Source organism: Panthera leo, chromosome C1, assembly GCF_018350215.1.
Source record: "Panthera leo isolate Ple1 chromosome C1, P.leo_Ple1_pat1.1, whole genome shotgun sequence".
Classification (NCBI taxonomy): domain Eukaryota; kingdom Metazoa; phylum Chordata; class Mammalia; order Carnivora; family Felidae; genus Panthera; species Panthera leo.
The window spans coordinates 92114911-92346670 of record NC_056686.1 but is presented as its reverse complement, the minus strand read 5'-3'; the positions used below and the strand labels follow the sequence as shown (position 1 = coordinate 92346670).

At 40.1% G+C, this 231760-nt stretch overlaps 5 protein-coding genes and 1 pseudogene across 11 annotated transcripts; 3 read left to right on the top strand and 3 right to left on the bottom strand.

The window, feature by feature from the left end:
• The first annotated feature begins 18321 nt into the window (after positions 1–18321).
• Positions 18322–59612, top strand: AKNAD1 (AKNA domain containing 1). Of its 5 annotated transcripts, XM_042953208.1 has the most exons (15): positions 18322–18453; positions 20895–21121; positions 21770–22867; positions 24992–25031; positions 25656–25804; positions 25898–25960; positions 30890–31020; positions 38271–38427; positions 44414–44499; positions 47878–47975; positions 51528–51650; positions 51742–51849; positions 55806–55887; positions 58419–58473; positions 59229–59612. In XM_042953208.1, exons 3-15 carry the CDS (start codon positions 21878–21880, stop codon positions 59358–59360), a joined length of 2214 nt encoding a protein of 737 aa, XP_042809142.1. In that variant the 5' UTR covers positions 18322–18453; positions 20895–21121; positions 21770–21877; the 3' UTR covers positions 59361–59612. The 5 variants fall into 5 exon arrangements, with proteins under 5 accessions (XP_042809142.1, XP_042809143.1, XP_042809141.1 ...); XM_042953209.1 differs by lacking the exon at positions 20895–21121 and having other exon boundaries at positions 21775–22867; XM_042953207.1 differs by lacking the exon at positions 20895–21121.
• A 7137-nt stretch (positions 59613–66749) lies between these two features.
• STXBP3 (syntaxin binding protein 3) lies at positions 66750–120653 on the bottom strand. Of its 3 annotated transcripts, XM_042953203.1 has the most exons (19): positions 120542–120653; positions 107254–107303; positions 106590–106671; positions 102030–102106; positions 99519–99597; positions 98091–98191; positions 93964–94118; positions 89333–89423; positions 86381–86505; positions 83767–83862; positions 83575–83632; positions 78796–78861; positions 77951–78031; positions 75199–75337; positions 74801–74907; positions 74166–74258; positions 71716–71801; positions 67990–68138; positions 66750–67205 (listed from the first exon to the last, which is right to left on the bottom strand). In XM_042953203.1, exons 1-19 carry the CDS (start codon positions 120588–120590, stop codon positions 67111–67113), a joined length of 1779 nt encoding a protein of 592 aa, XP_042809137.1. In that variant the 5' UTR covers positions 120591–120653; the 3' UTR covers positions 66750–67110. The 3 variants fall into 3 exon arrangements, with proteins under 3 accessions (XP_042809137.1, XP_042809139.1, XP_042809138.1); XM_042953204.1 differs by lacking the exons at positions 66750–67205; positions 67990–68138 and adding an exon at positions 72348–72420; XM_042953205.1 differs by lacking the exons at positions 66750–67205; positions 71716–71801 and having other exon boundaries at positions 68025–68138.
• A 6298-nt stretch (positions 120654–126951) lies between these two features.
• On the bottom strand, positions 126952–155633 carry FNDC7 (fibronectin type III domain containing 7). Its single transcript, XM_042953556.1, has 12 exons — positions 155571–155633; positions 155025–155043; positions 150416–150670; positions 148924–149184; positions 145001–145258; positions 142332–142586; positions 140564–140821; positions 139730–139984; positions 138293–138547; positions 135043–135303; positions 130671–130700; positions 126952–126983 (listed from the first exon to the last, which is right to left on the bottom strand). Exons 1-12 carry the CDS (start codon positions 155631–155633, stop codon positions 126952–126954), a joined length of 2202 nt encoding a protein of 733 aa, XP_042809490.1.
• LOC122229014 lies at positions 147035–147129 on the top strand (annotated as a pseudogene).
• Positions 155634–169230: 13597 nt separating the features above from the next.
• PRPF38B (pre-mRNA processing factor 38B) lies at positions 169231–178288 on the bottom strand. Its single transcript, XM_042953199.1, has 6 exons — positions 177745–178288; positions 174816–174884; positions 174377–174528; positions 174236–174296; positions 171575–171798; positions 169231–171278 (listed from the first exon to the last, which is right to left on the bottom strand). Exons 1-6 carry the CDS (start codon positions 178021–178023, stop codon positions 170417–170419), a joined length of 1647 nt encoding a protein of 548 aa, XP_042809133.1. The 5' UTR covers positions 178024–178288; the 3' UTR covers positions 169231–170416.
• A 34652-nt stretch (positions 178289–212940) lies between these two features.
• Positions 212941–222342, top strand: HENMT1 (HEN methyltransferase 1). Its single transcript, XM_042953200.1, has 8 exons — positions 212941–213245; positions 214164–214265; positions 215516–215626; positions 217930–218045; positions 218635–218769; positions 219785–219964; positions 220624–220822; positions 221694–222342. The coding sequence occupies exons 2-8, from the start codon at positions 214242–214244 to the stop codon at positions 222117–222119; spliced, it is 1191 nt and encodes a 396-aa protein (XP_042809134.1). The 5' UTR covers positions 212941–213245; positions 214164–214241; the 3' UTR covers positions 222120–222342.
• The last annotated feature ends 9418 nt before the right edge of the window (positions 222343–231760 follow it).

Genomic DNA, 231760 nt, shown 5'->3' with positions numbered 1-231760 from the left:
TTATATTCAAATGGTTCATCACTTCTGCACCTTATATTTAAATGGTTCAGCAAAAGACAGAGAAAGGAGAGAAATATAAACTAAATATTAGCAATTAGATCTAGGTGAAGACATATCTCTTATTCTTGTACTATACTATTCACGTATTATTCTTTTACATTTGCTAGAAATTTAGAATGTTTCAGAATAAAAAGTAGCAAAGAAAATCAATCTGTAGACTTCCATGTCTGACAGTAGTAAACCAGATTCCCTGTTCAACTCTCCCACTGAAAACAACTAAAACAACTTAAAATGCTTTTAAATATTTTTTAAAAAATAGAAAATTTATTAATGAACCAGCATTCAGATTAGGATTACTCAGAAGCTAGGAACTAGTAAAATAGATTAGCAGAGGAACTTGAGTTTTAGTTGTCATGGTCTCATGAAGCATGGAAAAAGGAGACAAAGGCCAAATCCTACCAAGATGAGGAATCCAATGAGAGACTCCACACATAGGTCAGCATCCCCTAGATCTTTTCTTACTGTCTTTTACCAGAAGACAACAAAAGAAAATTACCTGTAATCATCCTCAGCATAGAATGAAAGAGGAGATATCTCCTCTGAGATTTTTTTTTATTTTTTATTTTTTTTTTAAATTTTTTAAAAATGTTTATTTATTTTTGAGAGAGAGAGTGAGACAGAGTGTGAGTGGGGGAGGGCCAGAGAGAGGGAGACACAGAATCGGAAGCAGGCTCCAGGCTCTGAGCTGTCAGCACAGAGCCCGACGTGGGGCTCGAATTCATGGACAGTGAGATCATGACCTGAGCTGAAGTCGGACGCCCAACCGACTGAGCCACCCAGGTGCCCCAAGATTTTTTTTTTTAAACCAAAGGCAATAATCTGCTCTACCTGGCTTTGTCTGAAACTCAAGCACATAATTTAAAGTGGTTTCAGGTTGGTGGTGCCTCCAGCCAGCTGGCAAAGGTAAACCAAATCACCTCTAGAGAAAACCAACTGCTATAGACTGAATATTTGTGTCTCCCCCAAATTTTATGCTTAAACTTAATTCCCAACGTAACAGTATTTGGAGATAGGGTCTTTGATTACGTCATGAGGGTGGAGCACTCATGAATGAGATTAGTGCCCTTGTTAAAAAAAAAAAGACCCTAAAAACAGCTTCTTACACAGGGACACAGTGAAATGAAAGTGCTCTGAGAACCAAGAAATGGGCCCTCACCAGACACAATCTGCTGGCACCTTGACTTTAGACCTCCCAGCTTCCAGAACTGTGAGGAATAAATGTTTTGTTTAAGCAACCCAATTTATGGTATTTTGTCAGTTCAAATGGACTAAGACACCAACTTAATCCAGACCCCAAAAATTTACACAGAGAAAGTTCCAAGAATTATTCTTAAACAAGAATTAGCAGGGAAAGACAATGGAATCAAACTCTTAAAGACATTGAAATTGGAATTACCAGTCATAGATTATAAATATGTTTAATATATTTAAAGCAATAAAAGATTGAAAATATAAATAAAGAGCAAAGTTCTGCCAAAAATGAATAGGCAGACTTAAAAAATTATTCAGGGGTGCCTGGGTGGCTCAGTCGTCTAAGCATCTGACTTCGGCTCAGGGCATGATCTCACGGTTTGTGAGTTCGAGTCCTGTGTCAGGATCTTTGCTGACAGCTCAGAGCCTGGAGCCTGCTTCGGATTCTGTGTCTCCCTCTCTCTGTGCCCCTCCTCCACTCACGCTCTGTCTCTCTGTCTCTCAAAAATAAATAAATGTTAAAAGAAATTTTTTTTAAAGAATTAAAAAAAAAACCCTTCTAGACTTAACAAAAAAAAAGACATAATAATTAGAATTCAAAAGTCAATGGGCAGGTTTAACAGCGATCAGACATGCTGAAGAGAAAATTAGCAAATTGGAAGCTAGAACCAAATTCATTTTTTCATGTAAAAGAAAAACATGGAGGATAGAGGGAGCTCTAATGTGTCTAACTGAAATTCTAAAATAAGAAAAATGGACAATACTTTAGGCAATATTTTAAAAAGAAAAAAAGAAAAAAGATATTTACACATAAGATAATGAAAATGCAGAGCACCAAAAACAAGTAACTTTACAAGCTGTACAAGAGAAAGGGCTGACTACCTCCAATGAAACAACACTTAGCTGATAGGTGAGTTTGCAACTGTAAAAATATAAGCCAAAAGAATGTGCTGAGAGAAAATGACTGTCAACCTAGAATTGTTTAACCAGTGGAAATATCATCTAAAAAGGAGAGTGAAAGAAAGGCATTTTTAGATGAACAAAAAGTTATTTTGCCATCACAGGCCCTCACTAATGGAACTTATAAAGGTTCTGTTTCAAGAAGAAGGAAAATGATCTTAGATAGATAAAGATGCAGGAAGGAAGTGATAATCACAGTAAGTGGTAAATATGTGAATAAATATAAACCACTATTAACCAATGTCATTGCTCTTTCTTTGTAAATTCACTCATTCATCTGTTCAATAACACCTATGTTTAAATAACTACTATGTGCCAAACACTATTCTGGGTGCTAGGGACATAGTGGGGTTTTTACTGCATTTCCACATCTCTTGAAAACCCCTCTGGTGTTGACACTGCTGACATTGACACTTCTTGACCATTTTCCAATGCCTTGGAGAAGAGAGAGAGCAATGAGAGTGTGCATAGCCTTACAACATGCAAGGTTGTTAGGATAGCCCAAGCTTAATGTCTTCTTTTTGTTTTGTTTTGTTTTGTTTCGTTTTGGGTTTAAGATAAAGCTAGGGTGGCTGGACTCTCCTCTGAGGTATAAAAGACCCAAGTCAAGGCAAATTTGAATAATCAAGGAGAAAACACTTTTTCTTCCCTTTCCAACAAAGTCTATCAGAGTGTAAGAGTGCTTCCTTAATTAAAACCAAGTCAGAATATTAGGTATAGGGGTTCCTCAACAAAGATGTGGACTTGGTAGCTCTCTACCTTTTGGAATAAAAGAGGGGGGAAATGAGAGGGAAAGAGTTTTACAAAGGAATGTCTAAGAAAAGGGGCATGGAACAGAGACATCAAAATCCAGGGGAAACAGTCTATTTGTAGGCTTAATCTTCCATTTGAAATGTAGAATGATTTAATAAATAATGATAACTAAGATTTATTGATGCTAAATATGCACAAGCACTGTTCTAAGCACTTTACATGTTTCAGGATTATACCTGGACCCTGACTGATTTAAGGACTAAATGAATTAACATGTGTAAAATGTGTCTGACAATGCCTTACCCATAATAAGTACAAGATACTATTAATTAATATTTAATCTTTACCACAACTCTATGACATAGGTACTAAGAGCATCCCCTTTTACAGAATCTTAAGTTGGTTCCCTAGAAGCAGATTCTGAAACAGGGATTAAATATGCATGATTTATTGAGGGAGGGCTTTTCAGGATGAACCTGTAAGGAAAAGAGTAAAACCAGATAGGGAACAGAAAACAGCCAAGCAAGACTGTATCTTAGAAAATCTAAGCCTTGGTCTGATTTATACAGGGAGGTCTCTAGACTGTAGAGCATAAACCATAAAATTAGCCCCCACTTTATAGAAGAGTGGCAGCTTTTTGTATTCCTGTATTGGGATGGGATGGGGTGTAACTTCCCCAGCTCCCTGTAGTGCAAACTCTAGAGAGAGGGACAGCTGTAATCCTTAGTAGCCAGCCTCACAGGTCTGAGAGATGTGGGTACTGGTCAGTAAAAGGTATCTGAACAGGGCACCTAAGCAGCAAAACCACAGCTAGTAAATGGCAGAGCCAGTCTGTTTCAGGGCCATGCTTTTAACCTTTCCCTATATTGCTTCTTATAAAGTTAAAAGGAAAATGACAAATGGAGACATGTGATAGGCAAAGGGTTAATTATGAAATACTTATATTTAAAGAGCTCTCACAATGAAACAGCCTAACAAAAAAATGACAACAATCCAAATAGAAAGGCAAAGGACAAGTACTAGCACTTTCTAGTGGAATTTTAAGAGACCGCAATGAGCCCACATATTAATTCCAGCTTCACTAGTGTTGAAATAAATTCAAATTAAAACAATGGGACACTTTTTTTTTCCTACCAGATTTCAGATGAAAAAGAATAATACTCAATGTTGGTGAGGATATGATGAAATTAATCCTCTCACATGTTGCTTTTGGGGCTGGAAATTGGCATAACCATTTTAAAGGGAGATTTTGTAAGGTATATCAAAAGCTTCAGTACCCCTTGACCAAATAATTTTATTTATGGACTTTACCTATGTAAATGATCAGACAAGTGTGAAAAATAAATGTACCAGATGTTCATCACTTTCATCACACAATCATTTGTAATATGGAAACATGAGATACAATTTATATGCCCAGAGATTGGTAAAAACAGTATTTGTTCATCCATACAATGGAATATTATACAACCATTTAAAGTGATGGCTTAATACACAGTTAATACACAGTGGAATGACCACACACAAAGCCATTCCCTCAAGTTTAGAAAAAGTAGCTATTCTGCCTAATTCATAGAAACAAACACAAAACATCAAGCAACAAAATATCAGCAAACTGCATTCAATAATATATTAAAAGGATCATATGCCAAGATCAAATAAGATTTATTTCAGGGATGCAAGAATGGTTCAACATCTGCAAATCAATCAGTATAACAAAACACATTAACAAAATGAAAGATAAAAATCACATAATAACCTCAATAGACGCAGAAGAAGGGGCACCTGGGTGGCTCAGTTGGTTAAGCATTCAACTCTTGATTTAGACTCAGTTCATGATCTGATGGTCATGAGATTGAGCCCCATGTCAGGCCTGTGATGCACATTGAGCCTGCTTGGGATTCTCTCTCTCCCTCTTTCTCTCTGCCCCTCTCCCTGCTCACGAGCATGTTCTCTCTCTCTCTCTCTGTCTCTCAAAATAGATAAACAAACATTAAAAAAATAGATGCAGAAAAAGCATTTGATAAAATTCAACATCCATTCATGATAGAAACTCTCAAAAAAGTGGGTTTAGAAGGAACATACCTCATGCTTGCTTCAGCAGCACATATACTAAAATTTGGAATGATAGTGGGAATATATGTCAACATAATAAAGGCCATATATGACAAACCCACAGCTAATATACTCACTGGTAAAAGAAAGAAAGAAAGAAAGAAAGAAAGAAAGAAAGAAAGAAAGAAAGAAAGAAAGAAAGAAAGAAAGAAAGAAAAAAAAAAAACCCAAAAACCTGAGAGCTTTTCTTCTAAGATCGGGAGTAAGACAAGGATGTCCACTCTTGACACTTTCATTCAACATAGTATTAGAAGTCCTAGCTATGGCAATCGGACAAGAAAAAGGAATAAAAGGCATCCAAATTGGTAAGGAAGAAGTAAAACTGTCATTATTTGCAGATAACATGATACTATACATAGAAAATCCTAAAGACTCCACCCAAAAAAACCTGTTAGACTTAATAAATGAATTTAGTAAGGTTGCAGGGTACAAGATTAATATACAGAAATTGGTTGGATGTCTAGACAGTAATAACAAAATAGCAGAAATAGAAATTAAGAAAACAATTCAATTTATAATTGCACCAAAAAGAATAAAATATCTAGGAATAAAGTTAACCAAAGAGGTAAAAGACCTGTATGCTAAAAACTACAAAACACAAATGAAAGAAATTGAAGATGACACAAAGAAATGGAAAGACATTCCATGCTCATGGATTAGAAGAACTAATACTGTTAAAATGTCCATACTACTCACAGTGACCTACAGATCCAACGCAATCCCCTTCAAAATACCTATAGCATTTTTCACAGAACTAGAACAAATAATCCTAAAATATGCACAGGACCACAAAAGACTCTGAATAGCAAAGCAATCTTGAGAAGGAAGAGTAAAGCTGGAAGTATCACAATCCCAGATTTCAAGATATACTACAAAGCTATAATAAACCGGTATGGTACTAGCACAAAAATAGACAAATATCTATGGAACAGAATAGAGAGCCCAGAAATAAATCTACAACAATTAATCTACAACAAAGGAGGCAAGAATGTACAATGGGGAAAAGACAGTCTCTTCAATAAATGGTGGCAGGAAAACTGAACAGCTACATGCAAAAGAACAAAACTGGATGGGGTGCCTGGGTGGCTCAGTCGGTTGAGCACCTGCCTTCAGCTCAGGTCATGATCTCACACTCCATGAGTTTGAGCCCCGTGTTGGGCTCTGTGCTGACAGCTCAGAGCCTGGAGCCTGCTTCAGATTCTGTGTCTCCCCCTCTCTCTGCCCCTCCCCTGCTCATGCTCTGTCTCTCTCTGTCTCAAAAATAAATAAAAACATTAAAAAAAACTTTTTAAATAAAAAAATTTATAAAAAGAATTAAACTGGAGCACTTTTTTATACCACACATAAAAATAAACTCAAAATGGATTAAAGACCTAAATGTGAGATCTCAAACCATTAAACTCCCAAAAGAAAATATAGGCAGTGATCTCTTTGACATCAATCTTAGAAACATTTTTCTAGATACTTCATCTTAAGCAAGGGAAACAAAACCAAAAATAAGCTATTGGGACTATACCAAAATGAAAAGCTTTTGCACAGAGAAGGAAACCACCAATAAAACAAAAGTCAATGTACTGAATGGGAAAAGATTATTTGCAAATGATATATCCAATAATGGGTTAATATCTAAAATATATAAAGAACTTATACAACTCAACCTAAAAAAATTACCTAATTCAAAATGGGCAGAGGAACTGAATAGACATTTTTTTTCCAAGGAAGACACACAAATGACCAACAGACACACGAACAGATGCTCAATATCACTAATCATCAGGGAAATGCAAATCAAAACCACAATGAGATAAATTCACATGAGTCAGCATGGCTATTATCAAAAAGATAAGAAATAACAAGTGTTGGGGCACCTGGGTGGCTCAGTTGGTTAAACATCCGACTTTAGCTCCAGTCATGATCTCACAGTTTATGAGTTCGAGCCCCACGTCAGGCCCTGTGCTGACAGCTCAGAGCCTGGAGCCCACTTTGGATTCTGTGTCTCCCTCTCTCTCTGCCCCTCCCATGCTCACACTCTGTCTCGTTCTCCTTCAAAAATAAATAAACATTAAAAAAATTTTTTCAAATAGCAAGTATTGGCAAGGATATAGAGAAAAAGGAACACTCATGCACTGTTGGTGGGAATGTAAACTGGTGCAGTCACTGTTGAAAACAGAACAACAATTCCTCAAAAATTAAAAAAATAGAAATACCGTATGATCCAGTAATTCCACTACTGGGTATTTATTTACCCAAAGAAAATGAAAACACTAGTTTGAAAAGATATATGTACCCCTGTATTTATTGCAGCATTATTTACAATAGCCAAAATATAGAAGTAACCCAACTGTCCATCAAGAGATGAATGGATAAGATATCATAATCATATATATATATATATATATATATATATATATATATATATATATATCAGATACATATACAATATTTGCAATTTGCAATTTGTGACAACATGGATAGACCTAGAGAGTATTGTGCTAAGTGAAATAAGTCAGAAAGGGAAAGACAAATACCATATGATTTCACGTATGTGTGGAATCTAAAAAACAAAACAAATGAATAAACAAAGCAGAAAAAGACCAATGATATAGAGAGCAAACTGGTGGTTGCCAGAGTGAAGGGGGGCTGTTGAGCAAAAAGTGGTTAAGGGCAGTGGAAGGCACAGGCTTCCTTTTTATGGAGTGAATAAGTTATGGGGATGAAAGGTACAGCGTAGGGAATATAGTTAATGGTATTGCAATAGGATTATATGGTAGTTATACTTGTGGTGAGAATAGCATAATGTATAGAGTTGTCAGAATCACTACGTTGTACACTTGAAACTAATGTAACATTGGGTGTCAACTATATTTCAAAAAAAGATGGCTTAAACATACACTGGTTGACAGATACAATATATTGGATTGAGTTCTTTAAGGGGCACTATAAACAGTTATAAAACACTATCAATACTAGCATTTTTTAACACATTTCACAATGAACATGTATTACTTTTATAATAAGAAAAAATTAGTCATATTGTAGATAGTAGATAAATGAGCAAAGGACTGAGGTAATTCACAAATGAAAAAATAAAAAAGACCAATAAACATATGAAAAATGTCCAACCTTACCAGTCATCAAAGTACTGCAAATTAACACAGTGTTGAAATACTTTTTTTTTAATTGACTAAGATTTTTTTTAATGTTACTGTTCAGTGTTACAGAGCATATCAAAGAATCACTGGCATGTTGCTGGTGAGAGTATATGCTTGTACAGCCTTTTTGAATTCAGTATTAGGAACATTAAAATGTTTATGCTGTGTCCTAACACTTTCCCACATAAGAATTTATCCTGAGGAGATAATTTAAAATATAGGTAAGGATGTTTACTGTTATGTCACTTAAAAATATTGAAAACTGGGGGCGCCTGGGTGGCTCAGTCGGTTGAGCGTCCGACTTCAGCTCAGGTCACGATCTCACGGTTTGTGAGTTCGATCCCCGCGTCAGGCTCTGGGCTGATGGCTCAGAGCCTGGAGCCTGCTTCCGATTCTGTGTCTCCCTCTCTCTCTGCCCCTCCCCCGTTCATGCTCTGTCTCTCTCTGTCTCAAAAATAAATTAAAAAAAAAACCATTAAAAAAATTTAAAAATATTGAAAACTGGATACAATCTAAATGTCTATTGTTAGAGAAATGATTGCAATATAGCCATGTAGTAGATATAACTATTAAAAATATATTTATTTCAAAGTATAATATGGGGAAATGTTCTTTATGTCTGGTGAAAAAAAAGCAGGTTGTACAACTGCTCATTTATTATGACCCCAACTATGTAAAACATGTTTAATAAATAGAAAGAATTATGTTGAAGTTTTCTGACGCTGGACATTTCTGTATTTTCCCATTTTATACATTAAGTTAAAAGCATAAAGCAATAAAAAAGGTTTAAAAACTAAGACAAAATACTATGGAGATGAATATTCGCCCATAAGGATGCTCTCTGTTACTTCCTTCTGATGCTTTCTATTTAAAAAAGAGATATGAAACAGGGATAAATATTTAGAGGTGAGAGGATAACAGGTTAGGAATTTGGCAGGGGTGAGGGTAAATGCCATACACTACATTCTTGGACTGAGGGCATCCCAGGATGAGAAATTTTTACTTTAAATCCAGAACAGGAGTTGGTAAAGGCAGGTGAGCAAGGCAACCCTTTAAGACTTGTGGAAAAAAGAAGATCCTTTTAAGAAGCCTGTCTGAGAAAGAAAAGCAAGTAAGTAGTTCAGGGCTCTGATCAGGAAACAGCCCTGTGTTGCTTTATAGGGTTAACTTTTGGGGTTCTCTAAATAAAGTTCAAGTGGTCAATATCACTGCTTAACAACGGATTTGGAGGCTCTTGTTAGCAAAGCAATCAAATGCTTTTAATTCCAGTGATGTCAGGCAGAAAGAAGTTGCACAATGAACCTAACTTACTACTCTGTTATTCTAAAGATCACTTAGGGTGGATTGCTTAGAAAGGAGGCGGGACTTTCTTACCTGTTGCAGTCTCCCATGTGTCCAACTCCTAAGAGTCTGTTTGCCTTTAGGATAGTATGCGTACTCAGATGTTTCCCTCTAAAGATTATACCCATTATTTTATGATGCTATTATCAGTCTTAATTATGGGATTGCAGATGTGCCCAGAGGTTCCCTTGATGGCAAATCATATGAATCTAAATTGTGGTCATTTAGAACTCTTTCTACTTTAGTGGCTAGAAAAGACACCTCATATAATTTTTACTGACCCTTCCAAGCCTACCCGCCCCCGAACCCCGCCCCCGGCCCCTTTGGCATCAGTGGGACTTACTTCTGTAGGACCCTGATCTCAGAGACATAAAGGACCAAGTAACTTTTTAGAGGTGCCTCACTTCCCAGTTAGCTCATATTGCTTCCAAGAAACCAGGTATAGCCATCCAACATATACTTGTTGCATGCTGGAGGAATTATGAAGAGAAGGTCTTACAAAAATATTGAGCAACACTCCACTTCAGTGTCTATGAATTCCCCTCATTGCTTCTACTCACAATCTATTACAACCGTCTACCCCCTGACCATGGGCTTTCTTTAAGACGTTTGTGAGTTCTCAGAGTCACTTAAGTCCATTTAGAAGGCTTATAGAACTGCTCTCCGTCAAGTAGGCATCAAGGTTTTTTCAGTCCAGCATTTACATGCCCTTCCCTTGGGGGAAGAGGAGGGAGAGAGAGAAAGAAGATTTGGCATTTACCGAGTACCCTCCATGTGTCAGACGCTAAACAAGATACTCTGTATACTTCTGTCCTTTAATTGTCACTAACACCTTTAGCCCCATTTTGTGGATGAGGAAACCAAGGTTCAAATCAGTTAGGTAACTTATTCAAGTTCCTCAATTAATAAGGAGCAGAGCTAAGAGTCTGGTTTTTTTCAAATGCGTGTTCTTTCCGGGGCACCTGGGTGGCTTGGTCCGTTAAGCTTTGGAGTTAGCTCCAGTCATGATCTCACGGTTTGTGAGATCAAGCCTCTAATGGAGCCCCGCATTGGGCTCTCTGCTGTCAGCATAGAGCCCGCTTTGGATCCTCTGTCCCCCTTTCTCTCTGTGCCTCCCCTGCTCGCACACGTGCTCTGTCTCTCTCTCTTTCTCTCTCTCTCTCAAAAATAAACATTAAAAAAAAAAAAATAAAATGTGTGCTCTTTCCATCCTCCTCAAACAGCCAAATGAGTCTTCTTCTCTGCTTCCCTCCTCCCTCTTTCCCCTTCTTCCTTCCACCAAGGTTTTATCCTTGTAATAAAGGCTATTAGAGAGATACGCAGAATGCTCTGAAAGCTTATATCAGGGGAAACAGACCTAGTATAGGAGATGAGGGAAGCTTCTAGAGGAAATGACATGCTAAGGATGAGTAAGGAGTGACCAGGTAGAAGGGAGGGAGGGGGAGCAGCCACTTCAGGCTGAGTGAACAGCGTGAAGTGAAGACCCCAGGGTGGGAAGGAAAGGATGAAGTGCAGACAGTAAAAGGGAAAAGTGACACTTGGCTGGTGAAGCAGACAGGGGCAGGGAGAGTGAGTGCTTGCAGCTGGGGGAGAGGATTCTGGTCCTTTCCCTGAAGCACTGAGGATGAGGAATATTTTCAGTCTCTATAAAGAAAACACCCTTTATCTTTAGAGTAGTGTGTTTTATTTCGAAATGAAGGCCTTATTGGCATCTTGCATGTGATAATTCTTCTTTTTACAGGGCTGCTCTGTACATAGCTTCCACCCGGTCTCCAGGTACAACGTGCTGGTAGCACCTTCCTGGTCAGACAGCACTGTGATAACCAAAAGTACCCCATAGTTTCTGAAATCCTCTGGAGTGGTCCTGCCTCCTACTGACAGCCATCGCTCGAGTTGGGGCCACAGTAGTGTCACCATCACCAACTTCATGACCATGCTTTATCCCTTCATCCACTAGCATCCAATTTCCTCTTCTGGTGGATGTCCTTCCCTACAGATACCCTAATGGCTCTGATGTTTGTCTCTATGACATACTGGGAGCACTTCTAATTCCATGAAATAGCTGTTGAGTCTCTGCTATATGCCAAGGTTGGGAGTACAGATAGGCTAGTGACAGAGACAGATGTGAAACGATTAGTTACAATACGGTGAGGAAAGTGCAACCAAAGATGCTTGTCCAAGAAATGGAGGTGGTGGAAGAGGAAGTGGTGGCTTCTCTTGGCCAAGGAGGCAGAGAGGACAGCAGCACATTTTATGGAGACATAAAACACCAGGTGAGCTTGCACAGCTATAAATAGCTTGGCATTGTTGAAGCATGAATTTCAAGGCCAGGTGTGGTAGGAAGACAGGTTGGAGAGGTAGGCGGCCCACACAGTTCACAAAGGATCTCCTATGCCAAGCTAAGGAACCGAGATAATATGCAAAATAAGCTCCCAAATGTGTTATACTTGCAAATTTTCAATCATCCTGAAATGATAACATCTGAATGAGGTGTTTAGGAATTTTCTGAAGAGCTATATAGATAAGGTTAGTGAAGCATGACACAAGTTTCTCTGTGGCTCTTGAACCTCATTATGCAGTTCTTGGGTGCCTTGGAGGATTTTGAAGTTTCTTTTCATGTGTGTTTTAATACTGTTGTTTATTTATTTGTTATTTTTATCTTAGAGAGAGAGTGAGACCAGGGGAGAGGGGCAGAGAGAGAAAGAGAATCGTTTTTTTTTTTAAGTTTATTTATGTATTTTGGGAGAGAGAGCACAGATACACACAGGCATGCGTGCGTGTGTGTGCGTGAGCAAAAAACAGAGAGAGATAACAGAGAGAGAGAGAGAGAGAGAGAGTAAAAAAAAAAAAAAAAAGAGATGGGGGAGGGGAAGAAAGAGAGGGAGAGGGAATTCCAAGAAGATTATGCTGACAGCATGGAACTCAACACCAGGCTTGATCCCATGAACCCTCAGATCATGACCTGAGCCAAAACCAAGAGCCAGATGCCCAACTGACTGAGCCATCCAGGGGCCCCTCATGTGTTTTTAAACAGCTTTATTGAGCTGTAACATATAAGAAACAGTACATAATTAAAGTACACAATTTGTTAAGTTTGACACTTGTATGACATATTTATACATCTGTGAAACCATCACCACAATCAATATATCCATCAATCCTAAAAATGTTCTCATGTCCCTTGGTAATCCTTCCCCCAGCCTGCCCCTCAACCCAAGGCAACCAGTGATTTGCTTTCTGTCACTATATATTAGTCTGCGTATTGTAGAATTTGATATAAACATGTACTCTTTTCTGGCTTATTTCAAATAGCATATTTTGAGATACATCCAAGTAGTTGCATATATCAACAGCTATCATTTTCTGTTTTTTAAACCTTCCATGTTTGAGGTACGCCCTCCTATAGTGTTCAGTTTGCTCCATGAAATGACAGAGTTCCATTTTAGGAGGGGCTTTGGGGGTAACAGATATAAGAGATACTAGTTGGGTAAGAAATGATGAGGCACAGATCCTAGTTTTTTTTTTAATTTTTTTTAATGTTTATTTATTTCTGAGACAGAGAGAGACAGAGCATGAGTAGGGGAGAGGCAGAGAGAGAGGAAGACACAGAATCCAAAGTAGGCGCCAGGCTCTGAGCTGTCAGCACAGAGCCTGACGCGGGGCTCGAACTCACAGACTGTGAGATCATGACCTGAGCTGAAGTCGGACACCCAACCGACTGAGCCACCTAGGTGCCCCAGATCCTAGTTTTCTAAGAATTCTCCAAAATAGGGGCACCTGGGTGGTCAGTTGGTTAAGCTTCAGACTTCAGTTCAGGTCATGATCTTGAGGTTCGTGAGTCTGAGCCCCACATTGGGCTCTCCGCTGTCAGCCTATTAGTGCAGAGCACACTTCAGACCCACTGTCCCCCTCTCTGCCCCTCCCCTGCTTGTGCTTTCCCCAAAATAAATAAATATTAAAAAAAGTTTTTTCCAAAATATAAAGTACTGTGATAAGCAAAATAATGGTCCCAAAGATGCCTATGTCTTAAGCCCTAGAACCTGTGAATATGCTCCTGTACCTGTCAGAAGAGACTTTGCGGGTGATAAGTTAGGGATTTTAAGGTGAGGAAGTTATTGTAGATTATCTGGGTGGGCCCATTTTTGTAATCACAGGGGTCCTGTTAAGTGAAAGAGGAGGTACCAGGGTCGGAGTCAAAAAGAGATTGAAGATGCTATGATGTTGGCTTTGAAGATGGAGAAAGGGACCATTGGCTAAGGAATGCACATTGTGTTTAGAAGCTAAAAAAAGCAAGGGAATGGATTCTCCCCTCAAGCCTCCAGGAGGAATGCAGACTGCTGACGCCTTGACTTCAGTCCAGGGAGACCCATTTTTGGACTTCCGACCTCCAAAACTAGAAGATAATAAATCTGTGTTGTTTTAAGCCACTGAGTTTGGGATAATTTGCTACAGCAGGAATAGAAAACTAATTACCAATCTCTCTTTTTTTTTTTAAAGTTCTGGTGAGTCTGAACTTTCTATTTCCTCCCACTTTGTGCCACGTGGTCTAATAGGAACAGAAGCAAGTTGGCTTTGGAATCAGACTGACCTGTTCTCAGCGCACAGTAGGGATCATAGAGTATTTATCTTAAGGGCCACAGAGAGGACTGATGAGATGAAATACACAAAGGGCTCAGCACATAGTTGGCCGTCTATAAACACATGCTTTCTTTACTTTCCACCTAATACTAGAATCTCAGGAAACAAACCCTCGCTGCTAGTGACCTTCTGTGTAATTTTGGCTAAATTGTTTTTTTTCCTTCAATCTGTTGAGGTTAAAGAGAAATACTTATTAAGTCTCTGAGAGTGTTTACTTAGCGTTTGTAATGTGGCTGGATACGCTTGGTTAAAAAGCAATGTTTAGATGCAAAGTACTGCTATCTTTTGAACAGGTAATTATTTCCTGTCCTAAATTGTTTAGCACTGTACTGAGTTTCCATTTCTGAGATGATGATATTGCTTGAGTGGATGAAGAAATACCTCATCTGGGTATTGTGTGTCTGAATTAATTAGTGTTTATTAAGCCTACACAAGCCAATCATAATTGGCTTAATGTTGAGCATTATTTTTCCTTTTGTATCGTTGTCATTTCTAGGATCTTAATATAGCAAGCAAAATTGTCCAATAAAAATTGGTATTTCAGGGGCGCCTGGGTGGCTCAGTCGGTTAAACGTCCGACTTCAGCTCAGGTCATGATCTCGCGGTCCCTGAGTTCGAGCCCCGCGTCGGGCTCTGGGCTGATGGCTCAGAGCCTGGAGCCTGCTTCCGATTCTGTGTCTCCCTCTCTCTCTGCCCCTCCCCCGTTCATGCTCTGTCTGTCTCTGTCTCAAAAATAAATAAAACGTTAAAAAAAAAAATAAAAAAAATTGGTATTTCAGCATCTGATTAATATTTACTTCATAGTGATGCTGGGGGGAGTCTAATTGATTACTATGTAAAATGCTCTCAGTGTTTTTTGTTTGTTTGTTTTTTAATAAGAAAGGGGTTAAGGAAGTAGTACTAGTATTCTTCTATAAGGGCATAATTTATATTCTGGCCCTTATCTCCAGGGGTTGCCAAACTTAAGCTAGAAAGTTTAGGGAAAGGACAAGGTGGATGTTTTTTGTTTGTTTGTTTTTAATTATACTTCTTTAAATCAGTGTGCTTTAAAATTTGTTATTAGAGGGGTGCCTGGGTAGGCTCAGTCAGTTAAGCATTGGACTCTTGATCCTTGCTCAGGTCATCATTGCACAGTTCGTGAGTTCAAGTCCCATATGGGATCTGGGCTGAGAGTGAGGAGCCTGCTTGGAATTCTCTCTCTCTCTCTTGCTCTCTGCCCCTCCCCACCCTCTCAAAACAAATAAAACTTAAAAAAATTATTATTAGAATTATTTTCAGAAAATCAATTGGCAAGAGTTTTCTAAATGTTTCCAAAGCACAGCAAAGGTCCATGGTTTACAGCACAAATTAGACAATCTATGACTATATGGTTATGTCAACGGGAAAATTGGATAAAGAGATAGCACTGATCTCCCAAAGCATAAGAAAACCAAGAAAAGTCTGCTGGTAAAACACAGGGAGGAAGCTTTTCCAAATACTGGTTCACACATAGTTTCAAAAGGGTTTTTTGATCAGATTTTTCAAATAGTTTCAGAATAAATAATTTGTAACAGCTGGTCATCAGATTCATGCACACTCACCTAAGATGGGCTGTAATAATATACCCATATGGCTCTCGAGGGAGCACTGGGTTGATTTGTTGTTCCAACACAGTGTCTCCATTCTACCGCTCAACAACAGGAGGGAACCAGACGCCACGCTGAAAGGTATATGGTTACAGCTATAGACACTGCATTTGTGGGCACCCACATTTCTGAGATAAAGTTAGCTGATAGCATTACCAGCATGTAACCAAATGCAGTCATTGCAGAGGGAACCTGTATCACGTTACCTTTGAAAATATTTGAATCTAGAAACACCATACACTGGATACAAAATCCATGAATACCTGGCCTCTGGGCGTGGCCTAGGACATATTATTCTGAACGATCTCCTATATGCCTTCATGGGTAAACAGAAATCTTGAGCTAGAAATAGAGGGAGAGAGCTTGAAAATTAAAACAGAGTCAAACTAAGTATTTTTGAATGCTCTTAAAAGACCACACACACACGCACACACGTTTTGATCACATCAGAAGTTCCTTATATAGCCATATATAGTCTTATAGTCATTTCTTGCAATGGAAGGAACATGGAAGAAGCAGGCACACCATGATTTGGAAGCTCAGTTTTTGTTCTATTAATTAATTGCAGCCAACTTCCTACTATTGAAAAAAAGAAAGATGATTTAGAGTTAAAGGATTGCTTATCTGTATTAAAAGGTTCACTGGTTCATTCCATCGATGCCCAGAGACCCCAAGATGGAGGTGAGTTTCTATTGCTACCGCTATTGTTTTACTTCTTCGTGTTGACTGTGGCATGTGTTGGTTGAAGTCTTATAGAACAGCATATTGCCTTAGGTGGTACAAAATATTGTTGCAGGGGCTCCTGGCTGGCTCAGAAAGTAGAGCATGGGGTTCTTGATCTCAGGGTTGTGAGTTTGAGCCCCACATGGGTGTAGAGATTACTTAAAAATAGAAAATCCTGGGGCGCCTGGGTGGCGCAGTCGGTTGAGCGTCCGACTTCAGCCAGGTCACGATCTCGCGGTCCGTGAGTTCGAGCCCCGCGTCAGGCTCTGGGCTGATGGCTCGGAGCCTGGAGCCTGTTTCCGATTCTGTGTCTCCCTCTCTCTCTGCCCCTCCCCCGTTCATGCTCTGTCTCTCTCTGTCCCAAAAATAAATAAAAAAAAGTTGAAAAAAAAAAATTAAAAAAAAAAAAAAAAATAGAAAATCTTTAGGGGTGCCTGGGTGGCTCAGTCGGTTAAGCGTCCAACTTTGGCTCGGGTCATGATCTCACGGTTCGTGGGTTCGAGCCCCGCATTGGGCTCTGTGCTGACAGCTTAAAGCCTGGAGCCTGTTTCAGATTCTGTGTCTCCCTCTCTCTCTGCACACCCCCCCCCCCCCCACTCATGCTCTCTCCCTCTGTCTCAAAAATAAAAATAAACATTAAAAAAATGTTTAAAAAATATATAAAATCTTTAAAACTATATATGTCATTGGATCATGAACTTAGAGCTCCTAACTGTAATCTATTCATATTCTTCATCACACACATATAATGGAGGAAGGAGAATTTGGGTCCAATAGTCAACTATTTTTTATTAGTTACTAGGGTTGGTCTTAGAAGAGTGGCGTTCAAGACACCTTAACACCTGAGTGTTAAGTGGTTCATACTTTAGTGCAGGGAGTCTTAGAAGGGTAGGTAGAAACAATGTTTGCTTTCTCCTCCATCTTTGAGTCATATGCACCATGTCTGGAGGCTAACAAAGGTCTAAACACAGAACAGAAGGTATTGGGGATGAGGTTAAGAGATTGCCACAGGCACATGGTCCCACAGTTTTCTTTTGAAGACGGAAATTATCTTCCCATATAGAACATGATACGCAACATTGAATAAAACAAACATCATCCACTAGCCAGAAACAATGATTTTCTGACCATCTTTGACCTCTAACCAGTAAGAAGTTTTGGTTTTCCCTTGTATAGACATTTTTTTTTTTTTTTAATGTTTATTTACTTTTGAGAGAGAAAGAGAGAGACACTGCAAATGTGCACATGCATGCAAGGGAAGGGCAGAGAGAGAGGGGGGACAGAGGATCCAAGGCAGGCTCTGTGCTGATAGCAGAGAGCCCAATGCAGGGCTCAAACTCATGAACCATGAGATAATGACCTGAGCTGAAGTCAGACACTTAACCAACTGAGCCACCCAGGTGCCCCCCTTGTATAGACATTCTTAATTGATTCTATGAGATTCCTAGTCATCCCAGCCATAGTTACCTTTTTCTCTTAAACTAGTCAAATTACTGAGCGTAAGTCAGCACTTCAACACCAAATTCAAACTTTATAAAAAAAGTAAACTACACAGGGAATAGATGTGTAGCATGGTGAGCACCTTGTTGTTCTTCCCTGCTCAGGGCCCAGACTAAAAGTGTTTTCACAGGGCTGGGCTCCTGGGATGTGCTAGCCATTTGCTCAAAGTGTTCATGCTCAGGGTGATTTATGAGCTATTGCTGAGCACATAATGGTCAGTACAGCTACATAAGCAGTCTTGGCCCCAAATGTGTTCACTTGAACTTAGTAAGTCAAATTGGGTCTATAGAGAGGTTCTGTTGGGTTCTGACTGGAAACTCTTTGGATGCGCCTTTGAATTCCAAGACTGAGCTGGGTTTGACGTGAGAAGATGTTCCAGTTCCCTCCAGCTACCTGTAAGGGGCCCATTATAATGCCAAGGATGTAGATTGTCCTTTAATTAGACTAAATCATTTTGATATTTTACACACACACACACACACAACAATAACAATAATAGTAACAGAAGTTGTTTTCCCATGTCTAATGAGAAAGTTCTTTAAACTTCTGGCTTATCTTGGTGGTCTCTTTCTATTTTTCTTAGCATAAATTAAATTTTATCAGTTTAAGTGGGATGATATTTTAGAAAGTAGGATCTGGTTAACAAAGGATCTTTCCTTCCTTAGCAAGAAAGACTTAGACGTCAGCAAGGAGCATCTCAAGATACAAAGAAGGCATGAGGAGGAGTTTGGGGCTATAGCCTAGGTCACTACAAGTCTTGCAAAACTAGAATTCATCTTTCTTTTCTCTGTAGGCATTTAAAGATACTCTTTTTACCCTCAGAAATCAGACTTTTTTATTGAAGTATATTTGACTTTTCATATTGTGTAATTTTAAAGTGTACACATTTAATTTGATACATTTATATATATATACTGCCATTGTAGTGATAATTAGCATCTCTATCACATTACATAATTATTATTTCTTTTTAGTGGTTGGAATAATTAAGTTCTAGTCTCTTAGCAAGTTTTATGATTATAATACTATACTGTTGTCTATATTCACTGTGCTGTGCATTAGAGCTGTAGGGCCTATTTGCCACTCATTTCAAGTTTACACCAGAAAACAACATCTGTCCTAACCCCCCAACCCCCATCACCCATTTTACTTTCTGTTTTTACAAGTTTGGCTCTTTCAGATTCCACCTACAAGGAGTATTATTCAGTACTTGTCCTTCTGATTGACTTATTTCACTTAGCATAATGTGCTCAAGGTCCATTCATGTTGTTGCAAATGGAAGGACATCCTTCTTTCTTATCTTCTTCATCTACTCATCCACTGATGGGCACTTAGGTTGTTTCCATGTCTTGGCTGCTATGAATAATGCTGCAATAAACATGGAAGGGCCTATATCTCTCTGATATCCTGTTTCCATTTTCTTTAGGTATGTACCCAGAAGTAGGATTGTTGGATCATATAGTTGATCTATTTTAAATTTTTTGAAGAAACTCCGTATTGTTTTCCAGAGTAGATGAGCTGATTTACATTCCCACCAACAGTGTTACAAGAGTTCTCTCTTCTCCACATCCTTGCCAATATTTGTTATCTCTTGTCTTCTTGATGATAGCCATTATAACTAGTTTGAGGTGATATCTCATTGTGGTTTTGATTTGCATTTCCTTGATGATGAATGATGTTGAGCATATTTTCATGTACCTATTGACCATTTGGATGTCTTAGACACATTCTGTTTAAATTTATTTAGTGATAGTTTTCACTGCCAAACAATATATTCATTTATAGGTAGATTTTTAAAATAGTTTTAAAGCTTTTATAGAGATCGTGTCTCATATATGCTGTTTCTTCCTTGATCCTTTAAATATTCCCACAAATAGAGTACCTAGCCTTCTATATCTGGGCATTCTTCAGTATTGTTTTTTCTTTTCTTTTCTTTCTTTCTTTCTTTCTTTCTTTCTTTCTTTCTTTCTTTCTTTCTTTCTTCTTTCTTTCTTTCTTTCTTAGTAGGCTTCACGCCCGGTGTGGAGCCCAACATGGGGCTTGAACTCACGACCCTGAGATCAAGACCTGAGCTGAGATCAAGAGTCAGATGTTTAACTAACTGAACCACCCAGGAACTCCTTCTTTTTCATTTTTAAACTACAAATTACTGAATGCTCATTCTGTGCCAAACACTATGCCAAGAGATTTACATGCATTATCTCATGTTCTCCTAGCAATCCTATGAACTAGATATTATTATTCCTATTTTTCAGAAGAGGAAACCAAGACTCAGAAAAATTAAGTAACTTGCCTGAAGGCATATAGCTAATGAGTAGAGAAGCTGGAACTCACATCTAAGTCTCTCAACTCTTGCTTTCCCACTGTGCTCTTGACTTTCCTGGGAAGCATTTTTCCTTGTTCTTCAATTTGGGTTGGAGTATTCTTTAATTCTGTTCATGAAGATATGCCTCACTTCACAGTAAATATTAGGCACTAAATAATTCACAGTAATCCTTCAGTGATTCTTCTCCTCTTTCTCCCATCCTCCTCCTCCTCTCCCTATTCCCTCCTCCCCCTCTTCCTCTTCTTCCTCCTCTTCTTCTTCTCTTCTCCCTCCCTCCTTCCCTCTTCCCCCTCCCTCTCTTTCCCCCTCCTTCCCTCTCTCTCTCTCCCCTCTCCCCTCACTTTAAACAAAATATTTTTTTGATTTGAGTTCTCTAACACTGGCATATATCTATAAATTAAGATTTTGAACAATGTTCTGTAGATGTCTTTACCACATTTAGTTTGTACTCCTTTTTTCTTGGACAATTTAGCTCTTTTTTTTTTTTTTTGGTCAAACATATTATTTTAGATTTTCAGGTTATCTAATAAACCACAAGTTCACAGACTCAGAAAAATTTAGAAGGGGAGAGAACCGCAGAGATCCACTCATCCAACCCTGTCATTATATGGTCAAGGGAGGTAGCTGGTGGCTGCAGGCCCCCTGGTTGAGTCAGAGCCTCAGTTACTCCACCTAAAACTGGAGGAAATCTTACTGCTTCTAAGGAGTTGTTCCACGAGTTCGCAAGTTGAGAAGAGGTATCTAAATGGATGGTTTTTTTTTACAGAGAGGGAGGGAGGCAAACCATAAGAGACTCTTTTTTTTCTTTTTCTTTTTTATATGTTTATTTATTTCTGAGACAGAGAGAGACAGAGCATGAGTGGGGAAGGGCAGAGAGAGAGGGAGACACAGAATCAGAAGCAGGCTCCAGGCTCCGAGCTGTTAGCACAGAGCCAGCTGTGGGGCTCGAATTCCCGAATCCATGATCATGAGATCATGACCTGAGCTGAAGTTGGTCACTTAACTGACTGAGCCATCCAGGCACCCCTAGCCCTGCTACTTTAAAATAGTAATCTTTCACTTTCACCCTAAGTTCTTATTTTGTGGAATATATATTCCAAATAGCATTTCCTAAGAGAGATTGAAAAATACATGCTCATCAACTGGAGATCAAATTCTCCCTCAAAATTTAATGAATGAAACATGTAAAACCTCCTCCCAACCTTTTTTTTTTTTTAAATTCCTTGCTTATATACCACTTGGCTGAGCATTCTGCCTTCATATTTATAACTGAATTTCCCTAAATGAAAAGCATTCATTTTGTTCTGGCATAGACAGCAATATAAGCATAGTGTCATACATTATTCCAATATATTTAACAATGACGTTCTTCTTGTTTTGCACAGACTAGGAGACACAATGAAGACAACCAATGAAAACCAAAAGATCTACAGTTACAATTAAGAACATCAAAAAGAGGCAGCAAAGGACAAAGGAAGTCAGGCTGCACATACATGGAGGAAGCCACTTTCTCAGAAGACACAACTCCTAAGCCACAGGAACATTTGCTTTTTGGTAGGGATTTCTCCCAAATTAAGATATACAACGATTACAATTTTACCTCAAAAAATGACATCCTTGATGTCTCATATCAAATTATGTCAACAGTAGATGATCCTCAAAAAAAGGCCACATACAAAGAGATTTGTGGAAATGCAGACATAACCAAGACTTGGGATAAAATGACTGAAACTGTTGTTAACAAAAACTATGATAAAGAGAAACAATCCACCATAAATCTTGACATTCCAGCTAATGAAAGAGACCCTTCAAAGTCAAACCTTTCTGATATTTTACTCCATCATCTTTCCAAAGAGGAATTCTTAAAAGGTCAAGGCATTAATTGTGAAACTTTCCCTGAGATTTCTAATGCTGACTGTTCTGATGAAGCCATTATTAAAAATATTATTTTGCACTATGCTAAGAATTCTTGGCCAAAAGAACAAACCCCGGAACTCACGGGCCCTCTCAGCCCCAAAAGGGATGATGAAAGCAGCAATAAGCCCTATTGTTCTCGAACTATGAGAGAAGAAAACACCTCTAATTTAGAAGAGCCAGTGGTTGCTGGAGAGAGCAGCTATCAAGAAACTTCAAATTTTCTAACTAAGATCAAGAGTCTATGTGATAAACCAAAAAGTTTCCAAGGGCAGCCACCCCAGAAACAACAGACTGAAAAAGCAATTTCAGGCAATTGGTTCAAATATGGCCATGACCAGGTTCATTACCAGTTCTCTGATTTCTTTAAGGTTGCTCCCAAAGTGAAAATCCCTAAAAATAACATAATTAATAAGCCACTTATAATAGATACAGAAGCCAGCCTTTCTCCTAAACTGAGAGATAAGTCAGTTATGATGCAAGATATTTTAGAAAGCATATCTAGGTCAAATTGTATTGAAAAACAAAAGCAGAAAAGGAAAACTACTGATTCTTCACAACAGACAGAGGTGAGTAAAAGTAGTCTCCAGGAAGTGCATAATCTGGGCAACTTCCCATCCATATCAGTGGGCCTTTGCAAGGTGCCTGGAACTGACTTCTAGTCTTTGACCCCTCAGAAGCTCAGTGGGTGTCTTCCTGAGAAGAATCAGGGGCTGGACAAACAACACACAATAGTATAAATTCCAAACTCTTTGACCTGGAATTTGAGTCCCCCCGCTGCCCTGCTTTTTTTTGCTTCATCCTACCCTTATAAACTTAGCTCCCATCCCTCAGGAGTCATCTTCAGTGACCTGGCTGGTCCCCAAGCTCTCTGGCCGCTCACCCACTGAGCTCCTGCCCTCCATGGAACATCCCACCTATGCCTATTCAAAATCTGGTCATTTTCATGGCCTCTTTCAATTCCCTGTTGGCCACAGGACTTTTCAGACCCTCACTCCCACTCCCATTCAGTCCTTCACATCCTCTTTTGTTTAGTTTTCTTTCAGAGCATTTATCTCAGCCTGCTTTGGATCATAATAATTTGGAAATATCTGTTTCTTCCACTAGATTTGAGTACTGTGGAGGGCAGTAACCTTGTCTTCATCTTTCCATTGCCTAATTCCCCTAGGGGCTTGGCCTTGTGTCTTCTATATATTACACCCTTAGTTATTAACACTAAATCAGATCAAATTAAGATCTTTAATAACATAATCCAAGCTTGCTACATTGGTAACTAGTTAGTACCATTTTTTAAATGCTTATATTGGGATTTTTTTTTTTTAAGTAATCTCTGCACCCAACATGGGGCTCGAACTCACAACCCTGAGATCAAGAGTCACAGGCTCTACTGATGGAGGCAGCCAGGAACTCTCAAAGACCAAATTTTGTTAATGTTTAATTTATACTATTTCCCCTTTCCTCATCTCCCCGTCCCCCCTTCTCTCCCAACACGTTGAGGCTCAGGGCCTCGATTATTTAAGATTCGGTGGTGAGGTAAATTCACATTAATGATCAAAGTAAACATTTCAGTTCTTTGGCACTTTGTCAGGACAGTATGATCTTTCCCTGAAGCTTTGTATGAAGGGCACTCTGGACTGAACACTCTGTGCCTGTTTCCATTTCTACTCCTTCATGCTTCAACTCCCTTCTCTAGCAACTGAATGCTCTGGGAAGCTTGAACAGAACCCCTCCCCCACCCCCACCCTACCCCTCCCCCCCTCCCCCCCTCATACCTGAATCTAGCAGCTCCACTTGGCCTTGACTGGAATGTTTCTCTATGTCTGACATTGGCAAGTCTCAGGGGTCCTCATCCTGCTTGCACCCACCCCTGGGTGCACAGGGGTGCACAGTCCTCAGTGCCCTGAGGTTAGCAGGAACAGAAATGGATATTAGGCTCACCTCTCTCTGGCAATGGAAGTCTAAAGTCAGGTGTCTTATTTTCTCTTGTCCTGCTAATGGAGGTTGGAGAACTAGACTCTATCAGTTCTCTATCTGTCATACAGTTGAGATATTCATAATAACCAAAGTCTAATTTGACCACCACCATTTAGCTCTCTGGCACTAGCATGTTTCTGAGCTTTATGTGTAGACTCTCAAGGTGAGTCATCTGGAATTTAAGCTCCTGTCCTGTTAGCTTATGGCAAGTAAACAAGCACTATCATGACATACATTTTGGAACTTAATGCATACTATTTTATATTATTCTCCAGAATGTGGCTACTGTGTGCATGGTGTTAGTGAGAGTACCAGTGACAGAGCTGGCGACAAGACCAACAATGGCCCCTGCCCTCATGGACCTCATGGTCCAGTTTTAGGAGAAACGTTTCAGTGTTCCCCACAATAGTATCAAACATGGTAGTAGTAACAGATATGGTAATATCTAACACTTAATCCTTGTAACAACCCTAGAGGTAGGTTCTATTTGTACCCTTATTTTATTGCTGAGGAATTTGAGGTTTACAGCGATGGAGTCATTGCCTTGGGTCACCTGGGAGGTAAGTGTCAGAGTGGAATTCAACCTTGGCTTTGGGAGCCCAGCTCTTGACACAACTCTGGGCTGCCTCCATGATGACCACAACATTTTGGATCATTTTGAATAATGGCGTCACCGATCTGTGTCAACAATAATGTTTTCTTATCCTTTAATTGTGCAGATGGAGCCCACAATACATATTCACCAAGAACATCTCACAGGTACCAGCATTTTTATTTTATTTTATTTTATTTTATTTTATTTTATTTTATTTTTACTATTTATTTATTTTTGGGAGAACGCAAATTCAAGGGGGTGGGCAAAGAGAGGAGAACAGAAAATCAGAATCAGGCTCTGTGTGGACACGCTGACAACAGCAAGCCCAATGTGGGGCTCAAATTCATGAACTGTGAGATCATGACCTAAGCCAAAGTTGGATGCTCAACTGACTGAGCTACCCAGGTGCCCCACTAGCATTTTTAAACTTCTGATTTAGATATGCATTTTGAAAACTTTTTTTAAACTTTTTTTTAACGTTTATTCATATTTTGAGAGACAGAGCATGAGTGGGGAGAGGCAGAGAGAGAGAGGGAGACACAGAATCTGAAGCAGACTCCAGGCTCTGAACTGACAGCACAGAGCCCAATGCAGGGCTCGAACTCACAGACAGTGAGATCATGACCTGAGCTGAAGCTGGACGCTTAACTGGCTGAGCCAGGCGCCCTGAAAACTTTTTTTTAAATAGCAAATGGTGATGGTTGCCACAGACTTCTGTTTTTAGTACTTCATAAATCTGCAGTGAAGTTGAGATGAACAGAAGCCAAAACTTATTCTCTCTTATACAGGAATAGAATCCGAGACAAGTCTCTTTAAGGTGTCATCAACCTCTCAGAAAGACCCTTGCCCAAGGTCTTCTTACATATTTCAAAAGATAACTGAAGGGAAACAGATGTGCCAGAAGTTAAAAGAACAGACTGATCAACTGAAGACTAAAGTAATATTTTTAAAGATTATGACCAATAGAAGTGACCAAATTCAGACATAAGACATCATGCAATTAATGAAATATTGCATTTTTTCACTACAGGTACAAGAATTTTCCAAAAGCATAGCACAGGAGTCTCCTTGTCATTTGCAAGACAAGAAGCTGGTAAAAATTTTATCAAGTTTTAAACATCTTTGTTAGGAATTTGATGTGCATAAGTATGAATGACTTTATAGCACCATGTTTCCTCTACACTGGGGGGCATAGAAATGTTCTGGTGGAAATGTTTTGCTGAAGATTAAGGGCTGTGACCTCCAGAGGTCTAGCTTTGTGTTTCACATATGTTGTACCCTTAATTATTAATGATTAATGAATTGAATTAAGACCTTTAATAATCTATTTCAAGCTTGATATATTTGGTAACTAGTACAAAATTTTGTCAATGTTTAATTTATACTATTTCCCCTTTCCCTCTACCCAACCTCTCAACATGCTGAGGTTCAGGATCTCCTTGATTATCTGGCTCAGGGGTTTGTGTTATAGGAGCTAAAAGAGCTTAGAGTTCTATTTCTATGTGTATTTATCCCTCGTTCATTCTCAGAGGAGTCTATTACTTATGGCTATTATTCCTCAGTGGCCACCCAACAATAAATCTGAGACAATGGTAGGCTTAAGAGAATAACATGCCAGCTGTTATACAGGGCAAGTCCATCCAGAGTTGATGGGTCCTGGGGGATACAGATTATAAAATTTGCCAATATCTGACAACTCAACATATAAAACTTTGAAAACTCAAACCTGATCTTAAAACTATGCTTTTCAGATGAAAATCTGTGATTTTCACATCCTTGCTTGTTGTTGCATTTAATCAAATCACTAATTTATATTGTAACCACAGTTCATCAGTGCCAGAGTTGTGGGAAGTTGGGGTGGAACATGGTAATGGGGCAAAAAGCTGAGATTGTTAGAGCCAGAAATGTGCAAAGTCAAAGATGTCATTCAGGCCACTGGGTCAGCAACAAGGCAGGTAGTCAGAAGTCCTGATGTGAAGGAGCACGAACAAAGCAATGGCAGGCTGTGCGGTAGAAACCAGACAGTATAGACAGAGGAAAGGAGGACTCAAATGTTAAGAGACACAGTTGATCACTCTCATTCATCTATTGTATTAATTAAATAACTTATTAAGTAATTAATTAATTCAACATATACTTATCAGGTACTTCCTATGTCCAAGACTCTGTACCAGGCACTAGAGATTTGGAGACAAAGAAACAATTTCTTTTTCAAGTGGCTTACAGTCTCCTGGGAACAGATAGGTAAATAGACAAGCAACACGAAGCTTGAGAAATAATGCTAATGGCAGCTTAGAAGCGGCTCACCCTTGACAGTTAGAGGGTACTTTGCAAGGCTCCCTGGAAGTGACTGACCTCGGAGTTTGGCATTGTAGGATGAATATGTATGAGATTGACAGGGTAGTTACAAAACAGTGGTCCAAGAAAAAGAATCACCAGTCACAATGGCACAGGGGACAGAAAACCCTGATGGGATGAGGAATCGTGTGGTACTGTAATTAGCCAGATGGAATCCAGGGTTCATGTGGTGAAGAGGAAGGGACAAGACAAGGACTATTCATGAAAGACCTCTAAACCATGCTAAGAAGATTATATTTCACCCTGAGTTGAGTGAGGGGGCAACACTGGAGGACTGAAAGCCAAGAAATGGTGAGCACCATGGGGGCAAGACTTCGGGACAAAGCCTGGCTAGGAAGCCATACTCCAGGTAACAAGTTATGAGCGCCTGAACCAAAACTAGCAATGAGGATGGAGAGGGGGACAAATCTAAGAGTTTAACAAAGTGGTTGCACATTAAGAGGGGAGAAGAAAGGAAGGGAGGAGGCTTGGATGAGTTTCAGATTTCTAGCGTGGGCAACCAAGGCCAGGACTAAAAATGGAAGATCCAGTTCCTAATGGGTGTGGGAGGCAGGCAGGAGGCAAGGTGCCAAGTTCATTTTGAGGTCCCTGTAGGACATCCAATTGGAAAGATCCAGTAGGCAATTAGAGCAATGGATTTGGACCTCAGAAGAGTTGCTTGGGCCAGAAATGTAAATCTGGATATAGTTGTGGGTTGAAGCTATGAAGTATATGAAGTTTACTCCCAGGCAAACCTGCAGAGTAAGCAGTAAAGAAGCCCAAGGAAAGAATCAGCAAACAGGGGCAGGTAAAAGAGGGTTCCTCAAAGGAGACTGACAAGCAGTGACCTCAAAGCTCAAGGCAGACCTGCAAGGGGAAGAGCTGTAAAGCCAAAAGAAAAGAAGGGGGTATGGGCCACAACAACACATGTTCAAATAACAGGAAAAAAAAAATCAAGAAGTGAATTGGATTTGGCAACCAAGAGATCATGAGGGACCTTGACAAGCCCAGTTTTATTTAATGAAGTGATTCTGTAAAAGCCAGATTGCCGGAGTGAAGCAGTGAATGATAAAAGAGATATCAAAAAAGTCTGGTTTTGGGGTGCCTGGGTGGCTCAGTTGGTTAAGCATCCGACTTCGACTCAGGTCATGATCTCACAGTTCGTGGGTTTGAGTCCTGCATCGGGCTCTGTGCTGACAGCTGAGAGACTGGAGGCTGCTTCAGATTCTGTCTCTCCCTCTCTCTCTGCCCCTACCCTGCTCACACTCTGCCAAAAATAATAAATAAATATTTAAAAAATTTTTTTTAAAAAGTCTGGTTTTCAGGAACTGGGAGAACACAGATTTTTAAAGGGCTGAGCAAAGCAGAGGGAACTGGTTCAAGGCACTAGCCTTCTGAGGCCCAATCCAGGAAGTTTCCCCTTGATGCTAGAGGATATGAGGGGATTCGTATTAGGGCAGAGATGAGAGTCAAGGTAATCACAGTGTCAGCTGACAGTGTCAGCCTTGGCCTGAGATTTCCAGGCCCATTTGATTCAGCATTGGAAGAAGGCCAGAGAGGGCGACACTAACCTTCTCAGCATGAACAACACAACAGAATGGAAAGCATCTGGATGTTGGAACAGACAATGTAGTTCTATATACTGGCTGTATGATCTTAGGCACTTCCCGTCTCAGAGTTGCCATGAGGATTACATGAGGTACATTTACAGCTAGAAAACTGTGCCCTATCTTCTTCTGAGATATAACACAATTTAAATCCCAAGATCTTAAATTATAATTTGTAATTGACTTTCTTTTCTCTTTCCTTTGAACACCTAATTCCTTCTTACGTTTTCACTATCTGCATGCTACCAATTCCTAAATTCCTGGTCCTACTTTCTCATCTACAGCTCCAAATGTTTGTGTGTATCTTTACTTGGCTCTCCCACTCTTGCTGAAAATTCTACATGTCCAACATTGACAGCTCCATTCAAATCTGTTAGCCTTTCCAAATTCCTCAGTTTAGTCAGGGGTTCACATTCTTTCCACCTCCCAAGCTAGAAACCTGAGCATTGTCAGTGAGATTTACAGTAGTACCAGGCAGGGTCCTGGCAGGAACTAGATGGTTTATTCCGATGGAACAACTGAGGGGAGTTTAATAAGGCATCATTTTACAACAGCGTGGGTAAGGTTAAGGGAAACCAATAAGGGACAGAAAGCATCTCATAGAAGGAACAGTGGGGCAGAAAGGAAGGAGGAAGAGCAGATATTGGAGCCTAGGGAGAGTAGCTATAATGGTAGGAGTAGCTGACAAGCTCTGCTTTTGGTAGAGAGACACAACCAATCCACTGGGATACAGGCAGGAGGACATCAGGGAAATAAAGACCCCTACCTCATCTTTCTTCATTTCCTCTCTTCTGCCATTGCTTTCCATTGACTGAAACCAATGCCAGGGTAGGGGAGCCTATTGGTGCAGTCCACTGAAGGTCAGCTTCCTGGCTGGGGCACGGAGAAAGATGGAGGACAAATCTGGGTGGGGGGAACATGGAAGACATCTACCACACTTGCCATTTTTTATGCCCTATGGTCAATATGTTTCCAAACTTGGAATAATAATCAGATTTAATAATGATGATGGTGATGATCCTGGCACTAAGCATTAACTCATTTAATTTTCACAGTATGAGGTGAGGGCTATTATTGTCTCAGATGAGAAAACTAAAGTTTAGAGTTCAAATTGACTAAAATCATAATAATTATTAGGTGAAAGAGTCTGAACTTGAACCCTGGGGTGTCTGATCCTGTAACCCTATTGTTGTGTCCCTCCAACCATCCTTTCCTCTCCATGTTCATGGACACTGCCTGGTCCAGGCCTTCCTGAGCATCCTTCGAGCCTGATGTAGGTCTCACTTCTTCCACTGAGCCATGGCAAAGTGCCATGGCAAAGTCCTTGAATCCAGTTTCTTTTCCCAACTGGAATAAAATCCCTGAGACTGATGTAACTTTTGTATCTCTCACACATTTAGCCCAGGGCCACGTATAGGCAGTGCTCAGGGAATATTTAGCTATTGGGGCTGCAGTGTTGAAGCCTCTATACATCAAGACCAGACCTTAACCTGCACCATGTAAGTGTTAATCTGCACGAGGCTGCATGTGTTGACGTCTAGAAGACCCATTTGAAGCTCTGGCTAAACTTCCTAATGCCCCATCCCTCCAAGTGCCATAGACTCAAACTCAGATCCTCTAACTTCAGTCCCTTTTAAGGTCCTTGTGGCTTCAGACATACCTCCTAGAGCTCCAATTTCCTCCCATATACAATCGAGATAATAAAATCTACTTTGCAACATTTACAACATTGATGTGTGGATTAAGTAAGATAATGCTCAGGAAAGTGCTCTATAAGCTAAAAGCCATTCTGCAATAGCACAGGACTATTGATATCCTATTAAGGAGTTCAGAGGCCTCTGAGTGGGCTCTGGGGAAGAAATCAGAAGTCGCCGTTTTGAAAAAGCTGTGTGCTAGAAGGGCATTGTGAATGTGGAGATGCCTGGGTTGCCTCTGTTTTAGATGTCAGTCTCTGAAACAAAACAATTGCCAGGAGAAAGATGGTGGCTTCATTTTGAAACTACTATAGTGTACACCCTCCTTGTATTTTGGGGGGAAACAACCACTCATGCGTGATCCTGGTGACTTTACTGCTGCAGGTCCTGGAGAAACTGCAGGGACATCTTGAACTACTGGAGCAGGAGTTTAGGGACAACAAGGAGAAGCATCTGACTTTGAAGCAAATTCACAGGCATGAATCCCCAGCTGTCGGTGACTTTGATCCAGAAAGGTCAGGCTTAAACTGTGTGAGGTAGAGGGGTCAGAGGCAACCTCCTTCAGGTGGGATTCCGATGTGGCTGCTGGCTTAATGCTTGTACAGCCCCTGGCCTAGGGTCAGCAAAAACTGTGCCATCAGTGAACAAGTGTTAGCGCATGAGACAAACAGTGTGGAACTCCCGCTACGTATAAGGTCCTGTCCTGGGCACTGACCCAGGTGGAGTCCTCCACATGAACAATTGTCCCCCAGAGGAGCGATTTTGTACTACAATCCTGCCCTTTGTTGTGTGTCATAACTGGTTCTGAGACCCAGAACAGTGTAAGAAAATCCTGGAAAGGCTCACACGCTAACCCCAGAGGGCCTTCTCTCTAAGCTCCTTGTGTCCTGGCCTTCATCCCACTCCTTCCTCTGTCTCCCCTGCCTGGTTCTTCTGTCCTTCCCTTTTTCCCCCTTTTCTTTCCTATCCGCAGACAATTCCAAAGGGGCAGTGGGTATGAGAGGACCATTGCTAGGTTGGTTAATGTGGGGGTGAAGAACCCACAAAGCCTGATAAATTTAGGGAAAATATTAAAGCTTAAAGTCAAAATGACTTCTGAGTTAATTCACATTAGAAACTTGGATGCAAACTCACTGAAGTTTCCAACTGGCCATTTTTATGGCCCTGTGCTCCTCTCTCTCTCCAATCCAAACAATTTTAAGATGTATTCCAGGACTCAAGGCTAGGATTGTTTCCATTTAATTTCCTGGTATGAATTAAAAGAATCCATTTAGGAGACTTAATCTCTGTAAATTCAACTCTTTCTATTCATTGCATTTTAACATGGAATCTTTCTTGATGCCAGATTACTTTAATGGTTTATATTTCGGCACTAGTGTCCTGAGGTATTTTTTCCAAAGTACAATTTCACCTTTTCAAAATGAATGAAATCTCTGTCTACTGTTATTTCAATACTGAGTAATTAGACAGCAAGGATGAGGTTTTAATATTGATTTTTTTTTTTTGCCCAAAGGTTTATTTTGTTTTCTGGGAAAAGAAAGATCTCTACATACTTTCACTATTTATTTAAAAACTAATAGAGTAAGGATATTTATTTTCCGAGGAATCCCACTTGTCTAGGCAGTCATTTTAAAGTTGGGCCTCTGTGCACATTAAGACCAAAGTTATGCAACACCTTATTTATATCCTAGTTACACCCACAGTGTGCTGGACCCAGTATAAATCAAAAAAGTTTCAGCTATAATTATGTCCCATATACAGGAAAAGCTTTCAACACTGGGGCAAGGGAAGACCCAGTCTCTCCGAAACTCGGTTAAAACCACCTCAGAGCAAGCAAGGCTGCTCGGTTTGACACTGGTCCTCTTGTTCTCTCATGGGCATAATGTGGCAGTGAGCAGAACCCCATACAATTAATTGTCCAGAACCTTCTAAGTGTTGAATCTAAAGGCCACTGTAGATGGCTTTCTGCAAGGGAAAGAATTCTGCAAGTTCATTGACTAATTACTTGTTTAAGTCTGCTATGTGCTCTTATTAAAACCTTATTGGGGCACCTGGGTGGCTCAAGTAATTAAGCATCCGACTCTTGATTTCTGCTCAGGTCATGATCTCGTGGTTCATGAGTTTGAGACCTGTGCTGACAGTGTGGAGCCTGCTTGGGATTCTCTCTCTCTGACTCTCCCATGCACTCTTTCTCTCAAAATAAATAAACGTTAAAAAAAAACAACAAATGTATTATTGCCTTTAAAAGGTAATATGCAAAAATAATTCTTTTATTTCATGCATCTTGTTTGTCAGAATGTAGTCTGATAGTCATTTCACACGCTGACCCCAGAAGTCAAGGAGTCAAGAAATGGGGTTCTGCCTCCACCAATCCCTCTCTCTGATATTATCAACATACAATCTTCTGCTTTACGGAAAAGATCACAGAATCCCTCAAAAATGTCTTTTCTCCATCTCCAGATCTGCATGTTTTCACCTCCTCTTTCTTCCTTCACTCACCTCCAACCCATCTGGCCCTGGACCTTGGGCCCATTTCTTCCCACTACCTTCAGGTCTATCTCCACCATTTCAGAACTTCCTTCAAATTTTCAGCCTCTCCTTGTCCTCTGCTTAATTCTCATTTGCCTGCTAGATTAGAGCATATTTTCCTATATTTTACTTGATTATCAACAGTTTTCCATGCATAGATCTTTGTCCCACCGCTTGCTGAGTACAGCAGCCTTTCCCACGGGATGAAAAGGCCACTTTTATCATATAAAAAACCCTCCACATATAGATAGGACTGGTTCTCTTCCATCCCATTGATCTGCGTTTCTATTTCTACCTTAACCACACAGTTTTAAATTACTATAGTCTAGGGTTGCCTGGGTGGCTCTGTCGGTTAAATGCCCCACTTTGGCTCAGGTCATGATCTCATGGTTTGTGAGTTTGAGCCCTGTGTTGGGCTCTGGGCTGACAGCTCAGAGCCTGGAGCTTGCTTCAGATTCTGTCTCCCTCGCTCCTCTCTCTCTGCCCCTCCTCCACTCATGCTCTGTCTCTTTCTCTCTCAAAAGTAAACATTAAATAAATAAATAAATAAATAAATAAATAAATTACTATAGTCTAGTGTATATTTTGACATATTTCTTCTTTAAATTTTCTTTAGCTGTTCTTGAACACCCTTCTTACTAATAAACTTTATAAATAGCTCACCAAACCTCCTTAGGGACATGCCACTCGAATTTTGTTCAGAATTGTGTTGAATTTACAGATTAGAGAAGAGTTGAAATCTTTGCAATGAGTAGTCCCATCCAGGAGCATGTTTCCTTCATGCAGATTTCATGCATGTTTTGTTAGATTTATTCCTACCTATTTTGTAGGTTTTCTCAGCATTATTAACAGATGTTTTCTGTAATTGATATACAGGAAATAAAGAAAAACAATATATTTAACTTCTGCTGGGCTATCTTATGTATTTCTGTTCATAGTGTTTTTTGATTAGCTGTTGATTGTCTTAGTTTTTAGGTATGACAATCATAGCATTTGAAAATAATGACAGGTTCCCCCAACTCCCATTTCCCCCTAAATATTTATACTTTATCTTTTCTTCCATGATTCTTATATATCATATTTTTTAATCAATTTATTTTATTTGCTAGGTTTTCCAAAACAATGTTAAATAATACTAGCAAAAGCAACCATTCTTTTCATATTCCAAACAGTAATGGGATTTTTTTCAAGTATGACTCTTGCTGTAGTTTCAAGAAGATAAGTTTATCAAGAAAGTTTTCTTCTATTCTTGATTTACTAGGATTAGATTTGTTTTTTTAATGTTTTAATGTTTACTCAAATGGGATTTAGAAATCTATTTAGTTTATTTCCTAACTCTATTAATATAATAATAAAATGTATTAATAAATATCCTAATGTTTAGTTATAGAATGATTGGGAAATTTTTCCCTTTTCTTTTTATGTTTCAAAAGGGTTAAAGTCTTACTAGAACTCACCCATAATCCCATTTGGATTTGGTGCCTTTTGGGCTGGTGGATTTTTGATTATTTTTTCTATTTTTCTCTGGTTGTTATTTTTTTTCCAGATTTCCTACCTCTTTTTGAGTAGATTTTAATAATTTATGTTTTTATAGAGACTTGTCCATTTCATCTAGATTCTGAACTGTATTGGCATCAAGTTGTTCAATCCCATTTGATTTAAAATTTTTCTTCTGGTATATTTCCTTTCTCATTCTTAATGTTACTTATGCTTTTCAGTCAGACTTTCCTGTGGTTTCTTTTATAGATATTTTCAAAGACAATGTTTTATTTTATTAATCAAATTCTTTTAAATTATATTTATTTCTCCTTTTGGGGGGTTCATTTGGTAGTTCTTTTTTCTATTTTCCTGTTTTGGATACTTAGTTTATTGATTTTGAACTTTGCTCCCTTGTAAATGCATGCTAAAGCTATAAATTTTTCTCAGAGTACTGCGCTAGCTACATTACATTGGTTTTATATGTTTTTTTCACATTTATTATTCACTTATAGAGTATCCTTAATGTCCATTAACCCAAGAGTTAGTAAGATGAGTGTTAAAATTTCCAATTAGTTGTTTGTTCTTGTTGTTGCTATCTTTTTGTTATGAATTTCCAGTGATCAAATTTTTAAGACTTTAATTTTTTAAGACTTTAATTTTTAAGAGCATTTTTCATAGGAAAATTGAGAGGAAGATACAGAGATTTCCCATATACCTCTGCCTGCACACATGCATTATCACCATTATCACCCCTCACCAGAGTGGTACATTTGTTACAACTGATGAACCTACACAGATCCTAACTGTTCAAAGCCCATTTTCTGCATTAATGGTTTACTGTTGGTACTGTACATTCTATGGTTTTGGACAAATGTATAATGACTTGTATCCATCTTTATAGCATCAGAGAATTTTCACTGCCCCAAAAATCATCTGTACTCCACCTATTCATCTCTCTGTCCCCACCCCAACCCTTGGCAACCACCGATCTTTTTACTATTACTATTTATTCCTTTTTACTATTTCCAGAATGTCACATAGTTGGAATCATGCAATGTGTAGACTTTTCAGATTGGGCTTCTTCCACTTAGTAATATGCATTTAAGGTTCCTACATGTCTTTTCACAACTTGATAACTCATTTTTTTTAAGTGATGAGTAATATTCCATTGTCTAGATGTACCATAGTTTATTTATCCATTCACCTCCTGAAGGACATCTTGGTTGCTATCAAGTTTGACAAGTATGAATATAGTTGCCATAAACATCTGTGTTCACGTTTTTGTGTTGACATAAGTTTTCAACCCCTTTGGGTAAATACTGAGTGCATTGGATTGTATGGTGAGAATATGTTTAATTTTTAAAAAACTGTCAAACTGTCTTCCAAAGTGGCTGTACCATTTTGCATTCCCACCAGCAGTGAATAAGAGTTCCTATTGCTCCACATCCTTGCCAGCAATTGGTATTGCTAGCATTCCATATTCTGACCATTCTAATAATGTATAGTGGTATCTCATTGTTTAAATGTGCATTTCTCTGATGAACTATAATATGGAGCATCTTTTCATATGCTTATTTCCCATCTTTATATCTTTGTTGGTGAGATATCTATTAAGGTCTGTAGCACATTTTAAAATTGGGTTGTGTGTGTTTTTTTATTGTTGAGTTTTAAGAGTTCTTTGTATATTTTGGGTACTAGTCATTTATCAGAAATGTCTTTTGCCAATATTTTTTCCTGGTCTGTGGCTTATCTTCTCATTTTCTTGACATTGTCTTTCTCAGAACATAAGTTTTAATTTTAATGAAGTCAAACTGATCAATTATTTCTTTCAGGGATAATGCCTTTGGTGTTGTATCTCAGAAGTCATCACCACACCCAAGATTATCTAGGTACTCTACCATGTTATCTTGGAGTTTTATACTTTTGCATTTTACATTAGGCCTGTGATCCATTTTGAGTTAATTTTTATGAAGGATATAACATCTGTGTCCAGATTCAAATTCTTTTTTCCACATGGATGTCCATATGTTCCAGCAGCAATTGTTGAAAAGACTATCTTTCTTTGCTCCATTGAATTGCCTTTTCTCTTTTCTCAAAGATCAGGTGACTATAGTTATGTGGGTCTATTTCTGGGTTGTCTATTCTGTTCCACTGATCTGTTTGTATAGTCTTTCACCAATACCACACTGCTTTGATTGCTGTAGCTTTATAGTAAGTCTTGAAGTTGGGTAGTGTCAGTCTTCCAACTTTGTTCTTGTCCTTCAATATTATGTTGGCTATTTTGAGTCTTTTGTCTCTTCATATAAACTTAGAATCATTTTGTCAATAGCCACAAAGGAACTTGCGGGGATTTTGACAGGGGTTGCATTGAATCTATAGATTGAGTTGGGAAGAATGGCCATCATGACAATATTGAGTCTTCTTGTTCATAAACATGGAATATCTCTCCATTTATTGAGCTCTTTGATTTCATTCATCAGAATTTTATGTTTTCCTTATACAGATCTTGTATATATTTTGTTAGATTTATACCTAAGTATTTCATTTTTTGGATCTTAATGTAAATAGTACTGTCTTTAATTTCAAATTCTACTTGTTCATTGATAGTATATAGCAAAGTGATTCACTTTTGTATATTAAACTTGTACCCTGTAACTTCTCTATAATTGCTTATTAGTTCCTGTTTTTCTGTTGATTCTTTTGGATTTTCTACACAGACAATCATGTCATCTGTGAACAAAGACACTTTTATTTCTTCCTTTCCAATCTGTATACCTTATATTTTCTTTTCTTGCTTATTGCATTAAGTAGGACTTCCAGTGCAATGTTGAAAAGGAGTGGTGAGAAGGGATTTCCTTGCTTTTTTCCTGATCTTAGTGAGAAAACAGTGATATAATTATTAATGATTTGGAATTGTTGAGATTCTTCTTTGTGGATTAATATAAGGTAAATTTTTATAAATGTAATGGATTTGAGGAAAATGGGTTCTTCCTGGGTAAAATAGGTATTTATATTTATAGATACATTTACACATATACATATATGTATACATGTATATATATATATATATGTGTACAGATGCATATAGATGCAGCTTGTTAATCAAATTCTTCAGATAGTTCATTTCCTTCCTCTTTTCAATTGATATAAGTCATTATTTCCATGGAATCATAGCTCTTAGAACTGTAAAGGATCTCAGGGTGCCTGGGTGGCTTCGTCGGTTAAGCATCTGACTTCAGCTCAGGTCATGATCTCTGTGGTTTGTGGATTTGAGCTCCATGTCGGGCTCTGTGCTGACGGCTCAGAGCCTGGAGCCTGCTTCCAATTCTGCGTCTCCCTCTCTCTCTGCGCCTCTCCCACTTGTTCTCTCTCTCTCTCTCTCTCTCTGTCTCTCAAAAATAAATAAATGTAAAAAAAAAAAAAAAAAGAACAGTAAGGGATCTCAAAATAATTAGATCCAGAGATCCAGATAAGCAGAGTATTGTTTTCCCATGTTATAGTTGAGACATTGGAGGCACAGGAAGATTAAGTGATTTTCCCAAGGATACACAGCTAATGAATAACAAATAGAGGATTAGAGCCCAGGCCTTTGGAATGAAACTCTAAACAGGATGCATGTCAGGGCGGGTGTCCATTATCCTTCCTGTCTGAAGCCAAACCACCTTAATAATATAGACCAATGCTATATTCAAGAACTGTTGTTACTAATTAGAATGTTGACTGCATATCCAATAAGATGCTTGTTTATGTTTATTAGAGAAGTGGAAGGTGAAATCTTCAAGTTGGAGATGCTACTTGAAGATGTTAAGGAGAAAATTAATAAGGGCAAATATACGTCAGCCGTCTGTCTTCCCGGGAGTTCTCCAATCATCCCTGATGAGTTGGCATCCACATCCTCTCCACCCTCAAATGAGGTAATACAGCAACCTACAGCCTAATTTTATGCCAGGAAAAGATGTTTTTTATGCATTTATAGAATCCTAATTCATGAACTCATGAATTCTATTTTAATATCTCATGGAAATTTAACTTTCCAAAGTCCCATGGAACCAGCTTTTAAAAATTAGAAGCTATTTTAAGTGTTGGTTTTTGAAATATCTTAATAGTTTAAGATGTAACAACTCAGTTTAAACTGATGAACCACTGAAAAGCTATTTCTTCTGGATGAATAGCAACATTTTTGTGGATCGTGCCTGGAAGAAATAATTTTTCTTCTTAATAGTTTTATATTCCCTCTTCTACATAAAGAATAACATACTCAGCAGGAAGAACTATTTTCCACGAGTCCACTTCTGCATTTTCCTTCTCTCAAGTTCAATTCTTTTGGATTGTTTACATATGCAAGATTAGGAATTCAAATCAATCACCACCCAGTATTTCTACACTTTTTGTCTTTGTGGCCTCAACTATCAGAACATTCAGACTAAATTAAAATTCTGAGAAACTGAATCATCTGGATAATTGCCTTAAATTGACTCTTTTGTTTCAGACAAAATTTGCCTGTGGCTGACATTCAAAATCTGAATAGGTTTTTGTTAGAGTTAAGAACAAAATGCTGAAGATTATATAAATATCAGCCTTGCCAGAGAAGTGCAGTTGCCCCTTCAAAACAACCTGCCCAGCAAAATTTCATCCATTTATATAACCTTGACACAATGCCTCCCCATCCCAGGCAGAATTCTTTGTTCAGACCTCTGTGCCCCCACAGCACTGTGTCTCATTTGTCCCTGTGCCTTTGTACCTATCTTTTTATCCCAAACATCTGACTAAACGCCTGGTGTAGCATGAATGCTCTGTATAGTAACCTCTGGGCCCTTGTGGATTTAAGAGTTTCAACACCTCACAACTGTCTCCAAGGTTCACAGCACTTTATGCCTCCAGTTCTGAACCTGAACTAGCTTCCAGGTGGTGCGAGGGAGCCCAGGAGTCAGCTTAGCCTTCCGCCCAGCAGCTCCCTCAGGTCTGGGTTTGCTCTCCTTTATTTGGTCCCAAGTTTACAGCACTTGCTGTGAAATAATGAGAACTCTGTAACTTTGTGATAAATAGCCCTGAAAAGAGAGTCTACTGCTAGGATCATTCATTCCTTCATTCATTCAGGTACTTTTCAGGTATTGGGGTATAACATAAACAAAGCAGGGGCACCTGGATGGCTTAGTTTGTTAAGCGTCTGACTTTGGCTCAGGTCATGATCTCACAGTTCGTGAGTTTGAGACTGGGATCAAGCCCTGTGCTGACAGCATCGAGCCTGGAGCCTGCTTCAGATTTGGTGTCTCCCTCTCTCTCTGCCCCGGCCCCACCCCTGCTCACACTCTGTCTCTCTCAAAAATAAATAAACACAAAAAAAAAAAAAAAAAAAAAAAAAAAAAAAAGCAGACAAATTACTTGCCCTCAAGATGCTTACATTTCTGTGAGGGACACATACAATAAACAAAATTAATGTGTGGTTACAGAATGTTAAAAGTGAGATGCATTTAACATTATACATTCCTGTGACTCTGAAGCCGAACTGCCTGGGTCTGAGTACTGGCTCTGTCACTCATCAGCTTTGTGACCTCGGGAAAGTTACGTAACCCTCTCTGTGCCTCAGTTTCCTCCTCTGTAAAATAAAGATAATAAGATCTGCCCAAGCTTCCAAGTCCTCTTCTGCAAAAAGTCTCTGCAAACTGTAAAGCTCTGAACCAACAGAATTATTGTTTACTTCTCATTATAATTTTGTTATCATTTTAGGCCCACAGAGTTTTAATCCCAGCACTTCCAATTAATTTATAATGAAATAACCTCAAGTGTGGTCCCCAGACCAAGAGCATTAACATCACCTGGCAGCTTGTTAGAAATTGGCATGATGCTACAGTGTCAAGTTAATATAAGTAAAATATGTGAAACAGAGCCTGGCTCATAGAAAGCATACTACCTGGGTGTTAGCTTTCGTGACTATTAAGTAATGGAATGTGACCAAAAGTCACTCACTGTGGGAGGGCAAAGTCACTCGGGAGACATGGTCAGGGAAGGTAAGATTTGAATTGAGTTGGTTGGGAGGGAGGGATGAGAAGGCAGTAGGTAGGTGAGGAGTCTGGGGACAAGGACTCCAGGTAGGATGTGATGGTGCCTTAGGGGTGGGGTGGTGATGCTGGAGCCCTTGGTGCCCTTTCCCATGGGAACTGATTGGAGCCCTTTCCCCTGGGACTGCAACCCTAAAGGCAGTCCCTCTGTGTGGCTCCGTGGATTCCCAAGGAACACTGGGGCCATCCTTTGGAGCCCATGTGGGCGTGAGGGGACAAAGGGCACCCCGGCAGGAGGACCCCCTCCTCCGAGGGGCTTGGTGGCCTGGCCCCACAGCCCTGAGTCCTCAGCCCTGCAGGCCCCCCTACCAGCTCCCTCAACACAGCGACAGGCCCCTTCCTTCTCAGACAAGTTCCCAGAGGAAAGAGGGAGAGTGGCCACATGATGTCCCCATCACACCCTACCTTAGGTTGCTCCTTCCCATTATCCCAGGAATGCTGAAATTAAATTCCCACTGACTGTTAGGCAAATAATCCCCCAAAGTGAGACTCTCACGTAGCCTAAGAACTGATTCTAAAAACTTCCTTAAAAAACAAAAATACCAAAACCCAAACGACAACAACAACAACACGGAGTAACTAGATCAAATGGCCATGAGGTTGTCCTCTGATTCCAGGGTCATGTCCAGCAGCCCAGTCCTGCTTAGTTCAGTTCATTCGGTTGAATCTCTGACCATAACCAGTGTTACTTACTGAATGTGGCTCTGAAACTGGCATTGTTGAGATCACCTGGCTCTTATACTAACACCTTGGGTGTTAGTGCTGGAGACAGCTGCTGGTATTGCTAATGTTTCCCACTCTCTCAGCACTCAGGAAACACCAGTCTGAGGCACCTGTTCTAGATCAGGGCTTCTCCAACTGCAGTGCATCTAGGAATTGTCTGCAAATCTTACTGGATGCAGGCTTGATTCAGTGGGTCTGGGGTGAGCCTGCAATTCTATAGTTCTAACAAGCTCCCAGGTGATGCCAATACTTCTGGTCTGGGGACCACACCTTGAGAGTATTTCTTTTCTTTTTTAAAAAAAATTTTTAATGTTATTTATTTTTGAGAGAGAGAGAGAATAGAGTGTGAGTGAGGGAGGGGCAGAGAGAGAGAGAGAGAGAGAGAGAGACAGAATCCAAAGCAGGCTCCAGGCTCTGAGCTGTCAGCACGGAGCCCATGAACCATGAGATCATGACCTGAGCCAAAGTCTGATGCTTAACCAACTGAGCCACCCAGGCACCCTGAGAGTATTTCATTATGAATGAATTGGGAGTACTGGGATTAAATAACCCCCCTGGGTCTAAAATGATAATGACAAAACTATAATAAGCAGTAAACAGTAATAGTTCTGGTGGTTCAAAGCTCCACAGTTTGTGAAGACTAGGCAGAAGAAGAGTTGGAAACTTAAGAAGGTAAGATTTGCCCAGGACAAATATCACGGGACACTGGATCCCCCAGTTCAGGTGGGGGGCACCTGCCTACATTCTGCTCATGTAAATCTGCCTTAAATGTGAAGTGCAGGGCAACCCCTGTAGGCCTAAAAGTGAGAACTGATCAAAGAAAACACAGGGAAAACCCTTTATTTTTTAACTATAAAAATGATTCATGCTTACTGCAAAAAAAAAAAAAAAAAAAAATTAGAAGGTAGAAAAAAAGTATAAAGAACATTTCACGGAAAGAAAAAGCATAGCTAATATATTAGTGTGTGTCTGCCCAGTCTTTTTTCTTCTCTGCATACATATACATTTTTGCAAAAATGAGATCATACTGTATGTATTGGTGTTTTATAGATGTTTTTTAATGTTTATTTATTTATTTTGAGGGGGGTGGGGTAGGGGAGGGGCAGAGAGAGAGAGGAGAGAGAGAATCCCAAGCAGGCTCCACACTGGCAGCACAGAGTCCGATGCAGGGTTTGATCCTATGAACCGTGAGATCCTGACCTGATCTCAGGTCATTGAGAGTCAAATGCTTAACTGACTGAGCCACCCAGTCAGGCTATACATATAGTTGCCCCATACGTATTGTTTTATGATGCTTTTTTTTCATTTAACATTCTATTGTGGGCATCTCAACAATCACTTAGAATAGATCTATAGCTTCATTTTTAAGGATTCCATTGTATTTCATTATACCAATTCATTTAACCAGTCCCTTGTTGATGGACATTCAGGTTTTTTCCAGTTCTTTGATACAATAAACACTGCTTCAGTAACATCATTTTATATGCAAGCTTTTGGCCATACTTGATATTTCCTTAAAATAAAAACCTAGGAGTGCAGTTAATGGTTCAAGAGGCACAGAGTGCAAATTCTGATAAGCTGGCCCTTAGAAAGGTGGTATCTGTCCCAGCTGTGCACGGGAAAGGAGATGTGTTCACCTGAGTGCACCCTGGGTATTTTTTTCCAACCTTTGCTAAAGTGATAAGTGAAACCAGTTTCTCATTGTTTTCATCTCTATTTCTTTGACTATTTATGAAATTTAACTCATTTTCACGTTTCTTGGCCATTTGACAACATCAACATTTTAACTAATATTTGCAAAACTGAAACCGCAGCCACTTTTTTAAGGCAGACATATTGAAAAATATTAAGAACCAATAATGTTCAATATTGAGGTTTTTATTACATAAAGTGCTCTGACAAATGCACAAAGGAGTAGTAAAATTATGGTTAATAACACAAACATATGGGTAAAGGTTCAAATCCCAGCTCTGCCACTTACACCCTGTGTGACCTTGCCAGGTTGCTTAAATCCTCTGAGCCTCAGATGATTAAAAATGGGCATTAAAATGGGCACAACGTTTCAGGATGGTGGGAAGGAACAAAGGAGGCTGTATGAGAAGCACGTGACCCAATGAGTGATCAACAAATGGTTGTTTTTATTAATAGGGAAACACTGAAACCCTCCAAAAAATTAATGGACAAAGGATATGAACTAAAAGTCACAAGTAGGAAACACAGCCAATAAATAAGCACATGGGAAAATGTTTATCTCCTTTAATAATAGAGGAAATGCTAATTAACACAAGGTGCCACCTTCCCCTTCTTGAAATTACCAAAAACATTTTCAAGGATAATTCCTGATGCAGAGGAAGGTGTGGTCAAACTGAGCTGCCCACATTTTGGCGGTTGTGTAATTCTTACCACGTTTGTGGAAAGCAATTTGGCAATATGTATCATCATGCAAACATGTTCACAACCTTTGACCTAGACATTTCCTAAGGAAGTAATTCAAAATATGGAAAAAGCTATCTGTACAATGATGCTTATGCCAGCATTGTTTATAATGGCGAGAAGAGCACGGTTTCTGTTTACATAAAGGGTAAAACCATAGTAAAAAAATACACATGGGGCGCGGGGGTGGGGGCGGCGTCAGGCCTTTTCGGTGAAGTAGTGTAATTTCTCTGTGTTAAAAAGGGACATATAGACACTTTAAGCCTCTAAATGATTTCTAAATCTCATTTTAATTCAGTTTAATGCATTTCTTTGGAAAAGCTTTTAGACCTCTACTAACAGTGGTCAGATTGATGGATTTAAGTATCTTCTTAAATCTGTTCATCCCATGGTGGAGCTTGGGGTCATTTGAAACTAAGGAAAGAAAAAAAGGGGGTGCAGGGAAGTATTCTCTCATCTGTAAACTAGATTTTCAAATGTTTGGAGAAGGAAAGAAACCAAGCCAGTGTTGCGGCCTTCTTTCTCTGAGCCCCAGGCCATTACAACACAGACCCCATCGAGGGAGTGAGAAATCAGAACTGAAGGAGTCCTGGAGTGGTGAGTTTGGCTGCCTCTGTGTGTGAGCAGCAGAGGGATGAGTCACTTCCTCAATCACATCCACATCTGTCTGTGCTTTGTGGTGCAGGAGAACCCCAACAACACCTCAGGAAGGCCCAGTCGTGCAGAGACAGCCAGTCCAAGCTGTGCCTGTAGCCACCTGGTCTTTGAATGGTGAGGGCTTCTCGCTGCTAAATTCCCGGGGTGGGTGGAAGCTGGTTCTGGTATAATAGCTCCAGTGAGAGTGGGCGTCAACTACTGGAACAGGTGCCAGAAGCCACTGGCCAAGTCACAGAATCACAGATCTCAGGGCTGGGCATGCCCAGCCTCCCTCCTGATTCACAAACCCTTCTAGCAGTGGCTCGAGTGAGGAGAGCATCAGAGTCATTGGGGAGATTTTTTGATCATGCACATGCCTCAACCTCACCTAGTATATCAGACTCACCAGGGCTGGAGCCCTAGCAGGAATACTTTTAAATCTGCTCAAGATTCTCCTAATTCCCTTGGTTAAGAATCAGGGCTGCGGAACATGAAGGGTGGTTTGTCCTGTAGGCTGCATTTGAACATTATCCCCACGGGAGATTATTGGGCACCATTATATAGCAACTTCTCATGATGAGTGAAAATCTTCCCTGTCCTTCCCTCTGTCCCCAGTCCCACTGGAAATAAGCCTAATCCCATGTATAGGGGTTTACTTCTCCCCATTCTTCAGCAAGAAATCTGGAGGTTACAAGCTGTAATTGTGCAAAAAAAAAGCTATAGATGTAAAATCCTAAGGAGAAATCCTTCGTGTTCTTAAAACTTTCTTTGGCTCGGGGCGCCTGGGTGGCTTGGTCGGTTAAGCGTCCGACTTCGGCTCAGGTCATGATCTCACCGTCTGTGAGTTCAAGCCCCGCGTCGGGCTCTGTGCTGACAGCTCAGAGCCTGGAGCCTGCTTCCGATTCTGTGTCTCCCTCTCTCTCTGCCCCTCCCCTGTTCATGCTCTGTCTCTCTCTGTCTCAAAAATAAATAAACGTTAAAAAAAAATTAAAAAAAAAAACAACTTTCTTTGGCTCAACTGTTAGGCCATATGGATTCAAAATCCTTTATTTGAAGCTTCTATCAGTTAGTGAGAGGCACCAACTCCAAGCTCAGGAGGCACTGTGGACTTCTGCCAAAGCTTGGCTAATTTACCTTCCAAAGGTCAAGAGTCAAGGAGGGAGGAGCAACCATTCCTTGTGGTTTAGCAACCACTATTACATGCACATAATAAGCTCTAATAGAAGCAGATGACAAGGTCTGAAGTTAGAAAGCATTCCGCCACGGGAATGGGCACTTGTCATAAGTGTTCTACTGAGTTTCCGCCCCCTGAAAAAGGAAACAGCATGCTGTTTGTGCTAAATATGACCATGCGTCATCTGGTGTGGACCATTATTTTAACTGACATGCCAGTCATCAGCTTTGACCCTCCTTTTAAATATAGGAGGCAATAGTGATGCCTACTCCCTGAGTCACCACAGGCCCACTATTTTTATTTATTGAGTTAAACCTAGGTTTTGGGATTTTTTTTAGATTTTATTAAGTATAATAAAGATAGTTTGACATTTCAAAACCATTCTGATGAAGGATTCAAGGTACTAAATGTTTGTCTTTCAGATTCCTAGTCTAGAACTTCAGATACTCTTTACATACCAAGTCAAGGACCAATGTCCCAGACTAAATTTTCTGTTTTATCATGGACAAGAGGGAAGGAAAAACACAACCAAGTGCGAAATCAGATCTAACAATGCATCTAACACTGGGGTGTGAAGTGGAGATACACATGATTTATAAATTGAAATCTTGGTAAACTACCTAATACTCCGAGGAATTAATTGAACAAAGGGCTATATATACTCTTTGCTCTTCTAAAAGATTTGATACCCCTCAGACAAGACATGTGCTTTATGAAGCTAGCTGGCCTTTGAGGGATATTTTTATATATATGCAGATCAATGGTCTATATGCTACATATAAAATGCAAATCCCTTTGTGTTATGTCTGATGCAGGATTTGGGATTTAAGAGTCCACTTTAGCTACTCAGTCTTCTTGGAAAACTGTCTTCTCAAGTAGAATTGCCCTTAGCTCTTATGGTTGGCAAGAAGATTTTAAGCGCACAAAGAAGTTTAAAAGAGGCAGAAAAAGAAAGTCATGTGTTAGACTGAACTCACTTGAAAGAGATCCAAGTTTTCCACTTTGGAGAGCAGATGTTCAAATGCCCCGAAGGGGGAGGGTGGAGACAGAAAATGAGGTGTGAGAAAATATGTGACTCAGGAGGAGAGCATGTTTTTCCAAGGAGAGGGGAAGGGCCCAGCTCATCAGCCCCCAACCCCACCAACTCCAGAGCACAGTGGCTCTCTCCACAGAAGGCCGGCCTGGGCATAGGCCTAGGCATAGCTGGGTGTGCTGCATTTGCCAAGCAACTCCTAGGGCTCTCACCCCATCCTCGAGGGGATCAGCCTCATTTCTCACCAGCCACGTGCAGCAGATCTTGGGCACAGTGCCTTCCACACTAAGAATGAGCCACTTTCCCGGAGGGGCTATTACCATATCGCTGGGGCTGAGCAAGGGCTTTGTTAAGAATTGTGATTAACTAGAATTCCTTTGAAGGGGTTAGGATTTCTGTGAAGAAGCCAGGCAGAAGCTACAGCCAAGTCAGAGGGTGTCCTGGTAACTGAAATTGTAAGGCATCTTTCTGATGCCCCCTGGTGGCCTTGTACAGCTAAAGTTAACCCTACATGCTCCCTTAGCTTTTAGCCCCATACACACCGGACAAAATCCACCTTGCTGGGCTTTTTAGACACATTCAGCTTATATTTACGGAGCCAAAGCCACGGGACCTAGTACTGCCATGTGGCACATCTTCTTCCCCTGATAAGAAGTGAATTTGAGGAGTGCCTGGGTAGCTCAGTCAGTTCAGTGTCTAACTCTTGATTTGGCTCTGGTCATGATCTCACAGTTTGTGAGATCGAGCCCCATGTTGGGCACTGCACTGAGCGTAGAGCCTGCTTAAGATTCTCTCTCTCTCTCTCTCTCTCTCTCTCTCTCTTTCCTTCACCCCTACTCATATGCACACACTCTCACTAAAATTAAAAAAAAATCATTTAAAAAGAATTGAATTTGAGACATGAGTATGAAGAAAACTCCAAATATAATTCCATACTTCAAATTTCTATATTGCATATGTGTGCATGATAATTAGATATTATCCTCTGGGGAACAAACCAGATTTACTTTCAACATCTGGTAGACCTGTTCTTACCAGGCCAAGTTGTCGCTGGGTGCAGTTTCTTATAGGGAAGCTCTAAGAAAGGCAGGCAGAAGGGATCTCTGTGTGGAGGACAACATGCCACGCCCGTATCATCCCAGTCTCTGATACAAGAAATTTAACATTTCAGTTTTACCGATACTCTCACGATTTCTATTAGAAGTATGTTAATAAAAAAAATAAATAATAAATAAAAAATAAATTAAAAAAATAAAAAAGAAGAAGTATGTTAAATGTTTATTGGATCTTATGCATCTTTTTTTAGGAAGGAAAATATGGAGAAAAAAGGGCACAGAAGGCCCAGCTGTGGAAGGTGTCCCACTGCCCTTCAAGAAAAGGCACTGCACGCAGACTCAATTCTCGGTAAGTTAAGGGGCCTGGTGCTGTGGGTGCTCTGTCTTCAAGGTCCCTCTCCAGGGGTCTGCCCACTTTAGGCAGACCATCTGCCACACCAAATAGCATTACCCAGACTAGGGTGTTACATATTGTGTTTTTTTGCAAACTGTAAAAAATTAATAATTAAATAGATTCAAACAGATCAAGTGTGGTCAGAGAGTGCGAAAGTGCCCACCTCTGTTTGTGTGGGAGCCACAGGACTCCATGCACTCAGTCGTGCAGTGGCCTTAGTTCTATGTGTCATCCTTGCAGCACGACCCATAATCTGCACCTGGTGAGCTCACAGGACGTGGGAGAGTTGCTGCCGACTTGTCCATAACATTTCCCAGAAGCAAAGAAAATGAGAGCTGGGAGGGGACCTGGAGAGCACCAGGGCATGGAATTCAATGATTTTTAGTCATAGGAGCCTTCCTCCAAAGGTAGTTTAAGCAGAAAAACATCCCTGGCAGAACCGCCCTGGGTGAGGAAGAGGTGAGGCCAAGGCCTGCCTGTTCAGGCAGCTCCTGAGCATGAAAATCACCACCTGAGCCTAGTCTACCCTGTTTCTACGTGAGAAACCAGGTCCGGAGAGCTAAGGAGGCTTGTTTACATTCATACAAGCTGTTAGTCAAGAGCCTTTCCTTCAAGTCAGTATTTTTTTGCTATGTCACATGGAGTTCTACTTCTTCTCTGCAGACGACTCATTTTTTTTTACTTTTTAAATGTTTATTTTTGAGAGACAGAGAGACAGAGAGTGAGCAGGAGAGGGGCGGAGAGAGAGGGAGACACAGAATCCAAAGCAGGCTTTAGGCTCTAAGCTGTTAGCACAGAGCCGATGCTGGGCCTGAACCCATGAACCATGAGATGACCTGAGCCAAAGTCAGACGCTTAACTGACTGAGCCACCCAGGCGCCCACCTCCCTTTTTAAAATTTTTTAAATGTTTACTTATTTTTGAGAGAGAGAGAGAGAGCGAGAGCATGAGTGGGGGATGGGCAGAGAGAGAGAGAGGGAGACATGGAATATGAAGCAGGCTCCATGTTCTGAGCTGTCAACACAGAGCTCGACACCCGGGCTCAAAATCATGAATCGAGAGATCATGACCTGAGCCAAAGTTGGCCACTTAACCGACTGAGCCACCAAGGCGCCCAGATGATTCATTTTCTGATGGTAATAGTAATGTTTCATTGACTGAACACCTACTATATCAGATGCTGTCACAGAGCTTTCAGAATGTGATCAGAAGGCCCTTGGGGGTCCCTGAGACCCTTTCAGGGGACCACAAGGTCCTCTCTTTCCAAGCTACATATCTGTGCAAAGCCAATACTGAAGGAGATTGAATGGAGGTGCAGCTATGTAATCCAGCCGCCTTCTATTAAGCCAGATATTCAAGACACTTGCCCAAACATAAAATACTGCCTCTTCTAATACTCTTCATTAAAAAAAAAAAAAAAAACCTCTTTGCATTAAAAACCTGTAATTTGGTGAGCATAAAATGAATTACTGTTGGTTTTAAATGACATAATAAATAAAATATTTTTAAATGCCTCAGTTTAAAATTCTATTAAAAAAAAAAAGCCTTGGGGTGGCTGGGTGGCTCAGTCAGTTAAGCATCTGACTCTTTATCTCAGTTCAGGTCTTCATCTAAGGGTCATGAGTTCAAGCCCTGTGTTGAGCTTCACACCCAGCATGGAGCATACTTAAAAAATAATAATAATAAAAATAAATAAAGAAAAAAAACTTAAAGCCCTAGGACTCTCCACTCAGTCTTGGGAAAATTTGAATGATTCTGCACAAGCAAAAATGACTTGAAATTTATAAATAGGTACCTCTATACCAGTCCATCATCAACTGACTGTTGTATAATAGCTCTTCTCCAATACAGGGGGAGATTTTTCACCACAGGTGTAAAAAAGGGTGCATATTATGATATATGATAGATAAAAACTGTAATAAGCAGAAGCTCTTTAAGGTCCTCAATTTTAAGAGTGTAAAAGGGTTCTGAAAGAAAAAAAAATTGAGAACTGCTGACATAGTGTATAACATTTAGCTATCCTTATACCCCTGTAAGTAGGAATTATGATTTTTATTTTACAGATAAGGAAATGGAGACTCAAAGAAATTTAATGACTTGCCAGTCAAAGAGCAGTTGTATTATCTACTGCTGTGTAATGCAGTATCCCAAAACTTAATGGTTCAAAACAAAAAACATTTTCTATCTCATAATTCCTATGGGTCAGGAATTTGGGGGCAGCTTAGCTGGGTGAATCAGGCTCAGGTTCTCTCATGAGGCTATGGTCAAGATGTTGGCCAATACTGCCATCATATGAAGGCTTGACTGGACTGGAGAATCTGCTTCTAAGATGGTTCACTCACGTGGCCATTGGCAGGAGGTCTTAGTTCCTCATCATGTGGGCATTTCCAGTAGGTTGCTTGAGTGTCATTATGACATGGCAGCCAAGTGATCTAGGTCTTTTATGACCTAGTTTTGGAAGTTATACACCATCACTACCACTTTATCTGTGAGAAGCAAGTCACTAAGTCCAGTCCACACTCAAGGAGAGTGGAATTACGCTATACCTTTTGAAGAACATATAAAAGAATTTGTGGACATATTTTCAACCATCACAGCTAACTAGCGGTAGACCCAGACTGCAAACTCAGGTCTGTCTGAACCTCATGCTATTGTAATTTCCTTGAGCTCTGGATTGAGAAGGAATTCAATGACTATTGACTGACTGAGATTTGGGGGGGTGGGGTAGGAAAACCATCCCTAGAGCTCATTCCATTTATGACTTACTCTTTGAAAGATAATGTTACAAAGGAGCGTAATCACGAGAGAAGTAAGGCAGGTAGCCCTGACAGATGCTTTGTCACTCGGCCTCATCTCTCCTGGAACTGAGATGTTGTTTGAACACCCAAGCCTGTGTGCTTACCTATCCGGCCCAGGATCTCATGTTCTGGTCTTATCTGGAAGTCTCCACTGCCCACAGCCTGCCAGGTTCTAGACCGGTACCACACACACACACTCTCTATTACTAGCCCCTCTTTGGCAGAGATGAGGGCAAAGCTATAATTCAGTTTCCCATATCAGCTCATGAATTTGATGTAGAGTAAAACCTTCTTTTCAATTGTCTGGATGACAAAACACAAGTTCTTGGCCAAAACGGTCTGAGAAGAGAATGTGGGTGTGTCAGGGCAAATCTGGAAAAATACCAATCTTGCGTTTGTAGTTAATTCAGGGGGTCAAATTCTCACAGACCCATCAGTTCAGCAGGCCTTCACTAAACACCTACATGTGCTAGGAAAACCTTGAGACTTTCCTATCAGATTTGTTACTTCTGAAAACATCTCTCAGTTGTCATAAGGGGATTCCAAATGCCATCCTGAGGCTGGTGACTCCCCTTGGTAATGCAGCTGGGGAAGTTGAACACTTCTGCACCTAATGCATACCTCCCGTGGTTAGAGCTCTACTTTCCACACACTCTATGACTATAATGAAGAAACTCACCTGTCCTTTGTGTAACTTGGGATTTTTCAGGTTCTGATACAGGCCACAGCTGCTATTCTGCTCCTGGGACCGGACTGCTGAGTGATAAATGTCAGAACTGCGGCACTAAGAGTCATAATTCTGGAAGAACCTGTGGCAAAAAACCACCTGAAGGTGAGTGAGACTTAGGGGCCTTAGAAGGAAGGCATAAGTGGGGACAGCTGTTGTTCCCAGGCAGTGAGCTGTATTTCTCTTTTCTTTTTAGAATTTCATTATAGATACAACACCCCAGGAGAGAATTACTTATATCATAGTGAAAGAAGCAACTTTGTCCAGCTCTGCTTTTTAAATGAAAATAAAAATTCTTCATCTTGTAAGTACATCTGCTGCATGATCTCATCTTTGTAAACAACCTGGTCTCCCAGGCGTGGGGGACCCACATCACACCAGCCACTGCTTCTGTTTGGGGAGGCCCTGCCCTCTCCAGTGTGCTGTCTGGATCTCTAGTACTCATCTGACGCTCCCACATCCTGGATGGCAAAAGGCTGGGCCAGGGCTGGGAGATAAGAAATCCTAGCAATAAAGGACTCTAAAAGTTTTTAAGGGCTAACTCAGTGTAAGTTGGTAACAAATTGCAAATATTTGCTAAACAAATGACCAACTAAATAATTGCCACTATTATTGCTATTCAGGAGTGGTCAAAACCTTAAATATATCCCTACTGAAAGTCAGCATGTAAAATAATAGACTATTTTTACACTCCTTAAACATCATATTGCTAATTTCAATTAGCAATTTGGAAAAAACTAAAATCCCACATTTATTTATAAAGATGAATAAAACATGCCCCCCACCCAAGGAGTTCACAATCTCTTAAGAGGAACTCATACCCAAATAAGGAAAGTTCATGGCAAAACGTGGTGCTAGAATTAACAAAGTCAGAGTGTGCTAAGGGTACAAAAAAGGAGGGAAGGACCTGTTCCTTGTTGTACTTCTGAATGACAGTCATATCTGGTTCTTCGACATCCTCTCCTTGTGGGAAAGTTCATACCTCCAGAGCTCTTTCTCTCCTGAGTGACAAGGCGTCAGGGAGAATGTTTCTTATCTTTCACAATTGCCAATTTCCAAGACGAAAGAATGCCATTTACCTGATTGAACTCAGCTGGTGAGTCCCCTACACCGCCATCCCCCAGCTGCTAAATCCTCCAACTGGATGTATTCTCTCAAGACGACAGCCACTAAAACTGCAGAAGCAACAGGGCTAATTTCTTTATCATCTCCCTGGCCTTTGAGTCTACAGCCCATGGGACTTGTTATTCTGATATATGAGGGCATGAGGGAATCAACTATGTCATCTGAAGTGTGACCTTGAACTACATTAGTAAATGTATAGTGGCTAAGAGGGTAGATTCATAGGGAGGCATATCTGCTCAATGTTGAAAAGAACCTTTCAGAAACTGGAATGGAGTGGGCTGTTGTAGGAGGACGTGAGCCCCATCTGTAGAGATGTCTCTACAGATCCCATCCAGAGCCAATGTACTTTGTCAGGATGTTGCAAATCTGTGGACTGGACTAGAATCAGAACTGATGACACTATGGTCCTTCCCAACTCTGAGTTTCTATGTTTCAAATAAAATCCAAAATTATATTTGGAGACTAGCAAAGGATTAAGACTGAACTCATTTGTGCCTCTGCTCATCAGGACTTACGTTTGGGTGGTCAGCATGATTAATTTGGGCTTTCTAGCTTCTACCTTCCATGTCTTAGGGACAGTATTTCCCAGATCGCTTGTCAAATGGGACCCTCCTGAGGGGGAGTGAAACCTAGCTACCAGAGACTGGTGAATAAGATAGAAGACGTGGGAGGAGACCCAGCAACAGAGAAGGCAGATTTATTGGCTGTTGGGCATTGACTCTTCTCCTTTCCTTTCCCTGGCTTTATTATTGTCTTCCATGGTGACTTTCTTACATTGATCTTCTCTGTTTAGTCTCTATTTTCTGGAGTTGTCTTAGTAACATAATTTAGTTTTTGACTCCCCAGAATCCTTGCACCTGAATTTGAAGACTTCCAGGAATCCATTTGGTCCATGCTCTTGAAAGGGATTATCCCTCCACTTGTCAGATGAAGTAGCTGAGTCCACAGAAGTTGGACAGCATGCCCAGGTGTCACAGAGTTAGCACCCAGGGAACCTAAATCCAGACTCCTGGTCTCTTGTCTACTGAAAAAACTCCTTTTAAAGGGGCATCTGGGTGGTTCAGTCAATTAAGTGTCTGACTCTTGATCTCAGGGTTGTGAGCTCGGGCTCCACATAGGGCACCATGCTGGGTGTGGAGCCTACTTAAAAAAAAAAGTCGATTTTTTTTTTCTTTTTTAGAATTTAATGACTATTCTAAGATGTCAATTATTTCCAAATAAATTAATAGATTCAACATAATCACAGAATTTTAGAGATGATCAAGGAGTGCAAAGACTACCCCCAATAACCATTTTGCTCTCCGCAGGTAAGAATTCTGAGAGTTTTAGTTTTTATTTTTTCAGTGCAGAAAGAATTCAGTATATTTATCTATTTTTTAAAATTTATATATTGTTTAATTTACATCCAAGTTAGTTAGCATATAGTGCAACAATTTCAGGAGTAGATTCCTTAAGCCCCTTACCCATTTAGCCCATCTCCCCTCCCACAACCCCTCCAGCAACCCTGTTTGTTCTCTATATTTAAGAGTCTCTTGTTTTGTCTCCATGTTTTTATTTTTGCTTCCCTTCCCTTATGTTCATCTGTTTAGTATCTTAAAATTCCTCATATGAGTGAAGTCATATGATATTTGTCTTTCTCTAATTTTGCTTAGCATAATACCCTCCAGCTCCATCCACATAGTTGCAAATGGCAAGGTTTCATTCTTTTTGATTGCCAAGTAATACTCCTTTGTAGATATATACCACATCTTCTTTATCCATTCATCCATCAATGGACACTAGGGCTCCTTTCATAGTTTGGCAATTGTCGATAGCACTGCTATAAACATTGGGGTGCATGTGCCCCTTCGAAACAATACACATGTATCCCTTGGGCAAATACCTAGTAGTGCAATTGCTGGGTTGTAGAGTAGTTCTATTTTTAATTTTCTGAGGAACCTCCATACTGTTTTCCAGAGTGGCTGCACCAGTTTGCATTCCCACCAGCAGTACAAAAGAGATCCTCTTTCTCCGCATCCTCACCAACATCTGTTGTTGCCTGAGTTGTTAATGTTAGCCATTCTGACAGGTGTGAGGTGGTATCTTGTGGTTTTGGATTTCCCTGATGATGAGTGATGTTGAGCATTTTTTCATGTGTTGGTTGGCCATCTGGAAGTCTTCTTTGGAAAAGTGTCTATTCATATCTTTTGCCCATTTCTTCACTGGGTTGTTTTTTGGGTGTTGACTTTGATAAGTTCTTTATAAAGTTTGGATACTAACCCTTTATCTGATATGTTGTTTGCAAATATCTTCTCCCATTCTGTCAGTTGCCTTTTAGTTTTGCTGAGTGTTTCCTTTGCTGTGCAGAAATTTTTATTTTGATGAGGTCCCAATAGTTCATTTTTGCTTTTGTTTCCTTTGCCCCTGGAGACGTGTTGAGTAAGAAGTTGCTGCAGCCAAAGTCAAAAGAGGTTTTTGCCTGCTTTCTCCTTGAGGATTTTGATGGCTTCCTGTCTTACATTTAGGTCTTTCATCCATTTTGAGTTTATTTGTGTGGATGGTGTAAGAAAGTGGTCCAGGATCATTTTTCTGCATGTTGCTGTCCAGTTTTCCCAGCACCATTTGCTGAAGAGTGTCTTTATTCCATTCGATATTCTTTCCTGCTTTGTCAAAGATTAGTTGACCATATGTTTGTGGGTCCATTTCTGGGTTCTCTATTTTGTTCCATTGACCTGAGTGTCTGTTTTTGTGCCAGTACTATACTGTCTTGATGATTACAACTTTGTAATACATCTTGAATATCAGGAGTGTGATTCCTCCAGCTTTTTTTTTTTTTTTTTTTTCAAGATTGCTTTGGCTATTTGAGGTCTTTTCTGGTTCTATACAAATTTTAGGATTGTCTGTTTTAGCTTTGTGAAGAATGCTGGTGTTATTTTGATAGGGATTGCTGAATTTCTTAAAATAAATAAATAAGCTGAATTTCTTTTCCTGAATTCAGAAAGAAAGTTCTTTGTTTTCTATGTTCCCTAGTTTTCTTATTAAGATTTCATGAAATATTACATTCATACAGAAAAGTTCGGGAAATGCTACCCATATGTCCACCATTTGGGGGTCATTTTTGATACTCTGAATTTAATCATAGCTAACATTTTTCAGCTTGTTCAAAACCAGAATGGATCTGTTCCCAGACATCGAATCCAAAATCCTCTCAACACGAACATGAGCCCATACCAGAAAAGTAAGTATGATTTTATTAATGATAATAACCATGCAATGTGCTTAGTGCATTAAATTACTGGCTCAAGGTCACTGAGATCATAAATCGTAGAGCCAAGATTCAAACCAAAGTATGGCTAATACTTCATTCATTTATTTATTCAACAAGTATTTTGAGTGTCAATAGCAGGGTCTTGGTCGAGGTCCTGAGGACACAGTGAAAAATTAAACCACTGTCCCTACCCTCATGGAAGTTACCTTTCTGGTAGAAGAGCCAGTCTTTTAAGTGCCACAAAGGGGGTGTACAGAGTGCTATTACCTAATTTGGGGGTTCAGGGAAGCTGAACACCAAAGGATAAGTGTGAATCAACTAGCAAAGGGATGTGGAGGTAAGAGGGCATCTAGTCTATGAAGGCTTCCTGGAGCCGAAAGGCCCCTTGGCAAGTTCAGGAACAGTGTAGTGCGAGGGGCTGTGGGGCAAGATGGGGCTGGCAAGGGGAAGCTGAAGGGATGGGTAGGGCTAGACCATGCAGGGGCTTGTCAGCTACAGGAAGTATTTCAGACTCAAGGGTATAATAAGCCAATGAAGTTTTTTAACGAGGCTGTTTTTAAAGTTTCCTAGTGTTGGGGCACCTGGGTGACTCAGTTGGTTAAGCATCCAACTCTTGATTTTGGCTCAGGTCATGATCTCAAGGTTCGTGAGATTGAGCCCCCATCAGGCTCTGTGCTGACAGAGCAGAGCCTGCTTGGGTTTCTCTCTCCCTTTCTCTCTGCCCTTCCCTGCTTGTGTTCTTTCAAAATAAATAAACTTAAAAAGTTTCCCAGTGTTTTTAAAAGATCACTCTAACTACTAAAGGAATGGGAATGGATTAAAGATGTCAAGAATTGGAGCACGGAGGCCAAGTAAGAGCCCAGTGCAATAATCCAAGTGAGGTGATGGTAGCTTGGCCAAGGGTGAAAGAGAAGGAGAGACAGAGGTCTAGTATTCAAGAGCTATTTAGGAGGCAAAATCAATAGTGTAGCAGAGTGGTTAAAAGTTCAGGTTCTGCACTCAGTCTGAACTCACTAGTTACTACCATATGCAGTGCAGTGTTTAAGAATGTGGCCTCTGGGCAGGTCTTGGGTTTGCATCTTGGTTCCGTGTCCTTGGGCTGGTTGCTTGACCTCTTTGTGCCTCCCTTTCCCCACTGTGCGTCTTCATTATTCTCCAAATGGGAATAATAGTAGTACCAAACTAAGAATTGGGTCAATACATATAAAGCACGTGGAAAGGTACATGGCACTCAGCAAGTGATGGCGATTATTGTTGATCATCATGACAGACTGGATGTGAAGAGAGAGAGGACTCTCAAGCCCATATCCTTCCCACTGCACCACACTGCCCTGCCTTGCCTGAAGTTTTTTTATTAGCTAGGGGCCGCTGATGGTCTTTGATGTTCTCAACCGGATAATAGATCCAAAGTGTTAAAGTGACCTGAAGAACCAACTCCTGTTAATGTGGTAGAGGAGAGACACGAAGGGAGGCTTAGAGTCACAAACATTTGAAATCAGACTTCCTGGAGATGACTGCTTACAAGTGCTGTAAGTACCAAAGAAGTCAATGCTTAACAGAAGGACTCTCAAGTCGGGGAGATATGAAGATGGCTCCATGGCCCACCTGTCAACAGGCAAGACTTGTGGCATCCCCTACAGCCACTATTCATGGCATAACTCCAGGCAGTGCCCTTCACAGAGAATGTGTGAATGAAACCTCCCAGAGCTATGCAGTGCACAACCGAACAACTGTACATAGTGACCCTGGCTCTCCTTATTCACCCAGACCATCATCAGAGACAGTCATACTTAGTGTAGTAGTCCAGAGGTGCCTATTTAAAGAGGTGCTGCTTTTCTTCTTTTAATTTATTTTGAGAGACACAGAGTGCACACATGTGGGGGAGGGGCAGAGAGAGGGAGAGAAGGAGAAATCCCAAGGAGAGCTGGTGCAGAGCCCAACGTGGGGCTTGATCTCATGAACCGTGAGATCATGACTTGAGCTGAAATCAAGTGTTGGACACCTAACCGACTGAGCCACCCTGGCACCCCAGCTTTTATTTTTCTATTGCTGCTGCCTAATTGCTATGTAAGCTCCCTGGTGCTGAAGCGAACTCAAAGTGCCTACAATTGGCAGATTTGTGTGCATTTGTTTTATAAATATGCCAAGGTAGAAGGTTGGCCCCTAAAGAATGAAAACTGAATAAACTGGAGTGTTGCCTCTTTCTGTGACAATGGAAAGATTCTGGGAGGAAACACTTCCCAGATCATGGTCATGGAACCATCTTTTTCTGAAGCTCATCTGTGGTCAGCCACACGGGGACTATAAGAGCTACAAAAAGCGGAGAGTGCACAAAGTCCTAACACCCAACATGCACACAGCCATTACTGAACCACAGAGTTAGGGAAGAGAGGGGAGCTTTACACAAGTATCAGTGTGCTTTTGCCTTCCAGAAAAAATAAGATTTTCATGACCTACAGTTCAGACCTTGCTACACCCACACCCCATTTCCACTTCTGCAGGATTTCTGGAAGCAAATCCTTAAGCAACTTGCACAGTATGGAAACGGAATCTGAGGTGAGGACTTAGAAAAATCCATACCAGAATCCTTGCAGCTTGTAAGTATGGTCTTGGTCACAAAACTGATGGCTTTTAAATTATTACAGTATGGTGGCACCAGGAAATGCTCTGCTAATAAAAACACTTTGTGCTCAGCACTAACATAAAGACACACAGCCTGAGCAGCCACATGGTTTGTATTATTCCTAAACTGGTTCCAAGGGAAATTTCCTGGAGAAAGTGTTTTGTGGGTGGTGCCTCCACTACAGGATCCCCCTGGCCCAGGAGTGAAGGTAGTGGACTGTTTCCAGCTGCTCACAAGTCTGTTCCAGTGACACTGGGGTTAGAGCTGCCAGCACTTCCCTGTTTTCAAATCAAATTCCAGGCCACCTTCAAATGCTTTAGAATGCAAGCACTAATGCCCCTGGGTGCCCTCTCAGGGGTTATGACCCCTAAATCCTCTTCAATCAGCCCCAATAGCTTTCCTTCTTTCTCACAGATTTGTTCCTCTGCACCAGGGCAACAGCCCAGCAGGTTGCTGACCTCACCCTCTGATTCACACTCATCAGTCACGTGTTGGGTCTCTTTTCTGTCCCTTTCTCTAAAAAATATATTCCATCTCAGACTGGTTTCCTAGGAAACCAACCGTTAAAAACAAGAATAGACCGGGTGGGAAAAGAATGCTCCAAAAATTCCACCTTGCAATGTTTAATAATGAGATAACCCAATTAACAGAAACAGTAACTTTAAATATGTGAATTTTTCCTCTGTAGATTTTAAACTCGTCTTTGGATCATGCCCTAAGGACAGCAACCATTTTGAAAGAAACTACTGATCGAATGATTAGAACTATTGCAGAAGATCTTGCCAAAGTACAGAGATGGAGGAATCGGCTGAAATACTAGTTTGACCCAAGGCAACCAAAGACTTAAAAAAAAAAAAAAGAAAAAGAAAAGAAAAATGCAAAGAAAACTTTATCTTCCCTCAAAAAGTATCTTATTACACAATTTAGGAAGGTGACTTTCTAGAGACAATACCAAAACCATAGAAAATGGGGGGCACCAAGTGCTTAAAAGGAAAAAAACACAATGGACCCTGATTCTTAAATTGAAATCAACAAGTATTTATTTTCAAATAAATCTGTTATTCCTAACTCATAATGGAAGAAATTAAAACAATAAACTAGGGGTACCTGGCTGGCTTAATTGGAAGAGTATCTAACTCTTGATCTCAGGGTCATGAGTTCAGGCCTCATGTTAGGTATACAGATTACTAAAAAACAAAACAAAACAAAAAACAAAAACAAACACTTAAAAAAAGGACAGAACAAAACAGACTATACTTTTGCCTTTTAGTATGGCAAAAAATAAAGTTTAGAAAACCCAGCATCAGCGAGGCTGGGGATGACAGGTGCTCTCATACACTGAGGGTGGAAGTATAAATTGGTGCAACCTAGTGGAAAGAAGGCAACTTGGTACCAAATTCTACAAATGTCAAAGCACTTAAATTCTGAGCAGCAATTCCACTATTAGCAATGACTTTAGGTAACTCCCACAATAGGCCATGGTATTACACATGGGATGGCCACCGAAGCACTGATGGGAAGAGCCCCCAAGTAGAGCTAATCTAAACACCCAAATGAGGAATCATAAATAACAACAGTCCTGCAATCAGTCAGTACTCTGCGGCCACTGAAAAAAATGTAGCCACTGGGCGGGGGGGGGGGGGTGGGGGGGGGGGGGGGTGGGGGGGGGTGGGGGGTGGGTGGGTAGGGAAGACAGTGAAAAAAGGCAAACACGTAATAATACATGCAGTGTGACTTCGTTTGTGTATGTTTTTCAAAGGGCATACATATTTTCTGGAAACACACACAGAAACATTCTGTGGACCTCTAAGAAATGGAGATGGGAGTCATCCAGGGAAGGAAGAATCTTTCCTTTTCGTTTACTTTCTGTATAATACGAAATTCTTATGTTTGTATCATAAGTTATGTGAAGATCTCTTAAAGTCAGAAATACGCAAACACGTTAGTCCTGTATTAATGAATTTGGGACAAAAGTAAAGACAATTCATTACGACTATGTACCAGGTATTAACTACATTTCATGTAGAATGCCAGAACAAGATTCTGATTTGCTTCTTTAAGGCTGATTTAGAACCTCTTTAATGACAGAGCAGCACATCATTAGCTCTTTCCCTCTTTCCTGAGGCCTGTATTCACTCAAAACAGTCAACAAATGGTTTCCTAACCCCCAGAGCTTTGCTTAGTGGTAAAGAGAGTTGAATCCATTCCCACTTTGAAGATCTTTGCGGTGGCCAAGGCAGCTGCTATTTGTCTAGAGCTGGCTAGAGAATAGGCTATTTTTAACTTTGGAGCTTGGAAACTGGTTAAGAGTGCCTTAGAAGAGATAAAGCAGAGCCAGCCTGAAGATGCCTCTGACTCTGTGGCTACAGGTACTTTAAGCTGTGGCATTATAAGGAAGATAGTGAACACTGGTAGTAGCACTGTAAGAGAAAAAAGGGAGTTTAAACTGTGTATATGCTCTTTCAAGAGGCTTTTAGATTCAGCACTTACCTAAATTTAATCACCACTTGATAACCTGTTTTATGTGCCAAGCATCACTATCCTGTCCTCAAGTTTAAAATTATACTTCTCTGGCTGGAAGGGTTCTTATATGATTCATTAGTTCTTAACTTTTTTTGAGTTCAACGCTCTTTGAGAATCTGATGAAAGCTATGGAGTCTCCCTCCCCCATACTCCACTCTTGCAGGGAAAAGGGATGTAAGAACGCACAATTTTGCACACAATTTTTAAAAGTTCAAAGACACCGGAAGCAAATCCACGCAATCCAAGTTAGAAAGGACCACCATAAGTGAATGTTCCTAAGCCCTCAATTAACCTTTATAGAAAGTTAACCCCTTGGGGCGCCTGGATGGCGCAGTCGGTTAAGCGTCCGACTTCAGCCAGGTCACGATCTCGCGGTCCGTGAGTTCGAGCCCCGCATCAGGCTCTGGGCTGATGGCTCGGAGCCTGGAGCCTGTTTCCGATTCTGTGTCTCCCTCTCTCTCTGCCCCTCCCCCGTTCATGCTCTGTCTCTCTCTGTCCCAAAAAAAATAAATAAAAAACGATGAAAAAAAAATTAAAAAAAAAAAAGAAAGTTAACCCCTGTAATCATTTATTTAAAAATATGGCCCACCTCTACTTTATTAAACTATATTCTAAATGTTAATTTTATATTTCCTTAATGACTGAGGATCATTATGAACAATCACTGTGACAGGCTTAATCCAAGAAACAGAAATAGGGCTATGTCCTTAAGAAGTCCTGGAAAAGTGCTAAGCTCTGATTTACAAAGGTAATTTTATATTTACTGATCATGTAGTCTTGGCTGTCTCCTCCCTTGTTTGTGTAAATTCTGACAGATCTCTCTTTTAATTCTGATGCAGTAACAGACCAGAAAAACGAGCTCGTTAACTGTTTATTTCCAATGCTGAGTCAAGGGACTCACCATTGTTGAGGGCAGCGGTGTAAAAAAACATCTGGCAGCTTCCACTGTCCAGAGGCCTCTTCATGTCTACGTCTAATGTGTAGCTGTGCTCTGGCTGCTTCAGGTTGCCAGGAGCAAGCAAGCAGGATGAGGGGGGAATGCTTTTATCTCTTTAATAAAAAATTCTAGGGATGCCTGGGTGGCTCAGTCAGCTGAGTGACTCAATTTTGGCTCAGGTCACAATCCCAGGGTCATGGGATCAAGACCAGCGTCAGAGTGCGTGCTGAGTATGAAACCTGCTTGGGATTCTCTCTCCTCCCCCTGCCTCTCTCCCCAGCTTTCATTCTCTAAAATTATAAAACTAAATGAAAATAAAATTCTAGGGGGCGCCTGGCTGGCTTAGTTGGGAGAGTATGCAACTCTTGATCTCAGGATTTTGAGTTTGAGCCCCAGGATGGGTGTAGAGAGATTATTCAAAAGTAAAATCCTAAAAAAAAAAAAAAATTCTAGCCATCCACTTTAACTATTAGATTATACAAATGAAAACCCATCTTTTTATCACTCCTTTCTACTGTAATCTTACTGATTTGAGTCTTAATGATTTACGTAAAAAAAAAATTTTTTTTTTTAACATTTATTTATCATTGAGAGACAGAGACAGAGAAAGCATGAGCATGCGAGAGGCAGAGAGAGGGGGAGACACAGAATCCGAAGCAGGCTCCAGGTTCTGAGCTGTCAGCACAGAGCCTGACGCGGGGCTCAAACTCACAAACTGCGAGATCATGACCTGAGTAGAACTCACTTTACCGACTGAGCCACCCAGGCACCCCTGAATCTTAAAGATTTAAAACAGACCTAATTCATATTAAATACGAATATATTTAATGCCCAAATTGTTGTTTTGGTAGCAGAAATTTTATTGTGGGATGAAGACTTTTTTGGTCCTTTGATTTTAAAAGAAATCTGCCTGCAACCTGACAGAATTCACAGAAAGTTACAAATACCTACAGGAGAAGTGAGTTATGGAGGCATCACATCTTACAAAAATAAACTGCCAGGATCTGGGCTTTTGGGCTCAAATCCAAGAATTTTTGTCTTTGTGAACGACTGATATTTTTCTTATTTTTTTGTGAATATGGTTGAACAATGTGAATCCACTATACTTTATAAGCCAAGCACACATCAACAGGAATTAATGTGGGCTTCAGAGATACTGAATAAATGGTTTCATTTAGTTGTAACAGTGAAATGTCTTCTTCAGGGTCTTGGTATCAGAATCTGTAATTGCTAATTCTGAAGGTGGAATTAGCTTATACTAAGAATTTATGTGAGATGAACACTTACATCTTCAAATTCAGTAAGAGATTTAGGAAACAAAGGATCACTCCAATTCTAAGACTAAAATACATGTAAAATGGAGGCCTCAAAGGATCTCACATCATTGTGATAGGACAAATCATCACTGAGGTGTTAAGTGACTCAATGAATGGGCCAGTGTTTGCTGTCATCACACTCTTGGTTCCATTTGTCACAGGGCATTGGATTAGTCTAAATCTCTGTTCCACACAAGTACTAACCTTGGACTGATAGTAACCAAGGCTTACAAGGACCACAAATAAAATGCAGACACCCAAAACCAGCCCTTTCACTGACAAAGTACTGTTCCCACGCTTGATATTCAAAGAGAGCTGTTTATTAATGTCAAGCCTTTCCTCTCCACATAAACATCGAGGTTAAATTACATAACCTTTATGTGCCCTAGTTTCCTCAGCTTTAAAATGGAGATGATAATAATAGTCCCTATCTTCATAGGATTAAATGAGAAGATTAAATGAGGTAATATAAGCACTTCTGCTTGGCACATATAATGCTCTAAGTCAGCACTTGCATATTGTTACTTAGTAAAACAGCAAGTTATGAAATTAATATATCAAAACAATAGCTTTCCTATATAAAAAATGTTTGAAAATAACATAAAAGATCCAATTCACATGGAATCACAAAAGAAAGATATTATGGAAATATACAGTACCTATATGAGGAAAATAAAGGTTCTGAAGGTTATAAAGACTTAGGTAAATAAAAAGACATTATATATTCCTAAATTTCAAATTTCAATATTATAGGGGTGTCAATTTTTCCTAAATTAACCTACAAATTTACTGCAATCCTAATAAAAATACCAAAATAACTTGTGGTATTAACAAAATGATACTAAAGTTCATTTAGAAAAATGTAATAGCCAGAAAATTTCTGAAAAGTAACAGTGATTTAGGTAGAGATTATATCTATCACACATTAAAATACAGCATGAATTAAAATAGGGAAAAATACAAACTAATGGTCAATAAAACAGAATTCAGAAACAGACCGAAATGCAAATAAAGTCTATGATAAAGGGAGTATTTCAGACTAGTTGGGGAAGGAGAAATTGCCCAATAAAATCTGTACAATATCTGGGTATTTAAGAAGAAAGCTGGATCTCTATTAAATAATTTATCAGTCAGGGTTCACTGTAGGAACAGAAACTCTGCTAGGTATTTCAAAGAATGGGACTGAATATAGGTCCTTAAAAATCAAGAGAAAAAGCTGCAGGGGCAGAAAGTGGGGGCCAACATGTTTTAATTTAAATTTTTTTTTAAATTTTTATTTTGAGAGAGAGAGAGAGAGAGAGAGAATTTCAAGCAGGTTCTGAGCTGTCAGCACAGAGCCCAACTTCACAAACTGTGAGATCATGACCTGAGCTGAAATCAAGGGTCGGACACTTAACTGACTGAGCCACCCAGATGCCCCAGCCAACATGCTTTTAGACTCAAGGTTATATCACCTTCTGTGATCCAGATAATATAAATTCAGTGCTGCTACTGCCACCAGCATTGCCTCGTGCCCATGCAGCAGGTGACAGACACTAAAACATGGAGTCTGGTTGCTACAAACTTCAGGTGGCAGGAGCTTGCTTATCCACTAGCACAGCCGTGGTATATGGTCTCTACCTTCCAAATCTTGACCAAATGCAAATCCCTGGCAGAACCTAACCTGTTCAGAACGAACCCTACTTACCTTGGAGTCTACAAAACTTCATTTTTGGCCTTTCATCCCCTTTGGTATGAGATGGGGAGGCATGGGACATAATGTCAAGTGCTAAGAGACCGTACCTAGCATATATTCTCACACTAAAGTCAATTCCAGATGGATGAATTATCTGTAAAAATAAAATGAACTTATTGAAATGTTCCAGAAGAAACAGTGAATGACTTTATAATATTGAGCGTAAGAAGTATTTCTAAGTACAACATATAATACCAAAGCCATAAAGGAAAAGTGATGGATTTACTACATAACGGTCATACCTATCAGCACAGTTGACCCTTGAACAACATAGATTTTTTTAGATAAAAATACAGTACAGTATTGTAAGTTATTTTCTCATGATTTTCATTCATTCATTCATTCATTCATTCATTCAGAGAAAGGGAGAGAACGCAGAGGCAGGGGAGGGGCAGAGAAAGAGGGAGAGAGAATAGAATGCCAAGCAGGCTCTGTGTGCTGTCAGCACAGAGCCCAATGCAGGGCTTGAACCCTAAGCCAAAATCAAGAGTTGGACACTTAACCAACTTGAGCCACTCAGGCTCCCTGTTTCTCATGATTTTCTTAACATTTTTTCTCTCATTTACTTTATTGTAAGAATACAGTATATAATACATATAACACAAAATGTGTGTTAATTGACTGTTTACGTTATTGCTAAGGCTTCTGGTCAACAGTATGCTATTAGTAGTTAAGTTTTTGAGGAGTAAATGCAGATTTTCAATTGCATGGTTGGGGAGGGTGGGGGTCAGTGTCCATAAACCCATGTTGTTCAAGGGTCAGCTAGATTTTATTTATTTATTTATTTATTTATTTATTTTTTAACGTTTTATTTACTTATGAGACAGAGAGAGACAGAGCATGAACAGGGGAGGGTCAGAGAGAGGGAGACACAGAATCTGAAATAGGCGCCAGGCTCTGAGCTGTCAGCACAGAGCCCGAAGCGGGGCTCGAACTCATGAACCGCGAGATCATGACCTGAGCCGAAGTTGGCTGCCTAACCGACTGAGCCACCCAGGCGCCCCAGGGTCAGCTAGATTTTAAACGCACAAATACTTTGACCAGCTATGCCATTGCCAGAAATTTATATTATAAAAATTTGAGTGTTTGCGAAGGTTATGTACCCAAATAATGCAGCATTATATATAAGCAAAACTCTGAAGATGAGTAATATATAAAATTATGGTCCATAATGTGACAACACTAGGAGGACAGGTTAAAAGAGATATTTGAAATGAAGACATTCCTTTTGTGTAATACCTGTGCAAACACATCCTTATATTATCCAACCTATACAAATATTACATTGTTTTTACAGAATATCAACCCGGGCTATCTTGATGGGAAGATTATGGTGCGTTCTTTTTTTTTCGTAACTCTCTGATTTAGAATTTTTAAGTTCCCAACTTCCCTTTCCTCCCCTGCCCCCCAAAAGATAATTTTTGTAACTATACATTTATTTTCTCTTAGAATATTCACAATTAATTTTGGCTTTCTAATTTAAACATACATGACTCTGAAATTACATAAAATTGTGTTCTTTAGAAGTATCTGGGAAGACAGTATACACTGTGAAATTATTTCTATTAATGACAATACTATTTTACACATAAAAGAAATTATGAATTTCAAATGGAAAAAAACCTGCACTTATAGAAAATCATTCTATCATACACACACTTAAAGTTTTTACTTTTACTACCTTTTCACTTAAAATAATTCTTTCCCAAAAAACTATATTTCAGTATAAGACAGATAAGCATCTGGTAAGTAATTAATATGTACATAGGTAGTTGTGAAAAATTACCCACAATTCTAATATATTCAGTCCCAAAGGTGAAAAATTTCCTTTTAGAAAGCATTTTAACATTTCTTCTCATCATCTACAAAGCAACACTATTTAAATTATTAAACATGGCAAATCCAAAGATATGTAATCATAAAGTCCCTTAAGAAGTATGTTTGAAAAATCATTATTCCATAAAATATTTACAGTGTTAAATTACATGGTAGCAACCTTGTCTTGATCTATTTTAGTTGAACATATTAATAAGAATCTCCAAAAAAAAAAAAAAAATCCCTATTCATCCTTAATTAAGGAGACTTTATCCTTGGGTTTATTCAGCATCTTTATATCATCCAAAAGCTTTCTGGGTGTTAAAATATGCGTAGAACCTGGTAGGAGAAAAGATAAATTTTCAGAGGCCAGCACTTAAATAGATTCTTCTTGGTTAATTATATTGCCCTGTCCCTCAAATTTGCAAAGTGCCATAGCTTGGAGCAATTTAGCAAAATTTCTATAGGACACGTTCCTGAAATCTGCCTATACCACAATATTTCAAGTCCTTCCTCTTCATTGAACAGTAGGCTTAATAATTCACTCCTAGGGCTCTGTCTTCTTTGTGCTATATATTGATATGCTGAACAGCAAAACTGGAAGTTATTCTATCCCTGTGGCAGAACACAATAGTCACTGTTCAACCACAGGATCATTAAGCAGTGCTCTAGATTTAGACGTGGTGTACAAATGTTGCATTCCATAGACGAGGAGAGGTTATATATCAGTGGCTTTGATAAAATTCTTAAAACTAAATTCTACACAAGACTTGCCAATGTCACATCCACAAAAACATTCAAAATATTTCTGTAATAAAAATGTATTTATGTCTCAAAATTTATTTCATAAGAGCAGAACATAATATTTTAAAAGATACTTAATATTTAAGTCATATAGTATCTTCAAGCTTATTCCTTCAAAATCAGAGTATTTAAAAATCAAATTATCAAAAAGGTCAACCAGGAAAAACTAGTACATCACATAAAACACACTATGATTAATACCTTTTTGCACTGAACAATTTAGTCTTACATATAAAATACAACATAAAGTTTTACATATATATTCTTGCATTTAGAGTTTGTTTAAAATAAAATTGAAAAGTGGAAAAAAAAGACTTACCAATAATAACTTCACAGGATTTATGTGCCTGAGAAACTTCATAAGCACAACGCATTTCAGAGTATGTAATTCCTCCAATTACAAAAACAATCAGTTTTGAGCCATTTTTCCTGTCCTCTAAATAATTAGCTCTGGGCTTCTGGCGAGCACTAAAAAATAAACACAAACATGTTAGAAACATTTCCAAAACCATAGTGCTTGTAGATTTCTTAAAAAGGCTAATTCAAGCAAACTCAAATTTGGCACCAACTACACTGATTTTATGGAAATGACTTAACTATGTTATGACTGGAGGATCAAGAATTAGATAGGACAGCGTCACTTCAAGTTTAATTTTGATCAGGGGTGCCTGGCTGGCTCAGCTGGAAGACGGTGCAACTCTTGGAATTCTCTCTCCCTCTCTCTACCCCTCCCCTGCTCACTCTCTCTCTCAAAATAAATAAACTTAAAAAAAAAAAAAAGTGGGGGGATGCCTGTGTGGCTCAGTCAGTTAAGCACCTGACTTCAGCTCAGGTCATGATCTTGCAGTTCGTGCATTCAAGCCCTGCAATGGGCTCTGTGCTGACAGCTCAGAGCTTGGAGCCTGCTTCAGATTCTGTGTCTCCATCTCTCTCTGCCCCTCCCCTGCTTGTACTCTCTCTCTGTCTCTCTTTCAAAAATAGATAAAAAAAAAAAAAATTAAAAAAAATTTTTTTTAAAAAGAGTGGTCTCTGAGGGCTCTCATAAAAAATAAAATACAAAATAAAAATAAGATAAAACTCTATATACCTGAAAAGTCTATGACTTTCTGGAGTCTTTAAAACCCTCTTGCTTCAGTGCCACTTTCTCCATTTTTTTTAACTTCACAAAGTCACAGACTTCTCAGGTATATTATTTCTTCATGTGAAATAAATGAGAATGTCAGCTGTATTTATAGGTATAGGGAGGGAGGCACAGGTATGGATTTGCAGTTGATGTGGTACTGGGACATTCCATGCTGGAACTCACTGGAGTATGATGGCAGGAGATATTGAAGATATATCTGTACTTTTGTGTTACCTGCAGCATTATTCACAATAGCGACGATACGGAAAACACTTAAATGTCTGCTGGTAGAGAAATGGATAAAGAAAATGTAGTGTATATATCCAGTGGAATATTATTCAGCCTTAAAAAAAAAAAAAAAAAGGAAATTCTGCTAATGGCAACATGGATGAACCTGCAGGGCATTACACTAAGTGAAATTACATTGGACTCACAGACAAACACTGCATGATCTCACTTCTCTGTGGAATATGAAACAAATTCACAGAAGCAGAGAATAGATTACTGGCTGCCAGGAGTTGGGGGCGGGAAAGGGAAATGAGGTAGTGTTGATCAAAGGACACAAAGTTTCAGTTATGCAAGATGAATTAATTCTGGAGACCTAATGTACTGCCTAGTGACTATAGTTAACAAAAATTATATTGTATATTGAAAATTTGCTAAAAGGTTAGATCTTAAATTATTAAATTAAGCCTTCTCACCACCCCCCCAACCCACACACATGCGAAAGAAAATGATAACTTTGTAAAGGTAATAGATACATTAATTAGCTTGTGGTGATCATTTACAATATACATGTATCAAAATACCAAACTGTAGATCTTGAATATATACAGTGTTTCTAAGTCAATTACACCTCAATAAAGTTGTTAAAAAAAAAAAAAAAAGATAAAAGGAGTTAGACCTGGGTTACAATTCTGATTCTGTTGCTTTCTAATTCAGTTGCACTTTTCACCAAGTTACGGAACTTCTTTCTAAACTTCAAGGGTTGTTTCCGGATTAAATGAAAAAATGTACAGGATACACAAAGTATGCAATCTGGTACCAAGGAAACACTCAATAAATAATAGCTATTATTTATATGTCACTTCCTCCCCCAGATTGCTCTAGATCTGCACTGTCCAATACAGGAGCCACTAGCTCCATGAGGCTATTAAAATTTTTTTAAAGTTTATTTATTTATTTTGAGAGAGGGAGAGAGAGGGAGAAAGAGAGAGAGTGAGCAAGCGTGAGTGGGACAGGGGCAAAGAGAGAGAATACCAAGCAGGCTCTGCACTATCAGCACAGAGCCTGATTCAGGGCTCGAATCCATGAACCATGAGATCATGACCTGAGCCAAAACCAAGAGTCAGACGCTCAACCGACTGAACCACCCAGGTGCCCCAAAGCTACTTAAATTTAATTAAAATTAAATAAAATTAAAAATTCAGTCATACTAGCCACATATCATGTGCTCAACAGCCATATGTGGCTAGTGACTATCATACTATAGAGGACAGATATATGACATTTCCATTACTGCAAGAAAGTTCTACTGGATAGCACTGCTATTCACAGGAATCATGTTCCCACACTTCACTAGTCAAAATTTTGAGCTTTTACTTCAAAAGTAAATATTTCAAAATAAAATTTTTGTACATCTAGGGGCGCCTGGGTGGCTCAGTTGGTTAAGTGTCCGACTTCGGCTCAGGTCATGATCTCATGGTTTGTGGGTTTGAGGCCCTGCATCAGGCTCTGTGCTGACAGCTCAGAGCCTGGAGCCTGCTTCCGATTCTGTGTTTCCCTCTCTTTCTGGCTCTCCCGCACTCATGCTCTGTCTCTCTCTCAGAAATAAATAAACATTAAAAAAAATTTTTTTAAATTATATGTGTATTGGTGCATATTAATAAAGCTTTAATTTCTCCCTCTTTTATAAAAATAAATACCCTCAAATCATCTTGTCACCCACTGTGGAGACCATGTTCTAGAGGACCTCTAAGATCCTGCAATGTAGGATCCCATAGTAAACTTTTAATAATGTTCTTGTTTACATCATTTCCATCTGACATCTTAAGGAATGACGAAGGAGTCAACAACAGGAAAAAAAGTAAGAATCAGTAACTGGTTTTGAAAGATGAAACAGGAATTAAGATACACTCATGATTCCCATAAAAGATACATCAAGGAGATACTAAAAGTGCAATTTTGGTTTAAAAACTGTTTCCAAAGTAAGAGAATTAGAGTAAGGAAGCAAAAAAAAAAAAAAAAAAAAAAAAGGGAAGAAAAATGGGATCATGCTGCTCAAAACAATTATGTGATTCTAACAATTTTTAAACTTCTGAATAGCAGTTTTGAGGGATTATATTTAATTTGTTTCACATATATGTATAAGATGCTGTGCTAGTGTTTTACATTCTGATAGATTAAACAAATAGTAATTAAAATCCCTAGATCCTAAAAATCTCACTCTAGAAAGCATCTAGAAGCTTTGGTTAAAATAAGAGTGAAACTCTTTTTAAAAGCACAGCTGAAAGTAAACAAGTAAGAGAAATCTCCCAAAGGCCAGCAGTAAAAAGGAAGCTAAAAACTAGGCTGGTAAACTGAGGTGAGGCTTGGTCTGCCTTGTAGAATGTCAGCTTAGTCTTGGCAAACAAGGATGTTTACCAGTTTAATGAACAAAGGAGACAAAGCCTTAGGTATTGTGCAAAGTAGGGTCTGGGAGTTGACACCCCTGCATTACATAAGATCATGACATTCATTTGTTCTACAGTATGGTATGTTTTCATATTGCTTACCTAGACTCATTTAAAACAGGTCACAGTTAAGGAAAAACTGTCTTCTAAGTAACTATTCTTCCAGGAGAATTCTCAAAATAAGAGTACTTCTCAACGTAAGAGTACTTTCAATTATTAGTCTATAATATCATACTTCTATAGCTTTTACCTTACAGCCCCTGAGCCATTCCATACTGCTGGACACTGGGAACAATATGGCCATTCTTTTGAATCTAATCTATTATCGATGGCATCCTAGGGAAGAAAAAAATTAACACCATCAAAAAAATGTAAATTCCAGGATTTTTTTAATATTTATTTTTGAGAGACACAGAGACAGAACACGAGCCAGGGAGGGACAGAGAGGGAGACACAGAATCCAAAGCAGGCTCCAGGCTCTGAGCTATCAGCACAGAGCCCAACGCGGGGCCTGAACCCATGAACCATGAGATCATGACCTGGGCCGAAGTGGGACACTCAACCGACTAAGCCACCCAGGTGCCCCCTCCAGGATTTTTTATTTGTATGTTTTACATAAAACTCAAAATTTGTGTTAACAATTAAGGAACCTCAAGATATATAAATATTTAATAAAATAAGGTTAACCCTCTCTCTGAAACTTACAAACCTTACTTGCTTCAAAAATTAATGCAATCCTTTATTTACTTACTAAATTAATATTTACTGAATGTCTAAGTTTCATTTGGAGGGTCTACTGGTGTAAGGATTACAGAGACTTTATCAAAACCTTTATCTCTAGAGCACTACAGGTTTCTAAATACCATCCTAGTCCTGACATACCTCTTAGGCTACTGGAGAGTCCAGGTTTTGCCCTTCATTGCAATGGCTCTAAAATAAAATGTGCGCTCCTGACCTAGGGGTAATCAAGACAATCCAAGGGGATGAGAGAAGTTTTCCTTTATGTTTAAAAAAATTTTTTTAAGGGTTACATTTTATAATATACTTATATGCATGGGTAAACTATATACATACATTATGCTTTATCAGTACAGTAATGCATAGTTCACAGATAGTTCATATGCTATAACTCATGTTCATAATTTTTATGGTTAAGTGTACATGATTAAAACAGTTTGGAGACCACTGCTTTACAGCATGGTAGTATAATAGGTAGGTGGGCACAAGGAATGAGCACAAGGTACTGAGTAGTCCAAGAATATTTCATTAAGATTGTAAGAAGCCTAACTTGCATGTAAGTAAGTAAAGTAACTAAATAAATAAATACATAAATAAAAAGATTGTAAGAAGCAAAGAAACCAAGTTTCAGGAGAAATCTTCAAGGCCTTAGAATGTCACTGAGCCAAAATAGACTATTGTTTAATTAACATTTAAATTCTTGTTACAGGGTTCAGGATAGTCAATTCTCATTTTAAAAGTACTAGCCAAGGGCCACCTGGGTGGCTCAGTCAGTTAAGTGTCCGACTCTTGATTTTGGCTCAGGTCATGAACTCAAGGTTCAAGAAATCAAGCCCTTTGTCAGGCTCTCTGCTGGCAGCGCCGAGCCTACTTGGGATTCTCTTTCTCTGTCCCTCCCCTGCTCACGCTCTCTTGCTCTCAAACATTAAGATATATACTTTTTAAAGTACTAGCCAAGAAAGACTACTTAATTCTACATCCTTGTTATGGATAGGGAAAAAAATCGTATGCTATATAACAAAGTCTAAATTCTTTAAACTTTTCATCTATGTTAAACATGTATGAATGACATAAAATTAGCCAAGCAAAAGAGGAAAATCATAGTAATAAATTATAAACATTTAGTTCCCAAAGCAAAATAGAAATTGGGGTTTAAGTCAAAGGAAAATTGGAATAAATAGAACTATATGATTATAACTGAAGAATCAATGCCATGATTTTATTGTTCATAATATAATTTTTATTAGTTCATTTTCTAATTTCCTATAAATGAATATTAATTTCTAAAAGGAAACAGTATTAAAGGCATAAACCATCTGTTGGATATAACAGCAAACTACAATTTACAGTTTAATATCACAAATACATTTCCAAGAATACTAGAGTGTAACTTTTTTTTAATGTTTATTTTTGAAAGAAAGAGACAGAGTGTGAGCACGAGAGGGGCAGAGAGAGAGGGAGACACGGAATCCGAAGCAGGCTCCAGGCTCTGAGCTGTCAGCACAGAGCCCAACGCGGCGCTTGAACTCATGAGCAGTGAGATCATGACCTGAGCTGAAGTCGGATGCTTAACTGACTGAGCCAGCTAGGTACCCCTGGAGTCTAACACTTTCTAACAGTGGTAACATACAAATGTTATTTTGTTGAACTTTCATTCAAATAAATTATTTATATTTATGCTACATAGAGTTATTAAAACAATAGTTTTTTTCATAAGGCAGTATGTGTACTTATTTTTATCTTGAGGCCATTAGTGTGTAAGTTTGTTTGATATCTTCACAGAAAGAATCTTCAAGTTTCCTTTCTCCCCCTGACCCCAGATACAGCCTTCTTTTGTGAACTCTCCCAGTAGTGCAGAAAATTCCTGACCCATAGATATGCTCAGACGGACAAATATACAAAGAGTAAAGAATACTCTACAGAAAGGCGCTTAGCGTATAAGTAAAATTTAATGAATTATACCTCCAAAATATCTTTGATAAAAGGTGTCCATCGGGAGAGTTGAAAAGTTTCTTCTGTAGACCTATCCTTTCTTAATGGTTTGCCTTGTTGAGACTAATACAAATAGAGGAAAAAATTAAAAACCAGTAATTTTATTTAGTAATATTCACTTATTACATTTTCTTAAAAACATACGTAATTTACACCAAATACTATGTGTATTTGACTTAGAACTAAGAGTGGAAATGCTTACTCAAAAAAAATCTGAATAGGAGTGGTCACAAAATTTCACAGTATTTTGTGCTCCAATGATACAATTTGTAATAGTGTCAGAAATTATATTTACTCAAAAGTGCTATAAAACTTGATGGTAAAGACTGGGATTCTAAACAGAATTCTTTCAAAATTTGCTATAAATGAATCATACAGAAAAGTATAAGAGCAAATTACAACAGAAAACAAAAGATACAAATTCACTAGAAAATGTACTTGTACAAATTACTCATATACAGAAAATAAAATTAAAATTTTTCTACTTACCAAATCTATTGAGTGAAATTAAGCTATCCACATGGATTTCCCATATGAGGAAACATATTTAATGTAAACACACACATGCATGTATATGAATATATACCAAATGTAAGATTTCTTACTGGGGGGACAATGGGAACACCAAGGTAACTCCAGTTACGGATCATGTCACTCTCATTTTCTATCTTTACGTTCTGGATCAACCTGTCCAAATTTTCTTCTGTAGTTCCTTAGATAAAAATATATGAGTGAACAGTCACATAATTGCCACCACAATCATCTCTAGGTTCCAGGTAGTACCCATTAATAAAGCTTTTTAAATAAAAAACAAATGTTTAATTACATACCCCCTTTGGTGTTCTCCCAATTTCCTATTTTTCTTTATGTTTATCTTAACCAACTTCAGCTACTATCTTTGAATTTTCTAAGACTCTCTTATGATGAATAGTAAAGTACTTAATTATAAAGTGATTTTAGAGCTGAGTATTTCAATATATTCGTGAAATAAAGTCTCAATTACCATTAATACTGAAGATGTAAAGTAGAATCGCTCTTATTTTATCATAATTATCATGATTTTTGTTGAGTAGAACTGGAAGAAGTACTCGCATAGAATCTTTCACTTTCTGTCCTTCTGCATCAGTTCCAAGTGCCAGGTCCTTAATGAAAATTAAATATAGTCAGCGGCCTATAATCCAAATTCATTTTTTTTAATTAAAAACATCTTAAACCCAAGGGTGCCTGGCTGGCTCAGTCAGTAGAGTGTGAGACACTTGATCTCGAGGTTGTAAGTTCAAGTCCCATGTTGGATGTAAAGATTACTTAAAAATAACATCTTTTTAAAAATACCTTAAATTATGCCAAATTTTAATGTAACACTGATGATACTTCACAAAAAAGTAGGCATCACTTGTAAACTATTGACTGTCTAAAATATAAAAAGTCAAAAAATAATTCAAAGAAAATCATTAATCTAAACCTATGCTAATATGGTAGCCTTGAGCCACATGTGGTCAATGAGCATTTGAAATGTGGCTAGACTAAATTAAGATGTGCTTACAAGTGAAAACACCAGATTCTGAAGACTCAGTTTTTAAAAAGGAATGTAAAATATTTCACTAATAATTTTATATTGATTACATGTTGAAATAACATTTTGAATTTATTATGTTAGGTCAAGTATATTACTAAAATTAACTATATGTGTTTCTTTTTACGTTTTAATATGATTACAGCTGACCCTTGAACAACACAGGTTTGAAGTGTGTGGGTCCACTTATACATGGATTTTTCCTTTTCCTTTTTTTTTTTTTTAAGTTTATTTATATTTAGAGAGACAGAGAGAGTGAGCAAGCATGAGTGGGGGAAGAGCAGAGAGGGAGGGAGAGAGAATTCCAAGCAGGTTCTGTGCTGACAAAGCACAGAGCCTGACACAGGGCTTGAACCCACAAACCCTAAGATCATGACCTGAGCCAAAATCAAGAGTTAGATGCTTAACTGACTGAGCCACTCAGGCACCCTGGATTTTTTCAATAAATATAGCACAGGACTTTATTTTTATTTTTTTTTAGTTTTTATTTAAATTCCAGTTATTTAACATACAGTGTATTAGTTTCAGGTGTAGAATTATGTGATTCATCATCACTTAAATACAATACCCAGTGTTCATCATAACAAGTACCCTCCTTAATACCCATGACCCATCTAGCCCATCCACCCACTCCCTTCCCCTCGCCTCCAGTTAACTATCAGTTTGTTCTCTAAGTTTCTTGGTTTGCCTCTCTCTATTTCCCTTCCCCATCAATGTTCATTTGCTTTGTTTCTTAAATTCCACATATGAATGAAATCATATGGTATTTGTCTTTCTTGGACTTATTTTGTTTAGCTTAATAGTCCCTCGCTCCATCCACATTGTTGCAAATGGCAAGATTTCATTCTTTTTTTTTATGGCTGGGTAATATTCCTGTATACACACACACACACACACACACACACACACACACACACACACTTCTTTATCCATTCCTCAGTCGATAGACACTTGGGCTCTTTCCATAATTTGGCTATTGTTGAACATGCTATAAATACTGGGGCGCATTTGGCCCTTCGAATCAGTATTTTTGTATACTGTGGGTAAATACCTAGTAGTGCAATTGCTAGATCATGGGGTAGTCCTATTTTTAACTTTTTGAGGAACCTCCATACTGTTTTCCAGAGTGGCTGCACCAGTTTAGCACAGCACTTTTGTTTTATTTCATTTTAATTAATTAATTAATCAATTTAGAGGGAGAATGTATGTGTGAATGTGCAGGCACATGAGTGGGGGAGGGGTAGAGAGACCACAACCTGAGCCGAAATCAAGAGTTGGACACTCAACTGAGCCACCCAAGCACCCCAGCACAGTACTTTAAATGTATTTTCTTTTATGATTTTCTTAGAAACATTTCATTTTCTCTAGCTTACAATATCATAAGAATACAGTATATAATATGTATAACATACAAAATATGTATTAATCAACTGCTTATGTTATCAGTAAGGCTTCTGGCCAACAGATGTTATTAGTAGTTAAGTTTTGGGGGAATCAAAAATTATACATGGATTTTTTACTGTGTGGGCAGTCAGCGCCCCTGATCCTTGTTCAAGAGTCAACTGTACTATACTATTTAAAATTACATGGGGTATCTGGATGGCTCAGTTGGTTAAGCATCTGACTCTTGGTTTTGGCTCAGGTCATGATCTCACGGTTTGTGGGTTTGAGCCCTACATCAGGCACTGTGCTGATGATGCAGAGTCTGCTTGGGATTCCCTCTCTCCCTGTCTCACTGCCTCTCTCTCTCTCTCTTTTAATGTTTTTTAATAAACATTAAAAAAATTAAAATCACATATGGCTTGCATTCTATTTCTCTTTGCACTAAATAGTTTGGCGTTAAAGAGGGGCCTCTAAAACAAGTTAAATGTGCCAATGCAGTACTCTGCAGGATGCTGCATTAAATGTTGTACCTACTGAGAAAGGCCTGCCAACAGTGCTACTCTGAAACAATGTTCTAAATACTTAAATTATTCCATTTAACCAAAAACACATAATCACAGATTAGGAGGAACTGCTTACTATGATACTTATAGCTACATGATAATGTTGGTGAATAGTGATGTATTTAAATACTGCCTAGTTGAGTCCCCTTCTAAGAGAGATTTTGTGGTTTAGCACACCTTACAAAGTTCATTCCGGAAATGTATTAGGACATACGTATTTCTCACTCTGCACATACCTGTTCACTTTTGCAGAGCTTTTCTATATTAGGCTTGAATTTATTCATGCAATCTTCTGCTAAGTTAAGATGGACAACTTGCTGAAAAACAAATCAATCATTTAAATCATTTTAATTTCTTTTTAAGCAACTGATAATACTAAACTTGTAAGATGGGCCTGAAGGAAATTATGGGCTTAGGCAGAAAGTAGGTACCGTGTAAAGCAAGGAAAATAGCTCAAGAAAAAGAAAAAAGTGACAATTAACATGGTCCACAGGAGACAATCAACAGACAGCAAAAAACAGAAGGGTTGAGTATGTGTTGGGTTTAAGAGTAATGAAAAAGAAGCAGAGAAAGAAAATCAGCTAAGTCCTTAAAGTTTGAATTTATATTATTGGTTCTTGATTAGGGTGCCATATGATAAAAAATGAGTTAAAATTATTCTGATAATGACTCATAAGAAAGAATGATACACCACCACCACCACCAACAAAAGTTTACCTACCAACGTGGCTTAACTGCTCTTAACTACTAACACATAACTATTAAGGAACCAAGTAGAGTAACAACCAATGGTCAATCCAATATTAAATTTTCTTATTAAGTTGATAAATACAAAATTCTCTGTCTGGCTGTTCAAGACAAAGGTATAAAAAGTTTAAGCTGGATTTGGATGAATCTACATTATATACAGAGAATACTACTGAGAAGCTTAAGTATTTGGAAAATTTCCCAGACCTAGACTAAAATTTTAGAGGTTAACTAACACCAACTATCCCATGACACCCACTACTAAACCTGACTATAGAACTGGACGACTAATAAACTAAAAATGATAAAGTATCTCATATACAATACTGCTTACCTTAGTAATCTGTTTACGGAAATGGGGCATCTTTTTCATCAGTTGCGCAAGAGCACTAAGTGATGTCTAGAAAAAAATCAAACATTTTTAAAGCAAACTTATAATTCTGGTATTTTATATAAAAATTGTTAAATCTTGTAGTTTTATTGTTAATTTTCTAAGTATTTGGCAAATTAAAAAAATTCAAGAGGCTTCCAGTTTCAGTCACAATAAAGTAGCTAATTTCAAAATTACTCTACCTCCATAAACAAAAATAGAATTGGACAAAGTAAATAAGACAACTCTCAGGCAATGGCTAAGAAAAACTGCTCACAGCTAAGATACGTAAGCAGAAGAAAGCACTGAAGGCGATCCCTGCACTTACCCTAGCTTTTCCCTTGAGCACTTTAGAAAACATGGTGAAAGGAAATAGAATTCAACTAAAAAGCACTAGTCTCTCCAGGCAGAGGAAAAAGAGGTCAGAGTTTGGGGCTGGTGAGACAGGGTTTGGGGGGCAGGGTGCTAGGAAAGAGGCAGTCACAACATAACTCAAAGATATAACTCAAAGAAGGGTTGTCTTTGGATCCCTGGCCAAACACCAACCTGCACATGTAAAGGGCAAAACTTTTAAAGGTCTAACACAGAGGGGCACCTGGGTGGCTCAGTTGGCTAAAAGCATCCGACTTTGGCTCAGGTCATGATCTCACGGTTCGTGGGTTTGAGCCCCACGTGAGACTCTGTGCTGACAGCTCAGAGCCTGGAGCCTGCTTCAGATTCTGTGTCTCCCCCTCTCTCTGCCCCTCCGCTGCTTGCGCTCTGTCTCTGTCTTTCAAAAATAAATAAAACGTGAAAAAAAAACTTCAAAAAAAAAAAAAAGGCCTACCAGAGAACAACGGCTGGGTGCCTAAATGCTGAACAGAGATTTCAGAGGGGTCTTAGTGCTAAGAAAATACTGGCATTCTCTGATCCAAAGAAGACAGTGTTAAGGGAATATCCCCAGAGATTAAGTTCTAGTCTAGGACTATGTCTCTGAACTAAAGGAAATATGCTAACCATAACAGTGCCTGACATGAAGTGGCAACAAAATTAAGATTATTCATCAGCAAATTAAATCCCTGCCAGAACAGAACTCAATACTCTTTGCAGGGAGAACATCATCTAGAGCTTCTGCAATGTAATCTGTGATGTCTAACATACACGAAAATATTACTGGACATATAAGACAAAAAAAGTGATCAATATTGAAGTGATAAAATAGTAAAAGTAGACTCAGGACAAAGAAGATGCGGTATATATACACAATGGGATACTACCAGATGTAAACAAAGAATGACATCTTGCCGTTTGCAACAACATGGATGGATCTAGAGGGTATAATGCTAGTGAAATAAGTCAGAGGAAGACAAGTATCATATGATTTCACTCATGTGGAATCTAAAAAACAAAACAAAAGAACAAAGAAAAGAAGAGACAAACCAAAAAAACCAGACTCTTAACTGCAGAGAACAAACTGATGGTTACCAGAGAGAACATGGGTGGAGGCATGGGTGAAACAGGTGAAGGGGATTAAGAGTACACTTATCATGATGAACACTGAATCACATATGGAATTGCTGAATCACTATATTGTATACCTGAAACTAATATAACACTGTACGTTAACTATACTGGTATTAAAAAAAAAAAAAAAAAGGTAGACCCAGGACAATCCAGATGTTGGAGTTAGCAGACAAGGAATTCAAAAATAGCATATTTATGTTAAAGAAAACAGAGGAAAAGATGGACTAAATGGATAAAAAGATACAGTACTTCAATAAAAAATTAGAATTTATTTAAAAAATTCAATGGATGTCTTGGAACTAAATGCAATATTAGAAATCAAAAACATAGTGATTCCTTTACAATGCTGGAGGGACTATAAAATAGTACAGCCACAGTATTTTGGAATTTTCTTATGAAGTTAAACATATATTTACTGTATGGCCCAGCAATCTCACCCTTAATGGTCTATCCAAGAGAGTGAAAACATCTTTTTACACAAAACCTGAATGTTTTATAGTGGCTTTATTCATAATTGCCAACAACTTGAAAAAAATTTCAATGTTCAGCAAGATGGGAATAAACACAGTGGAGTGCTTCTAAGCATTAAAGGGTAAAACCACTGTTACAGCCAACATGAATGTCAAGTGCATTATCGTAAATGAGAAAAGTCATACTGTATTATTCCATTTAGATGACATTCTAGAAAAGGCAAATCTACAGAGACAGAAAACAGATTAGTGGTTGCCAGGATATCAGAGTTGTATACAGAGGTTGTCTACAAAGAGGCACAAGGGAATTTGGGGGAGGTGGTGGAACTATTCTATAACTTGACTGTAGTTATATGATCGTATGAATTTGTCAAAACGAATAGAATTTTATACTATAGAGAGAAAACTTTACAAATCAAACTTAAAAATAATAGATAGAATGGGTTTAACAGTATACTTGGACACAAAAGAGACAGAAATAGGAGACTCAAAGGTTAACAGAAAATATTCAATTTAAAGTAGAGAGGGAAATATGGGGGGGAAAGAACAGAATGTAAAAGATGTGGAATATGGTAAAAAAAAAAAAAAAAAAAAAAAAAAAAAATCTCTAAAACACAAGTGAATGGAGTCCTAGAAGGAAAGGAGAAAGATTAGGACAAACATGAGGAAATAATGACCAAGAATTTTTACAAATATGATGAAAGTTATTAATCAGTGATTTAAGAAGCCCAACAAACCCAAGGAAGATACATATTTTATATATATATATTATATACATTATACACATTATAGTAAGAAATATGATGGCCAAATTGTTAAAAATCAAAGATAAAGGGAAAATCTTTAAAAAGCCACTTTATCTTCAGGAAGATAACATGACAGCTGCTTTCTTTAATATAAAATATGGTAGCCAGAAGGTGATGTTTTACAATCTTCACATTGCTGAAAGGCAAACTGCTAACCTTTCATTTTATTTTTTTTATTTTTTTTATTTTTATTTTTTAATTTTTTTTTCAACGTTTTTTTATTTATTTTTGGGACAGAGAGAGACAGAGCATGAACGGGGGAGGGGCAGAGAGAGAGGGAGACACAGAATCGGAAACAGGCTCCAGGCTCCGAGCCATCAGCCCAGAGCCTGACGCGGGGCTCGAACTCACGGACCGCAAGATCGTGACCTGGCTGAAGTCGGACGCTTAACCGACTGCGCCACCCAGGCGCCCCTAACCTTTCATTTTAAATGCAGCAAAAGTGTAGCTGAAAAGCTTACAAAACAAAGATAACCTCAGATAAAACAAAAATTGAGAGAATTCATCTGGCCCTTGGAAAAACTGAAGAGTTATAAGGAATAAGTAACAATACATCTCATAAATATGAGGGCAATATAAAAGTCTATTGAGAATTTAAATAATAACAACTTAAGTTTATAAACACATGTTAAAGTAAAATACACGATGACAATGGCACAAAAGAGGAAGGAGGAAAATGTAGTTAAACTTTTACAAGGCTCTTGAATTCTTCAGGACATGGCAAAAGTATACTTTAAGGTAGACTGTGATAATACATTTAGTAATACCTAGCATAATGACTATAAAAAGGATACTAAAAGATAAAACAAATTTATATTGGAGATAAAATGGAATCATTAAAAAAAATACAATACATAAAGGTGACAGAAAAGAAAAAGACAAAAGGACAAAACAAATAGAAACAAGATGGTAGACATAAACTCAACTATATCAATAATTATATGAAATATTTATGGACTAAACATTTCAATTAAAGACAAAATTGTCGGGGTACCTGGATGGCTCAGCTGGTTAAATGTCTGGCTCTTGGTTTTGGCTCAGGTCATGATCTCACGGTTTTGTGGATTTGAGCCCTGCATCAGGCTCTGTGCTGACAGTAGGGAGCCTGGTTAGGATTCTCTCTCTCCCTGACCCTTCCCCACTTGGGCGTGTACGTGCACTCTCTCTCTCAAAACAAATAAACAAACTTAAAAAAACTATTTTAAATGTATAAAATTGAAAAGGGTCAGGCTAAATTTTCTTTATTCACAGATGATATTATTGTGTACTCTTTTGGAATGATGGAAATGTTCTCTATTTTGATTTAGGTGGTGGTTCCATATATATATATATGTGTGTGTGTGTGTGTGTGTGTGTGTATACATATACATATATATGTAAAAAGTTACTCAGTATACACTTAAGATTTGTGCACTTGGGTAAATCACACCTCATTATTAAAAAATCCAACAAGAATGCATTTATGAAATTGACTAAATGGCTTTTTAATTTTTTTTAATATTTTTTATTTATTTTTGAGACAGACAGAGAGAGAGGGAGAGAGAGAGAGAGAGAGAGAGAGTGTGTGTGTGTGTGTGTGTGTGTGTGTGTGAGCACAGGAGGGGCAGAGAGAGAGGGAGAAACAGAATCCGAAGCAGGCTCCAGGCTCTGAGCTATTCAGCACAGAGCCCGATGAGGGGCTTGAACCCACAAACCAGGAGATCATGACATGAGCTGAAGTTGAACACTCAACTGAGCCCCCCAGGCGCCCCAAATGGCCTTTTAAAAATAAACTCAAATGAAACAAGACAGACGAAATGTTGCCAACTGTTGAAACTAGGTAATGGGTACATGGGAGTTCATTTCTTCTACTTTAGTGTGTGTTAGAAATTTCCCAAAGTGGAAAATTAAATAGTTAAAATACACATTTTAAACACACTTTAAAATCCACCATCATTAGTTTGAATGTTAAATAAAATTCTTACCTTTCCTTCTGTTGCTTTCTTTGTTGATGAAATTTCCTTCATTAGTTTGGGAATTTCCCTGTCAAATTTGAGAAAATTATTTAGATTTCTAAGGTCTAACTCTTTACAGAAATATATTAAGATTACAAAATGTACTTTCAGGTACTTAGTGCCTAAAAAATATGGAATAAGAATTAAAATGGGTTCACATACTCTAATACAACTGCAATATGCCGATGTCGAATTCTAACCCAGAGGTCATCATCTTCTTCAAGGACGGCCTCCTTTTCTTTCCCATCTGTTTTGTATCTACAAGCAGACAGAAATATAAAACTTTTGGATTATCTCCCACCTAAAGTGGAAGAAACATCTTTACAAACAATAATTTTAAGACATAGCTCAAGAAACTGAATAATACATATATATATATTCAATCCATTAATTTTAGGAGGATAATGAATATCTACTCAAAAGTAAGGCATATTGGTATCCTTACATTCAAAATCAAAGTTGTATGTCTACCAAGACATTTTTGCTTTCAAATGTTAGATTCAGCTACATTAAAGAGTTTTAGCTCAGCAAAATGGTACTTTATGAAATATTAAACATTCTACAATCAACTCTAAGAACAAGACTGAATTTATATTAACAATGTGTTCTAATTGCTTAAAATACTATTTTGATGTGCTAATAACCATCAGCACAACTATTAAACACCTGTTAAATGTCACCCCTAATGTAGCCTATTAAATACTGAAGGTGTTTCAGAGTTCACATTTTCACAAACATGTATCCAAGTATATAAAATCATAAACACATGTCATCTGTTTCTACATTCTTCCCTAATCCTATAACCACATCTCCAATGAAGAATGAGAAAGGATATGAGAGAAAAACTAACGCAGTCATAAAAAATTCTGATTGCCTTAATAAGTCCTACCGAGGTGAGTAGAAATTCAAGAGGTTCATGAACCTACTCAAAATGGGCTTTTTGACTGCCTCCCCAAATGTAACATCTCCCTTCTTTTTTAATGCAGATAGCCTCCTTCCATCTATAGTGCTAAGGAGATTCAATCATCCTTGGAACTGTCAATTTCCTGAGCCAAGATTAGGAAGTACAGCTTTGAACTTTCCCAGCTCTAAACTGAAGATAATAAATATAGATTTCTACTATATGAATATAATCCCACTTCCATAGCTCCAAAAATTACAGGCCCCACGTATAAAACCATTTACCTATGCAGTCTTAATTGCAAATACCCAAAGGTAGAATGAGAGCTTAATCAGAAGATACATTAAGGACACAGCAGCCTATCTGCCATTTAAAATGTAACTTTGTACTTACATAATTCTTTTAACCTTTGATTTATAAACAAAGATTAAGACAGCAAGCCTGACAATACTAAAAGATGATGACAACCCCATTTTAAAAGTACATTTAAAGAAATTACTAATATAAAAAACAGAGTATGGATACTTTGAATTTCCTGCTTTGTACTGTCTCCATTAACAATTGTAATGGAGCACAAACCATAGGGAGTTCAAACTTTCATCTCATTTTATCCCTGGACTTTTTTGATTCATAAAAGGGAGTATTGCTGGTGTTTTTGTTTTTTTTTTTTGTTTGTTTGTTTGTTTAATAGGTCTCTCCCTTACTCTTAAAAAAATTAAAACTTTCTTTCCTTGCCAGCAAATTTAAAGGGGATAAATATTTTAAATACTAGGTTAGAACTGCCTGAAATGTCTGGAGCCAAGTCCTTCAGTGTCTACTAGTTTCATTCCTTTCTAATCTCTGGAGCAGTGCAGGCTTACAGACCTAAAGGACAACAGAGGTAAACAGTATTATTCTCTCCTGAAAATTCTCAATAAACTGTTTGAAACTACTTTTATGTTAGAAAAATAAGCTATATTGATTTCTCTATGTCACCAGATGTAATATAAATTACAGGAAGGAAATTCAGAAGCCAGGATTTGACCAGAATGCAAATAAGCATACAATAGAAAATACATAAATATATACAACAGAAAAAAGATCTTTTTAATTTATTAAAATTACTGAAGTAATTTACACAAAATTTCAGAAAACTAATTTTCATTTTTACTACTATGCTCAAGCAGTAAATCTTAGCTGAAAAACGCCAATTTGGACTTAGAGATTATGATATCAAATAACATGTAATATACATATGCCTGTACATATATATATATATACTCATAATGACTCACAAAAATACAGTAAAATGGATCCCTAATAGAAAAATTATTTCACTTTTCATTTAGCTATTTGGCCTCACTTTTAAAGTAAATATGCTTATATCAGAGTTAAGTCAATAGGTACTAAATTAGTTAAGACTAGATCTATTCTCAATAGCTATCCTATTCAGTTTTCCAGTATTCTAATCTTCTTAAAGATATTACGTTGACAAGACATACACACAGATACCTTTGGGTGGGTGATTCAGAATAATTACAGCCTAATAAGTTTGAATATGGTTTCCACTTCAATAAATATAATAGTGGGCCAGGTATTTACTCTTAACATAAGCAAGAAGCCCAAATTCCACTGGTTTAAATGTAACTTTGTTGTAGACATAGTTAAGGAAGCAACTACATCAAAGAAGCTTCAAAGCAGTCAAATTACCCATTAACTTACAAGGTCAAGGTATTTTTTAATACACTATGATTATAGGGGTAAGAGAATAATAAAGTTTCTGAATAACAAAGTTACAGGGGCATTAGATTTCTGGTGCCTACACAAATCATTAAATGCTCATATCCTATATGCTCTTTGTATATGCCCTTTATATGCCCTTCAAAATATACTTGCTTGTATGTATCATTCTCAATTGGCAGTAGATCATATGCCATTGCCTGAAAGGTCAGTTCATGCAGGACAGTGGACACAGGATCAAAGCCACGATCAATTATTATGAGCTGGGAATGAGTTTTACCCTGGAATAACAAGATAAAATTATCTTCAGAAACTTCAATTTGTGTGAACACCTTGTTAATATCTCAGAAAACAAAAGCAGACTTTTCCTAACTTCTGTCTCATTCTTAAGAATGTGAAGTTCTATTAAAACAGAAAAATTGGAGTGGCACAATAGGGGAAAAACCAAGACTACAAAACTGAAAACTTATAATTAAGGAGCCAAACTTGATATTACAATATTGTGAAAATTTGTTTTAAAAAAGCAACATCTGCCTTGCACTAAACCCATTTTCTTAGGAATTTAGTTCCATAAACATTAAAACTGATATAAATTATGAACAGCAGTCACTACTTAGGCTCTTTGTATTACACATGTGCTAAGCAAAAAAATATATATTACTCAATTCTTATAGCAACCCTATGAGGCAGGTATTATATCTCCATATGACGAAGGCATTAGAGCTTAAAAGTCAGCAACCTGACTAAATGACATAGCTAGTAAGTAGCAGAATGGAGATTCAAACCCATGTCAGTTTCATTCCATGCCTATGCTCTTAACCATTATGCTATTTAAAAGGATTATACTGATACCAGCTAAGATGGCAAATCAAAATGAAAGCCTTGTTATCATTAATTCACAAACAGCAGTAATTATTAAACAGTGAATAACAGTGCTAGGAAAAGTATTGTTAATACTAGTATCTTTCATATGCTCTATTTTAGAAAATAATAAATTATTTGGATTATTATTTAAAGCAGTCAGAAATAACTACAACTCATTAGATAGATATTTCCTATTTATTTACATATATCAGATATAAGTAAATTACATGAGAAAGACCTTTAAAAATTGTTTTATTTAACATTTACTCATTTAAACCTTGAGACAGTATGATACAGTGGTTAAGAATACAGGCTCTGGAATCACATAGATCCAGGTATCAGCCCAGTCTTGACCACTTTCTTGCTAAATGACTTTGGACAAATTGCTTAACTTAAATATCTCAGTATTCTCATTTGTAAAACAAAATATAACCAGAACCTCTGCTGTATAAGATTATTGTAAAGACTTAATGTAGGGGCACCTGGGTGGCTCAGTTGGTTAAGGGTCTGACTTGGGCTCAGGTCATGATCTCACGGGTCGTGCATTTGAGTTCCGCATCAGGCTCTCTGCTATCAGCACAGAGCCCACTTTGGATCCTCTGTCCCTCCCCCTCCCCCTCCCCTCCCTTCCTCCCTCCCTCCCTCTCTCTCTCTCTCTCTCAAATAAACTTAAAAAAAAGAAAAAGATTTAATGTAATAACACCATAAAACACTTAGTGCCTAGGATTTGGCAAGCCTTCAATACATTTAAGTTATAGGTCCTCAAAAATACAAATATGAAAAAGATGGTGCAATGTAAGTGTTATATCAGGGCTTGGGGTTATGACAATACGTGGGAGGAAGTACCATTTGACCTGAAGAGTCACGAAATGCTTCAAAAAGAATGTGACACTTCATCATGTTCTCAAATGAAGGAAAAATACCAAGCATTTGAAAGATGTATAATTTCCCAGGCAGAAAAATGGAAAGTACAAGTTTGTTTTTTTGTGTGGATCTTGCCGTTTTTTGGTTTTTTTTCATTGAAATCATAAAGGACAAAAGGATATTTACTAACATACTGACAAAAGGATATTTACTAACATACCCATCATGTATCTCTTCCTGCATTCAACATACATTGACTATTACTATGCTACACACTGAGCCACTGTCTTCATCACTACACCAGAACAGCTTTCACCAGACCTCTAGCAACTCTTAAAAGTTGTAAGCTAACATTATATCTAAGCTTATACCCTCCTAATCCAGTGCAGGTATTTGTGAATTTCCCTGTTTCACTATGCCTCTGCCAAAGAATCCTGTTATCCAAGCAACAAACCCCTTCTTCCATCATGTTGTACTCATTCTTTAAGTTCAAGAGCCTCCTCTGGGATGCCTTCCAAGACTCCAGTTAGAAGATTAATCCACTGCCTATGTTCCCACTACATTCTATGTATTATTTTTTTCATTTCACTTATTAAAGAACACTGTATCAGTGGTTTCCCTTGCCCATCTCCTCTTCTAAACTGTCAACAGTTTCTTCTGCTCATTTAATATGGCTTCCGAGCCCCCTGGCCCCACCTCCTTCAGTTTCCTCAGACTCTTCATTTTCCAACGCAAGCCTAAATGCTGCTATTCTCCAGGACTCAACCTCAGTCTCTGATTACTTTATACTGTCTTCATAAGATAATAACAGCTGCCATTTATTAAACTCCTATACGTGCTGAACATGTTAATTCACCTATCTTCATGCCAACCAAGCAAGCTATATGTTTATCGCACCCATTTTATAGATGAAAATACAACTCAGAGTAAATAATTTGTATAAAGTCACAGAGCTAGCAGTAAGATAAGAATAACTATTAAATGTTTACTCAGCAAGCATCATTGTAAGAACTTTAAAAGTAATAACTCATTTAACCCTCTACTTTATAAAATAGGTATCCTTATTATCCCCATTTTACAGTTTAAAAAACTTAAGCACAGAGAACTTACATTATTTGTCCAAACTAACATATCTATGAATTAAAAATGGCAGAACCAGGAGTTGGACACAGTCCTTACTTCAAAACTCTTATCTTCCCCACTAAATCACAACATTATTAAGGTTCCCTCTACCATCTATATTAATTATTCTTAAATCAATACTGGGGATCTATATCAATGATTCTCAAATCAACACTGGAAATGAACAATAATTTTTTTGGTTTATGAAGAAGTAAGACAGACTTTGTTCATAATCACTATTTGCCTTTTACACATTACCTTTATTAGGCTCTTTTCATCAATCTTGTAGTAGTTTTCAAGTTTTTTTTCAACAAGCTGGGCAAGCTTACTGGCATTATCTAGAGGTTTACTATAAGTGGAAAAAATGTTCAAACAATTATCCTTCTTTCAAAACACATGTTATACTAGCATAAAGCTGAATTCTAAAATTAAACCATGCAATAATTTATTAATTTAAAAGACTTTATAAACACAGAAAAGTTCAAATAATACATCAAATACAATATTATACCAATTTGTCTGGATTTTACAAATGTAAACCTTATCATATGTGCTTCAAATTTTCTTAAAGAAAATAATATATTATAAATAAAACTGCAGGTCCCTTTATTTCCTTCCCAACTCCTAATCTTCTCCTCTACCTCCATCCACTTCCAATAGCAACCACTGTCATGAATTTGGTGTGTATTCTTCCTGTCAATGCTGTTATATATATTTACTATTTTACATATGTTTAATAGTATATGTTATATATGTTTGATATCTATGTTGATATACACATACCAAATTTACTCACTTTAGTTTTACACAATTTTCCATCATATAATTATATTGGATTCTATGTATTCATCCCCTTAAAGATGGACTTTAAAAAAAAAATTTTTTTTAAGGTTTATTCATTTTTCAGAGACAGAGCATGAGTGGGGGGAGGGGCAGAGAGAGAGGGAGACACAGAATCTGAAGCTGGGCCCAGGCTCTGAGCTGTCAGCACAGAGCTCGATGCAGGGCTCAAACTCATGGGCTGTGAAATCATGACCTAAACTGAAGTCAGATACCCACCCAGCCTCCCCTTAAAGATGGACATTTAAATCATTCTCAATTTTATACTATTTCGAACAAAAGTGAAACAAATATCTTTGTAAATATATCTCCATGTATGTTTTTCTACATCTAAAAGTATAATTGCTGAATCATGAAGAACATTTTTACTTTTCTAGATACTAGCATATTACTCTCCAAATGAGTTGACCAATTATCCTTCCTACTAGCAGTGTGAGATATCCCAATGTGCTAACACTTAATTAGCTTTCCAGTATAATCTTTTGCATAAAGTCTTGTATATCAGTCTTCTAAAATGATAAAATCATAGTTTAAATTACAACTTCATGACCAGTGGCATTAGCATAACTTCTGAATCTACAGGGAAAAATTCTGTGAAAGGCTCCTCAATTAGCACACCAATCTCAAAAATCTCATTGTGACGGCTTCCAAGAGTGAAAGACTCTTTAGGTTTTATACCTTAAAAATAAAATAGCAACTATAAAGAAAAATTTATTACATGTTTAGCTTTAGAGTATTTTCAAAAGGAAATAATTTTATGTCAGAATTACACTTTAACAGTCCATAAGACATAAAGGAATGCTTTGAGAAACTACAAGTAGGATTTTAATGTAACTTAAATATAAAGTATATGAATTTGAAATTAAACAGCTCAGCCAACAAACATGACACATGCAAATGTTTAAAGAAACTTTTAAAAAAGAAATGAGTGATAATACTTACTAGTAATACCATAGTATATTTACTACTACCATTTTACTAGTGTCATGTACTATCCCGAATGCTTTACAGAGTTCTAACAACAACTTAATAAGGTGGGTACTATCATTCCCATTTCATAGATAAGGAAACTGAGGGCAGAAGGGTCACACAGCTAGTAATTAGCAGAGATTAAAATCCAAGCTGTCTGGTTACATACAACAATATGGATGACTCTCAAAACATAATGTTGAACAAAGAAGGCAGAAACAAAAATTTCATATGATTCCATTTTTACCATGTTCAACACCAGGCAGAACTAAAATACATGTTAAAAGTCAGGATAGTAGTAACCTTTGGGGAGAAAAAAGGGGGTAGTGATCAAGAAGGATCATGAGCAGAACCTCTGAGATGCTGTTTATGTTCTATTTCTTGACCTTGGTAGGTTTAGAGGGATATGTTCACTTTGGAATGATTTATCAAGCGATATATATATCATTTATGCACTTTACAGTAAATTTTTATTATTTTTATTATTTATTTAAAAAAATTTTTTAATGTTAATTTTTTTTGAGAGAGAGCACGAGCAGGAGAGGGGTAGAGAGTGATAGGGAAACACAGAATCCAAACCAGGCTGCAGGCTCTGAGCTGTCAGCATAAGAGTCTGATGTGGGGCTCAAACTTGTGAAATGTTAGATCATGACCTGAGCCAAAGTCAGATGCTTAACGACTGAGCCACCCAGGTGCCTCACAGTACATCTTATTTTTAAAAAGAAGCAAATAAATAAAGGTACACGGTATTAAAGTCAAACTTTAGCTCTTTAAAAAAAACAACAGAAAATCTATTTAAAATGGCCACTGGGGGGCAGCTGGCTGGCTCAGGGTGGAACATCTGACTCTTGATTTCTGCGCAGGTCATGATCTTGCTATTCTTGAGTTTGAGCCCTGCTCTGACAGCAGGGAGCCTGCTTGGAATTCTCTCCCTCTCTCTCTGCCCCTCCCCCGCTCATTCACACATGCTCTCTCTCAAAGTAAATAAACATTAAAAAATAACACTCAGATCAATGAAATAGAATAGAGAACCCAGAAATGTACCCACAAACGTATGGCCACCTAATCTTTGACCAAGCAGGAAAGAATATCCAATGGAATAAAGACACTCTCTTCAGCAAGTGGTGCTGGGAAAACTGGACAGCGACACGCAGAAGAATGAACCTGGACTACTTTTCTTACACCATACACAAAAATAAATTCAAAATGGATGAAAGACCTAAATGTAAGACAGGAAGCCATCAAAATTCTGGAGGAGAACGCAGGCAAAAACCTCTTTGATCTTGGCCACAGCAACTTCTTACTCAACATGTCTCCAAAGGCAAGGGAAGCAAAAGCAAAAATGAACTACTGGGACCTCATCAAAATAAAAAGCTTCTGCACAGCAAAGGAAACAATCAGCAAAACTAAAAGGCAACCGACAGAATGGGAGAAGATATTTGCAAATGACATATCAGATAAAGGGTTAGTATCCAAAATCTATAAAGAATTTATCAAACTCAACACCCAAAAAACAAATAATCCAGTGAAGAAATGGGCAAAAGACATGAATAGACACTTCTCCAAAGAAGACATCCAGATGTCCAACCGACACATGAAAAAATGCTCAACATCACTCATCATCAGGGAAATACAAATCAAAACCACAATGAGGGGCGTCTGGGTGGCTCAGTCGGTTGGGTGTCTGACTTCAGCTCAGGTCATGATCTCACCGCTCCTGAGTTCGAGCCCCATGTCAGGCTCTGTGCTGACAGCTCAGAGCCTGGAGCCTGCTTCAGATTCTGTGTATGTCTCTCTCTCTGCCCCTACCCTGCTCACACTCTGTAGCTCTATCTCTCAAAAATAAATAAACATTAAAAATTTAAAAAAAAACACACACAATGAGATACCACCTTACATCTGTCAGAATGGCTAACATTAACAACTCAGGCAACAATAGATGTTGGCAAGGATGTGGAGAAAGAGGATCTCTTTTGCATTGTTGGTGGGAATGCAAGCTGGTGCAGCCACTCTGGAAAACAGTATGGAGGTTCCTCAAAAAACTAAAAATGGAACTGCCCTACAACCCAGCAATTGCACTACTAGGCATTTATCCAAGGAATACAGGTGTGCTGTTTCGAAGGGACACATGCACCTCCATGTTTATAGCAGCACTATCAACAATAGCCAAAATACGGAAAGAGCACAAATGTCCATCGATGGATGAATGGATAAAGAAGATGTGGTATATATATACAATGGAGTATTATTCAGCAATCAGAAAGAATGAAACCTTGCCATTTGCAACTATGTGGATAGAACTGGAGGGTATTATGCTAAGTGAAATTAGTCAAAGAAAGACAAAAATCATATGACTTCACTCATATGAGGACTTTAAGAGACAAAACAGATGAACATAAGTGAAGGGAAACAAAAATAATATAAAAACAGGGAGGGGGACAAGACAGAAGAGACTCATAAATATGGAGAACAAACAGAGGGTTATTGGAGGGGTTGTGGGAGGAGGGATGGGTTAAATGGGTAAGGGGCAGTGAGGAATCTACTCCTGAAATCATTGTTGCACTATATGCTAACTAATTTGGATGTAAATTTTTAAAATAACTAATTAATTAATTAATTAATTAATGTATTTATTTATTTATTTGAGGGGCACCTGGGTGGCTCAGTCGGTTAAGTGTCCAACTCTTGATCTCAGCTCAGGTCATGATCTCAGGGTTCATGAGTTTGAACCCCATATTGGGCTCTGCACTGACAGTGTGGAACCTGCTTGGGATTCTCTCTCTCTCCTCTTTCTCTACCTCCTCCCCACTGACATGCTCTCTCTCAAAATAAACATTTTTAAAAAAGTGCTTGCAAATTATACCAAATTTAAGCTCTGAAATTTAGTAACAGGGGGCTATTAGTTGCTTGGAAATTTCAACCTTAAACTTTAAATCTGCTATTTGAACAGCATAATTTTACATGGAGTTTGCAAAGTAAACCTTGCAAACCAATACACTTTAGCCCAGAGATATTACTTACCTCTATATTGGAGATCAAATAGAAAGCATAACATATACAGACAGTATTGAGTGTTCTACCTTTTATATCTTACTCCAGGGTTTTCATCCAGGGTAGCACATACTGTAACTATCTGCTCAGCCATTGCTTCCATAACGGCATCTTTTCCATTTGCATTACTAGGGTCCGGACTGTAACAGTAATAGAATGCATCCGGTACATCAAGAGTATAAACCTAAGTTAGGCCCCCCCAAAAAAAAAATAAGGTCATACTGTGTCAATTGGTGATTTGGTTTAACACACACACACACACACACACACACACACACACACACACAAAAATGTGGCTATTATTTGGGACATTAAAAAAATTACTTGCTTAACCATGCTGTTTCCTGAGACCACTGTGTCTTTACCTTAATCAAATCTCATTTTCTCTCAGTCATCTTGATTTCATCCTTTATTTCTTTTCCCACTCTCCTTTCCTGCTTAGTCTACCTCTCTCCTTCATTTCTTGTTTCATACTGTACTATTTGTTTCTTACTACCTGTGCAACAGATGAAGGAATTTGAGGTAGTCAAACTAAACTAAAAATCTAATACCTGACACAAAGAAATACAACAAAGCCAAAGTTGGTCTATATATTTGACATACATTAAAAATCTTAATCTGTTAGAGAATAACCTAGAAATTTTCCATAGTTGATATGTATCTTCAATTCTTTGGTTTATATTCTTCATGTCCTTAAAATAGAGATATGTTTCCCAAAAAGACACAGTATTGTGCCAGACATAGTAATTGGTCTAATCATAGACCACACTGAAACCTCAAAGACACATTTTTTCAACTAACAAAAACATTTACTTATGTGCAAAGAACTGGATTAGAAGGGCGCCTGGGTGGCGCAGTCGGTTAAGCAACTGACTTTTGATCTCTGGCCAGGTCATGATCTCTCCATTCATGGGTTCGAGCCCTGTGTCAGGCTCTGTGCTGATGGTATGGAGCCTGCTTGGGAGTCTCTCTCCCCTTCTCTTTGCCCCTCCCCCGCTTGTGTATGTGTGGCTCTCTCTCACTCAAAAATAAATATTTAAAAAAAGAACTGCATTAGAAATTTACTATTATTATGTTATTTGAAGAGTACGAAAGTGAGGCACCTGGGTGGCTCAGTCGGTTTAGCGCCTCTTGGTTGCAGCTCAGGTCACAATCGCACTGATAGTGGTATCAGCTCTGTGCTGATGGTGTGGAGGCTACTTGGGATTCTCTCTCTCTCTCTCTCTCTCTGCGCCCCACCCCCACTCATACTCACGCAGTCTCTCTCTCTAAATAAATAAACTTTTAAAAAATGAATACAAAAGAAGAAGCTCTTTTACTAGGGTTGGGAGTTAGTTCTTCATTAAACCAATTTTTATTTTTTTTAAACAATGATGATAATCTCTCTTAGCCTAGGATGATGTATTGAGTGTAAAAGTAAGTATGTAATAAACATTACATGCTAAACTATTGCATTATGAATAAACCTGCTCATGAAAAGTTTCCTTTCATTGTACATTCATTTCTCTGAACATAACCAACAGCAGCAGGCTGCACATGGATTCAGATTTAGCCATAGCTAATCCACTTATGTCTGTGTTGCTCAAAATCTTGGCTATTATATTAACTGCCAACAAGCACTTCTCTTAGTATACTATTACACTACAGTAGATAATATTATCTGTTCAAAAATACTTACTGCCCCTCCCTAAGGGCCTCTCCCTATAAGAGTATGCTTCCCACTCACTAAAGTCAGCCTTGGCTATGGGTATTCGAACATGAGTAGAAGTGACACATGCTACTCCCCACAAAAGCTTTAAAAGCCATTGTGTGTCTCCAACATTTCTCTTTTCCTTCTGCTATGTCCCAGACAAGGGCTAGTCCTTCAGCCTCAGTTCCAGAATGGAGAGAATATACAGCAAAGCCCCAGACAAACCACAATGGACAAAAATATGAGAAATAAACTTGGCTACAGTAATGAACTGAGATTTAGGGAGTTATCACAACAGTTTAACCTAAGCTAATACTCCAATGAACCAAAGAGAATATTAGAGCTTATTTTCATTCTACTCTCACATTTCTTCCATTCTTCCATTTCCCTCCTCCTCTTCCTCTCCACTTTCCATTACCACCATACATGTTCCTTCAGACCATTGCCAAATATTTTCTTCAACTTTATGACCCACAGTCAGCTCCTTAAATAAAGACTCCTCCCACCCCTGCCACTTTCATCTACTTTTTTTGCTAATCTACAACTGGCTTAGCTCTATTTCTACCTAAACACCTCCCTACTAACTACACCAGACTCTTTGTACTCTGTAAGATCCACTGTAATCAAATTTCCCTACATTCTTAAATGCTTTCCCTCTAATTGCCTTAATGTATATGTGATAGCACTAATTATCTTAAATCCTGTAAGAAGTAAAGCAAGAGGTTTCTTTAATCTCTTGGACTCATAAATTCAGGAGTGAATCAACCTCCTTCCTCTCCATGCAACCTCTAAATGTGTTTAATGTCCGTCCAACTTGTCTTCTTTGGAGCACTATCCTATCTGACTTTGCATCTGGCAGACAGTATCCACTGCACAAGACCTTGATAAATGCTCACATAGGCCTTTGCTCTTAGCTCAAAGCACTTAGTAGTATTTCCTTTATATCTTCACTTGCAAACAAAGTTGAAAACATTTTCACTGTAATTTCTCTGTAACAGTTATAGTTACTAAGTAAACTCTCAGATGCTTATCAAGGAAATAAAAGCAAAAACTTCTTAGGGGAAAAACAAACCAGACAGGACCTTAAATAATCACATTTTGCAAAGACACAGTAAGAAGATTCTCATGAGATTTCTCTATATAGACAAAAACAAGTTATTCTCATCACCAATCAAATTGGTCAGATAGCTACACAAATCTCTCCTTCAAATAGAGCAACTGCAGAATTTTGATGAATTTTGAGGCTAAAACTATATTTACCATCTGTACAGCAGATGCTCTGGATCCGTTTATAATATTTATCACACTACTATTCATATCCCACATCATTTAGAAAGCCCATTTCACCCTATTTTAAACTTACATATCACATTAAAAGGAACAGGCCTAAAGGTAACCTTTGGCAATAGTGTAACGTTAAACAGATATCTTAAAATTTTACAATCTGGATTATAATCTTTCTTTGCCCAAAATAGCAATAGCTTAAAAGAAAAATCTCTTGGGGTGCCTGGGTGGCTCAGTCAGTTAAGCGACCACTTCAGCTCAGGTCATGACCTCATGGTTTGTGAGGTCGAGGCTGGGAGAACCCCGTTTAGGATCCTCTGTCTCCCTCTCTCTCTGCCCCTCCCCTGCACTCTCTCTCTCTCAAAAATAAACATACATTTAAAAAGAAAAGAAAAAGAAAAATTCCTCTTCTAGGACCCTTATTTCTCTTAAAATATTGACCTTATAGTTCCAAACAACAGTAAACTATTAGAATTCTATGAAATGCTAGAATCCAAACACAGAGAACAGAGCACAACAAAGTTGAGCAATGCACTAGCTGTGTGATCTGGGGCAAGTTACTTAACTTCTTTGATTTCCCCATCTTTAAAATGAAGACAGAATTACCATCCATTCATAGGACTATCATGAGGATTACATGAATATATTTACGGAAAATATTTAGGAAAGTGTCTGGCACATGGAGAATACTACATAGGTGTTTCCTATCACCATCATTATTAATTGAAGGATCATAACTATTCCAAAGTCAAAATGAATTTTTAAAACCCTTCATTTTATAAATTAATGCAATCTATATAATGTTATAGAAAAAATTTGTTGAAGAACATTTGTTTTAATATCACAAATGGTTACAGAAGCTAAAGGTTATTTCTTTTGAGTCATCTAACATTGTGTTCAAAATCTTTTCATTTCATAATCTAATAGTTCTGTAAAACTTGACATACACAGCACTTAGTGGCAGCTGTGAAATTTAAGCTCCACTTTCATAATGTTCTGTTCCAATTTATGCTCCTCTCCTTTCCTTCATCATGAGAAATATTTATTTGTGGATCATTCAAAATTCACCAAATACATAACATATAAAACATCTTTAAGATATACCTTATTAATAAGTAAGCTCATAAAACCAAAATTTTAAATCCATTATAAACTAAAATTAAAAGTAAAACAAGAAAGTACCTGAGATTCAAGTGGAATGAAGGAAATATTTATTTCTTTACATCTTCTTATTGATTTGGAGCAAGAAGTCTTAATTTTGTTAAAGAGACTATCAGGGCAAACTGAGAGGGGGGGAAAAAATCAAAGCATATAACTCCATCTAAATTTTTATTCTTTGGAATAAATCATTTTAACATGCAAGAATATTTATTTTTTACATATAATTAGTGACTTTCACAAAGCAATTTACTATGAGGACAGAGACAATATGTAAATATTTTTCTTCACTTTACAGAGCAAACGTATTCTAGCCAACAGGGCTATAACAGAAATTCCATTTTCCCCATTCATAGGCACCATAACTTATGATTATTTCCTTAGAGAGCTGCTTACACAGCAAACTAAAATTGTTAGGAAGGAAAATCAGATCCAAACTCATGGCTTAATAAACTTTCATAGGACTTTCAGAATTTCTTAGGAATTTATACTGCTTTTCAAAATGTGGCACTAAGTGCAACCATCCCACACAAATTGTTAGTTTTTCCTTGTATCTCAAGACCTTCTCTAATGTCAGGAAATCCTGAGACTAATCCAGAGCCTGTTCTCTCCACCCTCCCTTTACCTGTCTATATCTCTATTAAATCTAGGTTGGAACATCAACCATTGGGTCCTAGTGTCTTTTAACATGATGTTCTTTAGCCTCAAGATTCCTTAAGTTAAAAGAGGCTTCACATTCATTAAATTTTATAACTTCTATAAACATGAATTTCTGTGTAATACAGTTATTTAAAACACAAATACTTACGGCATGACATATTTAAAATGGAAACTATTACTAGGCATGAGATAAATAATAACTTCTAGGAAAAACAATATACTGCTTAAAATGAATTTCTAATAGCACAGACTAAGACTACACTTAGATGAACAGCATTTTTATTTTGCAAAATAATTATGTAAGATATAACATAAAGCAGAATTATATGTGTGTCTGGACTTCTCTGTGATGCTTTTGTTTAGCTGCTTTCTATCTGAACATATGGCATTGCAAGAGAAATGTGACAGATTCTCTCCATTAATATTTGCCAAACAGATGGCAATTTCTCCAGTACCGTCCCAAAGGGTCTTATTTTTGATTATATAATCAAATCCCCAATTAAAACTTAGATTTAAAAAAGAATTCCTCCTTCATCAGCATAAAATTTGAGATACAGCTCTCACTACCAACCCCCCACCATTGTATACCAGCAAAAATGACTGACTCAGAATTTAATTTTCTATCACTTTAATATGAATTAGGATAGATATGATCTTATATTTTTAGATTTTTTCTAATCTAATTAGAACAAGCAATAAATAGAAAGTTAATATTATAATAGTACTATAAGAAATACTTTATAATTAATAGGATTTTAAACAATGAAGCAATACTTTTACAAAGCTACTTACAGTCAGTGAAGTATATATATGCTGCTTTGTATTTGTTCTCGGACTTACTTGCAAAATCACGTAAAAAACATTCTACAGACTTAAAAAAGGTTAGATGTTAATACACATTTAACAAAATACTAATTTAAACGTGCTAGCTTTTGAAGTAACTAAGATTATTCTTTTTCAATAATAAAACAAAACCTTAACTATCTCAAAGTTTACTTTATAAGCTGATTTTTTTTAAATGCTATGTTGTCTAGCAGTAACAGCTAAAAACCTAAGAAGTAGTAAGGTAATATGTATAAACAGAGTACTGTTTTGGCAATGAGAAGATCCAGGAACGATCCAGTGACTGGGAAGCTGAAGCCACACAGACCATTAGAAGATAACAAATCAAGGAACTGAAAAGCCAATAAGCATACTGGAAATGTTATCTACCTGGATGATGAAAGCATTGTGACTGTAACTGGGAAAGTGCTGAAGAGAGTGACAGTGAGCTAGGAGTAAAATTGTTAAGGGATAATGAAAGACCGAGAGGTTGGTAGACGACAGCAAGGAGAGGAATGGCAGGTAATAAAGTCTGGTAGTTCTTGCATGCCTCAGTGCTGGTAATTTTAAAGATACAATGATCTAAAAGCAAAAATGAGGAATACAGAATGTAATGATCTCTCCTCCATCTGTTCCTTTTTCTCCTGGAACTCTAGAACTATTTCTGTTAGACCTCATAGATCAATCCAGCAATCTCTTATCTTTCGCCCATGATTTCCATGACTTTGGGGTTTTTTTTTGTTTTTTGGGTTTTTTTGCTTTGAGATATTCCATTTTAACTCGGCTATTAATTCAAATTTCAATAGTGATTATCCTCTTCTGCAATTAACCATTTAATGGAGAAATCACACACTTTTGAACTTCAGGAAGTTTTTTATATGCTGTACTAGACTCTTCTTATGTGTTATCATTTTTCTGTTCAGTTCATCATCCTTCTCTCTAAGCAGCTATATTTTATATTTTCTTCATTCTTACTGAACTTCCTCTTTCTGGCAGCTTGGCTCACTTAGATGTGTTGATGCTTTCCTTTGTTAACTCACTGAAGGTTTAGGTTTGTTGCTGGAGAATCCTAAATACAGGCAGTTCTACAAGAGGGGAAGGCAAAAAGATTTCTCCTTCTCTGGGCTGTAGGTATATAAGCAGACAAACCACCAGGGCTTTGCTTTTTCACCAAATGACCTTTCCCCTGGGGTTCAGAGATCTCGTACAGCTAAACTCCTCAGAAATCTGTCATTTTATGACTTTGGCTAGGAACACTCTCATGCTGGTGTCTAAGGTGCTTACCCAGCTACTAAGGAAGGAAGTCTCTCACTAGGCTTCTCCACTACTACCCAATAAGCTCAAGCCCTCGCTGGTACCCATAGGGCTATGGGGCCCAATAGGTAATTGATTCAGGACAGAAAGAGAAACTGGAGTTGGTTATAGTAGAAAAAAGAGTCACATTCAGGTACTATTTTCTCTGAGCCCTTTGCTCCTTTACTGAATATACAATTTTGTATCCTGCTTCTGTCACTTAACATTAAAAATGAACATTTACCTAAATCATTAAAATTTCCTAGAAATCTCATTTTCAATGGACACACAGTCTTTTCTACTATTAATCTATTAATGATAAGAATTAGCATTAAGATATAAAATGTCATTAAAACCCACCAGCAGCCAGCATATAGAAACTAAATAGTGAATATCTGTTTTTTTTCCTGCTGTCTGCTAGAATCAAAAGAAATGAAACTGCAATTGCCAACTTAACATTCTGGATGAATGTAACAGCCAAAGAATGTGTTAGAAAATCCATTCTCAAATATTGTACAGAATAAAGGAATCTGACATGGCACCTGGGTAGCACAACTGAGCCCTGCGTCGGGCTCTGTGCTGACATCCCAGAGCCTGGAGCCTGCTTTGGATCCTGTGTCTCCCTCTCTCTATGCCCCTTCCCCACTCACACTGTGTCTCAAAAATAAATAAACATTAAAAAAAAAATTAGAATAAAGGAATCTGATATTTACTTGGCTCTAAAAGTTTGGCATTAATATGCATTCAATCACAGATTATAAACTAATTCCTTTGACGTAAAAGATATATTTACATATATATGCATGCATATATGTGTATATACACACATGTATGCTACAGGAAGTAACTACGATAAAGGATTAATCCAAGACTATTTCTTTTATGTACATTTCTATCCTCCAAAAATATGGTTGCATAGGAATAGCATGAGTAACAAACTACTCAAACTTCATCATTTTAATACAATTAAATTCTGCTTTCAGATATGAGGGGAGAATTCTTTCATTTATACATTCTCATTAAGAGTGCAAATGAAACAATTTTCTAACACAGAAAAACTTTCCTAAGCAAACTAGTTTATGGCACTATTTTTCTAATAAAGTATGTTTTATTGCTTTGAATTGCCTATGAGAAAATGATGTCAATGATAAATGAGGAAGATACTTTTTAAAGATTCAAAATACTCACCTTTGATGTTGGAGAGATAAAATAAAGAGCTTTCATTTGTCTGACAGGTTCTCGATTCCTATAAATATTCTCCACAACTAATAAAAAAAAAAAGTCCATTTTATATAACCAAGTATTTATACACTTGAAACAATTTTAAAATAAAACTATACTTATTTATAATAGGGAAACACATTAACATATCCTGGGTTTAACATTTTTTTGGCCTCCCTTTGATAAATTAAAAAATCCCAAAATTGTATCTTCCCTAAACCTAAATTCTGGGCTAAGTAATCATCATAAGAAAAAAGGATGAAACAGCTATTTCATAGTTACATCTACCAGTGTAAGCAATCAACATGCCATGAAGCAAGAAAATGCATTAAAAATTAAAATTTGTATTTCTTTTTAAAAATATTCTAATGTAATAGCAAATATAATACCAGATATCAGGCTAAGTCCTTAACATTACTTATCTGTTAAACTTTCTAATAATTATTATATAACAAACTGGTAAAATAAGTATTTTACAAATTAGGAAACTGAGACTTAAAGAAGTTAGGTAACTTGAAAGCTAGAAAGTAGAACAGGTAGGATTCTAACCCAGATCTGTCTGACTCCAGAACCCAAGTTTTTAACTGCTATAATATTCTTTAAATAAACTGCCAATTAACTCTTACTCTTTTAAAACTACGCAATATTTTTAAAGTATTTTTAACAATGAAATATCGCCATAATTTACTGTTATATTTTTATTATTGAAATTAAGAAGTTCATAAAATTAACAAATATAAAACAAAGTGAATTTAAAACTAGTAAACTCTAGGGGTGACTGGGTGGCTCAGTAAGCATCCAACTCTGTTTCGGCTCAGGTCAGGATCTCACAGTTTCAGGAGTTTGAGCCCTGCATCGGGCCAGGCCCTGTGCTGACAGTGTGGAGGCTGCTTGGGATTCTCTCTCTCCCTCTCTCAGACCCTCCCACGCTTGCATTTGCCCTGTCTCTCCCTCTCAAAAAAATAAACTTAAAAAAACCCCAAAACATTAAAAACGAACAAAAACCACAAAAAACTAGTAAACTCTAAATTGTCAAATTAACTATTAAAGCTATATTTTAAAAAAATTAAGCATTATTCTACAAATCAAGAGAACCACTTTTCAAGACTAATGCTGGCAAAAGCCCTGGAAACAATTAAAAAGATTAACCTGATAGGCAAGGAAGGCTACTGTTGAACTTCTCTGGTAAATATGGTGATTCACCTTCTCATTCTTACATTTATATTAGTAAAGTATAGACTTATCACAGCTTCTATTAGACAGGATATCAAATAAGGTTTCCAAGGAAATATTTAATTTTAATCTCCATTCCCAACTATTGTAATTTCACCTTTAAAAGATTAAAGTTAAATCTGTGCAAACTTACTTTTATTACTTAATACTCAAAATCAAGTGCCTTATAGTCATCTTACGCTATACATACTATTATGCTTGGTGAGTAATGTACATGTTAAAATGTTAAAATATTGTGCTATGATTTATTAGAACACAGACTTTGAAAATAATCTGAAATGTCTGGTTATTAATAGCAGAAAGTGCCACTTCTTCAATTCCCTGAAAAATGGATACATACTAATAAGTGATTTAACAAAAAGGTTTTTACAGGATGCCTGAATGGCTGTTAAATATTAATCTAAAACCTCACAATAGCCCAACAAGATCAAAATACTCATTGCCATTTTACAGATGTGAAAATTGAGATTCAGAAGTTAAATAAGTCAGGGGCATCTGGGTGGCTAAGTCGGTTGAGTGTCTGTTCATTTCAGCTCAGGACATGATCTCGCCGTTCTTGTGTCCTAGCCCTGAGTTGAGCTCTGTGCTGATGGTGTGGAGCCTGCTTGGGATACTCGCTCTCCCTTTCTCTCTGCCCCTCTCCCACTCATGCTCTCCTCTCTCTCTCTCAAAATAAATAAACATTAAGGAAAAAAACAACTCTGGAAAGTCCTAAAGAAACCTGTTTATGGGCACCTGGGTGGCTCAGTTAGTTGAGTGTCCAACTTTGGCTCAGGTCATGATCTCACGGTTTGGAGTTTGAGCCCCACGTCAGGCTCTGTGCTGAAAGCTCAGAGTCTGGAGCCTGCTTCGGATTCTGTGTCTCCCTCTCTCTCTGCCCCTTCCCTGCTCTGTCTCTCTCTCAAAAATAAATAAACATTAAAAAAAAAAAAAGAAAAGAAACCTGTTTAGCTTTGTCTAATGCTATATCCCAACTTACTTGGCAATAGAATTTTTTCCTTGAAGAGTATCTATCAACACCAAACACACAGTAATAAACAATGGTTACAAAAATGAAATAAAACCTCCTTACAGTGCAAAATGGTTCTGTAGCTTCATTATATTTTCATAAATATTATCAAATGGTTCTAGGGGCACCTGGGTGGCTCAGTTGGTTAAGTGTCCAACTTTAGCTTGGGTCATGATGTTGCAGTTCTTGATTTCGTGCCCCGTGTTGGGTTCTGTGCTGACAGCTCAGAGCCTGGAGTCTGCTTCCGATTCTGTGTCTCCCTCTCTCTCTCTCTGCCCCTCCCCTGTTTGCATTCTGTCTCTGTCTCTCAAAAATAAACAAACATTTAGAAAAAAAACCTTAAAAAAATGGTTCTCACTTTAGTTGCTAATTAGAATGGCCTCTGGAACTTAAAAAACTTCATGGCCTGGGGCGCCTGTGGGTGGCTCAGTCGTTTGAGCATCCAATTTCAGTTCAGGTCATGATCTCACAGCTCGTGAGTTTGAGCCCCGCATCGGGCTCTGTGCTGACAGCTCAGAGCCTGGAGCCTGCTTCCGATTCTGTCTCTCTGCCCCTAACCCACTCGCATTCTGTCTCTGTCTCTCTCAAAAAAAATAAATAAACATTAAAAAAAACCAACTTCGTGGCTTAATCAATACTATATTTGTCCAGTGTCAGAAAAATCAAGGCTTCAATCTTTTAATGTCTAATTGAGAGTTTTTCCATTGAAAAGGCCATAAAGACCAGGAAGACAAGCTGAATATATGATCAATAATAAAGTATCATATAGCAAAGATTTTATATATAAGTATCAAAATAATTATTACGAAATTTTTTAGATAATCCTCCCTTTGTATACACTGCTCAGGTTTTCTTGAAAATACTGGTGTAGTTTGTTTTTTTTTTTTTAGTTTATTTATTTATTTTGAGAGTGACAGAGACATCTGGGGGAGACAGAGAGAATCCCAAGCAGGCTCCAAGCTGCCAGCTGCAGAGCCCAATGTGGGGCTCGAACCCACAAACTATGAGATCATGACCTGAGCCAAAAATCAAGAGTCAGTCACTTAACCAACTGAGCCACCCAGGCACCCCAAGTGTACTTTTGAACCTCACAAGTAGCAGTGACAAGGCAGTACACATACTACACTAAATTCCAAAATATAAAAGAATTGTATTCGACTTTGAGTCTTAGTTTCCTCATTACAAGTGGGGGTATTTAAAATCTCTTTAAAGGGTTGTCATGAAGATCAAATGTAAATAAATGAGTGAAAGGATGAGGAATTTAAGGATAATGGTAAGATTATAAATGTTATAAAATATTGGTATCATCCCCCAAAGAGATTAAAATCTCATTAACAATTCTGCCCTAATGAAAGATTATGGCAGTATGGTTTTTTTCATAATGTTATTCTAAAGCGGATTAAAAACAATTTTTTTTAATGTTTTATTTATTTTTGAGAGAGACAGAGACAGAATGCAAGTGGGTTAGGGGCAGAGAGAGAGAGGGAGACACAGAATCCAAAGCAGGCTCCAGGCTCCGAGCTGTCAGCACAGAGCCCGACGCAGGGCCTGAACTCACAAGCTGTGAGATCATGACCTGAGCTGAAGTTGGACGCTCAACCGACTGAGCCATCCAGGCGCCCCATAAAGCTGATTTAAACTTGTAATTAACTGCTTCATTTCTAGGTAATAAAGAAAAACTTACAAAGTCAGTATTATACACTTGTAAATATGTACAAAAATTGATTTTATAACATAAATCTTACTATCTACTTAAAAGCAATACATGAAAACCACCAACATTAGTAAAAACACTGAGGTAAACATAGTGTCAGCATATATAATCCTTATCAAATATGCAAGAATAAAAATTTAAGTAACAAACTCAACAAGGCAATTGACTTACTCTTGGTCAGAGGCACTGATTTATAATCAAAGCTTAAGAGGGGCGCCTGGGTGGCTCAGTCGGTTAGGCATCCAAATTCAGCTCAGGTCATGATCTCACAGTCTGTGATTCGAGCCCCATGTCAGGCTCTGTGCTGACAGCTCAGAGCCTGGACCCTGCTTCAGATTCTGTGTCTCCCTCTCTTTCTGCCCCTCCCCCAATCAAATCTTAAGAAAAAACTTCCAGGGGTTATTCTGAAGATTCACAGAGAAATGTCCAGTGTTATTATTATGGCTAGGGTTATAAAAATAATGAAATATAACCCCATCAAAAACACAATGACTAACTAAAATTTATTATTACTTCAAACTTTCCTAATCACAATAAAAAAGTTTTTATGATGAGTATTGGTAACACTTACCAGTTATACCCTCTGCTAGAAGATCTGTCATTTTGCAACACGATGCCAAAAGCTTAGTGGTAAATTCATCTAAAAGCATTATCTTAAAATGAATATATATTAAGAAATAGTGTAAGTACCTGATTGCCAAGAATTCACAATAGACACAATTTAATCCATTAAACTTACTCAAACATAAACCTTTTATAACATAAAATGAAAATATTAGGACAGTAAACAAAATTATCAATTCACCTCTTAACTTGTATGACCTAGAGATTTATTTTCTCAATATACATACATATAATATTATACATAAGCAAATAGAAACATTTCCATTTTGAAGCAGAAAACTTGTTCATTTTAAATGTATCTTGTGTTTAACATCAAATTTCTTACAATTATAAAATGTCACTTACAAAATAATAATTGTTCCAGGTGCTGTTCTTATTTTCCATGGATTAATTAATTTAATCTTTACAACTATGCTATGAGGTAAGACTATCCCTATTTTAGAGACAAATAACAGAGAGGTCAAGCAATTTGCCTAAGAAGCCACAGCTATCAAGTGGTGAAGCTATGATGTGAATGCAGTCAGTATGGTTCCAGACTCTACACTCTTACAGAAGTATAATAAGGACAATAGATTGATGTCCTCAATTAAAGGGCAAAATATGCATTCTACCTTCCATTCGCCTTCTTTCTTGCAGTCATCAAACACTGTTGCTTTTATCTCTGCCAAAAAAAAACCAAACAAAACACAAAAAACACAATTATTTACAAATTTAAATCAACAATTAGAAACATAATAACTACTGAAAGAACAAAAAGATTGGGGAAGTACCCAATTTGAAAATCTGTTAACTTACATAAAAAGTATATATACCTGTTAATCTCTAAGTAAAAATTCAGTTCTCTTTAATACCTAACCTATATTTAAACTGCAATATATTTTTAAATTTTTGAGAATTAAAGTATTATAGGGGCAGCCGGGTGGCTCAGTAGGTTAAGCGTCCAACTTCGGCTCAGGTCATGATTTCACAGTTCTTGGGTTCGAGCCCTGAGTCAGGCTCTGTGCTGACAGCTCGGAACCTGGATCCTGCTTCAGGTTCTGTGTCTCCCTCTCTCTCTGCCCCTTCCCTGTTCCTGCTCTGTCTCTCCTGCTCTCAAAAATAAATAACAAACATTAAAAAAAAAAAAAAAAGTTAAGGGATGCCTGGGTGGCTCAGTCGGTTAAGCATCTGACTTTGGCTCAGGTCATGATCTCATGGCTTGTGAGTTCGAGCCCCGTGTTGGGCTCTGCGCTGACAGCTCGGAGCCTGGAGCCTGCTTCAGATTCTGTGTCTCCCTCCCTCTCTCTCTGCCCCTTCCCCACTCACACTGTCTCTTTCTCTCTCTCTCAAAAATAAACATTAAAAACATATTTTTAAAAAAGTTTAAAAAAAAGTACTATAAAAGATTAATATAAGTATATAAATATATCTGGAAAATATTTCCGAAACTATTATCTGATTTGCTTTTTCCTATTCTACTTAAACCCCAAGTAAACAAGATGAAAACAAAAAAACTCATAGGAAAATCCCTAACTAGCCCATTGCTAAATTATATCTGACAATCAAAATTGGGTAAGCACTTTTCTTCCTGGTTTACTGCATTACAATTTTCAACAATTTATATTACAACATTAGGATACAGATATTCAGTCTTGATTTATAATCAATAAATATTAACATGTTCCTTGTAATGATTTTTAAAATTAACCTAAACATATTTTTTAAATTAGTTCACTGATAAACAAAAATTTTTTTCTGATGTATTAAATAACACACATAGGCAATCAACACAAATATCTGTTGTTCTACCTCATAATAAGACAATTCCTCACAAAGTTTTACTAATTTTCAATCTTGAAAACTGATATGTAGTATGTAACAAATAAAATATAATTAAAATGTAAATTACAGTAACTTCTAATTTCATTAATTCCTGGTAATGAGATGTTTATATAATTCATTTAAACTTTCCTACTTCTTGGGTAGGCCTGGCTGGCTCAGTCAAAACATGCGACTCTTGATCTCAGGGTTGTAAGTTTGAGCCCCAGGGAGAGTATAGAGATTACTTAAATAAGTAAATAAACTTAAAAAAAAATAATAAAAAAATTAAAAGATAAACTTTTCTACTTCTTAATTTAATACCTAAACTTTAATTGTTTTAAGGTAATGCTTGTGGAAATATACCATCAATTTTTGGCATCACATTAAATGACATGTTCAAGCAGAGGGTATATTTAATAAGGATTACTAATACTCATCATAAGAGGTGTGATCTGGAAGGTTTTATTTGATTGGCAAGGCTTGAAAGTGTTAAGAAATACTAGTTAAGGTGCTTATATGTGTTTGTTAGGAAGATTGTAGCTTTTTTAAATGTTTATTATTTATTTTTGAGAGAGAGAAAGAGAGACTACGTGCGCACACAAGTGCACACGAGTGGGGGAGGGGCAGAGAGAGAGGGAGACAGAATCCAAAGCAAGCTCCAGGCTGTCAGCACAGAACCTGATGCAGGGCTCAAACTCAGGAATTGTGAGATCATGACCTGAGACAAAGTCAGACATTCAACTGACTAAGTCACCCAGGCGCCCCTGCCAGGAAGATTATAATTTTAAATGAGAATTACAGCAAAAGCCTAAAGTGTTTAATATTTGGGAACTTAAACCCAAAGCATTGGTTTCTTCTACTCTATAGGCAGAGATAAAGGATTTTCTCAGGCAGAGTTCAGACACTAAAATACTATGCCACTTCCCTTTCTAAGCTTGCTTTATTTCTGTATACCTCAAACAAGCTGAAAATCAAAGAAATAAATGCTCATGGAATTTATGATGGAGCAGATTGAAGAGTTCCCTAGGAAGAACTCATCTCATTATAGCCTTTAAACCCTCAGAAACTGCACTGATGTATATGGTAAAAACTCATCACATGTTGCCATTAAGCACTTAAAGTACGGCTAGCCTGAACTGAGATGTCCTGTAAGTATAAAATACACACCAGATTTCAAAGACCTAGTACAAAAAAAAGGAATAGAAAATATCATTAATTTTCTATATTTACATGTTTAAATGAGAATATTTTAGAAATTTATTATTAGGGGCACCTGGTTGGCTCAGTTGGTTAAGCATCTGACTCTTGATATCAGCTCAGGTTGTGATCTTGTGGTCATGAGATTGAGCCCCGCATGAGCCTCCACACTGAGTGCTTGGGATTCTCTCTCTCTGCCCCTCCCCCCAAATAAATATTTTGAAAAATTTATTATTAAAATTATCTTCATCCGTTTCTCTCTCTTTTTTAATGTGGCTACTAGAAACTTTTATATATGTGGCTTGCATTATATTTCTACTGGATAGTGCTGGCTTGGAATATGAAGATACCTAGACAGTGTTAGTGTTAGCATCTTAACAACAAAGCATAGGGGCACCTGGATGGCTCAATCACTTGGGCATCCATCTCTTAAAATAGGCTCAAGTCATGATCTCACAATTCCTGGGATGGAGCCCCATGCTCTCAGTATGGAGACTGCTTGGGATTCTCTCAAAAATAAACAAACTTCAAAAAAAACCAATAAATGATAAACAACCAGTTTTGTGAACTAGAAATTAGGTGCATCCAAAAAAAGTAATATGGTCAAAGGTAAGGTATGTTTGGAGGGGAGTCAAAGGAAATCACATCAACTAATATGACAACTTTTTAAAAAAGTATTTCCTCCAAATACTAATGAAAATTATTTGACCTTACATCCATTTCTCTAGCACCCCAAATATGGATATATTTGATTCAATTCTCTTTTTTTTTTTTTTCAACGTTTTTTTTTTTTTTATTTTTTTTTATTTTTGGGACAGAGAGAGACAGAGCATGAACGGGGGAGGGGCAGAGAGAGAGGGAGACACAGAATCGGAAACAGGCTCCAGGCTCCGAGCCATCAGCCCAGAGTCTGACGCGGGGCTCGAACTCACGGACCGCGAGATCGTGACCTGGCTGAAGTCGGACGCTTAACCGACTGCGCCACCCAGGCGCCCCTGATTCAATTCTCTTACTCTCTGCTTGCTCTAGTCTCTTTCTCAGAAACCATATTTGTCCTTAAAAGTTTCGTCTATTAGATCTAGCCTTCAATTTTTCCCAACATTACTGAGATACAACTGACACATAACACAACTTCAAAATATATAATGTGTTGATCTGATACACATACTGCAACATAATTACCACCGTAATGTTAGTTAACAGATAATTACCATTCTTTTAGTAATTTTGGGAGGTGAGAACATTTAAGATCTACCTTAGCAACTTTCCAAGTATATAGCACAGTAGTACTGCTACCTGTAATCACAGTACTGTTCATTAGATCTCCAGAACTTACTCCTCTACCAACTGAAGTCTGTACTCTTGGACCAGCTTCTCCTCATTCCCCCTAACCCCCATCAGTCTTCAATTTTTTGCAAATCTAACTCTCCATCATTCAATTATACAGTACAGGTTTAAGCACCTACCTGCCTCAAATTGAGATTATAGTTCCCTAAAAACTGCTTTAGACTTCTCTAAGAGTTTTAGTGACATTTTCTTAGTCATAGTCTTTGGATAGTTCCTCCATCTCCCATATCCAATAATCATGCAGTGTTGATTGTTCTTTCTGGTGACTGCCACAGTCCTCAGCATTGCCTTGGTTCTCATCATCTCTCACTCAACTACTATAATAGCCTCCTATCCGGATTTCCTGCTTTTAATTTTTTTTAAGTTTATTTAATTTTGAGAGAGAGAGAGAGAGAGAGAGGGAGGGAGGGAGGGAGGGAGACACAGAGAAGGAGCCCATGAGCAGGGTAGGGACAGAGAGGAGAGAAGGAGAGGGGGAGAGAGAGAGATAGAAATTGAGAATCCCAAGCAGGCTCCACACTGTCAGTGCAGAGCCCAATGCAGGGCTCAAACTCATGAACTGCGAGATCATGACCTGAGCCAAAATCAAGAGTCAGATGCTTAACCAACTGAGCCACTCAGGTGCCCCTGGATTTCCTGCTTTCTACCTCCAATCCTTTTGCCTGTTCAATCCATTTTCCACATTGCTGTCAGTGATCTTCCTCAAGCACAAATTTCTTAATCAATGCCCACCTAAATTCCCTCAAATGCTCACTCTTGCCTCAGAATAAAATCTAGATTTTACTATTCAACCTCCTGTACCAAGTGGCCTCTGCCTACTAAGTTGATCTTCCACCAGTCCAAATGATATCCAAATAATTATCTATTAATACCAACTACTCTCTTTGCTCATCCTGTTTCTCCTAAATGCAAAAGGAAATGTGTTTAAAACTAATGCCAAAGATGGGACGCCGGGGTGGCTCAGTAAGTTGGGCGTCCGACTTCGGCTCAGGTCATGATCTCACAGCTCGTGAGTTCGAGCCCCGCATAGGGCTCTGTGCTGACAGCTCAGAGCCTGGAGCCTGCCTTGGATTCTGTGTCTCCCTCTCTCTCTCTCCCCCTCCTCCGCTCATGCTCTCTCTCTGTCTCAAAAATAAACAAACATTACAAAAAAAACCCAAAAAACTAATGCCAAAGAGGAAATGAAAACATGGAAGGGAAAAATGAGAACAGAGCTAACCAAGTTTTGTGCAGGATCAGCAATGCAGAAAGTATACTTGCACAACTATCTTAAACCACAGAGAAAGTATTAATAAACATGGTAACATTGTAAGAGAAACTGATTTGTCTGGAAAATAGTAAATCATCTGTAAATAACAGTTTTTTAGGAAACAAAAATGCCTAGCAACGTTTAAATCATAAATTAGGAAATAAGAGGGGAAAAAAATACTAGCACTAAAGACAATCTCAACAGGGACCTGGAAAAGGTACCCTTTTCTCTTTATCTGGTCTTCCTTATCTAAATCCAGATGTCAAATTCAGCTCCCTTTTCTGTAATTTATACCTATGTATCTCCATCTGCTTTCTAGATACCTCAACTTGCACTTACACTCACTGTATTTTAAACCTAAACTATTTTTTCTCTCCAAAACTGTTCCTTCTCTTTCCCTTTATCAATAAAGATACTACTACCTAGACTCCTAGACCTGAATCCAAGTCTAGGATGACTCTCCCCCAGCTTAAATCCTATTTAATCTTTCTCCAGAACTGCTCTCATACTCTCAGCCATCTTCTACCTCCTTTGCCACATTTTGGCCTTCGTCCTTGGACCAACACCATAACAGTACCAGTCTCTGCCACCCACTCCAATTTATCACCCAAGTGCACCCCTGCTTCTAACATCTGAGTTTTTTCTAATAATCAAATTATTACAACAATGATAATCAACATATATACACTACTCTATCACTTGCTTTTTTCAATAAATATACATCATGGATACCCTTTATACAGCATATAAACATATAGATTTAAATAATTCTTTTTAATAGCTACATAATATTTCTTAGTGCAGGCACACCATTATTTATTCAACTATTCTCCTCTATGAGAGGCAGTCATCCTGTTTCCGTTTTTGCCACTATAATGTTGCAGTGAAGATCTTTATACATATATCTTTATTATCAGTACTTTTATTTCTTCATTTTAGAGAGAGAGAGCGCGGGGAGGGGCAGAGGAAGGAGAGGGGGAGAGGGAGAATCCCAAACAGGTTCCATGCACAGCGTTGGTCAGTGTAGAGCCCAACTTGGGGCTCGATCCTATGACCCTGGGATTATGACCTGAGCTGAAATCTAGTCTCAAACAACTGAGCCACCCAAGTGCCCAGACTTTTATTTCTGAAGCAAAGGTTCCCATAAGTGGGAATGCTGGCATCAAAAGATGTGTCTGTCGTGTTACTATACATTGCCAAATGCTTTGTCAAAAGTTTTTAACAATTCACATTCCCACCAGCAAACTTCCCAACGATAGCATGCCAGTCCGATGGGTTAAAAAGAGGAACTGGTCTTTATTTGCATTTCCACTCAAAAAACAATCAACTGAATGTCCTAATCTGCAAGTCACCTGTTCACATCCTATATTTTTCTATTGTGTCATTATCTTCTCTTTATCAATGCGCAGATACTCTCTACAGATTGACCCTTTCTCTTCTATGTGTGGTCAATATTTTCTTTGAATCTAGAGTTTAGCTCTTGATTTTTTTGTTAATGGTGTCTTCTACCATATAGGAATTTATAATTTTTATTTAACAAATTTTTTATGGGATTTGGGTTATCAATTTTTTTAAAAGTGTAACCCATGTTACTCTATATTTTCTCCCCATTTTATTGTTTTATTTTACATTTTAGATCTTTATACATATGGAATTCATTTTAACTTGCTAAAGTTGGATTAAGATCATGCCTAAGTAAATAAATAAGGAGCAAAGAATCATGCTAAGTAGATGTCAGAACAAATACCTTAAGACAAAAATTTGTAAAATGTCATTAAACAATGAAAACCTAATATTAAATATTTATGACCTAAACAAAACAACCATGGCATAAAAGAAAACCATGGCATAAGTGAAAACTATCAGGAATCTAAGTGGAAATAAAGAAAATATAACAAAATGAAGATCTAAAAAATGGAATCATGAAGAATTCAAGTTGAAAAAGACTTAGAGAACATGTAGTTCAAACTCTTCATTGTTTAGGCTAGGAAAGTGAAGTACAATCTGGAGTGGAAATCAAGTCTTCCAACTATTAGTCCAATGAGGAGAAATAATAAACCAGCTTTTATAAGTAATGCATAATGAAAAATCAAAAAGCCAAAAATCAAAAGCAGACTTGTAGGCTACAAAGAGTTTACATTCTCAGAAAACCAAAATATATTATTAAATTCCTAATTATGATTCCAACAGATTCTGCAGGCCTGTGGCCCAAGTTATTTAGTGAACAGGTAAGAATCTTTATAAAGGTAAAGCCAGAGGCCTGGGGCAAAGACAAATGCAATACTCATTATTAGTCAGCTTAATAAAAACAAATTGAATTGTGCATGAAAAAGACCACTTAGGGCTATCAAGGTACACTAAAAATTGTATGAAAAAATAAAAATAAATAAAAATAAAAATAAAAATTGTATTAAAGTAGAACATATGAAAACTGAGAACTAATAGAAGACCTACTAAAATGTATACAAAGACAAACATTAAAGAGCTAATATTTCTTGGTAGGGGGTTAGTAAATTCTGTATTTACTTCTGTAATGAAAATAACAATGTAAGGTTTAGAGGGTTTCTCTCATGAACATAAAAGTGTAAAATAAAAAGCCACTGTTAGAAAATTATTCATAATGACAGTATGAGTCAGAAGAGTAGTTACTCTGGAGGAGAGGGTAGGATTCAGACTATTAGACTATTTACACTATTTTAGACTATCTAAAAATTTAGGATTTTTAGACGAGAGGGAAGGATTATGGAGTACTTGAAAACGTTCTGTAACTTGGTCTAGGTGGTAGTTAACATGGATAAAAATTCATCCAGCTGTACAGTTAGCAGTAGTGCATTTTACCATTACACTAAATGAAATCTTAGAGTCATTTCCCTTCAAAACAGAAACAAGAAAATGACTTCCTTTCAGCACTGCTGAAACAGTGCTGGTAGTGACTGATATTTGAAAGAAAAAAAAAAAAAACCTTTCCTTTTTACTGGTTCCCCACTGCCTAATGTCTACTCTATTTAGCTCCAACCTACCTTTTAGTCTTCATCAACCTATTCCTTGCAACAAATACCCTATACTCAAAAGGAACTATTCCCTCTTCCAAAAAACTCATGCACTTTTTCCTCTTTGGGCCAAATTTGGCTCCAATTTCCCTATGTCTGGCAAAATCTTACCACCTTCCAATGGCACTTCCTCTTGGGAGTCTTCCCTGATCCACTCCCACAGAGGAAATAATTGCTTTTTCTTCTCCTCTCCCTTTCCACAATGCTAATATAGTACTTAGTACTTGTGTACCGTCTCCTCTCACTGAACTATGAATTGCAGGAAGTCAAGGGATATGCACCTGAAATAGTGTACAGCAAAGAGTAGATACTCAATAAATATTGATTTAAATAACTATGTGGGACTGGAAAAATCCAAAAATTAAAGTATACAATTTTGCTCAACAAGATAAACTTAAAGAAGTGACCAGAGGGGCGCCTGGGTGGCTCAGTCGGTTAAGCGTCCAACTTCGGCTCAGGTCACGATCTCGCGGTATCTGAGTTCGAGCACCGCGTCGGGCTCTGTGCTGACTGCTCAGAGCCTGGAGCCTGTTTCAGATTCTGTGTCTCCCTCTCTCTCTGACCCTCCCCCGTTCATGCTCTGTCTCTTTCTGTCTCAAAAATAAATAAATGTAAAAAAAAAAAAAATTTTTTTTTAAAAAGAAAAAGAAAAAAAAAAAAGTGACCAGAATGAAAAAAACACATAAAACTAAAATAATTAAAACAAAAATGCTTTACACATGCTTATATTTGCATAGAAAACTTTAGAAGAATTTGTAAGAAACCTAAGAGTAGTTGTGTCAGAAAAGGGAGGCTGTGTAATCTTTTCTGCTATCTAAATTTCTTTGCCAAGTCAGGTATTTAAAAACACTTAAGGGGGACCTGGTAACTCAGTCAGTTAAGCGTCCAACTCTTGATTTCAGCTCATCATGATCTCACAGTTCATGAGTTCAAGCCCCGCATCAAGCTCTGTGCTGATGACATAGAGCCTGCTTGAAATTCTCTCTCTCCCCTCTCTCTATGCCCCTACCCGACTTGCTCTCTCAAAATAAATAAACATAAAAAAATTTTTTTAAGTACTTAAAAATGATCATTACAAAGACTATGAAATGGCATGGAAAATGCCATGTCAACATTAGATATTTTTAAAAAGGAAATCACAGAATGACAAATAAAAAAATATATCTGTAGCTATACAAGGACTAAAAGAAAATGTGAAAAAAGGGGAAACATGTAAAGAACTGGCTTAAATACATTCTGATTACTTTTACTTGTAATTTTTCTGGGTTAATTTTCTCTTAACATTTGTCAAATATGTGGTATGAATCACAGACACTAGACTATTGTTTATAGATAAGGAGAAAAAAAAGACTGCACTAAGGGGGAAAAATGCCACAGGTGGCTTGAGCTTGCTTTGTAGTTGATTTAATTACTCTTGTTATTTTTTGAATAAACTTCATCAAATTTTTATTTAAACCCTTTTATCAGTGATATTTTTGCTACCACTTTCCTGTAGTAAAAAGTGGCAAGGGAGCAATATTGAGCACTAGAAACTTCACTGATTTTAAGTATGGAAATTCGTTTTGTAAATAAATATAGCCTTTGCACTCAAAATATTAAAGCTCTTTTTTTTTTTTTTTAAGTGTTTTGAGATAGTCCCTAAAGGCTGATCCCTTCTCAGGTTTTAGGTCTCAGCTCAAATATCACCTACTCAGAGAAAACCTTTCCTGATCCATCTATCCAAAGTAGCCCCCTCTCTCTATATGTATCACAAACTGAAATAATGTTTATTCTTTGTTTACAGATTTATTTTCTATTATTTTCCACTTGAATGCAAGCTTCAAGAAGGCTGGGAACTTGTCTGCCTTCTATTGTTGTATTTCCACAGGAATTCAGTAATATTTATTGAGTAAATGGGGACTTTAGGTAGCAAAAAATGGAGAAAATTATAAAGCTGATCTACTGTTTACTTTTAACAAACATTTCCATTTTTCTAGGGCCTGTTCCAAATTTAAAGCTCTAGAAGAAAAACTGGTGGACCCACCTTTAAGAAGCTTATCAAGATGCTCACATTAGGCAGTAGTAAGAAGTGCCATTTTGGAAGGATAAATCAAATGCTACAGAAATATAAGAGGCTGGGTTAAAATAAGTCACTATGGTGATAGTAGCCCCATTTAAGCCAAGACTTGAAGGCTAGCTAGAGTTTGGATAGGTGAAGAACAGGCATAAGGCGAGCATTCTAGACAGGAATTGGCATACAGATGTAGAGGCAGAAGATTTCAATAAGAGTGACTAGTTGAACATCAAGATCACACAAGGGAAAGGTAGATAACAAGGTAGGTTACTGTCAGGTTGTAAGTCTTCAAAAGCAGACTAAGCATCTGAAATTATCTCTACACAACTGGAGGGGTCTCTCTCTGCAGGTCTTCAAACAGTTGAGCATGATCTCAGCACAGCACTGTTACAGGAAAATTATTCTGGCAGCGACTGGCCAGATAGACTGGAGTGAGAAAGAATAGGTGCTTGGAGGCTTAGTTAGGAGGTTACTTCAACAAAGTGGGCATAAGGCTCTGAACTAAGGTTTAAACATTACAGAAAGTCATAGACACATGACATGTTAACTCTGCAGTCAGAAAGATCTAGGTGTGGGGAAAAAACAAGAAAGATCTGGGTGTGGAATACTAAGTCTATATTTAATACCTCTATCAGTTTTCTAAAAAATAGCTTTATTAAGATATAATTTGCATAGCATATAATTAACCCAAAGCGTACAATTAAATAAATGGTTTTCAGTATATTCAGAGTTGTGTATCTATCATAATAATCAACTTTAGAATATTTTCACTCATCCAAAAGGAAACCATCTCCTTAGCCATTATCCCTGAATCTCCCCACCCCCTACACCTTCCAACATACACAACTCCTCATCTACTTTCTGTCTCTATATATTGTCAATTCTGGATATTTAATGTAAATGGACTCACACAGTGGTTATTTGTGAATGGCTTATTTCATTTGGCACAACTTTTTCAAGGTTCATCAATAGTGTAGCATGTATCAGTACTTCATTCCTTTTTATTGCCTGATATTCCATTTTTGGGATATACCACTTGTTATTTACCTATTCATCAATCTGTGGATATTTGGGTTGTTTGATTTTTTGGCTATTATGATTAATACAGCTATGATAACAGATGTATCAGTTTTAATGTCTATGAAATAAAGATAATAATTCTTATCAAGTTTTAAAAGATGTAAAGAATAATGCCTGGCACAGAATAAATGTCCAAGAAATATTAGTTTCCTTGTCCCTACATTTTAGGTAAACTGAAGATTAAGTAATTTATCTTTCTACCACGACTCAACTGTACTATCTTCAACCTAGCAAAACCTTTCCCCAGTCAAATGTATGCTTCTCCTCCCTCTTAGGATATTCCTTCATCATTTCTTACAGACTCTGTCATCTTTTGCTAACAGAACTCACAGTCCCCCTTCTTTCTCTCTTTCTACTCCCTAAATGCTGAATGAATGTCATCTTGTGTTTTGCTCATGTTTCTATTTATACAAAGATTCAAGGAACTATTTTTTAACCTCAACATTGCTTTCCTTCCCTTCACTCTTCTGTCTTATCTTACACTCCATCTGACATCCTGGTGCTGCTTCAAGTTAATAGCGCTAGATGGAAATTTTCTTTTCTCTAAAATCTCCCTCTTGCCCAGTTTCCATGCTATCAAAACTGATGTTACTATCAACCTTTTTTCCTCATAAATACTGATGTTAAGGACCATGTACATCTTGCAAACTATTTACACAATGCAATTCACTACCCATTTTCAAAGAAATGTACTTTAAGTACGACTGTGATTTAAAAATATTACCAAATCTTACAGGGCACCTGGGTGGCTCAGTTAACCAACTTTGGCTCATGTCCTGATTTCAGGGTTCATGGGTTCCATCCTTGCGTGGGGCTCTGTGCTGACAGCTCAGAGCCTAGAGCCTACTTGGGGCTCCGTGTCTCTCTCTCTCTGCCCCTCCCCTGCTTGCACTTTTTCTCTCTTTCAAAAATAAACATGTATATATATATATATATATATATATATATATATAACAAATAAAAATCTTACCAAATCTTAAAACTCACCCATGCAAATCTTAAAAAACAGAATGCCAACCTTATAATTATCAAATTTTTAAAAAGATGTCTCATAACCTTTTCCCCCCTTTTATTTATACACTCGTTCTAGTACGTTCAGCACTATGACAGTTACTGATGTGGAGTTCTAATCTTGCACGAGGAACTGTATCTCCCAAAATTTTGTTGACTCAGTCACTTCTGTCCTTTGCTCAACAAGCTGGAGTCAGAGATACTAATTAGATGTCACTCCCTTTCCACTACTAGACCATAATTACTTTCAACCCAGCTGCCAAACAATGATGGTTCTTCCGGTTTGGTGGTTTCATTCCTTCTCTAACCTAGCTGACCTAAGTTTGGAGAGATTTTTATGAAAGCCGTAGGTGACATTGCAGAAAAGCAGAATATCAACCAACAAGCAGTAGTACAGCCCTAAGAGCAGTGAGTGGGCCTCAGAGTATAGACAGAAATGTGAAGGTGCAGCTTTTGCCCTGAAATTTAATCATCCAAATGGCTCCTTCTCATGAACTCTTTAGAAAAGTGAGCTCCTCTAGAAACACAGGAAGAAGGATCTGTTCAACAGTCAGCGTTTGTTTTTGTTTTTTCTTCTATTAGAAGACATTGAAAAGTGTAATTCCAGAACCCTGCTTGGTACTAAAATGAAGAAACATAGCAAGCAGTCTTTGGAAACAAGTGTGAGGAGAAGGGGAGGGGCGGGTTACAGAAACACAGTGCCCAGACCGTACTGGGTGCAGAGACATCACCGACTGGTGGGGCTCCGGGGGGGGGTACCAAGGAGCGTCGAGAGCAACGCCGAGGATAGTCACAGGGGCCGAGGGAGAAAAATCCGGACTGGGGGCCGCTCACCCAGGGCGGGGCCTCGGGGCCAGAGCCGGGCCGAGGCGACGGGGTGCCAGACGACAGCTAGAAGGCCACAGGCTCCCGCACCCTGCCCATCCCTGAGGCTAGCAGGAAACAGGGTTGGGAAGGCGAGCACGAAAAAGTCCTAACAGGGACCTGGGTCCCAAAGCAACAAGTGCCCGCGGCGGCTTCCCAAGAGACTGTTGGTCTGGAGCAGGATAGCAAGGCACGGCGCGGCGGCCTCCTGGCCTTCCCTCTCTCAGCCCCTGCCCCACCGCACTCACTCTGCCACACCACGCTCTTCAGCCCCCGCTCCGTCACCGGCGGCGCCATCTTCCCAACACTGCGGAGGAGCAGCCGCCGCCTCCCGCTGGCAACCCACTTTAGGAGAAAGAAGCTCGGAGTGGCCCCGCCCCCACTCACGGACCGCGCCCTCCGGTAACGTCACGAGCGACCGCCAGGGGATTCCCGCCCACGCCTGGACGGAGGCTGCGCAGTGCGGGTGGAATCTGTGTGGGCAGTCGTGCGCCCCCTAGCGGGACTCTGTCAGCCGAAGTTCAAGGACCCGTGACGTCAAAAAGCGAAGTCGTGCCTGTGTGTTACGAGTTAACCTGATATAAAAAATTCCGAATTCACGCAGACGGTATTTGAAAAAGGAATGGGTCATTCTTTCGCTTTGCAAAAGAACTCTTCACCTGGCGAAGCCGTTCATAATAGACTCCACTCAGCAGCCCCCTCAACTACTGAATAGAAAATTTACCCATTAAAGTCTATTGTATTCATTTTTCAAGGACATAGTAATTGTGTAGAACTCTGAGGTTCCCTCCAGTGTGCCCCGACCTATGCAGGACTTTCAGGAAACTCAAAGAAGTGAGAGACCCACTTCTGAAGAATTATAAATCTCATTGGAGAACTCAATTCCTGGTATGCTGAAGATAGTCAAAAGTTGGTTGAAAAAGCGAATGCCTTCATGATGATAATATACGTAAATGAACCAATAAAACAGTAATTATTTACTCAACAAGCATAAATTCATGTGCAAAATTGTGTGAGAGAGAACATCAATGCTTTAGGATTTAAAAGAAGGGGTTATTGTTAAGAAGGGATTCACAAAGGAGGTGATTTGAGCTTAGACTTAGCAAGTTTAAGCAGAGAGTTATTTCCTGAGATGGTGCTTTTGAGGTGAAATCACAGTAATCAGTCATGAATGAAATCAGTTTAGGTGCTGAGAGCCCCATCTGTCACTAACCATCATTTACACTGTCAGAAAGTAGACTTTCCCATAGATTTGCAAAGAATCAATGGTCTTAATTCAAGTTGGTCACATAGGAAAGTGGAAATAATACTCTTGATGATAATGGCTAATATTTACTGACTGCTTACTACATACAAGGTATTATGGTAAGTGGATTATAACCCTTAAAGATAAAGAAACTGATAGTGAAATAACTTCCCAAGGATGCTCAGCTTGTGGTATAGTGGGAACTAGGATAAGGCATAAGCTACACAGAAAGCAACAAAGTAGTCAATGGGACAAGCTGCAGTATTTGCTCTTTAGGAGAGAAAGAGAATGACGAATAAAAGCAGCCATAAAATAGGTTCAAGCACAACATGTGGCATAAATGGTTTTTCCACTCATGGCTTATATGGGAATGGAAGCTGGAGCTCTGGCCTCTTAAACCTACTTTAAATGAACTCAGCTGCTCAGAATTTTAAACAAATGAACGCATTTATTTTCCTCTCCCTTTTCAATTTAAAATCAGGTTCTGCTTAGTATGGCAGGATAGAGCCCCAAGCCATCAGAGAAAGACATGACATTGCCGACTCATCCTTCTAAAATGGAGCTCCTTGCCCTAGACAGTCAAACCAAGACAGAGGAGTGAGGGGGTAAAATTCCTCCATCTCCTACCTTGAGGAGAATGACCCAGTGTCAGAGAATGAAACAGTACAGCCCTTTGGGGCTGGAAGTTTGCCTCAGACCACATGGAGTACAGCTGTGGTTCATGCCCCTGAAGATTCCAAGGTGGGAGTGTGTTATAGGAGAACAAATGTGGTCCTTAGCTGCACAAAGACACAGGTCCACAACCTACAAATCCTGGCTCTGCCTCTCAGTAGCAGTGTGATTGCATTTATGTGTTAAATATGAGTGTAATATCTAAAACCTCACAACAGCCCAACAAGATGAAATACTTATTGCCATTTTACAGATGTGAAAACTGAGATTCAGAAGTTAAATAAATCATGTAAGACCTCAGGACAGCTCCAAGACTATTGCCCTTTTTATCGTACCATATTGCGTACCCTCCCTTGCCGCCTTAATTTCACATAACCTCCCTGAGCTATATCTCTAGTCTCCTTTACTTTATTTGCCTAAACAAATTGAACAGGGAATTTGAATTCCCTGAACATGACATGGCAGAATTACAGGTAAAATCCAACAACACTGGTCAGAGGCAAAAAATTTGCTTTGCAGGAAAAAAAACAAACAAACCCAGAACCCAAAAAGCAGAAAAACAGCCAGAATAACCAAGGGCTGAATTAGGGTAGATCATTCACCCAACATCTTATTCTCAGGTCTTCTTTATCAATAACTGATGACTTAATCATGATAATCCAGAGAAATATTCTCCATAAAAATATCATGAAAAAAAAAATCATGGACTTTTACTTGGTGCCCTGAGAATTTGTGTTTCAACTGGTTAGCTATGTAAACATGAGTGAGTTACTTGATCTTTCTGAGTCTCATTTTCCTTATCTGTATGAAAGAATATTATCTAGCTCATAGAGTTGTTCTGAGAACGAAATGAGTATGTGGAAAGCACCTAGAAGCACATGATATGTGCCACATCCATGTTTTGGTTTTATGTTCACCAGTGTGGACCCCATTGTCTTCTGTGGAATTCTGACTGAAGCACCTCAGCCTCAGATACCTAGTTAAAATAGGCATGGGGCGCCTGGGTGGCTCAGTCAGTTAAGTGTCCGATATCTGCTCAGGTCATGATCTCATGGTTCGTGAGTTTGAGTCCTGTATCTAGGCTGTCAGTGCAGAGCCTGCTTGGGATTCTCTCTCTCCCTCTCTTTCTGCCTCTTCCTCACTCTCTCTCTCTGTCTCTGTCTCTCTCTCTCAAAATAAATAAACTTAAAAAATAGATAAATAAAATAGTTGATAGATAACCATTTCATTTTCTGTGTTCTGGTATTCATAAGGTATAGGTATATAGGATGCAGTTCCCTGGTGTCCTAAAATCAGGGATTCTGACCTTTGTTTGGCCTTGGCCTTTGGCTCTTTGGCCATTCCAATCAGCCATGGACACAACTCTACTCAGAACACCCTGCTGGCAACTGGGATCAACACACAGTCTCACATGGGCCCTGGACCACAGCTCAGAATGTTGCCCCAGTTCATGGTGCCCTCATAGGGCATGGAACCACTCTGAACCTCATGGACCCTTCTAGATCTTCTCACCAAATCTTTCCTCACATGCCATATCCCTCTATCTTGTGTTAAATTAAACAAGAAATCTATTAAAGCAAGGTGGTTCTAATGCCTTGACATCCTGTGTAAGCAAACCAAAACCTAAGCCTGTAAGCATCTCAAGATTAAGAAATCAAAGTCTAAGGACAACCAAACAGCCAATTAGGCTTTCCCAAATACAGAAACCACTTAAGCTATAGCCAATTAAACAATACACTTGATTTGCTCCTGTCTCTTCTCTATGAAAGTCTTTTCTTGAGATCCTGTCAGTGGAGTACTCCTAACTACTTCTGTTCTGGTGGTGCTGAATTAGAATCAGGTTCTGGTAAAACTCTCAAATTTATTAGTATGCCTCAGTTTATCTTTTGACACTTCTCAGACTCTCATCACTGAAATTTTGCTTCAAGGAAGAGCACACCACTGCAAACCTGTTAAGTTTCCCAAACCTGGCCACGTGTTACTTGGTGAGTTTGTTGAAGATATAGATTCCCAAGCCTGGTCCTAGACATACTGAATGAGAATCTCCAGGGGTGATATCTGGGAATCTTTATTAAGCAATGAGTTCTCCCAGTGATGTGGATGGCTCCTGTTCATATACTGGTGTTTAAGAACAAAAGTAAGAGGCACCTGGGTGGCTCAGTTGGTTGGGCATCTTTTTTTTTTTTAAGGTTTATTCATTTTTGAGAGAGAGGGAGAGACAGAGCATGAGTGGGAGAGGGGCAGAGAGAGAGGGAGACACAGAATTGGAGGTAGGCTCCAGGCTTTGAGCTGTCAGCACAGAGCCCAATGCAGGGCTTGAACTCACGAACCATGAGATCATGACCTGAGCAGAAGTTGGATGCTTAACTGACTGAGCCACCCAGGTGCCCCATGGGCGTCTGACTCTTGATTTCAGCCCAGGTCATGGTCTCAAGGTTCGTGGGTTTGAGTACCTCATGGAGCCGCACATCGGGTTCTGTGCTGACAGTGTGGAGCCTACTTGGGATTCTCTTTCTCTCTCTCTCTCTCTCTGCCCCTCTGCTGCACGCTTTCTCTCTCTCTCTCAAAGTAAACAAATAAAACTTTTTAAAAAGAGCAAAAGGGAATTGTTATTTTTAAGAAGAAAAGTGAATTAGGAACACCTGGGTGGCTCAATCAGTTGAGTGTCCGACTCTGGCTCAGATCATGATCTCACAGCTCGTGAGTTTGAGCCCCGTGTTGGGCTCTGTGCTGACATCTCAGAGCCTGGAGCCTGCTTCGGACTCTGTGTCTCCCTCTCTCTCTGCCTCTCCCCTGCTCACGTTCTGTCTGTCTCTCTGTCAAGAATAAATAAGCATTGGGGCGCCTGGGTGGCGCAGTCGGTTAAGCGTCCGACTTCAGCCAGGTCACGATCTCGCGGTCCGTGAGTTCGAGCCCCGCGTCAGGCTCTGGGCTGATGGCTCGGAGCCTGGAGCCTGTTTCCGATTCTGTGTCTCCCTCTCTCTCTGCCCCTCCCCCGTTCATGCTCTGTCTCTCTCTGTCCCAAAAATAAATAAAAAACGTTGAAAAAAAAATTTTTTTTAAAAATAAAAAAATAAAAAAAAAAAAATAAATAAGCATTAGGGGCGCCTGGGTGGCTCAGTCGGTTAAGTGGCTGACTTCGGCTCAGGTCATGATCTCGCGGTCCGTGAGTTCAAGCCCCGCATTGGGCTCTGTGCTGACAGCTCAGAGCCTGGAGCCTGTTTCAAATTCTGTGTCTCCCTCTCTCTCTGACCCTCCCCTGTTCATGCTGTCTCTCCCTGTCTCAAAAATAAATAAACGTTAAAAAAAAATTTGTTTAAAAAGAATAAATAAGCATTAAAATTTTTAAAAAAAAAAAGAACAAAAGTGAATTAAACTCAGTTCTCCTCTCTGGTGCTCTTTGATGCAGCAAACTCCATTTTTTTGAGACCTGTGTCTTGCCTCCTTTACAAGAGCAGATGCCCTGGGGAGTATCTCTTATCAGTGTCACATTATGTATCTCCCATCAGTCTTACACAGAAAGGGAAAGGAGGCATAGAAAAAAAAAAAAGTTCCTTCCCCACTCCCTGCCCCCCCCCCCCCAGCTTACCTCAAGCCTTAACTCCATGCTCCACTTCCCTTTGGGCAGAGTTTTATGGTTGTACCTAACTACAGACATTCTTGGCTCCATGGCTATGCTTTTGGGGAGTAGCACTATGGTCATGTGTGTTATGCAATCCCACTCACACTATTTTTTAATAATGTTATTGACATTCAAAGGACAAACATTTTTCCAGGTATGACAGATTTATATTAGATATCTTTGTCTTTCCTCTCCAAAGGTGAAAATAGCACAGTGTGAGTGGGGGATACCACCAGCAAGATCGATGGTCCTCCCCGAAAAAGATGCATGGATGTCAGTCTGCCACAGTGTAAGGCTTTGCCTTGGCCATTCCTCCATCGAAGTCTTTGCTCACTCAAAACCATGACTGCAATCCTCCTAGCAACAGACCGGCAGTTTGGCTTTCCCAGATGCTTGCTCAGAGGTAACATCACACGATGCTTTGTCTCGGCGAACACTACCAGCAACTTGGCTTCCTCCGAACTTAAGATGAGGGTGTTTGTTACTACAGGTTGCCCTGGCAGCTGTTGCTCTCCAAACTATGCCAAGGTCCTGCTGGGGGTCTGTCTTGAGATGAGCAGTGTCTCTGTGTGGTGGCTTGATTTCAAGCTCTCCAAGTGAACATTTGCAGCCTTTGAACGGAGAGAGGGATGCTTGACAAGGGTGTCTGTGAACTACCTATAAAGTGGATGTGTTGAAGTCTGTGTGGTGTCTGGATGTGAAATTTCAGAAAGAGTTCCTTCTCAGCAGACCTTTCACGTTTCCAGAACTTTCCCAGCATGCTAGCTCACTCTGGCAGTCTTCCAGAGGACTTTCTGGATTCATTTCTCAACTGAGTCCTCTCCACATCAGAGCTTGAACTCCTGCACAGGTGAGGACACACCTGACCTTGCTTGCCTTCAGGAAGTGGAGTCTGAGTTGCGGTCTAAAGGCCAAAGGAGCTTATCCTACCCTAGAGGTACTTTGTATTGTAATAGAGCTTTTCCACCTCTAATCGCACTAACAATCGAGTCAACTCTGCAAAAGATACGGGAAGAATTTTTTTGAACAAAGCCAAAAAATTTTGCCTTGGAATCATACCATTTCAATTGAAGTTACTCACTAGGTCCAGCCTCTGTTTTTGTCTGTGGCTCAGTGTGTTATTCTGCATTTCTTTTCCCTCGGTAAATCACTGAAAGGGCAAGGAAGGGAAGAAGCCACAAGATACATTAAATATGCAGACATTTTCTTAAATTAAAAAGCCCTCAAATATCTCTGAAATCTAGCTTAGTCTTTTGACTTGAAAGGCTGTTTTCGTAGCACTTCACAGCAAGTAAACCGGAAATTAAGACGGTCTGAACTGTTCAAAGGTCAAGAAGAAACCAACCAGCAGGTTCTAACTAACCAGGTTGCTTCAAGAAACGAACCTGCCCAGGATCTCTTGGAGTTCAGACTCCTGACTCAGGACAAAGAACTTTCCACTTCCCCCTCTACCCCAGGCCAATTTGCTGGGCTCTCAGACAGCTACCAAATCTTATTGATTCGGGGGTCTGTGTAGGGACAACATAATAAATCTGTTTAACTGCTGAGGGAGTTTCCAGGAGGAAAATTCCCCCCAAAGTGTGAGTGACAAGGAAGCAGGTTGGATGCTGAGGACAAACAATGCCTCCATGGAGGGATGTCAAACTACTTCTTCTTAGAGCCCCCTTGCGCCAGGTGGTTTTCCCTCTTACCTTCCAACCTGCATCAAATTTCAAGCATCAAAATGGCTGCTTTGAATTAGAGCTGTGGTTCTCAAACTTGAGCGTGCATCAGAATCACTCAGAGGGCTTGTTAAAACAAAGATCCTGGGCCCCAACCCTGGAATTTCTGACTCATCACTCATTAGGTCTATGGTGGAGCCCCACAAATTGCATTTCTAAGAAGTTTCCAGATGTTGCTCATGCTATTGGCCCTGGGACCATACTCTGAGAATGAATCAATTAGGGTATTATGAGGATTGAGGTTACAACGCAAATATCTCACAAGAAGCACATTAAAGTGTTAATAACTGGCACATAATATAATACAGCATGATATGAGCTTAAACCGATCTGAATTAGTAATAACTACCATTTAGGGACGCCTGGGTGGCTCAGCTGAGTGTCTGACTCCTGATTTCTGCTCAGGTCACAATCTCACAGTTCGTGAGTTCAGAGCCCTGTGTTGGGCTCTGCACAGGCAGTGCTGAGCCTGCTTGGGATCCTCTCTCTCTCTCTCTCTCTCGCTCTCTCTCTTTCTGCCAGTCCCCTGCTCACACGTGTGCACACTCTCTCTCTCAAAAATATATAAACTTTTAAAAAATTTAAAAAATAACTACCATTTATTAAGTAAGTGCTTACTATGGAACTCTCATTGTGTCCAACAGTTTGTATCTTATTTAATCCTTATAACATCTGATGAATTAATTATTCCAATTTTCAGGAAACCTAGGCTGAGGGAGAGTTGAAGCAACTTGCCTAAGGGTAAGTGATAGCGGTGGGATTTGAACCCAGATCTGTCTCTTAAACAATCCATTCATGTTGTTAGAAAACTTCAGGATAATCCAAGAGCCAAGGAAGACCAAAAGTCTTAGACCAACAAGATTCCCAAGGGTTCTCTTAGTGTATCTGGGAGCCCCATGTGCCCCAGCAACCCAATTTGATTAGTCCTGTGTATAAGGAAGAGAAATGCCAAACCGAGAGACAACAGTAATTCCTCCTTAGATAATAATGAATTCTGTATGATGTAGAGACTCTCAAGTGATCTGGCTTACTCTTATTTTTGAAAGTGCTTCAGGATCTACTTGAAGAGAGTGTCAGATTTCAGGCTCAAGCCTGAACCTCACTAAGGAAGGAGCAATGACAACCTGGGGCAGCCCAGAGGGACAGAGGAAGAGGGGAGGGAGAGTATTGACCAGAGCACTACTGCTCAAACTCCAGAGTATCTCCAGAATCACCTGAGAAACTGATAGACCTGCAGAGGCCCAGACCCTATCCCACCTCAACAGGCCTAGACATCTACATTTTTTTAAAGTAATCTCTACTCCCAAGGTGGGGCTCAAACTCACAACCCTGAGGTCAAGTCACATGCTCTACTGACTAAGCCAGCCAGTCACCCCCGAGACTACATTTTGAACAAGATTTCTGGTGATGCTGATGAGTAGCAAAGTCTAAGCGTGATGGTTTTCAAGCATTTTTTTAAAGAGCCATTGCAACTCTTTCTTTAACAAAATGTTAGGAAAGGCCAGTATTATAACATACCACTCCTCTCCTCCGAGAGGCCCCCAAGTCCCTTCTACCACCCCTCTGGGTATCAGGGAAACACTGGTTAAATACTGCCATAATACTGGATATAGGATCCAAAAATGCAGATCCAGGCCTGTGTACATTTCACTGAAGACCAGGGCTCATGGTCATGAGGACTCAGCACAGAGGCTCAGCACAGAGCCTGACACGGGGCTCAGTTTCAAAATGGTGAAATCATGATCTGAGCCGAAATCAAGAGTCAGACGTTTAACTGAGCCATCCAGGTGCCCACTCACAGTTTGTTTTTAATAAGTCAGGCAGGTTTCCCTATAGTTGCTGGAGACAGAACACTTTTAAAAATTAATAGGGATTGTGCTTATTTCAGATCTGCAGGTGGGACAAGAATTGGAAAGCATGCGTCCTGCTGTGCTCAGAGAGGCATTGGACCTGGAGAACAGGCAGTGGAGAGAGACTCTAGACCTAATCCCTGTCAATGGAAGGAAGTGTTGGATGGGGAGCTGTCCCAGTCTGGGAGGCTCTCCTGTGGTGTTTACTGATGGGAAGGTTTCATTTCCACTCATACCCTCTAAAGTCAGCCATGTCTGAATGGGCATGTGACTCTGTGTGTGTGTGTGTGTGTGTGTGTGTGTGTGTGTGTGTGTCCTGTCTGTAGTTTGGGGTTGATAATACTCCCTGGGGGTTTTCTCAAAGCCCCGAACCAAGCAGTCCCCTGGAAGATGTGGCAAGGATTCCTTTAAAGCAGCACATGCTACTCACTGGGCCAGCACACACAGCTCTGTGGTCATGCCCTGCCCAAGAGTAGCCTCCATCTGGGACCTAGAATAGCCCAGGGGAGGTCAGTTCTGAGCATAGCCAAGGAGGTAGTGAGAGTATCCTTACTCCAACTGCCCCTTCAGCACCCTCTTTTCCTCCACTGGCATAGCCACTCATGTAAATGCAAACCAGACATCCTTGCTCTTTGCAGGCTGTTAAGTTTCCCTCTAACACCTGGCTACTAGGTGGTCAGACCTGCAGCATCAATGTCACCGGCATCACCTGGACCTTGTTAGAAGTGCAAAGTCTCTGATCCTCCCACACCTACCAAATCAGAATCTGGTTTTAACAAGACCCCGGGTGATTTGCATGCACAATAAAGTCTGAGAAGGCCTGCTCTAAAGCTGCAGTTCTCAGGCTTGGCTACGCTGTAGGATCACCTAAGGAGCTTTGAAAAATCCTGATGTCCAGACTTACCCCAGACCAATTAAATCAGACTTTCTGGGGATAAAGCCCAGGCGTCAGTTACTTTTAAGCTCTCGAGATGACTCAACGTACAGCAGGGCTGGGAACCAGTCTCTGAAATGAAGGAGGAAGCAGCAGCCTCTCTGACACGTATTTACATTTTCCCGTGGGATCCTGGGAGGCTGAAAAGACTTCCGAATGCAAAGGAATTCATTTCAACTGGTGGAATCTGAGGGGAGGCATTCTAATAGGGGGAAACGGTTATGGGAGGGGAGGGCAGGAACCACTCACATCACAGAAAGAGTCAGCTTCATTACGTCACCCTAAAGAGCAACAACAAAAATTCTATTTCATCCATGAGAAAAAGGACTTACCCATTCCAAGTGTACTTCCAGAGCAGGTTACTGGAATGAATAACAACAAAAGCATTTATATGTATTAACTGACATATTTAAAATATTAAAGATACTTAAAAAAAAGATGGTGAAAGTATAGCTTTAAGAATAGTGGAAAAGTGGGGCACCTGGTGGCTCAGTCGGTTGAGCGGCCAACTTCAGCTTGGGCCATGATCTCACAGTCCGTGAGTTCGAGCCCCGCATCGGGCTCTATGCTGACAGCTCAGAGCCTGGAGCCTGCTTTGGATTCTGTGTCTCCCTCTCTCTCTGGCCCTCCCCCATTTGCACTCTGTCTCTCTCTGTCTTTCAAAGATGAATAAATGTTAAAAAAAAAAAAATTAAAAAAAAAAAGAATAGTGGAAAAGTGAACCAAAGAATGAATAAGAACCAGCTTGGGTGATAAGAGGATACAGCTAGCAGTATGACCCTGGACAAGTCACTTTCCTTTTCTGTGTCTTAATTTATCTGTAAAGTGGTAAAGAATAAGAGCACCGACCTCATAAGGTGGTTATAGGAATCAACTGAGTTAATAGGACAGTGCCTGGCAATACACTCGATAAATATTGGTCATTATTATCATTTATAATATCGTCCTAATAATCAAAGGAAGGCATCAATGATATTGAAAAAAAGAAACCCAAAAAACAAAAAGAAAGAACTTTCCTCAGAGGCCTGATTTTTACCAGAGAAATGGAGCAAAAGCAGATTCCCTGAGTCTAAACACCCATCCTTCCTAATATGGAAAGGCTACAGGTTGCGATGGCACCCCACCAGAGGGTATAGAGTTCTTTTTTAAGTTTATTTATGTATTTTGAGAGAGAAAGAGAAAGAGAGCACGAGCAGCAGAGGAACAGAGAGAGATAATCCCAAGTAGGCTCCATGCTGTCAGCACAGAGCAAGACACTAGGGTCAGTCTCACGAACTGTGAGCCAAATCAAGAGTCAGATACTCAACCGACCGAGCCACCCAGGCGTTCCGAGCGTATTCTGATAACAAGGTCTTCTAGTGGCTGACATACTGGCTGTGGGATCATAGGCAAACACATAAACTCATTCATTTTTTAATTTAAAATATATTGGAGATAGTTATGTGCTATATGTTGAGAGTCCAGAGATTACTATTTATTAGGGGAAATAACACATTTTCAACTCACAGCTGTATGGCGGGGTAAAGATAAGGGTGATACGGGGCCACAAAAGAGGGAGCACAAAGACTAATCAGCCTCTAAGAATTGGTGAAGACTTGGGTGACCTGGGTGGCTCAGTCAGTTAAGGGTCTGACTTCGGCTCAGGTTATGATCTCACAGTTCATGAGTTCAAGCCCCAAGTCAGGCTCTCTGCTCTCAGCACAGGGCCTGCTTCGGATCCTTTGTCCCCCTCTCTGCCCCTCCTCCACCTTATGCTCGCTCTCTTCCTCAAAAATAAACATTTTTTTAAAAATTGGAGAAGACTTGACAGAGAAGAGGAAATTCCCTTGGCAGAGGTGGAATCCCAGGCAAAGAGAAGAGTACTGCATCAGCTCAGAAGCATGGTACGGCACGGTATATGTGTGTGGTGAGGGCAGGTGTGTGGGAATGATTCCATGTGGCTATACTAGAGAATAGAGTCCTCTTAGGACAGATATTGTGGAGTGAGCCTAGAATTGTGTTGTTCCGCACAGCAGGCACCTGTCACATGTAGCTCCTGAGGGCTCCACATGTGGCTAGTCTGAACTGAGGTATGCTGTATTACATGAAAACCAGATTTTGAAGACTAAGTATGGAAAAAAATAATGTGAAATTTTTACATTGATTTCATGTTGAAATTATATTTTGGAGATGTTGGATTACTAAAATATATAATTAAATTAATTTTACCTGGGGAGTCTGGGTGGCTCAGTTGGTTGAGCGTCTGACTCTTGATTTCAGCTCAGGTCATGATCTCAGGGTTGTGGGATCGAGCCTATGTCGGTCTCTGCACTGATGGCACAGAGCCTGCTTGGGATTCTCTCTCTCTCTCTCTCTCTCTCTCTCTCTCTGCCCCTCCCTGCTCAAAATAAATAAATAAACTTAAAAAATTAATTTTACCTATTTGTTTTTAATTTTTTAATGTGGCTACTAGAAAATTTAAATTTTTTCATACGTGGCTTGTGTTAAATATCTATTGAACAGTGCAAGTGTAGGAAGACTAACTATGGATGGACTGTGAGGAGCTTTGAATGCCATGCTCTAAGTACTGACTTTTATCCCATGGGGCAATGGAACACTTTTTGAGGATTTTGAAGCATAGAGGAAACATAATTGGATCAGTGTCCGGAAATGACAACTCTGATAATAGCATGGAGGCTGGCATGAGCTCCAGAAGACAACACTGGGGCAGCAGTCTAGGGGAGAAGTGGTGAGGGCCTATCATATAGCAGTAGGTGTAGGAGAGAAGAGAAGTTAGATTTAAAAACCATTGTGGGGTGCCTGGCTGGCTCAGTCGGTACAGCATGTGACCCTTGATTTTGGGTTTGTAAGTTTAAGCTCCATGTTGGGTGTAGAGATTACTCTTCTTCTTTTAAGTTTTTGAAAAAATGTTTATTTATTCATTTTGATAGAACAGGGGAGGGGCAGAGAGAGGAGAGAATCCCAGGCAGGCTCCATGCTGTCGGCATAGAGGCCAAGGTGGGGCTCGAACTCACAAACTGTGAGATCATGACCTAAGCTGAAATCAAGAGCCAGATGCTCAATGCACTGAGCCATCCAGGCACCCTGGGTGTAGAGATTACTTAAAATGTTTTTTAAAAATATTTTTAAAAACCCCAAAGCATCACAAAGTGAATAGGACAGGACTTGGAGACCCCTTAAATATGGAGGGTAAAGGAGAGGCTGAAGCTGACTCCAGGGTTCTTAAAAACATTTTTTTTAATGTTTTTATTTTATTTTTGAGAGAGAGAAAGAGACAGAGCACTAGTGGGGGAGGGGCAGAGAAAGAGGGAGACACAGAATCCGAAGCAGGCTCCAGGCTCTGAGCTGTCAGCACAGAGCCAGATGTAGAACTTGAACTCATGGATGGTGAGATCATCACCTGAGTCGAAGTCAGAGGCCCAACGGACTGAGCCACCCAAGCACCTCTGACTGAAGGATTTCTAGCTTCTGTACCTGAAATAAGGATGTGGGGAGGAAGATTAGAAACTGCAGAAGATCAGGAGTTCCCTTTTGCCCTGAGGAGTTGAAATGCCTTGGGGCACCTCCAGGTAGAGGTATCAAGTTTGAATATGAATTTAGAGGTTAGAAGAGTTATAGATAAGAGATTTGAGAGGCTGGAAGCCTCAATTTTCTCATTTATACGTTGGAGCTAATAAAACGTGTTGTTGAATCTACCTTATAGAGTTATTTTGAGCATTCAATGAGATACCGAATGTGAAAACACTTGATAAATTACAAAACAATACAAATATGATGAAACACTGGTATTGAGTCTCTTTTTCCTAAGATCTGTCCCTTCCCATAGGGCAGTACTTTGGGCGAGCTTGTTCTGTGGACAAGATAATGAAAATACAAGGAATCAGAGCATGACAGCCAAGGGCAGCAAGAACAGTATTAAGAAGACCTGGCCTGGTTCTTTCCAGGGGCCATTTGAGCCTTCCTGTTACCTATACATAATTAGAAATTCTTAGATTCTGGTTATCAGTAAAGGTTTCTGAGTCAGTATTTATTCCTCTTCCTGTGACCACCTATAAAGTTCTAGGGCCTTATCTCTTCTCTTAAAATTTATTTTTTAGAAATATATGAAAAATATATGTCTATGCTCTGGGCAAGGTAGCAGAAGGTGCTGGAAGACAGAACAGGGGAATTGCTAATGTTTTTCTGCCAGCTCTGGTGAGATGGCAGCTGCTGACAGTCATGTTTTGTGACCACAGACTGCCTGCCCACTCATATTTCCAAAGCTAGCTTCTGATTTATAAATTCATTTTTTCCCCTGATTCTCCAACTTCTCGAACCTGTGCAGATAAAGATTCAAGTCTCTTAATTTCCAACATTTCAGGGTGTTTATCATTATCTCTGAGACTATGTTAAAAATCGATTCCCAAATCTCAAAGCAAAAAATCATTTTAAATCTGCTTTACTATTTCAACAGCAAGCATCTGGTCCTTTTTCTGAAAAAGAAAGGGACAGTGAAGGGAGGAGTGTCTCCAAATCATATAATAAGAAAACTTCACAGTTGCAAAGAAGCTTGAGATCCCTGTAGCCAGAATCTGCCTGCCGCATATAGAAATTTCACACCTCTTTGACCTTCCTAACATAGCAAATAAGTGTGATTGCTCTGAGTCTTAACTAACAGATTGAGTTCAGGGTTAGTTTCAAATAAAGCGTTGTAACTTGCTCTACCTGAATAGATTTTTTTTGGACAGAAAGTAAGCTTCAGTCCTGTCTCAGCAACTGGTGAGACCATCACGGTATATACATCCCCACAGGGTATCTCGGTGACATCACAAAAACTGAGGCCAGCTCTTGGGGCACAGGTGAAAATGCCTTTAGAACCGTAGAGGTCAGTGCTATAATTGGTAGAGCCCCTGGAGGCTTGCCAGTAGATTCGGATGCCATTAGGGCTCAGCCTATATAATTTCACTCCCAAAGGGCAGCAGGCACCTGAGGATAAAAACAGACACAAATCACTTATTCCACCATCAGATAAACATGGCCTTTATTACAGTGGGGAAACAAGATAAGTAACCTAAATAATATATGATTAGAGCATTATTCGAAGGGGTACTCAAGTTCTTTCTGTGGTGGGCCACATGATTAGAAATCCTTGTGTGATGCTGAGGTGAGCCAAGAATTTTTAATGGAGAACAACAGTGAGTTAAAAAGTCCCCACTTGGGGCACCTGGGTGGCTCAGTCAGTTAAGCGTCTGACTTTGGCTCAGGTCATGATCTCACTGTTCCTGGGTTGGAGCCCCGTGTTAGGCTCTGTGCTGACAGGTCAGAGCCTGGAGCCTGCTTCAAATTCCGTGTCTCCTTGTCTCTCTGCCCTTCCCCCACTTGCACTGTCTCTGTCTCTCAAAAATAAATAAGACATTAAAAAAATTAAAAAACAAAAAAAACAAAACTCCCCACTTGGTGGGGCGCCTGGGTGGCTCAGTTGGTTAAGCTTCTGACCTCAGCTCAGGTCATGATCTCACAGTTCATGAGTTCGAGTCCCGCATCGAGCTGTCTGCTGTCAACACAAAGCCCGTTTTGGATCCTCTGTACCCCCTCTCTCTCTGCCCCTCCCCTGCTTGCACTCTCTCTCTCTCTCTCTCTCTCTCAAAAATAAACAAATATTACAAAAATCTCCACTTGGCAGCTATGTATTATATACAAATGTGAGCCAAGTGTATAGAATCCTTGTTAAGATCTTTCATAATGCCCTAGTTCCACAAGATTTTAGTGGGATTGAATTTAAATCGTCTGCATTCAGGTTTTTAAAATTTTATTTATTTATTTTGAGAGAGATAGTCAGCATGAGCAGGAGAGGGGCAGAAAGGGAGAGAGAGAATCCCGGGTGGGCTCTGTGCTAACACAGACCCCACAAGGAGCTCCAACTCATGAAGCCAGATCATGACCTGAGCCGAAACCAAGAGTTGGATGCTTAACTGACTGAGCCAGTCAGGTGCCCCATTAACTGCTATCAGCTTTAATTGAAAATACCTATTTTGCTGACCTGAGTAGCATGACACCTGGGGAGTAGTCACTTACACAAGAGTCAGGTGACCAGGCTTTGCTCATCCACACTTTGTCCATGCTAGCTCACTAGGTCCTTCTGTTTTCTTTGCTAGATGCCCTGAGCAGGCTACACACATCAGGTGTCAAGCAGGGCACCGAATGGTGGCTTACTCAGTAACAAAAATTAAAATGTTGTGGTATGATGATTAAAACATTCAGTTATAGATAATCAGGTTCATTTGATTTGTTCTTTCTTTTAAAGAAAGGTTTTTTTTACATGTGAAGATAAGCAGTGGGCCATATTCCCAGAACTGGATATCAGGGTAAGAACGCAGGCAGTAAATCTAATGAAAGATAATGGTCCCAAAGAAAGTATGAAACAGCTTACGTATGTGTAGCATGTTATAAATGCCTTCACATTATAATTATTACAATTTCTCTTACCAATGAGGAAACATTAGGGAAGATAAGGCAACGAAGCTTATAAGAAATTTTTTTTTTTTTTTTTTTTTTGAGGGAGAGAGAGAGTGTGTGAGTGAGAGGTGGCGTCAGGGTGGGGAGAGGCAGAGAGAGGGAGAGAGAGAATGTCAAGCAGGCTTGCGTGGAGCCCCACGCGGGGCTCCATCTCATAACCCTGAGATCCTGACCTGAGCTAAAACGAAGAGTCGGACGCTTAACAGACTGAGCCACCCTGGCGCCCCAGAAGCTGTATCTTTAGACTCCTAGTTGAAGACCTTTTCTACTGCCCTTGGGGAGGCAAAATTATATTTTAGCTCTCCCATCCCGTGCCCTGGGGCAGACACGGTGAACTAATGATTGTACTTTCTCATTAAAAAAGCATTTCCAGGAGTTTTCTTTTCTTTTTTCAAAAGCATGCCCCAAACAGCCACTTCAGTGGACTAGATTCACACAAGAGAATCAATCTTACTTGCTAACCCCATACCCACTACCTTCCCCTGCTATTCCCTAATGATTTGCTCTTTGTGAAGAACAAGATATAATACTGTCAGTAGACAGTGCTCTTTCAGCCTGTTGAAATAAGAAACCATTGAAGGAGATGGAGTGGTTTAGAAGAGAGAGGTGATAGCATAATAATAATGAGAAGAAAAGAATTCAAGACAAACAGAATGTGTGACCTAAATGCTTTCTGGAAACTCTGCCAGGCTGAGTTACTCTGTGCAGCGGGTAGCTGTGCCGTATAAATCTGTCCTGCCTTCAGAAAAAGTATACCTGAACCATGTTACCAAGGGAATCAATTCATCAACCACCAACAGAAGCCTCCGACGCTTTGAGGTTCTAAGAGGAAACTTGTAAACATTTTAGAAAATAATCTGAATTTATAATGCTAGCAGAATGGAGATGCAGGATCTTTTTAAATGAGAAGGATGGGCTTACATCTGGATTGATAATAGTCAAAGTCCTGGGGTACCCAGGTGGCTCAGTCAGTTGGGCCCAGCCTCCAACTCTTGATTTCAACTCAGGTCATGATGTCACAGTTCTGTGAGCTTGAGCCCCATGTCGGCTCTGTGCTGGCATCTTGGAGCCTGCTTGGGATCCTCCCTCTCTCTCTCTGCCCCTCCTTTGCTTATGCTCTCTCCGTCTCTCTCAAAAAAAAATAAAAAAACTTAGGGGTGCCTGGGTGACTCAGTTGGTTGAACATTTAAGTCTTGATTTCGGCTCAGCTCATGATCTCATGGTTGGTGGATTTGAGCCTCACATCAGTCTCCACACTAACAATGAGGAGCCGGCTTGGGATTCTTTCTCTCTCCCTCTGTCTACCCCTCCCCAGCTCAAGTTCATGCTTTCTCTCAAAATAAATAAATAAACTTTAAAAAATTATGAATAAGTAAGTAAATAAAGAAGGAAAGAAACTTTAAAAAAATAGTCGAAGTCCATATTGATACTCCATAGCTGGAATTTAGAATTCACTTACTAGAGGAATAACTTTGGTAGGTGCAGTCTGCAGTCAACCCAGTGGCACTAATCGCTTTTAATGCCACTGTGTAATTGACGCCACATGTGATACATCCCAGGAGGCACTGGTTTTGATGGGTGAGACACTTAGACTGTCCGGTGTGTGACTCCAGAACTGTCACATAGGTTTGGGCCCCGGTCCCAACAGTCCAGCTCACGTTGATTACTGATTGGGTGACCTGAGTTACCGTCAGACCAGCTGGACAGCACGGCACTTAGGTGGGGAAGAAGAGAAAGAATTGGGGATTTATTTCCACTGAGGGTTATTTGTGGGAAAATGACAGAGAATGGTATTTTGTCTGTATACCATTCAGTATCCTGCATTTCTCAAATCTTTAATTATTAAGCAAAATCTCCTTTTGTTAAGCACAATCTCATTTCCTCTGATACATCATTTAACATCAACTCTACGTTGGGGTTGCTTTCCCCAAGAAGGCAGAGCACTAACTGGCTGTGGGTAATGTGAGTTTCCTCCCAATGTTTTCAGAATAAGAAAGAAATCCTTTGTTCTTTCCCAACTTTAACAATTCCAGTTGCAAACTTCAAAGCAATGGCTGTATTCACCTCTTCTCCCAATATAACATTTTACAGCCTTTGCAATTGAAAGTATGTTGCCTTTTTCATGCATTTCATAGTACTTAATTGATATAAAAGCTTGCAATACCTAAGAATATCACAGCCAATTCTCAAATTTTCAGAGATTGTTAAACAGGATATAGGATATCTAGAATCTTCCTGAATATTGGGCATGGTCTCTATTCTGCTGCTTTTTACATTTCAACTTTTATAGTCCAAAGTGCCATCCATTGTATATAAGAGAAAATAATGTCCAAAAGCTTTAAGTAATTTGCTAAATTTCACTCACACACAGTGCTTTAAAGCTGTAACAGCTTTCTTTTATCAAGCTCTTACTGTGTATGCATCAGGCACCATGCTAAGTGCTTGCAGCATTAACTAACTTAACATTTGCAACCACCCGAGCAATCCATTCTCCCCTTTTACCAGAAAACTGAAACTCAGAAAGCATTTTACACAGAAAGGTTTTAAACGGCTGAGCCAAAGAAAGAAAACATAAGCCAGCTCATTTGGTTACTTGTTCGTTGTTTCGGGAGATCATGTCATGGAGGAATGTGAATTCAAATCAATGTTTTGCAGCGTCAATGTATTCCTCCTTTGATGTCAGCATAGGAATATATTAGAGTCTTTTGATGCTATTTTTACAGAAACTGTGTCCAAACATGGCAAGTTTTATTTTCTAAGACTGGGCTGTTTGAAAGGCCAGAGAGTATAATGTATTTCTATCACAGTTAGGGTCAACGAAATGAGAAAGTTCATGTCATAACGATTTCTAAGGACCACACTGAAGTCAACGTTCAGGATGGAGGCTGCCACCTACCTGTTTCCAGGGGCACACTGAAGCTGGGCAGGCTCCGCCCTGCCTGTGTTTCAGCCACCGCAGTGACGGAGAACACGGAGCCGCAGGGCAAGCTCCCCATCACGCAGGACTCTCCCTTGCTGCTGCACCGATACAGCCCTTTCTCCCCCTGGGCAGTCACCGTGTAAGTGGCATCGTCATTAGTGGATCGCCAGTGCACACGAATCATGGAGAATGCATCCTTTGAAACGTTTTTTATTTCGGGACTGCAAGGAGCTAAGCAATTTTAGATTATTAATTGAAACAGTGTGAGTCAAAAATATCAGGTGTGCCATCTGGTCTAAATGTGATTCCCACCCCCGCCTCCCCCACCACCCCAACATGAGATCATCCCTGCTTTCAAACATAACGAGCATGTAGCCCAGATTCACAGAGCCTTTGTGTGGAAACATGGTATTAGGTTCCTGTAGCATCAGACTCACCGGAAAATATTAAGGGGCATTTTGAACTCCAAAAGCAAAAGTAATTAAGATGAACATTTGCAGTCTTAACCCTCGTGGTGTGAATACAGAGAGTTCCCTGTCCCCCCAGCCCCCAAAAGTCAGAGGAACTGAATGGCTGAAGTAATTACTGAGGAAGCTTTCTACTCTCCCCGTGATCTCCTTTTTTGTTCCCCCCCCCCCCACTTTCCTTGTTCTGCCTACTCTTCTGCCCTTCTGTAGGAAGAGAGGGGCTCTGATGGTCCCCACAAAGAGTAGTTTTACAGTTCTTGCTGAATGCCCATCATGAAGGGCATGCCCATAGCTAGGGTGAATAGTTCAGACAGCAGTGAAGGAAATCATAGCTGTATCGTACCTGTGGTTACAAATCGGGAAGTACATGACATATTGCTGCCCCGGACTTCGCTGAAGGAATACACTGTGACGTTGTACTTGGTGTCACACTCTAGAGCGGAGAGGGTGCAAGCAGGAGCGGTGTCATTGCACTCAACCACTTTGAACCCATCTACAGCCTTGGTTTCATAAAGTTCGGCACCACGGACAGGAGACCAGACAATCTCTACTCTGTCACTGGACACCAACACAGGGTTAATATCGCTAGGACAACAGGGGGCTGAAAGCAGGAGCAGAGAGAGAAAATGGAGGTCAGTAAAGGAACAAGGATGTCAGAGGAGGGCATTGAGTCCTGATCTCCCAGGGCCCAGAGTTTCTGCCACAGCCCTCCTAAGTTGCTCCAAGAACCTCCTACAGGTCTTTCCAGCTGTGATCTTGGCCTAACACCCACTACATAAAGGATAAATCCTCTATGCATGATGTCCAAGGTCATCACAAGCTGCATCCAACCTACATGTTCAGCTGTGCCTCCCCTCACCAATTCCCTCAATTCCCCACCCTACATGTGCTCTCATTTCCTTATGCCTTGAAGACTGCTAACCCTCTACTGAAATGCTGTTCCTCTCTTCTGCCTGATAAAAATGATACCTAGTCTAAGTTCCCAATCCTATCAGTCTTTCCAGACACTAACCAGATAAGACTGAGGGCTGCAGGAGGGGGAAGGATCATTGTATTAGTACATCTTAGAACAGACCCTATATTATGTCATGGACAAATTCTGACAAATGTCTAGCATGGCTTGGAGTTTTCTGGATGCCCTTGCCCCACCTCCATTCCATTCATCCTTAAATATCCAGTTCAAGGTCACTCCTTCTGGAAGGCCCTCCTGCTCTTGAGACTTGATTGATAGCCTCTTATTCCATTTTCCAAAGGCATCAATTATTTGCTTCCTTCAACTTGGTAAAATTTATTGTAATCCAGCTAGTCATACACAATGATATTATGTTTTTATTTGTAAATATGGTTAAGTTTAAATCACTCACTCCATTCATTCTTCAAACATCAAGCATTTCCCATATGCCAATCACAGTATAAGAAACATTGAGGATGAAGAGGTAAATAAAACAATCCTTGCTCCCTAGAAGATCCAAGACTAGTAGAAGAGAATAATAGTAATAATGATGCTAATAAAAAATACTTTGCACTGTGCTTTACCACATGCAAAGACCTATTTCATATTCATGCTCTCATTATTATTTGTCCCATTTTGCATACTAAGGATACTAAGGAACTAGCAAGGTAATGTCTTTATCCCCATTTTTCAAATGAGTTAGAGGTCAAGTTAGGACAATTAGGACAAGTTAGGACAGGTGTCCTGCTGCAGAGCCTTCCACACCAGGCAGTGCCTTTGCCATGGCATCTCTGTTTTCGGTCTTGGGGAAAGGGTGAACTCCTGAGACAGGAGGACTGTGTCCCCTTCAGCACCTTGCACAGGGTGCTGAACACTCAGTAGATCATGGTGGAGGGTTTAATTTTTCAGAGCAGGTATGAACAACTATATTCTTTGCTCTCTTTTCACTTCTACGCCTTGCATTCTTGTTAAGGTTGGGTCCATGAACCCAAAATTTCCTGCTCTGGAAAGAATGTGAGAGGAGAGATTCTCTTTCTGTTCTTGACCCTGGAATGACTCCCAGGTAACCTATGTCAGTCAGTTATCGCAAAGGTGATTTATGCTGCTGCTGAGTTCAGGGAACTCAGAACTCCCTTCACAAGCATCAAGTGCAACTTACCTGTGGTATAATTGAACACATCGCCCAGAGGACTCTGCCCTGCCTTGTTATAGGCAAAAACACTAATAAAGTAAGTGAAGCCACATTCAGATAAGAAATTGCACTGGGTGAGGGATGTGTTGCAGTGGACTTCCAAGCCATCATCACTCTTCACAAAGGCCACATAGTAATCACCCAGATCTACATTGGACCAAGCCACAGACAGGTGGCCCGGAGGATCTTCTTGGATGGTCACTCTTCCAGGTGCACAAGCAACTAGGAAACAGTAAATAATGACCAGCTATGAGAGTCCTGCAAGAGATTTTCTTTATACCTTTGCAATTGTCCAGAATATCACATGCCATGGACAAGGAACAAATCAAACAGTATGTGCAGACCAACAAGGCATTCTCACATGTTGTAAAACTTATCTCACACAATACATGCTAGACAATGTTAGAAACAGGCATGGATGGGGCGCCCGAGTGGTTCAGTTGGTTAAGTGTCTGACATCGGCTCAGGTCATGATCTCACAGTTTGTGCTGACAGCGCAGAGCCTGGAGCCTGCTTCGGATTCTGTGTCTGCTCCTCTCTCTGCCTCTCCCCCGCTCACACTCTGTCTTTCTCAAAAATAAATAAACATTAAAAAAATTTTTTTAATTAAAAAAATAAAAGAAATAGGTATGGATCACCTTGGTTAACATTGCATTCATTTCTGTGTTAAGGCAATGCCAGGATCAGCATAGAATGAAGGGATGACTTCAAATGAAGTTTATTCTTTCAAGCTCTAAGCTTTTAAAATTTTAGCCATCTTTAGTGGAATCTTCCTAAAATATATTTCACAATTCTGGGACCCAGGAAACACATAGCACTTTCGAAACATAGTTCTTTTATTGGTAAGTTGGGCTCTTCCCATGATCATGACTGATTGTTTTACAATTTTTTTAATGTCTACTTATTTTTGAGAGACAGAGAACAAACAAGCGAGGGAGGGGCAGAGAGAGAGGAAGACACAGAATCCGAAGCAGGCTCCAGACTCTGAGCTGTCAGCACAGAACTTGATGCGGGGCTCGAACTCACAAACCGTGAGATCATAACCTGAGCCGTAAGTTGGACGCTTAACCAACTGAGCCACCCAGGCGTCCCATGACTGATTGTTTTATACGCAAACTGATGCCACCCAACTGTAAACATGCAGAATTATTTCAGTGGCACTTTACCCTGGCTGCACATTAGAATTAAGTGAGGAGCTTTTACAAACTAGTCATACCAGACTCCACTCCCAGAAGCTCTGATTTAGTTGATCTTTGGTGGATTTTTAAAAAGCTCCCCAGATGCTCTTAATGTGCCTCCAAGATTGGGAAACACTGGAGGGTTCTCTCCTGCATTAAATGACTAACTTGGATCTGCTATGCTTTTGAAAGTGTATTCTTATCTTTTCCTTCACTCTCAGCTATTCCAACCTCATAACCATTTCTAATAGGCTGTCTGCAGCAAATTATAACTGTCAAAAGAGAAGCCAAATCACCAGGTTTGCTATCAGTGACCTTAATTTAACATAACTATAAGAAATTGTGCATCTGGGCTCCTGGGTGGCTCAGTTGGTTAAGTGTCCCACTCTTGATTTCAGCTCAGGTCATGATCTCACAGTTCGTGAGACCCAGCCCCATGTTGAGCTCTGTGCCGACAACGTGGGACCTGCTTGAGATTCTCTCTCTGTCTCCTCTCTCCTCTCTCCTCTCTCAATAAATAAATAAACTTTTAAAAAAGTTAAAAAAAAAAAAAAAGAAACTGTGTATCTGAGGGCTTGGCTTATTTTTTCCTGTAAAATACACTGCATCAGCTTGGTGATGGCTCTTTTCCTCTCTGTTCAGAAGCCTTTTAAACACAGGATGACATAGTTCTCTCTGTTGGGTAAAGTGGACATTATTGTGATTATCTACATTTTCTTTGGCTTAGAGGGCTAAAATCAGGCAAACCTGGGCTTGAATCCTAGCTCTAACGCTTATTATTGGTGTGACTTTGGAAAAATTACGTCACTCTCAGACCTAAATTTTTTTTATCTGAAAAAGGAAATAATAGAGCCTACATCATTGAGTTGTCATGAAAGATAAATAAAATGATGTATTTATAGTGCCTGGTACATAGTAGGTCTTCACTAAATGTTAGTTCCCATCACCAAAACACATAAATGTTTCTAAACAGAGGAGTAAACCTCCACATATGTAAGCCTTCATTTTTCTGATAAGATGAAAATAGGAAGATATTTAAACACATACTCAGAATTATAGACTGCCCACCTTTATTTAAAAAATAGCTCCCTCCCAGCATAGGTCTGTAAAACATGACGTAAGGAAGAGGCCATTGTGTGTACTGCACAGTTAAACCTATGTATAACTCCAACTGGATCCTAGAATTTTTACAGCTTTACAAAGTATAAAGAAAATCAATTAATGAAAGAACAGAATAGGAGCCAGGACTCCTAATTTTCAAAGATGTGCTTTTTCCAATGTGTGATATCCAGTTTTACTATCACATTAAAACTCCTTAGAATGTCCCATTCAATGCTTTCACTTAGATCAGGCTTCTAGAATGTTCTGGAACATCATCAACATTATCAGGTGGTTATTTGTTTCCCTTATGGCAGTCACACTGGCTTGCCAGCCCCACAGTCACTCTTGCTTACATACCAGTTTTTAGGGCCTCTGATGAAGTTGACTTGCTAGACCCAGCATCATTACTTGCTAAAACTGAAATTAGGTACTCAGTCCCACACTGTAGGGAGGAGATAGTACAGGCACTGAGAGTCGTACTACAGCTCAGCTCCGAAGAGTCACTCAAAGCCATCACGGTATAGTTGAAAGCTCCTTCCGTTGGGGCCCATGAAACAGAAGCCTTCAGAGCCCCACCGTCAAGAGAGACTTGAATGCTGGCAGGGGCACGAGGACCTAGATATTTGAGAAACAATTAAGATTTTGCAGTAGCCTCGAAAATCCAAGTAAGATTTGGCCTAACAACATTGTAGAGCTTGGAGGATGACGTACCACGATAGTAGGATAATTGCAAGCATTTAGAGCATAAAATCGGGACTTAGGGTAACACATCTGCCGTTGACCATGCAAACTCATAACTAGCTATCCGACCTTATCCATGTTATTTAATATGTTATTTACTTTTTTTTTTAATGTATGTAAAATGGATCTAATAAGATCAGTCCCTAACACATATTAGGTGCTAAATAAGCATTCATTCATTCACTGAATGAATCAGTGAACACACAACTCAACAAGTAATTGAATAATTAAATGAGATTATAAATGTGAAGGGCTAAAAGGGCCCTACGGATATGTTATTCTTAAGTGGTAGGTCAAATATTCTATTATCGAAAGATGAAGCTGAACGGAGTAGCTTCAACAATATCCTTTCTTTACTTTTTTTTTTTTTTTTTTTAAATAGGCTCTATGTCCAGCACAGAGCCCAATGTAGGGCCTAAACTCACGACCCTGAGATCGAGACCTGAGCTGAGATCAAGAGTTGGATGCTTAACCAACTGAGCCAGGCAGGCACCCCTACTTTTTTTTTTAAGATTTTATTTTTAAGTAATCTCTACACCAACATGGGGCTTGAACTTACAACTCTGAAATCAAGACTCATATGCTCTACTAGTTGAGACAGCCAGACACCGTTCCCTTCTTTACTTCTGACACCTGCTAAGACTTTTTCTGTAAGTGTTTTTAGGTCATAACTGATTCTAGAAGAGCAGAATTTCATTCCATTCGAAATCAAAGGGAAGAAAGGAAAGTATCAAGTGTGATGGTCATATATTAGAGCAGTCATTTTAGTGTCTCCAAAAACTTCCCTCTACGTTCTTAGAAATATGCCTTCCTCTTTTCAGGGTTATCCTTTTGAGAAAGCTTGAGAAGTATCCTTTTGTGTTGGGGATCTGTGCTATAATGAGGCCCACCTGGAAGGCATTAGAGAACTGCTTGCATAGCATATGAGCAGAAACCAGCAACTTCTAGACACACGTGGGTTATACAGGGAAGGCCCTGTTTGAGGAAACAGGGACTCAACTCATCCTCTACAGGGCACATCCCTGCCATGTTTCTCCTATAGGCCTTCGAGGTCCTATAGGACCCTTCCCCTGCTTCCTGGTTAGCTTACCTGCAGAGGCAGTTCCGCTCTGAAGTAATTCTGGGTTCAAGGCTAGTAAAAGTAACCTGCAGTATTTTAGGACAACCAGCTCTTTCCACATGGGGGATGGGAGAACCAGGAAAAATGAGTACAGTATTGGGGGTTGCTGGGGGGTTGAATTGAGTCCCCTCAAAATTCATATGTTGAAGCCCTAACCCCTAGTACCTCAAAATGTCATCTTATTGGAAAACAGGGTCATAGTAGATGCAATTAGTGCAGATGAGATCATTAGGGTGGGCCCTAATCCAATATGACTGGTGTCCTTAGAAAGAGAGAAAATTTTGTGCTTGCTTTGGCAACACATATACTAAAACTGGAATGATACATGGGGCGCTTGAGTGGCTTAGTTGGTTAAGCATCCAACTTCAGCTCAGGTCATGATCTCACAGTTGGTGGGTTGGAGCCCCATGTTAGGCTCTGTGCTGAGCTCAGAGCCTGGAGCCTGCTTCGGATTCTGTGTCTCTCTCTCTCTGCCCCTCCCCTGCTCATGCTCTGTCTCTGTCTCTCTCAAAAATGAATAAACATCAAAAAAAAATTTTTTTAATAATAAAATTGGAATGATATGGATTAGCATGGCCCCTGCATAAGGAATGACATGCAAATTCATGAAGCATTAATTAACTAATTAAAAAATAAAAAGAGGAAATCTGGACATAGGGATACACTTCCAGGTAGAATGCCATGTGATTATGAAGGGCACCATCTATAAGCCAAGGAGAAAGGCCTGGAACAAATCCTTCCCTCATAGTCCTGAGAAGGAACCAATTGTGCTGACACCTTGATGTCAGACTTCTGGCCTCCAAAACGGGAGACAACAAATTTGTGTTGTTTAAGTAGGTTTGTGGCACTTCGTTAAGACAGCCCTAGCAAACTAATAGAGAGGCTAAATCTATACTCTAAAAAATTAAAAAAAAAAATTTTTTTTATGTTTTATTTATTTTTGAGAGAGAGAGCGAGCGAGCACGGGAGGGACAGAGAGAGAGAGGGAGACACAGAATCCGAGACTGACTCTGTCTCAGTCCAGACTCTGAGCTAGCTGTTAGCACAGAGCCAGATGTGGGCCTCGAACCCGTGAACTGGGAGATCATGACCTGAGCCGAAGTTGGACGCTCAACTGACTGAGCCACCCAGGCGCCCCAATACTCTAAAATATGTTTAAACATGGGAAACAAATGAAAAAGGAAAGCTTTAAGAAAACAGTCACCTTTGGAGGTGGCTGTCCCTGACCCCAGCCTGATGGAGAGGTTTCCTCTCATACCACTCTGTGCCTGCAAATCCTTCTCTCAAAGCACTTGTTACACTGAACTGTAACCACTGATTTATGCATTGGTCTCCCCTAAGACACAATCAGTTCTCCAAGTGTAGGGATTACACTTTAATTGATTTTGTGTCCCCATCAGCTAAATGATGCCCAGTACATAGTGGGCCCTCAGTTAACGTTTGTGGAAAGAAAGAATGAATGAATGCATAGAAAAGGGCCGGGGGAGACTGGTTTATCACAGACATCCTGATTCACCAGGCCCATCAAGAATCACCTTAAGGCCACCTTGCTATGATGTCACTCTAGAGAAGTATTACAAAAGGCACACCCTTTCTCCCTGAATTTCTGTCTTGACTCACAGATAATGGGGCTTCCATCCCACCCTCCAAACTTAGGATATGTTGGAAAGAACAGCTCTGGTTTCTTTCCTCCCTTTCCTTGGTCCTCTCCAAGGGATGAAACAGCTTATCTGGTTGGTGAGAGTCTGGCATTAGGCCACATTGTCAGTGGGTGGCTTACACTGTCTCAAGAGAAAAAAAAATCCCTCTCCTTCCCTCCCTCTCCCTCTCATTCTTTTTGGCTTACTCCAGCAGATCGGTTTGGGTTTCCGTGTATCATGCAGTAGGATCCCCTGAGCAGGCCTAAGCTGAGGTTTGGGGCAATATATCTGAAATTCTGATTCCCACCACAGCATAAAGTACCCTAACAACAGGAACTTTGTTTCGTTTGCTGCTGGATCTCTAGAGCAATGTTCGCTCAAAGTTGGCTCACACTCACTAAATGGCTACTGAATAAAATGAATTCCTGTTTGTCCCAGTTCTTTCTGTTTATGCTGTTGGTCTGAAGCTAGGAAGGGTCGGGGAGACTCATAAACCTAGCAAAAATCATCTCCTGTTGTGTGATACGGCATGTGTATGCTTGAAATAAGTTAGATATCAGAGACGGAGAAGCCATGCTCTGTGTATTCTGAGCAGCATTTCTTTATACAGGCAGTCAGCGTTTAAACTACCGCACTATAAATAAACTCATAATAAATTTAAATATCTACTGCCAGCTGCTCTGTACTTATCAGTTAACACCCGCTTCCAATGGCTACGATGCATAGCCTCTCATTAATCAAAAGGGAGATTGCTTGAGGCTGAGCTGGGAAGTCCTTACTTGTTCTCTGATTGCAGGTGGAGTCGTCCCCAGGGGTTCCATTGGCATTCCACGCATAGGCCTTTATGGTGTAGAGAGTCCCAGCATCTAACCTGGTGAATGTCAAGGAGGTGTTTGTGGTATTCTCTTTCCATATTCTACCCAAACCGTTGGCTCGCATAATGGACACAGAGAATCCAATTGCCATATATACAGCTTCCCACTGTACAAGAATAGAGTCTGGACTTGTAGAGCTTACTTCTAGAATTGGTGCAGCCAACACTATGAAGACAAAAACACATGCATTTGCGTTAGGAAACTCCAATAGAGGATAATTCAGATTTAGAAATAAGTAATTTGAGGTTGATCATCCATATTATGAAATAATTATTTGCTTTGCAAAAGGATTTACGGTAGGTAGAGTTCCGTTAAATAACGGCTATCTAGGGGCACCTGGGTGGCTCAGTCGGTTAAGCGTCCAACTCTTGCTTTTGGCTTGGGTCATGACCTTGAAGTTGGTGAGTTTGAGTCCCACACTGGGCTCCAAGCTGACAGCACGCAGGCTGCTTGGGAGTCTGTCTCCTCTCTCTCTGACCCTCCCCCACTTGCGCGCTCTCTCTCAAAAATAAATAAATAGGGGTGCCTGGGTGGCTCAGTCGGTTAAGCGTCCGACTTCGGCCCAGGTCACTATCTCATGGTCCGTGAGTTCGAGCCCCGTGTTGGGCTCTGTGCTGACAACTCAGAGCCTGGAGCCTACTTTGGATTCTGTGTCTCCCTCTCTCTCTCTGCTCCTCCCCCATTCATGCTCTGGCTCTCTCTGTCTCAAAAATAAATAAACATTAAAATAAATAAATAAACAAAAAATAATGTGTATTATAATACACATTATTATAAAATAATAAAATATATAATATATATGTATAAATAATGTGACTATCTAAATGTGTATTAATCATAAATGACTCAGCAAAGGAATGGGGAACAGAATAATTCTAACATTAGGCATGACTTTCAACTGGAGGTTTGTAAGAAATTATATAAAATATCTCTGTAATTATAATATGGGGAAATGATGGTTTATAATATTTTTTTAGAAAATTTTTATGTTTATTTGCTTATTTTGAAAAGGGGCAGAGGAGCAGAGAGAGAGGAGTGAGAATTTGAAGCAGGCTTTGTGCTGTCAGCCAAGAACCCAGTGTGGGGCTCGAACTCACTAACTGTGAGATCATGACCTGAGCCGAAGTCTGATGCTTAACCGAGTCACCCAGGTGCCCTTAAAAGCAGGGATGTTTGTAAAGACGCCCAAAATGGGTTTTATTTTCCAAAGCGTCTGGAATTTAAATACCACCACCTCCACAGATATCTGAATTCCTAAAACATTTGGTGGCTTTCACCTCTGGGCCCTGAATCATAGGCACTCAAATGACACAAAATTATATCATGTACTTGCAGCCTGAGTATAACGGATCCAGGTCACAAACAATAGCCCGACAGAGGACAAGTATCCAGCTACCTGTCTTTGCCTGCTTTGGAAGCGATGCTGGGCTTCTCCCAGTGGCACTGACGGATCTGACAGTGATTTGGTACAAGGTTGCAGCCTTCAGGCCTGTCACAGTGCCTGGGGAATTGGCCACCATGGTTTCAATGACAGTGTCTCCATCTTCAGCCGTGAGGAGATAACTGGTGGCCCCTGGCACTGTGGCCCATTCCACAGTGATGCTGGTGCTGATTTTTGAATATGCCTGATCAATAGTGGGTATTTCAGGAGCTGGAAGAGATTTTGAAGTTGTACATTAGCTAGGATATCTATGAAGATTACTTCTTTCACCGTTTTCTTTTTCTTCTTTTTTTTTTTTAAGAGATTTTATTTTAAGTAATCTCTGCACCTAATGTGGGGCTCGAACTTACAACTCTGAGATCAAGAGTCGCATGCTCTCCTGACTGAGCCAGCCAGGCGCCCCTGCCCTCATTTTCAAGATCAAGACAAAACAGAGAAAAAGAAATGCAAAGCTACTCTCCAAAAGAGAGCCAGAAAGCTCAAACTGCTCATTCAGAATGGGATTTCAAAGAGGTTTTTCCCAGTTGCCTCTGGGATAATTTGTATTTTTTGTACTTTTCAAAGGGTTAAATCAGAGTGGAGAGTGGGGCCCCTGCCTGGCTCAGTCTGTAGAGCATGCGACCCTTGATCTCGGGGTTGTGAGCTCTAGTCCCACATTGGGGATAGAGCCTATTTAAAAAAAAAAAAAAAAAAAAAAAGCAGGGAATGATTGTGGGAAAGAACTCTGAGAGGAAGGAGAGAGTCATTGAGGGGCTTCATTCCAGAGGCTTCCACACTGGTTTGGCACTCTGTGAATTCCCAGGCCTTCTCTGCTGCCACCAATCTCCCCTCCCAGCCCCTCACCTATGCTCCACTGCCTCCACCTGAAGGCCAGGGTCTCACCTCTGCTGTGGCTGTGTCTCCATCTCGTGCACTTGCACATTTCCCACAAAATATCTAATCTAATGGAGGAAGAGGGAACATTGAGCTCTTTTTTTTACGATTGCTCTATCGTACTTTCATATTATCAGAGTGGAACCATTTTTAGATTCTTCTATATAAAACAAAAATAAACATTATTCTCCCACTCTCCATCAAAACATCTGCCCCAGCATAAGAAGGAGGTGCCGTGGTCTCTCCTCACCTGGGCCAGGCCATGGTTTGTCTGTGGGACATGAATGCTTATGTCATGAGTTTATATAAGGCACTCCTGCACTTTGGGTAAGGGGTAAGAGATACAGCCTGGTAACAAGATTTACAACATTGTAAAACTCCACAGGCACAAAGATGCCCTGGGTGTAGGAGGTCCAAGTGGAAGAAAAGGTCAAACAGAAATAGCCGGTTTTAAGTTTGGAACTGGCTCTTAGCCTTTTATGTTCAATGTACCTCACTTGCCGGGTAAAATCACTATATACCAACTTCAAAACTAAAGGGCAAAACGAAACTATAGGGCAAAGAGGAGAAAGAGTAACTATAGACCAAATGTGTGATTTACTGGTATCGACTCCCTCCCCTCGGCAGACCCCCACCTGCCAAATCCCTATGTGCATAGACAACTTCTCTTTCTGCACCAATAGCCCAGAGGGTTGGCTTTGGCAGCAACTCAGAAATAGCCAATCTGCAAGACTGAACAAAGTCTCCACTGTGCACTGGCCAGACATTCCTTGAACGTCACCCAGGACTGTCTCTTTTGCCACCGAAAGAAAACTCTGAAAGTTACATATGCTGGGGAAAAGTCGCAGACCTGCTCATCTTAGCCATTGGCCAGCAGAAGGTGACTGCAGGAAGCACCCATGTCCCCTCTCCCCCACGGCAGGATAGACAGCCCCATCAAGGGCCCCCCTCTTCACCCCTCCCCTACCCCCCAAACATCCCCTTTCTGCTATCAGCTATTTGTCCTGTGTTATAAATCTTCTTTCCTCTAACTAACTTGGTTGTGTCTCTCAACTCCTTTTCCAATAATTTCTACATCTTAAGATTTACTTTGAAATGTAAAATATCTACATCTCAGGATTGTTGTGAGGATTAAGTTAAATATTGCATGCGAGGGGGCTTTGATAGGTGGAAAGGGCTAGTGTGTGTGTGTGTGTGTGTGTGTGTGTGTGTGTGTGTACTAGGATGAGCAATTTTTGGGTTTAGAAGAGCCAGACCACATGGCACTGCCATGGACAAGTGCTGGAAGGTGAAATCCTGGGGAGTCTGGGGTAAGCACAGGAGAGACAGATTGTCTGCTTCACTGGGTGGGATCTGACCAGTAACAGCAGTGAAAGATCAACACCTCTGTACTGTGCTTCCCTTAAAGAAATGAGAAGCCTGACTGGGATGTGTAAGGCTCCATAAATTAACAGGAGTTCTCCCCTCTTTCTCAGTTCTGTGTTTGGCCCACTTACTGCTCTGACGAAAGAGATAACTTTATCCTCTAGATTTGCAATCAACCACTCTGATCAGTCAAAAGTGAAAGAGACCCTTTGCTTCTCAGTATCTGTGCATTCCACCAACTCATAGAGATCTAAATTAGCTCAGGCAGTCCCAGTGGCCAGACACAGATAAAAAGCCTATTCCAGGGGCGCCTGGGTGGCTCAGTCGGTTAAGCGTCCGACTTTGGCTCAGGTCATGATCTCACGGTCCGTGAGTTTGAGCCCCGCGTCAGGCTCTGTGCTGACAGCTCAGAGCCTGGAGCCTGGAGCCTGTTTCAGATTCTGTGTCTCCCTCTCTCTCTGACCCTCCCCCGTTCATGCTGTCTCTCCCTGTCTCAAAAAAAAAAAAAAAAAAAAAGAAATTAAAAACAAACAAAAAAAAAGCCTATTCCAGAACCCAAAGAGAATCATAATACACACACCCAAAATGGAACCTCCTACATAGTATCAATAAAGCACATGCCATTTATTGAAAAACCAGGATGAATCAATTAATAGCATCATTGGTATCTCAGCCTGCCCCATTCTTTCTCTCAAATACTGTGGATAGTGTGGGACTAAAAATGGCCCCGCCCTGAGGGCTCAGTGTCTCCTGCGACCTTCTAAGGACACAGAAGTAGATTTTATTCTAGTTCTTTGTTCACCCAAAGGCCACTTCTGAAAAAAAGTCACTTTGTATATGGCCAACCAGTCCTTTTCATTGCTTCCTGGTGATCGTGAAGGTTTCTCAAGAATAAGGTAAAGGATACAAATAAAACATGAGATAATTTTTGGAAACTTATTGCACATGCACGGATTTTATGGGTCAACCATCTGTAACACTGTCAAATTTTTATTATTTTGTTTAAGTTTATTTATTTATTTTGAGAGAGAGTGGGAGGGGCAGAGAGAGAGGGAGGGAGAGGGTTCTCTCTCTCTGCAGAAAGACCCCTATGCAGGCTCTGCACTGTCAGCACAGAGCTGAGGCAGGGTTCAAACTAGTGAACCATGGGAATCATGATCTGAGCAGAAACCAAGAGCCAGATGCTTAACTGACTGAGCCACCCAGGTGCCCCTATTTTATTTTAAAAATTGAGGCACCTGTCTGGCTCAATTGATAGAGCATGTGACTCTTGATCTCAGGGTTGTGAGTTCAAGCCCCACATTGGGTGTAGAGATTACTTTCAAATAAAAATCTTTGGGGCACCTGAATGGCTCAGTCTTTTACATGTCAACTCTTGATTTCGGCTCAGGTCATAATCTTAAGGTTCATGGAATTGAGCCCTGTGTGGGGCTCCACCCTGAGCCTGCTTGAGATTCTCTCTCCCTCTCCCTCTCTCTTCCCACCTCTCTCCCCCACTCTGTCCCCCCCTCCCCCCCTCCCCCCCTCCCCCTCTCCTGCTCATGCTCGCTCTCTCTCTCCCACTTTCTAAAATAAAATTTTTAAAAATCTTTTTAAAAATCCGCCCAATTTTTAAATGGCCTTAATTGCACTTCCTTTTCTGTGGCAGACAAAATAATAAATAAAAATTGTTCTCATTTACGTTGAATTGCTATGAGACCTTATTGGTGATATGATCAATATTACATGGGTCCTCTAAATAATCGAAATCTCATTGACTATAAATTTCCTATAAAGAAACTATCCTTGGCTTTAGTCATTTATTCAGCAAAAATGATGGTAAAATTTTTTTAAAAGACTTTTTCTAGTCCTAAGTTTTCATTTTCTGTATTTTAAGGATGCACTATTACAAGTGTAAAATCCTTTCTTATAAAAGTAGAGAATCCTAAGCTTTTACTCAAAAACATGTCTAGTTTTCTTCTCTAGTTCTTCAGAATACAAATAAGAAAAATTATATAAATTAGACTTTTCACTATTTGTGGCTAAAACTTTATTTCTTTGGCTAGAATGATAATCACCATAATATTTTACTAATGACTAACTGAATTTGAGAAATCCATCACTACATTACTTTTTATACATCTAAGTACTCAACAGGAAGGTCTTATGAGGACTTGTAAGTTTGGTCCATGTATTTGTCTTACCAGTTACACTCACAGTGTGAACACTCAGGAGATGTTGAATATTTTTCCAAGATAGCTTTTCTATTTCAGGGTAGCCCAAGAATTAACAGTGGAAATTAAAATCAAATATGGGGAGGGAAAACTTGCGTTTTAAAAACTTTTACCTGTATTTGCTGAAGCAACCTGAAAAGGAAAGTTTACAAAAATTAGAACCATGAAGAAAAATACCATTTGGGGAAATGCAAAACATAAATTGAACAGTAATAAGTGTATCACAACATTTTCATTCATAATGCGATCAATATCTGAATCCATACAGAGCATTTATTTGCACAAATTATTTCCCAAACTCAAATCTACCCCAAAGGAATCCTAAATAGAATTTAGAGGCTGGAAACAGATCACATTACTATTTCATTTTTCTCCCTGAATCTGCCTATTGAACTAAGTCAGTAGCTGTTGACAGATTTTTCAGAAATCTTTGTTCTTAAAATATAATGATAATCTTGTTTTCTTTCTCTAGTAAATTGCATTAAATTTCAAACATGCAAGCATATACAATCTTGGTATGGTCCAAAACTATTTTGTTTTCTATCTCCCCACCCACTAATCTCTCAAAAAGAGAGAGACAGAGACAGAGAGAGAGAGAGATAATAAATGTCTTTGTTCCCCCCTAAATAGTTGCAGGTGGGTTGGAATTGTGAACTCACCATTTTAAGACAGATAAGGCTGAATCCAATGAAAGACAAACATTTCTTGGGTCCGCCAGCCATCCTGGTGAACATAAGACTCACATGGCACACAGCAGAGTGATCAGGGTCCTCTTTGGTCCCCAGGAGGGCAGCACTGCCGGTGGCTGGGCTGTTGGGCAGCAACGTTAGGAGCAGATTCTGGGAAGTAGCTCCTCCCCTTTAGTGCGAGCAGACCCGTAACTGGGGGCACCTGGAGGCTGGCAGGGACAGGTGTTTCGAAGACTGAAAAAAAGAAGAGTTGAAAAACCACATCAAACTGGCCAAAAAACTACTGTAATCTGTGTTCCGAGGTATATGTAGAATGTTCTCTTTTTCTTTAAAAGACTTTTTTTTTAAGCTTTTTTTAAAGTAATTGCTACACCCAACTTGGGTCTCGAATTCACAAACCCAAGATCAAGAGTCGCATGCCCTTCTGACTGAGCCAGCCAGGTGCCCCTAAAAATTTTTTTTCTAAATAAAATCTTACAAAGCTGTATAGAAAACTATTGATATAAGGGAATGATCATCTTAAACTGGGGGATCCTGACCGGTTTTATTCATTCTTTTTCATCTTTATTTGTTGTTCTTATTGTGGTTGTTGCAATACAAAGTGATCAGTTCTGCTGTCAGGAGCAATTTGCTGCAAAGCTTCAATATCTAGGATGAAAGGTCAGGGGCCTGAGGGGCAGAAGAATCGGGGAGATGTTGTTTAAGGGTATAAACTTACAGGGCGCCTGGGTGTCTCAGTCGGTTAAGTGTCCAATTCTTGGTTTCGGCTCAGGTCATGATCTCAACCTAGGTTCGAGCCCCACGTGCTGACAATGCAGAGCCTACTTGGAATTCTCTCTCTCTCTCTCTCTCTCTCTCTCTGTCCCTCCTCTGCTTTCTCTCTCTCTCTCTCTAAATAAATAAATAACCATAAAAAAAGGATATAAACTTAATAGTGTTGGAAATATAATGGACAATATAGTGATTATAGTCAATAATATTGTATTAAAGAACTTTGAAGTTGCTAAATCTTAATTGTTCATAACGCATACAACAATGATGAGTGTATGATGTGATAGAGGTGTTAACTAATGCTATCATAGTAATCACATTGCCATATATTAATGTACCAAACCAACACATCGTACACCTCAAACTTACACAACGTTATATGTCAATCATATCTTTAAAAAAGTGGAGGGGGGTACCTGGGTGGCTCAGTTAGTTGAACACCTGACTTCAGCACAGGTCATGACCTCGCGGTTCGTGAGTTCAAGCCCCACATCAGGCCCACTCCTGTCGGCGCAAAACCAGCTTAGGATCCTCTCTAGCCCCTCTCTCTGCCTCTCCCCTGATTGTATTCTCCCCCAAATAAATAAATAAATAAATAAATAAATAAATAAATAAATAAAAAGATGGAAGGGCAGGAGGATGTCCCTGTGCAGAGAAAGATACCCTGAATGAATACCATTCATGTATCCACAGCACCACCCTGTAGTTCCAGCACTTCTTATTTCCAGAGCCATCATCTAGTTCAAACTCTTGATAAGCATTTAATCCAAACACTGTAATATTCAATTCTAATAATAAAAAATATGCAAATGAGTAATAAACATTGTTAATTGACTCGTATGGAATCACACAAGTATTAAATGGTGGATCTGAGGCTAAAACTCATCGCTCTGACATCTGCTTCTGTCCAAAATAGAGTAAAATGGAGTGGATTTACCACCCCCAACTTCAGCTTATTATAAAATCACAATAATTAAGACAGGGTTAAATAATTACAAGGATTGGCATCAAATCAGATATGTCAATGGAACAAAATAGATCAATAGTACAGTGTAGAGAGTCCAAAAATTGATCCACACATGGATAGGCAATTGATTTTCAACAAAGGCAAAAAGGCAATCCAAGAGAGAAAGGGTAGTCTTTTCAACAAACGATACTGGAATGATTAAATAACCATATGCAAAAAACATTACATTTGATCCATACCTTACACCACGTAAAAAATTACTCAAAATGGATTATGGACCTAAATATAACACCTAAAACTGTAACACTTCTAGAAGAAAAAAAGAAAAGAAAAATCTTTGTGACCATAGATTAGGCAAAGATTTGTTAGATACCACACTGAAAGCATGATCCATTTAAAAAATTGATAAATAGGACTTCATAAAATCAAGTAGTTCTGCACTATTAAGAGAATAAAAAGACAAACCACAGACTGGGGGGAAATATTTGCAAATCACATATTTAATTTTTAATTAAAAAGTTAAAAAAATATATATGTATGTATGTATATACTCTCAAAACCTAATAAGAAAACTAACAACTCAATAAAAAAATGAGCAGGGCACCTGGGTGGCTCAGTTGGTTAAGTGTTCGGCTCTTGATTTTGGCTCAGGTCGTGATCTCACGGTGGTGAGATCGAGCCCCACATTGGGCCCTGTGTTGACAGTATGAGGAACCTGCTTGGGATTCTCTCTCTCCCTCTCCTTTTGCTCCTCCCTCCCTCACGCCGTCTCTGTCTCTCTCAAAGGAAATAAACTTTTAAAAAATTAAAAGAAAAGAAAAAGTAAAGCATATGTCCATACAAAAACTTCCACACAAATATTCAAAGTAGCATTGGGGTGAGGGGCACCTAGGTGGCTCAGTTGGTTAAGCATCCGATTTCAGCTCAGGTCATGATCTCACAGCTCGTCAAACCCCACATTGGGCTCTGTGCTGACAGCTCAGATCCTGGAGCCTGCTTTGGATTCTGTGTCTCCCTCTGTCTCTGTCCCTCCCCCACTCATGCTCTCTCTCTCTCTCTCTCTCCTTCAAAAATAAATAAAAATTAACAAACAAGCATTATTTTTTTTGGCTGTTGTTTTTATTGCTCATGTTTATCACTAAACTTTTGGGGGAAAAATCCAAATAAATAGAAAATAAAAAGAAAGGGAAAATACATAACCCTGGATTGCTAACTTTTTAATTTCTCTCCTTTATGTATATTTTGTTGTTATTGTCATAATTTCATATACAGAAAATGCTTGTTTTTTGTGCTTGACAGTGACAATACAATAATAGACATTAGTATGTTCTGTGAACATCTTTCTACAACATTAATTACATGCCTATATTATCATTCTTTAGTGCTAATTATAATTTATGTACCAAATGCTACATTATAGGAGTTTAAGATGCTCCCAGGTTTATTTTGCTCTTATAAACAAGCTGGCAATAAACAACAGATAGAAACTTGGAACTCAGTGTAGATGCTCAGCTATAAGAATCTCAAATAGAATTTTCACGCGGCAGTACATGAGAAGTGCTGTCTCACAGATGTCATGAGTTGGAGAAAGAACAGTGGGCTGTGTGTTTAGAAGAATTGTAGAGAAGGGTCTGGAGCTGAGCCTAGGAGATAGTTGGGGTTTGTTTTGTTTGAAAGTAAAGGAAGAGCATTTCGTGAGGGGAAAAACTGTATGATTCCTTTTTATTTATGAAACAATAGCTCCTCTAAAACATTAAAAATTTTTTTTAAAAAAAGAAAGAAAGAGGAGCAGTGCCTGGGTGGCTCAGTCAGTTGAGTATCTGACTTTGGCTCAGGTCATGATCTCATGGTTTGTGGGTTCAAGCCCTGCGTCGGGCTCTGTGCTGACAGCTAGGAGCCTGGAGCCTGCTTCAGATTCTGTGTCTCCCTATTCTTTGTCCCTCCCCTGCTCCGCTCTGTCTCTCTCTCTCTCTCTCTCTGTCTCTCAGAAATAAATAAAACATTAAAAAAAAAAAAAGCTAGCTCCTCTAACAATGATGCATGACCGTGCAAAGTTTTGTTTGTTTGTTTTTGTGAAAATTGCCATCCAGTTCTATTAATCTGAGAGTGGATCTTTTTATATGTGTCCCATCTTACCAGAAACCTGGGATTGTTCTAATTCCTGTTTAAATGAGCTCATACATCAAGCAGAAAGCTTTTATTACAAGACAGTTCATAGTTTTCCAGCAGGTATAAGTTCTCCTGGAGTTACCAGAATTTCTTTTCTCTTTTTGTAAACTTAATTTCAAAGATACCAACATTTTTTTTCTTAAAGAGGCCAGTGAACTATTTAAGGTTAATAGGAATCTTAATTTTGAAAGTTTTTAGTTTTTTTTTTTTTTAACGAATCTGGCTGTGGCATAATTGAACCCATGTTTTTGCCACTGTGAAAACTTGAGAGTTGAAAAAGTTTCCAATGTTTAGAGATAAGTTGCGAAAAGTATGTCCCTTAGTGTTTATTTGATGCATACCATAAGTGGCTACTAGGATACAGGTATTCCCTGAATATGACTAAGACATGGTATTGCTTCATACTGAAACATAAAAAAACCTTTTCCCATGAATGATTAAACATGGAATACTACTCAGCAATAAGAAGGAATAATAAATAAACTATTGATACACGCAGCAACTTGGATGAACTTCAGCAAAATTATGCTGAGTGAAGACCCGAGTTATATCTCAATAAAGTTGTTTAAAAAAGCAGTCTTGGGGGCGCCTGGATGGCTCAGTCGGTTGAGTGTCCAGCATCGGCTCAGGTCATGATCTCGCGGTCTGTGAGTTCGAGCCCTTTGTCGGGGTCTGTGCTGACAGCTTGGAGCCTGGAGCCTGCTTCGGATTCTGCGTCTCCCTCTTCTTCTGCCCTTTCCCTACTCATGCTCTGTCTCTCTCTCTCTCTCAGAAATAAATAAACATTAAAAAAAAATTTTTTTTTTACAAAAAAGCAGTCCAGGGAGCACCTAGGGTGCCTGTCTCCCTCTCCCTCTGCCCCTCCCCCACTTGCATTCTCTCTATCTCTCTCTCTCTCTCTCAAAAATAAAAACACTAAAAAAAAAAAAAAAAAAAAAAAAGAACCAGTCTAACTCTAACACTCTGAGATCCTTCCCCTAAACTACTCTGCCTTCTACAAGTTGGCTACTTTGAATTCAAGGCATTTTTTTTTTGTGCATTCAACAAGGATATATTGATTACTTACTGTATACCAAGATCTATTCTAGACCCTGGGGATATAAACATTAACAAGCCAAAGCCCTATACTCATGGAGCATACACTCTAGTAGGAAAAGACCAAAATAAGCAGCTAAAGTAATAAATGTCTAATATTTCGGGTGTTGCCAAATGTTATGAAGAAAAATAAAGCAGAGCAACAAGAAAGAATATTGAGGGGTAGAGTTTATTTACTGTGATCAGGGAAGACTTCTCTGACAATGAGGCGCTGGAGCAGAGCCTCCGGGAAGTGAGGATGAGCCCTTCGGAAACCTAGGAAAAGAGTATGCCAGGCAGAGGGCAAAAGAAGGGCAAAGGACCTGAGGAGCAGGAGCGCTAGGCTACAGCAAAGCGAGCACTCATCCCTCTGGCTGTAGGGAGTGTTTGTGATCACGGCTCAGGCTCAGTCTCTCAGACTTGCCCTTGGCAAAAAAAGTCAAAGTCACACCCTCTTCTGGGGCAGCCACATCCAATGAACTGGGAGATGAAGGAAGAGAAGTGCCCCTTGCCTGAATTCAGGACATATCTCGAGGGGAGACGGGAACGGAGCACTCCGGCATCCCCCAGGGCTGGGCGAGGGTGAGGTTGTAAGGGCACTAGCTCTCAGGTTCACATGAGCCCCGGGTTCCGTAGGTTTATGGTCATGAGTTTAAGAGACGCCAGTCAGCATGATCGTAAATTTTCTCCAGTCATGTCCAGCCACTGGTGCTCGGTAACAGAGAAGGCTGAGGGTTGTATCCAACTAGGACTAGGAAATACCTAGGCAAGTATGATGGAGAGAGACTGCAGGAAGGGAAAGGAGGGCGTTTATGAGGAAATGACTGTGGCAGCCAAGGAAGTGAGGCTGAAGGGGGTGCCGTGGAGAGTGAAGAGCTGGCAGGGACAACAGATAAGAGGCCCCAGTGGAGTCAAAGAATTGTTGGCAAGGGTATTAGAGGAAAGCAAGGAGAAAATTTGGGCGTTGGTAATTAGAGAATGGGATGTTTGAAATGGAAGCTGCGGAGAAATTTCAGTTACTGATAATGGCCAGTTCTTGGATGCAAACGTTGGAATTGGCAGCTGAGGTTGGGTGGAGGGAAAAACCACTGGTGGCCAGGAGATCAAGAAATTGAGAGTCCTGAGTGTTGGAAACATTGGTCAGTGGATACTGGAATCACTAAGAATCGTGGCAGGAGTAGTGAGGAAAGAGGTATCGAGACACACGTTAGACCATAAGTGTTAAAATTCTAGGGGAGTATCTCTCAACGTCTGTGGATGACACAAGCTGAGGGATAGTGGATGGTAGAATCTGATGACATGAACTTGAGAGAAGCTAGGAGGTTCCAAGAGGGAGAAACGGTATCTGGAGGTACAATGATTTTATGTTACCAAACTGGGTTCTGGCTAATGTCAACTTCTTGATTGTTGTTGAAATGGGTTATGAGTGTTACTGCTGAACACTCCACTGGTAAACAATGCCAATAAAGCCATTGTTTTGTAACATAAATGTACTTTAAAACTTCACATTTCTAAATTTGCCAACTGTCTGTAATTCTCCTTTCAGGGCCAGAATTCTGCAAAGCAGTACATGCTGGAGTTTAGGTCCTGAGGAGTATGGAGCCAGGACATCTAGAGGGGGAATGGCTACAAGAGGGAGTCTGTTTAAACATTCTCAGTGTACCAGTTGCGTAATGCTAGGAAAATTAAATTAGCCAATAATCCAAAGGCCTGGAGAGGAGCTGAAAATAAAAAATAAAGACAAAAGTCTGGAATGAAAGAGAGAAAATGTTAGGATTCTGCATATCAAAAGACATCAGCTTTCTTGCCCATAATACCTGTGTCTATGCCTCCTGACATCCGACCTCCTTTGTGGAGCTAATGTTACATATTTTAGGCTTTGTTACTTGGTATATAATTTCAGATATAAAAACTGTAATGTCAGGATCATGCTTTTCTGAGAGTGACAAAAAAAAAACATATAAAGAAAGTAGCTTAAACAGAAGTTTCTTTAAAAAAAATTTTTTTTTAAATTTTATTTTAGAGACAACACATGAGTGGGGCAGGGGCAGAGGGAGAGAAAATCTTTTTTTTTTTTTTTTTCCTTTTCTTAGAGAGAGAAAGTGTGTGACATGGGGCTCCATTTTAGGATTGTAAGGTCATAACCTGAGTGGAAATTAAGAGTCAGATGTTTAACGTTTTTATTTATTTATTTGTTTGTTTATTTATTTATTATTTAATGTTTATTTATTTATTTTGAGAGAGAGAGAACATGCTTAGTAGCAGGGGAGGGGCAAAGAGAGAGAGAGAATTCCAAGCAGGTCCCATACTGTTTGTGTGGAACCCAATGTAGGGCTTGAACCCACAAACCTAGAGATCATGATTTGAGCCAAAATTAAGAGAAGGATGCTTAACCAACTGAGCCACTCAGGTGCCCCGACAAGTTTCCTTCTGATATAAAATAGTGGAGGCAGAGCATTGAGAGCTGGTATGGCAATTCTGTTTCATGGGGGTCTACCAGACCCAGGATCCTTTCAGTTTTTTAGTTTGCCATTCTGAGGATGAAGTCTTCCTTTTCTTGATCCAAACTAAAGTTCCAGTTATCATATCAAAATTCTAAGCAGCAAAATTCAGTAAAGGGGGAGAGGAAAAAAGATGAACTTTATGCCAACAAGCTCTTAAGGAAGGTTCCTGCTGCCATTTACATCCCATTGGGCAGAAAGTTGGTTTCATGGCTATATCAAACTGAAAGAAGAAAAAGGCGTACACAGTCAAAAAATTCTATCACTGTGGAAAAAGGAAGAATGGATATGGGACATTTGGCAGTCTGTGCCACACGAATGTAGAAGTATAAGTCTAGGGCAGAATTTACAACATTTAACCAAAGAATAAAAAGTGAGAGAGGTAAGGAGGAAAACAGGATAGATGTGACTGCAGCTAATGTCATTTGAGGGAGAGAGGACAGCAAGTTGAGGGATTTTTTTTTTTTTTTAATCTGATAGTCTCTGTAGATGAAGGGAGAATGAGTATGGAGGTGGAGAAGGGGACTTAAGAAACTAGTGAGGATTCCAAAGAAGACCTCCAGATGGCCAACCGACACATGAAGAGATGCTCAACATCACTCATCATCAGGGAAATGCAAATCAAAACCACAATGAGATACCACCTTATACCTGTCAGAATGGCTAACATTAACAACTCAGGCAACAATGGATGTTAGCCAGGATGCGGAGAAAGAGGATCTCTTTTGCATCATTGGTGGGAATGCAAGCTGGTGCAGCTGCTCTGGAAAACAGTATGGAGGTTCCTCAAAAAACTAAAAATAGAACTACCCTATGAACCCAGCAATTGCACTACTAGGCATTTATCCAAGGGATACAGGTGTGCTGTTTCGAAGGGACACATGCACCCTCATGTTTATAGCAGCACTATCAACAATAGCCAAAGTACAGAAAGAGCCCAAATGTCCATCGATGGATGAATGGATAAAGAAGATGTGGTATATATATAATGGAATATTACTCAGCAATCAAAAAAAAATGAAATCTTGCAATTTGCAACTATGTGGATGGTATTATGCTAGGCAAAATTAGTCAGTCAGAGAAAGACAAATATCATATGACTTCACTCATGTGAGGACTTTAAGATACTAAACAGATGAACATAAGGGAAGGGAAGCAAAAATAATATAAAAACAGAGAGGGGGACAAAAACAGAAGAGACTCTTAAATATGGAGAACAAACTGAGGGTTACTGGAGGGGTTGTGGGAGGGGGGAAGGGCTAAATGGGTGAGGGGCATTAAGGACTCTACTCCTGAAATCATTGTTGCACTATATGCTAACTAACTTGGATGTAAATTAAAAAACAATAATTTCAAAATTTTTAAAAAAGAAACTAGTGAAGATTTGAAATAGACTTTATAGGAGAAATTAAAAAGTTGTTTCATGATATAGAAGGGACATGGAGTAGGATTAATCGTCCAGGAAAAAACTGGACACTGTGAGATTTACAGTGGCCCTAGTTCATACTTCATTTTCCGTCATACCTATATATCCCCCTTCTGCCCCCGGGCAGACAATTTCTACCAAGGAAAAGCAATTGCACTTAGAGCTGCTTTGTTGACTTCTTTGCCAAGTCCAATCAAGAAGATGATATTTTCTTACTGGTGCCAAGCACAGATAAGAATTAAATGTCAAGGAAATGTCAGGTAGACATCCACTGATCAGGGATCTCTGATGGTTATGATAAAAGAAACCAGAGTTAGGCTTGTGGGTTCCAAGGTAGAGAAACTCAGGCCATCTTAAGGGGAAAAGAATTTGCAAGGATAGCCAATGACCAGACCAAAAAAAAAGAAAAAACAAAATCCAACTGGAGTCTGCAGGAAGTAAGGGTGCTTCAGGGTATTTAGTGTGCCATCTTTTTCATTTCATCCTCATATGACAACTACACAAGTCTTATCCATTCTTCTAAGGATTGGACAATTCTTAGTTCTCAGTCAAAATTCTGTAAGGAGTCAGTCTGATTCACTTAAAAACTTCCCAGCAAACTTAATGGGCTGAGCCCCTTATACTAGGGGTTATCAACCAACCTAATGAATGAGGTGGGCACCCTTATGACTGTTATCTTATTCCATTGTATCATTCAGGGTCCAGTCCAAAAAGGAGACACGGGAATTTGAACTGGGAAAGTGTGATATAGAGAACTAGTACCTAGTAACAGGGGATTAATTAGTAAGGGTAAGGAGAGCTCATGAATACAGCAGTAGTGGGTATAGGAGCAGCTGATATGTCTAGGGCTGAGTCAAGTGACCCAAGTAAGGAACAAATTTGGAACAGTTTCCCTTGCAAGACTGAGAGTCTGACTTTGTTGGAGAGGGCGTGGCTGTGACCCACTGTTTGCTACTGAAGCCCAGGGCTGGAGAGGAGAGGGTGTCAACAAAACTAGTTCAGAGGCAACCCACTGGGCTGTCACTGAGACTTGCTGGCAAGTGGCCCACTTAAGATTTGCTGGGAAGCTGGTGGGGGGACCAGTGCACTCGCTGGGAAACGCCCTCCCACGAGGTGCCACTGGCCCCCACACACTGCCGAAGCAAGAACACACAACCAGGATGAGAAGCTTTTCTTCTGCAGCATCCCTCTAGTATCCTCTACCGACAAGTTTAGTACTGTGCTAGCAGGCAAAAAGAAATGTTTGGAGCGCTGAGCCCCAGTATCACCAAGCAAAGAGATTCAGGAACTGAGAAGAAATAAACTGGTAACTGGTACAACCACAAATCCGTGCAGTTCCTGCACAAGGCTCAGCATAACTCAACTTCCCAGAACGGGGGTCAGACAGAGCATTTCATTCAGGAAGGAATGCTCACTGACCCAGTAGCTGGACTGGCTGATTGAGTCCAGCATTTAAGAAATGTCATCTATTTACTATTATTAAGGACACTGGTGACTTCAGAATTTTTTTAAAAATATAATTTATTGTCAAGTTAGCTAACATACAGCATATACAGTGTGCTCTTGGTTTTGGGGGTAGATTCCTGTGATTCGTCGCTTACATACAACACCCAGTGCTCATCCCAACAAGTGCCCTCCTCAATGCCCATCTCCCATTTTCCCCTCCCCCCACTTCAACCCTCAGTTTGTTCTCTGTATTTAAGAGTCTCTTATAGTTTGACTCCCCCTCTGAAACTATTTTCCCCCTTCCCTTCCCCAATGGTCTTCTATTAAGTTTCTCAAGTTCCACATATGAGTGAAAACATTTATCTGTGACTTCAGAATTTCTGAATAGGAGGAAAGTAGAGCGGGCAAGAGAACTTCTCTTGCATTTGCTCAGCAAGCATGTTTTCTCACTTTAATTGTATATTTACTAGGGATGTTGGGAGGCCAGGACTGGTGGAATTTGTGGGGGAGCCACTAAATTCAGGGACCCAATGGAGAAATAATTCAGCTTCAGAATGGCCAGAACAAGTACTGACCAAGGAAAACTAGCTTTAGACTAGTGGATTTTTGGTATTTGTACGTCAGGGAAGCTTAAGTGAAGATTTCCTTGTGATGGCTTTTCTTTTCCTGGTACTTGTGATTAAAAAAAGAAGAAAACAAAACTTCATGGTTTGTGTATACGAAATGCTTTAAGGTCAACTGTTCAATTTGAACAAATATAACTCATTCTTTCAACAGGCTGAAAAGACAACCTCCCCTAACCCGAATACTCCACCTGTGCAACAGAAATTTGACTATGAATGCTCTGAGCAACAATGGATTTTAAGTTGGCTATGAGAATAACATTTTTTTTAATGCATGCTGTCATGCTTCCAACAGTAACAAATGCCAGTGATCCTAAAATGAAAAAATGCCACTTTGATAGTATTCACAAAGCACTGTAAGATCTCACAGGATGCAGTGAAGGAATTTCAGAGACTGAGACTATCAGGAAAAGTGTTTCCTTCTCCATAAAAATACACTCTTCCTGTAATTGGATTACTCAAGGCTGACTTCATCATTTCCATGATGGAATCAGATTGGGACCAGAACCAATTTAAAGTCCATTAACTGGTCAACAGAACCAGTGAGAACTGGCCAACTAAGTCAGTTGTGTAATCAAGGCTGCACATTGGAATCAGTTGAAAATATAAACTGATGTCTGGGCTCATCCCTGCCCAAATTAAAAACTATTTATATTCATATTTGACAACTCTTTGGGGGAGTACCATTAGCTTTTTTCCGTTTCACCTTTTAAGTAACAAAACAACCCCAAAGCTATTGCCTTTGGTAGACTCTCAGGAATTTAAACTTACTATTCCTTCCCAACTACTGTTCACCTAATCACAGTTTTTTTAAAAAAGAAAACATCACAAAAGCCCTGGGGCAATTTAGTCTTGTGAAATTACAGGCAAGTTTTAAGAGTACTTTTATTTTTGTAGACAGGATTTGTAGCTTTCATTATATTCCTAAAAAGGAACCCATAACTCAAAGGCTAAGAACCACTGCCTTAAAGGGACAGCGCCTGGGTGTCTTAACAGGTTGTCGAACTCTTGGTTTTGGCTCTGTGCTGCGGGTGTGGAACCTGCTTGGGATTCTCTCTGCCCCTCCCCAACTCATGCACATTTTTCTCTCCAAACAAAACAAAACAAAAAACAAAAACAAAAACCAAACCCTCTCCCCAAACCACACTGCCTTAGAGGAGCTAAGGCACTAAACCCACCAAACATTATAAACTGATCATCAAAATGAAAATTTTACATTCAAATTTCAAGATTGAGAATATACTAGCCCATGTATAGTATTTAATTGCAAATGGAACATTAGAAAACAGGTGAAAGACGTTAATACATGAAAAGGTAAAATCATTTCAGTAAGCTGAGAACACTGGATGGAAGCTATTTATAATTCTATCAAAAGCTTTTCAAGTTTGCTCATGTTCCAAGAAATAATTCTGAAGGGCACCTGGGTGGCTCAGTCTGTTAAGCATCAAACTTTGGCTCAGGTCATGATCTCACAGCCCGTGGGTTCAAGCCCCACGTTGGGCTCTGTGCTGACAGCTCAGAGCCTGGAGCCTGTTTTAGATTCTGTGTCTCCCTCTCTCTGCCCCTCCCCTGCTCACACGCTCTAAAAAATAAATATTAAAAAAATAAAAATTTTGAGAGGTCTTTTTCACAGCCATTTTCCCCCAGTGTTTCAGGAAGCCTCTCTCCAAATTAAATCATATTTGGCAGCAATTAGTATTAACATGTTCCACCACTTAAAGTGTTCAAGAGCAAACTTAACATTAAAAATCATATGAAATCAAATACAGCTTGATAGTACTTTTATCTCTATCTGAAATAAATTCTTCCCACATTTTACCTAAAATACAAGGTTAAATTAGTATTTCAGGAGGAACTATATTCAGGAGTAGCACCATAATTTAGGTATGCTAAAAATATTTTCAATGTACATCTCCTTTCATTACTTGAAAATACTTTAATTTCTATGTCATGCCAATTTACTTGAAGCTCAATTGAAAAGGCATGACTGAACTTATTTAAAAGAAAAAAGCATAGCATTTTTCAGAAAGGAATTCCTTCATTTAATGAGATTTTTCTGGAGTTAGGTAGGTACAAATGTTAAGCCGATACATAAAGGGACTTGTTTGTACATTGAAATGTACTTGTTTGCCCCATTTAACACTTTTGCAAGGTGGCTTCTGAGTGCCCATCAAGCTGGCCAATATGAACAGTGAGATAAAACATGGTAATATGGTATACACTCACTTTGTCTTGGCACTGACTGAACAAATCACCTTGCACCTCCATTTCTTGTTCTAAGAAAAACTAGATGAGTTAATCTTATAAAAGTTACTTCAAGTCCAAATTTTAAAGGATTCTAATATGTGATCCAAGTGCAAAGTATCTCAATAAGCACCTTTGACGTGAAAACTAAGTAATCCTCCAATCCAAAGAACCACCTAGTGACACAGAGAACACCCAATGACAAAGGGAACCGCTGTTATTTAGAACCTAGTAAGGGTTACTATCAGGTATGTCCAATTCTAGTCTACACGTTTAAAATTCACTGGTCATCTGGGCACTGAGATATCTAGCCCTCTACACAAAATGGGACTCTTAACACTGTTTCAATTTCCACAACAAAAATACTTAAAAAAATGCTGACAAGTGGGGCGAAAGCCAACACCCAGAATAAAGGATTTAATCCAGTATTTATTCCACACTCATGATCGTTCTCTGTAATCAGAATACAAGTCATAAGAACAATCTATCAAATAGTTTGTTGATAATCTTAAATAATGCAGCATAGCATTACTTTTAATACTTCTCTGTTCTAGATTAAGTTTAAAAACTCAAACAGCAATCTTCATTATCAATAAAAAAAGTTTTGAATTTTAAAAAAAGGACACTATATCAAGCGGTTTCATAATTTAAGTATTTCCCATTTATAAAAATGCTTTGGAAGCTTCAGGCTTGAATCTATTTCTCTACTCATCTGCCCCACCCTCTCCCAATTTCACGTTAGTACAGGGTTGCTGCAAGAATGCTAGGCTTTAGACATTATTTTTCTCCTTTAATATAGTACTTTAAAATCTGATAAATTCAAGAAAAAAAGATTACATGTCATGAATTTTTTCAAATAAAAAAGGAAAGCTAAGTGAATAAACTTTAGGCATACTAACAGTGTCCCTTTGAGGTAGAATGCTAAAAGGACTTTTGATCAAATCACAGCCTAATTGAAACCTCTGCATCAGAAACGAACTTGTCATGAATCTCTCTAAAGTTAACTGTGGAGAATATTAAGTGTAACATAGTAACAAGAGCCTTCCAAGATAATATACAGTGGACAAGAATGTTAATCCTACAACTGCTGCCTTCATGAACACTGAAAGCACAAAATTCTCCTATAAAAGACATCCAAGATCCATTCTCAAAGTCTTTAGCATTCTATTATGAAAAGCACAGCCATGCTAACTTCAGTACACAAACCATAATCCCACATCTACAAAACAAAAATAGAATTAGTGGCAGTTTATTGCCTTATACAAATTTAACCAACATGGCAACCATGCCAAAGGAATTAAAACATTTTCAGGACATATGTACAGACTGTACATCTCAAAAACAATTAAACAATAAAAATGCAAGAACAATCTGTGCATCATGTATCAAACTCAACAATTGGGTGAAAACATCAATGCAATAAATGGGATTACAAAGGCACTTCCCTACACAAAAGAGGAAATGAAAATGCAGCCTACAGGGAGCTTGAAGAGTGCGTAACTACTGCACAATCTCAACTTGGGAGGAAGAAAAAGAAAGCAGATTTAATCAAACATTTATAGGATTCAATGTGATCCACTTTTACAAAAAAATTTTCACACAGTCTCATCTTTGTTTTTATGTTGTTTTTCTTGGCTCTCTGGTTCTATACTTTGGCTCCTTCGACGATCATGTTTGTCAGACTGGTCCTTACTATCACTGTGATCTCGTTTGTGGGAACGTTCTTTGCTTCTGCTACGCTTTCTAGATTTTTCTTTGCTGGGGCTATGTTCCCGTTTTCTTGATTTTTCAACACTGTCAGTTCTTCCTTGACTGCCACTTCTACTTCGTTTATTTGATTTTTCTTTACTTTCATTTTTATGTTTACTTGATTTCTCTTTGCTTCTGCTTCTGCTTCGTTTCCCTGCATTTCTACTTCTACTCCTACTTCTGTGTTTCCTTTCTCTGCTTCTACTCCTACTGTGTTTTTTCTCCTTTTTGGAATCCTTTTTGTCATCTCTGTGCCGCCTATCATCTTTATCTTCTTTGTGTTTCTTCTCTTCTACCTCACCTCTACTTCTCCTTTCCTTGGACCGTTCTCTCGATCGCTCTCTCTCCTTTTCTCGGTCATTGCCTCTTTCCTTATCATAGTCACGATCTCGTCTTCTACCTCTCTCATTTTCTTTCTCTCTTTCCCGATCCCTGTCCCTTCGGTCCCCTTTCCTATCCCGACTTCGACTACGAGTTCTATGCCTTTCCCTGCTTCTGCTACTCCGCCTGCGTTCTAATCCCCGATCGATACTTCGGGATCTTCGCCTTTCTTTCTCCCTTTCTTTGGCTTCACGCTCTAGTCGCTGGCGTTCTTTCTCTCTTTCTAATTCTCGGTCAAAACTAGAAGACCCATGGCCCTCTCGATGATGACTTCTACTTCTTGACCTTCTTGGGGACCTCCGTGGACTCAGTGATCTCCTTGGAGACCTAATATTTAAAAAAGGAAAGAAAAACATTTCAATGAATAAAACATATCCTAAAACTTTAACTTTCATCAGTGTTATTTATTTATATCCCCAGACTAACACAAACACGTTAGGAACAATTAAAGGCCTTGAAAGGCAGAAAATGACCTTTTGGGGTTAAAAGTGACAAACGCATAAAATGAACAGCATAAAAGCTGACTAACATGAACAGCATAAAATTTCCTACGAATTTGCCACTGATTTCCAAGGACCTTTGTATAAAGCCTATTTTTAAAGTAATTCAAGGAGTTACATTACCTCGAACGCCTGCGTTCAACATGTCTGTCTATTTCCTCAGCACCTTCCTTCCCATCTTTTTTGATTTTTCTAGGCCGAGTTTTAATCTGTTGATCAATATTCTTCTGAACTGGAACTGGAATTCTTGGAAACAGGGTAGAAAACCACTCCAGCTTTGTGAGAAAAGACCGTAGCATTTCTCCAATGGTCATTACACAGCCTCCACCAGCCTTCACATCTAGGTCCTACAAAAACACAAAAGATACCCTAGCCGTCAAAAAAAAAAAATAATTTCAATACGTATGTGAATACTATAAAAATATTACCATCTTTGGAATCTCAAATACAAAAAATTCTAACAGAAAAATTTTAATTTGTGTACCCTACTAATCTGGCAATGAACGATACAGAGAAATATTTGGGCTTAGTGTGTGCATGCAGGTGAGAACAAATCCTGCAGCCTCGTGGGCATAAAGAGCACTGAGCTCACTCAGTTAAAAGGAGTATGAAACAGCCCCTTAGATTACTAAACTCTGTGGAACAATAAACTTAAACTAATATTCCACATACCTACTAAGTACGTATTTCTTTCTGTGGACACGTCTGCACACATCATTCCTAGCACTGTAGCCTAACTACATGTATGAACTACTTCAGACAATCATGTCTAAAGATATCTTTTAACAGCTCTAATATAAAATGAAGCCCTAATAAAACTGGAAGCAATAGCAAACCAACTGCCATGAAGCAGTGAGGTTTCTAATTTAGAGTTATGTAGAAAATAAATAAATGAACAAATAATTGGAAACGCATAATCCATGATGACCATTGTCTCTGAAAAGGGTCATTACCGCATGAAGGCCTTCTTGCTATGCCCTCTCACAGCTCAGGACATGTTAGTCAGCTATTGTCAGTCCCAAACCTATAGTGCAAGCACACAAGGAAAGTGAGATTTGTTATCTAAACAGGAAAACAAGAGCTAAAGGTAAAACTGCTTGCACTCACACACATTTAAGTGTTCAGATATACAGTATTTCCAAATATAATCGCTGCAGATATCTAAGGAAGAAAACAATAAGTTAGCTTAAATAGAGATCCTCAGGTTTGTAAATACAATAAAAAACAGATTAAATAGAAGCATTCAGAAACAAACCTAATACAATACCAATCATAAAGAGGAACATGCTTTTTAAATATAGAAGGGAGAAGTGCTTTGGCCTGAAAAATCTCATCTAAAAAGAAAAACAATTTTAAAGATTGTGATTTATCACCTAGTATGTTTTTTGCTTCTTCAAAAATACAAACAATTCAGTAAACAGCCCCCACCAAAAAAATGCAGAGAAAAATTCTCATTGTCTATCTACACTAGTGAGATTTTTTTTAGGTGTGCACGAATTAACAAAAACACCCTAGAAAAATCTCTATTAGAATGACCCTTTAATAAATCCTTTGAATAAATGTTTTATAAATTTTTTTTTTTTTAGCGTTTATTTATTTTTGAGACAGAGAGAGACAGAGCATGAACGGGGGAGGGGCAGAGAGAGAGAGCGAGACACAGAATCAGAAGCAGGCTCCAGGCTCTGAGCCATCAGCCCAGAGCCTGACGTGGGGCTCGAACTCATGGACCGCGAGATCATGACCTGAGCCAAAGTTGGACGCTCAACCGACTGAGCCACTCAGGCGCCCCTGAATAAATGTTTTAAATAGGACTACTGAAACATAGCACTCAAAGTTTACTTTATGGACCTTAAAATACAAAATGGTGGGAGCTTATGTATAGACAATACAGGAATGTTTTAAGTACCTTTTGAGATCTTGGACTTCACTGTGTAAACATATCAATATATGTATATATGATTTAAATCTGACATAATTACGATTCCCAAAGTAACTTTTACTTTCTGAATGTATGTAACAAGCTCAACCTTGTTAAGCTTGAATGGTAAACTAGATTTATAATTAAATAACAAAAAGGGGCGCCTAGCTGACTCAGAAGAGTATGCGACTCTTGATCTCAGGCTCATGAATTCAAGTCCTACGCTGGGTGTAGAGCTTGCTTTAAAAATTTTTTTTAGTTAAAAAAACCTAAAGTACAAATTTTAAAAAAGGGTTTTTTTTCTGGCTTTATAAATATGCATAGTATATCAGGAGTCAGAAAGCTAGAATTCAAATATTTTGATCATCTTGAATAAGTCATCTAAATTCTCACCCTATTTAACTCCCACTCAGCTCTTTGACTATGCACTTCTATGCAAGTGGGAGTATTAACATGTGCAAGAAGTTAGAGCATAAAGAACTGAAAAGTTCCAGGAGAAGAAAGTGCTATAATTAGTATTGTATGCACAGGTCTTAACGCCTCAATCTTGAGCATGGCCCACTTAAAAAGTCACTATCAACTGCACAGGTCAGATCAATGCAATATACAAAATGTAATTAGAAAGAATAAATTTTCAATTGTTACCAAAACACACTTAAACAGTTAAGAAAAATAAATTTAAGAAACTTAACCTAAGGTATATAAAGTCCACGAAGCCTTAGTAAAAGGACATTCATTCCAAAAGTATGAGTAAAATAAATTTACCTACAGAAAATTCTGAAAAACACTAAGCCTCCAATAAATAAAAGATATTAAAAACATGAGAACAATCAGAAGAAAACTAATTATTACCCTTGTTGACATACCTCTTCATCATCAAGGAAGGATTCAAACCAGTCCCATAGATCTGTAGGGGGCTGTGTGTACCTAGAATAACAAAAAATTGATTAGGCTTATGTGATTTAAAATGACATATTTAATAGAAATGTAGATAAATGCATGCTTACCTTATATACATAAATCCAAGGGCTCTAATATATGGAGAGTCTGTGTGTGTTATGAGACCCATCACTTGCTTGCGAGTTAACTTCAGGGTAAATAATTTGTATAACAGGCAAAAAGCTGTAGAAACTATTCCTCCTGTTCCAACACCTCGAACCTTTAGGAGAAACAGTTAAGATAAAATAGTAAATTAACAGAGACATTTGACACCAATGATTCATCCCATTAGGTATTAATAACAAGATATAATCCAGAACTGAGAATGGAGCTTTAATAAATAGTAACTTTTCTAACCCCATTCATCAGACACTAGAATCAAAACAAAAAAACAAACTTCTAAGCTTTGTCAACTGCCATTTGGTAACTGTCAGACTTTTAGTTTCCTAAATATCAACTTAGTTATCAGACACAGAAAAACTGAAAAATGCACGTACTTCTACTTACCCCTCCGCACATCCCCGTTTGGCCCGCTGTTTTCCTGCTTCCTTTCTCCCATGGTTCAACATGTGTGACCTGAAATAGAAAAGAGGAACACAACAAACATTCATACTTTGAATTTTTTTTAAAACCACGATTAAAGTAAACCCAATTCCATATCAGAGCAGCTTCTTCCAAATGTTTGGAAGTTGGGTATTCTGACATGATGCATGTATTTTGTTTAAAATCTTTTAAACTTTAAAACATCTTTTAAAAACTGCTTAGATTTTAAAGAGCACCAATAAAACTGCCAGGGCTTAACAAAACCTCAACAGCTTTATGAGCAGAGATTCCATTAAAATAGCTTTGTAGAGAGCGGATACGTGTGGAGCCAAGAGATTTCTAGTAGTCTCATATACTTGTAAAAAATATTTGATAACAGATCAACTTTGTATCTTATTATGAGTTGCCTAAAAAAATAAAATTCTCATTTTAAATTGGATTTAAGGCTCCAATTTAAATAAAAAGGATCAAGATAAATAAATAAAATGAATACATAAATACATAAATAGAATCAATGAAGTTTTAGTATTTATTTCAAAAAAAATTCTTCAACACCCTTGATAATTTTATGGTGGTTTTAAAATTTTACATTATAAAACAAATGACTTGGAAGTATGTACGTTAAAACAGTAACAAGTTACTTGTAATGCAAAATTATGGAACTTTGTATGTTTTGGGTTTTTTTTACCATGAACAGGCATTATGTTCATTCCTGATTAAAGATGAAATTACAAGGACCACGCCTACACAGATCATTCTTGTTAGTGTGTAATTTATTTTCAGCCTAATTACATGAACCAAGTCAATTTTCCCCATAATATAAACTGCCAAAAAACTGAGTGTGACTAGTCATTCATTATATTAAGTGTAATCGATACAATATCGTCTTTGTTGAAGTGAGTACCCTATAAAAACCACATACTTTACCTAAAAATAGCAAAGAACGAATATTAACTCAGTAACATATAACTCAAGGTGTTTTGGAAAAATAAGATCCATATTTAGTCTAAAATAAAAACAAAATTAAACCCTGTTCTTTCACTATGCATTTCTAAAACTGTATTTTTACCCATCCATGATTACATTTTATAATCTTTTTCAGTGGCTTCAGACAGAAAAGCACGCATTTAGAGCTCTACACTATTTTCCTCAGCACTGCTTTACTATTTCATTTCGTTCCCCCAGTTTGCTATATTAAAGATGTTTCAATTCCTTCCCAGCTAGCCAAAGGGGTGGATGCAAGACAAAATCCGACTTAAAACTAGAAGCATACATATTTCAGTAATTATTTGATCTGGACATCTTGATAACAAAACCTGGGTCTTTAATTTTACAACTAAATTTAAATTATTTCTAGTATAATCTTAAGTTTTCAAAACACAGTATTTGAAATTTGAAAACAAACTTTTCCTCTATCACAGTAACATTTGCTGTATTATTAAACAGAACCTGCCACAAAAAGGGCAGGAACCCAATTTTCAATTGAAGTTTACTACACAAAGCTAAGAATTAAATATTCACCATACTGTATTCATGCTGAAAAAGACCTTACCTTTTTAAAAGCTAAAAAAAACCTAGTTCACAGTATTACAATTACTTACAATACTCTTGTAAAAGGATAACAAAATTTCAGTGTACTTTACATACCCAAGGTTGAACTGTATTCTCAAAATATGGCTTTCTATAAAAAAACTATCTCAAATCCTTTGATAACCTAATCACTTAAGGGGGGGGGGGGTAGATTGTGGATAAAATATAACCTAAAAGCAAATAAAGAGAATTTCCTTTTGCTAACACCTCTACAGATATGTTCAGATCACAGAAAATACTTTATGTGGTCTGTCAAGTGTTTTCAGAGTCAAATAAACAAAATGGATGGTATTGTATTAGATGCTCTAGCTAAAATATTTAAAGGTCATTAATTCTATTATTAATATTCCTTAAAATATTAATTAACCGTAAGAGGCCTGGAAGATATTTTTAAACTATATAATTTGCAGGTAAGTGGAGGAAACCTATCTAGTTGGTGAAGAAAAGCCCAAAACCAATGGCCAAAAAATACCTAAATAGCCGTTCATTTAACCAGGGAAATGCATTTATGGCGATTGAGCATGATTAATAGTGCATACCTCTACCTGCGACCCTGGGCTGCTCCGAGCCTCGCTGCAAGACTGAGTCAATCCTGCTAACGAAACAAGAACTGAGACAAGAGTGCAGTGAGGAGGCGCCAGGTGAGCTCCCCAGCACAGCCAAGCCAGCACCGACCCTGCCGCAGAAGCCCAGGGCCCAGATAATTCTAAATAAGCCCAATGCACAAGTTACTGAGACCACTTACTCCTGACTTCCTGCTGGGAAAATTTCCAGGCCTTCTTCTGCACACCTCTTGCACTGGCTCCTCTCCACCCTCAACCCTCCCACCCCCACCCGCAACACGCACTGACCATTTCCCTGTCTGGGTCGGACAGAGAATACCAACAACACGAGGCCAACACTGTAGTCAATACACGCCCTGGCCCAGGGTGAGCGGGCGAAGCACCAACAAGTTGGCGCTGAGTAGATGCACGTCAAAAAGAATAATTTTAAAGCTGTAAACTGGAGAGGATGGTTACTCTTTTCTACCCTCCCATCCAACTCCCCCCAGGGGTGGGCAGGAGGTTGCGGGAGGAGAGTTCGATAGCGGCGGGCTCTCCCAGCCCTAAAAATCTGAAAAAGAAATGAGAGGGCGGCCCCCATTTGACCCCTCCCTGGCAGACTACTGGCCACCGCTCCCCCTCCCCACCTTCCCGCACCTACAAATGCTCAGACCTCAAGGGCTGCCTCCGCCCAACCGTATACCTTCCTCCGAGCTTAACCCGACCGCCCCCTGCCCCCCCAAGGCCAAGACTCTTCGTACCTTAAAGTAGATCTCGTCCACCACCTCGTGGTAGGTCTTGAGCTCGTAGAGCTGCACTTTGAAATAAGGCGACGACAGGATATTGGTCAAGATCATGGGGTTGAGGTTCATAGTCTTCTCGTTGCCCCACAGCGGCAGCACATTTCCCTGCTTGCCCGAGACCGCCGGCTTGGTGGCGCCACCGCCGCCGCACTGCTGCTGCTGCTGCTGGGCCGCGGCTGCGGCCGCCTGGTGCTGCGGCTGCGAGTTGCCTGTCAGCGCGGGGCTGTTGTTAGCCATGTTGCGGCGGAAGGAAGGAGGGAGGGAGAAGGGAGGGGGAGGGGGGCCAAGCTCGATCTCGCTCTTCGGGACAACGGTCCGGGACCCTACTCCATGGAACGCCGTCGGGAGAGGGGACCGCCTCGCTGTCCCCCGGCTGGGTGAGGGAGGGCAACGAGGACGCCGACGAATGGACGCTGGATCGAGAGCAAACGCCGAGACGCGAGCTGCGAGAACTCCCGGCAGAAGGCGAGCCGGCGGCCACGGAGCGCGATCTCTTCCGCCAACTGCCCCTGGGAACAAGATGGCGGGCCCGGCGGAAGTGACGCCTCACGCCCCAGAGTTCCAAGATGAGCCGGGAGCCAATCAGAGACGCCCAGCTGGGCTGGAAATTCCTCTTCCTAGTTCCGCACGTTCTGTGCACGCTGAGGTCCCCTCGGTGGTCACCGGTGCCCGACTCGGGAGATTTCCCCTGGGAATCTAGGAGTCAGGGGAAGGGGTTCAGTTCCTATGCTTTAGGATCTGGGCTGCGGGCCCAGTTTCTCCTCTTGAAAGCCGGACAGGAAAGGGTTCGCATGGATATATGCTTGCGAATTCGTGACTCTGACTTCTGTGAAGTACCTTCGTCTCTTGAGTTCAGTTTTAAGATTCTCTGTAAGGAAGGATGATCAGGACTTTATTCCTCCATGTGACTCCGATGCAATTGTTACATCTTTCTGTCTGCCGGATGTAGGGTACGACCGGAGGATTTATTGTTTGAGCCTAAATTTATTCAGCTGTAAGATTGGAAAATGTGCTGGGCTGTTAAAACATCTGAACATTAAAAGAGCGACGGTACTTGTAGCGACTAGTAGAGTTCTCCAAGTATGTGTTAGGTGCATTTTCTTTCCTCCTTACTCGAGTTAGTTCATTATGCGGATGCATTCTGAGTGGTAAACATTGGGCGAGGCATTGACGGGGTGGGGGATGGGGTTGAGGAGGCGGGAGGTGTAAAAATGAGTCAGAAATCGGTCTTGTCTCTCAAAAGCTATTGTTAACCTAGAGAGATTAATGGTATTTGGAGTTAAGAGAAAGCTGCGAAAAAGCACTTAAGTTTCTACAGATCCTGTCAGGCTGCTCAGCTTTATCAGCAGAGATCACCCTGAGGATATGTAGAAGCAGGAAAGATCAGGTTTGTTAGAGCGAAAATAGCCCAGTTACAGGAGCAGGGAAATAACGCTTATGGGAGGGAGAGTAATGGCCTGGTTGGAATTGGGCCACTGTTTAATGCCTGGAATGCCAAGTTGAAACATTAGGAATTTAATGATGTTTAAATCCAAGGGCTACATAATTAAACCCCTAAATCTGCTTTTAGATGCTAATATTCCTAATATTCTCTGGCTCCAATCCATTCTTCAGTACTCTTCAGAGTACTGCCAGATTCTTTGTTACAAAAGTACAAAACCCCTCCTCAAAACCTTGGATGGCTCACTTAGTGACATCCCAATTGCCAAAATTCAATGACTTTTTCATTCTTCGTCCTATATGATTTCTGTGGCACTTTTTTTTTTTTTTAAAGTTTTATTTGTTTAATCTCTATACCCAACGTGGGGCTTGACCTCAGGACCCAAGATTGAGTCTCATGCTCTTTGGACTAAGCCAACCAGGAGCCCCTGTGGCACTTTTTATCATTTACTCTTTCCTAGAAACTACTGGGGTTGGAAGTTAGAAAGTGGAGATCTTCACTTTCAGTGGCCTAGACACTGAGGAGGGGAAAGGGTAAGAGAAACCTTGGGAAAAATCCACACCTAGATGAAGATGAACCAGCAGGAGACCGAAGATAAAGCAGTAGGAGGTAAACTGGGAGACCATAGTATGACAATGCAAGGAAAGATAAATGATAAATGAAGGGTTGGAGTGACTAATAGAGTTAGACAGTACATGAATGATCATCCTTTATTTTACATTAAAGAAATGAAGCTTTGAGAGAAGCGGTTTCACTTCCTAGTAAATCTTGTTTTTCTATACATTAGTTTATACCAATGCACTCTCCAAGGAAAACTGATGATCTCAATCTCTAATGAATTACCAAGTTAAAAATACAACGGAAAAGGGGTGCCTGGGTGGCTCAGTCGGTTAAACATCTGACATTGGCTCAGGTAACAATCTCACAGTTCATGAGGTTGAGCCCTGCTTCTGTGCTTTCAGCACAGAGCCTGGAGCCTGCTTCTGATTCTGTCTCCCTCTCTCTCTGCCCCTCCCCCCCCCCACTCGCACTCTTTTCCTCTCTTTCTCCCTCTCAAAAATAAATAAACATAAAAAAATACAATTAAAAAGAATTTTGAGGGGTGCCTGGTAAGCCTCTGACTTCAGCTCAGGTCATGATCTCACAGCTCTTGAGTTCAAGCCCCTTTTTGGGCTCTTTGCTGTCAGCACAGAGCTCACTTCAGATCCTCGGTCTCCCTCTCTCTCTGTCCCTTCTCTCCCCCCCCCCAAAAATAAATAAAATTAAATAACATTAAAAATTTTTTTTAAAAAAGAAAAAGAATTTTGAACCCAGTTTTTCCTTTACGTGTATTTTTCTTCCTTTTTTAAGACTTCTTTCCTTTTTGTTTTTATTTACTTTTAAAGATTCTATTTATTTAAAAAAATTTTTTTTCATGTTTATTTTTGAGAGAGCGCGTGCACATGTGAGCACAAATGGCGTGAGGGGCAGAGAGAGAGAGGAGACACAGAATCCAAAGCAGGCTCCAGGCTCCACACTGTCAGTGCAGAGCCTATCCAGGGGCTTGAACTCACAAACTGAGATCATGACCCAAGCCGAAGTCAGATGCTTAATTGACAAAGCCACCCAGATGCCCCTAAAGATTTTATTTTTAAGCAGTCTCTGCACCCAACATGTGTCTCGAACCCACAACCTCAAGTTCAAGAGTCACATGCTCTACTGAATTAGGTAGCCAGGCAGACAGGTATTTTTCTGTTTGGATAATAAGTTTATTGAATTTTTCTAGTGACACTCCCAATTGCCAAATTCTATGATCTTTTTTATTTTTTACTGTTTATTTATTTAGAGGGGGAGAGAGAGAGAATTCGAGCAGGGGAGAAGCAGAGAGATAGCACAAGAGAGAATCCCAAGCAGGTTCCGTACTGTCAACACAGAGCCTGATGGGGGCTCGAACTCACAAACCGTGAAATTACGACCTGAGCAGAAATCAAGAGTCAGACACTCAACTGACCGAGCCACCCAGGTACCCCCCAAATTCTGTGATGTTTTAATAATTCCTTACTATATGGGGGTGCTTGGGTGGCTCAGTCAGTTGAATGGCTTTTTTTTTTTTTTTTTTAATGTTTATTTATTTTGAGAGAGAGAGAGAGAAGGAGGCAGGGAGGGGCAGAGAGAGAGGGAGACACAGAATCCTAAGCAGGCTCCAGGTATGACTGTTGATCTCAGATCTTGATCTCAGGCTTGTGAGTTTGAGCTCTGTTTGTGCTGGGCATGAAGCCTACTTAAAGTAAAATTAAAAAAATAAAAATAATAAAATAAATAAAAATTCCCTAAAACATAGGATCTAGTCTTAGACACTATTTACCCCTAGACTCTAATTTAATGAGCTCAGTGGAGGTTGAGGTTTAATGTCTAAGTCTCAGTAGCACCAAACTAAGGGAGCCAGGTATTATGATAAAATGCTTAGCACAATGACTCCTACAACAGCCTGAAGATATTACTATTATTCCTCATTAAAAATTAACCATTCATATTTAAATTAGAAACACTACACTGCATATAGATAAAGCAGATAAGTCTGGTTTGATCTGTTTTGACATGTGCACACCCATTGTCTTAGTCCATTCATGCTGTTATAACAAAATAGCGCAAACTGGGTAGCTTATAAAAGTAATTTATTTCTCACAGTTCTGACTAGTAGTCCAAGATCAAGGGACATGCTCTTCCTGGTTCATAGTTGGCACCGGCTAGCTATAGTCACATGGTTGAAAGGGTGGGGAACCTCCTGGGGTCTTTTTTATAAGAGCACTAATCTAATCTCATGAATGTGGGCTCTACCCTCATGAATTAAATACCTCTCCAAGACCTCACCTCCTAATAGGTTACTTTGGAGGTTAAAATTTCAACACATTGGGGCCCCTGGGTGGCTAAGTCTGACTTCAACTCAGGTCATGATCTCCTGGTTTGTGAGTTTGAGCCCTGCATTGGACTCTGCTGTTGGCACAGAGCCCAATTCAGATCCTCTCCCCCTCCTCCGATTGTTCTCTCTCTCTCTTTCTCTCAAAATAAATAAGTAAACTTAAAAAAAAAAAAAAGAATTTCAACACATGAATTTTGCAGGGATACATTCAGACCACAGCAGTCATTGTCATCACCACAATCAAGATAACACATCACTTCCAAAAGTTCTCATGCCTTTTTCTATTTTTCTAATCCATCTCTCTCTCCAACTCCATCCCCAGGCAGTCATTTTTTGTCAGTTTGCATTATCTTCTATTTTGAAGTTACTTCAAATATTTTGCCCATATCCTTATGTGGTTATTGGTCTTCCTATTGAGTTGGAAGAATTCTTCATATGATCTGAATATAAGTCCTTTGTCTAATATGTGTTTTGCAAGTATTTTCACATAGTCTGTGGCTTGCCTTTTAATTTTCTTAATGGTGGCTTTCAAAGAGCAAACGGTTTTTTATTCTAATGAAATCCAAGTTACCAAATTTTTGTTTTGCTTATGATTCGCACTTTTTATGTTTAAGAACTATCAACGCTAAGGTGGCAATGACATTCTCTTATGTTTTCTAAAAGTTTTATAGTTTGGGTTTTTTTTTTTTTTTTTAACGTTTATTCATTTTTGAGAGACAGAGAGAGACAGAGCATGAGTGGGGAAGGGGCAGAGAGAGAGAGGGAGACACAGGATCTGAAGCAGGCTCCAGGCTCTGAGCTATCTGCACAGAGCCTGACATGGGGCTCGAACTCACAAACTGTGAGATCATGACCTGAGCCGAAGTCAGACATTCAACCGACTGAGCCACCCAGGCGCCCCTATAGTTTGGGTTTTGACACTTAGGTCTGTGATCCATTTTGAGTTACTTTTTGCCTACAGTGTGAGATAGAGTTGGTTTTCACTCCCCCTCCCCCCCTAGAGATATTCAAGTGATCCAGTACTATTTGTTGAAAAGACTTCTTTCCGTATTGAATTGCTTTAACATCTTTGTCAAAAATTACACACCATGTATAGGTCTGTGTCTGTTCTGTTGATCCTTATGTTTGTCTTTTCACCAATACCCAACTATCTTGATTACGGTGGCTTCATAGCAAGTTTTGAAGTTGAGTAGGTTAAATCTTCCAACTTCATTCTTCCTTTTTAAAATTGCTTTGGTTACTCTAGGACCTTTATGTTTCCATCAATTTCTTAAAAAAAAAAAAAAGCCTGGCATGTCGGCACGTAGTAGTTGCTCAATAAATATGTATAGTTCACTAATAAACAAGTAAAGAGGTAAAATAATTGCCATGTGTAACTAAAATAAATGTTCTGGCATTTTGAACAATTTACTGCTTAGAACAACTACAAATCGAGGGGTGCATGGGTGGCTCAGTTGGTTAAGTGTCCGAATCTTGGTTTCAGGGTCAAAAGTTTCAGCCCCATGCTGGGTGTAGAGATTACTTAAAAAACAATCATTAGAGTTAACCAGGCATATAAAAGGGAAAGGATATTCTAGTTAGGGCTAGCCTGTGCAAAGGCTCTGAGGCATGAAAGAACAAATGATGTATTCGGGGAACTCTTTGTCACTATTATACTACTTAAATTTTTTTCAAGGGTGATATGAAAAATTGGTACAGTCATACAAATGAATACATAATCCTGATTATAATGTAATAATCTGATTTGTCACCTTCAGCCACCAGAGGGAGGGTCTTTCAGTGAATCATTCCCAGCACTAGGCATAGGGATGGACACATAATAGGTACTAAGTAAATAGTTAAAATCATTTTTCTTCTCACAATATTTCTGACATCAAATGTGTGGTTTCACCCCCACCCCCACCCCTACCTTCTGCCTGGATATACACACCAACCAATTTTCTTTTTTTTTTTAGATTTTTTTTTTTAACATTTTATTTATTTTTGAGACAGAGAGAGACAGAGCATGAATGGGGGAGGGTCAGAGAGAGGGAGACAGAATCGGAAACAGGCTCCAGGCTCTGAGCCGTCACCACAGAGCCCGACGCGGGGCTCGAACTCACGGACCGAGAGATCATGACCTGAGCCAAAGTCGGCCACCCAACTGACTGAGCCACCCAGGCGCCCCCACACCAACCAATTTTCAAACTCTTTAGACACTGACTAGATATTCTACAATTTAAATCAATTCTGGCACTAACTACTCAGAATTAGCACAGACTGTATGGGTTAAGGGCTCACTCCCACAAAACTGCCCCAATTTCAGACAAAATTACAAATAGCGGGGCCCCAGGTTACATATACTTTTGTCCTTTGGATACAAATTGGGAGTTCCCTTGACCCCCTCTTCAGGTTTGACAATTTGCTATCATAGCTCTCTGAATTCAGGGATACACTAGTTGCTGTTATAAATGACACTTAAAGGATGTTATCTTTCATATATTTTTTTTAAGGATGTTATCTTTTTTTTAAATTTTTTTTAACTTTTTTTTTTTTTTTTTTTTCGAGACAGAGAGAGGCAGAGCATGAACAGGGGAGGGGCAGAGAGAGAGGGAGACACAGAATCTGAAACAGGCTCCAGGCTCTGAGCTGTCAGCACAGAGCCCGACGCGGGGCTTGAACTCACGGACTGTGAGATCATGACCTGAGCCGAAGTCGGACACTTAACTGACCGAGCCACCCAGGTGCCCCGAAGGATGTTATCTTTTAATATAAGGGATACAAATGATGAGGAGGTGAAGAAGTGACAGGACAAGGTCCAGAAGGGTCTCAAGTGCAGCAGCTTCTATCCCAGAGGAGTTTGGGGTGTACTACCCTATCAGCACATGGATGTGTTCAGCAACTTGGAAGCTCTTTGAAACTCATTACTTAGCATTTTTTTAATGGAGTTTCTATTAAATTGACATTATTGATTATATCATTGGTCATGAATGTCAAGGATGGGACTGAAAGTTCCAGCCGTCTAATCACATGATTTGGTTTATCTGGCAATCAGCTCCCACCTGATGCTATCTGGGGTCCTATCTAGAGTCATCTTATTAGCATACAAAAAGGCACTTTGGGAGCACCTGGGTGACTCTGTTGGTTAAGTGTCTGACTTTGGCTTAGGTCATGATCTCATGGTTCTGATTGAGACCTGCATTGGGCAAGTTGCTGTAGATGGGAGCCCACTTTGGATCCCCTGCCTCCCTCTCTCTCTGCTCCTCCCCCGCTCTCTCTCTCTCTCTCTCACACACACACAAACTCTCTCTCTCTGTCTCAAAAACAAACACTAAAAAACAAAACAAAACAAGACAAAAAAGGCACTTTTATCCCTCTAGAGACTGGAAGGGATTTAGAAGCTCTTGTTTCAGGAACTGGGAATGAAGACCAGATATATGTATATGTCTTATTATGTCACAATATCACAGTATTTATTTATTAAGTGAATAGACAACTCTATGAATTGTTGCTTCTATTTGGTTGGAGAGTGAGACTGATCCAAAGTATTCAATGAATGTGAGAACAGTCCAAGAAAGTCAGTTAATGCCATGTCAGGGAAAGATAGAAAATAATAAGGAGGGATTCGTGTCTCAAAATGCAACAGTTTCTTTCAAGGATGGAGCAGTAATCACAATGTAAGATAACATTTCATAAGAATGAACCTGAATTACTTAAATTATAGTTATTGGGACATGAGATTATATATTTTAGAAAAACTTAAATGAAATTATTAAAGTTATTTAAGTTAAAAAAAATTTTTTTAATGTTTATTTTTGAAAGAGAGAGACAGTGCAAGTAGGGGAGGGGCAGAGAGAGAGGAAGACACAGAATCTGAAATAGGCTCCAGGCTCTGAGCTGTCAGCAGAGTCCAATGTGGGCCTCAAACTCAGGAACTAGATCATGACCCGAGCTAAAGTCAAATGCCTAACTGACCGAGCCACCCAGGCCCCAAGTTATTTAATAGTTAACCCTTGGGGCACCTGGGTAGCTCAGTGGTTGAGCATCTGACTTCTCCTCGGGTCATGATCTCATGGTTCGCCAATTCGAGCCCTGCATTGGGCTCTGTGCTGACAGCTCAGAGCCCAGAGCCTGCTTTGGATTCTGTGTCTCCCTCTCTGTCTGCTCGTCCCACACTCATACTCTGTTTCTCTCGCTCAAAACTAAATAAAACATTAATTTTTTTTTTAATGGTTAAATCTTAGTTTTCTGAAAAAGGCTTTTCTACATCATTTCACTTAACTGTAAGAGATAAGCCCACTGACCCACCCAAAGGATGGACATGGAGACTTGGAGCACAGTGAAGCATGGCTTGCAACGTTCTTGCAAGAGCGGATGCCTGATGCGCAGTTAACAGCAGGCAATTTATCTCCTAGCGTCAAGTCCCTCCCCTGATTCCTCATTGGCTGTGTACTACACAGGTTTAGCCTTACCCTCCCCAACCCAAGTCGGCTATGTCCAGGTAAGGCAAAATGAGGTCTGAGTGGAGCAAATGTACATTCCTTGAGGTGACACAGAGACTTCAGTTCTCTGACATACGCTCATTGCAAAGCCCGCGAAAAATAAGCCCATGAAACAGCGAGGGGGGTAAAAAGAACCAGGAAGTGAAGTATCTAAGGGTTTGGCACTCCATTGGGGGTGGGTGGTGGCGTTGATACATATTTCCAACAGGTTGTAAACCTCCTGTTAACTAGACAGCACAGCTTTTATTTGGTATTTCTGAATATGAATCATCTCACTTCTCACATAACCAGCATGTTGCTGTAAAAAAAAAAAAAAAAAAAAAAAGGGCCACAGGCAGCATAGCACTTTGCAGCCAGGACACCTGGGTTTAAATTCTGTCTCCACTATTTTAATTTGGACAAATTGTTTCACCTTTCTCTGCTTTTGTTTTCTCATTTGTTAAAGTAGGGATGTTATTATTACCTACTTTCTCAGGTTTTATGTGAATAAAATTTCTTGATATATATGTAAATGCTTAGAACAGGACTTAGTACATACTGTGACCTTCAGTGTTGTCCATTATTGCTTTCTAAAAAGCATTTAACATTTTTATTATATTCTAAATTCACCTTGAAAATGTTAATGCAGTCTTACTTTCTAAATCTGTTAACTTTTCACTTCCCATTAGGAATCTCAATCCTGATAACAGTTTCTGCCAGAGATATTTTGTGTGGCTGCCGGCCTTGTAGCATGGCCAGGATTACAGATGGGATTGATCTAGTTAGCAGATGGGTCATAAACTTGATACCAGATTTTTTTCAAGCTGTTAACAAGAAATAGGGAATATTTCAGAGGTTGTACTCAAACCTTTGAAAATCATGTAAGAAGAGAATAACTGTGAATAACAGCCCCTTCTCTGTATAGCTTTTGTACACCCATTGCCCCTTCTATGTGTAACTGTCTCACTCCTGGTGCTTTTGGCAGGGCAACCCTATGTGGCCATGATTTATACCAAGTGATGTTGGCTGTCTGGCCATAGCTAGTTGGACCAGAGGTAATACTGATCGACATGCTAGCCAGTGACCTGTGATAATGGCTCCCTCTGAATGAGATGAGCTGGGGCTTCCAGATCCTTGCTGGAATTTGGATGGGGAACATAGGGAAATCAAGCAGTTAGCAGTAGATCCTAAAGCAAAAAGAAAGGAGTGAGATAGAAAAGGAGCCATAAGAGGGGCACCTGGGTGGCTCAGTCGGCTAAGCAACCAACTCTTGATTTCGGCTAAGGTCATTATCTCATGGTTCATGAGTTTGAGGCCCGTGTCAGGCTTTGCACTGGCAGTGCGGAGACTGCTTGGGATTCTCTCTGTCTCCCTTTCTCTCTGCCCCTCCCCCTCTCATTCTCTCTCTCTCTCTCTCTCTCTCTCTCTCAAAATAAATAAATAAACTTAAAAAACAAAAGGAATTATGTGGATTCAGCTGGGTTCATACCCAAATTCTGAAGAAGCAGGGAAAAAAAAAAATGAGCAAGGACCTATTAGAAACAACAGGCCCAGGCTCAGTCTATGCATCAGGCAACTCTTGATCTCAGGGTTGTACATCTGAGCCCCACGTTGGGTGTAGAAATTACTTAAAAATCTTATTTGAAAAAAAAAAAAGAAAGAAAAAAAGAAAGAAAGGAAACAACAGATCCAAAATGGAATCACTTTCACTAAGCCTCACCAAGACTTAACAGCTAACCTAACTGCAGTTGCAGCCTCTTCTAGGAATGGATTTTTAAACGAATCAGTCTGGAATTTCCTGATCAGCACTAATAAGGTCATCTGTCTGATAAGACCCCCACCCTGTACCCAGGCTTGAAAGAATCAAGTCTTATAACTTTCTTGTCCCACCCTCCTTCTGCCTATGAAAGCATTTGGTACAACTCCTAGGACCTCCCTTGGATTTGCTAGATGGGATATGACTCATTTATGGATCCTTGAAAAAAGCTAATTATATCTTTAAATTTACTCAGTTGATTTTTTTTTTTTTAGCAGACCTATCAAGTTGAGAAAAGATTAAGTTCTCAAGCCAGTGTACTATGAAAATGCAGCATTTTGATATAGTTTCCTCTAAAAATTCCTTAAGTATACAATTCATATGGTTTTGTGAGGTTTGCCTGGATGCATGGACATTCATATTGTTTTAAGGGATTCACTTTCCAGATTCCCAATTTCTATATCTGCACTTTCCTAAAACCGACCTTCTTCAGATCAGTGGTAAAATACTGGTTCTCTGTTCCCTCCTCCTCCTCTTCCACAATAGGTTTCTTCTCCCACTTTGCAAAAGAAAGGTATACATCTCATCCATCAAAATCTTGTAATGGTGCATTGTCCTGGGGTATAAACACCTCAGGGTGCCAAACAAAGTGCCATGTTGGCACTGGTGTTCATAAAGTAACTGACTCTAATGACTAGGTAAAACATCCTTTTTCAGGTGGGGAAGACAGTTTTTTCAAGGTGAGGTGGTATCCAATAAATAAGAGGAGGGCCTAACAAAATTGTCTATTAAGAGATCATTAAAAATAATTTTTGGGGTGCCTGGCTCAGTCAGAAGAGCATGTGACTCTTGATCTCAGGGTTGTGAGTTCAAGACCCACATTGGGTGTAGAGGTTACTAAAAAAAATAAACTAAAAAAATTTTTTTTAGTGTAATATCACCAAGTCAGCTTGGCATTGTTAAACAAACAAAAAAAGTCCAACTGAATAAATTTAAAGATCTTACTGGCTTTATTCTATGATCATGAATCAGGCAGCATCCCATCTAGCAGATAGAAAGGAGCTCTAAGGAAGACTTTTATAGGCAGGAGGAAGTGGGACAAGGAAGTTATTCCAGCAAGAAGACGATTGTTTCAGCCAAGCTCACCTTCTTATGGGGGACCACAGGGGGTCTGTCAGGCAGATTACCTCACTGGTACTGACCAGAAAATTCTAATATTTCTTTTTTTTTTTAAGTTTATTTATTTATTTTTGAGAGAGAGAGAGTGAGAGAACACAAGAGCAGGGGAGGGGCTGAGGGAGAGGGGGACAGGGGATCCTATGTTGGGCTCAAACTCATGCACCATGAGGTCATGACCTGAGCCAAGGTTGGAAGCTTAACCCTAAGCAACCTAGGTGCATTCCCCTAAATAATCAAATCATATAGAGCAGTTGGAAGACATTTTCTCACCAAGAGAGAAAATATCAGCCCCCAGCTGTAGCTGGAACATGGTGAGAGCCAGACTGACCTGGGCTCTCAGTCTAGTTCTGCTGCTTATGGAATTTAGATCTTGGATAACTTTATTTATTTATTTATTTATTTATTTATTTATTATTTTAAAACTTTTTTATTTTTGTAAATGCTTATTTCTGAGAGAGAGAGAGAGAGAAAGAGAGAGAGAAAATGTGCCAGCGAGTGGGGGAGGGGAAGAGAGAGAGAGGGAGACAGAGGATCCTAAGCAGGTTCCGCGCTGACAGCAGAGAGCCCGACATGGGGCTCAAACTCATGAATTGTGAGATCATGACCTGAGCCCAAGTCAGGTGCTTAACCAATGAAGCCACCCAGGTGCCCCATAATTTTTTAAAGTAGGCTCTATGCTCAATGTGGGGCTTGAACTCAGGACCCTGAGATCAAAAGAGTCGCATGCTCTACTGACTGAGCCAGCCAGGTGCTCCAATCTTGGGTAACTTTAGGTCTCAGGTTTTTTTGGTTTTTTTTTTTTTTTTTTTTTTTTTTTTACCTGTAACATAGAATCATTGGTACCCAGCTTGCAGGTTCTTATGAAGAGTAAATGGATACTATATGTGCAATGTCTAGCATCACATATACGCTCTGCAATTGCTTAATAAAAGTTATCTATAATGAAGTACTAATTGTTGCTTTACTCTTATGGACTTATTTCCTGGAATCTAGCTCTTTTTGATTCTTCTTGTGGCTTTTATGGCCTGAGACATAAAAGTGTGCCTTTTTGAGGTAGAAATTTATCATTTGTAGCTTTGAACGCTTTTTATTTTTATTATTTATTTATTTTTCAAAAATATTTTTTAATGTTTATTTATTTATTTTTGAGAGAGAGAGAGCCCAAGCGGTAAGGGACAGAGAGAGAGCGATGGAGACACAGAATCCGAAGCAGGCTCCAGGCTCTGAGCTGTCAGCACAGAGCCTGATGTGGGGCTCAAACTCATGAACCTTGAGATCATGACCTGAGTGGAAGTTGGACGCTCAACTGACTGAGCCAGTCAGGCGCCCCTGAATGCTCTTTTTAAATTTGGTAATTTCCCACATAATGATATTCGTCTCAAGATAGAATCCTCACCCACACTGTAAGGGTTAAATTGTAGTGTAGGGCTAACCTGTAGCCTTAAGAAATAACAGCTTTGTTTTAAAACTATAGGTTAAGAGATAACAGCCTTATCCTATCAATCAAGGGATGGATTAATGTTTGATTGGATTGGGGCCAGGGCATGTCTGAACTGTTTCCACCCCCATCTGGGAACTATTCCTTTGTTCTGTTCCCAGGTGATGATAAGACAATGTGGTCGGCTATAAAAACTCTGTACCCCGGCTGTTCGAGACCACACTCTGGTCCAGAGTGTCGGTCCCGATCAGTTGGCCTTGCCTCTTATTGCAATAAACTTTGTTGTGACTGTCACTGGTGCCCGTAGCATTCTGTTTCAGGAGTCGTGTGGATGCAACAATACCTCCCCAAAAGCTTGCATACCAATACACTGACTGCCGGATACAAACTCTACTCAACTTATCAGATATACCCATAGAATTAGTTTCAAAAGTGAGCAATGGAAGAAGGTGGCCCCATGTCTAGGGATTAATCTTCTGACAAGTATGGTAGCAGAGGTGGCAGAGGTTCTGATATCCAGTGCGGAGCCTCAGATGGGCCAACTGGTGTTTTTGGTGGTGGTGTTTTTGGTAAAAAATCCCCTTGGTGGTTGGGTCTTATTCTAGGATGTATACAGTAGTTGCTTTCTCTACTTTTCTGAGAGATTAGGTGAGAATTCAGTATCTTATCATAAATTTCTTGCCACTACGAGCTCTGATTTAATACATTTCTAAATAAATAAATATCAGAAAACTTTATCTTCATTCCACCCATCCCATCTTTTATCAGATCACCAGTTTGGTGTTAAAAGTCATTTTGGGGGGAGCCTGGGTGGCTTAGTCAGTTAAGCGTCTGACTCTTGGTTTTGGCTCAGGTCACGATGTCACATTTTGTGGGTTTGAGCCCCACATCAGGCTCCATGCTGACAGCATGGAGCCTGCTTGGGATTCTCTCTCTCCCTCTTCGCCACTTGCTCTGTCTCTCTCAAAAATAAATAAATAAACTTAAAAAAAAAGTCATTTTTGTTTTAAAAATATCTTAGGGGTGCCTGGGTGGCTCAGTCAGTTGAGCTTCTTACTTCAGCTCAGGTCATGATCTCATGATCATGGTGGGTTGGTGGGTTCTAGCTCTGAGTCGGACTTTGCAGTGACAGTGTGAGGCTGCTTTGGATTCTGTCTCCCTCTCTCTCTGCCCCTCCCCCACTCACTCTTGCTTTCTCTCAAAAAGAGATAAACATTAAAAAAATGAATAAAATATCTTAAATTTTATTTAAAAAAAATTTTTTTAACGTTTATTTATTTTTGAGACAGAGAGAGACAGAGCATGAACGGGGGAGGGTCAGAGAGAGGGAGACACAGAATCTGAAACAGGCTCCAGGCTCTGAGCTGTCAGCACAGAGCCCGACGCGGGGCTCGAACTCACGAACTGCGAGATCATTACCTGAGCCGAAGTCGGCCGCCCAACCAACTGAGCCACCCAGGCGCCCCTAAAATATCTTAAATTTATACCATTCTTTAGATATTTTAATTCTTCGTTTCTCTCACTTTGATAGATCTTTTTAATTCTCATTCTTCAGATAAGGAACTTGAGGGCCACCAAGTTATCTGTCCTACTTCCTCTCCAACCATGCTTCTCTATAAGAAGTCCTGATCTTCCAAACCCACAGAGGGAGCCCTATGTCCCCTGTGAGCTTGAACAACTGCTCAGCCCTTACATGTGATTGACCCCGGAGTGGAGATTTGACCAAAGTGGACCAAACAGATCTCTCCTGTTGAGAGTGAGGACCACCATGTGCCTGAGGTCTTGCCACACTATATTGAGAGTGGGATCAGAGTAATTGTGATGTACAAGCAACTCCTCTAGACCTGATCCTGGCAGGGCAGATCCAGGTTTTGTGGGTTTATACAATGTGGGGGAAAATATTTTTATTTAACTAATTAATTTATTTACTTTTAAAGTTTATTTATTTTGAGAGAGAGGGAGAGAGAGCGAGCCAGCACATGTGTGCGCGCGTGAATGGAGGAGGGACAGTGGGAGAGGGAGAGCAAGAATCCCAGGCAGGCTCTGTGCTGTAAGCATGAATCCCATGTGAGGCTTCATCTCATGGACCGTGAAATCATGACCTGAGTGGAAATCAAAAGCGGGATGCTTAACAAACTGAACCACCCAGGCATCCTACATGATATTTTTAGTATCATACAGAGTATAAGCTGGCTCACAGACATCTGCCTTTCTTGAATATTGTAACTTTCTCTGAGTTACTATCTATGAATGAGAAGCCCCAGATAGTTTATAGCCCTGAAGTTAGAGGTTAACTTGTGGAACATTGATAAGGGGGGATAATCTTTTATTTCCTGCTTGATAACAAGGATACTCCAAAGGTGTTTTGTTTTTTTTTTAAGTATGGAGTTTCCTCAGAAAGCTAAAAATAGAACTACCCTATGATCCAGCATTTTGATATTTACCCAAAGGATACAAAAATACAGATTTGAAGGGATACATGCACCGTGCTGTTTGTAGCAGCATTATCAACAATATCCAAAAAGAGGTCAAATTTTCAATGATGAATGGATAAAGAAGATGTGGTACACACACACACACACACACACACACACACACTGGAATATTACTTGGCGATCAAAAGAATGAAATCTTGCCATTTGCAACGACGTGGATAGTGCCAGAGTGTATTATGCTAAGCGAAATAAACCAGTCAGAGAAAGTCAAATACCATATGATTTCTCTCATATGTGGAATTTAAGAAACAAAACAGATGAATATATGGGAAGGGGGAAAAAAGAGGGAAACAAACTACCAGAGACTCTTAATGATAGAGAACAAACTGAGGGTTGATGAAGGGAAGTGGGTGGGGGATGGGCTAGATGGGTCATGGGCATTAAGGAAGGCACTTGGGATGAGCACTGAGTGTTGTATGTAAGTGATGAATCACTGAATTCTACTCCTGAAACCAATATTGCATTGTATGTTAATAAACTAGAATTTAAATAAAAATGTGAAAAGAAAAAAACCCAAACAAATGTTACATTTTTATGGTTTGGTAGGGTATTACTCACTTTTACATACAGCTTAAAAATCTTATTTTATTTTTTCTTTCCCTATGAACACTATACACCTCTAGTTACTCAAATCCTTTTTAAGCAGCTCTGTCATTCCATTGGTTCCCTCACTGATGAGTTAAATAAAACTTTGTCCCATGGTCACTATTTATTTGTATGAGAATTATGCTCTTAATAACATGAGAATTATATTTTACACTATGCATGGAAGTGACTGAGGAACAACACATTACATGTATTCCCAAATCAACTTCTTAGTGACTGATCCCCCCAATGCCACACGACCCAAGTGGAATTATGACAAATGGGTGTTAGAGGAAAAAGAGAGCAGTCTTTATCAAATACAATTAAATGCAAAATTTATTTTTAAAAATGACCATGTAACAAGTGGTAGGCCCTCTCAGGACCTTAGAGGGTCTGCTTAAGTGAGGGATAAATTGAATGAGATTGTTTCTCCTCTAACTTACTTAACTTCAGCTATTACATATTAAATTACTTTTTCTTCATAATGGCTCCATATTAATTATGTGGTTTAAAAAACTGTATTCCTGGGGTGGCCTGGGTGGCTCAGTTGGTTGAGCGTCTGACTGCAGCTGAGGTTGTGATGTCATGGTTCCTGGGTTCGAGTCCCACATTGGCTCACTGCTGTCAGCGCAGAGTCTGCTTCGGACCCTCTCTCCTTCTCTCTGCCCTTCCTCAGCTCATGCTCTCTTTCTTTCAAAAATAAACATTAGAAAAATTATCTTCCTACTATAACAATCTTCAAACATTCGGTGCAATGCACTTGGGGAGAATCCTTTTATTAAAAGGCATTCTCTTGAAACTGGACCACTTGCTTACACCAACAAAAATAAATGCAAAATGGATTTAATGTCTAAATGTGAGACAAGAAACCATCAAAATTTAATGTCTAAATATCTAAATGTGAGACAAGAAACCATCAAAATCCTAGAGGACAACCCAGGCAGAAACCTCTTTTACCTCAGCCAGAGCAACTTCTTACTAGACACGTTATCAAAGGCAAGGGAAACAAAAGCAAACACTAACTGGGGCACCTGGGTGGCTCAGTCGGTTGAGCATCCGACTTCGGCTCAGGTCATGATCTCACAGTCTGTGAGTTCGAGCCCCGTGTCGGGCTCTGGGCTGATGGCTCAGAGCCTGGAGCCTGCTTCCGATTCTGTGTCTCCCTCTCTCTCTGCCCCTTCCCTGCTCATGCTCTGTCTCTCTCTGTCTCAAAACAAACAAACAAACAAACAAACAAACAAACAAACACATTAAGAAAAAAAAGCAAACACTAACTAGTAGGACCTCATCAAGATTAAAACTTCTGCACAGGGAAGGAAACAATCAACAAAGCTAAAAGGCAACCAATGGAATGGGAGAAGATATTTGTGAAAGACATATCTGATAAAGGGTTAGTATCCAAAATCTAGAAAGAATTTACCAAACTGAACACCCAAAAAACAAATAACCCAGTTAAGAAATGGACAGAGAAAGGGGCGCCTGGGTGGCTCAGTTGGTTAAGCGGCCGACTTCGGCTCAGGTCATGATCTCGCGGTCCGTGAGTTCAAGCCCCGCATCGGGCTCTGTGCTGACAGCTCAGAGCCTGGAGCCTGTTTCAGATTCTGTGTCTCCCTCTCTCTGACCCTCCCCCATTCATGCTCTGTCTCTCTCTGTCTCAAAAAAAAATAAACGTTAAAAAAAATTAAAAAAAAAAAAAGAAATGGACAGAGACATGAATAGACACTTTTCCAAAGAAGATATACAGATGGCCTACAGACACCTGAAAAGATGCTCAATATCACTCATCATCAGGGAAATACAAATCAAAACCATGATGAGATACCACCTCACACCTGTCAGAATGGCTAAAATTAACAATACAAGAAACAGTAGGTGTTGGGGCCCCTGAGTGGCTCAGTCGGTTAAGCGTTCAACTCTTGGTTTTGGCTCAGGTCATGATCTCACATTTTGTGGGTTTGAGCCCTGAATTGGTCTCCACACTACTGGTGTGGAGCCTGCTTTGGATTCTCTCTCTCTCTCTGCCCCTCCCCATGTCCTGTGCACACTCTCTTTCAAAATAAATAAATTAACTTAAAAAAATTTTTTTTCTTAAAAAAAAAAATTAGGTGTTGGTGAGGATGCAGAAAAAGGAGAACCTTCTTCCACTGTTGGTGGAAATGCAAACTGGTGCAGCCACTCTGGAGAATAGCATGGAGATTCCTCAAGAAACGAAAAATAGAACTACCCTATGATCCAGCAATTCCACTATTAGGTATTTACCCAAAGGATATAAAAATACAGATTTGGAGGGATACCTGCACCCCAATGTTTATAGCAGTGTTATCAACAATTGCCAAACTATGCAGAGAGCCCAACTGACCATCGACTGATGAATGGATAAAGATATGGTTGTATATATATACAATAGAATATTACTCAGCCATTAAAAAGAATGAAATCTTGTCATTTGCAACAATGTGGACGGAGCTAGAATGTAATATGCTAAGCGAAACATGTCAATCAGAGAAAGACAAATACCATATGATTTCATTCATATGTGGAATTTAAGAAACAATACAGATGAACATATGGAAAGGTAGGGGGAAGAGAAGAGAGGGAAACAAACCACAAGAGACTTTTTTTTTAATTAATTAAATGTTTTTATTTATTTTTGAGAGAGACAGAGACAGAGACAGAGACAGAGACAGAGTATGAGCAGGGGAGGGTCAGAGAAAGAGGGAGACAGAATCCAAAACAGGCTCCAGGCTCCTGGCTCCAGGCTCTTGGCTCCAGGCTCCAAGCCATCAGCACAGGGCCTCATGTGGGGCTCAAACTCATGAACCGCGAGGTCATGACTTGAGCTGAAGTCAGATGCTTAACCGACTGGGCCACCCAGGTGCCCCAAGAGACTCTTTTTTAAAATTAAAATAAATATTTAATGTTTAGTTTTGAGAGAGAGAGAGAGACAGAGTGGGAGTGGGGGAGGGACAGAGAGAGAGAGGGAGACACAGAAGCTGAAGCAGGCTCCAGGCTACGAGCTGTCAGCACAGAGCCCTCTGAGAGGCTTGAAGTCACAAACCATAAGATCATGCCCTGAGTGGAATTCAGAAGCTTAACAGACTGAGCCACCCAGGTACCCCAAGAGACTTAATGATAAAGAACAAACTGAGGATTGGTAGAGGGAGGTGGATGGGAGATGGGCTAGATGGGTGATGGGTATTAAGAAGGGCATTGGTGGGAATGCTAGCTGGTGCAGCCACTCTGGAAAACAGGGAGGTTTTCCAAAAACTGTATGGAGGTTCCCAAAAAAACTAAAAATAGAACTACCCTACGACCCAGCAATTGCACTACTAGGCATTTATCCAAGGGATATAGGTGTGCTGTTTCGAAGGGACACACACACCCCCATGTTTATAGCAGCACTATCAACAATAGCCAAAGTATGGAAAAAGCCCAAATGTCCATCAATGGATGAATGGATAAAGAAGATGAAGATGTGTGTGTACACACACACACACACACACACACACACACACACACACACACTGGAGTATTACTCACCAATCAAAAAGAATGAAATCTTGCCATTTGCAACTACGTGGATGGAACTGGAGGGTATTATGCTAAGTGAAATTAGAGAAAGACAAAAATCATATGACTTCACTCATATGAGGACTTTAAGAGACAAAACAGATGAACATAGGGAAGGGAAACAAAAATAATATAAAAACAGGGAGGGGGACAAAACAGAAGCGATTCATAAATATGGAGAACAAACAGGGTTGTTGGAGGGGTTTTGGGAGGGGGGATGGGCTAAATGGATAAGGGGCAGTAAGGAATCTACTCCTGAATCATTGTTGCACTATATGCTAACTAATTTGGATGTAAATTTAAAAAAAATAAAAAAAAAAAAAAAAGAAGGGCACTGGTTGTGATGAGCACTGATTGTTGTATATAATTGATGAATCGCTGAATTCTCCTAAAACCAATATTGCACTGTATGTTAACTAAAATTTAAATTAAAAAAAAGGCATTCTTACTCATTTCTTTGTGACTTGATTTATTTCCTTTCCTTAGAACTCCCTTTTCGCCATTTCACCGTATACAGCCCAGCTGAGAAGCCACTTCTCTGTAGATTTCTCTGACCCACTCCTATCAAAGGCAGAATGAATTGTCCACTCATTTATGATCCCACTAGTTTTTACCTATCTCTCTCATAGTACTTATTTCACCCACTATAATTCATATTTTTGTCTCCAGCCAGGGTCAATGGAAACACTAGGGAGAACTTGTTCAATAATACCAAGAGATATCAGGGAATGCTTCATAGAGAAAGTATCCTCTGCAAATGCATAGCTCCTGAATACTTTCATTCTATAAATATTTTTTAAGTATTTATCATGTACTCCAGGAATATGTGGTTGAAGTAAGATATTATTCCCACCCTTAAAGCACTAGGTAGTGCTTTAGGTAACAACGCTAATCAACACACATTTGTTGAAAAGCCGTATTCAAAACATGAAAAAAGATGAATGGCAATGCGTACCTTATTTTCTTAAGTGGTGAGTAGACTGCTGAATAATTTTAGCTTGTCCCCCCCCCCCCCCAATTTTTAAAAGTAATTCTACACCCAATGACCCTGATTCAAGAGTCACGTGCTCTATGGAGTGAGCCAGCTAGGCGCTCTAGCTTGCCCCTGCAAAAAAGCTTGTATTGGCTAGGTAGATTAGATGACTGTCCTGGCACAATTCTTTCCCATGCAATGTTTTCCTTACCTTGGACAATGTAGATAGCTAAAGATTAATGGTTTCTGACAGTACTGCTTTTGCAGCACTTTACGCTTCTTTTAAATCCATTAGCTTTTTTTTTTTTTTTTTTAATATCATGGTAAAATGTGTGACAAGTGGTGTGATTTAATCAGGAGCCATCTAATGTCTGATATGAAGAGGGGCTGACAAATAAACAAAGATCTAATGAAGTCACATTTAACTCCTCTGCTATTTTTCCACAACTTTTCCTTTTTGGTGGCTTTTATTTTTATATTTTTTAAAGGTTTATTTATTTTTGAGAAAGAGAGCGCATGCATGCGAGTGGGGCAGGGGCAGAGATGGGGGACAGAAGATCTGAAGCATGCTCTGTGCTGACAACTGTGAGCCTGATGTAGGACTTGAAACCAAGAACTGTGAGATCATGACCTCAGCCGAAGTCAGACACTCAAACAACTGAGCCCTTTCTGGTGGCTTGTAAATGGCTTTTGTACTCAATTGGAACAGGGGAAAAAAACAGACTTTTGGTAACTTAAGGATCTAACCAACAATCATTTTTTTTTTTCCCAACAATAATTTCTTGAAGGCCAACGAAGTAGCCAACACTGTTAAGTGGGGTAACATTTATCAGAGTGGGTCATTAGTAAACATTTACTGAACACAATTTTTCTATTTTTTAATTAAGTTTTTTGTTTTTGTTTTTTTGTTTTTTGAGAGAGAGAGAGAGAGAGAGAGAGAGAGAGAGTGGGGGAGGGAAAGAGAGTGAGGGAGAGAGAGAATCCCAGGCAGGCTCAGTGCTGTAAGTGCAGAGCCCAACATGGGGTTCGAACTCATGTACTATAAGATCATGACCTGAGCTGAAGTTGGACGATTAACCAATTGAGCCACCCAGGTGCCCCTCTCTCTTCCTTTAAAGAGTTAAAAACTTTAAGGGGTGCCTGGATGACTCAGTTAGTTAAATGTCCTACTCTTGATTTTGGATCAGCTCATGATCTCATGGTTCATGGTTTGTGAGATCGAGTCCAACATTAGGCTATGTGCTGACAGCATGGAGCCTGCTTGGGATTCTCTCTCTCCCTTTCTGTTTGCCCCTCCTTGGCTCCTGTGTGCATGTCCTCTTTCTCTCAAAATACATAAATAAATATTTAAAACAAATCTTGCAACATGAGCAGGGGAGGGGCAGAGAGAGGGGGACAGAGAATCCCAAGCAGTCTCTGACATTAGTGAGCATGACCTGGGGCTGGAACTCACCCCAACTGTGAGATCATGACCTGAGTTGAAGTCGGATACTCATCCAACTAAGCCACTCAGATGCCCCAATGCTTGATTTTCAATCCTCTTTTCTCCATAGGTTTTTACATCTACTAAAGGTACCTCCATGTTTTTCAATTGATCACACCAGAAACTCGGTAAATATTTTGGGGGGAGGGGTGCGCCACAACTTGTTTATGACAAATATTCCACATCCATGACCTTCCCCGGTCAGAAGTTCTCTGAGATAATGCTGTCTTGGCCAGATCCAGAATGGAATCATCTGACTGGCCTCTCCTGAGAATGGCCCTACAGATAGTATAGATTTTAAAGGGCCCATTGACCTGCCTTTCACCATTTCAGCCTCAGTCATGTTCATCTGGTTGGACACAATGATGTAGTTGCTAGCAGAGTGTTTCTGCAGCTTGTGCAGGCCCAGGAACTTGCCTGCGGCCTTCTGCACATCCAGGTCGCACCTGGGGCTACCACAGCGAGCAGAGGTGCACAAGGCTGGGAAACATCCCTGAGTTTTTCACTCCTTACGATCCACCATATCATTATGAAATTGTTAGTTTCACTGTCAAGGGTAGGTTCGGACTCTGTCCACACCATTAGACTTTCCCTGCTGTTACAAAGTCCAGGCCTTTCTTGTACCTCTTCTGACTTACTGAAATGGCCTCCTAATGGTTAGGATGCTTCCACTTCTAGGGGCCTCCAATTCATTCTCCACAAAACAGCCAGAGGGTTGCCTCTGGTCCAGTTCCCAGAGCCAGATCCTGAGACGGGAAGATTTATATGCAATTAATCTTCCCCGGGGAGAAGCTGTGAGGGAAATGGGGGAGCAGGACTGGGAGGAAAACAGGCAATATGCAATTTTGGGTCAAGTACTGTGGATAATAGCCTGATACCTCAGGGGAACTCTGGAGTATAAATTATACCCTATAGTTCTAACTTGAGGAAAGGAGCTGATTATTTATTTATTTATTTATTTATTTATTTATTTATTTATTTATTACAGATTGACTCTTTTTTTAGTTTTTTTTTTTTTTATATTAATCTCTATATACTAACACGGGCATCAAACTTATAACCCCACGATTAAGAGTCGTATGCTCTTCTGGCTGAGCTAGCCAGGCACCCTGAGGAAGCCAACTTTTATATATCCACACTGCTTAGTTGTTGGCAAATGCTACCCAGGGGAATGTAAATTCTCAAGATACTTCCAGCTCTGTGTGTGTGGGCAAAGCTGCTCTCAGTCCTCAGGCAGTTAGCTAACATGGCTCATCTGGGTCTGGAGGCTTCTCCTCTAAGATAGTTCACCCACATGGCCAGCAAGACAGGTTGATGCTGTCGGCCAAAGGGGCAGGGAGGGGGCAAGTTTTGGCTTCTCTCCCTGTGGGCCTCTCCATGGGGCGGCTTGTTCTTCCTCATAGCATGGCACCTGGATTCCAAGAGACAAGAGGTTGTGAGAGGGTGGGCCTACGCCGGCCGACTCCATCTTGTTCTGTGTCCTTCACCTTGACCACACCTCCTCCCCTTGAGTAACCCCCCCCCCACCTGCCTAACAGGACTTGGACCCTTCCCCAGCCAATTGGCTGAGGCCATAGCCATTACCTCACCAACTGCCCCTAGGCCCCAATAAAACCTTTGTCCTTTTGAAACTCGCTCTCTCTCCCTGGTATCTCATCGCTGCATCGGTGCAGGTAGGGGATTGAGCTCGAGCTAGCTCGAAAAAAGGCTCTTTTGCTTTTGCATCGGACTCGGCTCCCTAGTGGTCTTTGGGGATCACGAATTCTGGGCATAACATTTGGGGGCTCGTCCGGGATCCCCAAGACCCCCGAGGGACCCCCGACCCGGAGAGCCTGACTGGCCATGGTTAGTGTCTGTCTGTTTGTTCTGTCTTTTCTGTGTGAGCTCATTTCTGGAATTCTGGTAGTGCCTGACGCGGTCTAAGTGGACGCACTGGAGGACCACGGGCCGGGAGTTTCGGAAGACGTTCCGATCCTCCCTTCTGGAGGGACGTGGAATCCCCTCATCTGTTTTGGAGGGACGTGGAATCCCCTCAAAGGTCTGAGACGAGGTGGGTCGCTCCCGCTGGTCGGCGTGAGGCCGTCGTCTTTGGAGGGACGTGGAATCCCCTCATCGGTTTTGGAGGGACATGGAATCCCCTCAAAGGTCTAAGCTAGCTTTCAGTTTTGCTTCCATGGAGTTGGAAGACTTTCTAGGGGCCCTCTGTTTGTCTGTTTTTGTGTTTCTCTGTTTTGTCCTGTGGACTTACTGGACAGACGTTATGGGAAAGACTCAGACTACTCCTCTAAGTATTATGATTGATCACTTTAAGGATGTGAGGGGAAGAGCTAACAACAACCTCAGTGTGGAAGTCCAAAAGGGTCGGTGGCAGTTTTTTTGTTCTAGCGAGTGGCCAACTTTCAATGTCGGATGGCCACCAGAGGGGACCTTCAACCTCCCTACCATCCACCGAGTCAGTAGTATCATCTCTCGGCCTAAGACAGGCCATCTTGATCAGCTCCCTTACATTATCACTTGGCAGGACCTTGTAGAAGACCCACCCTCTTGGCTTAAGCCCTTCCTAGCCCCGCTCCCTCCAGAGCCAAAACCCATTCTTGCTTTGCAGGGGACAAAGAAGAAGAAAAGTCTTACCCAGCCTTCAGCACCCCTCTACCCTGTCCTACAGGGGGGTACTGAAGAAGAATTAATTTTTCCTCCCCCGTATAACCCCTCTAGGATGCTGGAAGAACACCATCCTCCCCCTCCGGGGGAGGCAGACGCTGTTCCGAGAGCAGGAGGCGGAAACGCTCCAGTGGGAAGCCTGCCCTTTACCAGACAAAGGGCTCAGAGGGAGCAATCCGCCTCCACCGCCGACTCCACTATTCTGTCCCTGCGAGCCACCGGACCCCCAGACGCGGAGGGGAATCAGCCCCATCACTATTGGCCTTTCGCCACTAGTGACCTCTACAATTGGAAAGCTCAGAATCCTAAGTTTTCCGAGAAACCGGCAGGGCTTATTGATTTATTAGACTCTGTTCTTTTTACCCATCAGCCCACGTGGGACGATTGCCAGCAGCTTTTGCAGGTCCTGTTCACGACTGAAGAAAGAGAAAGAATCCTCAATGAGGCCTGAAAACTAGTTCCGGGCGCAGACGGGAATCCCACCACCAACCAGGCTCAGATAGATGCCTCCTCCCCCTTAACTCGGCCCCAGTGGGATTTCAACACGGCAGAAGGTAAGGAGAGGCTCCGGGTCTACCGCCAGACTCTAATGGGGGGGGTCTCCGAATGGCTGCTAGAAAGCCAACCAATTTGGCCAAGGTAGGAAACGTACAACAGGGAAAAGATGAATCTCCTGCTGCCTTTTTAGAACGGATCATGGAGGCATTCCGTACCTATACCCCCATGGATCCAGAGGCTCCGGAAAGCAAGGCAGCTGTTATCATGGCCTTTGTAAACCAATCGGCCATAGACATTAGGAGAAAATTACAGAAAATAGATAGACTAGGAGAAAAAAGTCTACAGGACTTACTGGTGGTAGCCGAAAAGGTATATAATAACTGGGAGCCTCCTGAGGACAAGCAGGCTCGCGCCATGGCGGCTGCCAGCAGTAAGCAGACTCGAGACCTGGCCAGAATACTACTAGCTACCACTGCTGACCTCCCCGAGGAACGAGACCGCCGTCTCCGGCAGCTGGCAGACGACGCAAGAAAAGGTAAAAGAACCACCAAGGGGGGGAAGCAGAGGCTGCAGAAGGATCAGTGCGCATACTGCAAGGAGATAGGGCACTGGGCCCGAGATTGTCCAAAAAGGGCCGGTGGGAAGGGAAGCAAGACTGATCGAGTAAAAGTCCTAGAGCTAGATGAACTAAGTGATTAGGGGAGTCGGGGTTCGGACCCTCTCCCCGAACCCAGGGTAACTCTTAAAGTGGAGGGGACCCCTGTTGACTTCCTTGTCGACACCGGAGCACAACATTCGGTCCTCCGCACCCCACAAGGAAAACTAGCCAGCAAGAAGTCCTGGGTACAAGGGGCAACTGGTATGAGCCAGTATTCATGGACTACCCGAAGAATGGTAGATATGGGAATGGGCTGGGTATCCCACTCCTTTATGGTAATACCAGAATGCCCCTACCCGCTGTTAGGACGGGACTTACTGACCAAGATTGGAGCTCAGATAACTTTCAGACAAGGGGGGGCCTTAGGTCACCAATTGCAAGGGCCACCCCATCCAGGTCCTGACCATGAAACTGGAGGATGAATACCTCCTCCACCAGCAGGCGCTCCCGAGAGAGAATAATGTAGACAGATGGCTACAAGAATTCCCCTCGGTTTGGGCAGAGACGGGGGGGATGGGACTAGCCGCTCACAGGACCCCAGTCCTGGTAGAGCTCAAGCCAGGAGAGAGTCCGGTAAGGATCAAACAATACCCCATGTCTCAGGAGGCCCGGAAGGGGATCCAACCACACAACCGGAGACTACGAAGCCTAGGGGTACTAGTTCCTTGCCAGTCTGCCTGGAACACCCCCCTACTGCCGGTCAAAAAGCCTCACACAAATGACTACCGACCGGTACAAGACCTCCGGGAAGTAAATAAGAGGGTCGCGGACATACACCCAACTGTTCCCAACCCATATACTCTCTTGAGCTCCTTGGCGCCCTCCAGGGTCTGGTATACTGTACTAGATTTAAAGGATGCCTTCTTCAGTCTGCCGCTGGCACCCCAGAGCCAACCCTTGTTCGCCTTCAAGTGGCATGATCTGGAGGAGGGCTACAGTGGGCAACTCACCTGGACACGGCTACCTCAGGGATTCAAAAATTCACCCACCATCTTCCAAGTCCAAGATTCACCAACAGGACACCAAAATAGAGCAAGTTGTATCTGCCTGCAAGACCTGCCAACTCACCAACGCGAGAGCCACATCAAATAAAAAAGGAACCAGGCTCAGAGGCACCAGACCGGGAGCCCAATGGGAAGTTGACTTCACTGAAGTCAAACCAGGAAAGTATGGTTATAAATATCTTTTAGTATTTACAGATACCTTCTCTGGCTGGGTGGAGGCATACCCAACCAAGCATGAAATGGCTCAGACGGTGGCTAAGAAGCTACTAGAAGACATCTTACTCAGGTATGGTTTTCCTGCCATGGTAGGATCAGACAATGGACCAGCTTTTATCTCGCAGGTAACACAGGCAGTAGCCAAGGCGGTGGGGGCAAACTGGAAATTACATTGTGCTTATAGGCCCCAGAGCTCAGGACAGGTAGAAAGAATGAATAGAACCCTAAAAGAGACCCTTACCAAATTAACCATGGAGACTGGCGGGGACTGGGTGACTCTCCTACCGTACGCCCTTTACCGGGTTAGAAACACTCCTTACACTCTGGGTTTTACTCCCTATGAGATCATGTTTGGCAGGCCACCCCCTGTTATTCCCAGCCTTTGAGCTGAACTTATTGCTGAGTTTAAAGATCAAGAACTTTTTCTTTCCTTGAGAGGGCTCCAGAGGGCGCACGAGGACATTTGGCCGCACCTCCGTGCCATCTCTGAGGCTGGCCCGACCCCGACACCTCGTCAGTACAGGCCGGGAGACTGGATCTACGTCAAGAGGCACCACCGAGAGACCCTCGAGCCGCACTGGAAGGGACCCTATATCGTGGTGTTGACAACCCCCACCGCTCTCAAAGTAGACGGCATCGCGACCTGGGTCCATCACACCCACGTTTGGCCAGCGGACCCCTCCTTGATCCGGAAGGACTTCGTCACGCGATGGGCCATCAGTCGGGACCAACACAACCCGCTCAAGCTCAAGATACAGCGCATTCGACCCACCTAATATTGGTAACTCTGTTAACTCTGCTTGTCATTGCTCATGCTGCCGGCAGTCCCCATGCCCCCCAAAACATCACCTGGCAGATCACAGACACCAGCTCGGGGACAATACTTAATCAGACCTCCCAGAGCCACCCCAGGGACAGTTGCTTCCCAGAACTTTGCGTAAACCTCCAAACTCTGTTCCCCTTGTCACCATAAATGCAGCCGGTCCCATGATTGGGTCCCTAAGCTACATGACAAGGGGGGAATGAAAGGGCAAGCCTACGCCGGCCGACTCCAGCTTGTTCTGTGTCCTCCACCTTGACCACACCTCTTCCCCTTGAGTAACCCCCCCCCCCCCTCACCTGCCTAACAGGACTCGGACCCTTCCCCAGCCAATCGGCTGAGGCCACAGCCATTACCTCACCAACTGCCCCTAGACCCCTATAAAACCTTTGTGCTTTTGAAACTCGCTCTCTCTCCCTGGTATCTCACCGCTGCGTCGGTGCAGGTAGGGGATTGATCTCGAGCTAGCTCAAATAAAGGCTCTTTTGCTTTTACATCGGACTCGGCTTCCTAGTGGTCTTTGGGGATCACGAATTCTGGGCATAACAGTTGAAGCTACCAGTTTCTTAAAAAAAAAAAATTGTTTTTTATATTAGAAAGAGAGAGAGAGAGAGAGAGAGAGAGAGAGGGAGGGAGGGTGAGTCGGGGAGGGGAGCAGAGGGAGAGAGACAAAAGAATCTTAATTAAGCAGGCTCCAGACTCAGCATGGAGCCTGATGCGGGGCTCCATCCCATGAGCCTGGGAACACGACCTGAGCCAAAATCAAGAGTCAGAAGGTCAACTGACTGAGCCACCCATGCTCTCCAAAGCTTCTAGTCTCTTAATACCTGGGCCCAAAACTGGCATTCTGGTATTATATTCATTGGTAAAAATCATAAAACTTATTCAGACTCAAAAGGAGAAGAACTAGACTCCACTTATCGATAGGAGTGTCAAAGAATTTGGGTATCTTTTTTTTTTTCTTTAAAAAATTTGTGAGGTGCGCCTGGGTGGCTCAGTAGGTTAAGCATCTGACTTTGGCTCAGGTCGTGATCTCACGATTCATGAGTTCAAGACCCTCATTGGGCTCTCTGCTTTCGGCCTGGAGCCTGCTACAGGGGCTTCTGTCCCCCTCTCTCCCTCTGCCCTTCCCCTTCTCCTTCTCTCTCTCTTAATAAGTAAACTTTAAAAAAAATAACAAATTTGAATTTGTGCATCTTAATTCCCCACCCCCATGCAAAAAACGTGGTTTTATTAAAACACTGGGACAGGACCTGTGGGCAGGGAGAGCTGCCCTTCCATCTTAACCTGTCATAATCTTCCTTCTGGCCACAAGCTGTTTACATTCCTTTTATGTGCAAAATGCGATAATCTTCTCTTCAGACCTCTAAATATTTCAGCCTATTTTGAGTATCAGTTTCAATCTGGCATCCAGGATAACTTTTGGTCACTTATTGCAAGGCAGACTCATAAAAGAGGACGTCAACTACCTCCATTTTGACCTGTGAGTACATTCTAACTAAATTCTTCTCTCCAGCTTACCTCTTAACTCAGGCAAAAGACCCTGTAGGCAAAGCATCCCTTGGTGGGAACCAAAAGTACCCCTCAAGGAATAAAGACTGCTGGGAGCCAGCAAGACCCTGAGTGATTGACCCTAACACAGTGTTTGACCTGACCTTTATAGCCCACCTACTTGTACCACCGACCTTTGTCCCACATTTTCCTTGCAGTAACCTGGAAGTATTTTCAGCACTTTGGAGATGAGAAGTTAGTTAGTCCTCTGTTTTCCCAGTGTTGGCCTCATTGACATGAATTCCTTTCTCGTTTCACCAATGCTTGTCTCTCTGCCTTTGGATTTTGTCAGCAGTGAGTGGCCAAGCCTGGTCTGATTGGAACCCTTGTAGCCCGGTGCTCTTGCACACCCAGTTACACACCGCAGTTCCTGGACTTTTGTCTTCTTCACTCAAACCAGTACTTGGTCCATAATAGGTAAACTCCACATAGTTATTGAATGCGTAATCTTATTTTTCACTTATCAACTGAAAAAATTTCCAAAGGTTAGAGAGTAATATTAAACGGTTCATGGATTCGAGCCCACACGGGGCTATCTGCTGTCGGCACAGAGCCTGCTTCAGATCCTCCGTCCCCCTCTCTTTCTGCCCCTCTCTGACTTGCGCTCTCTCTCAAATATAAACATTTAAAAAAGATAAAAGCACACACACACACACACACTTATGTAGAATTTATTATTGAAACCCTTGTTATAGATGTGAATGCATTCACCCAGAGGCCTCCTCTTAGTTGGCCAAAGTCCAAGACTTTATTTTATAATAATAATAAGTAGCAACAGACAAAAGGCATCAAATCTAATCATTCTTTAACTTATCCAAACACTGTTTACTGAGGGCCTGCTATGTGCCAGGTAGACAGTGCTCTGACACTGCAGATACAACAGCTAACAAAACCAAGTCCCTAGTAGCTAACATTCCAGGGGGAGGAAACAGACAATAAGCAAGCGAACAAATATTAGCCTATCAAATGGCAATTAAGTGCTGAGGCAAAAAACAATGCAGGGTAAAGAGAAAGGGAAGAGGGGTGGTGGAGAGAGATCTATTTGGCCTATTTGACTTAAACTCATTCTGAAAGCATGGTCTGTATCTCAGTGGGACTTAGAATCTGGGAGCAGAAGTTAAGATGAGGTACAGTGAAAAAAGAAGATGACAAAGAGTAAGCCAAGGTATTGGCCACGGGAAGGAACAGATGCAACTGACAGCTTGAAGAAGTCAAGATTTGGTGATTGTCCAAATGTGGGAGGGGTGGAAATGGACAGAGCCAAGGAGGATTTTCAGACTGAGAGTAGGAGACCAGGAAAATGATGAACTAGGCAAATTTGGAGAGGGAGCTGGACATGAGAATTCAAGTTCATAAATGAGCTGGCTAGCAGGTTAAGGCAAAAACTCTAGATCCAGGAATCCTGTACAGGCCATTAACTTAAATTCTTTAAATATTTTAAAATTGTGGTAAAATATAACACTGAAAATTTTTTTCCCAGTTTAAATTGATTCAACAAGTCTGTTATGCTGAAACTTACCATCTTATTTAAAAAATTTTAAACATTTATTTACTTTTGAGAGAGAGAGAGAGAGAGACAGAAAGAGAGAGGACACACAAGTGGGGGGGGGTACAGAGAGAAGGAGAGACAGAATCAGAAGCCGGCTCCTCCCTGTGAGTGCTGAGCCCAGTGTGATCCTCGAACTCATGAACCATGAGATCATGACTTGAGTGGAAATCAAGAGTCAGCCACCCAACTGAATGAGCCACCCAGGTGCCCTAAAACTTACCATTTTAAATATACGGTTCAGTGGCATTAAGTATATTGATATTGTTGTGCAACCATCACTTCACCACCCACCTACAGAACTTTTCCAACATCCCAAACTGAACTCTGTATCCATTAAACAACAACACTCCATTCCTTCTTCCCCCCAGCCCCTGGCAACCACCATTCTACTTTTCTGTCTTTATGAGTTTGACTACATTAAGTGTCTTATATAAATGGGCTCATCTTGAAGGGGAGGAAAAATAATGTTCCCTCTATCCTTCTGAGTTTTTGGCTGAGACCCCTGTAATAAAAAACATATTAAGGGGCCCCTGGCTGGCTCAGTTAGTGAAGCATGTGACTCTTGATCTTGGGGTTATGAGTTTGAGCCCCACATAGGGTATAGAGATTACTTAAAAGATAGATTAAGAAGAGAAAAACAGACAAGTTTATTACCATGCATACCTCGTGTATACATGGGAGATACCTGGGAAGAATGAGTAACTCCCGGAGAAAGCCCAAACCAGGCCAGATGGGATTTAATCCCATCTTCAATAAAGATAAAAGAAAGATGTTGGGGTAGGGGTATTGGGGGAGGCCAGTTATGGGAGGTTACTAGGAAAAGCACAGTAAACAAGGGTGATTTTTTTTTTTTTTGCATTTTTTTAATGTTTATTTTTTAGACAGAGAGAGAGAGGCAGAGAGAGAGGGAGACACAGAATCCGAAGCAGTCCCTAGGCTCTGAGCTGTCAGCACAGCGCCTGATGCAGGGCTCAAACTCAAGGACCCGAGCCACCCAGGTGCTCCTTAAATGTTTATTTTTGAGAGAGGGAACGGCACAGAGAAAGGAAGACAGAGGATCCCTTTTAAGGGCTTTGCATTGACAGTAGTGAGTCTGATGTGGGGCTCAAACTCAAGAACCATGAGATCATAACCTGAGCTAAAGTTGGATGCTCAGCCGACTGAGCCACCCAGGCACCCCTTATTGAGCCACTCTCTTAACCCTGAGAATAAGTCAGTTAAGTTAAAGAGTTGTGCCTCATTTCATGAAGTGGTGTTGTAGGTGAGATCCCAAAGTTAGGCCATATGGAACAAGCAATCAGGATTTAATAAGAGGCATTTATTAAAAAAATTTTTTTTTAATTTTTAAAAAATATTTATTTTTGAGAGAGAGAGAGAGAGAGAGAGAGAGAGAGAGAGAGACAGAGAAACAGCACATGATCGGGGGAGGAGCAGATAATGAGGGAGACAGGCTCCAGACTCTGAGCTGTCAGCACAGATCTCCACGTGGGGCTCTAACTCATGAACCGTGGGATCATGACCTGAGCAGAAGTCAGAGTGCTTAACTGACTGAGCCACCCAGGTCCCCCAGTAAAAGAAAAACAGAAGTTATGGGATAGACTACAAAGTGAGTTTTTGGGTGCAAAGGGGCAGGTAATTGAGAAGATTTCTAGATGCTGGACTTGAAGCATCTTCAGTCAGACTGAGGAGAGGCAGTGGTGACCATAGATTTTCCTGGGATGCAGTGTGAATGTCTCTGGTGATGTCACCAGGTGTTCTAGTGAACTTTCTGGTTTGGCCCATATAACAAGGCACAAAGGTTGTCCATACATGAAGTGTTGTGGTGACTTCCATGGAACTCATATCAAATTAACCAGCTTTGGCTTTCAGGGCTTTTGGAAAAGGACACTTTGTGTTATTACTGATTCCAAGTCAGAAGGATGGGAGAAAACTGATAATGTTAGAGAGTCGGATATTGGAGCAAACTAGAAAAATTCAAGATCCAGTCATTTGCAGGTAGATAACAAAACCTCAAAGACAATGAACAGGACTAAAATCTGATACTCATTAAAGTGTGCTACTGAAAATTATTTTTCCTTGTTCCCTTGCCCCCTTCCAGTATTTGTCCTTTTGTGACTGGCTTATTTCACTTAGCATAATATCTTAAAGGTTCAACCATATTGTAGTAAGTTAGAATTTCCTTCCTTTTAAGGGCTGAACAATATCTCATTCCATATATATGCGACTTTTGTTTATTGATGGGCATTAGGGTTGTTTCTACCTTTTGCTACTCTAAATACTGCTGTGAATATTGGTGTACAAATATCTGTTCAAGTCTCTGTTTTCAATTCTTTTGCATATACACTGTTAATAGGTAAACTGAAGCATACTGACATTTTTAGGAATTTGAAAAGATTAACTCAGATCAGGTAGGTCGTAACCACCGTCAGGAACTAGAGGAAAGACCTGTATAAGGAAGATGCCAAAGCAAAGCAGGGAAATTATTTGACTGGTTACAGCTTAACCAATTACCTTATTTGGGAAAGCCTAGAGATCTGTTTGCCCTTGGACATTCTTAGGTTTCCATGTTTTAACCTTGAGACACTTAGAGGTTTAGGTTTGCTTATGTAGGGCTGCCAAGGCACTAGAGTCATCTCAGTCTAACGGCCTCCTTGTTTAATTAACTTAAAAATACCCAGAAGTGGAATTCACTTATTAACTTGTAAGGTTCTGTTTAAAAAAAAATTTTTTTTAATGTTTATTTATTTTTGAGAGAGAGACAGAGACAGAGTGTGAACAGGGGAGGGGCAGAGACGGAAGGAGACACAGAATGGAAGCAGACTCCAGGCTCCAAGCCATCTGCACAGAGCCCGGGGCGGGGGTGGGGGTGGGGGGGGTTGCAGCAGGCAGGCTCGAACTCATGAGCTGTGAGATCATGACCTGTGCAGGAGTCAGCCGCCCAACCGACTGAGCCACCAGGAGCCCCTGTATGGTTCTGTTTAAGTTATACATTGTGTAATAAGGAATATGCTCCTCTAATGAAGACAGTCTGTTCACATTGCAGTTTTAACCCCAGGACAATAGGAACCTCTCAAACAGTGAAGCTTGAGTTATATGCTTTTTACTATGAGACTAGACCCTCAAAACACCAAAAACAAAGCTTGTGTAATCTAACCTTGTGATATTCCAAAACCTTTAGCACCGTCCTTTGCATATTGTAGGTGTTGTTTGAAAGTACAGTTCTAATATATAATTTATGATATATCAGGGGATTATTAATTCATTGGTAAACACCAGCTTTTGAGTCTTTTAAATGGAGAAAAAAAATTTTTTCCCAAAGGCGGCGGCTTCGCATCTCTCCCCTCCGCCTCCTTAAACCCTTCCATCACATACAATAAAGAAATAACCGATTATAAAGTGTCAGGTTAAATGTCTGGCAGGAGAAGGACAGGATACAGTAACTTTTCTAGGAGATCATACAGTTGCATCCCCAGCATGCGTAAATTACCAGTTGGAGGTTTGGGGGCTGAAAGAACGTTCTTCTGGGCTTAGATGTTATTGGGCCAACTTTACTCAGCCCAGCGTCCTCTCCAGGCCCCTGGGGATTGTTCTGAGGATCGGAGAGGCGGCTGAATCGGACACAAGCCGCAGGCCGGCTCGCGCTCCGCCTGGCCGCTCACCTTGCTGCCTTCCGCTGCCGGGGACCGTTTTCTGTTCTTTGCTGCGAACGGCGAGAGCCAGGAACCCAACAGCCGCCGGAGCCCGCCTCCCCGCTCGCGGCCCGCAGACGCGCCTGGGGCGCCGCCGCCTCGACTCAACAGTCTCGGCTCCTGGAGGGCCGGGGCTGGTCGAGGTCGCGCGCCAGTGCGGGGCGTGGCGGTAACAGTGGTCTCTACAGAGGTTCCGAGGGAAGGCTAGAAAATGGCCTCGGGACATGCGCTACAGCGGCCGTTAAGAGACGCAAAACCAACGCTTTGGAACCTGGAGCCCGGAGAGGAACAGGGCAGGGCGCGGAGCCCGCGAGCGCCACCTACCCTGAAGATTAGGGAGTACCGCGGAAGAGCTGGCGGCGCAGGTGTGGGCGGTGCAGGTGTGGCTCCGGCGGGCAACGCCCCGCGGCGAGGCGGCGCTAGCGGAGGCTCGGGGGCGGGGCCCGAAGTTAAATAAATACAGTGGCGGCGCGGCGGACCCACTCTGTTTTCTGCGCTTTGCTTTGCTGCGGTGGTCGAACTCCTTACGCGGAGGTAGGACGTAGGGGGTATCGTGCCCTATGCAGACTTTGGCATTGGGTCGCTTGGGGTTGGGGGTGGCTTGAGATAGGACTTAGTGAATAACTGAAAAGTGAGGTGATTGACATGCTTACGTTTTAGGCTGAGAACCAAAATTTAGTTTCAAGTCCATCTAAATTGGATAGATGTTGATGTGTTTAGTTTATCAATTACTTGGGACATTCCCCCCCCCCCCCCCCTCCCGCCCCAGTTTGATTTTGGTCATGTGTGAGCAAGTGCTTGAAAGAAATTCAGGGGAGAGGGGTGCCTGGCTGGCTCAGTTGGTGGAGCATGGGACTCTTAGGGTCCGGAGTTCAAGCCCCATGTGGGTTGTGGAACCTACCTAAAAAATTTGAAGTTGAGGGCTTTAATGAAATAGTCACAACTGATAGGATTGTTCAGTTTGTATCAACTTTAACAGGAACTGGGAAGAATGTGTGTTACTGCATTTAGCCAGATTTGTCCTAGTGAAAAGTCACTTGGGCTTTCTGTGCTTGTTTCTTACCCGAAACCATACTCAGTAAATTCTGTGGATTAAATGGTAATATGTAAAGAGAAGGGAGGAAGCCTGCTTTCTCCCTTTCCTTGCCTTTTTTTTAAAACTTAGATTATTTTTTTTAAAAATGTTTATTTTTGAGAGAGACAGGATGTGAATGGGGGAAGGGCAGAGAGAGAGGGAGACACAGAATCTGAAGCAGGCTCCAGGCTCTGAACTGTCAGCACAGAGCCCAATGCCAGGCTTGAACTCAAAAACCACAAGATCATGACCTGAGCTGAAGTCAGACGCTTAACTGACTGAGCCACCCAGGCACCCCACTCCCTGTCCTTGTCGATTAATACAGTTCTTTCTTGTCCAGGCTCCTCTTTATGAGAACTAATATTTTGTGTTTACAGAAGAGTTATTGCTGATTCATAGAACTTGAAGGAGAAATCTGCTTTTTGTCTCAACGAAGCTTCAAACTTGGAAACAAAATGGAAAAAAACAGCATGGAAGAGGTAATGCTGCTTTTCTCAACCTACTTGTGTGAGTTATCTCCCTGAGAGGTATTGTGAGGTAGTTAGAAGTAAAATCCATCAGATTTAGTCCCTAACATTTCCCAGGGTGTTGGTTGGGATTGAATAAGAATCTACATAGATGAAATTTCACATTGGTGTATCTGAAGTGGAATAATTTCTGGTTGTTAAATTAAAATCTACATTAGACACATCTTTAAAAAATGTATATTTTTGAGAGCTACTGGGAGAGAGGCAGAGGGAGGGAGACAGAATCCAGAGCAGGTTCCTCTCAGTGCAGAGCCCGATGAATTGAGGCATTTTTTTTGTCTGAAGAAATTTGATTTTGGCCACGTGTAAGCAAATGATTGAAAGCAATTTGGGGGTGCCTGGCTGGCTTAGTCGGTAGAACATGCCACCATTGATCTCAGGACTGTGAGCTCAAACCGCACATTGGGCTCTGTGCTGGGCGTGAAGCCTACTTCAAAAATGTTTGCATTTATTCTGGATTAATCCAGATATTATGATTAATCATTCATGTTAAAGAAATTCTGACACTTGTAGAAGTGATTAACACAACTCAATGAAAAAGGAAGGCTTTTCAAGGACTGAAATAAACATGACAGTAGGTAGGGAAGGTGGATTTGGGTTTAACTCCTATATTCAACAGTTTGTGATTTATAGCCTATGGGATTTATAGTCTATGAAGACCACAAGGGTGTCAGGGTCTTGCTAAGATTTAACAGGAATCGGGATTAAGGCAGCCCAGGGGGATCAGATTACAAAAGTGGTGGTGAGGAATTTGATCTGATAAGAGTTTAATGAGCTATTTAGGGTAGGGAATTTTTGTCTCAATTGACTTAGTAAAAACTGGGCTAATAAGCAAAGACTAGTCAAGGCCTAGTTAGAAGAGGTTTTAAGGAGCCTGACTTCAGTTGGGTCAAGAAGTCTTTGTCAGTCTCCTGTCTCCAGTCTTGGCAGTTCACTCCGCTATAAGTCCCTTGTGGCTAGGAGACTTTATTGTTATTAAATGCATTCATTAGGAATTTTGCTTTCGGCAGACTAAACTCTAGGAAAGCATAAAGCCAGATTCTCAAAAAATAGAAGGCTTAGATGAACTGGAGAGGAAATGCAGTATCACATAGTGGTTGAAAGGCCAAGGTATTCTACAAAGTGGGGAAATTAAGCTGGTTTTTCCTCGTGGAGTTCCTGAAGTTGGGCATGATTGAGAACACTTTTTTTTTTGTTTAAAGTTTCAGCGCAGCACTGTTCCACGCAAGAACGTGATCGAGTTCAGACCTCCATTATACAAACAAAGATACTTCTTTGTTAAAGATATAGTCAATCAATATAAACCAAAGAAGGTAGGTATTTTTCCTTTATTTTAAAATAAAAGTTTATCTATTTTGGGGTGCCTGAGTGGCTTAGTCATTTGGGTATCTGACTCTTCATTTCAGCTTAGGTCATGATCTCATGGTTTGTGAGTTCAAGCCCCATGTCAGGTTCTGTGCTGATTTGTGGAGCCTGCTTGGAATTCTCTCTCTCCCTCTCTTTGCTCCTCCCCTGCTCACCCTCTATCTCTCTCTCAAAATAAACATTAAAAAATCTATTTTGAAAAGAGTGCGAGTGGGGGAAGGGCAGAGAATCCCAAGCATACTTTGTGCTGGAAGATCATGACTTGAGCCACCTAGGCGCCCCAGTATTTCTCTTTTCAAACACTGAAGAGGGTCTTATGAAATGTGTAGTCAAAAAATAGGAAAAAACTTAAGGATTTAGCAAGTGTGTTTAGAATATTCAAAGCTTTGTTACAAGGGAAGGAAAGGGATTAGGGCAATAGGGAGAACCCTGACTGTAAGATCAACCGGTATCCCAGTAGTTGGGAAAAAAGGTTTTTGTATAAAAACTGGGTGTGGGGAAGTGGGATAAAAGGGTGGGTACAATTTAATTCCCCTGAGGCTATCCTGTTTTCTAGGAGGAAATCCTTGAGTAGAGGCTGCCTTCAAGTTAAGGCGTGTGTGGGAAGAAGAGCTTTAGCTAGTTGGGCTAACAAGAAATTGGGTATACTATAGAAGCACAGTTTAAAGCTGCTAAGACTGTAATTTGCTCTCTGGGATTAGGTTTTTTAAGTGCTTGCTATGTAACCCTTCTCCCCCATAGGTGTGCCTGCTTCAGAAAAGAAAATTACTGATTGCGGCCAGGGCACAACATTGTGGTTTACCTAAAACATTGAAGGAAATGATTTTGCAGTCAAACACATTTGAGGACTGAGTATAGGTTGAATATGCCTTATTTTTTAAAGTTTATATTGAGAGAGGTGCCTGGAGGCTCAATAGGATAAGCATCTGACTCTTGATTTCAGCTCAGGTCATGGTCTCACAAGGTTCCTGAGTTTGAGCCCCATACCAGGCTCTGTGCCGACGGCATAGAGCCTGCTTGGGATTCTCTCTCCCTCTTTCTGCAGATCCCCTGCTCACATGCTCTCTCACCCTCAAGCGTTAGAAAAAAAGTATTTTGAGAGTGAGCAGGGGAGGGGCAGGAGAGGGAGAGTCTGAGTGGGGTAGAGGCTGAGAGAGGGAGAGAATCCCAAGCAATCTCTCCATTGTCAGCACAGAGTCTGCCACCCAGGCTCCCCTAAATGTGCCTTTATTACTAAAGTATAGTTGTATTCCCCTTTTCCAGAGGAGAATTAGTGGCTTTTTGTTTGTTTTTTAAATATTTTTAACTTAATTTTTGAGAGAGTCCTGGAGAGCGGGAGAGGCCCAGGAGACAGGATCCAAAGCAGGCTCTGTGCAGTGAGCACAGAGCCTGATGCTGGGTTCAAGAATTCAACTGTGACTGAGCCACCCAGGCACCCCCTTAGTGGTTTTTTTGAAAGCATCCTGGTAACTGCTGTAATGGAGAGTTTATGTAATCTTCGTTTTCTAACGGGATGAATTTTGAGGTAAACTTTAGTCTGTTTTTTAAACCCTTTGGAAACCTTTTTGTGCATTTTAAGATATATGGAATCTTTCCTGAGTATCCAGAAATAGTTCAAATCCCCAGATATCCCCTTTAGACTGGATTAGAGCCAATTAGCTACACTAGAAGCTGATTTGGGGTATCTTTGGTATTGGGTACCTTTAAATGTCATTAAATTTTTATCTTAATTTCCTTTTCCTAAATTGGCAATCAGAAATTTAGGTGATACAGCTGTGGTAAATGAAGACTTTAGGGCATGATTAAAAAATCCATTTAAGAGTACATAACATTCACAATAAGGGGAATAGGTTAACAAGACTGTGGATAAATTATAAAGCACTGGTAAAGATCAGGCTCTGTCCTGATGTTTGTAGGCACCCTTTTTTTGTGTTAATTATGAAGCTCAGAGGTATAAAGTTTGTATAGGGTACCTGCTTGCCATGTGTGCTGTCTCTGTGCCAGGCCCCTAGGATGCTCTTGGTACTCAACCTGAATTAGAATTTACTTGTAACAATCCACAAATCTGCCTCACCGCCAACCCATCTAATATCTCAGATTAATTTCCTTTTTGTGTACCTTTTTTCTACCAAAAAGATCTTGGCATAGTGGTTTATTATATTGTAATTTATTTCTAATACCCAGTTTCCTATAAAGGCTTTGGTCATATTTGACTTCTGGCTATGTCTTCAATGTTCTATTTCATCTGTAGGTTGCAGACTTGGGGTGTGGTAACGCCACACTCTTATGCATGCTGAAATTCCATAGTTGTGTTCAAGAACTTGTTGGAGTAGATCTCCTCATGGATCGTCTGTTAGATTGGAACAGGTAATTCAAGTGGCAAAATCTTAAATTTCTTTTTTTTAAAAAGTTTATTTTGAGAGAGTGGGAGTTGGGGAGGGGAAGAGGGGGAGAGGGTCCCGGGCAGGCTCTGAACTGTGTGGAGTCCCACATGGAGCTTGAACTCACAAACTGAGATCATGACCTGAGCCGAAACCAAGGGTGGGACGCTTTACCCAGCCTCCCATGTGCCCCTAAATCTAATTTCTTTAATGCTGGACCCCAAGGCAACTCATTACAGAGGATTTAAGTTGCCCCAGGTCTTTTAATTTAATTCAAGGCAGAGCAGCTCTTTGGTCTCTCTCTTGTACACATTTTTTCAGGAATGTTTTTCCTCTACAGAACAAAAATTTGAAATCACTGATCCAAAGGGAGTGGGAAGACCAAAAATATTGAGCAACAACAATATTCAAAATCTTGTTCTCATTGGCCAATTTTGAGAGGAAGTTACCCCTATGCTTAATGCATCAAGTCATGGAAAACTGATATAGGGAGATAATCATCAAAAGATCAGATTTATAGCTGGTGAGATAATTCTAAATTAGAGTGTTCAAATGTTCCTTCTATATTTTTGCAGTGATAAGTTGTCTCCATCAATAGGGGATCATTTAGGTCCTAGGGACCTAGATTTGAGTATTGTCTTGTATCGTGGCTCTGCTGTAGAGAAAGACTCCCGCTTGCTTGGATTTGACTTGATAACATGTATTGAATTGTAAGTATTCTTACTGTGTTGAAGTTATTAGAAAAATGTGAATTAATCTCCGTAAATTAGTGTCCTAACTAGATTTAAGTCCTCTTAATTCAGATTTGTAAAGTATATGCTTGACAGTTTGGACTGGCTTTTTACTAGCATGTTTTGGGGCTTTAATTCAGAAATTTCAAATTTACAGGTAAGCTGCAAGCAGTGCCAGGATCACCCTTTATGCAGATTCACCTATCAATTTTCTCCCCTACCCTTTTCTGAATTAATTAAGGGTAGGTTTTACCCATCATAGCCTTTTGCCGCAAATTCAGAATGTATTTAAAAGCAGGGGTGTTAAATAACGAGTCCCCCTCACTTCACTTTTAATAAGAATACTCATGTTTTGGCTCTTGGTGATTATGCCTTCCTGGAATACTGTAGAACGGTATTTGGGTCCTTCTCTGGGCTTCCATTCACAGAGGCCCAACGTCCATTTGTCTCTCCCCAGTGATGCTAATTTTGATAACTCCCCCAGTCAAGGTATATGTTCCTACTGGCTGCCTGTATTAGCAGTTGATCTTGTCCTTGGGTGTGGGTAGACAACTCTACTGGGATCTGCTGCTGAAGCCCACAACTTATTTAAGACATTCTGGTCTTATGGCCCTGCAGGGCTCCTGGGGAGCTTGCCAGTCTCCCCTTGCATGCTTGAATCCATTGTTCATTGTTGGTGCTGCAGACTTCACATGTAGTCTCTGGCACTTGGCTATTCATCCTGGTGTCTGGGTTTGTCTGTTTTCTCATTACACATTCACTGTCCTGGTTGGTCTACCACAGAAGTGGTTGTCTTTGCGTCCTGCCAGGGAGTGGGCAACATGGCTGATGGGCAGAGTGAGAATATATGAATAGTTGATTTTTAGGTCATGTAAGTACTATTATATATTCAGAGAGGGGATAAATCAGTGTAGAGATAGAAAGTGTTTGCTAAATCAACTAGGAACATAATTGCAAGAGAACTTCATTCTGTCATTCCCATTAACCATTTCAGAATAGAACATTTGGATTCAGAAGATCTGGCCAAGTTTCCCGAAGTTGTATTTGGGTACTTTTCTCCAGGCATGGTTGTCATCAGCACACCAAACTCAGATTTCAATCCCCTGTTTCCAGCATCAACCTTTAGAAATTCAGATCACAAGTTTGAGTGGAACCAAACGCAGTTTCAACACTGGTGAGTTCATAAAGTGCTTCTTTGTTTTTTTGGGGGGTGGGGGATCCCACAGGAGTTTAAAGTACTATGAAGTCAATCTTGACCCCTATACATTACTGAAATTATTTTATCATAATAAAATTCCCAGGATGCAGCTTAGCAATTAATAAGATCCTAAAGGGACCAGCATATTTCGGCAAAATAAATGGGGGAGTTTATTTTTTATGTCCCACAGGCAAGCGTGGAAAAATGGGGTGCACCAGGTGCTTTTTTATATGAGAACATTAGGAGTATCTGTGTGGAGGAAACAGAACAGGGTGTGGGGAGGTGAAGATGTGCTTCATGCCCTTCATGTGCAGGGGTGTTTCCTCCCAGGAGCTTGAAGGGTGGTCATGTTTCTGGCATAACTGCAAACCCTAACAGGTGTTGGGACTGTAGTCATCATGGTCTTATTTACTCCTAAATTCTCCGTAACTTTCCCTTTCTCTCATTGTGATCACTTGGAAACTGACACTCATTATCCTAAAGCACCTCAGAAGTAAGCAAAACCTGTGATTTGGCACTATCTGGTGCTGTAAGAATTTGCAACGAAAGTATTTTAGTTGTATTTACGCTCTATTCTAGTGGAGGTTCTTTAACAGAACCTCTAAGTTTCAGAAGATGGTTTCTTGTGATTTCAGGGCTTCAAATGTGGCAAAACTCTATAGTTACACTGTAGAGTTTACTGGTGTGGGTGTTCCACCACCATGGGCTAAGCATGTTGGATACTGTACCCAGATAGGGATCTTCAAGAAAAAGCAACCAGATCCTGGCAGCTGGATCCTGGCAAAACCAACTGGATCCCGCGTTTCAGAGCCAGAGGAACATGCTTATCAAGTTGTGAGTATTCTTTGTGAGGTAGCTACTGGGGCAAAAAGCACATAGATTAGGATGGTTAATTATAGTGGGTACAGAGTCCCCACTGTAGAGATAAGTGTAAATGACCTTATTTTGAGATTGACCCTAGGAAGATCCTTCATGCTCACAAATGGTGTCAGAGTTGGTCTACTGCAGTCCAGGAGACCACCTGGTCTTTTTCCGTATCTCAATGTGCACCACAGAGAAAGATCTGGAATCCTAGAAAGCTTCCAAGTGGTTGGGCCAGCTACCCCCCATTGTAATCTGTCAGGATCAGCAGCAGGAAAGAGGAATGCCAGCAGACTTCCTCCACAGCGTGGCTCCGGAAATGACTGTTGGCAGCTGAGCCTCTAAGCTTAAGCTTCTTAGACCCTTTTGGTTGGGTTCAGGAGGAATGGTGAAGAATAAACAACACATTTCCCTTTTTTTTTAATTTTTTTTTAACGTTTATTTATTTTTGAGACAGAGACAGAGCGTGAACAGGGGAGGGGACAGAGAGAGAGGGAGACACAGAATCTGAAACAGGCTCCAGGCTCTAAGCTGTCAGCACAGAGCCTGACGCGGGGCTCAAACTCACGGACCACGAGATCATGACCTGAGCCGAAGTCAGCCGCTCAACCGACTGAGCCACCCAGGCGCCCCAACACATTTCCCTTTTAACAATTTTTCTTTGCCTTTTTCCCTCTAATATCAAGTATAGGAACATTGGGCTAGTGTGAATTTGTGAATAGTGTGACTTGGTGGTGGCTTTTGTGACTTTGATCTTGATAATTAGAATTTTTAAAAGCAGATCAGATAATGTCTGTCAGTAGTTTGATTCCCATTATACTGTGGCATTTTGATTTGCCTTCAGGTTTTTACAGCCTCATTCCCGAGTTTACAGCAAAAACACTTCCTCCTGTTTGTATTGTGTACGGAGGTGTTAAAAGAAGTCGAAGCCATAAGACAGAAGTATGTCTGGATTATGAAGAGAAAGGAATCCAGTGAACCCGAGTCAGAAGAAGACACTGACAGTGGCTTGGTCAGACGGCCCGGATTATTCCTCACCGATGCCCAAGTAGCCCAAATAGAGAAGTCCCCCAAACCCTACTCTGTGGGAAAGAGGTTTTATGTACCCCTGAAAAGACTTATTGGTTATCCGAAGGTGAACCGCTTGGTTGCTGATGTGTCCACGCTGAGAACACTCCTTGCTGAAGGAATTCCAATGCGACTGAACAGAGCTCATACTTCAGTGCAAATCGACTTGGACCCTTACGATTACCCTCACGATTACCGTTAGTGAGCGGGAGCTATCTTTATGTCCTAAAATTCATGATTTTAAGGATAGTTAGGCTCATTTAGAAAATTACAGTCATAACATAGGTAGCTTAATTTTGATATTAACCTCGTTACGTGTTTTTTTTAAATGCTTTTTCGGGTGGATGGTGTAAGTTCACAGTGTGCGTGTTCAGGTTTTTTTGTTAGACCCATGTTGATGTGACATTAAAATTTTTAAAAATAAATTGAGTTATCAATGTTTAAAGCTTTTCCCAGGGAATAAGAGTAACTTTAAAATCTTCTTAGGATTCCCTACCTCCTTTGGGCTAAATTCTGACCTGTAATACTTAGATAAAACACAAGACAGGGTGGGGGGGTGGGGAGGGGAGTGGGTGTTTGAAGGGAAGAGAAGCCTCAGAAGCCCTGTCCAGTTTTAGAGCATCATCCTCTTCGGGTAGTTTTCTGGTTACAATTGGGGTAGTGGTCTCCATTGGGAGAGAAATAGAGTTTCACACAATGGGGAGAACTGGTCTAAATGAGACACTACTTTCTGAAGTATAGGGAGGGGTGTAGGGTGTAAGTTGCCCACACAGGGCAGCTCTATCACCAAAGGGACTTAATTCATCCACTTTCCTGTTCTGATGCCCCTTGGGATGTTTTAGCTTCCACTTGCATATTCCTAGTCAGGAGAAAAAGGAAAAGGGACAAAGAGCATGTGCCAGCTTTGGGTAAAGTTCTACACTGTTAGGCTCTTGTTGAGCGGATTGAAGTCCTCCTTACCACCTGGGGAAGCTGGGAGGTGTAGTCTGATATTCTGGGAGGGCGTATGCCCACTTGACACTCCTGTGAAGGGACAAGGACAGAAAGGACATTGTGGCAACTGCCACAACGGGCATATCTTCAACTAACCTGGGAGAGACTGGCTGTGCAGTGTTGGTGCTGGGAACGGCGTGCTGGGGCAGATTTTTGAAGCCTTTTTGAAGGGTTAATAAGTAGATGGAAAGTAGATTTGGTGAAGGCAGGGAGGGAAAGAAGGGATTCTGGAAGAGAATCTGATCACTGTAACCACTCCTATTTTTTTTTAATTAAAACACTTAAAAAAAAATTATTCGGAGAGAGAATCCCAAGGAGGCTCCATACCATGGGTCTTGAACTCACAATACTGTGAAATGGTGACCCGAGCCGAAATTGGGTCAGATGCCCAACTGAGCCCCCCCCCCAGGCATCTGGTGATCACCGTAACCACTGTTAACCAGTTGTTCTTAAATATAGACTGCTCCATCAGTCCCCTACCCCCTTTTTTTCTTACTGATTTTTCCCTCTTGAATGCATAGGACCAATAGATTTACCTTTGCTGCCCTCCCCTACCCACACAAAAGGCCCTGTCTGTCCTCCCCTTTCTAGGCCTCTGCCTGACTTTCACCCTAGGGTTTCCTTCTCATCTGTGTTAGAGCCAACATCTTAACCCCAAGGCCAACGCTTTATCCTGTTGTCCTCCAGGCTAATTGATCACTGTTCAAGCTTCATCACCTGAAAACTCATGGCTGCTATGGGTGATGGAGCTACAGTCTTCCCAGGGCTCCCCCATGTCTTGGTAACAGCAGCACCTACATTCTTCATGAAATTGGTCTTTACCTTCTATTTTGATAGAGGCCTTTCTCTGCACACGGAAAGCTTCTGTTAATGCTCTAAGCCAGGGGTCAGCAGATGTTCTTGCAGGGACAGCAAATCTTTGCAACCTTGCAACTACTGAGCTCTCCGGGAGTTGAAGTGGAATAGCAGCCAGACATAATATGCAAACAAGTGCATGTGGTGTTCCACTGAAATACTTACTAAAAAGGCAGCTTCTTGATGTTGCCAATAGTTTGCAGTTTTTTCTTTTTGTTTTTTAAAACAAAGCTATCTACTCCAACCTTCTGCAGCACAGAAATGAGATCTTTCTAAAGGGACAAAACCAAGTAGAGACCTGCTTTCGTACTGCTGTAAAAGCAGCCAAAGTCAGGTTTGCTAAGGGAATTTTTGGCCCACTTGTGTGTATGCCAGGAGCAATTAACTGCTTCACAGAGTTCTTGTAAGCACTAAGAAGACTGCGCCTGGCCCAGAGAAATGTTCCTTTATAAGGCAGCTGTGTTAATCTTAGGGATGTTAGGTAACTTCAGTATCTGTTCAGTAATAAGGCTCATTCTTGTATCTGGCTAGTCAGTTCTCACATCAATGCATGTTGCAGGTCTAGAAGGTGAACAGTCCTTCTTTAAGGTTCTTTCTGAGACAACCATCAAATACCTGACTAAAAAACAGTGGTGGGGCACCTGGGTGGCTCAGGTCAGTTGAGCATCTGACTTCGGCTCAGGCCATGAGCTCATGTCCATCCGTGGTTTGAGCCCCACGTCAGGCTCTCTGCTGTCAGTGCAGAGCCAGCTTTGGATTCTCTGTCCCCTTCTCCCTGCACCTTCCCCATTCTAGCTCACTCTCAACCATTTTTAAAAAGTGGCAACCCTATTAACTTCTATGTAGAGAATTTGCTCCGTATACAGCATGAGTTGTATATACTTCAGGCCAGATTTGAGAGGACTCACAGGTAATTGAATGTGGGGAGCTGCTCAGATGAGAAGCCTAGTCCTCTCCAACCACTACCTCTGTTACACCTGCTCTCCCTTTACTACCTCATCCTAGGGCATTCCCTCGTTCTTGTAAAACCCACCACCCTGGGGGGCAGGGGCAGTGCTGGATGGCCACCTCCCTTCATCCCTATTCTGTATTTCTGAAAATGGTTTTCTAGGAGCTTCCCAAGAAAAGGGGACATGAAGGCAATTTTAAAATTTTTGTCTAAAAATGTCTCTTTACATAAGAATCATGTCTTGCTATGAATGGCTTTTTTCTCATTTGGTGAGCTGTGTATTAGCTGCCACCCCCCTCCCCTTTTTTAAGTTTATTGTGGGGGAGGGGCAGAGAGAGAGAGAGAGAGAGAGAGAGAGAGAGAATCCCAAGTAGGGTGTGCACCATCAGCCTGGAGCCCAACTTGGGGCTCTGATCTCATGAACCATGAGATCTTGTCAGATGCATAACCAACTGAGCCACCCAGGTGCCCCCCGTATGTAAATGGTAATAACTATTTTTTTGATGCAGCTTCCTTTATCATTAGCAATGTATTTTATAAATTCATTAAAAAGAATGAATACACACAGATGGTACAAAACATGAACAGTAACGCAAGTTCATGCTAAAAAAAATCTAGACATGGGGCGCCTGGGTGGCGCAGTCGGTTAAGCGTCCGACTTCAGCCAGGTCACGATCTCGCGGTCTGTGAGCGGTCTGTGAGTTCGAGCCCCGCGTCAGGCTCTGGGCTGATGGCTCGGAGCCTGGAGCCTGTTTCCGATTCTGTGTCTCCCTCTCTCTCTGCCCCTCCCCCGTTCATGCTCTGTCTCTTTCTGTCCCAAAAAAAATAAATAAAAAAACGTTGAAAAAAAAAAAAAAAAAAATCTAGACTGATTATTAGGACAAAAAAAATGTCTCTCAACAGTTTGCATACCCCCCATTTCACTCCCTAGGGACAACTATCAAAAGTTGTTAGCTTTCTTCAATTAACTGAGAATACACACAGATTCCAGTGTTGCAAGAACCAGTGATTTTTTTTGTGGGAATGGTTGTTCCTTTTTCTAGGAAAACCCTTTGAATGGACCCCAGGGTTTTGTAAATATAGAGGCCTCGAAACATTTCAGATGACTTTGCTCCAAGGAATTTCACTGCACTGAATGGCAATAAAAAATGTGGTTCTGCTGGAGACCATTTTATCTGCAGATCTTTTTCTTAAGAGGGAGAGTTGTCAAGACCACAGTTCACCTCCCAGAGTAGGTGTGAAATGGGTTACAAAGTATTAGAACACCCTGGCCCTTGATCTGAGTGAAGGTTTGTCTCCAATTTTTCTTTTCATGGTCTAAAAGTGTAAGTTCTCATTGCACTCTGTCTTCAAGTTTGGTTTCCATGCATTCTATTTCCATGCAGTTGAGATATAAAAGTGTGCAGCTCCTTGAGGCTCAGCTCACATGCTGCCCCCCGCTGCTCCCCACCCTCCTCTGTTCTCTCACTTCCAGTCTCAGGTACATCATATCCTGCACTTGAGCTCTCTTTGAAGTACTTCTGTCAGCCCCTTGGGCTCTCAGTTCTGTTGCTGATTGTCAAGGAATAAATTCCTAGAGGTTTTTTTTTGTTTTTTTTTGTTTTTTTTTTTGTTTTTGTTGTTGTTGTTGTTGTTTTTTGAGAGACAGAGAGAGAGAGGGAGGGAGGGAAAGAAGTGGGCTCACCCGATGCTGGACTTGAGCTTACCCAATGTGAGACTTGAACTCATGAACTGTGAGATCATGACCTGAGCAAAGTCAGATGCCTAACCTACTGAGCCACCCAGGTACCCCTATCAAGGAATAATTCCAAATGTAATTTCCTCAGCTAGATGACAACAAAAGCACCTTGTTACATGGGTCCTGTGCATTTAGCTGCTGACAGATCAGGGAGGAGCATGGTGCAAGGTACGAAGTTCAAGGATGCCAGATGTTAACTATGACTGACATCCTTTATTATCTATAGGCTACACACCTTTGGGGATATCCCAAAACAGGGAACACTTACGGGTATTGTTGATCTAGCAAAACAAGCTGGTAGGAGTCAGAAGTCTAAATGTTAGTTTCACCTCTTGTGCAACTACTTTTTGAAGACTGTATGAAGCATGCAAGTTAATATACTTTTTTAAATTTTTAAAAATTTATATTTTAATTTACATCCAAGTTAGTTAGCATGTAGTGCAACAATGACTTCAGGAGTAGATTCCTTAATGCCCCTTACCCATTTAGCCCTTCCCCCCTCCCACAACCCCTCCAGCAACCCTCAGTTTGTTCTCCATTTTTATGAGTCTCTTTTGTTTTGTCCCCCTCCCTGTTTTTATATTATTTTTGTTTCCCTTCCCTTATGTTCATCTGTTTTGTCTCTTAAAGTCCTCATAAGAGTGAAGTCATATGATTTTTGTCTTTCTCGGACTAATTTCACTTAGCTTAATACCCTCCAGTTCCATCCACATAGTTGCAGATAGCAAGATTTCATTCTTTTTGATTGCTGAGTAATACTCCATTGTATATATATATCCACGTCTTCTTTATCCATTCATCCATCAATGGACATTTGGGCTCTTTCCATACTTGGGCTATTGTTGATAGTGCTGCTATAAACACTGGGGTGCATGTGTCCCTTCGAAACAGCACACCTGTATCCTGTGGATAAATGCCTAGTACTGCAACTGCTGGGTCGTAGGGTAGTTCCATTTTTAGTTTTTTGAGGAACCTCCATACTGTTTTCCAGAGTGACTGCACCAGCTTGCATTCCCAAGTTAACACACCTTTTATACATGTTTTGAAAGTTACCTGTCAGCGCTCTATGCCCATTTGTTGGGTTCTCCCTGTGCCTGTGAAAATGTGCATACTCCTGCATCACTGCAGTTCTCTCTGCTTCTCATCCTCCTGTCAGGACCCCAGCTGGAAGTAGTCAAATTAGGGTCTGATCCTTTTATTGGCTTTTCCAGAAACACTGCATTCCTACTTCCACACCTTGGCTTCGATCCAATCAGAAATTTTGCTTTTGTTGGATAGGCTGTTATTCCACTATCTTTGTCTAGCCTCATCCCTCTGGAAGCCATTTATCATGCTGACCATCCACTCCTTTTTGGTAGGAATCCTCATGAACTGAGCTGACAGAATCTTTTAATTCCAAACTGAAGGAAAGTAATTTTACCCAATTTAAGCAAAGTCTGTAATGCTTATTTTTTTGCAAGTATATCACATTATGTAGAATTCGTACTGAAAAGGGGCAGCTGCCTGGCTCAGTTGTTTGATCTCAGGGGTTGTAAATTTAAGCCCCGTGTTGAATGGAGAGAATACTTAAAAATTAGTAGTGGGGGCGCCTGGTGGCTCAGTTGGTCAAACATTCGACTTCAGCTTGGGTCATGATCACTTGGTTCATGAATTCAAGCCCCATGTTGGGCTCTGTGCTGACAGACAGCCTGGAGCCTGCTTTGGATTCTGTGTTTCCCTCTTTCTCTCCCCTTCCCCTGCTTGCGCTCTTAAAAAATAAACAAACATTAAAAAAAAGTTAGTAGTGGGGCGCCTGGGTGGCTTGGTCGGTTAAGCGTCCGACTTCAGCTCAGGTCATGATCTCACGGTCCGTGAGTTCGAGCCCCACATCGGGCTCTGTGCTGACAGCTCAGAGCCTGGAGCCTGTTTCAGATTCTGTGTCTCCCTCTCTCTCTGCCCCTCCCCTGTTCATGCTCTGTCTCTCTCTGTCTCAAAAATAAATAAACGTTAAAAAAATTTTTAAAAAGTTAGTATTGAAAAAATTTAGTGTAGTTTTTCTTTGTCTTAATTCCATGTTGTATTGGGAAAGAAGGGCAGACACAGGGTCACTTTGGGAGAGTTGAACTGAATCACTGAATTTAAATACCACAAGGTGGCACACTTTTCCCATTTAAAAGTAACTGCACTCAAGAGTTCCCCAGTATAAATACGCTATAAAATAACTTGAAATTTTTTGCAATGATACTTGGAAATCACTGCTAAATGGCTTAAAGATGTAGTGGTGAAGTCAGTTTAAGAAATGGTTAAGGAGAGGGGTGCCTGGGTGGCTCCATTCTGTGCTGACAGCTCAGAGTCTAAAGCCTGCTTTGGATTCTGTGTCTCCCTCTCTCTCTGCCCCTCCTCTGCTCATGCTCCGTCTCTCTCTCTCTCTCTCAAAAATAAACAAATATTTTTAAAAATTTAAAAAAATGGTTAAGGAGAACTAGGAGTTAAAAGTACATAGGAATGGGGTCTAAAGTAATTCATGCAGGAAGGTCTCTAACACTTCCTTGTCTGGTGGGCCCATATGGAGTAGATGTCATTGATTTGAGGAATGTCCATAGTTAAATCTTTTATTTTTCCTGAATTTTTGTTACATTTTGTGTAATGTGGGATGGATTAACTCCACTAATGATTTCCTATCATGCAAATGTAAAAGATTTCATTTCCTTACATGTGTCCACACCAGGTATGTGAGATGTAGGTACAGGAAGGAAGGAGTAAAATGTAATGAGGTGGAATAAGGGAGATAAAAACACTGGTGTTGAGGAAAGGTGGGATAAGTCAAGCAGGCTGGGCCTGGGAACTCCATGCTTCAGGTGTGGGCAAAGTAGTATGAGGGCAGAGCAGAGGGCCCTGCCAGGTTCTGCTGTGATCTGGCACAAAGTTATCCCCATCCCACTTAGGCCAGCAAGCAGGATCTTTCTCCTTAATGCACATTACCTCCCATAACCTGCACTGTCCAGGAAAGCCATGGCAATCTGCAGAGAGAGAGAGAGAGAGAGACAGAGAGACAGAGAGAGAGAGAGACAGAGAGATAGAGAGAGAGAGTGTGCATGCACACATGCACACATGCACACAGGGGAGGGGCAAAGTGAGAGGGAGGGAATCCCAAGCAGGCTCCACTCTGTCAAAGCAGAGCCCCAGGTGGGGCTCAGTCTCATGAACTGAACCGTGAGATCATGACCTGAACAGAAACCAAGAGTTGGACGCTTAACCCACTGGGCCACCCAGGCGTTCCTGAACCATTGCTCTTTATTTAAATTGCTATTGTAATTTGAATGACAGCAAAGGGAATGTCATGGCATTGTTTTTCATCTGTGAGGACCTAGTCAAAGGGAGGAACAGTCTGTACAGTGGTGACACTGAGTATCATTTAAATGAGGGTCTTAACCTAATAGTGGCACATTTATTGACCATCTATGTGTCTCACACTAGAATTAAGCTCTGTACGTAGCTGCTGCACAAAGGCAAATTTTGGCTTGATAATAGTGTGACATGTTCTTCACACTTCATGGGCTCTTGCTCACAACACAGAAGAGTTAGTGGTAGTATTATCTCCATCCTAGATTAGAAAACAGGTTCAGAAGGGGGCTTGGATTCAGTCTCAGGTCTGTCTTACTCTACAGCCCATGTTCACACCACTGCAGGGTGAACCTCAGAGTTCAAAGAAGGATCTTTCACCAGAAGATTCAAGTCTGTGCTATACCATCTGCTAATAAATGAGGGGAACCTCTCAGGAAAAAGTTACACTGTTTTACTTCTGTTTTCTTACCTTGGCAAGGATCTGATGGATTTCTGGCAGAATCTTAACTGACATTTTAAAGTATAAATACTGTAAAGTTTAAGATGATTTTTATTGAAGATTCACCTTAACATTATTACAAATACAATAAAAGGGGTTTTTTTTTTGGTAAAAAAATTTCCTGGAATTATAGTTGTACAGTAAAACAAAGAAATACATAAATATGAAGGTCATTTTCCAAGTATTAGAACAATACTAATGGAATCACTTCCATAACAATTTTTTTTTCGGTAAATATTTACATGATCACCCACAAGTATACCAACTTCCAGAATAAGACATATTTCCAAAAAACAATCAAACAATATATCCTAAGTCTTTCTCTGCATGGGATTTGGTCAATGAATATCAGCAAGAGAATTTTGTTATATATATATATATATATATATATATGATGAACATAAACATTTGTAAATGCAGACTATGCTGTCTGTGTAAATAAAAAATTTTGCCAGCTTTGTCATACAGGGAGTAGCTAGAGACCATTCACATGATTAAAATATACTATGTATATATTATCTTACGAAAAATCACATATAAGGTAATAATAAGGCCTTTGTTTCCAGAGTAGTCTTAAAATAAGGTTAACAGGCTTAATTTCATCCTTTATATTTTTAGAGTTCATATTCTTAAACATCTTGGCTATTAAAATTATGCATAGTACCTAAGCCAACACAGAAAGCGGCATAACAATTTCAGTTACAGTACTTGACTATATTCACATGACGTACCATCTAAGAATTGACCAAGTATAATTTCTGAACTGTCCCAGTTTGACCTGTTAAAACAAAATGCAACCCCATCATATGAGCCCAGTTTCTTTCAAGCATATTATAAAAGTCTTAGGAAGCCTAACAGTTCAGAGTACTTAAATGAAGTATTTTTTTAATTTTTAATTTTTTTAAATGAAGTATTTAATACTGTCAGCTTGAGCTTGCAAAGTGATCTAGTTGGCATGGAAATCTCAGTCTAAAATTACTTCTGGATGTTTTATGTTTTGGTTGGTGGTTCGTTGAGGATTTGTTTTCTTTCTAGAAACAAATGGGCTAAGGTGGTGGATCTTGATGGCTCACAGTTTTCATGAAAAGCAAAACAAAACAGAAGAATCTAGTTTGGATAACATTACTCTCATGGTATTTCCTGGAATGGGATGATGGACTTCAGGATTTTTGGTCAAGACTTTCTCAGATTTTAAGTACTAATCCATATCGGTTGCTTGTATATGGAAGCCTTCAACACCACAAAGGGGAGTCAACCATCAGAATGCAAACTGATGGCCTAGGGCTGCTCTGCCTGCCCCCTTCACATCCGCTCTGGTCTCAGTTACCAGCTCAAGTCATGGGAAGTGGGCTCCTGACCAGCTTCTGTACTTCCCCCAAACAAGGTATTTAAGATTTCTGTATCTAACCACAAATATATAGCTTTAATATGCCATTATGTTTCTCTAGGATAGGATTAGAAAGACAAGGTTATATATCTGCAAAT

Coding starts and splice junctions, on each gene's coding strand:
- HENMT1 (XM_042953200.1), top strand. CDS start 214,242: ATGGAAAAAAACAGCATGGAAGAG. Junction 215,627..217,929: donor ATCAATATAAACCAAAGAAG/GTAGGTATTTTT, acceptor TTTCATCTGTAG/GTTGCAGACTTGGGGTGTGG. Junction 220,823..221,693: donor AGGAACATGCTTATCAAGTT/GTGAGTATTCTT, acceptor ATTTGCCTTCAG/GTTTTTACAGCCTCATTCCC.
- FNDC7 (XM_042953556.1), bottom strand. CDS start 155,633: ATGGCTGGCGGACCCAAGAAATGTTTGTCTTTCATTGGATTCAGCCTT. Junction 140,822..142,331: donor TGTGTTCAATTATACCACAG/GTAAGTTGCACT, acceptor TCCTGCTTTCAG/CCCCCTGTTGTCCTAGCGAT. Junction 126,984..130,670: donor TGGAAGTACACTTGGAATGG/GTAAGTCCTTTT, acceptor TTGCCCTTTCAG/TGATTTACCGAGGGAAAAGA.
- STXBP3 (XM_042953203.1), bottom strand. CDS start 120,590: ATGGCGCCGCCGGTGACGGAGCGGGGGCTGAAGAGCGTGGTGTGGCAG. Junction 106,672..107,253: donor AGAAAGAAGGCGAATGGAAG/GTAGAATGCATA, acceptor ATTCATTTTAAG/ATAATGCTTTTAGATGAATT. Junction 102,107..106,589: donor TCTAGCAGAGGGTATAACTG/GTAAGTGTTACC, acceptor TTTTTTTATTAG/TTGTGGAGAATATTTATAGG.
- AKNAD1 (XM_042953209.1), top strand. CDS start 21,878: ATGGAGGAAGCCACTTTCTCAGAAGACACAACTCCTAAGCCACAGGAA. Junction 22,868..24,991: donor ATTCTTCACAACAGACAGAG/GTGAGTAAAAGT, acceptor TTAATTGTGCAG/ATGGAGCCCACAATACATAT. Junction 31,021..38,270: donor GGTGACTTTGATCCAGAAAG/GTCAGGCTTAAA, acceptor TATGTTTATTAG/AGAAGTGGAAGGTGAAATCT.
- PRPF38B (XM_042953199.1), bottom strand. CDS start 178,023: ATGGCTAACAACAGCCCCGCGCTGACAGGCAACTCGCAGCCGCAGCAC. Junction 174,529..174,815: donor AAACGGGGATGTGCGGAGGG/GTAAGTAGAAGT, acceptor TTTCTCCTAAAG/GTTCGAGGTGTTGGAACAGG. Junction 171,279..171,574: donor GTTGAACGCAGGCGTTCGAG/GTAATGTAACTC, acceptor TTTAAATATTAG/GTCTCCAAGGAGATCACTGA.